The sequence below is a fragment of the Ambystoma mexicanum genome, chromosome 6p (genome assembly GCF_040938575.1).
Source record: "Ambystoma mexicanum isolate Mex_15411 chromosome 6p, UKY_AmexF1_1, whole genome shotgun sequence".
Lineage (NCBI taxonomy): Eukaryota > Metazoa > Chordata > Amphibia > Caudata > Ambystomatidae > Ambystoma > Ambystoma mexicanum.
In genome coordinates this window covers 1,117,710,270-1,117,998,627 of record NC_090935.1, presented here as the reverse complement: position 1 = coordinate 1,117,998,627, position 288,358 = coordinate 1,117,710,270, and the positions used below count along the sequence as shown (strand labels likewise).

The 288,358-nt window shown below is 46.9% G+C and overlaps 1 protein-coding gene across 1 annotated transcript; it reads right to left on the bottom strand.

Annotated features, from left to right (window-relative positions):
• Positions 1–78,469: 78,469 nt before the first annotated feature.
• Positions 78,470–265,159, bottom strand: AK3 (adenylate kinase 3). Its single transcript, XM_069625722.1, has 5 exons — positions 264,835–265,159; positions 156,259–156,378; positions 91,081–91,253; positions 84,923–85,041; positions 78,470–82,159 (listed from the first exon to the last, which is right to left on the bottom strand). The coding sequence occupies exons 1-5, from the start codon at positions 264,980–264,982 to the stop codon at positions 82,036–82,038; spliced, it is 684 nt and encodes a 227-aa protein (XP_069481823.1). The 5' UTR covers positions 264,983–265,159; the 3' UTR covers positions 78,470–82,035.
• Between the last annotated feature and the right edge of the window lie 23,199 nt (positions 265,160–288,358).

Sequence of the window (288,358 nt, the reverse complement as noted above, 5' to 3'; positions counted from 1 at the left end):
TCGCCACACAATGTTGCTGCTTGCAACCTTGGCTTCAACACAGACCAGTTTTGTATCGGTCTCCCCAACTCACCGGCTGTGTTGATTTCACAGACGCTCCTTTGTTTTTGGAGCCAAGGACAGTACCACAGCAGCTGGCGATTCTCCCCACCTTGATTATTGACATGGGAGTGCCCTGGGTATCTCGGACACACAATTCGTTATTCCTCAGCCTGGTTTCCTGGTCTTACGCTTTCTATTCTCGAGGCTTCGTGAAAGTAACGGTTCCTTGTCAAAAAAGGTCAAGGAAACTTCCCTCCTTGCGATCCCCTTTGTTTAGCCGTCTTTCTCCTCGTTTTAAACTGCCATCTTGGAACTGCTGTTTCCTCGTGTGCTTTGCCTCGCCCAGAGTGTGCTCCTGTGCTCTGCCTTTTATCCGTGTGGGGGAAGTGTAATGGTCAGTAATTGCCTGACCGTTGTATAGGGACACGTCAGGAATGCGGCTCAGGTGTCCATTTTCTCTCATCGCGGGTTGTCTGTAAAAAAGTGTCTGTGTTATAAAACAAGGGTCAGTGGGTTGATTTCTTAACTATCATACCAGTATTATGGGATAAAGGTGTTACAGGGAAGGCGATACTGCGTCTCACCATCCGTTGTCCCACTCCCCGAAGACCCCTCACCCAGGTGATCCTCCCACAATGGTTCACCCCCAGGAACTGGATCCAAAAGCGATGGCCATGTCCTGGCCACCTGGATGACAGATCCCCGGCAACTAGTGGGTGAGACACCTTCTGGTTTCTCACACAACACACTGCTCTTTACCATCTTGCAGCCATCACACCTGCGCGTTCCCTCTTTTTGGACAAGGTATTTTCTGCTCTGCGTTTCATTGTTGAGAATACCCTGCAAGGTTGCAGCATCACTCAGATACTGAAGACCTGATGCCACATCAAAACCCAATGAGTTTGTGTCTGTTGGTGGTGGTGAATGAGGGCATTTAATTTTGGGCCGTGTGAAATGAGTTTGGGGCTCAAGGGAGACAGCCTGATGGACCCCTGGGTGAATTTATCAGGCATTCTGGCCCATGCATCGACCAACACCTGACAAACGCCCTCTTGCTATGCCCAAGAGGGACCCTACCCTGAATGGCAGAATTCCCAGCAGGCCACTGTGTATGGTAGTGATCTTAGGAACCTCTCAGCCTGCCAGGCAGCATGTAAAGCAAGGCAAAATGGTTGACTGCTGCCCCAAATTTCAATAGCTGTCTGCAGAGGTGACTGCAGTCCTTGACAGTTATTGGATGTCGATGGAATCTGCCACTCCTGACACAGACATGGACTTCGCAAGGAATCTCCCGCCCGACGACGAAGCGCACAAGCGCCGACTGAGAAGTCACTGTACCCAACCGGAAAGAAAATCCCCAGCTTGCAGAGGTAAGACTTGTGCTGTCTCCGACTCCACAACGGGCGGGGATCATCCACCACCTACACCCGCTGAACAATGGCAGCCGTTTCCCCAGACTATAGCGGGTGGTATTGCCTCTCAGGTGCTGGAGCCCAACCTGGACGAGAGGGGGCCCCTGATACACATCACTATACTGAACCACTGCAGGCCTAACACGGTGCTGGGCCCGGTGACCGCCGCTGAAGAAAGCAAATTGGACGCACTTGCCTCCTGAGCCGCTCACGGTGCTTCACTTGCTCTGCCTGCTTCTTCCAAGTTATATGGTAGAATATGTTAGAATAAAGCAACTAAAGGCTTGAATTATGCTCTTCTTACGGCCCCCCTTTTCTGAGCCCTGTAGAGCGTGTCGGCTCCCAGGACACGAATAGCGCCTCATAGATAGCAAGGTCTGGAATGTGATTCTTCCCCCGTATGTAGCTCGCTTACAAGAACAGAAGCACTGTGTTCTGTTCAACAAAGAAAAGATGTCTCCACACTTGCAAGGTTGCATATTGTTGCTAGAATAGATATTTGAAGGTGTCATATTCGTCTAAATTGTCCATCATCAAACCGAGTTCAAAGAAACCCAATAAAGGGGGGTGTTAAACATGTCACAGCTGATTGTATGATATGCATTTTGTATATATGTAACTGATGTATGTAATTCACGCTCTTGCGTCCCTCGAGGTCTAGAGATACACGTCACGGGGCGTGAGACTGAGTTGGCCAACTAAGACTATTTGCTTTGCAATAAACCCTAGCTTTGGGAATACAACCTCGTGTCTGGCGTATCTATCGTGTGTGGTGACTTGCTTTGTTTCCATAATGCGAGGGACCCCTAGGGGCCCCCTTCAACACCACAGGACAAGCAAATCAGAGCCATGACATTCCAGTATTTTCACCAGAATCAACAGCCGTCAAAAGCCTGAAGACGGGCGCGAACTTACGCAAAACAATTTTACCCAAAAAAAGAGGAAAAGAGAAAGTTCTCCACGGCTTTTCTATCGAGATATCTCCGGCCTCTAAAGGTCTACTGGGTCGTCCATCCTCAGGCCTCCTTCAGGCTGTGCGAGCTGGTTCTGGGATCAGCATCACAAAAAATCTTGCGCAGTCTTACGGACTACTAGCGGTACTAGTATCTTGGCAACATCTTAAACCAGACTCTAAGACTTGGGACACCAACCAGATGGCAATCATTAACCTCTACTGGAATCCCCAAAGAACTTCGAACAAAAACTTCTGTGCATCATTGGCAGAGGTTATTGATAAAATCTACGTCGACTACGAGACAACTCATAATCATCTATGATGACCTAAATGCCAAATGCCCTGAACTCAGTCAGAACGTGACAAAACAACCGGCCGGGTCACTAGCCAAGCAGCGGGGGGGCTAAATGGCTAGACTTAATGAAATCACGTAACTTCCACAACGTGGCATGGCTACAAGATAAAAAGCTACAATTACCTGGGAGCGAGATAACAGCGGCCACGTTGGATTAAATTTTCGTCGCACATGCTCTGCTACCTCTAATCTCTACTTTTAAGGTGATCAGAACCAAAGAAAGTGACCATAATCTGCTGACTATGTCTTGGACTACTAGGTGCCCCCTAAAGAAAATGTACAAGATGAACATCGAAGTAAACAACCAGCAAACGCATCTTCACCTGAGGGCCCCAGACATAATAGATCTAACAGAAAAGTATAAAATCCTAGCGCTTGGAGCGACAAACTCCAAAACATCATCAAGACTAAACTACCTGTCCCTGCTATCGATTTACAAAGTGGGACGGACCTCAGCAAAAAAAACAAGTGCAAAAAACAAACATGCTTACAACAAGATCTTGGTGAAGAGAAGGAGGCAATTAAGGCAAATGAAAAGACTTGTTCTAAACCACAATACGGACGCAACCAGGAATGCTCTCAGCAAAGAGATGAAGAACTATAAATCGTGGCTTAAAAGCCACAGGATAGCACTCTACCAAAACAATGCAGAAGAAATGTTAAAGATCATAAGTAACAAGAAATCATGGGAGTTTTGGGCCTTAATAAAGAAAACAGACCTCCAAACCGACGAGCAGCTTACAAATTCAGTAGTTGAAGACACTTGGGTGAATTACTTCACAAACCTTTTTGAATCCCCAAGAGATCATTCCCCAGTAACAGAAAAAAAGTCTAAGGCACCATGGGTAGATTTAAAAGACGAAGATGACACTAAAAGAACAATACTCAAATTAAAATACTCAAGAGCTCCAGGTCCTAACGGTCTGACAAACATTGACCTAAAACGCCACCCCGAGAAATGGACAGTTATCAGCAAGATTTTCCACCGGTGTATGGAATCAAAATCAATACCGACTTCATGGACCTCGGCGCTGGTAGTACCGATTTTTAAAAAGGGCAACAGAGAAGACCCGGTCAATTACCGGCCAATCGCTCTCCTGGACATTATTGGAAAGATCTTTGCAACCCTGCTGCTCACAAGATTCCAGAAGTGGGCTAGATACTCTCCCAGTGCTGATCCGTTCCAAACTGGCTTCCTGAAGAACACTGGTACATCAGTGAACATTCTGCTTATAAACATAATCAAAAGTAACATCAAAGCCGGCGCCCCAAGAGTTTCCTTAGCGTTTGTTGATCTGACCCAAGCGTTCGATCAAGTAGACCAACAGAAACTCTGGACCAAGATCGAAGCCTGGAACTGCCCTCCATCAATCTTGGAACCTGTGATCGCCCTAGACACGAACACTAACTCCGGGTAAGTCTGAGTCAGCAGGGTATCCTGTCAGAGGAAATACCATTGAAAAGGGGAGTAAAACATGGCTGCCCTTTAGCTCTGACCCTTTTTATCGCCTTTTTGGGGGACTACAAAGAAACTGAAAATAAGATCATTTCCTCCAAAAATAGGCAAGTGCAGCGTTTCTCGTATGCTCTATGCCGATGACTTGATTCTGCTGCATCAAACCCCAATTGGACTTCAGCATCAGCTGAACAACCTGTCGCAATACATAGGGGAAAACAACCTGTAAATAAACAAGATGAAGACGAATATTTTGAACCTGAAAAAACACTCGAAGAAAAATGAGAAACCTTACTGGTCTTTAGACAACACAAAAATTGAAACTGTAACACACTTTAAATACTTGGGAGTTACGATCGATAGTTCCAGAACAGAAGCAAAAATGCAGCATGCCCTTTGGGACAAAAAGCGAAATCTAACAGCCCAAACCAGAGCAATCGACAAAAAATACAGAAGATTTTCGTTGCTGCCAGCAATTCAATTTTACAAAAGTGGTGCCACCTATAGCCTACGGGATGGACGCAACACCTAACATGCCAGCGACACTATGGGCAAAATTGGAAGGCTACCTGTGGAGATCAGTCCTTGGTGTACCCAAATCCACCTCTATTGCAGCAATCAGACGTGAACTTGGTCTACTCTCTCTGGCAGCAACAGTAGAGCAGAGCAGCATGCAACTCTTCAGGAAAACCCTGATGACCGACAGTCCGCCAGTCTACCAGTTGATCGCAGAGGAAACTAAAAGTGGACGCTGTAAATTGCTAAACATGTGGGTGTTGGCGAAAAAGAGCCAACTCAACGGCATAGCCTGCAGCAAGGAAGATTTGATCTCTAATCCTCAGAGGGTTAAAACAAAAAAGGAAGATCTGGACTGGATCAATACTAATGACGCAGCAGCATCCAACAAACTGTTAAGCCACCTCTCGACGACTTCAAAAAAACGGAAAGTACCACATGCATATTCCATTAAATTTCCAGATAAATCACTGAGAAGCACTTTCATGAGAGCACGATTAAACCTTTTGCCTATGCACAAAATCTTGGCAATCAGATCTGCCTCTAGCTCTAACAAGTGCAGACTGTGTGAGGACCAACACCAACCAAACATCAAGACATTTGCTGATGTCTTGCCCCGAGACTAGTCACACAAGAATAGTATATTTGACTCCGCTCCTCGCTGACTTTAATCTCTGCGAAGAGGAGTTTTGGTGGGCCCGCCTGATCTCGGGTGAAAAGACGAGATGGCTGCTGCCGAAATCGCGTCGGGGTCCGGGTCATAGGAATGAGGACTTACCGGGCCATTCCGAGTTCGGAAGGCCCGGTAATTCCTCCCTCCAAGGACCCAGACACAGTCCTTCCCCATTCCCATTTCAGCCCCCATAGGGCTGAATGGTAATGAGAGAGGAAGCAAACAACGGGCCATTACGAGATGGCCCGTTGTTTGCTCCCTCTTCCCCTCGCGGGACCCGGTAAGCATGCCTGGTTTTCCCAGGCGTGCTTACCGGGTCCCGCGAGGGGAACTCGTAATGCAGCGGTACGGGGTGAACGCCGCTGGCACCTTTTACGGCGCCGTTCACTCCGTACGGCCAGGGTCGTAATGAGGCCCCATGTGTTGAATACAATATGCTGAGTGAGGAACTTCTTGAGTGGGGATCTCATAAGGTGTACTCTCGCGACCCGTATGTTAGTGCTATTAAATTTGGCAATGGTTTTCTTATTTTATTATTTTATTCTTGTGTCGCAAGGATGTAGGTCAACACGGAGACATAGAGTCCCTCAGCTCCGTTTGTAAAGTAAGCAGTAGTTTGTTTGTGCCTACACCTCTTTGCGCCAAATTTCTGATGTAAATGAATAAAAGTACGTAGTCAAGTTTCTTCAAGTATATTTTCTTAATTTATTTGATATATGTTCTGCCCATATGGATGACACGTGTTTCGGCGTTCCATTGGCGCCTTTTTCAAATCCGGGCTGAATGCAAGCGTAACATGTAATAAAACAAAACACAAAATATAACATATGAAATAGCATTTTAGCATATTTTATAACACATTTAGTAGTTAGAATAGTGACTTAGGCTGTGTAGTATATCCTTTTAGCATTCTCAAATTGCATGAACACCTAAAAGTGCAGCACCTCTTAGTTACCTCAAATGGTTAAAAATAAATCCATTACAGTGACTATGTTAGTTTTTTAAAATTAAATTTGTGCAATCCGAAAAAGAAGTAAGTATGGGATGGCATGGACCTAACAATTTTTGGCTGTCAGAAAAGCATGGAATTTGTTTTCTTACCCTTATTGAATGTAATGCGAATCTCTCTTTCCTTATTTCCGGGAATTAGTTTTTAGTTGAAGTGTATCACGGTAGTTCCAGGGTTAAATCCCACCTAGAACAAATTTGGTTGTTCTGTTATGCTAACATTAGCCTTTTAACCTTCTATCGGATTGATTCTTTATGCATGATTCCCTAGCATATATTTAGACACATTTTAAACTCTAGTAAGCATGACTAGTAACATCTTTCTCATTGCATTTGTGTAAAAAGTGCTATTCATATTTACAATCCTCCAATCGCATTACATATCCTTGGTCTCATGCATTCTGTTACTCTAGCGGTCACTAGGAATTACTTTTTCAGTTACAATGACTGGTAACCGATTTGCTCCCCATTTGTGTTTACCAAAACACCCTTTCGCGTGAGTTTGAAATCTCAACCAAAATATATTTTGTTTATGCCACTCTGCATCAAGCGTGCTGAATTCTACATTGAGCATGCTTGTAGCGGTGGTCTTTCCACCCCTTAAAAGCGCTTACCTACAAAATTCTCTTGCTCATGCCTCAAGCATCGGGGGTCCTGTTTTGGTTCTGGCAAATCCTTGTTCATAAAGAGTTACAGATTGCTAGTCCCTCTTTCCTTTTGTTCATTTACAAAATTCGGCGGCCATACTTTGGGCTGAGTTTTAGTACGTAAGTCCTTTTTTCCTTTTTGATGTTTAAAATGATCTGTTGCATTTGTGTTTAGTGTAACATTGATTTGAATTTAAACTTCCGTATTTATCTTGCGCGGCTGATCTGTTACTTATTATTATGTCCAAATTTACAAAAATTAAAGTTAAAGGAGTAACTAATTTTTCCTTTATATTATGTATACCTAAAACAGTTTCCTGTTGGGAATGGTGCATTATGGTAACTTTAGTTTTCTTCATTGACCATTATTTTCTCACTATATTTTATTAGCATTCTTTTCACAATTTCAGAATGGTGCATTGTGGTACCTGTGGTTTGATGTAAATTTCGCCTCTCTCATCTGTTTAACTTTCATCTGATTAGCGGTTTCGCCCATATAGGATCTCCCCATGTGTATATCTAAAACATATGATTTAACAGTGCACATTCTTTTCACAATTTCAGAATAGTGCATTGTGGTACCTGTGGTTTGATGTTAATTTCGCCTCTCTCATCTGTTTAACTTTCATCTGATTAGCTTTTTTTTTTTTTTTTTTTTTTTTTTTTTGTGTTTAGTGTAACATTGATTCGAATTTAAACTTCTGTATTTATCTTGCGCGGCTGATCTGTTACTTATTGTTATGTCCAAATTTACAAAAATTAAAGTTAAAGGAGTAACTAATTTTTCACTATGTTTATTAGTATTTTATTCCCCCCCCCCCAATCTCTTTATATTATATATAACTAAGACAGTTTCCTGTTGGGAATGGTGCATTATGGTAACTTTAGTTTTCTTCATTGACCATTATTTTCTCACTATATTTTATTAGCATTCTTTTCACAATTTCAGAATGGTGCATTGTGGTACCTGTGGTTTGATGTAAATTTCGCCTCTCTCATCTGTTTAACTTTCATCTGATTAGCGGTTTCGCCCATTTAGGATCTCCCCATGTGTATATCTAAAACATATGATTTAACAGTGCACATTCTTTTCACAATTTCAGAATAGTGCATTGTGGTACTAGTGAGAAAATAATGGTCAATGAAGAAAACTAAAGTTACCATAATGCACCATTCCCAACAGGAAACTGTTTTAGGTATACATAATATAAAGGAAAAATTAGTTACTCCTTTAACTTTAATTTTTGTAAATTTGGACATAATAATAAGTAACAGATCAGCCGCGCAAGATAAATACGGAAGTTTAAATTCAAATCAATGTTACACTAAACACAAATGCAACAGATCATTTTAAACATCAAAAAGGAAAAAAGGACTTACGTACTAAAACTCAGCCCAAAGTATGGCCGCCGAATTTTGTAAATGAACAAAAGGAAAGAGGGACTAGCAATCTGTAACTCTTTATGAACAAGGATTTGCCAGAACCAAAACAGGACCCCCGATGCTTGAGGCATGAGCAAGAGAATTTTGTAGGTAAGCGCTTTTAAGGGGTGGAAAGACCACCGCTACAAGCATGCTCAATGTAGAATTCAGCACGCTTGATGCAGAGTGGCATAAACAAAATATATTTTGGTTGAGATTTCAAACTCACGCGAAAGGGTGTTTTGGTAAACACAAATGGGGAGCAAATCGGTTACCAGTCATTGTAACTGAAAAAGTAATTCCTAGTGACCGCTAGAGTAACAGAATGCATGAGACCAAGGATATGTAATGCGATTGGAGGATTGTAAATATGAATAGCACTTTTTACACAAATGCAATGAGAAAGATGTTACTAGTCATGCTTACTAGAGTTTAAAATGTGTCTAAATATATGCTAGGGAATCATGCATAAAGAATCAATCCGATAGAAGGTTAAAAGGCTAATGTTAGCATAACAGAACAACCAAATTTGTTCTAGGTGGGATTTAACCCTGGAACTACCGTGATACACTTCAACTAAAAACTAATTCCCGGAAATAAGGAAAGAGAGATTCGCATTACATTCAATAAGGGTAAGAAAACAAATTCCATGCTTTTCTGACAGCCAAAAATTGTTAGGTCCATGCCATCCCATACTTACTTCTTTTTCGGATTGCACAAATTTAATTTTAAAAAACTAACATAGTCACTGTAATGGATTTATTTTTAACCATTTGAGGTAACTAAGAGGTGCTGCACTTTTAGGTGTTCATGCAATTTGAGAATGCTAAAAGGATATACTACACAGCCTAAGTCACTATTCTAACTACTAAATGTGTTATAAAATATGCTAAAATGCTATTTCATATGTTATATTTTGTGTTTTGTTTTATTACATGTTACGCTTGCATTCAGCCCGGATTTGAAAAAGGCGCCAATGGAACGCCGAAACACGTGTCATCCATATGGGCAGAACATATATCAAATAAATTAAGAAAATATACTTGAAGAAACTTGACTACGTACTTTTATTCATTTACATCAGAAATTTGGCGCAAAGAGGTGTAGGCACAAACAAACTACTGCTTGAATACAATATGGCATCTGTAGGACTGGCTATGAGACTATCTTCTATGCGCTATTCTTATATCATGTTTTCCCTTTCCATTCGCTGTCCTGCTTTAAAGAAAAAAACCAAAGACGTGTGATGAGTTCCAACAGTCCGAAGTGGAATTCTCTCTAAAAAAACATGCATCCTTTCACATAAAGCCATGGCGTCTGCTGCACGTCATTGGTTGCTTTGTCGCGACCTTTCTGGCTCGATGCTATTTTGCAACATGTTGCAATGTAGGAATACGAGTACATTTAACCAGTATGTGTTGCTTGCCTTGATGGCCACTGTTATTTGCAAATACAGCCTGTTTTTCACAAAGCATCGCAGGATCTTGCAAGAGTGAACTCTCATATTTGTGGTGGTTAGCTTTCAAGGCCTAGGTTTCATCACTAAGGTTTTTGTGTTGTTTTGTAAAACATTCCATGCTTTTTGTTCAGCGTGATTTACTGCTAAGCGTTCCTGACACTATTTGCAGTACTTTCAGGTGAACTTTGTTTGGCGTATTAGAAATGTTAGCGAAACACGGACAAAGTAAAGTGAGCACGTTTCTACTTCTCACTGGTTAAGTAAACAGTTGAAACTGGTATTTCAAAAAGACCCTTCGAGTCCCCCCCACCGGTTTCCCAAGACACAGCATGGTCTTGTGTTTCTGAAGTCTTTTGTTTCAAAAAGGCCAAAAGGTCAAAGGACAAGAATTTGCAAAAGAGACCTCGCACAAAGGCCTTGTAGGCCCAGCCTTGAATGCCGACTGAGCAAAATTGACTCTTGCATGTCATGCTGATCGTGTATTTCCTGCCTTGAAGTTGATACCAACACAGCTGTTTTCAGTTGAATATTTTTTCACAACATTCTATCGTCTGCAAAATGCTTCCCTCTGGATGCCTTGGTTATCGCCAATAAAAGTTTGAACTCTGCCTAATTCATGCGCTCACGTATTTCACTGTGCCACAACCAATAGATCAAGCTGGACCAGGGATTGTTTGGTGGGATGCAGTGTGATAAACGACCACTTTGGTGCAATTTATTTTTTCTCTTTGAAATGTATCCATCAATCTATTTTCTGTGCAGACCAAGTTGACCGGAAGACCTGCGCTGCAAGAGCGGACTAGAGGTTTGGGAGTGAGCAAATTAATGGGAAGAGGTGTAGACCCAAGCCAGAGCCAAACACAAGCCGAGTTAGCAAAATATCCATACCTGGTCTCTTGCCTGCACACTGTGCAAAACAGAAAACCCATACATGGCGTCCTTACCCTCACACCCATATGTGCCAACATTGCCATTTCCAAACCAGAGAAGTATTTTCGCGAATTATTTTTCGGTGCATCCTGGCACTTGTATTCCAACATGGTCATCTATACGGTTCCAAAAACTATGAGTACTAGTCTGCAAAGATGAAAGGACTGGATGACCATCTACTAAATGGAATGGGGCATGTTGGCATAAACGGACGGATGCCTGGCGTCCTACCACACCAGCCCCCACAACGAACAATGACAGACATCCTGCTTCTCGCCCCTCAAAACCTGTACCTAGCACCTCAATCTTGGCACAGTGAGATTAATATTAGGGCATTTCTTGAGCACAGACCTAGCTTTGGGAAGCAACTGAGTGCTTTATAATCGTAGGGGGTAGAATTAGAATAGGGAGCATAGAAACAAGGGAGCGGGTATCTAACAGGGGGGGAGGGCAATAGTTAGCAATGGATCTACAAGTAACCAGGGGAGGAAACAGAGGTGAACCGATCACCCAGGCTCAGGTAAGGCAGGGAGTGGACCGAAGCAGGGGGGTGAGTTGGATATTGTTGGGGAGGAGGTTCCAGAGTAGTGGGGCTTAGACAGAAATAGCCTGTCTTCTGATTTTTTCCTTCCTAGCACCAGCGGAGTGCAAGTCTGCACATGTCTTTACTTCTGGTGGATCGTAGGCCTTTGGAGCTGCTAAGATTCTCAGTGGGGTAGCTTAGGGACTACAGGGTGACAACCTTGTAGATGATGCAGCAGGGTTTAAAAATGTTACAGGCTTTCAGTGGGAGGGTCGAGGTGATGTATTCGAATTTGCAGAGTCCTTTTCAAAATGGCATTGCCACTATCCAGTTGGGAGAGGGCCAAGGCTTAGACAGCAGATCCAAAGTTGTTTTCTGAGATGAAGGGCTTGATTTTCCGAAGCAGGGAAGCTGGTACCAAGCCATTTGTCTTCCTGGCTAGTGCTGTTTGAAGGAGAGGTGTCTGTCGATGTTGAACCCAATGGACTTGGTGCAGGTGGCCAGCTGGGGTGTAAAGACCTCGAGGTTCATATCAGAGAGCCAGGTCTGGATGTCTGGGTGTTCAGTGTTGTTGGTCAACAGTAGGAATTCAGTATTGGAGGGGTTGAGCTTCAGTTAAGCACTGGACATCCACGACTGGATCAATGAGAGGCAGGCCTTGAACCTGTGGATGTCTTTGATGGAGGATATCTTGAGGCAGAGCTGCATACTGGCAGATGTGATTGTTGTATGGAGTAAGGAGGGTTCCATGAATAGATTGAAGATCACATTTCTCTGACCTGAAAATAAACAATAGTAAATCAATAATTTTCCCATTGACACCAGAGACCCGAGAATTCCAAGATCATTTCGGATTCAAATGGGAACACACCAAGGTCAGATACTTAGGCATACAACTGGCCAGATCCCACCAAAAGCTCTTCGAAGATAACTTTGGCAAAGCTTTAGAAAATCTCGAAGCGAAGGTAACCAGATGGAAAGCCTTGCCACTCACTCTTTGGGGCTGGGTATCGTTAGTTAAAACGGTAATTCTCCCCACATTTTTGTACCTCTTTACAAACCTCCCTTTATTGGTGCCACAAAAATACCTGCCACATTTGCGCAGTGTGGTTCTAGAACTACTGTGGGCGGGCAAACCAGCCAGAATAGCATACAAAACTCTGATTAAGCCAGTGAAAAAAGGGGGCATGGCGCTCCCAGACTGGAATGATATTATTGGGCAGCACAAGCCCAATTTCTTGGCCACTGGTACACCATCCATTTTATACAGCTCCATGTTCAAATAGAAAGAGCACTAGTGTCTCCCAACATGCTAAGAGCCGTCATCAGAGGACAGACACACATACCACACACGACACTAAACACAGTACTATCCACAATCGCAATTTGGAAAAAGATAGCGTAAAAATGCGGCATGCGGGAAAGGTTTTCCCCCCTACTCCCAACAAGATTGATCCCTGGAATCTCCCTAACTTCCGAAAAGGTATACTTGAACTGGACCAACAAGCTTCAACTACACACCATGGGGGACCTTTTTGATGACCAAAAATTCCTAACACCTGAACAAGTCAGAACATGCGGAGCCACCACGGTCCTCGACACATTTATTTACTTCCGTCTCAGGGCCACCCTCTAGGCCATATTTCCTTTGTTTCCACAACAGCCGCCTACATGACAACTACTACAAGGAGTGGTCCAGTCCCAGGGAGAGGGCACTCTCACTAATTAGTGTCATTAATTTACAAAACCCTACTAACCGACACGTCCCCACCACCATCTACCCCGAATGTCAGATGGGAGAAAGCACTGCAGTCAGATATCCCAGACGAGGATTGGAACTACATATTGGCTCGAACCCAAAAAGTATCACTGAACACCCGGTATAAACTGATACATCTAAAATAGGTGCACCAGGCATATCACACCCCTGCTAGACTACATGCACACCATCCCACATCACCACCATCGTGCGGTGGGTGCAATGCCCTAGTGGCTGACTTTCATCACCTTGCATGGTCATGCCCAGCTATTCACCAATTCTGGAAGTCAATCCTGGAAAAAACGGCAGCAATCATTGATACCCCTTTGGAGCCAGACCCCAAGATCACTCTGCTTGAACTCACAAAATATCTACCCTCTTCAGTGCGTAAACTAGCAGGTCTGTTGTTGCTACTTGCCCAGAGAAGGATTGCAATGTCGTGGGGAAAAGGACCGGCACCAACAACACGCCAATGGCAGATGGAGATAACTTACTGCCAAGATATTGAAGCGAACTTTATCAGACTCCTACCTCTTCATGCTCACCCCCCACCCCCGACATCTGGGGTCCCTATATTACCTATCTAATGCCCATCCCAGACCAAAACTCTTTGCGTACTCCTCCCCAGGCCCTAAGGTCGATGAGTCAACTAACTGCCCTTTGCATGACTGAGCTGGGTGCGACCAATAACACTCACATGCAGCAAACCCGATGGATAGCTGGAGGAGCGTGTGGACTGCAGGGGGTGGGCGGACACTTGGGCGGCTGGTGAGGCATTGTCTCTTTTTTTAAAAATTTCGTTTGGTAATGTATTCACCTGTTCAAATACCAAAAATAAATTTAAAAGAAAAGAATAGATTGAAGATCACAGGGGAGAGGATGGATCCTTGCGGGACTCCACAGGAGATGGGTAGAGTTGGTGATCTGGAGGAATCCATTTGTGCAAACTGGTGGCGATTAAAAAGGTACAAAATCCTTATGTTTAGCAAAAAGGGTGCAACTAGTTTTATTTTCACCGGACTAAATTTGTGAAGCATTTTTCCAAAACGCTGTGCAAACAATTTTACAAACTGTTACAAATAAAAGTAACCAAGAACGGCAAACAAAAGCATCAACAAAATACAATGGAAAGAATAGAATAAAGAAGAGAGCAGAAAGTAGTAAAAGGGGAAGCAGAGAGGAGAAAGGCCATTCCAGAGCTTATGAGCCAGACGTGAAAAAAATTATAAGCTTGATTTAGCAAATGGGGGACAAGGCACTGTTAAGAAATTAGAAGAATGAAGAGAATGACGGTTGTAAGGGGAAACAAGAAAAAACAGATCAAGACCATGAACACATTTTAAAACGATGCAAAGCTCAAATGAAACCAAGAAGGAAAGCAGAGCCAATGTAGAGAAGCAGAAGGACAAATGTGGGAGACAAAAGAGTAGACGAATAGCAAAGCAAAATATGAAAGACCAAATGGAATGGGGCAGGTTGGCATGCAAAGCAGTCTAAAGAAGAGAGCGAGATGTCAAATGCGCTGACAACGAAGCAGGCACTGCAGCATGTTGTCCAGGTGCATGTTGTCCAATCGATCTTGTTTGAAGGGGGAGGGATGAGGATGAATCTGATCTTGGTGTTGTTCAGTTTGAGGTAGGCATTTGACATCCATGTTTGGATGGCAGCCAGGCTACCGCAACATAGGCACAGCCAAGTGGCATCAAGATCTCATCGTGTTCATAGGGGTGATAGGCTTTTCTCTATTCTAGGATCCTGTTTCTGGAATGCACCTTTTTCTACCCTGTAACCCTGCCACATAGCAGCCTTACCTATACTAGAATAATTGTGGTATCTGTGGTACATTAAACCGATAGTGAAAGTATTTCTAACTGCATTGTGAAAACTAGGCATTTCTCCCACTTGACAGGATTCTCAGACCTACGTGTGTTTTCTGGAGTATTTAAAATTGCATTGTGAAAGTGAACTGGGTTTCCCAGCCCTTTACGATGAGTAGCAATACCCTGGAGATGGATGGGGATGCAGATTTTATTCATACATCAATAATCAAGACGGCTCAGGTAGTTTGGCAAAAGGGAGTCTGTTTTAATATCAAAGATTTGAAACAGGGCGTACAATGAACATCAGCATTCGCTCAATCCTCTTACTCAACTTACTTTAGTAGAAACTGAGGTTATATAATATAAAATCATCACCAGTGACGTGTTGACCTGCGTCACTACCTACGTGGCAAACTACAAAACCTATCGAGGAAAGTGATAGGCTCTAAGTGAATATCTAAGTATAAGTTCCATATCAATATAGAACCGTGAAGAGGTACTTAACATCAGGTGGGGCAACTAAGCCCTCCCCTCAAAATGGCCACTATGAACGTCACTATACACAGTATTCCATTGGCTACACAAACTATAGGACTCTTAATTACGTGGTCCTCTACAATTGGTTGGCTTCTAACCCCCGTCAGTACTTTTCCACCTACGTCTAGCAGCATGCAGACTGAACATCCAGGTGCTGGTGGGCTGGTTTTAACACTAGCTTCCCACCAATTAATATATCAATCCATCATCACCTCAATGGTCCAGTGTCAATTAGTGCTTTGAAGTTTGGCCTTGCGTTTGTACTGTGCTCTGAGAATTTTAAGGCGTGTAGGCACAGCCTGTCCTCGTGCGTAGGTGTGACCTCCTCGATCGGCCAACTTCCTTCTTCCATGTGACCGGACACCCTAAAATCAAGCCCTTTTGTGTATTTAATATTATTTTCTAATAAAAACGTCTTTTGTTTTGCTCAAGCCTTCTGAACAGGAGTCTCTGTTCTTTCACACAATTTGTATTCCATGTCAGCCAATTCCAATTCTGATAAGACCTTGGCTTCTTGGCTCATCCAACTCCTTCTGCTGAGATACACTTGTCATTCAATTAACTTCTTTTAACTGCGACACCCTGCAATGAGGCCTTCTTGTTAACGTTCAGCACTGCTTATAATGCGTAGTGGAAACATCCATCTTTTACTCGTCCATATGCATATATAGGTGTCTGTCATTCAAGCAAAACAAGATGTTTAAAATGCATGAAAAGCATTCAAATATGTGGTCGGCACCAAGGGGCTTCAGACGCGCTTTACTCATGGCAGGTCATGGCGGACAAACAGTGCAATAAACACACATGATAACTCTGGATCAGATCCCTATTAAGGGCAACTGACAGGGACCTTACAGTCCCATCAATTGGCAGTGTTATGCATTTGCATCCCTGCCACCAATGCGGCATGAACAGACAAAGATGTCCGCAATGGGTCTGTGCCGAGTGGGCTGCATTTGCCAATTAAGTTTCTCTTCTATTTCGGTGAAAATGGTCGCCGTTTGCTCTGCACTATGTTTTAAACTCTGAGGTTTGATGGGGATGCATTGTTGTGACCAAGCCGCCAGGCATGCCGCGAAACGCGTTAACGTTCCCAACGCGCACAGACACTTTGGGAGAGCCAAATATTGATGGCTTTTTAATTAATTTTGTGCCACTTTGCAAGGCATTAATAAAGATTGTTATTTTTACTTCAACCTTGATGTCCGGACTTTGCTAATTCCAGAGATGTGAAGAGTGCTACTCACCCTGCCTGATGTCATCAGGGCTTTGAAGAGATTTACACGCTGCAATGTGTGAGCGCGGAGTATAGCACCAGTGGGATTCTTCCGAGGATTGAGCGCACGGCTACAGCACGTCTGGAAGACTTCATCGTCCCGTTGCTGCTCAGATCGTATATACGGAGACAAATTCAAGACGCAGAAGCAGCGCGGCATCAACGAAAACCCGTAGTGGAGTGAAGCTGCACGTCGGAGGACGGACAGCAGAACGAAGCAGGGTGAGTACTGGTGTCCGGCAGAAACTGCATCTCTGTGTCAGAGAGGTAACAGATGTAACCGTTACCATACCCAACCACGACTTTTCTCACCAGCCCACGACTTACACAGATAATTTTATAGTATGTCTGATAGTTTCACATCCCATATAGTGTGCTGCCCAATTGGATTCATTTTTCTAAGCAGCCACACTTAAAGTACCGGAACATAGACAGGACATTTCTGTTTACCTTGCAATATGGCCAACTCCCAAAGCAACAGAGAGGCAATCAGAAAGGCACAAGCCGCAACATTGTTTAATGAGACTCTGCAAGTCAGCAACATCAGCATACCCACTGCAACAGCACCCAAAAGTGATAGCGAACTGGGTTTACTGAACGAATTGGAAAAATTACAACGCAGGGAATTGAGTAAGTGGTGGGAGGAACACTCACTCCAAAACTACATTGAAGTAGGTAGAATTCCACGAGGCTTGAGAATTCTAACCATCCCTTCCTTTGAAGAATTAGATCTAACGATGCTACAGGAATGGAGCGTTGCCACGAACGGATGTTCGGAAACTTTCCTGCAGCTATTGGTGAAGTATGCTGGTGCGGACCGCACAAAGACATTGGAAAAAATCAACGAAATAGAAAAACAACTTAAAAAGATACCTGAAACCGAGGAGGGCAAGAAACTGAGGAGTAACATTGAGAGGAACTTGGCTGAATGTGAGGAGGAAACAAGGCAGAGGAAACGGAGAAAGTTTCTAAGAGATATAGAGAATTATGAGAGAGGAAGAGTCTACATGTTCGCCAAGAGATTCAACCAGATGAGACAAGCATCCCTATCCAGGCCAGCTAGATCAATTGAAGAAAATGAAGAGCAATTGAGTGGAGGTGCATCAACCTCAGAATAAGATCTAACAAGCAGCGAGACTGATGAACCTAACGTTCGCATGATTTTTTTAGACGAAATGCGTTTACTACGCCTATACAGCAGAAAAAACAAGCCACAAAGAGGTGGAAAACAAAGTCGGGGAAAGGCAAAGGCGGCCGAAAACCACGAGGAGGGGGAAGAGGAGCAGGCGATGCAACAAGCAGTACCCCGGCCAGATGGCTGCGTTCTGGGAAGTAGCAGAACAAAATATTGAGGATGACACAAAGCTGCGAATAATCAGACCATGTCCTCACCCCTAACCAGACAAAAATACTCAATCTGGGTTTAAATTTCTGCCCTAAAGCGAAGAACGATTATGTGCAGACAAGAATTGACTTTGATCAATATATATGGAAAATACGTCTAAAGAATTTCTTTGCAACAAATTAATATAAAAGGCGCCCAAGAGACAAAGAGACAGGCCAGACTAAGGTTCAAATCAAGGAGTTAACCACACTAACAGATTTGGTTGACCTGGAAAAAGGCAGAGCTGCAGGAGTTCAAGGTGAACCCATAGACCTTAAAGAGTTGGACATCAGAACAGACTGGACGACTAAAAGCCAACTGAAACCAAAGTCAAAGTTCAATCCTGTGGCAAACCTTGGTAATAATAGAGGCATTTCAAAGTTTAGTGATCAGAGATTTGAAAAAACTAAGAAGAAAGGATCAGAAAAGAATTTGGAATGACAATTACTTACAGATAGACAGGCGTTACAAGAGCTGCATGAACTCAAAAATTGCATTATCAAACCCTCTGATAAGGGGCGGAATATAGTCCTACAGAACAGAAATGACTACATAAGAGAAGCCTACAAACAGCTTAATGACAACAAATGCTATATGAGAATTGCTCAAAATCCCATTAAAGACCTTGAAAGCAAAATCAATACGCTACTTACAGATTGGGAAGCAAAAGGCCTTCTGTCTGAAGAGAGTCACAAATTCTTAACGATCACTAACTCAATTATACCTACTATTTATTTTTTACCCAAGGTACATAAAAACATGAAGAAGCCCTCGGGAAGACCCATTGTCTGCTTGATAGGTTCCACATTGGGAAATATGTCTAAATACATAGATGAATTTCTGTTTCCATTTGTTTCGGTATTACCATCTTACTTAAGAGACACAAAGGACTTCCTATCAAGAATTGAAGATATTCCCTGGGGGAAAGAATATTTATTAGCCAGCATGGATGGGGTTTCGCTGTACATGTCTATCGGTCACGAATAGGGGAAACAGGCGTGTCAACACTTCTTGCAGACTCGATCCCTCAATTACCTGGAACATACTCAAATGGTATTATCAATGATAGACTTATGCTTGACCAATAACACCTTCCTCTTCAACAATGAGTATTTTAAACAGTTGCAAGGAACTGCTATGGGCACTACATTTGCGCCATCCTATGCAAATCTTACAATGGGCGCATGGGAAGAACGGGAGGTCTGGACAGACACTAACCATGAATACACAGACAATATCATTCTCTGGCTGAGGTACATTGATGATCTCTTCATAGTATGGAAGGGAACTGAACAAGGATGGATGGAGTTTGTTAACCGTCTCAATCTTAACGATAATAATCTCCGGTTCACAGAAACGCATAGTCGCACTTTGATCACTTTTCTCGACGTGAATGTGAGAATAGTAAACAACAAGTTAACCAGCGAATTGCATAGAAAAATTACAGGGACAAAATACACCACTCCATGCATATAGTGGACATCCGAAAAATCTGATATGGAGCGTCCCCTACGGAGAATTCATCCGGTTGCAAAGAAACAGCACCTTGAAATCCTCTGATATGGAGAGCAGAATCACTGCTCATGGGTTCGCCAGACAAGAATATCCAAGGAGAGTGGTCGAAAGAGCATATCTCAAAGCCAGAGCTAAGCAACGCTCTAGTCTCATAGCTGGAACCGAACACAATGGGAAGAGGAACATGGAGAAAGACAGCACTCGACTAATTCTAACTTTTGACACTCAGGCACCAAAGATCAGGCGTATTTTAACCAATCATTGGAGAATCCTCATGGCGGACCAGGATCTCAGTAGAAACCTCCGAAACAACCCACATATAACTTTCAGAAGAAATCGATCCATAAGGGATGTCTTGGTGCACAGTTATATGACTCAAGAAGAAGACAGCAACAAGACGAGTTGGTTATCTAACAACAAAAAAGAGGGCTTTTTCAAATGTACCCGCTGTAACATCTGTAAATACGCCAAAACTCGGAACTCTTTCAAGCATCCCATCACTGGCCAAACAGTTTCTATATCTGGCAAAATCACCTGCCAAACAGAATATGTTGTCTATGTGCTGACCTGTGCATGTGACAAGTGGTACATAGGAAACACCAAATGTAAATTAAAGACACGTATCCAACAACATGTACGGGCAATTGTTAACAATGATGCTAATTATCCGATGGCCAAACATTTCGCAGAATTCCATAATAAGAATATGAGTAGTTTTGGTTTTTTTTGGTGTGCACAAAATTGAGACAGGACCAAGAGGAGGCGACAAAGAAAAATTCCTGAGACAGAAAGAGACTCACTATATATTGGACTTTGAAAGTAAATTCCCTAATGGACACAATATAGATGAGGAACTCTATACTTTTTTTGGGCCGGTGATCGAGGGTTGAGGGATGCTTTCTGTTTCTGTTTTCTTTTACTGATGCTTTTTCCTTCTTTCTTCTTCTTCTTCTTTTGTTCCTCCACTTTGTTCCTCTGATTCTCCTCTTTTGGTAAGCTTCAGAAAGTAGAAATAAGAAGATAAGGGAATCCGAGTGGTTCCGTCAATGTCGAGTTCGATAAGAGTATAAGATGCTCATTTTTTAACCACAGAAGAGGATCAAGAGGAGGATCATCTCTGCCCCTCCATTCTTGTAAACATCCCCCGTTTTTAACATTGGTTTTAAACTGTTTGTTAGTACACTTTTTAATTCACTAGGTGGTTGTCTTTTTAGGAATATTTTTACATTTGTGTGATATCAGATTTTGTTCTTGAACCAGAGTTTAATTTAATATGTGGTGTAGAGCTCGTGGTAACAACTGCCGAGCCAGAATGTGCAGGAGATTATATGGCATGCACTTTGATCAAATAAGAAAAGTCCCAGACTGTTGAACCATTCACTTTGCACTTTGTAATAATCAATGCACTTTATTACAACTTTTCATGCACAATGCACTTTACAGGGTTGTGTGCATCTTAGAGAGATTGTTGCACTTTATAGTGTTTTTGGCATCATGCACTTTAAAGCAACCATTGCACACTATTGATCGATTTTATACCAAGCAGCATATTCAGTGCTGGGCTTAAGGTAAGACAATGTATGGTATGCAGAGACGGCAAGTAAAGTGTGTGTTTTCAGCGGCGCAATCATTATATTGGCACTTTGCCAACAGTCAGCGCATTCTCCTCATTAATCAGCAACACGTAGGCCCTGTGTCAACACTCAGGCCATAAGCATCATATGAAGTTCACTGTCGATGTGAATTCACAAAATCATCTCAGGTTGATTGACGTACTTCACGATGTGACCTATGACGTATTCGTTATGCCTGTGCAAGACCTCACGTTTATTGGATTTTTGTTGAACTCTGAGACATTGAGATCAGTAAATATAAGGGCTGATCAAGTATTTATGACATTGCACCTGTAACTGGGAAAAACAAATTGATTAATTGCACTTTCACGATCTATGTATTTTGCCAATGTCTATTGCATTTTCAAGGTGTCTGTCATTCAAGCAAAACAAGATGTTTAAAATGCATGAAAAGCATTCAAATATGTGGTCGGCACCGAGGGGCTTCATGGAGACGCGCTTTACTCATGGCAGGTCATGGCGGACAAACAGTGCAATAAACACACATGATAACTCTGGATCAGATGGACAACTGACAGGGACCTTACAGTCCCATCAATTGGCAGTGTTATGCATTTGCATCCCTGCCACAAATGCGGCATGAACAGACAAAGATGTCCGCCATGGGTCTGTGCCAAGTGGGCTGTATTTGCCAATGAAGTCTCTCAAAAATGGTCACCGTTTATTCTGCACTATGTTTTAAACTCTGCGGTTTGATGGGTGTGTATTGTTGTGACCAAGCGGCGAGGTAAGCTGCGAAACACGTTAACATTCCCAACGTGCACGGACACTTTGGGAGAGCCAAATTTTGATGGCTTTTTAATTAATTTTGTGCCACTTTGCAAGGCATTAATAAAGATTGTTATTTTTACTTCAACCTTGATGTCCGGACTTTGCTAATTCCAGAGATGTGAAGAGTGCTACTCACCCTGCCTGATGTCATTAGAGCTTTGAAGATATATATATATATATTGTCACTTGCCGCAATTCATTTACTATAAAGCTTGAAGCTAGCTTTTAAGATTACTTTGCTGCTTGCACTTCTGTTGCATCTGTACATGTTTAAACTAGCTTAATATCTTCATCTGTTTGTGTGGCATAGGTTCTCCACCTTGATGTCACTTATCCTTGCTACTTTCCTGAAGCCTTATAGAATATCTGCATTCTCTGGTTTCTGCATCTCCTCTGTGTGCGTCAGTTCAGCTCATTAGAGACGTCACCATTCACCTTTGCCCTTCATCTGCTCTGCTCTTCAGGAATCTCATTTAAATGGCCATTATATTGTCTTGTATGCAGGTACGGTTTTCTCAATGGGTACCTTGCCTCTGATATATTCTTACGTATAGGTACTCTTATTGGTACTGCACAGAGTCCACGTTCTGGTCTTCGCTGGTTCAATTGTTCTGCATTTGTCACATACTTTGGGTCCCACTCTATAGGTAATAAGGGTGGGCAGTTGGAGGGGGGCACTTGGCTCCTCCTCCACAAAAGTATTTAAAATTGCCCTGTGAAACCTAGGCCTTTCTCTCACTTGACAGGATTTTCAGACCTAGGTGTTTTCTGTGGTATTTATAATTGTATTGTAAAAGTATTTAGGATTGCATTGTGAAACCTAGGCCTTTCTCTCACTTGACAGGATTATCAGACCTAGGTGTGTTCTCTGCGGTAATTAAAATTGCATTGTGAGACCTAGGCCTTTCTCTCATTTGGCAGGACTCTCAGACCAAGTTGTCTTTGTCTCCAGTGTTTAAAGTATGTTTTATAGTAGTGCTGTCTTTGGTTTTACCTACTCACAAAGCTCTCATCCAGCAACTGTTCTGCTATTGTGTGAGCCATTGTCTTCTTGTTCAATTGTCTACTATTGTTCCATCTCTCTTTGTCTCGTCTGCTTGCACCCCTCCCTGTGTTCCCCCCACCCCGCCTCGTCTCTACCTAGCTACTCTATGGTGCTCTCTGTCTCTCCTATCTTTTCTAATTGCTTCTCTATAGACTATCCTGCTCTTCTCACTAAATCTGGTAGGAAGACATTTAAAAATGACATCCTGGTTTCCAACCCAGGCCTCCCTAACACTAACACCTATACCAGTGCCTCCTCCAGGCAAACCTTCACCGACATCCTCTTTGTCGTTCCCTCGTCAGACCTATGGACTCTTCATGTGGTCTCTGTGCTTTCTCCTTTCTCTACCTCTCCCATTAATAGTGGCAACCGGTGGGAAGCCCTCCTGGCCTCCTTCCACTCTTCCAAGGTATGATATGATATTTTATTTGTATCGACACAAGTGTTTCAGAGCGCGGCTAGGCAAGGGAGGGGACAGGGGAGAACACAAAACAACAACGATCATACTAGGCCCAGTGACATTGAGAACGCGCAAGTGCATGGGAAAGGGAAAAGGGAAAAAGTGCATGGAAGGGGGAGAGTGGAAAGTGCACAGAAGATAAATAATAAATAAAAATAAATAGAAAATGGAGGCAATAAACAGTGGTAGTGCAACCAGCAAGTGGCAAGTGCTGAGTTTATGGCAGCAGACTGGGTAAGTCTGACAAGTGCAGAAAAAGAAGAAAAAGGGGGAGGGGCTGTATGGGTACAGATACAGTCCACCAGTGCAAGGGGTGGCCAGGAGGCAGTGCAGGAGGGCAACAGGGTGAGCAGGTACCTGGGCCCAGGTGAAAGAGGCTGGCCAGCTGCACAGTGCCCAGAGAGAGCCGGTGAGCAGGGGAGAGGGGGAGAAAAGGCAGAAGCAAAGAGGAAGGTCTTGAGGTGCTTACGGGAATCTGAGATGGTTCTCCTCAAGTTTTAGAGTGTCAGGGAGGTTGTTCCAGAGGGAGGTCCCAGCCGAAGATAGAGATCTATCCCCAGCTCATTTCTTTAAAAAATGATTTACCTAGAGGGACTTAAAGGTAGAGGAGCGAAGAGCCTGAGAGGGGAGGTATTTGCGAAGGGATAACTGAAGGTGAGAGGGGAGGTATTTGCAGAGGGATAGATGAAGGTATTTTGTACCCAGGCCCCAGAAAGCCTTGTGGACAATGCAGAGGGTTTTGAATTTAACCCTTGCATCCGCTGGGAGCCAATGGAGAGATTTCAGAGCTGGAAAGATACGATCCCAGGGCTTGAGGCCAAGGACAAGTCTCGCAGTCCTGTTCTGGATAAGTTGCAGCGTGCAGAGAGTAGAGGCAGGTAGATTTAGAAAGAGGCTGTTACAATAGTCCACCCTTGAGAGAACCAGAGCTTGGGAGACAGTGAGCTTCTGAGGGAAGGAGAGGAAAGGCAGAGTACCTCTGAGGAGGTGCAGTAGGAAGTTTGATTTTTTAGAGACCTCAGAGATATGGGTCGAGAAGGAAAGTGTGGAGTCAAAGATGACCCCAAGGTTCTTAGTCTCGCAGGTAGGGGTGAGAGGGGGGCCAAGGGAGGCCGGCCAGAGAGTGAGGGAAAAGGATGGAGCTGGTGTGCCGATGAGGAGGATCTCAGTCTTGCTGGCATTCAGACAAAGATCATTGGCGGCACACCAATCTTGAATGGCAGTTAGACAGTCAGAGATGAGAGAGGGAAAGAAGGTGGCCGAGGGCAGCCGGGAAATGAGTTGTGTCATCAACATAGCACTGGAAATTTGAGCAGAAAATGGCAATGCAGTGGGCAAGAGTTACCAGGTATTGGTTAAAAAGCCAGGGTGAGAGGTTAGACCCCTGGGAAACCCCACAAGTAGAGAGGAAGATAGATGATAGGAAGGACCCCAGTTCGACCTGGGAGGGTCGATCAGAGAGGAAAGAGGTCAGCCAGGCCAGAGCCTGATCAGTGATACCCAGGTTATCATGGAGACGGTTGAGCAGGATGTTGTGGTTGACCGTGTCGAAGGCAGAAGAGAGATCGAGAAGGATGAGGACAGAGGGAATGTTAAGTCCAGGTTGGAGAGCAGATCTTCACGGATGTTCAGGAGAGCAGTTTCCGTGATTCTGGCCGCTCTGAAGCCAGCCTGGTGGTCATGGAGACAGCCAACAGAATCTGAATGAAGGTTAAGCCGAGAGATGGCCAGCATTTCCAGGAGTTTGCCCAGAAAAGGGGTAATAGAAATTTGGCAATAGTTAGCCGGGCAAGAAGGATCAGCTGTGGGTTTCTTGAGAAGAGGATGCACAAGGGAGTGCTTCAGAGAGGAGGGGAAGGATCCTGAGGCAAAGGAGTAGTTGCAATAATCTGCAAGGGCCAGAGCTAGGGTGTCAATGTGGTCCTTGATGGTTTTAGAGGAACAGGGATAAACCTGTTTTGATGAGGCTTTCATAGATTGGACTTGTCTAGCAACGTTGTCAGGGGAGAAAATCAGAAAGGAAGAGAAGGAAGGTGGGGGTTGGTTAAAGGGGGGTCTGCAAACACAGACTCAGAGGGAATAAGAGGGCCAGGTGAGTAGAGGGTGGACAGGATGTCCTTGGTTTTTGAGATAAAGTGCGAGGCAAGGGCATTGCAGAGAGCCTTGGTGGCAAGAGGAGGGGTGGAGACTGCCGCAGGGTTGGCCAGCTCCTTGCAGATTTTGAAGAGTTCAGCCGAGTTGTTAGATGCCGCAGAGACAAAGCTTGAATGTGGGCTCTCTTCTTAGTGCGGACAGAGAGTCCGTATTGCCTTTCGAGCAGGCCACAGGCCAGTTTGTCAGAGGATGAGCAAGAAGCCCTCCATTTCCTCTCAGCCGCCCTACACTTACGTTTAAGTGTAGCTAGGTTGGAGTCATATCAGGAATTGCACTTGGCTTTGGACTTCAAGCGGATCCGCATGGCAGGGGCAAGAGCATTAAGGTCATCATTAATGTTCACCTGAATGGTACCATCTTGGTCCAATGCCCTCAGGCCAATCTTCTCCTCTTTGATAGACGCTTCCCATGCCTCATTAATTTCCTTTCTTCTCCTGCTGTCCCCTCTCTTCCCTCCATGGCTCCCTTGCCTCCCCCTGCTGTCTGCTCTCTGGCTACCTTGCCCTCTCCTCCTTCCTTTTCTCCCCCCTCAGGCTTCTTCTACACCTCCGCAGGGCGTACCTCTGATTTGTACCCCTCCTCAGAAGTCTTTCAAGGACAGCAACCTTCTCCATATTGCCACTCTGAACTCCCGCTCAGCTGTCATACACTCCTCTGACATCTGCCACCTCCTTGAAGAACTTGACCTCCATATCCTCAGTCTCACGGCCAGCTCTGTCACAAGCTTTGATACTCTCCTTCCTGATGGCGACAAGATCCTCTCAGCGCCCAGGTCCAATCGTTCCGGAGGGGGTGTAGCCCTGATCTTCCCTGTGTGGATTCCTCCCTCTGTCATTCCCACGCAGGCCTACTGCTCTTTCGAATGCCTTGTCTGCAGGTTCTCGTTCTCTCTCTCTCTCTCTCTCTCTCTCTCTCTCTCTCTCTCTCTCTCTCCCTCTCTCTCCCTCTCTCCCCCCCCTCCCTTGCTGTGGCTACCATCTATCAGCCACCTGGCCAGGTCTCCTCCTTCCTCTCTGAGTGGGCAGACCTCTCCTCCTCCTTCCTGGTCGCAACCACTCAAATCCTCCTTCTTGGAGGATTTAACATCCACCTGGAAACTTCCTGTCCTTCCTCTGGACTCTTTCATGACCTCTGTGACTCTCTCTTTCTCTTTCTATTCTCCCCTCTGGCCTGACTTACTCTGCAGGGCACACTCTGTATGTTCTGATCTCTCCAGACCTTTCCCTTTCTATCCCTCTCACCACACCTCTCTCATGGATTGATCTTTTTCTCCTTTCCTCCCATCTCACTCTCTCCACCCCTCAGGCCAAGCCAACTCCAGCACTGCCACCTACCTTCATGGTTATCCGACCCATGAAGTGTGTGTTAGTTGAGGCTTTCTTTGCCACTTTCTCACCCCCGTCCCTCTTCGGCTGACTCACAATCTGACACAGCCCTCTCTGCTATATCTGACACTCTTGATGTTTTTGCCCTTGTCATGAGGATCCGCTTGAAGCCCAAAGCCAAGTGCAACTCCTGGTACGACTCAGACCTTGTCACCCTCGAACGAAAGTGCAGGGTAGCTGAGAGGAAATGGCGTGCTTCCTGTACATCCTCTGACAAACCGGCCTGCCACCTGCAATACCGGCTCTCTGTCCGCACCAAGAAGAGAGTCCACATCCAAACCCGCATCTCTGCGGCATCCAACAATTCGGCCGGACTCTTTAAAACCTGCAAGGAGCTGACCAATCCTGCTGTAGTCTCCACCTCTCCTGTCCCCTCCCAGGCCCTCTGCACAGCCCTGGCTTCTCATTTCATCTCTAAAATTCAGGACATCGTGTCCTCTCTCTCCTCCTCCCCCCTCCGCTCCCCTCTCTTCCTCTGGCCCTTCTCTGGCCACCGTCCTCCCTTTCCCCTGTTCTCCCCAGACAAGGTTTCTAGACAAGTCTGATCTATGAAAGTCTCATCAAAACAGGTTCTCCCCTGTTCCTCTTAAACCATAAAGGACCACATTGACACCCTGGCTCCCGCTTTGGCTGAATTCTGCAACCACTCCTTTGCCACCAAAGTTTTCCCTTCCCCCCGATGCACTCCCTCATGCACCCTCTTCTTAAGAAACCCTCTGCTGACCCATCCTGCCCAGCTAACTATCACCCAATCTCCATCACTCCTTTCCTGGGCAAACTCCTGGAAAAGCTGCCCATCTCACAGCTTAATCTCCACACTGAATCTGTTAGTTGTCTCCACGATCAGTCTGGCTTTAGAGCAGCTAGAAGCATGGAAACTGTTCTCCTGAACATCTGTGAAGGCCTGCCCTCCAACATTGATTCCAACACCCCCTGTGTTTTCATCTTACTTGATCTCTCTTCTGCCTTTGACACAATTAACCATGCCATCCTGCTCAACTGTCCCCGTGATAACCTGGGTATCACCGATCAGGCCCTGGCTCGGCTGACCTCTTTCCTCTCTGATCGACCCTCCCAGGTCCAACTTGGGTCCTTCCTCTTCTCTATCTCTACCTGTGGTGTCCCCCAGGGGTCTACCCTCTCTCACTGGCTGTTCAACCAATACCTGGTACTTCTTGCCCACCGCATTACTGCTCTCTGCCCCACCTTTCAGTGCTATGTGGATGACACTCATTTTCAGGCTCCCTTCAGCCACCTCTTCTCCTGCTCTCATTCTGACTGTGTCTGTTATCCAGGAGTGGGTTGCCGCCAATGTTCTCTACCTTAATACCAGTAAGACTGATATTCTGCTCATCGGCACTCCCGCTCCCTCCTTTCCGGTCACTCTCTGGCTGGCCTCTCTTGGCTCTCTCCCTGCTCCCACTTGTGAGACTAAAAACCTCTGGGTAATCTTCGATTCCACACTCTCCTCCTCTCCTCACATCTCTGACATCTCTAAGAATTCACACTACCAGCTGCACCTCCTCAGAGGTATTCTTCCTTTCCTCTCCTTCCCCCAGAAGCTCACTGTCTCCAGAGCTCTGGTTCTCTCTAGGCTGGACTATTGCAACAGCCTCTTTCTAAACCTGCCTGCATCTGCACTTGGCACTCTGCAACTCATCCAAAACTGGACTGCGAGGCTGGTCCTTGGCCTCAAGCCCGGGGATCGTATCTCTCCAGGACTGAAATTTCTGCACGGACTCCCAGTGGCTGTGAGGATTAAGTTCAAAACCCTCTGCATTGTCCACAAGGCCTTCTGGGGCCTGGGGCCTCAACACCTTCAACTCTCTCTTCCTAAATATCTTCCTTCTCAAGCCCTTCACTCATCCACCTCCAACTCCCTCGGGGTCAGTCACTTCTCCAAGCAGCGAGTTGGTGGTAGACCTCTATCTTCGGCTGGGGCCTCCCTCTGGAACAGCCTCCCTGCCTCACTGAAACTTGAGGAGAACCATCTCCGGTTCTGGAAGCACCTCAAGACCTTCCTCTTTGCTTCTGCTTTCTTTCCTCCTCTCCCCTGCTGAACTCCTGGCTGGAACTGAATGTGCGCTGGTCGCCTGGCTACCCTATGTTCTCGGGCCCAGGTCCCCTCCCAGCTAGTTGCACACCTGCACTGCCCCCCTTACAAGCTCCTTGCACTCGGGGGCTGTTCTCTGTATCCCTACAGCCCCCTACCAGCACCTGACACCTGATGTCTGCACTTGCCACCACTTCCTATTTATTGTATTTATTGTTTTTTATTTATTTTACTGTTATCCTATGTTCTGCACTGCCCCCTCCCCTTGCCCCTTGCACTTTTCCCTTTCCCCCCTCCCCTGCACTTGCGCAATCTCAATGTCACCTGGACTAGTAGAATCATTGTCTTTGTCCTCCCTTTGTTCCCCCTCTCTTGTTGCGCCTTGAAACACATGCGTATAGGCGCGAGATAAATGCCATGCCATATCATATCACTCTTCACCATGTTGCGTGAAATTGATACTCATCTGCCTTTAAAAAAAAATGATATTCTCTAATCATCAGTGCCCCAGAAGCAAATTGTTCTGCCAGGTTTTGTTTGTGCAATATGCATCTCAAATGAAAGGATGGAGCCTTGAGGGACCCCACATGTGAGCAAGTGTCTATTGGATCAGATTGAACCCATCTGCACGGCCTGGTGTTTGCCGGATAGGTAGGACTATTTTGGGATGATTCCGGAGATGCCCATCCTGTCACGAGGAGGGAGAGGAGTGTTAGGTGGTCAGCTGTGTTGAAGGCAGCCAATAGGTCTATGAGTAAAAGGAGGCAGGTGGCACCGATTGGTGATTCGCAGCACATCATCTTCCACTTGGATGATTACAGTCTCTGTTATGCATTTTGGGCATATGCTGGACTGGTAATCGTGAAGGAGGCTAAGCTGGTGGATTTTGGCAAGTTGGGCCGCAACTACTTTCTTTATAATAACAAAACTGAAGGAGCATCTGAGGTATTGATTGCACCAACCTCTTAGTTATGATGTTCTTACATGTGAATATTCGATAAATTGATCAAGAATTAGCAAAATGATCTGTACAATACTAATTTCAAAACTAAGAGGTTGGCGCAATCAATACCCATATGCACCTTCATTTTTGTTGCAATAAAGTCTGAGACAGATTGTGAAGTGTCCTAATGTAAGGTGGTTAGTGACACTTCAAACACATGTGGCACCTACCACCAAACGGATTAGTTCTTCTGAAAAAAATGTCTTTGTACTTTCTTGATAAGCTTCCCAGTGAACGGGAGGCGTGTGATGGTAGGTCCTCTGCATCAAGTGAGAGATTTTGAGAAAGGGCCATGTGAGACCTCTCTTTAATGTGTCTGGGAATGCATCTTTACAGAGGGAGGCATTCACAAAACAAAGGAGTGCGTTTGGTCAGTATGTTGTTTGATAAGGGACACTGAAATGAAGTTGTCCATGTAAGCGGTAGGTTTAATGGAAGAAAGTGTATCCGAGAGCACCTAAGGAGAGAGGATGGTGAAGTTGGCAGTGCTGTGGGGCTCTGGGAGGGCTGGATAATAGGTCTCTCTGGTTTGAGGCATTGACGAAACCTCTGATATTATCGGTTTCTGTTGCATTTCTCTTGTAAAGCCAGCAACTCAAGGACGGGTGTGGGCTTGGTGCAGTTCTTGCCTTCTTCAAATGAGGCGTTGCTCCTTTTAGAGGCTGCCTCAATGGTGGATGTATAGTAAGTTGACTTAGAGATAGTGCTTGCACTGGGTGCACAGGCATAAGAGATCCTCCTGATTGTGGTCCTTGCGCGACAGCTTTTCAAGGAATCTGATCATGCGTTTGTTGGCGTTGCGCTCAGGTGTGTACCTGGGTCCGCATGGTTGGACTTTGACAGCACTTGATTTTGTGTGTGGGCATCCATTTAGTGAAGTAGTTAAATGTATCCAGAAGGGCTGCATCATTTCCTATTGTGGGAAATGTAAATGCTGCCACCAGTGTGCCTAGATGAGAATTCTTGAAGGAGTGGCACTCAGTCATAGGGCGTTTAGCCTGGCTTTTGTGGGGCAGCTTAGTGTGTGATATGAGAAGGATTACAGTGTGGGCGTTCCAGTCGAGGGAAGGTAGTTCGAGAATGAGAGGAGTGAGTGAGGAGGAAGTGTAGACAAGGTAGAACGTGTGGTATTTGACCTGCTTGGGGAAAGTATGATCTATCCTAGGTCCATGCAGTCAGTTAGAGAGTCACGTAGATGTTTTGCTGGTTAGAACTCAGGGGCAGTGAAGAGTGGGAGACCATTGGCGAGGAAAGAAAGTTAGACAACACATCAAAGAAGTTACCACTCCCTTGGAGGGCCCTGTAAATAAGGTGGAACGTAATTGAGTCGTTGCTCGAGATGGGTTACTGGCCTGAGACGGATTCAAAGGAGCCTTTTGTGGGGGTCTGTATTACCGTGCAGGGACAGTCGATCTCATGGATGACTGACACCACACCTTCAATTTTCCCGTGCAGTCATTACGTTGGATACTAAAGCCAAGAGGTAGAAGGACATTGAAGATTTGCGGGAGGATGGTGTGAATCACATTTTGGTAGTGAAAGAAGTGTTGGGATTGTTGATGGTTATGAGGCCGACGATATCAGTAGTGTGTTCATCTACTGAATCAGCATTAACCATCGTAACCAGACAGCTGTGAATAGCAGGCTCATGTTGCAGAGGTGTACAGGGGATATTGACAAAAATCACGTTATTTGGATGTTCAGCTGTGCAATCCCTGAAGACGGTGGGAATGGGTTGTGGTGAGAAGCGACACAAAGTGAGGTCTGCCTGCTGGCCCTTAGTCCTTTCTAGGCCCAAACATGACCTTCCCCTTTTCTTCATCTGTCCTTCACTTTGGACACCAAAGTGAGAGACACCCTGTAATCTTAAAGTTAAAAAGGCAAAGGAAGGCGCATGGCTAAGGAGGTGAGTGTGGCAGAGATTTCCTGACCCAAATCCACTTGCGCCAGCTGACCAACTACAAAAGAGAAGAGGCTGAAAGACTGCTTAAGACGAGAACAAAAGAGCACCAAAGGTTTAGCAGTGATTGACAGGTGTGCTTGTAGAACATGACAGATTCCCTTGCGGCATCGAATAAGCCGTTTCAAGCTGCACTGGACACTGCTGAGCGTAGCTGCAGCTATTTATTTTAAATTAGATTTCTCTTAGTTTTTCTTTCCTGATACTGTGCTCTGGCACCCGGTTTGCCTGCCTCCATTAAAATGTATTTAAATGTTTCTGTGCTTGTAGACGCGGATGGGTCAAGAGCATGCCTGTGCTCCCTTACTGACTGGGCTCTAAGGCTTTACTCGTTTCTTCCACCACTCTAATATGATGGCTTAGTTACTTGGTTTGGCTGCTCACTAATTGGCTGATGAATGGCATGCTACTTCCCTCCCCTGTACGAATATGCCACCCCCCCTCCTCACAGCGGATGAAAGAGGCAGACATTTCACGTCTCCACAATGGACTCCCCTTGTCTGGAAAGAGAACAAAAAGGAAACTGGCACTTTGCCTTCACCATAACCATTAACACATTCTCCCTGTGATCTTTGCAAACCTTCAAACATTCCTAGCCATTCCTACATCAGCTACACTCAGATAAAATGTTGCATTCCATAAACTATATACTTCTCAAGGTTTATTCATTAACGAAACTTAGATTTGAAATCAATGATACACATTTAGACAATTAACTTTATTTTCCCTCCATTTGAGAAATCCAACTAACCAAGCACAATTGCAGCATACTCAATGACACACTGGATGACACACTGGATGCAAAGCAATTCTCAAACATTGCAATCGCTATTGACAACCCCTTGCTACAAACGAGTTGAACTTTTCCACGTCACCTGCAACTTCATAAAAGATGATCAGGTAGAATGTTTTATCTACCACACTTAAGCTAATTACAAGGATTTCTCTAACTTTCTTGTCTATTTCATTTTCTCCTGCTTAACCTTGAGCTCCCACCTGTAAGCATTCACACTTAAACCAAGGACAGTGATTGACTCCCTACAGACACAGCCTTAATGTGTGTGTGTACACCCACGTCCCTGCAGAGGTATAGTGATTAGTAGTGGCTAAACCACATTCTCAGCCCCACAGTACTACTAAACCAGTTGCAATCACAATCAAAGATGCAATGGGCACAGCCTGACAGAGATAGCTTCTTTACGACGTGGGACAAGGGCAGGCTAGATCTTCAGGCGGGGTGTGAGCTTATAACAGTAGCAGCCCAAACATCGTCAGTACAACAAAGCATACAAAATAAAGGAATGTTCTATGAAATAGATTCTTCAAACTCACTAAAATACTGCACACCCACAGATGTAAAAAAACGACCGGGAATGCAGAAATGTCTGTGAAAAGGCACCCCGAGATGATAGAAGGCGTTTTCAGGCAAGAGACTTTGCAACAAAGTCAAGGATATGTGTTGAAGGAAGTGTAGTGAAGGGTGCTTAGTGCACTACTATGATCCAAAACAGTGTTCCATTCCAACAGTACCTTTTTTAAGTCTTGTCTTTGGTGCTCAACACTGGTGAACGGTACAGTGGTGAACCGGTTTTCTAGGTGCTTTTGCTGTTGTCGAGATGATGCCAAAACATTTAAGTCGATGTGATCCCATTGGCAGGTTTCATCGAGTAAGTTGTATGGTGTGGGCTCCTGCTTGGTCAAGTCAGTGTTAGAGATGGCAAGATGACAGCTGTGAATGGTTCTGGACGGCAGTTGAATTGGTGAAGTAGGTGTGCCAGGCAGGCGGATTTGATGGCTATTGAGTCCGTTGCCCCTACGATGTTGAGCATGCAGTTGGGTTGAGACAAGTCCGTCTGATGCAATGGTTCCAGCCGGCGTTTGGATATTTTGAAGTTTGGGTAGAGAAATACGAATTACCCGCATCATTTTAATTAACAAAAATCAAAAAAGCTGTGCCTGTTTTAACTTCACAGATGGCAATCCGTCACACATACATACATACATACATATAGTTTTTATATATATTACAGGGTCTGCTGTAGTAACCCTGCAGTTATGGTTAGGTTGCACTTCCCATAGGAAGAGCAGTTTTTGGGTGGCTTATAACTTTGGTACCATTTCACGAACCCATGTAAACCTTTACAAAACAAAGTATAGACCCACCTCTGAATGTTTTTGCAAGGTTTGGTGTGGTTTTGTAAAGAGGGGGAAAAGTTGTAGGGGAGTCTGTGGCGAGTCAGAAGATAGGCACGGACTCCCAGATGACATTGTCAGGATGATTTATTAAAGTTAGTTTTAATGCTAACTTTCCTTGTAGCTATGGGTATTCTCCAACAAACTAACTAAGGTGCTCATCATTCAGTCTTGGAAGTCCAAATAAAGAAGCCCTCTGTCCAAAAATATCCTGACTCTACCAAACTAACTTGGACTTGGAGAAGGACTCCCTTCTCCTTGGATACTTTTATTAACACTGCCATTTAATATATGACTAAATATCTGCACGTTACTTCTTTGATCAGTCTCTGTAACTCTTCCAATGGACTTGAGAAATGTTTTTTTCCCTTTTGGGAACTCCTTTGTTGATGTATTACGGTTTTCACTTTCTTCCCTGTACACTTGTTTATATTCCTGGCTGGAGGGTCTTTTTCTCCTCACTCGAGTGTCTTTCAATTCTGCTTGATCTGTCCAACATTGAGAAACAAGTACACATTGCGCCAAGATACAGCTATGATTGGAGCTTTCAATTCATCACTCGCTGCTTCCACTTTAGAATCTTTCCCCTTCTCCCAGGATATGTCTTGAAGTTTCAAGCCACCACACTTTGTATTCATTTCAGAGTCTTTTCCCTTTTCCCAGGGTATGGAAATCATTCTATCTTCTCTTTCAATATTGGCTGTCTCAATAATTTCCCCTATTGGGTTCTGACTCTTCCTCTTGAATTGTTGCAAGATGAATTGTGTATCCAAGTTGATACGGAGGCGAGTTGGATCTAAAACATAACAATCCCCTCCTTTAGGTCACCTGCGACTCCCGTACTCCCGTTACCTTCCTCTTCAATGCAGAGCGTCTTCTGGAATTGGGTACTTTAGGCCCTCGCTTGCCGGTTATCAGCCGCTGGCGTTTTCCCTTCTCTGGTACAGGATTTCTAGTGGTCTCCCCTTCTTTGTTGGTTTCTCGTCTCGCTTCTGGGTCCCACTCTGCAATGGTCTGAGCAACATTATTTGGACCACTGGTCCACCACAGATATTTCCCTGTGCTCCCACAACCATTTGCATTAGGCCTGCTGCCCGATTGGGTTCTCTTGTTGCGTCTACGCCCCAACATTGGCGTTCCGCTCGTTCTGCTTGAGCAAATTTGAAACTTGCAGGCTCTCCGGTTCCTGCTGGCGTTGCTTCTGTCGGGGTCTTCCTCTGCCGATGTCTGCTTTCCTCTCTCTCTCTCTCTCTCTCTATTACTCAAACTTGCGTTATAAGACGTACTGGTCTCAGTGGATTGGTTAATTATATTTAAAGGGAAATAATCCTGTTCTTCAAAATAATGGCATCCCTGTAGAGTTTCTTCGTCCCAGTTTCAATGTAAAGAGGTTCATGAGTTTGGGCACATCTTGTGTATGCCATAGTATGTGCCACTGTATGGCATTCCTCACGGGAACGTGAGTCCTTGTGCCATAAGGGGGAGTCTCGGCCGGTGAGGTCCCACTTGCCTCTACACCTAGGAGGGCCATTGCGGAGCCGGCACACCTCTCTAGCCTCATAGGAAGGGGCAAATTCCCTCAATTTGCCACGGGTTCCAAAACCTTTGAAATCAAGATAGACATGAGTGGGAAATGTTTTTGCTTGCGGCTACAACCCAAACTGCTGGACGGATTTGCAACATATTTGTGCGAGGAGCAGTGGCGTGGTCCTGAAAGCATGCTTTTGTAAATTTGGTGTTAATCCGGCCAATAGATTTTTTTGAAATGCCCAAAATGAATGTAAAACAAAGAATAGTGCTATCTCCTTTAGTCCTGCAGACTTACTTCTTGGTTCGGTGCCGACGTTCGCAGATATCGTACGCGCCCGCTGTTTCGTCAATTAAACACATGGTGCATCAAAACCTTTGAAACTGACGCCAACATTGTGGTAAAAACATTTAACCTTTTAAATGCCAAGGACAAACTATCTCGTCCTTGACATTACTGACATTACGTTCGTAGTGCCAAGGACGAGATAGCTCGTCCTTTTTGGCATTCTGTTTTGTGCGATCTCTGCAAAGCAGGAATTGCACAAAACTGAAATCCAACCCCCGGCTATGTGAGGGGGAGGTTCCTCCTCATGGCCCAGGGGTTGGATTTTTTCCAGTTTCACTTTGGTGTGCATAATGCACGCCGACGTAAAACTGAAAGTAATTTTCACTGGGGCAGCCATTTGGGCTGCCGCAGTGAAAATGAAAGGATTCTACACTTTTCTCACCCTTGATCGTTCAGATCGCGGGAGGTGTTGTTGGAATGGGGAGACTCTCCCCTTTGCAGAGCGCTCGATCCACCCCCAGCAATGCCACTGGACTACCAGGGATCAGTTTGTGACGTGGGGGGAGCTACAGCAGGTTCCCCAACCTTTCCCAAGGGGAGAAGCTGTAACGCAGGCCAGCCAGAGCTCCAGGAAAGTTGGGGGTAATGTCCCTGCCCTTGGGTGGCTGTCTCCCATGTGGGTTGACCATCCCCAAGTGCAGTGGCAGTCCCAGGGAGCCTCGGCAAGGTCCCTATCCTTTCCCAGAGGAGAGAAGCTGTAACACAACCCAGCCAGAGATACAGGGTTGTAGGAGGTCATATCCCTGGCCTTGGGTGTCAGAATCGGAAGCTACCACCCTCGAATGCTCCTCACCTGACTCCTTAGAGGAATCCTCCTGGGTTGATGTCTTAGGTCTTCTTCTCCCCTCCTTCTTGATCTCCTGCGGTTCTTCGTCCGCCTTAGTGCTCTTCCTTTCCTTCTTTTCCTTCTTACGCTCGTAGAGGTAGGGACGAGCACCGCTTGAGGCCACCCTGACAGTGGTAGGAACAAGCTGTCGGGTGGACCCAGGGGAGCCAGTCCCGTAACACCAGGGAAAAAGCCAGTTACGGCAGAAAAAACCCTGTAGATGGCGAGCCCTTGCTGGCAGGGAGTGTGTCAGAAGTGGAAGAGGCTGGTGACTTGCAAACGGTAACCGTACTTGAATCCAAGTATTTCCAGACGAGGTAGACTGGTGTCGAGAAGGATTGGGCGAGAGTCCACTGCGATCCAAGGAGGGCAAAGCGGAGGCTGCACAAGAGCTGTCAGCAAGGAAGGTGAGTCTATACTGCAGGTAAGAGTGAGAGAGTGGAGAATGAGAGAGCGAACAGAAGCGGGATCGGGCAAGGAAGGGAGAGAGCGTGTGGGAGCAAAGGCGGGCGAACAAGTGCCAGAGAGAGAGAGAGAGAGAATGAGAGAGCGAACACCGGAGAGCGAGAGAGAGATAGAGAGAGCCAACACCGGAGAGCGAGAGAGAGAGGGAGAGGAGAATGAGAGAGCGAACAGAAGCGGGATCGGGCAAGGAAGGGAGAGAGCGTGCGGGAGCAAAGGCGGGCGAACAAGCGCCAGAGAGAGAGAGAGAGAGAGAGAGAGCCAACACCAGAGAGCGAGAGAGAGAGAGCGAGAGAGAGAGAGAGGAGAATGAGAGAGCGAACAGAAGCGGGATCGGGCAAGGAAGGGAGAGGGCGAGCGGGAGCAAAGGACAGCCTTATGTACGGGCACCCGTACAGAAGGAAAGAGCCTAGAAACAGGGGAAGCCTAAGCGGGCTGAGTACTAGAAAGGAAGTATCCAAGGACCAAGCTCAAGGAGCGGCACTGCAGGCGAAGTTAGCGAAAGGCTGACAATGCGAGTTGCAATGCACAGCGTTGTGGGCGTGGCTGCCTTTTAAAGGAAAAGGACCAAAAAAAGACTAGAACGGTAAGGACTGCAAGGAGCCTAAACTAGCCTCCATCTTTTCCACAGTGTCCAGGGTCGCGTTGTGACAGTATGCCCCCTTCCCAGCCGGGATCCCCCAGGCTTACCCGGATGACGGCGGTGAAAAAGACGTAACAAGCAAGGGGCATGGATGTGGCTTCTAGGTTCCCAGGTACGCTCTGCAGAGGAATACCCCTTCCAATGTACCAGGTACTGAATAGTACCATGTCTGTAGCGAGAATCCACCAGCCTCTCCACCTCGTATTCCTCAGGTTCTGGGTTATCTGGAATTGATGAGCGTGGCACTGTCCGACCATGCAGGTCCGATAGATAGGCCTTGAGAAGGGACGAGTGGAACACTGGATGGATGCGCTTCATACTGTGAGGAAGTTTCAGGCGAAAGGCCACTGGATTGATCTGTGAGGAAATGGGGAAAGGCCCAATGAATCTGGCAGAAAACTTCCCTGGGTGTAACCAGCGTGGCAAGAATTTAGTGGACAACCACACCTTAGTGCCGACCGTCCATTTGGGGTTCGGAGATCTCTTCCTGTCGGCGTACTTCTTTTGGAGCTCCCTGCTAGTCTCCAAGTTCTTCTTAGCCTCCCCTTGTATACGTCTTAGTTCACTAAGCCTTTGGTCAACCGCAGGGACAGCAGTCGATGGTATTCCGACCAAGGGGATATGCATGGGATGAAAGCCATAGGAGAAAAAGAATGGACTGGTTCCTAAGGAAGAGTGTACTGTGTTATTGTAGGCGAATTCCGCTGTGGAGAGAAAAGACCTCCAACTCCCCTGTTCTTGACCACAGAAACAACGAAGGTACTGCTCTAAAGTGGAGTTCAGACGCTCAGTTTGTCCGTTATTCTGGGGGTGATATCCAGAAGAGAGAGCTCTACTGATCCCCAGAGTCTTGCACAGTGTAGACCAGAAACGAGAAGTGAATTGAGAGCCTCTGTCGGAAACAATAGTTTGGGGTAGACCGTGAAGCCTAACTACATCTCTCAGAAAAACCTCTGCCAATTCCGGAGCCGATGGTAGGCCAGGTAGAGGAGAAAAGTGTGCCATCTTACTTAGGGAATCTACGGTAACCATGATGGCGGTAGAGCCCCTAGAGAGAGGAAGATCCACGATAAAATCAGTAGAAATGTGTTCCCAAGGACGTGTTGGCAAATGTCCTTGTTGAAGGAGACCCAAAGGGCGATGCGTAGAGGGCTTACTGGAGGCGCAAATAGGACAGGTGGCTACATAAGCCTTTACATCCTTGGCCAAGGTGGGCCACCAAAAATACCTTGATACTAAATTGGTTGTGGCTCCTTGCCCCTTGTGGCCAGCAGAAGGTAGGTCGTGACACCAAGACAATGCTTGAATTTGAAGCTCTTTAGACGGAAGGAACAGGGTGTCCTTGTAAAAGTACACTGTTCCTCTCTTCTCCAATGAAGACAGACGGTCGTTGGGTATCTGGGTAGAACCAGTTGTACGTTCAACCTCTTGTAAAAATGAATTGACCGCTCCTAATATCTTCTTTCCCGACAGAATCTCCTCAGACTTGATTCCGTCTACTGGGCATTCTTCTCCTAGGCTCCGGGATAAGGCATCAGCCAACACGTTCTCCTTCCCTGGAAGATACGTGATGTCAAAGTCAAACTGGGAGAAGAAATAGGCCCACCGGGCATGTCTGGAATTGCGAAACTCCATATGTTGGAGTACCTTAAGGTTCCGATGATCCGTTCTCACCAGAAACGGATGGGCAGCCCCCTGTAACAGGTGCCTCCACTCAACACAAGCCTGGCGGATGGCCAACAATTCCCGTTCCAACACCGAGTAGTTTCTTTCACTCGGGGTGAGAGTCCGGGAGTAGTACGCCACAGGGTGTTCGATACCATCCTTACCGGACTGTAATAAGGCTACCCCTATGGCACCTCGAGAGGCGTCCGTTTCGACCACAAAGGGAAGGGACTGATTGGGTTGAACGAGGATGGGCGCAGTGGTGAAGGCTTCTTTAAGTACTTGAAAGGCTCGTTCTGCCTTCGAATCCCATACAAATTCTTGACCCTTCTTTCCGGGAGAGACATGGGATACATTTGGCCGAAAGGAACGGAAGCACCTGGTTTTAATTCAATGGAGCAGTCTTCCGGCCGATGAGGAGGTAAAGAACGCGGTAATTCGTCTTCAAAAAGTTCAGCGTATCGTTGGTAGCAGAGCGGCACCATCTGCACCACTGAGGCGGACTTGGGAGTGGGGATTCCCTTACCAGGAACCGGATTGGTCTGGAGAAGGCAGGAAGAAGTGCAGAATAATGATGAAAAGCTGATAGTGTTGACTGACCAATCTATAGTAGGATTATGCTTACGTAGCCATGATATACCCAGTATTATTGGGAAGTGTGTAGCTCTTATTTCATCAAAAACAATCTGTTCTTGGTGTTGAAAAAGAAGCATAGTAGCGGGTATGGTTTCTTGTACAATAGGCCCGGAGGAGAGTGGAGTTCCATCCACTCCTTCTACGGGTAAGGAACTGCTCTTCTGCAAAAATGGCACCCCCTGATCTTGAGCCCATTGGACCTCGATGAAATTACCCGCAGCACCGCAGTCCAACATAGCCAATACCTCTACGGTGGGATTGGGCTCGAAAGTGAGGTGAATGGTGAATACCAGCAATCTATTGTCATCTTCGATAGCCTTCTGACAAGTAATGTTGCAGGGATTGGTCGTCTCTGCTCGGTTCTTATCCATGCTCAAGACCGAGGAGAAGCGTTTCCCGAACGTCTTGGAGGTACTTCGGGGCAATTCCGGAGCAAATGCTTAGAAGATCCACAGTACATGCAGAGACCCAGATCTCTACGTCTCTTTCTCTCCTCTGGAGTCAGGGGGCCTCTAGTAGTCCCGATCTGCATCGGTTCTTCAGTCTGGTTCCGATTTGGAAGAGGAACCGGAGTAGTGCTGGCAGAAGGAAGGTTTCGGAACCTCCTCCTTTCTTGTCTTCGCTCTTGAAGTCGGTATTCCAGCTGAAGAGTCAGGGTCACTAGTTCTTGGAAGGAGGATGGACGAGCCACTCTGGCTAGTTCGTCTTTGAGATCGTCATGGAGTCCCCGGCGAAAGAGGGTTTGTTGAGCAGAATCAGGCCATCCTGCATCCTTTGCCAGTCTGATGAAAGCAGAAGCAAAAGTTTGAACATCTTGATTCCCTTGACGAATGTCCAAGAGGGCTTCATAAGAGGAAAACAGAACCTCAGGTCTGTCGAATCTGACTCTCATCTGCTGGGTAAACTGGGAATAATCGTTGACTGCTGGATCGGATTGGGATATCAACGGGGTGGCCCAAGCCAAGGCGTTTCCAACGAGATTAGCAACGAGGAAACCAACCTTGGACCCGTCTCGTTCGTAGGCCTTTGGTCTAAAAGTGAAATAGACCATGCAAGCATCCAGAAATTCCTTCAAATGCTTCGGATTGCCATCATATTTTCCAAAAGAGAATGACTGTGGAGGCAAGTCGCCCCGAGTATCATCTCGTACTGCGATCTGTTGCCGTAGACTGACATTTTCGGTTCGGAGATTCTGTACTTCAGTCTGAAGGCCTTGGATTGCAGCTACCATCTCCTGGATCTGTTCTAGGGAGGCCATGTTGACTTGTTGGCGTTGCAAACTGTCAGAATCGGAAGCTACCACCCTCGAATGCTCCTCACCTGACTCCTTAGAGGAATCCTCCTGGGTTGATGTCTTTGGTCTTCTTCTCCCCTCCTTCTTGATCTCCTGCGGTTCTTCGTCCGCCTTAGTGCTCTTCCTTTCCTTCTTTTCCTTCTTGCGCTCGTAGAGATAGGGACGAGCTCCGCTTGAGGCCACCCTGACAGTGGTAGGAACAAGCTGTCGGGTGGACCCAGGGGAGCCAGTCCCGTAAAACCAGGGAAAAAGCCAGTTACGGCAGAAAAAACCCTGTAGATGGCGAGCCTTTGCTGGCAGGGAGTGTGTCAGAAGTGGAAGAGGCTGGTGACTTGTATACGGTAACCGTACTTGAATCGAAGTATTTCCAGACGAGGTAGACTGGTGTCGAGAAGGATTGGGCGAGAGTCCACTGCGATCCAAGGAGGGCAAAGCGGAGGCTGCACAAGAGCTGTCAGCAAAGTAGGTGAGTCTATACTGCAGGTAAGAGTGAGAGAGTGGAGAATGAGAGAGCGAACAGAAGCGGGATCGGGCAAGGAAGGGAGAGAGCGTGCGGGAGCAAAGGCGGGCGAACAAGCGCCAGAGAGAGAGAGAGAGAGAGAGAATGAGAGAGCGAACACCGGAGAGCGAGAGAGAGATAGAGAGAGCCAACACCGGAGAGCGAGAGAGAGAGAGGAGAATGAGAGAGCGAACAGAAGCGGGATCGGGCAAGGAAGGGAGAGAGCGTGCGGGAGCAAAGGCGGGCGAACAAGCGCCAGAGAGAGAGAGAGAGAGAGAGAGAGAGCCAACACCGGAGAACGAGAGAGAGAGAGAGGAGAATGAGCGAGCGAACAGAAGCGGGATCGGGCAAGGAAGGGAGAGGGCGAGCGGGAGCAAAGGACAGCCTTATGTACGGGCACCCGTACAGAAGGAAAGAGCCTAGAAACAGGGGAAGCCTAAGCGGGCTGAGTACTAGAAAGGAAGTATCCAAGGACCAAGCTCAAGGAGCGGCACTGTGACTTGCAACGCACAGCGTTGTGGCCGTGGCTGCCTTTTAAAGGAAAAGGACCAAAAAAGACTAGAACGGTAAGGACCGCAAGGAGCCTAAACTAGCCTCCATCTTTTCCACAGTGTCCAGGGTCGCGTTGTGACATTGGGTGGCTGACTCCCAGGTGGGTTGAATGTCCCCAAGCCCAGCATTGGGTCCAGGGAGGCCCGGGATATTCTCTGTCCTTTCCCGGAGGGAGAAGGTGTAACGCAGGCCAGCCAGAGCTCCAGGAAAGTCAGCGGTAATGTCCCTGGGCTTGGGCACCCATCTCCCATGTGGATCTTTGCCGGGGCTTGTGGGTAATACATTCTGGAGTGATTCGTGCAAGTCAGACATCTGAATTCCCACGGGTGTCTTCTTTTCTGAAATGCATGGGGTTCCCCATTTTCCTTTATGGCTGCGACACCCCAGGCCCAAATCCGGAGGGGGGGATAGGAGTGGTTTAGCCTTTTCCCTTTGCGCCCAGTTAGGTGCACCCACACATGTGAGGTACCGTTTTTGTCGGGACACCTGTGGGAATGCGGGATAGTAGGCCATGTGTTATTGGCAGCGTGTTTCGGCGGGTGATCAGAGTGAAATGTGCGAACATTTTGTTTTTTTCGCCAAATTTTCGGACTTTGCCAGGGGTTGTGAGTAATCCATTTTGGGCCAATTTGCTCAAATCAGACCTCTGCGTATTCCCACGGGTGTCCTCTTTTCAGAAATGCATGGGGTTCCCGGTTTTCCTTGGTTGCTTTGACACCCTAGGCCCAAATCTGTAGGTTGTCCACATGAGCAAAATTCCTGAAAATCTGCTCTGCCGAAAGACTTGGGGGGTTACCAGTGCTTTAGCCATTTCCCTTTGCACCCAGGTAGGTGCACCCACACATGTGAGGTACCGTTTCCGTCAGGATACCTGTAGGAATGCGGGAAGGTATGACATTTGTTGAGTTTGTTTGTTTTTCATAACGTTTTGACCCATTTGCTGCTGCCCTTTGTCACACAACCCTTTCATTTCCCAAACGTGATCTACATTTAGTCGCTGCTTTGGGCACTATACACTTTTGTAACCTGCACTAGTCACCTACCCTTCAAAAGGTCTGCCTGTGCTCTTTCTAAAAATATATGCTTGCCCTTCCTCACCACTTTTGTTTTCCTTATTTATACATGCTAAGTATGTCTGTTTAGGCCGTAAGCATATAACTCCTGTGTACCATGACTCTGTTTTTGGCTTGTGGTATTGCTTGTTTTGTGAAACATTACAAAAAAATGTGTGATTTCCTAACTGGAAGACTCAGGGTAATGTAGCAGAGCATTATTTTTCTCATAATTCACAGAATTCATTGCCTTACTGGGCCAACCATGTCCACCACATACCTTTTTTTTTCCCTGTCATTTTCCCAATTTTTCCTCAAACTATGGAATGTTTCCCTACATAGTTGTTTCCTGACCTGCGCAAATCATCCCTTCCTGAACTTGGAATTTTGTCTACTTTTCAGAAATGTATGCCTTTCTGTCTTCCCAATCAGCTTTCCTACCCTTTTCTTCGATTCTGTCCATGCATGTCCTATTGGAAAAAAGGCCAAAATCACCTACCTCTCACAAAACGGTTGGTAACCATATCAAAATATGTTTTTATGGTTTCCACTTAACCAGTTCTTGAAAGCCTGGACAATGGGGAATTTAGCACAGCAAACCATTTGTTCCTAGCACTTACAAGGAAAAAGCTAGAGGCTTATTTGTACATCATTTTATTGGCATTTTCTGAAAATACACAAAACCTTCTCCCTTTTTGGTTATTTTCTCTCACCCCCCTACAGCAAACTAGAATTCCTTGGTGGCATTACGACCGCTTACATGTGGGGGAAAAAAGGGGCCATATTTCGCCGAGATATCTCATGTAACAAAAAATATACAAGGCATTGAATGGCGACATACCGAAATCACCAAAAAAGGCCTTGGCACGGGGAACCCATGGTTGTTAAGGGGTTAAAACTACATTAACAAATGAAGCAATTTCTAAGGAGGTGATGAGGATGAGATATGTCGAGAAAAATCAAAGAAATTGGTGGATAGTCTTCTCCGATGTCCGCAAACATGTCAGATGTTCGGTACATTGACGTTAGTGAAGTTGACTGATGTCCAAGGACATCAATGCATATTTGTGCATGAAGAGAAGTTTTGGGATGCTTATAACTTTGAGGTCATTCAGCAAAACTGCATGACATTTTGCACTAAAAATAAAACCCTTTGCTTGAATGTTTTAGCAAAATTTGGTGGCATTTCGCTTAGAGTGGGCAAAATGTAGGGGGGCTCCCACAATTTTGTCAGTGGTTTTTAACTTTGGCGACATTTGACGAATACTCACAAAAGTGTGTAAAACGGTTGTAGGGGGTCAAAATTGTGGGTGGGGGGGGTTCCCAATTTTCAAAATCTGTACAGGCTTGAATGGGGAAAATACTATTATGCTTGCAGCTACAGCCTGAAGTACTGGGCGGATTTGCAGCAAACTTGTGCGAGAAGTACGTGGCAACCAGAACATCCATTTAACAAAGTTTTTTCAATGAATTTCATAGCTTTTCATTAGTGCAACTTAACGAGAACGTACTTTTAGAAATGTTTTTCAGTGAATATAAAATATACAACACACCCACCCCAATACACATATTTCCATGAAAATGCACGGTTTCCTGTGTACAAATATTTGCAGGTTTCTCTCTGCATAACCCCTTCCGAAAAGAATCTAAAAGCGCTTCTTCGTATTAGGACTCATACCAGCATGACGCCCAGAGGCAGCAGGGAAGATTTCAGGCAGTGCAGGCTGCTCTGTGATGGGGCCAGAAGTCAGGCTGAAGTTTCTTTTTTGTGGGCACGAGCAGGTGGGGCTCAGACTATGTGTTTTGCAGATAATGGCTCAAACCCTGAGTTGAGCTCGGGCCAGCAGCTTGGCCCAGGCTGACCTGAACCCCATCTGGCTCCTCTAGCTGTTGAAAAACTCAGTACTTCATCCTTTAGAGGTCGATACATTTTGAATACCATTAAATTGGCTAATAAAGAACTTTTATTATTATATTACTTAAAAGCAGGGAAAGCCCTGCTTCTATATAATTATTTAATGTAATGCAGACAAATATGTTTGGATATTTTGTATTTGAGTGAGATGAGACAACTGAACTTTAAGCAGGTTAACACAACATTGAGCCAATTGTATTTATCGAAGGAAACACCAGTCTTAATATAAAGCCTTTCTCAGAAGAGCCACGTGCCTAATTAGGTAAGGTCAGTAGGGGTTAGTCTTTCTTATAATATCATGTAAGGTAAAGTTGTCTTTCATAGCGCATCCCTGCCATTTTGACTTTTCTTTTGCATGTGGCCGCAAAAGTAAAAGTTCAGGGGAGTTTTTGGCCGGGTCAAGGGGAGGCAGATGTGAATCCTGGTGTTTTGTTGCTGGAGGCCTGAAGTACCAGAGTCCTGAGTGCTGCTAGGATTGTTAGTCGCTCATGGTGGCGACACTTGGGCGTGTTTCATCTGGGGGCTAGACCCTTCGATCAGTACCGAGAAACACAGTTAGCTGCTGGCGTAGAGGTGTTTAGTAGAAGCAGAGAAACTAGCAGTGGCATTCATCCGTTAGTATGATATTTTGAAAGCAGTTTACTACTGTGGGTGTGAGGATTGATTAGGCGAGTAGTGTAAGGTGGTGGTAGACGTGAGGTGGGGGCGGATAGGTTAGTGAAGACCCCCCTCCTAGGTGTGTTTTTCAAGGTCAGAATGAACCTTTTTTTTTGTTATTCCAGTCCGTTGTTCAACTGTTGTGGCAGTTTTGTTGAGCTGTTCATCAGATTAAGGGTTCAGACTGTTCTGGTTCTGTTGAATGGGCAATACAGGGAGACCGAACGGGTAACACCCGATGCACTGGATGGGGAACATATACAACTTAGGTGCTCTGCAAGGCCAGTTATATCAGTGTCATGTGGCAAGGCAGAGGGGCCAAGGGCACAATAGATACTTACAATTAATATTCATGAGGACAATGTACATGTAAGTGTTTTCAACGCAGACTGCAGTGGGTCCAGAGGTCACTGAAGAAATGCATGTCCTTGAAAAGGCACGATGATCCAGTGAGCCAGAGGAGGCATAACGAAAGATATATTTTCTGGGGTATCACCTTTGTATCCTGATCTCCATTCCACTACCTCCTCCAACTTGTGGTGTTCCTCCTCCATGCCACTCTATTCCCCAGATTTTATGTCTTCAATGTCACTTCCGGCCTCTGATGCGGTCCCCTCCCTCCTCACGAACCCTGTATTTCACCACCATCCTACACCCTGTCTTCCAATACATCCTCTCCAGGATGGGGTCCTGATCTGATTAACTCCTCTGGGTATTTTCTGCTTACGATGGTAACCCCACCTCTGTGAACCCCGTACCTCTCAACATCTCCTCCTGTCCGTCCTCCTTCCCTGTTCCTTCAATTTACCACAGCCTCTTTCTCTCCGGTCTCGCCCTCTGTGTTCCTGCCGCCTCCTTCAGCTCCTTAATTCCCACTACCACATTATGTCCACTTTACCCTCTGATCTCACTGCCACCATCCCTGTCACACTCAGCTCCCACAATCTCTCCCAGCTTCCCACTGCTGCGTCCTTTCCAGCCTCGTCTCCTTCCAACATTCTCCAGCCTTTTCCCAATTCAAGCCTCCTGCAACACACACTGGGCAATTGGGGTTGGGTGCTATGTTCTCTCTTGCTGCTGGGTAGCTCTTCCAGTGAGGGTCTGCATCTCTGGTAATTGAGCGAGGGCTGGAATTCGTTGCCTTCTCCATGTTGAAACGGGGCTGCTTAGGGTGTTGGACAAAGTGGCCCGTCTACCCTCGAGAAAGCCAGTAATTCAATACTGGAAACACACTGTTTTACCTTTGTGTGCAATCTGGATTGCAGAATAGTCAGTGTGTTTTTCTAACTTAGTTTTCCTGTGATACAATCCTGGGGTGGAAAGTTTTAGCCTTGCAACATTGTATCAGTGATTCATCAAAAGTCCCTTTAAAGTATTGAAATGGCTTCCCTGATTTTCTAGATGGACGTTCACCGATGTTGCAATACATGCTACGAGCAAGTGAATGGAAATGTTGCTCCTTAAAAGGGAAAGGCACCTGTTCCACCACTGGAGCTGGTGATTTGTTTAGAGAGAGCTGCAAGCTCTTTCAATCTGGCAGGGGGGCCTTATTGTTGCCCTGCAGGGTCTCACCAGGGGTTTTGGTAAAAGCATGGCTTCCAGGACTAACCTGCACCCTTTCAGTCTGGTGTTTTAGGCAGTGTATAGCTCCCCCCCCCCACACACACACACACTCCCTCCATATAGACCTGCTGTGAGGCACTGAGATGGTCCCCTGCCATGTGACCGGCCCAAGGTAAGGTGAGCAGGAGATCCTCCCAATACTATCCCTATGCCCACCCTGCACTGGCTCTTGATGGCAACCGGCCCCCTGAGTCCCCACCTTGCTGGTCCTCAGAACTAGTAAGCAGGGGACTTTGAGACACCAGGCAACTTCGTACACAGGACGACCACTTCACTTTCCAGAAACTCTTTATTAAAAGAAATGGCAGCTCACTACGTTGAAAGAAAGCACTGCAAATACAAGCAGCTTGTATAAAGAGGGGGCTAACTTACAAATATCTGCACACTGCAATGGCATCTGAACCAGTGCCATTAAGGATATCAAATGTTGCCCAATAAGGCCGAAACATGTCTGGGGTTGCTAGTGTTTCTGTGCAGAGGGGACCTGGCCTAGCAGTTCAGGCTGGGCTGCTACCATTGGTGGCAGTACCTGACTGATTTGCATATGGCTGGACCCCTTTTGCAATGGCGCAGACGGGCTACAAAACGGTGGTGTGGAAGGTTGCCCAGAGCAATGCCAGTGGTTCAGATTCATTCAAAACCTACCACCCATCACTTTTGTGGTCCCAGGATAACCTGCCTTGGACCTGATAACTCTGTATTAGGACATGCTCCGGTTTGTAACACCCATCCAATGGCAACTAGTGGCGGTCAGCCTGAAAGTAGCCATGGACACCCGCCCACTACCCCCCCCCCCAAACTAAGTAACACCTCACTAACCCACACGTTCTACTGCTTTCCACCCTACTGCACATACCAGCAACATACCTCAGAGGCCCACCGGCTTCAACACTGCCCCCAATCACCAAACTAACACCTAGAAAACTCTACATCTGGTCTGTCCACCAGAGTACAGCCATCTCCACCCACACACCCTAGCACTTTTGTGCTCACAGGGCATAACTCGTTAGCAAGTAACCAGGACACCATCTGGGGCTCCCTTTTGACAGCACAGCCAGTGTTCCCTAACCCAACTGTTAGGAAGGAGGATGCATAACAGTTAGCAAGAGAAGCCGCTGTATTGGCAGCAGCCAGCCTCCCTCTCAGCTGTCAATGGTAAACTGAAACAGAACATTGTGAGTCTTTGTGTCAGCAAATGGATCGTGCTTTTTTCTCCTCTGGTATACACCTTTCTGAAGTTAAGTGGATGGGGCGTTCTGGAATGAGGTGGTACACTAATAAGGATGGGGTCTACTCTCTGGCAATGTGTGTGGGCGTGCTACTGGCAGATAGGTAGTTTCGACTTGGATGTTGGGTCAGGGGGAATACCTGAATGCATAAGGGTGCATTCTCCTCCAGTCTCCTTGTGCAGGGTTTGGCAAGATTCCAACTGTGAGGGTGCCCACACTTGCAATGATGCTTGGTTGTTGCCTCTAGTTTAGAGGTATCTGGTGTTGAGTTGGTGCCAGAGCTCTTTTTGGAGTGGTTACAAGGTTGCCTGGCATGGTAGTAGGATGATGGGTAAGAGCTCTGCCCAGTAGGATTGTTTTATTTGTTCCTTCGTTTTTAACCTCCACTTGGCAGGTAAGCAAGGCCGGTAGTTCAGGAAGATTTTAGGTATGGTGTTTCATGCCCTAACAGGCAGGGTAGCATAGGCGTTTCTTCCACTCTGTGGGGCAGTATTATGTTTGAATGGCTCCCGCAGAGGCACCATCCTTAAGAGGCCAGTTCGTTAAACCAACCCTGTTTATCTGGAATCCCCACAGCCGATTATAAGGAATGTAGTTTTGTATTGGTCTTTCTTTCTCGAGTTTGACCCCATGAGTTTGAGTCTGGCTGGCTGCTAGGACAGGAATTGGTTTGTTTTCTTCCTCTCAGGAGGATTCGTTGGTAATCTGCCATGTTTGGTTGCGCCAACTGGCTTGTGAGAATGCATTGGTGATGTTCTATCCTGGATGGGCCTTTGGGGGGTGTTCTGGAAGAGAGGGAGGTGTGTTATATTGACCCTGAATTGTGTATCTGTTGTGGAAGAGAAGGAGGTGTGCTATATCTAGGTTGAATGCTGTCACTAGTCCTCCCTGCTGCCTGTTTCTGGAATGTTGGTGCAAGTGGGTGAATGACATCTCAGTGAATGGGATGCGTGTATGATTACATGAATGTCAATTAGACCTGAGCTGTTACTGCCCGAGGATGAACCAGGGAGTGTCTCCCCAATGTACCTGTAAGGGTAAAAGGGTAACTGGAACTACAAGCAATAAAGGATCTTAAATGTAAAATTTAAAAAACTGAAACAGAACATTGACATGGCACATTCCAGCACATACTTTGAAGGTGGCTTCACAATAAGATCTGCTACAACAGAGGTCATGGCCAGGACAACAGAAGGCTGTGGCAGGACACCTCTTCACCCTTAGTGTATCACTGGAAAGAATGGCGACGGTCCATCTTCCTTCATTTAATGATATGCAACTCCCGAACTACAAGGCATCCGTAAAGGAAAAATTACTAACATTAAGTTCTCCGTAGAAGGTAGAACCAACACAAAACAGAAAGCCAAACTTGAGAACACAAATTATTTGAGATGAGCTGGATAAGCAGGAGGCCATTTCTAGTCCTAAAACCAGAGAGAATTCCCTGCTCCCCTTCTATTGACTGATTCTTCCAGCTACCGATTCCTTCTTGCCTGGTGATACTGCAGAACGCGCAAGGTCTACAGGTTCGTCCAATCTACTCTGTAACCTCAGCCCTCCTTCTCGGAGCATTGTCTCCTATAAATCCGTGGAACTCATCTAAACAATCAAACCAGCTGGATGTTATCCTGGGCTATCCTCCAGATTCTGTTATGTCATAATTTGACACCCATTGCATACTATTCTGTCTTGTCCTTAGGGCATACTTAAGTACATATAGCACTCCCACTGCAGCAGTGCAAACAACCCTTTCTGGGAACCCCAGCAGCAGCAATTTTATTAAATCACCAACTGTGAATTTGGGCTCTTAATTTAGTTATTGTTTGCTTGTTAGGTGCTTAAACAATAAGGATATACTGTTTCAAAGCACCCACAGGGCAGGGAGGTAGGGTGGGAAATACATTACAAACAGAATATTAAGAGCAGAGGGGGAAGAGGAGGGACGAACCTACTATGCCTTGTGAGTATTCAGAACGTGCAATTGCAGAAAGGAAGAGGGAAGAGGGGCAAGTGCTGGGGAGTCTGAGCTCGTCGGAGAGCTGTGGACGAAGTGCAAGGAATGATGAGTGCTACACAGGCTGGGCCGCGGGAGGTGTAAGTGCGAGTTTCCAGAGCCAGGGTGTGCAGATGCAAGTGCTGTGGAGAGACAGGAGCTAGAAAGAATTGGTGGGGGAGGTCAAGGCCCTGAGGATGCATAAGGGCCAAAGACACCGATTCAGCAACTGTGGGATTAGCAGAGGAGGGAATGAGGAGGAAAAGAGGAAGGTTTTAAGGAGCTTCTGGAATATGAGAAGAGCCTTCTCAAGGCGCAGGGGGAGGCTATTCCAGGGGAAAGAGCCTGCAGAGGAATGGGAGAGACCCCATGCCCTCTTTGTAGCAAAGCGCTTTACACACAGAGTTGGTGCTAGAGGAGCTAAGTGGTCTAGAGGGAGATTATTTAGTGAGATAAAGTTGAAGATAGTGTGGTCCCCGGGCCCAGACAGCCTTGTGGATGATGCAGAGGGGTTTGAATTTAATCCGTGCAGCAACTGGCAGCCAGTGAAAGCTTTGTCGTGCAGGAGAGATGCGGCCCTAGGGTTTAAGGCCAAGGATAAGTCTTGTTGCCCTATTCTGGATAAACTGAAGGGATCGAAGAGTGGAGGAAGGAAGAATCAGGAGGAGGCTATTACAGTAGTTAAGTCTAGAGAACTAGGGCTTGAGTCACATTGTGCCTCTGAGGGGAAAGTGAGAAAAGGTAGAATTCCTTTGAGAAGGAAGAGCCGATAGTTGGACTTCTTTGCAATGTCCTGAGTGTGAGGGAGAAAGGAGTGAGAGGAGTCGAAGATGACTCCAAGATTTCTGGCTTCAGTTGAGGGAGCAGGGGGAGAGCCCAAGGATGAAGGCCAAACTGAGAAGATAGAGGGAGCAAGGGTCCAAATGGGTAGGATCTCAGTTTTACAGGCGTTGAGGCAGAGATTGTTGGAGGCGCACCAGGACTGGATGACAGCTAGGCAGTGAGGTATGATGGAGGCAGTCAGGTCTGATGGAGGGTGCAAGAGGGTCAGCAGGGAGTCTGAAGAAGAGCTGAGTGTCATCTGATAACTCTGGAAGTTGGATGAGAAGGAGGAGATGAGGCGTGTAAGGAGAGCAAGGTAGATGTTAAAGAGCCAAGGGGGAGGGAATAGAGCCCTGGGGGACACCAAAGGTGGAGATGGAAGTAGGAGTCGAGAAAGGGCCTAGGATGACTTGGGAAGAACTGTTAGTGAGGACAGAGGACAGCCAATCAATTCATTTTTCCGAGATACCAAGTGTATCATGGAGCCTTTATTTGTGGATGGAATGGTTAACTGTGTCAAATGCAGAGGAGAGGTCAGGAAGGATAAGGACAGCTGGGAAGTTGGAGTCCAGAAATGCAGGTAATTCTTCACGGGTGTTCAGAAGAGCAGTTTCCATGCCTCTGGGTGCTCGGAATCCAGATTAATGGTCATGGAGGCCACCAACAAGTTGAGTGTTAGAGCTAAATTGGGGCAAGGCCAGCTTCTCAAGAAGCTTCCCCAGGAAGGGGCTGATGGAGATATGACGATAGCTGGCAGGGCAGGAAGGGTCAGAGGAAGGTTTGTTCAAGAGTCGGCACACAAGGGAGTGCTTAAGGGGGAGAGGAAAGATCCAGTGATAAAAGAGTGATTGCAGAAATCAGCGAGAGCAGGTGCAAGAGAGCCAATGTTATCCTTGATGGTCCTGGATGAGCAAGGGGAGACCTGTTTAGAAGGGAACTTCATGGAGCGGACAACTCTGGTAACTTCCTCATGAGAGAAGGAGGAAAGGAAGGCTGTGGAGGCGGGTGGGATGGGATGTGAGGGAGTGTAGAAAGGGAGGTCAGAATGTCCTGAGTTTTGGTAGCAAAGTGTGAGGCCAGTGCATTGCAGAGAGCCGGGGAAGGAGAGGTAGAGACTGCAGAAGGGTTGGCTAGTTCCCTGCAGATTTTGAAAAGTTCAGCCGAGTTGTTGGATGCGCCGGAGACCTGTGCCTGAATGTGGGCTCTTTTCTTTGCACGGATGACGCGTCTGTATTGCCTTTGGAGCAGGCGGCAGGCCAGTTTGTCAGAGGATGTGCCAGAGTTTAGCCACTTCCGTTCTGCTGCCCTTCACTTTCGTTTCAGGGCTGCAGGTTCAGTGTCATACCAAGTGTTACGCTTTGAGGCATGTTTAAGGCAGATCCTCATGACTGGGGCCAGGATGTCAAGAGTGTTGGTGATGGAAAGATGGAGGTTTTTGAGGGCAGACTCACGGGGGAAGCAGGGGGGGGGGGGGGAGTAAAGGCAGCCGCAGTCACTTGTTTCATTCGGCGGGTGTTAGTGAACGAGGATGATGCAACTTTGGGAGGGTGGGGGGCGGTCAGTGGGCCAATGGGACCTAGGTTTGAGGAGAGAGTGGTTAGACCAGGAGAGAGGGGTGACTGATGGGGAGGAGAGAGAGAGAGAGAGAGAGAGAGAGAGAGAGAGAGAGAGAGAGAGAGAGAGAGAGAGAGGTCTGAGTGTATGATGGCATCCAAAGTGTGTCCAGCTGCGTGGGTTCACCCAGAGGGGAGACTGGAGAGGGAAAGCGAGGAGCAGAGGTCAGTAAATAGAGTGGTTGTAGAGCCGGGGAGTCCAGTTGAATGTTGAAATCGCCCAGGACGAGAAGGTTCGAAGTGGAAGAAGGTAAAGATGAGCAGAAGTCAGCCCATTGGAGGAATAGGGAGGCGGCACCTGGAGGCCGGTAGATGGTAGCAATGGTCAGTGTAGTGGAGGGAGAGGTGACCAATTTGCAAACCACACTTTCAAAAGAGGAATAGGTCTGGGTGGGTAAGATGGAAGGATTAACCCACTCAGGGAAGATTAAGACAAGCCCCTCGCCAGTGCGGTGAGGTTGAGGCTTAGAGATGATCTTGAAGCAGTCAGGTGAGGTGGGGGGTCAAAGGCAGTGACTGAGCTGGTATTGAACCAGGTCTCAGTAAGAGCAGGAAGGTCTAGGTCAATGTCTTCAAGAATGAGACAGATGTCAGGAGTGTGTGTTGGCTGAACGGGAATTAAGGGTCGCCAGGTGGAGGTGGTCAGTGCTTTTGAAAGTATTCTGCGGAGGAGTAGAGGGGCGTGGTACACCATTCAGAGGAGGGGGGAAGAGAGTAGAAGGGGAAGATGCAGGCAAAGGAAGGAGGTTAATGAGATGGCAAGAAGCAGTCAAAAAGAAGGAGGTTGGGTTGAGGGCCCTGAACCAGAATGGTGCCTATGCGATAGATATTAATGAAGCAACAAGAGGTTGCAAAGCCAGCCAAGAGGACTTCCCAACTTGGTGCCACTGTTAACAGGAGTGTGAGGAGGAAGAGAGAGCAGAGATAAGATGAGAGGTCCAGAGATCAGGAAAGGGGACAGAGAAAAGGAGATCAGTGAAAACCTCTATAGAGGAAGCACAGACATAGGTGTCTAAAATGGGGCGTCCAGGGTTTGTGCTTTTTCCTTCCAGACTTGGAGATGGTGGATAGGTGATAGTGAAGCAGTTAGAGGATATAGGAGAGATGAGAGAGCCAGAGGAGGGCAGAGGTATTAGACAAGAAATGAGGGAGGAGAGTAATGCATGGTTCTGGGTAAACTCACTAGGAGGCCTAGTAGATTGAGTCAGAGAGAATAAGTCAAATCAAGGAATAGAAATGACATTGGAAGAGTGGTACATGGATGTAAACAATATACACACATAGCAAAAGAAGGCAGCAAACAGTGCAATGCAGATGGTGAACATAAAGGCAAAACACAAATGAGGGAATAAATCCAGTGAAAGGAAAGCAGTTCGATAAGGTGATAGTGGAGGAGAACAGCACTGAAAAATGTCTCAGGGGAGTTAATTAGGGAGGTCAGCCAAACTCACAGTCACGATAGCAGAGATCGTGAGTGACAGAAAGTAGCATTCCAGGAGTTAGACCGGGGGACGGATCATAGCAGGCGTTGTACATCAGTGTCACTCCAGGCCCACCTGGGCTCAAACAGGAGCCTTTGGTAGAGCCTTCGGTGTGAGCCAGCTTTCCAGACTGCCGGCTAGCAATTGGCTGCTTAACAGGGAGCAACAGCCAATCAGGACCTGGCCTGGGCCCAGGTGTCAAGGAGGCACTCGGTGCCTGAAAGCTGTAAAAACGGTCAGTCATGATGCAGGGGAGCTGGGCTGCAGCACTAAGGATGCCGCCACTGGGCCAATTGGCCCCCAGGCTGGATTGTGAGCAGCGGGCGCAACAGGCACCAGAGCCGTGTGCAGGGACTGATTAAACAAAGGAAATGCTCTGAAATAACCTCTGTGCAAAGCCCATCATAAATAGAACAGATGGACAGTGAAGCCCTCCAGGGATTACCTTGTTGGGTAGTTTTGCAGTATTTCTTCCTGTGCATGCAGGCCGGGAAAGAGTAGGCTCCGGTGGTTGTTTAATCAGCTGATGTGCCAGTAGCAGAGTAGTTTTTCCCTCTCACATCTTGCCTTGCTTCCAACCTGCACCTTTCTTTCGTTCACAGGCATCAATTCCACTTAGTCACTACTTTGTACTGCTCTAGTCTACTAACTAGCGATATCATCTTATTTCCCCCTCCACTCGCCTTATGCCCCCGTAATGAGGTGAGGAGCTAGAGCCTTCGTCACCTATACATGGTTACCATCTTCTTGACCTTCCTGTAAATGTCAAGTTGGTTTGCCAGTGCCAATTGGTATATTCTGCTACTTGTTCAAACCTGCATTGTACTGTGGCCTTCTTGCAAGGCCATAATGCAATGCACACCCCAGCCCTTAGGGAATTCAGACATCTAACAGCAAAAGAGCTGAGCTCAGTTGTCAGTGATCAGCACTTTGGGTGTCCCCTCCCTACTGAAGATTATGTTGAGGAATTCCATAACTGCTGTGGGAAGTTGGGACGGCTTAAAAAAATAAATAATAAAAAAAAAATAGTCCAACACCACCATGGCAGGCATATTCCTGCTGGGTCGCATCTTGATGGGACCCGCTATGCCTAATGACAACCTGATTCAAGATCCTCTCTGTGCCTGTGGGGGTTTGAGGGGCAGGGAGGGGCCTGTATGTTTTATCACAATTTTTAATACTTGGACTCCTGCACCCACTTGACAACTTGTTTTTTGACCTGGACTGCTAACAGTTCTCCCAAACTGCCCTTTTTGTTCAGGGAGTCTGCGCCCTTTTGCTATCCAGATATTTTGGACTACATCCCCCATTGCCAGCTAGCTGTCAATGATGTCGGATCTTGGGAGTTGTAGCCTACAACATCTGGAGAGCTGCAGGTGGCAGAGCCCTGTTTTAATGGTGAGAATACTAATATCTACATTACTAATGTTTATTCATCAGACCTTTCTTAGGAGAAACTACTTGTCCCCTCTCCATCAACAGTAAACCCACCAGCTTAAGTTCATCTGCCACACCATGGCAAGGCCAGCACTTCTCGGGTGCACAAAATTCAGGTTGGCAGCTGCCTCTTACAAGGGCCTTAGCCTTGTGCAGCAGAGGGTCTTCCTCCTAATGTCTCAGTCATAATTTATTGAAAGTATCATTCCTGCCTGTTTGACAGACTTGTAGGGTGGCTCTGATCGCTTCCTCCCCCTCACAATCCTCTCTTCACAGTGACATGCTGCAGAGGCAATATATTACATTGAACTTTCCTGGCCCATTACAAGATGCCGAGGCAACCTCGCCCAGCCTGAGCGAGAGGCAGGCTTGCCTGGAATACAACTCCTGTGGCTCTCTGGATCCAAAGACCTGAACTTGGGCTTGGCATGTTCTCATTGGCATGGGGTGCGCCAGAGTTACTGCCTGAAGTGCTGCACCGACAGACACAAGCAAGGGCACGTTACTTTAAAAGGCATCTTGTAGGGCTTGGTGCCTATCATTTTGCAAAGGGGCTGCTCCCAAGCCCGTATTGCTTGCATCCACAGATCCAGTGGATGTGCTCTCCATGTGGAAGGGGGCATGTTCACAATAGCCCCTGGAAGATAGCTTAACGGCAACGTGTGCGCCTTGGAAACAAGACGGCAAGAAACAACACAGGTTCGATCCCCGAGTCCACGCTTAGAAATCTCTGGGTGTTTAAGCACGTTATAAATACATAACTAAGACAAAAAAACAATTGCGCAACTAAAAAAACGAACAATTCCTGTAACAGCGCCTCGATGCCTGCGGGTTGTGTGAGCGCTTTAAAAATGCAAAATAAATAGCCAGGGTGGCTGCTTAAAATGCACTTTTCTGTTCATCCTGATCGAACAAATGTAAAGCTTTTCGAACAACTTCCTCAGAGGCTGAAGCAGGGGAGTTGCTAGGTCTGGAAAAGACCTGGGCTACGCTGATGTTGGGACTGGGGGCTAGCTAGACTTTTGGCTGTAGCTCCTGAGATTCTATCCGGGGCTACAGCCAAAAGATCAGGGGCCCGTAAATTCCAGTTTAGTTGTAAGGCTGTCTCGCAACATAGTGTAAATCTCCAACCAGCTCGAAAATCGAGTCGCTGCTCAATCTAATCTACCAATCGACCACAGGGAACGAGTTTGTGTATTCCTCCGAAGAAGTGTTTGAGGGTCCATTCAATGGAGATGCTGGGCATGATGGCAACAAACACTGCGAATACTGTGCCACCTGTCCCCTTAGAAGGCCAGCAGGGCCCTTTGGGGCGTGTAGTTCACAAAGATGTAAATGGGATAATTACCTTATCAGACTCTGGAAAATCTTCTAAGGCCTCAAACATTCGAAGTAAATCAGCGAAAATAAGATCTCGTATGCTGCAAAGAAACAGTAGCGTTAGCACCTGCAAGAAGCCCACAGACTTACAAATCCAAGCAAGTCTGATGTTTGCTCTAACAATAACTCAATGAGTCCATAAATGAAAGCTACAAGGATCAGGCTACGTTGACAGCCATGATGCATTCAAAACTGATTTACATAGAATCATTTATAACATCTATGCAAAGTAGACTGGAATGTGGGAATGAGTTGGACACCCAGTTTCATAAGCACCTGTTAGACACCTGCTAGACTTTCTAAAGGAGTTAAGAAACTACTAACCGGCATAACAAGAGAAGCTCAGAGGTCACTTAGGACCAGTATGGAAGAAACTATTCAAGTGCCAGCTACTCAGGACCCAGATTTACTCAAGTCCACCCAGACGGCTATAACAAATATTGAGGATGTGGAAACGTATCATGGATGTCAATGTGCAAAGAGATTGGCTCTGAAGTTAGGAATGCGATGCCAGAGGATGGAACCAGTGGGAATACATCTTTGAATGACGTGTTGTTTAACCAAGTAAATGTACTCGTTGGTTCTCCAGGTCGTGTGAAAACTGAAACAATCGAAGAAGCAAGGCCTAGTACATCTAAACTCCCCACCACACCCCCAGGAGAATGCCAACTTCTGAATTTTCTATATGCGACGCAAAACAAAACAGCTCTGCAAAGCCAACAAAAATGCGCAGATAAAGTAAAAAAAAATATGCCAGTGGCAAAAAATGTCAAATCTAATGACTCGAGACTATTTCTTGTGCAATTTAAGAGCATGTTCACCAGAACCTGTTATAGTATACGAGAAGCCAAAGAAGAAAAGGGGAACAAATACTCCCCTACAAGAAGAATCAGGAGTAGTACCGATTACCTCTATTGGGAAACGATCAGATTAATATTTCTCTGTGCGACGATGAGGACCTAGATGATAAAGGTCAGAATCTATTCCCCAGTAAGAAAGTAAGCTCTACCAGGAGGACTTCACAAACGTATAGTCAAACTGCGAAGGAAGTTGCGGAAAGTTCTACTAGGCCAGACCAAAATGCAGTGTTTCCGACGCTTGGAGAAAAACGCCTTTGGATCGACAATGCATCTAGACTAGTTCATCGACAGACAGCAAGGGAGGATAAGCTTCTTGGACCGATTTCTAATAAAGATACACAGACATCTTACAATCTAAATAGTGTAGAAAAGTTGGGAATGAGCAGGCGAAGAGCAAACTTATTAGAAACAAAAACAAAATCCCCAATGGTGTTAGCTGACAGAGAAAATTCAAAGGAAGGCCCCTTAATACTGGAGAGAATATTATCGATAGAGGATGGTCTGGTATTGAACCAAAACAATGTGTTCCATCTTCTTCATCACATACTAAAGAGCCATCGAATTAGTTGATATTTCGGTAGTTGAATTTAAAAATGAAAAACAGCATGATCAGGTGTGTTTGCATATAGGTTCAACATTCGCAACCTACTTTTAGCTTCTGCTGGTTCCTTATACTCTCTGGGATTCAAAAAAGGATATGGCTTATTGTCACCCTGTCCTGCACTGGAACTCAACCCCAGTTGAACTGTTGATGAAGGAGGGAAATAAGGAATCCCCTAAAGAGAACATTCGGCTCCACAAATAACTCGAAATGAACGATTGTAAAAGGAATGACCAATCCAACTTGGGGAAGGTTGACTCTTGAGATTGGTTGGCAGGAGCCCTGATCACACTAAAAAGATCTAATGCCAAGATCCAGCCCCAGTGGAATGCATTATTATGGGCTCCTGGAATACCCAGGGGTTTGTTCATTTGTTTAACAATGTCAATGGTGTCATTGGTAATTTTGATATTTTATGCCTCCAGGAAACTTGGACGAGTAACATTCCTACTTTAGATGGTTTTAGCATGTACCTGAATAGTGCTAAAAAAAGGCTTGAGGGGTAGGCCCGTGGCAGGTTTATTAACGATTGTAAAGAATGGGATTGGTCTGAAGGTGGTTGAAGAATGTTAGCCCCAATCATTACATTCAAACAGTGGTAACTGAATTGGCGTCAAATAGAGCTAGAGAACATTTGCTGGTGATTATTAATTTATACTGGAGCCCTGTGGCATGGGAGAAAACTAGCTTTGTAAATTGCGTGATGTCCTTTATTGATGATTTCAACATCTCCCTGCCAGAACCATGGAATATCCTGTGCGGTCATTTGTACATTGACTGCCCGGTAAACAAGCAGAGAAAATGCATGAATGTTTGGAGTGAGTGGCAGGGGAAGAAAGGTAGAGTAGCCAACTGGGTTAGGAAAGTACGAGAACGAAATGTCCAAATATTAAACAGCCACATAACAGGGGACATAACACAGGCACCCAAATGGCACAGAGGACTACAGAAGTCCACGCTCGATTACATTTTGGTCTCGCAAAATGCTGCCCACCTGGTAAGATAATTAGAGGCCATTCCAACTCGTAATAGCGATCATGATCTACTGAAAATGATGTGGTGCCCTCGAATTGAGAGGAACCAAGAGAGGTGAGCGACGAGGGTTGAGGTAGAATCCGGCCTGAACAGGTTGATGTTAGGCGTCACAGAGGTGCCTTTTATTAACAGAAAAATACCTCTCTGCACTGCAATACCAATCTATTGGGATTCCGTGCCCCTATTAGATTTTACTGAATATAAAATAGAAGAGGTAAAAAAAATTTTTAAAAAAATAAAAAATAATCGCTTTTAAAATGAAAACAAGCATATGATAAAAGCATCCAACGCACAAGAAAAAGCTACATAAGGACATTAGGAATATACAAAATCTCCCCGTCCTGGTTAGAGCTGCTTGCTGTAACAAACTGAGGCAGCAATATAAGAATAGGCTGATTGCGCATAGGAGCATTGTACTTTAACAAGATGCGGAAGCAATGCTTGGATTGCTATCCTCGAACAATACCAGTAGTTTGTGACGGGTGTTAAATGATTATGGGGGGGGGGGGAGCCCCAACCAGCACTCCAAAGCAATCTGGTGTCGGAGGACAAATACACTATGAAAGGCTATTTGCAGCCTTAGAATCTAAGGAAGTGGACCTGCTTCATAAGATCAAAGCGAATGGGCAATGCCCTTCGATAAAGATGAAATAGTGGGTCTGATCAAGATGGCTAGCAGCTCACGTGCACCAGGACCAGACTATTGACACATTATATGGCGAGGGTGCCTGCGGAGGAATGGGTAGATTTTTGTTTTATTTTGTTTAGTAAGGTTATGAAGACCAGGGAAGTGCCACCTGCATGGAAAATGGCCATATTGGTCCCGATCTTCAAGAGGGGCAATTCGCTCTATTGCTCTTCTTGATGCTTTGGGGAAAGTATTTGCTTAAATGGTACTGCTGAGATTGCGAGAATGGGTGATGAGGTTGGAATATGACGACTGTCGGCAAACTGGGTTTGTTGAGTAGGTTGGGTGTAGCCTAAATCTGATCTTGATAAATCTATTGAAAATTCGAGTAATAAAGGAAAGACTCGGCTATACTTACCCTTTATAGATTTAAAGCAAGCTTTCGACAGAATAAACCAGGACTTGTTATGGAGGAAGCTACTGTCCAAGAGATTTGGTTTTGGCGATTAAGGCATTGTATGGGGAGGGGGAAGAACCTCAGTCCAGGTGAGATTGAATAATCTGGGCCTCCCGTCTAGAAAGATCAATACGCATAGGGGTCTAAAGCAGGGTTGCTCCTTGGCCCCTGCTTTGTTCAACTTATTCATCTCAGATCTAAAAGTTGTCATAAATCCACCGAATACCTTTCTGCTGAGGAGAAATGTTATGCCGGTGGGATGGATGATGTACGCGGATGATTTGGTCATCCTTGACCAAACCTCTATTGAACTACAGAGGAAGTTGAAAATGTTGCAGGACTACATAGACCACAATGGCTTCAATATAAATGCAGCAAAATCAGAAATGTTGGTGAAGCAGAAGCTAACATGAAGCATAAAGAGTTCCATTCAATGGTTAGTGGGATCAGAGTTGGTAAGACCAGTGGAAGTGGTAAAATACCTGGCAATGTGTGTGAATTCAAGTGTAAATGACTCCTAGTGGATGACCGAGCTATAAGCCAAAGCAAAGAGCTTGGCGGCCCAGAGAGCCATGATACACAAATAATGTGTGTTAAAATATAGCAGCAGGTGGTCCCAGCTCTTTCATATGGGGCAGTCATCCTTGTGCCATCATGGGAAATCTGGGGAGTATTGGAAGGTATTTTTCGGAGGACAGTCTTATGTTTGCCAAAGTGTACCCCAATCTCAATGATTAGCTATGAACTGGACCTCCTTTCAATCCATGCTATGGTGACCTGGAAATCTCTCACGCGGTTCCGAAAATTGTGGACGACAGCCCTCTAAGGCTGCAGCTATGATTGAGTATTCAAATCGTGGGTGCAACAGTGCAGAGAGCTACTAAGAAGTATGGTTACAACTTTAGTTAAAAACTAATCCTGACTCTGTAAAAAAGAAGTTGTGGTGTAAAGATTGGATGGAAACATCAGAAAAAAGCAGTTTAAATTATTTGTACATCTAAATAACGAAGTCAAATTTAGGAATGTGTATAAGGAACAAGTAACCTGTAACTGTTGCTCTCAGCATGGGTCTGGCATGGATTCACATGCTCATGAATATTCCCCATCGTCAGGCTGAGAATCCTCGGTAAAGAAAAATTCAGTATCAGTTTCGTTTCTGATCTGTCTTTATTAGTAGTAACCAATCACTGGTCTCTGGGTCATACTTCCCCCAGCCAATGACTGCCCTCTCCCTAAGCCCCACCCTGGCAGCCATCCTCAGATTTGGTAGCACGTTAAGTGGCAGTATGACCAAGTGAAGAGCCGCGGAGGGGTAGGAGGGAGGGTCCGCATGTGAATCCATGCCAGACCCATGCTGGAGAACAACAGTTACAAGTAAGTAACTTGTTCCTTCTCCAGCATGGGGTCTGGCATGGATTCACATGCTCATGAATATAAGAATACATAGCAGTACACACATGCACAACCACAGGAGGTTGCAAAGGTTCAACATTAAGCATTACATAAACTCAACATTAAGCAACTCTTACCTCCTCACCAGGCCCACCTTCAGGCAAACAGGTTGCGCAGCACTGCTTGGCCGACCGTGGACTCCTCCCTGCAATCCCGGTCGACGCAGTAGAATATAGTGAAGGTGTGCGTCGACCTCCACGTAGCAGCCCTGCAGATATCCAGCAGAGGAACACCAGACAAGAACGCTATGGTAGCAGCAATCGCTCTGGTCGAATGGGCTCTTGGACAGCCGGACAACGGTCGGTTTGCCAACCGGTGACAGTGCATGATGCAGCCGGAGAACCATCTGGAAATGGAAGCCTTCGAGAGGGCCTTCCCCTGGTTCACAGGTCCAAAGTTCACAAAAAGCTGTGATGTCTTCCGAAAACTCTTTGTGCGGTCCACGTAGAACTTCAGCACTCTAGCTACATCCAGCGAGTGCAAAGTCCTCTCGGCCGGCGACAAAGGCGACGGGAAGAAAACTGGCAACACCAAGGGTTGTTGAGGTGGAAGTCCAACGGCACCTTGGGCATGAAGGAGGGGTGCATCCTCAGCACCACCCTCGTCTCGTGGAAAGTCAAGTATGGAGGCTTGCAGGATAGCGCCTGGATCCCTCCCACCCGTCGTGGGGAGGTGATGGCCACCAGGAACGCTGTTTTCCACGATAGGAACTTCAACGGTGCCGAATGCAGAGGCTCGAATAGCGGCCCCATGAGCCTGGTCAGCCTAATGTTGAGCTCCCACGCCGGGGCTGGAGCCTTCACCGGCGAGAAAGATCGGAACAGTCCTTTCATAAATTCCTTCACAAGGCAATGAGACCACAGGGATGACCGCCCTGCAGTCCTGGTGCATCAGGAAATCGCTGCCAGATGTATCATGATGGAAGCGCGAGCCAGTCCAGCCATGGCCAGCGACAGTAGGTACGGTAGCACTTGAGGGGCCATAATCTGTAGAGGGTTAATCTTCAGTGCACGGCACCAGACAGAGAACCTCTTCCACTTGTGTCCATAGCACTTGAGAATTGAGGACACCCTGGCCTTTGCAAGAACCTCTCTGCAGTCTGCCGGGATATTGTACCCTCCAAACTCTAGTGCTGCAGGAGCCAGGCCTGCAGGTTCAGCGACTCTGGGTCGTGATGAAGGATGGCACCCCCTTCTCTGGAGAGAAGATCTGCATCCGTCGACAGTTTGACTGGTGGGGACGCTGACAAGTCCAGAAGGTCCGGGAACCAGATCTGTCTCGGCCACACCGGTGCGACGAGGATCATCCTGCACCGGGACCTCTTGAGTTGGTTAACGAGTCGCAGTAGCAACGGCAACGGAAGGAACACATACAGGAACAGGCGGTCCCAGGGGAACGAGAAAGCATCGCCCATGCTCCTCAGCTGAGGACACCTGCTGGCGAACCTCTGGCACTTGAGTTCGTCGCTGTCACAAAGAGGTCGATCTGGGGTTTGCCCCATCGTTGGAAGAGTCGATCCACTTGGTCCTGACGCAGTTCCCACTCGTAGCACGAGCGCAGCTCCCTGCTGAATGAGTCGGTGATGGTGTTCTTTATCCCTGCTAGATGAAAGGGTACCAGAACTATCCCCTGGGCAACGGCCCAATTCCACAGAACCTGGGCTTCCTTGGATAGGGCTGGGGATCTGGTTCCTCCCTGCTTCCGGATGTAGAACATCGTGGTGGTGTTGTTGTCGGTGAAGATCCTCACCACCTTGCCCCTGAGGGACGGGAGAAACGACCTGAGGGCCCAGAACACTGCTCGGAGTTCCAGGATGTTGATGTGGAGTAGCCTCTCCTCTGGGAGCCAAAGGCCTCTCACGCGAAGATCTCCGGTGTGCGCTCCCCACCCTTCCTGGGACTGGCGTCTGAAAGTCTGTGCTCGCCGCGAGATGCGCACGAGTGCCCCACCACCAAATTGCTTGGCGGAAACCTTCGTTGAGCGGGATCTTGTCCTCGAAACTGCCAGCCGCTTGCATCCAACGGGCGTCGAGGAACTCCTGTAGGGGATGCATCCAAAGCCTGCATAGGCGCACCAGGTAGATGCATGAAGACATCATCCCGAGAAGGGACTTGATGGACCTCACCCTGGCCACGTCTGTGGCCAGCAGACGCTGCACCTTGCCCAGGATGGCCTTCGTCCATGGCGAGACCAATCGCGCTACCGTAACGAGCCTGGCTCCCAGAAACAGTGCGACCTGCGACGGAACCAGGTGGGATTTGGGGAAGTTGATGGAGAATCCCAGGTCCGTGAGCAGCTGGACGGTCTTCGCTGTGTGCGCGACAGCGAGTTCCCTGGTTCTTGCTCGGATGAGCCAATCGTCCAGATAGGGGTAGACGTGGATCCCTTGCAGGCGCAGCCACGCCTCCACTGGTGCCAGCCACTTGGTGAATACCCTGGGCGCCGACTTCAATACGAATGGGAGGGCCTTGAATTGGTAGTGCCGTCTTTGGACCATGAACCTGAGAAACTTTCGGTGTCCTTTTAGAATGGGGATGTGAAAGTACGCATCCTCCAAATCCGATAGGAAGTCGCCCTCCTCCAGCTGGCCCAGCACGTGCTGGAGGGTGACCATCCGGAACTTCTGTGCCTTGATGTATTTGTTTAATCGACGCAGGTCCAGGGTGGGACGCCATCCTCCTATCTTCTTTCTGATGAGGAAGTATCTTGAGTACACTCCGGAGCCGCGGAGCCTCTTTGGGACCAGCTCGATGGCTCCTTTCTTGAGCATCGCCCTTACTTCTAACAGCAGTTGAGGGACGTGGGTTTCCTTCCTGGCCACGGGAGGAATGCGGGGGCACTTTTTTTAGAAATTCTAGACTGTGCCCGCGGGCCAGGGCATCCAGCACCCAATGGTCGGTGGAGATGGACTCCGACGCGCTGACGAACTTCGCCAGCCAGCCTCCCACTGGGGTGCTCAGGTGGGGGCCCGACGCCAAGTCTTGCTTGGCAGCGGCCTTGCCGCCTTTAACCTCCCTAGCGACGATGGCGAGATCCACCTGACTTGCCTCGTCCTCTGTAGGCCTCTTGCAACGAGGAACGGGCCGTCTGTCGGTACGTCGAGGAGCCACCGCCGAATCCTTTGGAGGCACCGCAGACGAGATGACTCGTCGTCCCATGGCGTCCAGTTTCTTTCCCTCGCCGTCCGGTGGGGAAGTTGAAGCCAACGCCCCCGCCGCTTTCTTCTTGGCCGCCGCCGAGACGACCGAATCCGGGGTCGGCTGTGCCTTAAGGCACAAAGGAGCGGCATCGGGGACCTGGTACTACTTCTTATACCGGTCCCTCTTGACAGGCGTCATGGACGGGTTCTCCAGAAGAGCAAGTCCCTCCTACCAGATGTCATCCAGCAACGGCACCGCGAGGACCGTCTTCCTCTTGGCCTCACGCTGTTGGTATAGGAAGCCTTCCTTCTTCTGCTCTTTGGGGCAGAGCTGGAAAAGCTTGGATGCCCTGGCAATCATGGTGTGGAAGGAGCCAATTTCGTCGGGCGGGGAGGCCCGAGGAGGTGGTGATGGGAGGCCGAACCCGTCCTCACCACCGTCGTCGTCATCCGTCCCCGTGTCATCCCCAGGGACAGGGGAAGGAGATAAAGGCTGAGAGGGCCGTGAGGGCTGGAGGGGCGGATGAACTCTCCTCCTCTTGTTTGGAGGACTTCCCGACGGGCCCGGTTCTGCTGGGTTGTCCGTTGGGGATAGGGGAAATCTCGTCCTTATCTCCGTGCATAAGGATTGGATTGCCATCAAAATGGCCACCGAGTTGTCCTGTGGCTCGGGTTGCGACGGGCGCAATGGTTGCTCCTCCACGGGAACCTCGTTGGCGCCACTGTCGCTCTCTTCGTCCTCCTCATCGGTATTCCTCCCGTGGGACTGGACCTCCTCAAACTTCTTGTTGAGGTCCTCCACGACTTCAACCAGCTCCTCCTCGGAGGCTGTATCCGTGTCCGTAAAGGCCACCGCCCCCCCCTCTTTTTCCACCTTGGTCTTCACGATGGGCTGAAAAGAAGATTCCCTCTGCAGTGGCAAGGCAACTCTGGGCCCCGAGGTCGCCTCCACTGGGGTAGCCTCTTCGCCAGGGCCGTCGCGACTACCTCGATAGAGGCCTTCACCACCTTGTGCGTGCTTGAGGCCTTCACCTTGAGGGGGGGGGGGTCACCCCCTCGCTCCCCCTCGGCTGGTTCCTTTGAGATTGACCGGGGCCTCTCCAGAACCTTAGCTGGGTTCTCGGATTTTCTCTTCCCCGAGCCAGAGCGTTGGCTCGTGGTTGATGGTGCTGGTGAAGGTGTGCCCTGCCTGGCAGCTGAGGAGCCCGACCGTTCGGCACTCCCAGTGCCCGCAGACTCACAGTACTTTGCCTTTTGTTGGGCCCCCGTCGCCGGAGCGCCCTCACAGGACTTAGAAGACCGCTCGGACTTCTTCTTCTCACCTTCTGGGCTCTTTCCTTCCAGCCAGTTGGCGAGTCGGGTCCGACGATCCCTCATAGTCCGATCCGTCATGTTCATGCAAAAATCGCACAGTCCTTCTCCACGTGTGTTTTGTCTTCGTGAAGGCAGTAGAGGCCTCTAGAATGCTCGTCCTCCATGAACACATTCTGTAACCCGCATCCAGGGCAGTTCCTAAACAGCTTGGATCCGGTTGTCGAGCCTTTTTCCTGGGCCATGTCCACGAGGTAGGCCCAAAAACTTCTGGAATCCTCCAAGAAGTGTAACTCAATGAAAACGTCACCCTTGAGGCGTAGGAAATTCTGAAACGGGTCCCCGTTGATCGGAAGTAGAAACAGTGGAGCTTGAGGCTCGATTGACCGAAAAAAATGATAAAACTCTTTCAAAAAACGCAAAACGCAGTAAAAGCTCGAGAGCTATAGCACGAGGACACCCAACACTTGAACATGCGGTAAAAATCTGAGGATGGCTGCCAGGGGCGGGACTTAGGGAGAGACCAGTGATTGGTTACTACTAAGAAAGACAGATCAGAAACAAAACTGATAATGAATTTTTCTTTACCGAGGATTCCCAGCCTGACAACGGGGAATATTCATGAGCATGTGAATTCAAGCCAGCCCCCATGCTGGAGAACACTTATGGACAGGCACTTTCTAATGTCTTATATCAATGTACTCTCAAACTATCTAGCCACATTTCCCAGTCCACACCACCAAGAATTATTCTTGATTTTGAATGAATATAATGTACACAAAAGAGGTCTTAATTTCTGGTACCCCCACGGGCACCGGTCGTTGTAGCACTTTCTGACTCTGCTTTGGTTGAGCTTTTCCTCTCGTGCTGGGCTCCCGCTCCATTTTCCATCTGGGCGAATGGTTTAAACTTGCTGCCTCAGCCACATTGCGGCTTCAGAGCCTTTCTTCCCTTTCCCATGTCTGCCCCCCCCTCCACGCCTTCAACACCCGATTGGCTGCTAGGCTGTGTTCCTTGTCCAGGTTTACCACCTTGGAACCAGTCAGTGCAGCGCTTTCCCACTCTGCGCTCTGGGTGAGCATTTCCACTCGTTGTGGGCTCACGCTTCATTTTCCATCTGGGTGACGTTTTTGAACTTATGGTGGACTTGCACTCAGTTTTTCCATCTGGGCAAACGGTTTAAACGTGCTGCCTCAGCCACATCACGGCTTCAGAGCCTTTCTTCCCTTTCCCGTGCCTGTCCCCTGCCTCGTCCCTCAACCCCTGATTGGCTTGCTGCCTTAGGCAAATCCATTAGGGCAGCCCCACTGCAGCCCCCTCAGATAAGGGCCCCAAGGCAAAGGGCAGCTCCAGTAAAAGCAGCTCCAGATGGTGTCTGCAGGTGCTAGCAGGGGAAGCAGGCAGCAGTCAATCAGCAGCGACAGTCCACAGACAGGGAGCTCAGCAATCACTGCGCCCCACTAAACTGGACCACCTCTCCCGTATCTTCCCCGCTACCCATTTGCTTGTAGCCTGCATGTACTGATCTCCATTTCCCAACTGTTAACCCCATATAGATCCATTGAGTTGTCAACTGGGCTGCCTGGCCATCTCTCACATCTAGGAGAGCAGGTGGTTGGCAATATCCCACTTTTAGATTAACTGTACTCTAGCTGTGCTAGCCACTCCAGAAAGAATTGTGCGCATTGACATGAGTCGCATTTAGATAGAACTGTGAATATTAGCCCAAACTACAGCTTGACAGAATTGTGAATATTAGCGTTTGTCACATTTAGACAGAATTGGGATCATTATCTTTCATCATATTTAGACAGAATTGTGAATATTAGCATGTGTCACATCTAGACAGACCTGTGGATATATTTAGGGTTCTATGTTCCTTCATCGCCCGATATTATAACATCCGCCTTTCTAATGAGGACATAATAACGAAAAGGGTCAGCTACTTTTTTTGGGGCAGGTCCCCCCCGCAACCCTCCCTCACCTATTTAACTATTCCCGACCCCCCCAACCCATTATCTGCCCTTTCCCACCACCCCCAAAAAAAGTCGATGACCCTTTTCGTTATTATGTACTTGTTAGAAAGGCAGACGTGTAAATACCTGGCGATGAAAGGACGGTATACGATATTCAGGTGCCGCATCCAGATAGAATTTTGGAGATTAGCAGGCACCAGATCTGGAAAGAATAGTGAAGATTAGCATGCAGCATATCTAGACAGTGATTCCACTAGCCAACACACGAAAATAATCCCACCCCTCGGCACAAACCTCTCAAACTCTAACCCAACACAACCACATCTCTAAAGCACACCAAACCGCACGCACTTCACCACAACGCAATGCAACACCAAAGCAAGTCACACATAGCCCTGCACAACAGAACACAATGGCTACCATCCGGAAAGCACACCAAAGCTCAGCGAAAGGTGTTAACCGAACTGAAGTTGCCAACAGCACATCACAGCTCTCTTGCACTTCCCCCCCCCCCCCCAACCCTTCCTTTTCAGATCCACCAGAGTGTCAGGGGACCACTACGTTGGTGATAGTGCACGGTACAAATGCCCTTTAAAATTAACAGAAGAAGGGTGCAGATTGTGTAAAACAAGGAGACCACCTTGCAGCATGTAACACTTTTCTGCCTAGAGCTGATAGATCTAAGAACAACTTACCTAGGTGATTTTATATTGGAAACCCCGTTTCTAAGTGCCGGTGAATCTAGTATATGTGTGGGGGCGATGATTTTTAAATAATATTTGCACTAACAGAATACTTGGACGATGTGTTTACAAAACACGTTAAAAAAACAAGTGGAGATGGATTAATGTGGGAAGGTCATGATAATGTATTATTTTAGCGATTAATAGAATGATGAATTGTTATTGAATTTTAAATTTCAATATTATGAATTGTGGTAATCATTTTGTATCATTATTGTATTGATAATGCGATGGATGGTAAAAGTTTGAAATAAACTAAATACCCAAAAAAAATGTTTTTAAATATATAAAGTTGCACCAAGATATGGATTTATTTCACCTCCATGGCCAACGTTATCGTTTTATAGATTGTCTCATGCAAACCATATTTTTTCTTGGATCTGGTTGATAACCATGTGCAACATTAGTGGTCGAGAATGCCTCGAAATTGCATGTTGTTGCCATGGAACATAGTGATGTGATGCATTCCTCTATGGATTCTACTTGCTGATGTACTCCGGTACAATGCCATAGTCTTTCCATTGTCTCATCATTTTTGTGATGGTAAGGTTGGTCTAGACGGATGGTTTTTGAACACATCCACATTACTCCCAGTAGGAGATAGGTTCCTGCACATCTCCTGCCGCTCAAATCCAAGACTGTGCAGGAGTATAGCTTTCTTCTTGGACGGCTATGCATCTTTGCAGCCCATAGCTTTCTGGTAGACAAAGAATTCAGCCGTCTAGCATTTCCAAGGGATTTGCAGTATTCTTGGATATTGCAGAAATGTCTGTGCTAGATCTGTGCCATGCATGTCTGCTCTCGAGAGATGCCAGTTGGCATTGGACAGTAAACTATGTGGTGCATGGAAATGCAGTGTGTAGATCTTGACCCTTCCTTACATTGAAACAGGAAGCCAATACAGTTTTCTAAGAAAAACAGGCGCTATATGTGCCACCTACAATTCTGCAGTCATATTTTGTATTACATACACAGGGTCGAATATATTGGGGTGCGCCCAACTGAAGTGCCTTCACATAGTAGACCCTAGAGTGAATCAGTGCTCGAGCTATGGAAGCCGCATGATGTCCCGAGATAAAAGACCTAATTTGTTCAAGTATCAAAAAGTGGTAACTGGACAAACTATTTTATTGACATGTTTAGTATTAAGAGTGGTGTCATAATAGGTTCCTAGATTACGCACGGATATCGGCATGTTGAATAGCCTAGAAGAAATCTCCCTTGATAAAGTCAATATCGAAATTAATGGGCATAAAGATGTAATTAGGCACTGTTTTTGAAGCATTCAGACTCAGCATGATAGTGTCCATCCAGTATTCTATATTGCAAACAAGATTTGCTATGCATTCTGAGGACTGAAACCTATGCCTTAAACTGAAGAGAATATCACCAATATATGCTAAAATACAGGGCTACTTGGCATGTTTAGAGATCCAAAAATCAAAATGTGGAAGCCGGGGGAATTTGATTGCTTAGGTATCTTCATGAAGGGCCCAGTATTCATATTTCAAATTCAGGAATAATAATATGGTCTGCTACAAGCCACGGTCTTTAAATACATTTTGTTCTGCTCACAGTATCGTTACCATCACAGAATGTTAATGTGGTAGAGTTGAAGCAAAGCAAAGACATCAAGAATTCAATAGAATGCCACTTCCTTGATTTCTCCCATATGAAACTCTTCCCAGCATAAACGTATTTGTGAGGTTTGTGGATTGCTAGAGGCTCCGCTTTAGACTAGGATTTTCCTCATGATTCTCAATCTCTCGGCAGCAACTTCCAGGTTCACTCCTAGATCCTAGATTCACAACCCCTCAAGTTCAAGGGACATCTCATGGCTTCTTGCACCTTTTAAGTGCTTCTTCTCAGCATTCCCCCACCTCTCGGGTCTATGTGATTTTTCCGGGTTCTCCACGCCACCCAGTTTCCAGGCTCGTTTGATGAATCTCATTGCATTTCAGGTTCTAGGCACTACCGTTTGGTAACCAGATATAGTAGTCCAAGGCTATACACGTCAGTCTCAGCACAACCACCTCATGGTTCCTCCTTGAGCACCAAATGCCTGGTTTTCTTACAGCAAACCTGCTCTTCTTACAGCCTGCCTCTTGAGCCCAGATGGTTAGGGGGTCTTCCCGTCCCTGGCTTTTTAATTATATTGGCTTTTGGACTTCCTCCGTCCAACCCTCCCCCCAATCATTCTAGGCTTTCTGGCCCTTCGATTTCCCAAGGAAGGTTAACCCAGGTCAACTAGTTTGGCTTTTGCAAGTTTTAGACAGTACATGGAGCAAATACATCATGGAGCAAAAATGTTGCTGCAATGTCAGATTTAAGTTAATGTACTACTTTTCCTCTTGGGGTAAAGGACAATTCATCACACAGCACAGTTCTTATATTCCTTCCATGGAAGGAACATAAATGGCTGTGAGAGTATCACAAGGCACTATGCTACATTTCAAAATGTAACCAATGTACAAGAATCTACTTTCAATATGCTGGCCCATGATTTTTATGGTCTAACAAAAACATTTATTATATCTCAGACGATCTATAAAACAAAACCATTTATAAACCTTAATGCATGTACTCGACTTCAATATAAAACTCTGTAGAGCGTATTTGACACTTCCAATTATGAAATAGTACCCTGAACGCAAGATGGCTTGTCGAGGATGTCAAGAAACGAGGGCTGACCTCCATATGCTGGCTACTTGTCCACTGCTACAAGCATATTAGGCCAGGGTTGGTTGTAAATTCTTGCAGAATTGGAGCAAGACATTTAAAAACTTACAAGCCACATTTTTTTCTGCATAGATAAGAAATCAAGGAGGGTACATTTCCAATCCACTCGGAAATATCCCATCACAACAAATCCACCATCCTGCCATTCTTCTGCTCAACTGAACAAGAACTTTGTTAGACTAACTAATTTGTCAATGTAGAAGCAAAGATACATTTTGATGTCATTTAGTAACTATACGTTCGGCATCCCCTCTATTACTCTAGTAGATTGATCAGCTATGAAAAAGTGTGTCTATTAACTGCAATCATGTCTTTATGTTTGATTATATGATTTGCGTTTATGGTTTTTGAAAAAAAAGGAAAACATTTCGAAAGATGGCCAGAGTATTCCCAGGTCACTCGCTTAGATACCTATTGCAGCATCAGTCCATTATTCTTTACTCAAGCCTGCATTATCAAGAAATCTTAAGAAATAATCCCCGATCTGGAGGCCCGCACTAGGTCAAAAGCGTGGCAATCAACTGTCTGGGTGAAGGTACGGCCTTCAATGAGGTGCCAGGCGCCGTTATCTCCTGGGAAAGCCCAACAGCATGGGAAATATGGTTATTAGACCATTGGCTCAGCATCCGAGGGACCAGTAGGATTTTTGTTTGGTTGTACTTTAGAAACTGCACACACAGAGTGCACCAGCAGATGTATCATGTCAAAAGAAAAAAAAAAACCTACGAGAATATAAAACGGTGCCATGGGCATGGAATGGTGTTCAGAACTACTCAAGAGTTGCTTCTACAGTTCCATCAGGGGCCATCAGTAGGAGGGCTACAAGGGAGAATGGCCATACCACCACAGGGAATGAGGAGCACGAGGCATGGAGTCGGCAGGGTACTGCAGCCATCTGCAGGCTCAGCCTGTGGGTCATTGCCAATTGGTTATGCCTTCCTTCCAAGCCTTTGGATTGGCTGACTACCCAGGTACTAATGAACACTCCAAAGCAGGAATGTCTCTTTGAGGTCGGTCGGTTCGGGTTTGCCCTCTTATTGTGACATTTTTATTTTGTATTTATTTTATTTCTATAGCGCAGGAGACAGAGCCGAGAGGCATGAGAGCAATAAGACAGGACAAACAGACATTTAAGCAGGGTCTTTAGACAGGAGGAACGTATCCATGAGGGGACTCATTCGAATAGGAGAGTCTTCAATTTGATTTTAAAGTTAGAGAGGCTGGAGTATAGCCTCAAATCGGGTGGGAGGGAGTTCCAGCGATGCGGAGTAAAGGATGAAAAACACCCCTCCTTGACTTGCGTGTCAAGGTGCACCAATTATACGTAATCCAGAATGTACCAATTTAAAGTACGTGTGATTGGGCTTTGGAACATACTGAAACATCATTTCCTAGAAAGGCTTTCTACTGAAAAGGAAAATTCTACTTCCTCATCCCTGTATTATTAATGAATATCCATCAACAAGGATTCAAGAATGTTCCTATGTTTAAGCTGTGCTTATTTTTTGGTATAGCCCTTGTGATGACGTTTACTGTTCGTCCCTTTAAAGTGGCCTACTAATGAAAATAAGCAATTCCAGTCTTCTTTACATCTGCATCATACACAATCTCCCGACAATGGGAGACCCAAAATGTTCCTTTTCGGGCGAGGAGGTCTGGTACCCCATGTTGAGGCACCCTTGCGAGGTGTTATTGGCTGGAAAAGTGTACCCCTCTCATGGGGGGGCCTCTAGGTGGTGCCCTCTAGTATCTGAGATGGTAGACCCTCATTGGGGGTGTAGGAAAAGAACCGCTCACTGGGTGCAAGACGGTCTTACCTGCGTTCGATTCCTTCTCGGCAGAGCTGTGTCCATTGTAGTGTTCCTGGCCGGCGCATGCACAGAGATTATTAGTAAGCGCGTTGTGCGTGGTTTGGCAACCGTCATGCGGGCTACGCATGCGTGACTGGATAGTACTCAAGGCAACAGATTGTTGTCTTGGCAATAGTGTATACAAATCATTACTAACCGTGCGGCCTGAGGTGAGCACGGGATTGTGTGTGTTGAAGACATTGGGGCTATCTATTAGGCACATATTGATACACTTACGTCAGTTCCTGGTAAAACACAGTACATCATTTAACGAATAGTGTTTCGGTGACATGTATCAATGAACACAAGGCTTAAAAACATTGTTTTTCTGATCCCCTCTTGTCCAGACATATATTACATATTGGATAACATTACCAACGGGTTGATTGTCTTTTTGGAACATAGCATATATGCGGGCCGTTCATCTTTGTACAGCATGAGCGACTTCTTGGTGAGACACAGTGCATTATTTAATGTTAAGGTGGCATGTATCAAACAAACACCGGGGGTTGAACCATCGTTATACTGATTCACTCTTGTCCAAGTACATATTTCATACTTGATATCACCAACGGGTTGATTGTCTTATTGGAGAAATGCCTATTTGTAGGCCATTAGACTTTCTGCAGTATAGATCCATACTTGGGTCAACACCTAACATTATATTGTGATAAATTATGTTGAACCTGGTGCCAGCACTGATTATTCAAACAGAGTAAAAATGCGTCAGACATGTCATATAGTTCAAAGAATCTTGCCCATCCGTTATTACTGGTTGGGTGATGACTTCTTATATTGAAAAAAAACAATGCATATTAGGGGGGGTGTGGGGGGGGGGGAGCTAAGGCATTTGGGGAACCAATGTGTTTAGAAAAATAGGTTCCATTCAATTGAGACATTAAGTCAGTTTTTCACTGCGTCTAAGCGGTGTATCCATTTCTGCTCCAACTTTCTGAGTTCCAGATCTCGGTCTCCTCCTTTCGCCTTTGCGTTTATGGTTTGGATGATGCACCATCGTAATTATGTAGGTTTGTGCTTCTCTGACAAAATGTGCCACCATTGGTTTGTCTTCGACGCTGTTTTTGAGGCACGATCTGTGCTCAGATTCTTTGCCTCACTTCTCGCTTGCTTTTTCCAATATACATCAAATTACATGGACATTTTATCATATAGATATCCCATTTTGTAAGGCAGTTGGAAAAGATTTTGTATTTCCAGGTGATGCCTTTAAGTGTGTATGGGAGGACAGGTCAAAAGAGACCCCCCTCCCCTGCAGTCCCCTCCTTGTGATGTCTATGACTCGTAAGGGGACCCCCCCTGCCACCAGGGCCCAGGTGGTGGGTGGACCACTGGCCGACACATGGATCAAACATACTGTATTAGGCTAGATCCTGGAAACCATTTTGAAAACCAGAACGCCATTTTAAGACCCGATTCCCCGTGCACTGCAGCACGGCCCCCACCTTCAGAGAGTCCTTGCCTGCCCCTGTTGCCTCCGCTCCCTGGCAGATCCGCTGAAAGCCCGTTCCCATGAACAGTCGGACATGAGCTAGTGTTAGGGCAAACACTATCTTTCACCTTCCGCAGTGCATCATTATCCTCAGCGTGACCCGGGTAGCGGGGCTGGCTTGGAAAATAACTGTAAAACCGTCCTCGATGAAACAAAAGCCTCAATCCCACATCAAGAAACTGATATATATACGCAGCATTACAATGAAATCCCTTCTGCACGACCCCCGTGCCACAAATCTACAAACACTGTACGAATAGAAGACTGCGTTATTGTGTGACATGGTCACGATACTCAAACCCCTCAGTTATGTGTACCCACTCAGTGCCCCTGGCCTCCTACTATGTTCTTCTCTAGGGGTAATGTAAAGAGACTGATAAAGTCCTTATGCCACGACTACCCTGATGCTGCTAGAGTGCAACGGAACACAAGTGCGACATTATTGTGAGCTCATGTAAATGGTTTAATGCGATACACAGAATGCCATCAAATGTAAATGTACAATTTTAACGTGTATTACTGCTGTCAACTGTATTGGTCTGTTGCTCCTGCGTGCTCCACAATCCTAATGCTACCTCACGTATCGTGTTTACGATATGATGCTAGAGCTGCTAATCTTGCAAATACTTACCCTGTAGTGACTAATAGAACTGTTGATATAGTGAACGTGTTTTGAAAATGATTATGTACTGATGCAAAGATTATAGACGTGTAACCCTTTAGCTATTTTACATTATACGAATCCCTTCGTTTTCAATACAATTTACAGTTTTGTGAGACTACCATCATCGTGGGCATATCCAAGGCCACCTCCCCTCCCTTCCCATTGAAGCCTGCCAGAGAAAGCAAAGGCCCAAGCTACACCGCCTCACCTCCCCCAATTCGGCGGGAGCCGCTTCAAGCATTCATGTTCCCCCGCAGCTCACATGGCCGCGAACAGCCACCTGAATTATTTACAGCCCAGCAGCAAAGTCCAGCCATAACCAGAGGCGCCCCCCCTCACAGGTCCCACGACCCACCAGCTCACCCCATATTAATGACGCTTGTAAAAGAAGACACCTAATATTGCACCAACATTGTGTAAAAGCATCTATCATTACTTCATCTCTCAGGGACACTCTTTAGGCAGTAGCTATTTGTACTCATTGTCCGTCTCGTACTTGTCGTCCGTCTTGCAGTATCAGTGTTTTATGTACAAGCGCCCTGATGCCCGCGGGCTACCGGCGCTATACAAAAATTAAATACATACATAGATACTTCTAACGAGACCCAAAGCTCGGACAGCTTACCCCGTGCCCTGAGACCCAACCCCGTGGCCCATGATACCTAGTCAACAGGATAACAGCAACCCTGTATTGATGTATCGCCAAAATACTCCACCTAATGCGCATTCCTCCTGTGTTTCATTAACCTGTAGAATAACCTATTGTAGGATTTACAGGACAACTGACATTGCAGCGTGAATGAATGGGGTGTGCATGGCCCTTAGGGCAGAAAGCCAAGAAAGACGTCCATCAATGACACTGACCACGCCTGACCGGACAGCACCTCCCGGATGAGCTCAGCTGACCTGCCCACCCCACGTTGGCACCCGGCGGTGTCCACCAACCACGAAGCGATGCATCACAGCTACACATATAGTACGTCGACACCACCCAAACCCCATGTACATGTGCCCCCTATAGTGTGTAGGTACCTATGACACTTTTTGTAAATATAAACGCCTGTCTTTGCGATTGTCAGACAGAGTGCTCTCGGAGTTTGCAGAGTTCTTTGCATGCCCTATTTTGACTTAGATAAAACTTCCCTTGAACTCACCCGCACTTGGTCCTAGCCTTATTCCCATTCGTGGGAGAGTCCATTATTGCCTCTCATTGCGGGGAGGGTCGTGCTATCTGTGGACGCTTGCCTTCAAGTGAGATTTCTTTTTGGTCTTCTGTGAGACCATCTACGCTTTGCTACGCACCAGAATAGAACAACGCTCGGGAAAAGCACGGAGTAATGTTAAGACTAATGAAAGGAACGTCACTGAAAGTCTAATAATGCCACGTCCCACAGAGTTTCATTTCAATAGTCACATTTTACAACTGCATTCTAGTGGACATCCTAAAGTTAGCACATATATTCTGAGATGCATTACACTACAGTCAGAGTGTTCAGAACGAGTAGGAAAACAGTCAGACCTTTATTTAAGACAGATTTTTACAATCAGATCAAACCTTTTTTATATTACATGGAAGCGTACATTCCATAATACAAGTCACTCATGGAAAAAAAGCTATGTTTTACGAAAGAAGAGAACATTTCTTGTAAAATGTACACAACTCCCTACACATAGGGAAGCAGGCTTTATAAAAAGAGATCCAATGGTTTGCGTCCATCATCGTAGACTCAACATTCTGATGCTGTGTGCACCACATTTAAAAAATCCCCAAATAGAAAATAGTGCTATGTGATATACACAAAAAACATTCGAAAAGGAAATGGCAAGGACTTCATGGTTGCGATAATCACCAAAGCGTACACAATTGAAGACACTTCGGACTTAATTGAACAAATGTTTTTGCATTCACATTTGCACAGATACGACAAGCACACCTTTACCTCTATTACAAGACAACATGTAGGGCAGAATTAGTGTACAATTTTGAGCATTTTCAGAGTTTCTCTAGGTCACAAAATCGATGGGAAAGATTTACCTGGTTCTGCATGTTTGTGTAAATGGCTCAACACTATAGAGCACCTGCAACATCACCACTTCGTTAAGAGATTCTGGTAAAAATATGAACGAATCATCATCACCTTTTTAATATAGTCCCTTGAATAAAAATGCAAAACAGTATTCGAAGAAAATACAGGTGCAATGAATAACGACAACGTAAAATTTGTCATGAACTCCTACTGTTTGCTTTGTACATGCCAAAGTAATCAACTTTACCTTAGCAAAAAAGCGTGATGACCACTTGTAAGGACACTGGAAAAAGCCAAGTGAAGACGTCGCAGGAATACAATTATTTGATTTTGGAGAAGGCTTAAATCGTGCATTTGGTGAACAGTAATTTACCATTTCAGACATTCCTCTTTTACAGTTTTACGGTTTGTACAGTTCTGTTACAAAAAGAAAGTTGCACTATTTAGTGTAAAGTGGTCTACTAAATGGCGATATATCTTTAAATAATGCATAATTCTGGCATTTTGATGGGCTAACTAATTGTAATTGGTTATTTATAATGCACTTAATACCCAGAGGTTTCTAAGCGTGGACCCGGGGATCAAATTTGTGTTGCTTGGCGTCGTCTTGCTTCCAAGCGATCCTCCCGGTGGAATTAAAATAGTCAATTCTAACGCAAGTACATTTTCTGAGCCTCTTTGGTTTTGTTACTAAACAAAGGAAGAGCTAGAAACTTTATTGTAAATCTTCTGTAGCTCCACATTGTAGGTATTTGCGACGAAAAGCAAGCCTGCACGTAGTTCTTGGAGATGCAACCGGTCAAAGGCACACAGTAGTATGAATAAACGCTCACTTCTACCAAGTAAATGTATACTACTAAGTAACACTTATTTTTCACAATCCCATTGGTCTTTTATCTGTAATTCGCGAAGGCTAACGCCTCAAAAGGGAACTTCCTAGACCCTGTGCTAAAACATAGTGGAAGAGTTCTACAGTCGCACACATGCCCTTCAATGACCTGCTACACCAGATTTATTAAAACAGTATATACATTTTATGTAGGAAGAGTATCATGCCAGGGAGAGCCCACTCCTCACTGATTTGACCAGAAATATACTTTTGTGGAATCAAGATTTTGGGGTAACACCACAAGTGAAGTAGCGTAAAATGAACTGCTATCAGCTGGTCTCTTCCACCCACTTCTCTACCACAAAATAACACAGAAGAGGAGAAGCCGGTGGCTCATCTGCATCAGTACCCGGTCCTGTACATTCTCACACCTAGCTCTGGATACTTGATAATCAAGAATCTTGGTGTCTACATCGACAATGGCAACTTCTCCCAAGCTGTGTGATCAGGGCTCACAAGGATTCCCATTCCAGGCACAGGTAATTGCTCCAGTCCTGGATTTCCCGTCACAATCTGGAACTTAATCCTGATTTTAAAATGGAAAGAGAGGAACTTCAAATCCTAGAATGCAAATAATTAAACCAGGACTCCAGGATCTATTCACAGATGACATGGGGAACCCTGAGAACTGGGCTGTAATTGATATGAACAATTATTTCATCAGAATGGAATAAAACCATCAAAGTGATATGGAAGGCTAAACTGCAGCGCTTATTGGTGAATACAATGGGCATATTGTACCGGAGCAAACAGCAGGCTCTCGCCTCTGCCTAACCTCTTAGCATTAGCTAATCATAGAACTCTGCTCAGCTGTATAATGCAGTGCAGACTAACAAAATTACTTATAAGATTAAAACAAATATTATCTACATATGCAACACTTGCACATTACCCCTTACATAAGGATGCCCTGTTAATTGAAATTCTCCAAGAATTTGTGGATCCTGGGCATTCATATTAATCCAAGTGGCGCCTGATATTAACAGAGCCCAGAGGAGAATCAAAATGCCATTTAACGTTACGCCACAAGTAAACCAAATATAAACTAACTTCGAATCTTCGGACAGATCTTACTGGCCATTCTGAATTGTGGCTATGGGAGTATTGTAGCAATATTGCAAATGATAATCATTAGCGCTAATATGAAGAATTCAAATTCATGTGATAAAATGCAGCTTTTTCCCCAGTCGATTAACGTATTAGAGGCTTTTATGGGAGAAGCCAGCAGACAACATTAAACTAATTCATTAGTAGTATCCACAGTTCAATTTGGAGCAAATATTGGCTGATAATCATCCATACTACTTTAGTCAAAGTGATTACTGCTGCCCAACATCTCCATGGATACGTTCAGTTTAGCGGCACCAGCAGTGCTGTGGAAGGAGCACTGACTAAAGACTTTTTTTATGTGTATGAACTACCAAGTGTAAGAAGTATAGATCCCGAAATCTGTAAGAGTTACCCCAACGAGGGAATGATATTAACTTTTTTACTCCCTAAAAATCATTGTACCTCCAACTTTAAAATAGGAAGTTAGAACACTTATACTTCAAAATTCTTTCTGGGCCCCAGTTTGTACCTCGCCATTGGCTAAAAAATTCAACACAGCCACGTGTATTAAAGTGCTCATTGAGGGACCTTTGGTTGATCACAAGCTGCCAGAATGTGCCCCCGATACCAAATCTTGGAGACAGTCCCTTTTCATACAAGTCCAAAGTCCTCCACAATTGAAGGTTTCTTTAAAACGTCTAGTATGGCCCACACGATCAGTCTGTTTCTCTAAAATCACAATAAAAAGCTCAATAGATCAACGTGTTCAGTGCCCACACCTTTCTAAAAATCAGAAAGTCAAGGACATGTAAAAGTTGCACTACAATGTAAATCAAGCTATTTACAGAACCTTCACCTACCCCCTCCTCCTCCCCCCCCCATTGCTATTTGAGCGTTTAAGGATTCAGTTCTAGAAAACTAGATCGTTACAATATTTAAAGCAGTCTAGGCAACACATGGCACAGCTAAAAGTGGAACCTAGCTATCAATCCACGGTGCGCGTGATTAACAGCACGTTGCATCCACAGCAGAGGGCAATCGTTTCCATCTCTTGCGGGTGGTGCGCCACTATCGGCACATTTCAGCACTGTTCGTGTCCTGCCTATCTCGGACCGGCCGCTTCTTTCTGGCTCACATCTGGCAGTTTTCTTTGAAGAAACGAGTACACATGTGGCCAGATCTTGTTAGTCTCTGTTCCAGAGAAAGTTTCCAACACCCCTTTCGCACTAAAAAAACAAAAAGGAAAAGGATTATACTGAGTGGTTAGGTGTATTACCACGATTTGTTTATCACAACATCACAAATGAAGAGCAATGGTGAAGGACGGCAAGACTTCAAATTGTCATTTTATGACCGAGTACAGAGCACGCTTTAGACTCACTCGTTAGTTAATTTTATCACCATTTCTCAAACCACCCGTAAAAAAAAAGTTACACTGTTGATATACACGCTCTATGCATACATCCTACTTTTGAAGACTCCCATTACTTTGCATCACATATGTATGGCTCCATGTCATTGCTCCATTTGCTGCCCCCAGGAAGAGTGGGGTGTCTCCCTAACCACCCATAGCCCTCGCCTCGTTACTGAAGGGGGGGGGGTTCGCCCCTGCAACTCAGCATATTCTTGATTTTGGTGTCCTCTGTCTCTCTCACACACGCACACATTACGCCGCAGCAATTGCAGTGCAGTAAAGACACCTCACCAAACGTATTAACCTAGTTAAATGCACTCTGTTGGGATTTCTGCACCTAAGTGTTAGCCTGCAGAGGCAATGCCCGCCCAACCACTCAAGAGTGCACGAATCCTCGTGGCCCTACTTCGATACTTTAATACAAACAAGATATATTGTGAAGGAGCACAATTTAACAAGTCCTTTTTAACTGGCTACAGTTCCAAATCTACCATCCTTTATTTCTACACAAGGCCAGACTCATAGTTCACAGATACTTGGAAGTTCACGATTGTGGTGAAAACATTTGTGTAGGACTTTAGTCACTGTTGCATAATGAAATGGAACAAGATGATTACAGGCGCGAGTGCGGCCAAGAGAGGGAGACACTGAGCCTGCGCTTGAGCATTCCCTCGTATCCACCAATGCGTCAGACCATGACTGACTGACTCTCACACACACCCTCCCCCTCCCCCTCCTTCCCATCACTAATTCCGACGTCCATCATCTATCCTGGAAGCATTCCCTACAGGATGTGCCGTCATTGCTTCCACAGCGATGCCGACCCATGCTGAATCCTCGATGTACAACAATAAGACGGCATTCCACCTGCAGAATGGCTGCCAACAGGAATGTGGCAGCGGCTCAAACAGAACTAATCCTGCAATTCTATGGAAGCGTGGAGTAATAGTCATGATTAGGTCCTAAGAGTTGGGGATGTCACCGATCCAGCGCAGTTATGTCCTATACATCACCCATTGTGGTATGGGGCCACAGCCCACCTTGCCAAGACTCCATAAGCAACCCTATGCAAGAAGCACTCCTGCGACAAAGAAAGCTATGCAGCGAAATGCTGGAATTCACTACTGGCAAGCATTCCATGTCATTCAATTGGGTCACTAAACCCCCCCCCCCATGTGCCGTTACAGAGGTGGTCCCAATATGAAAATATGTCTTGACCCATCCCCAAAAGGAGCCCGATTTGCTAAGTCACATCTCTTCCGCGCCACGACTCAAGCAACCTCAGGCATGCTTTGGATTTGTTGGGCGACCAATGAGGTTCAGGTTTAGCTCTCGGGCACAGAAAGCTCTCTCTGGTACAAGGGACCATTGCCAAATGAATTTAATCACCAGGTTGCCAGACCCACACCACTAACTTACACCTCTCTTCTGTAAGGTGTATTGGGCACTGCTTAATAGAAAAACATTCTTCCTTCTCGAGGTAATTTAATGACTTCCTGGCCATTAAACCCGGGTTAGCATGAGGCGTCAGCAATGGCAAGCATTGCAGTTTACATGGCTTCATCATAAGAAGTGCCCACTGCACAGCAAATTCGTTACATTCTCACATTAGCAATTACAGGTTATAGTCCACAGTCAGGCAATTGCAGGTTATATAGTCCACAGTCCGGTCACTTCATAAACCTTAAACCGAACATTTCAAAATAATAAAACAGGCCTCCTTCGAGACCCTGGAACCCGAAGGCTCAAATGGAACTCTAGAAGGTCGTCAAAATCAAGCTCTCCTTTGCAAGAAGACGAGAAGAGTTTGCTCATTACAAAAAATCCAAACACTGCAATAGCTACAATCTCACCACCGCAATATGCATTTAAGAATAGACAATGCTTCTCAGTAACACCCATTCATGATCAATTTGTTTTTGGGCTTTACACTCTGCTGCCATGCATGTTTTTCCAGCGTTCTGAAACAGAAGGGGGAATGGGATTGGTTAGTGGGTGGAGAGGGAAAACGCAAGAGAACTTTGTATTGTGCAGTTTGACAAACCCAGGTACAGTGTGGGTTTCTAGGTGGTTTGGGTCGATAGCAATTGAAGTATGCCTGTGCACACTGGTCACGATTGAAACACGTTGGTTGGAGAGGTGTAGTATTCTGCTGTTTGCAGTCTGTTAGGAGGGGTGTTGTGACATGTGGAGGTCGCTTACTTGCTATTCGTATTGGAAGCATAGAGTTTGAGCCTGTTCCTGCAGGGAGCAGTCAGTGAAGACCTTTGTGGGCTTTTGGCTACCCATCTGTGCCCATGCCTGTGGAACCAACCGGCTAGAAAATGTCATTCCCCAACAGGCAGATGAGAACATTACTACCATTAGGCATCAAGCTCCCGGCCCCTCTTAAGCACCACCATTGAGGGGCCTGAAACAAACCAGTGAAACGTGCAAAAGAGTGTACACAACAAACTTATCAAACAAAACCATTGCCAACAAAGCAGTGGCAACAACGCAACCAAATCTTTAAACGTAAATGAGTGACATTATGGAAAGGCAGGCAGGCACCAAAATACAACAGACAATTACTCACCGATAATATTCCAGAACAGGTCTTGTGAGTACCTCATAAGCCTTCAGCCTTTTGGACACGGTTTCTGGCTTGTCATCGTCACGTTGACTGAGCGGCTCACCAGTGACGTCGTCAATGCCCTGTTCAAAGAGTGCAAACAAAATATATCTTGGTCACCCATTGTCCGTGCCTTGGTAGTGTGAACATTGGATGTTGACGTTTCCTGTTCATTCCAATGGGGTCGCCCCAATGGGAACTACACCGTGTCTGAGGGCTCTACACTGAAATATGGGTTGGACCACTTTGGGTGGAATATGCCCAGTCAGCTCCAGGACTGCTTGTCCAACAAAGACATGAAAGGTTCAAAATACACATTCAATACCCAGGCCTGAAACCAGGCTCACGTCTGTTAGGCACGCGCGGAGCAGGAGCTTACTCATGAAAGGAATGGCAGCTCATGAGTAACATGCATATTTCAAAACCGTCAAGGCTTTGTTAGAGAATGAAGCAAGGGGCCTGTAATAAAATTGTAAAAAATTGACTTAAGCACATTCCTACTGTAGAATGACAATACTTCTAACTGCACCAATTAGTGCCACTAAACTGCATGGAAAGAAACATATTAGGTTCCGTCTCTGTAAGAGGTTGTGTAGTTAGTGTTTGTGTGGCCATGGCAGTGTATAGCGTACATTTGTGCGAGCAATCTCACAGATTTAAGGGCCATTGTAACGCCTATCGATCAGTGATGCTGGAATTGCCAAAGTTCTGTATAGTGTATGTTTGTGAAAGCAACCTTGCACATTCCAAAACCATTGGATGCCAACCGGTCAGAAATGCCTCCCGCCATCTTCTAGCCACCCTAACTTTCCAGTGTAAAATTTTTGTAATTTAAAAAAAGAAATAATCCTAAACACCCTCCCCGATTGTGTCGGTGGTGCGCCCGGAGCAGTCGGCTCACAATCTCGTTTTTTAAGGCCATCATGGTGATGGAAGACGTGCTCCGTACGGAGTACCACCTTCTACAAACATGGCGGCCATCTTGGCAAAGTACTTTCATTCATTCATTGAACGGGACATGCGGGGCGTCCTGTTCAATAAATACAATTTTTGTTTTTAGCACTTACCTCGGGTTACCGCTTTGGTAACCCGAGGTGCTAGCTACACCGGGTGGTAAATTCTCGGAGCTCTCGTTAACTACTCTCACTTCGCTCGAGCCATTAGGCAGCTGGGCGAACGGGTTACTAATGCCGCATTATTGCCCGTTGCTATGGGCAATACAGGCAGGCATGTGCCCAGAAGTCTGATACATGAGCTCAAATCATAAAGACGACTTGGGGCACATAACTGCTTGTACTCAAAGTAGTGCGTAGTAAACCTACTAACGCTTGGCCACTGAATAAGATAGTCCAAGTTGACAAAAGCCACTCTGACAGGGCCGCTGAACAAGGAATGTTCTCTGGGCTTCAGCCAGTAGTCTTTTTTAATTTTCAAAAAGGACACAGGAAGAGCAGGGGAATGGGGGGTGGTGGCAGCGGTGTAGAAAGCAGAATCAGTGATGTGGCCGCTGTAGGACATTTGAGGGGGCCTTTAAGGTGTCATTGTTACACTGCGGTTGTGGAGGTCTGTGCCACACTCTGAACTTGTGGTGTTGGAAAACAAAAAAAAAAAAAAAAGAAATAGGGTATTACAACTGTTCTTTAAGAGACAATGTATGTTTCACTTTTAAAATAATTTTAAAAAAGGGCCAATGCATGTGAATATCCCCAAAAACATCTAAGGTATGATGTAGAACAAACCAGGCAAACTGCCCCAGTGCAGTTGTACTACCAATAGAAATTCCAGCAACTCGCTTTCCATTCACTTTCCTGAACCCACCGCAGCCTGAATTCCAGGCCATGGCCCAAAGGAAGGCAGCACAGAAATGCCGACACCGAGGGGACTGTAGATTCTCCTCTCCAAGAGCGACGCGGCCACCCTGCCCGACCACGCGGTTTTGCATACACACTGGCGATTATGCATTTACAATGTACACGCTGGATTAGCAGGGCTGAGAAGGTGCATTTGCCTGGGCCACGCACCTATGCTTATAGCTCTCAACCATTTGTGTCCACAAGGCGGGTGAATTCACCCGATTTTGTTTTTGGCGGGTGAGACGCCCATTGGAATGGATGGGCGTGCAGGAGGCTTGGCGGGTGACTCAGCCATTTACAATGCGGGTGACACCCGCCAAAAGCGTGTGAGTTGAGAGCTGATTTACGACGTTCCACCCAGTCACCTGCTGCCAACACGGTCGGGCTTACATAGGGGCGGCTGCTTGGCCCACCTGTGGCTGGGTGCCAAGTACGGCCAGTTTACGCAATATGTGCCTCGGGCCTTTCACATATCAGTGCAACTGGTACGAAATCACTGTCTGAACGAGAACCGTCCTTGAGCGACTCAGTAATATTTAAGCAAGTCTGCTTGTTGTGTCGCTTTGCTAGAGGAGCAGAAATGGCTCCACTGTAAAACTTCATACTAAAACTGGAGCGCGCGATAGATGCACACACAAAAATAGAAACCCAGAACCAGAAGGGCTTCTATTCACGTGTTCAACGGATCAACTTCATGCAACCTACCCAGGATCTGTTAGCCAGCATGCTGCCATTAAATAAAAAAGTACTGGGTTACTAAATATAGGCATGAAGCTGCGACATTCATTAACTTGCTTTGTTTGGAGGGTGAAAAACAAACATTAAATGCTGTGTGAAGTCCCAAAACCAAAAGGCCATTATTCCCACCACAACTGTGGCGTCCACATCATGGGTTGAAGTGTCCAAAAAAAGCAGTGCAACTAGGTTCCCTGCTGGTCCATTCCTACTGACCCCCATACCCATGTGCCCCTCCCCCCGCCCCTGCACAACAAACTCCATACCTGTGTTCTACCTTGGGTAAAACTGCGCAAACCCCCTCCAGACTCACATGTTCTGGAACAGGTCGTTTTAATGCGACAGGCCACAGTTTGCAACAAACCGCTAAACTGGCTCTCTGGTTAGTTGTGAACTACCAATAGTCCGTGAGGCCAAACAATTCATTCATTACCCTTGTTCCCTCCCCTCACTACTCACCCTTCTTCCTCCATCATTTCTCCCCGACACCCCTCCAATACCTCTTCACCCTATACCTCTTCACCCTTCTTTTGGCCAGTAGTGGCCCCGGCACGCCGCCGCCATGCCCCGAAGCGTCCCTTTCTTGTGGCTCCCCTTCCCTCCCTCCTCCCGTCTCCCTGCCCGCCCCGTCCAGTCCAGTCCAGTGATTGGCCAGGCTGAGGCCTGTGTTGTATGTGGAGTTGCCAGTGCTCCCTGCACACTTGAATCCATCTCGGCATTGCAGGTGAGCGCGGCATTCCAGGTGAGACTGGGCATGGGTTGCCTCCATTTTGGCCAGTAGTGGCCCCGGCACGCCGCCACCATGCCCCGAAGTGTCCCTTTCTTGCGGCTCCCCTTCCCTCCCTCCTCCCTGCCCACCCCCCCTCACCCCTATTGGTCTAGCAAGGCTCTTAAGCCACCTTCCCAGGGCAGCCCCCTCCCTGGCAGCCCATACGGCTAAGGACCCCGAGGTGAAGGATGGCTACACGAAGTGTCTGCAGGTGTCCGCAGGGGTGGGGGGGATCAAAAGAAGCCACAGACACCAACTAAACTGTAAGTGCGGCATGGGTGGGGAGTCCAGCAATTACTCAACTCCAGAAAGCCCTCGTCACTCTACCTTAACTCTCCTAAACACATACTGCCATAGAATCACACCATGCATACCTAGAGAGGTTTGTCATTTCCAGCCTAACTCCATTCTTGGCCTGACTGTAAATGTTTACTGCATTACGCACTAACACACTAGCCAAGGTTAATTAGCGCCACATCGATAGAGAAATGTCAAGATTAGCCTGCATCACCTTTAGACAGGTGTAACAAGGTTAGCATGTACCACACTTAGCTGGATTTCTCAATCTTAGCCTGAACCGCCTCTAGATAGAAATGTGAATATTAGCATGTACCACACTTGGATTGAATTCTCAATTTTAGCTTGCGTCACATCTAGACAGGATTATGAATGTTAGCACACGCCACACTTAGATGAATCCATAATGATGACAAGGGCAACTCCCGGATGGAATCATGATCAGTAGCCTTCCTCACATAGACAGAATTCACCACACACTCAGATGGAATAATGAATGATAGCAAGCGCCACACCTAGACATAATTGCAAAGACAGAAAGGCCAACTAACCAATCCACTAACAATTTCACCCCTCTGCATACACAGCTCAAACTGTAACCAAACCACCACAAGCCTAAAACGCAGCAATCCGCACAAACTTCACTAAACTGCAACAACAAAACAAACCGCACATAGACTTGCACAACAGCACACAACGACTACCGATCGTAAAACACCCCAATCCCAGCCAACGGGCCCACCGGGCTGAGGCTGCCAACAGCAAATCACTGCCATCTCGCACTTTTCCAGCCCATTCCCATTAACTCAACCCCCCCTCCCTCTTTCAGAGACGCCAGAGCGCCAGGGGGATCACTCCGGTGGTGATAGTGCGCAGTACAAAAATATCCTTTAACATTGTACCCAGTGGGCTAGCTGGTCCATGCAAACAGCGCTAACCAGCTCCTTTACTGTGCTAATAACCGTTTCTGCTCCCCCCGGCCCCCCATTCATATTTTCCCTTTGATACCAATCTCCCTCGGCGTACAGCCCGACTGATCTGCCACATCAGCCACAACAATTAATCAACCTCACCCCCTCCATTGTCCCCTTACCCCACCCCCCCCCCCCACACCCTGCCCTGTAAATCAGAAACGCATTATTCCCGGGCCCTAAGCTGAAACGCCCCCACTAACAGCAAACAGGGGTGGGAGGGCAGGCAACACAACACCAAGCCCCGCCCCTTGTTCCCAAACCTTCCCTGACCCAATTTATACTAGAGGGTGGCCCCCTAGACCTCAACCCGCTCGCTGCGACCCCCCCCTTTCACAGAAACACCACAACTGCCTTTTACATCTGTACAAAGAAACAGAAATAAATTGTACATTAAACCACCACCATTACGTTCAGTTATCCCCCCTCCCCCAGAGCATTCAGCTTCATACACCATCCCTTTTTGAATCACTCACCATTGACCCTTCTTAAGGGACATGCCAAAGACTAAAGCCACCGCTCCCAACCACCAGAAGCAATTTTCCGTTCCCCAGTTGCTTAAATGCAGAAGACAAACACTGATCACTGCACAGGCAGTGCTAGGAGGGGCCCACGAACAGGCCTCATGTCCCAAGCAGGATACTGAAATAAAAGACCACAACCCACCTGCTGCAAGATAGCTTGATGGGATAGGATTCCCAGTAAAGAGGCAGCAAAAATCAAACATGTTGTCCAGGAACAGTTCTTAGCCCCCAAAAAAGTAAGGGAATGATAGCTGGTTTTACAAATCGTAGAGGACCGTCGTACCCTTTAGTGCCCGCCCACTTCAACCTCCGTGTCCACCAGGAACGAGTGCATGTACTGCCCAATGCACTTCTGAAGTTACGATTGGCAGTATTTGTAAAGGGCACTTGGCTTTAACAGTCTTCTAGTCGCAGTGCCAGTGTACACATTCTTGCTGGATGTCCAAAGCACATGGCCAAAGGCTTTTTCTTTTAATACACAAGGCCATACAGCAGTAATTTTCGACACAGTCAAATTTCACATTCTCCTTTCAATAGAGTAATATTGTGAAAGGACTACTTCCAATTTAATTTAATCTTCCTCGCTTCCTGCGGCCACAGATCCTGGAAAACCATAGAGCCCTCCTTGCCATGTCTCTGCTTCTGTATGCGGCACGCTCCAGTTTTCTCAATTCCATGTGTGAGAAAGGCATCAAGCCCTGGTTTTTTCCTTGGAATTCTGGGACTTGTAGTTCTGTCCCTTCCATTTTAAATTGACGTTTAATCCCTGAATTACAAAAGAAATTCCATTCCTGGAAATGGGAAACTTGAGCGCTTGGGTGAACGAGACACAGGCCCAAAACTTCACTTACGCAGTTCTCATCATCTCCATAGTGCCCATTTCACACCAACATTACTGAATGTTTACCAACTAAAAGGGAACAAATGTATAGATTTACTTACATGACAAACCGGTTTCAAGCTCACTACTTACAGGAACTTTAGGAGGACTGAATTCAGTGTTGTACACTCGCCCGCTCGGGGGGTGGATCCAGCGTGCAGTGAGGCGCTGTTTGATGGTCTCAAACGGTACATTCAAGTCAATCACAGAATCTATCTGATAAGCCTTATCCAGAGCCTCCGCCTGTGGCACAGTCCTTGGAAACCCTGCAGTGGAAGACAGATTAAAAATAAATAATTAAACAAGCTATTACTTTATTCTTTGCCTCATTTTCTTTTCTTAATGACACGATTATGCTATCCAAGATCAACCAAATTATAACTAACGGGTTTTTATACGTATATAGACCAATTTTTGTTCCTATGTTCATCTTTGTTTTTAGTAAGCCCCTCTATAACAGCTTTCCTTTATACAAGGCAGACTAAAAAGGCATACCTCAGAAAGCGTCCGGGCATTGGCAGAGACTGGTCTGGCGTAGGTCGGTGTACTTGGGACTAACCAGCGAGGTTGCATCTTGAACGCTTTAACTCAGGCAATGTTTGAACCTCAGGATACTGCGCACAACTCATGGACAACCTCGAATATTGCCAGTACTGTGATGGTGTAAGCAGGGAGGCCCGGGGCGGGAGGATGGGCGGGGGCGAGTAAGGCAAAGGGCAACCCAGGAGACTTGTAAGTTTGGACATTTCGGTTTGTTGGTTGCATCGGTCTTGCGTAGGAGGTTTGAGGGTTTTCGCATTTGGTGGGTTCATCCGACGCATGGTTCCCGTGCACCCGTGACGCTTAATTATTAAAACCAATAAAATGGTTTTTAAAAAAAAAAATTAGCGTCTGGGACTTCTGGATTGCCTCAAAAGTGCAATGGGACAAATGAAAGTGTAGTACAGCTACTGTCGCATGTAAACAGGCATGGAATCAAGACATTCTCTTTGTGCTCGCACTATCCAGACGTGTACTAATGTTCGCTCACTTTTTGAAAGCCCAGCCCAACACCTGCAGTGCTCTGTAAAACTGCGGTAGGCTTAGTATGCTCAGGTCACTGGTCAGTTTATGTATATTTTCATACGGCTTCTGTGCAAAGATTCCTGCTATTGTGTCCTCAGCAGCCTGATAACCCAACTGCAATTATTGTCTCAGCTTCGTCCCATCTGTGCATCTACCACGGGTTATAAACAGAGTAGATGTTCCCAGAAACCCTGTCTTTATCTCCTCTTTGGGGCATCACACACATTGCTCAACCCTTGAATTGTCCTTGGAAAGCTGGGGCATGCCAAGGCCTGAAGAGAGTGGTCAACCTGGAAACCACCATTGATGGGGATTTTGCATAGTACTTGGTACAAAAAACAATTGCCTTGCAGCCACCAATCTAAAGATAGCGGATCCCCACATGCCCACTTGCTCACTCCCCCGCATGGGGATCAAATGATCACTTGTGTCTGAAGGATCCTGGCAGGCAGTTCTGAATTAGGCAATCTGCTACACCTCATTTCATCAATAAAGTAGAGAAGCTGCAACCCCTTGCTCACTTTGTCCATTCCTCATGAGGTTTAGAGATTGGTTGTTCCCTTTTACTTAACAAGCATTCAAGGAAAGGTTTTCGGTCATCATACAGCAAACCCAAATGATGTTCATTATGATCTGAAGCAATGGGGAACCCAACTGCACTCTGCTTACCAGACAGGACATGACACTGAATTGGGGCTAGTCAACATGGTCCCGTCCAGTAGCAAGCCTGTTTGTTGTGCAAGCGTTCAGGAAGACAGGATTATGTAAGGGTGCAGAAGGAAGACTGAGACAAAAAGGTGGCATGTTTGGGGCTAAAGACTTTAGATAATAAAGCAAGAGAAAACCTGTCTTTCCCTATTCCTAAGAGGGGGTCCCCTGCCTCAACTAAGATCTATGGTGTCAGTTAGGATGTCTGTGAAACTAAAAAAAAAAAAAAAGTGTCCACCGTCATGGGTCAAGAAAACCGTACTCTTGTCCCTTACACTATGAACTAAAGAATAAAGCAGCACTGTTCAGGTGCCAGCAGAATGTCTCCCTTCTCCTGGGTTATGGTCCTTGGTGGGCAAGGAGAATGCCTTCCTTCTCTAGACGTCTAGTCTAAGATAGCCTGGGGGAATAACTCCACTCTCCAGGTCACCAAAACAATCTCTTACAACCAGGGGGAGTGACTCCCTTCCCCCGTTTTTCTCTTCATTGGGTTAGGAGGGTCAACAACCATGGCTTCTCTTCTTTGGTTGGGCCCACTTGGTCCACTTCCCTGCCAAGTAATGCCATGAGGAAGACTTATCACTCTTGGTATGGATCCCCGACTCTCATCTCCCCTTCTCTTTGTGTCCCCTTGGCTGCCTCGCTTGCCAAGTATGAACACAAGGGTAATAGTCCTACTGGTTATATCCATACAGGATTTTTGCCTCCTGTACCTTCCGGCCCCTACTGGTCCCCACGCCTCTACCACTGCCTGGTCTGTTCGTGGGATAAGCTGCCGATTCTTCTTGGGATCCATCTTCTACTCTGTATGCTACATGGGCATTTAAGTGCTGTCACCTCATGGATCTACTGCCCGACCCTTGGACAGACAATATGGACGCTGACTCTTGTGTTCACATCACCATCTGCCAGCCTCCTGTTATTGTCTGGATGCCGTGGGGCAAAGTGGGGGTCTGGTGTAGTCATAAGGGCTATACCCCAGAGGGTTGTCCTTCTCCTTCAGGGTGGGAAGAACAGGGTGTCCCTCCCCATGAGAGCATCCAGCATTATACCACTATCGGGTAGTAGCCTCACCTCTCTGGCCTCATGGAAGCAGTGACGATATCTGGCGATTCGTCACAAATAGCTTCAGGAGAATTGTGAACGAGTAGTTAACTTCCAGCAATCTGATCATTAGTCAGTCATGGAGAAGCTCCTTCCACACATGAAATGCTTAAGTGGGTCCCACAAAGCCTGGATTGACTTAGGCCACTATGCCGTGGAAGAGTAAGGCTTTTATCGCCTGTGAACAATGGGCTCTATACTGGAACACTCACCTTCATTTCTTTAACCATGATCCACCTTCCTCTTTTCACACACTTGTTTGCAATATATTATTTTCATTCTGGCTTCATGTTTGATCGCCCTTCATAATAGAACTCTTGCCTACAATGAAGTTTACGTCATCACATTCTGATCTGGCATATGATCCTTTCAGTGGGGCTACGCAGGAAGCAGGGCCAATGAGTGAAACTAGATAAAGCTATTCTTTGGAAGGTCTTTTGCTGCATAAATTAACATCACAACATGTGACTAGAAGCAGAACGTGCAGGATGTCATAGCAAACCTGTTACCATCCTTCGTTACATACTTGATTGTGGGTGGAAGTGGCCATCAAACCCTACCCTACCCCCCCCCCCCACCCCATCCTGCCCAGGGAACAAACTCGAGGGGATTGGGTGAACCATGTAAACTGACCATCCATCCTACGCCTGCCCGTGGCATCAGCAAATTGGGACATGTCTCTGTTCTCCGCAGGGTTTGCCTTGTTCAATGTTAGCCCAATCAGACCCATGTCCCTCGCTGTCCTAATCTGCAGACAGGAAATATTGCCATGCTAGTCGCTCTCATCCAAGGAAGGAAGACGCACATGAGAACTGCACTTGAAAGCGCCCCACCATCAGACCTGCCACCTGCGTGAATCCTGCATGCCGGTAGATGGGCACGTAGCCAAAACCGCCTGTGTAGTACGAAGATTCACACACAACACATACCTTATGCCCTTTTTTGCACTTATCCAACCAACCCCTGTGGCAAGGACCCATACCAACACAAGTCCCATCCGCACACCGACTACATCAGTCTGCTGTGCATCTGAGGTCCCCACTAGGCCCCTATGCCAGATGCAGTACCATCAAGTAACATTGCACTGGGGCACTTCACAATAAGGTACTCCAATCCCTGTGCAGTTGGGAGAACCAGTTCACCACTATGTATGGTATTACCCCGACCATCAACTCAGCACCAAACGCATACCGCACTGAATCTGTTGGTCGTCTCCACGACCACCAGTCTGGCTTCAGAGCTGCCAGAGGCATGGAAACTGTACCCATGAAGACTTGCTCCCTAATCTCGGTTCCAACTCTCCTTCCATTCTCATCCTTCTTGACCCTTCCTCTGCCTTTGATACGGTCAATCAAGCCATCCTTATCAAATCGGCTCTGATACTCTTAGCATCACAGACCTGGCTCTGTACTGGTTGACCTCCTTCCTTTCTGACCGACCTTCCCAGTTTCTGTCAGATAGAAAATGCTTTATTTCAGCAGATTTGCCATCAGCATATACAGGTTACAAAACATAATTGCCTCAGTCTAAAAATTAAATACACAACACAAAGCACCCGCTTCTAAAATATTTTTAAAACACATGTTTTCCAAAAGATCGGGAGCAGATCATTTTCCTCAATTCGTCATAACATTTACAGAATAACAAAAACTGCACAACAGACTCAGGAACCAAGCCACAAGCCGGACAAATAACAGAGTTGCCACCCCTCCAGGTGCAAGTAAAAGTCGCAACCTGTAGGTTGCCAATTCTAAATTCAATGAACAGAGTATGCGCATAGGCTGGGCTTATTAAATCTAGGTAACTCCCCCTACCCTGGTTGGATTTCAAGCAGAGGTAATCCAACCTGGATTTCAATCTCAGGCATTAGCTTAAAAAGCATTCACGGCTGACATTTAGAAGTGAGCTTAACAGCACTTTTTGAGCTATGTGACATGTTTAGCAGGTTCTTCCAGAGTTCATCTAGACCCACCAATTCTAATTGAAGTTTTACATGGCTCAGCCATGGCAAAGAGCGACCTGCTGGATGGTTCAATAAATCTAGATGAGTCTCAGTACTTTCCAAGCTCTGGAGAGTCTGACCCAGTAAAAGACAGGTTTCCAAGCCAATCAGCGAGTTATAGGTTCTAGGTCGCATTCCAATAGTAGTAGAGCACTTGGGAAGCTGCATGGTAACCTAAATAGTTTTTTTTGAGGAATGTATTCTCCGCTACCCCCAGATTTAAACAATTGAAGTGGCCCCAAATTTCGGCTCTATACAATACTGCTGATGTAACCTGGATTGTATAAATGCTAGTAGCCGGTCAGGCTGCATGCTCACCATGTGAGAAAAAAACATTTCTTTAAGCCACCACTATTCTTTTCTAAAATGTTCTGCGACCTATTGGCCTGGCTTGCCCAGGTTTCAGTCTCTGAAAACCTTTCCCCCCAGATAATCAGTGGGAAACTTGTTCCAGCACAGTTCCCTCAACATCCAGCCTGAGCACCACAGGACTTGACCTTCTTGGACTAAATATCATCACCTTGGTCTTACTCCTATTGAAGTAACTACAAATGGAGTCAAAAAGGCGTACGCCTCCCGTCAATACCTTAATATTTTAACACATAAATGACAGAAGGTTAATTTCTTTAAAAAGTTATTCCTGACGCTGGGTCCCTAGCAAACAACTTTGTTTAGCCCTATATGTAAAAACTCTCGTGTCCAAGCATTACCAACCCTAGTTAGTGCGCCGACTACAAAGGGATGTCGAGATCCTGACCCTATCCTCGAGGATAGGGACATATAGGGCTAAACAAAGTTGTTTGCTAGGGACCCAGTGTCGGGAATAACTTTTTAAAGAAATTAACTTACTCCTATTGAGTCTCAGGCTTAGCTGGGAGCACTTAAAAATAAAGTGATCCAAGCCCTGCCTGATTCCCATGGGTGGCTACGCCAGCAAAACTGAATCATCTGCAAAAACACCAAGTTTGGAGGGTCAAAGTCCCCTCCCCCCCCCCCCCCATGGCATTTCGCCACCAAGTCTAGGATGCTTTCATTTATATAGAACAGAAGCAGGGCAAGTACACAGCCTTGCCGTACACCTCAGTCAACATGGAACTTGTTCATGGTCTCTCCTGCGTGGCTAGTTGCAGAGACGCAACCGTGCGAGTCAGAGCAACTGCGCGTCAGCATCAGAGTGTGGATTCCATATAGTCATGACAGGAACCTGAAAAAAAGAACACAAGCACACTGTACGGCAAGAGATCAGCCGATCCAACTCCAGAAACAGAGGAGATCCTGTCTGAAAACCAATGTTAGGAGGTTCAGAACCCACCACCTCGAGGGAGTGGACGACCTTCATGAAGGCGCAGACACATGAAAGGTCCTAAAGAAGATCACTAAAACAAGCTGCTCATCGAAACCGGTCAACCATCACGACAGATATCCCACAAAACCAGATGGGATACAGAGTAAAAAGGAATAGTTAACAGTGGAGAAGCCCCCTCCTTAATGCTCCACAGTGCTGACAGTACACCACTCCTTTTCATTTTATATCTGAGACATTAGGTCTCCCAACCATAAAATTAAAGTAGTTTAGTGATTTTCTTACACCCTTAACCTACATCAGTAGGGCAGGATTGGCCTGGTTTGAACCGCAATTAAAAAATCTGGCTACATCCCATGCACACACCTCTGTCAGGGGTGAACAAAGCTTGTAGACGGGGAAAACGATCCCTTTTCTGACATAGGAAATACCTCCAGAGAATGTTCATGAGAGAATTAGTAGAAGGTGTTCAACAGTTTGTCTTTTTAAATTACACCCAACTTTTGGGAACAAATACATTGTAGAAGCAGGGATAGATTCTCCCGCTTTCCCTATTAGACAGGTGTTGCTACACCCCTCTCCTAGGGTCAGGTACACCCACCAGGGACAGGGTGTGCTTCTACCTAGGGAAACCTATATGGTACACACGGATTATCCAAAATTGAACGAGATGAATGCATTTTGATATGCCCCTGATATGCCCCTAGGAAGTGTTGATGTGTGATACAGCACTCTCCTGCGGGGTCCCATCTCACAGTCACTGTTTGAATAAAGCTGTGCAATCATGAACACCAGCTGACATAGCACCACCCTCCTCAGCAGGACTGGCCATAACAATGCCCGGGGTATGCTATCAAATGCCATCTGCAGGTCTATAAATACTGCGTAAACGCACAACCTTTTAAGGACAGTATATTTCTGCAGGACTATAGACAACAGCAACACTGATCTACTGTGCTCAGCCCCTGCTGGAACCCGGCCTGTGGGTGGGAAATGAGGCCATTAGTTGACACCCAGTCCTGCAATTGGTATAAAACCACTTTGGCAAACAATTTACCTGATGCGTCAAGTAATGAATTTGGCCTGTAATTACTTGGTTTTTCTCTTGCCGCTTTTTTGTATACAAGTACGATCTCTGCGCGACGCCACGATTCTGAAACCTCATTGAGGTTGACGACTTCTTGGAACAGTCTGGGTGTCCATATTGAGATCTCGCTTGTCTTTCCAGAGGTCGACTGAGATTTTATCAGGACCAGGGGCCTTGTGCCCATTGAACTTCTCAAAGCACTTTTCACAGCTGCAAAGATAATGTTAATATATGGACTGCCATGGATTGGTGAAATTCGTTCCATTTTGACTGGTCGCTCTCCCTATGGGAGCCCTCGGAATCTTCTTCCTCCTCGTGTAGCCCACAAAAATGGGAAAATCATTCTCTTCTGTGATCATACAATGAAGGATGTTATCTTTTAAGTCCTTCGGTCAGAGACTAAGGACAAAAAAGCCTTACTGTCCTTATTTATGGCTGCTTCTTGGAGTTGCTCCCATTTATATTTGAGGAATTCAAACTTCCTCAGCTTCACTAAACTCTTAGAATGTCTCCTCTTCAGGTGCAGAGCTTCCCTATTCACTTTTCCTTCCCTTCGGAAAAATGACTTCGGTCCTGCTTAAGCAACCTACATTCAGAGCCAAACCAAGCGGGGTTCCGTGGATTTCTCAGCTTTTGTCATTCACTAGTTCTTGTACAACGGTCAAAGATGCCAGCGGATGTGTCCCTGTAGGGCCTATTATAGACATTAAAAATAAGTACAGTAAACCCCTCTAAATTTGTGGCAATCATCAACTGCAAGTCTAAGATACTCGGGTTCCAGAGCCCAACTTACCTGGATACAAATCTCCTTAGCAGATGGAATGTCTACCCAATCAGGATATCTGATCCTGCCAAACCCAGCTACATTCCAGAACAGCAACTTAGTTCCTCTGGGCTTCTTGGAATTTGATGGGGTGGGGCGGGGAAAATGTCACTCCACCTCTTCTAGGTCCACTTCCCTTGCTGTGAGATATCTGGCTCCCTTGACCATCTAGGTTCTAAAAGATGGTTTATTAGGTGCAGCAGGTAATAAGTCTCAAGGAGATTGATGAGCCCTATGGGGGGTAGGTTCTCACCTCTATTGCCAAAAGCCTCTCCAGCAATTGTGGGTCCTTAAGAACCAATTAAATGCAATCCCTTTGGCCGGAGGCCATATTTATTTCTCCTATAGGCCCTTACCATGTCTTCTCTGATAATGGAAGCGCAACCTCTCATATGACAAATCCAATGGGTGCTCTTGTTGATTAGGGAATCCTCATTTTCAATAGCACCTAGGTTTAGTTTGGGGACATTGAACATTAAGACTGATTTACAATGCTTAATTGCTTATAGACCGTAGGGGTACCATCCCTTTCGAGTGCATTTGGATTGGGAGCATTGTTAAATATCAGGGTGGGTATGGGACTGCATGATTCTTGGTAAGATCAGTAATGGGCTTAGCCCACTCAGGATTCTTCACCACCCTTGTGGTTGGAATGACCAACGAGACCGCCCCCCCTATTGGTTTGACCACTAAGCTTATCCTGAACCCGTGGTACAGAACCCCTTTGTCCCCCATCCAGCACTTGGTTTGTACAATTATTTGGCTGTGATTTAAGCATGGGAGAAGTGGATTCTTCCCTGGTCCACAATTTTAGATAAACTACCAACCATTTATTTTAGTTTACCTACTTCTTCCTTTAATTCATTGAAATTGCCTCAAATCACATTTACAGTCACAACACGAATAACCAGGTTGTGAATTTAAAGGCATCCTCCCCCATCACGACTAGTGGGGGCTTTTTTTGGGTCCATACAATGGTTCAGTTGCGGTTCCATTGGACAGACTTCCCTTCCCCTCCCCTCCCCTCCACCACTACTGGCGCTAAGCCCAAGTTCCCACTCTCCTGTGGAAAGGGTGCATCTAGGGCAGACAACCAGTTATATAGGATGACTACGGGGACGATCATAGGGATTACACCTATATTAGTATCCAAGGAACCCTCCGTGTGATCCACCTTAAAGGCAATTTCTCCTACTTCAAGAGGGATCGGGGGAGTGGGTGGAATTACAGCCACCACAAGATTAGAAAAGGGATCAACCAAATCGTGCAAATAAACTGCACAAAGGAGGACTTTGATTATGCTGCTCTCCCCCAGACCCATAAGCCCCAATTTGGGCAGTGAACTAGGAGGAGACAATTCATCCCTCCCTCCCTCCTCACCTGTTATATTTTCTACAATGAACTTGGTTAACAGTTCCACGTTAGTTTGCCTGCGGGCACCGGGGGATGTTAAGACCCCAACCTTGCCCCTGGTTCGGGCAGCTTCCTTTTCATCCCACTTATGCCAGCCATCATCCAAAATAGGAATTGACAATGGTCTGAACAGATTTATCCTATTTCTTCCCCATCTAGGTGATGTTACAACCCTTCAATGTAGCCTTACGTTTAACCATCCTTCAGCCTATTGGTTCTAGATGGTACTACATGGGTGGGCTCCCAAGCAGGATACACAAAAACTGAACACTACCTTTGTGTACTCCCGAACCAAAATACTCAGTACTTGGTGAGGGGAACAAAGGTAAAAATGTACAAGTGTGCAAATATGCAAAACAAAAGTAAATAATTTATTCAAGTTAATAGCAATAATTAAATCAAATGGTTAAGCAGATTAAAAAACAGATCAAATAGAGAGCAAAAGCAACTTAATACACCTGATGCAACTGTATACAATTTGAAGCAATGATGCGAGAAAACCCTAGTGGTTCTAGCACACAAAAGTTAATACATAGTAGCCTTTGTAACAGACCATAGTTAAAAAAAAATCACAGTACCACCAAGTAAACCAATACACCATATATATATATATATATATATATATTATATATGACAATGCATTACTTACCGTAAAAGCATTTCTGATGGTTGTATCTGCTTAGATCCACATGCTGTGCATAGGTCCGACATCCAGTGGTCACTGCGGAGTATTGCATTTTGTTTTTCGTAGTCGAAAAGGGACGTCGACAATGCGTGTCTGAAATACTATCCCTATAGTGACGTGTGTTGTACCCACAATCCCTCACGCGTCGAGGGACGTCTGTTTGTATTTTTCTGCCCTGAGGGAGCCTTCTAGACGTGAGTGAGTACAGAAAAGAGAGATATAAAAGGAAGTCTATGTTCCTTCCATCCGAGCGGGGAGGAAGGGTGAGCGCATGTGAATCTAAGCAGATACAACCATCAGAAATGCTTTAACGGTAAGTAATGCATTGTCTTCTGATGTTTGTTAATCTGCTTAGAATCACATGCTGTGCATAGACTAGCGAGCAGTACCCAGAGTTGGCGGTGGGTTATGAGCAGGAACAGTAGAGAAAAGATGTCTTAATACTGCCTGTCCCACCTGGGAGTCAGATCTCGAGTGTGCATCTAGACAGTAGTGTTTTGTAAAGGTGTGCACAGAACTCCAGGTAGCCGCTTTGCAGATGGACTCAAGGGGAACATTTCCAATGAATGCTATGGACGCCCCCGTGCCTCGAGTAGAGTGTGCTCTTGGCTTAAAGGGCAGTTCTCTCTTAGCAAGAGTATAGCAGAGAGTGATGCATTGAAGAATCCATCTAGAAATAGTGGACTTTGAAACTGCATCCCCTTCTCTTCCTGCTGCCACCGAGACGAAGAACTGATTAGTCTTCCTCAGTGGTCTGGTTCTTTCCATGTAGAACATGACCGCTCTACGCACATCTAGTGTGTGCAGAGTTTTTTCTCCCAAGTTGGAAGGATTTTGAAAGAACGTAGGCAGTTCTATAGACTGGTTTACGTGGAATTTCGAGATGAATTTCGGAGCAAACCTTGGGTGCGTGCGTAGAACCACCCTCTGTGAACTGTAACAAAGGGGTCTAGAACAGAAAGAGCCTGTAGTTCACTTACTCTCCTGATGGAGGTGATAGCTATTAAAAAAGCAGTCTTAAGAGTGAGGTCTTTAAGAGATGCTTTGTGCATGGGTTCGAAAGGTGAGCCCATGAGTCTGGTAAGTACCACGCTAAGGTCCCATCCGGGAGCTGGGTCAGCTATCGGGGGGTGTATTCTCTTTATTCCCTCCATGAAGGCCTTTATAACAGGGATCGTCCACCACGACACCTTGAGTTGGGAAGTGGTGTATGCAGAAAGTGCCGCTAGGTGGACTTTAATGGAATTGAACACTAGACCTGAATCCAATAAGTGGGTCAGGTATAGAACAATATGTGTGGGAGAGCAGTCAATCGGGTTGATGCTTTTCCCTCTGCACCAGATGACAAATCTCTTCCACTTGCTAGAATAGCAGTGGAGAGTGTTAGGTTTTCTGGCTTCCCTGAGGATGTCCATGCATCTCTGCGGGAGCTGTAGATGTCCGAATTCTATGATCTCAGGAGCCAAGCTGCTAAGTTCATGTTCTGGGGGCATGGATGCAGAGTCCTGCCCTTGTCTTGTGACAGCATGTTGTACGGGCAGGGGAGTTTCACTGGGGGAGATAGAGACATCTCCATCAAGTGAGCGAACCATGGCTGTCGGGCCCACATTGGGGCCACCAGTATCATGTTCACTTGTTCTTGGTGCATCTTGTGCCCCACCTTGTTGAGAAGGGGAGTCGGGGGGGAAAAGCATAAACAAATTTCCCTGACCATTGCATCGACAGACCGTTCCCCTTGGATTGGTTCTGGGGGTACCTGGAGGCGTAACTTAGGCATTGCGAGTTCTCCAGGGTTGCGAATAGGTCTATTTCTGGGAATCCCCATTGTGTGAAGACGTCGAAGAAGATGTCTTCGTGCAGTCGCCATTTGTACTCTTCGGGCAGGGGGAAATCTCTGCGGAGTTTGTCTGCCAGCATATTGAGTTCCCCTGGTGCATGTTGTGACAGTAGGAACATGTTTTGTTTGAGAGCCCACTTCCATATATTTTGGGCCAGTTTGGACAGTCCTGGAGAGTGGGTGCCCCCCTGCTTGTTGCTGTAGTACATGGCTGTGGTGCTGTCTGTAAGGACCAACGCAGTCTTGCCTTGTAGGTGTTACTGGAAGGAATTTAGCGCCTTGAACACAGCTAGTAGCTCCAGTAGATTTATGTGTTTGGATGCTACGTTCGGAGTCCACACTCCGTGAGCAGTCTGATGGGATAGGTGAGCCCCCCATCCTGTGAGGGATGCGTCTGTGGTCAGAGTGGCTTCCGCCGCGGGTGTGGCAAAGGGTTTCCCTCTTTCCAGGTTTTCCTTTGTCCACCACCGTAGCGAGAGAACCAAGGCCTGCGAGACCACCACTAGATCGTCCCATAGTCTGCTGGCCTGACACCACTGGCTGTTGAGCCACTATTGCATAGGGCGCATGCGCAGGCGCGCGTGAGGTACCAAATAAATACACAACGCCATCATGCCTAGCAAGCGCATTGCTTTGCGTACCGTCACCTCTCGACCGGTCACATATTGAGGGATCTGAAACAGCATGTTTTGGACCCTCTTGTTGGAGGGGAAGACGAGGCCGTCCTTTGTTTGAATTAGAGCCCCTAGGAATTGTTTGACTTGGCTGGGGTCTAGGCTGGACTTCATTTCGTTGATGGAGAAGCCCAACTGGAACAAAAGGTCTACAGTCTTTTGGATATTGGAGAAGCAGGTTTCGTAAGAATCCCCTGTTATTGGCCAGACGTCGAGGTAAGGGTAAACTGGGATGGACAACCTGCGCAGGTGGGCCGCTGCCACTGCCAGTACCTTCGTGAATACCCTTGGTGCTGATGCTATGCCGAAGGGTAGCACTCTGAACTGGTAGTGTTTGCCCTCTATCATGAACCTGAGGTATCTTCTGTGCGCTGGCAACATTAAAATATGAAAGTATGCATCTTTCATGTCCAATGTTGTCATGTAATCTCCCTGTGATAGCAGTGGGATCACTTCCTGTAAGGTCACCATACGAAACTTCTGGGGTTTGATAAACTTGTTCGTTGGGCGCAGATCTAATACAGGGCGCATGGTTGGATCCTTTTTGGGTACAAGGAAGTACACTGAATACATACCTTCTGTTACCTGAGATAGAGGCACGACCTCTATGGCTCCTTTTTCCAGCAGTTGTACTTCTTGGAGAAGGATGGCAAGGTGTTCCGGTGTCATGCGTCGTCCCCTCGGGGGTCTGTATGTTGGGGAACTGTTGAATTCGATGCAGTATCCGTGGGCTACGGTGGAAAGTACCCAGCGGTCTGACGTTATTCCCTCCCATGCTGGAAGAAAGGATGTTATCCGGCCCCCGACCGGTGTTGCATGGGAGGGGACATGGATCTTCGCGTCACTTGGTGTTGTTGGGGGCTTGGGAGCCTCTGGGGGTGGACCCCCGACCTCTCCCTTTGCCCCGGCGCTGGCCTCTTTGGCTGTACTGCCCACTATTGGTCTGGTAATTGGTGGCAGGGTACTGTTGCTGCTGATTCTGCTGTTGGCGTTGGCCACGAAAAAAGCGTTTGTTGCCATAGCCGCGTCTGCTAGTGGGCTTAGAGATCTGGTCAAGAGTTTTGATAGTATCGAACTCTTTTTTAGCCATCTCCAGAGCCTCATCCACCGCTTTCCCGAAGAGGTTTGAGTCTTCAACAGGTTTATTTATTAAAGACGCCTGTGTCTCCGGTTTGAACCCCGAGTTGCGCAGCCATACATGGCGTTTTAGGAGTATTCCCTGAACCAGGGAACGTCCCGCTGTCTCTGCAGCATCCAGAGAGTTCTTTACAATACTCTGGTTGACCTGGGTTCCTTCGCCAATAGTTGATAGCAGGCGTGTACGTAGTGGTTCCGGTGCTTCTTCGGCATCTTTGCGCAGTTTGGCCCACTGCGCGTCCGCGTAGCTAGCTAGCAAAGAATTGTTGTTCGCAATTCTTGCGAAAAGGCAGCCGAGGATGTGACTCTCTTTGCAAGGGCATATAACCTCTTGCCCTCCTTGTCAGGTGGTGCCTCGCTGGTGGACAGCGGCACCCCTGCCCTCTTCCTTGTATTAGTTACTACAAGGGAATCCGGAATGGAATGTCCCCTGATGTACAGTGGGTCTGAGGGTGAAGGAGTGAACAGTTTTTCAATTCATGGATTAACTCCTCTGATTAGTGCGGGTGTGGATAGCGAAGGGATGATTCTTCTCTTCACTGAAGCGAGGAGGGGAATGGTCTGGCTGACTGGGGGTTTCTCCTTAATTACTCTTTCCACAAAGTCTATTTCCGGAGAGATCTCCCCAGTGTCCAGTTCGAAATGTGCTGCTGCTCTGCGCAACAGGGCATTGAATGTGGGCTGATCGTCAATGGGAGACGTGTTTCTAACAGGTGAATTGTCAGGAGGATTTAGGTTCAGGACATCAGTGTCCGAATATACTGATGGGGATTGCCAGGGATGAGAAGGTCCTTCTTCTGGATTTTCTCCGAAGCCTTCTCCTACCATGTCTGGGCTGTCTTCCAGACCTTCCTCCTGGTTCTGTCCCTCTTCATCGTCCACAAATTCATCCTCCTCCAAGTATTGTTCCTCACCAGTGAGGTCATACACATTATGGAAGTCTGAGGCTGTGTCCTGCTGGGGATTGACTAGTCTCGGATATTTGGCCCTGGGGTCCCCCTGAGGCCCTTCTCTTGTTCTCTTGGGAGTGGGAGGGTTCTGGGTCTTCATAAACCTCTCCATTCAGAGATGGAGCCTTTCCATGGTTTCATGGGGTACCCCTGAGCGGTCTAGCGGGGGAAAATTAGTGTCATCTAGCTGAAAACGGCTCGACCTCTCCCGTCGCCTTCCGAAAAGCCTTCTGGTGTGCTGGGGGTCCCCCCCCGACTGAAGGGGGTAGTCCCTGTCTTTCTCCGGGCTTTTTCGGCGTGTCTTTCGACCTCTGCGTAGCGCTCGACGTGTCTTTCGGCGTACGCTTCTGGGCGTCGGCTACAACGATCCTCGCCAAGCTCTCTGCGACTGTCAGCGGAGGGCTGTGGTTTCGACGTTACGGGTGTCGATCGTTCTACGGCGGCGTGCGCTCTCTGCTGGTGCGCGCCGGCCGATGGTTTGGGGGCGGCGCCCTTATTTGCCGAAAGCCCAGTCGCTGGTCGCAGCTGCGGTTGCGAGAGGGGCTTCGAACCTGAACGGTCCGAGGAGGCCGCCGGTGGAACCTGCGTCTCCTTGGGTGCTGATGCTTTCTTCGTCTTCGACGAAGAAGAGCTATGGGTTGTGTGCTTATGTGTGGTATCGTGTGCGTCAGTGTCGCCGGGGTGTTCATCCCCATAAGCAAGGCGTGAGCCGAGCCCGCCGGGGCCGGGGACAGACGACGAAGAGCGCGAGCGCTCTTTAGAGGGGTGTACGACTTCCGTAGCGGAGGTCGCGTTATCACGTTCCTCGTCACGGTCGGTGGTAGCAGCGGCGGGTGAAGAATTGGCCTTCGACATAGCGTAGGCCGCCCACCTCTTGACCCTACGGTCTTTTAGAGTCTTTGGCTTCAGAAGCCGACAAGCCGTGCAACCCTCCTCTTTGTGATCGAGGGGCAAGCAGCGGTTACACCGTGAATACTTGTCCTTCCAAGTAAACTTGCCCTTGCAAAGTGGGCAAAACCTAAAGGGTGTCCTCTCCATAGCCGAGGCAATAAATCGTGATAACGACCCCAAGGGAAAGGAAGGGGAAAAGGAAAGGCATTCTCAGAAAAGAACCAGAGATGTCCCACGACCCCACTCTCCCTACTGTATTTGGCCTGCGAGGCCAGGCCACGTGTTCGGCAACGCCGAAGGATCTCCTCCGCTCGTCCCCTCCATCGAAGATCTTGCTCGGCGGAGACAGCTTCACAACTGCGTCGAGGGAGGGATCGATATGTTATATATTAAATAGGAAAACGACTAAAGGTCGAGGAGATGGAATCTGCAATGTCTCTCGAGGAGCTCCGCGTAAAGGCGACCAGTAGCTGGGCAGAAAAAAACAATCTGAGGGACCTCGACGCGTGAGGGATTGTGGGTACAACGCACGTCACTATAGGGATAGTATTTCAGACACGCCTTGTCGACGTCCCTTTTCGACTACGAAAAACAAAATGCAATACTCCGCAGTGACCACTGGATGTCGGACCTATGCACAGCATGTGATTCTAAGCAGATTAACAACCATCAGATATATATATATATATATATATATATATACATACACACACACACACACACATTGGGGTCTAAAGGTTTAAATGCACGAAATATGTCAACAACTTAGATGGGAAGGAAACAGGCAGTGCAGGTAATCTTTAGGCCCAGTTCCACATCAATAATACACCTAACTAAGAGGCAGTCCATGCCCCAGGAAGAGAGGAGCCTCAAGATCAATAGTACATGCACACGCTTGTGCCAATGGGTGGAATAGGATCTCTTCAAGGGTCTCTAGCAGCTCAGGAAGGTGGATGATGTGATGCAGAAGAAGTTCCCACTATTCAAGAAGGACCTCCAATTGAAGGCAGAGGCAGTTTGCGAGTGCGGGATGGAGTCGCTATTTCGCAATAGCTGTGGAAACGAGAGGGGCCCCCCAGGGGCCACTCATGCATAAAAATGGGCTCTTGCACTAGGGGCCACCGGTTGGGGTAAGGGGTACTCACCTGTCCCCGATGCAAGCAGACCCAAACTTAGCCAGTTCAGTCCACTTCTCTGGCAGATTCAAATGCGGCAAAAAGGACATCTCGGCACCCTTCAGTTCCTAAAATACAGTGACGATTCCCAAAGGGGACAGTGGCAATTTCTCCGCTCCGGGTGGCGGAATTGGCCCAGTTACACTGCAGCAGGCTTCATAGGCAAGAGGATCACAAAAGCAGTGAACTTGCACAGGTCGTTGCCGCGGCATGGCAACACGGTTACCGCGTTTACTCCGGTCCTGACACACTCGTCTCACTTCAGACCTGGGAACGCCAAGTGTACGAAATTCGGTGTGAGGGTGCAGTGGACACTGAGCTAGCAGTATACCAAGTTCCGATGCCAGAGCAAAGCAACTGGGCAAGCTGGTCGGTCCACTGGTTGGCCCAGGGACACTTCCGAGAGCTTACTTGCAGGGTTTGATGCAGGTGCCAAGAATAGTTGGTCCCACTATTCCAATGGGTCGAAGCGTCTTCGCAGACCTTCTAGGATGACCAGATGCAGAGGGGTCCCACGGGACGACAGCGGGCACAGGGTGCCAAACCTTCCAGCGGGTCACCAGCCGTTCCTCGACTCAGCTTCGTAGTTGCAGGATACTTGTATCCTATCCTTTGTTCGGTGAGAACTCAGATCGATATGGTAGTGGTGTTTTCAGCCTCCTCTTATCCAAATTTCCCTTCGCGCCAAAACGGAGAGGACCCAATGGGAGATCTGCTCACAAACACAAACTCCATACATGGACCAATCACAGACCACGGTGGTCCCAGGCATTCATGGCACTCCAGACTCTGGCACCCATGATGTGTATTGGAATCAGACATTCCAGCCCACATCCTGGAGGCACACACACACAAGGCATGCAGAAGCCTGCGAAAGCATTGGGATTTGCGGGAAAGTGCATGACCAAATAAGGACCGACCCAGGTCGACTCGACCTGGGGAAGGTGAAAGGACAGGATGGCCAAAGAACTTCGTGGCATGGCCATTTTGGAGCCAGGCCACCTATTTGTGCCAAACGCGGTTAATGTGGTTACCATGGCAGGAAAGGGTTAAAAATAATGTGAAAAGATAGCTGCCACCAGTCCTGTCCATGACACATCTGCACAGTTCATAAAAAGTCTAGCGAGAGTATCTAAGGCCTTTGGAAATGACTAGAGGCCCAAGTGTGCTGTATGGTAAGATGCATTGCACACTTGTTACATGTTGCACAACAGTTACAACATGAGGAAAGGACTAAGGGAAACAAAGTCTCTCAGTACTGACTGTCTTAAGGGCATGTCAGTTTCCCCATAAAAAGTGAGTGAAAGCCCAGAGGAGTGCGCTGAAGGCTGTGCTTGTCTGGCAAAGTCAGTCAATGGTATCTAAACGGCAGCAAAACCTTTGGGGTTGACACATGGAGGGAAACTTGCATACAATTATGAAATCTTTCCTAACACCAAGGGCTCATTGAGATGGAAGTCCGACGGCACCTTGGGCATGGAGGAGGGGTGCGTCCTCCGCACTACCCTTGTCTCGTGGAATGTCAGATACAGAGGCTTACAGGAGAGAGCCTGGATCTCTCTCACTCGCTGTGCGGAGGTAATGGCCACAAGAAACGCGGTCTTCCACGATAGGAACTTCAGCGGTGCTGAATGTAATGGCTCGAATGGCGGACCCATGAGCCTGGTTAGTACCACATTGAGCTTCCAGGCCGGGGCTGGAGCTTTCACCGCTGGGAACAAGTGGAACAGTCCTTTCATGAACTCCTTCACCAGGTGATGAGACCACAACGACGACTGCCCCGGAGTCCTGTGTAGCGGGAGATAGTCACCAGATGGATTTTGATGGAGGCATGTGCCAGCCCCGCCTTGGCCAGCGACAGCAAGTACAGCAGCACTTGCAGGGCTGTAAAATGTAAAGGGTTGATCTTCTGCGCGCGGCACCAGACAGAGAACCTCTTCCACTTATGCCAATAGCACTTAAGAGTTGAGGACGCCCTGGCCTTTGCAAGCACCTCCTTGCAGTCCGCCGGAATATCAGCCTCCACACTAGTGCTGCAGGAGCCAAGCCTGCAGTTTCAGCGATCCCGAGTCATGATGTAGGATGACGCCTCCTTCCCTGGCGAGAAGATCGGCGTCCATCGGCAGCTTGATATGGGGTGGGGGGGGGGGGTGGTGTGGACATGTCCAGAAGGTCCAGGAACCATATCTCCCTCGGCCACGGCGGTGCGAAGAGGATCATCCTGCACCGGGACCATCTGAGTTGACTGATGAGTCGCAGAAGCAACAGTGGGAACTCTTACAGGCATCGCCCATGCTCGCCGGTTGGGGAAACCTGCTGGCGAACCTCCGGCACTTGGTGTTCATCGCTGTCGTGAACAGATCAATCTGAGGATTGCCCCACCATCGGAATAAGATCCACTGGGTCCTGCCGAATCTCCCACTCGTGGCAAGAGCGCAGTTCCCTGCTGAATGAGTCGGCGAATGTCTTCTTTACTCCTGCCAGATGAAAAAGGTACTAGGAACATCCCCTGGGCGCCGGCCCAGTGCCACAGATCCTGCGCTTCCGTGGATAGGGCTGGGGATCTGGTGCCTCCCCCACCCCCACTTCCGGTTGTAGAACATTGTGGTGGTGGTGTCAGTGAAGACCCATACCACTTTGCCCTTGAGGAACGGAAGGAAAGACCCGAGGGCCCAGAACACGGCCCTCAGCTCCAGGACATGTGCAGCGACCTCTCCTCCGGGAGTCAAAGGCCTCTTGCATGGAGATCTCTGGTGTGCACTCCCCATCCCTCCAGGGAGGCATCCGTCGTCACCGTTTCCTGATGCGCTGGGATCTGGAAGACAATGCCCGCCGCGAGATGCGCGCAGGTGCCCCACCACCAGATTGCTTGACGGAAAGTCTCGTTGAGGGAGATCTTGTCTTCAAAGCTTCCCGCCACTTGCATCCAACGGGCGTCGAGGAACTCCTGCAGTGGCCGCATCCGCAACCTGCACAGACGCATGAGGTAGATGCACGATGACATCATGCCGAGTAGGGACTTGATGGACCTCACCCTGGCCACTTCCATGGTCACAGCCGTTGTACCTTGCCCAGGATGCCTTTCGTCCTCTCCTCCGACAGGGAATCCAACCACGCCACAGTGTGAAGTCTGGCTCCCAGGAACAGGGCGTCCTGCGACAGTACCAAGTGGGACTTCGCAAAGTTGATCAAGATTCCCAATTCCATGAGCAGGCCTACAGTGACTCGTCCACTGCCTTGCCGAACAGGTTGTTTCTGTCGAATGGGCCTGTCCAGTACCCTGGTCTGCACGTCCTGACAGAAATCGGTGGCCCTGAGCCAACCGCGCCGGCGAAGGCAAACGCTGTTGCCCATCTGACGAAATCCGGTATCAGCGATATCCGTGGCTACCGTGATGGCGTGATCCGAAGCCACCTCGCCCTCTTGCATTTCAAGGGCTTCCACCCTCTTGTCCGGGAGGAAGTCCAGGATAGGAGCGATCTTGAACCACAGCTCCATATGAGGGCCACAATTGCGAGGACATTGGCTGCCTTAATGGTCGTCGCTGCAGATGAGATGACCCCAACGTCCCATGGAATCTAGCTTCTTCCCCTCAGCGTCCGGCGGGGAAGTGGAAGAGGACGCCGTCGCCCTGCTGCTTTCTTCTTGGCTGCCGCAGAGACCACTGAATCTGGGGTCGGTTGCACCCTAAGGCACATAGAAGCAGAGTCCGGGACCCGGTACTTCTCGTACCGGTCTCTCTTCGCAGGGGCCGTGGACGGGTTCTTCAGAAGGGACAGCCCTTTGTCCCAGATGTCGTCCAACAACGGGACAGAGTACGGTTTTACTCTTGGCTTCCTGTCGTTGGTAAAGAAATCCCTCTTCTGCTCCTCGGGGCACAGCTGGAAGAGCTCTGAGGCCCTGGCAATCATGGTGTGAAAGGAGCCAATTTCGTCGGGAGGGGACGCCCAGGCGGGAGGTGACAGAAGATCCATTCCATCGTCGACACCATAGTCAGTCCCCGTCGTCACCGTCCCTGACTCATCCCTTGGCAGAGGGGATGGAGGTGAAGGTTGGAAGGGTGGGGGAGGATGGACCCACCTCTGTTTGGCAGACTCCCCGACGGTCTAGGCACCGCTGGATCGTCTGCTGGAGGCAAGGACAACCTTGTCCTTATCTCTGTGCACAAGGTCTGTAAGGCCAGCAAGATCGATCCTGAATTGTCCTGTGGCAGAGGCATTGGTTGCGACGGGAGTTTCGGCAGGGGCATGGGGTCCTCCGGTTCCTCCTCGGCCCGCCGCTCCTCATCAGCTCCACCGTTGCCCTCTACGTCTGCCTCGTCGGGATCCTTCCCGTAGGTCCTGACCTCCCAGCACCCGCGGTCTCGCAGTGCTTTGCCTTCTGTTGGGCCCCCGTCGCCAGAGCGCCCTCAAAGGTCTTAGAAGACCGCTCGGACTTCTTCTCACCTGCTGATGGACTCTTCGCCTCCAGCCAGTTAGCGAGTCGAGTACGACGGTCCTTAATGGTCCGGACGGACATGTTCTTGCAGAACGCACAGTCCTCCTCCACGTGAGACTTGTCGGCGTGAAGACAGTAGAGGCACCGTGAGTGCTCATCTTCCTTGACGTTCTGTAGCCCACATCCTGGGCAGATCCTAAACATCTTGGATCCAGTTGCCATCAAGTCTCCTTTGTCCCGGGCCATGTCCAAGCGGGGCAGCCTCAAAGATCTTCCGGAATCCTCCAAGAAGTGAAATTCGATGAAAATTTGTTTTTCAAAAATAAATAATCACCCTTGAGGGGCGTAGAAATGTCCGAAACGGGACCCCGTTGATCGGAAGATGAAATGGAGCTTGAGGCTTGATTTGACCAAAAAATAGAGTAAACTCTTTGGAAAAATGCAATACACAGTAAAAGCTCGAGAGCTAAAGCACGAGGCCGCCCAACACTTGAACGTGCGGTAAAAATCTGAAGATGGCTGCCAGAGGAGGGGCTTAGGTAGAGGGCAGTCATTGGCTGGGGCAGTATGACCCAGAGACTAGTGACTGGCTATTAGTAGAAAGACAGTTCAGAAACGAAACAAATAGATTTTTTTCTTTACCAAGGATTCCCAGCCTAACGACGGGGAATATTCATGAGCATGTGAATCCATACCAGACCGCATGCTGGAGAAAGAAAACTAACACCCTCTCCTCCTCTAACCCCCCCACCCCCCCCAGACTCAGAGCCAGGCAGGATGAGGGGCTAGGTGAGAGCAACACCTCTGCACATTACAAAAAGGAAGTGCTAAGCAACCAAGGGCAGGGGAAGTAGGAAACCACCAGGTAGGGACGAAGGGGCACCCCGAAGGTGCCAAATGCCCCACACAGGCAGACAAAGCCCAGCGCTAGTCCCTGGCCAATATAAGGAGCTTCAGGAGCAGTCAGAAAGCACAGTTTGGGACTCTGCACGGAGCACCAAATGAGTATCCTGCGTACAGGTACAGTTTACTTTTTCTTTGAAACATCGCCCCGTTTCCCTTCCTCGCTTTTACTGCGGGTAGAAACGTGAGCTTTACCTTGCTCGGTTTTGAACATCCCTTTATTGGTAACTTACATGGTGGATAAAAACTCAGAGGGTTGCCAGTGCACAACGAACAACATTGGAAGCCGTGCAGGAGTTTCTTGGTACATGGTCACAAAAGCACAACTAATGGAAAGGCTTAAAACATTAGAAAGTGGGATTTTGGCCAGATACAAGAGATCACTGGCCTGGAACACTGACCAAGCAATCAAAGAATCAATCTTGAAAAAAGGTTATTTGGAAATATTTCTACTGTTAGAAGCACAACGAAGGGGGATAGATAAATTTAAAGACCACAGAAAGATTGAGGAAAAAGTAATAGTAAGAAATGCACAGGTAGAACACAATTGGGACAGTTGGTTGAAGGCTTTCACCGATTTTGTCTATGTAGGCCATTTATTACGGTTGCTAAAATAATAAAAGAGGCTTATGGTGGGGACACCTAGCTCGCAAATAATGAAAGATTCAGGAGGGCAAAGTCCGAACGGCCAGAGATAAAATGGGATGAGGTCCAAAATGATTCATACTTTATGAATGGGAAGCCACCACGGAATGGAGAAAAGACACAGTCAAATAATAAGACAACACATGCAAGCTGCAATAATGCCACAGAGCCAGATAAACATAGAAAGGGTGAGCAGCCCTTTCGGAAGAAACAGCCATGGGGGCTAGGTCCAATACCCGCAGCCAATACAAAACCCAAAATGCCAGCAAAACCTGCCTGCTGGAATTTTGAGAAAGGACATTGTATCTGCATTCTTTGCCCCAAGTACAAACACATTTTAACAAAATGCGGGCGGGGACGAACACCCCAGCAGCGGGTTCACCCGCCTGCCAAACAGAGGCCCCAAAAAAGAGGAACAATGAGAGAATTATAATTAAACCAGGGAAATCCCCAATCAACGTAGGGGATTCAAGGCAGCGCTAGCTGCATACCCAGACAAATGTATCAGCCAAATTATTGGGAGGGGTTTCAAAGTGGTATTCTACATCCTTTTCAAGGACAAAGGGTCTCCCAAAACCCTGAAGAAGCTAAAATCAGCGAGAGACAAACCGGGGATAAAGAGGGAAAAGAGGGCTGGAAAAAAATGCCTTTCAAATAATACATATGCTTCACCCTAGGGCTAGTGCCCAAGAAAGAACTGGAAAAATGAGAAGGATACATCATCTATCATACCCACAAGGGCAATCCCTGAATGATGGAATCCCCGAAAACAGAAACCGCAGAGACTTACACCCATTTCCAAGAGGCACTCAGAATAGTCAGGAAATGCAGAAAAGGGGCCCAGATGGCCAAGCTGGACACTAAGTCAGCATTTAGACTTACCATTGCACCTCCAAATCGCAACCCTGGTTAGGTTTAACTTTTGATGAAAAATGTTCAGTGGACAAGTGTCTACCAATGGGTTGCGCAGTATCCTGCGCCCTATCTGAGCAATTTAGCTCATTTTATCAGTGGGCTTTTCCAAATCAGTTACCGGAAGCATAGGTAGTCCACTACCTGGATGATTTCATGTTCATAGGGAGAATGCCAGAGGGCACTAACAATGATGGAAATGGCAGCACAATGGGGGATTCCAGTGGCTGAGGAAAAGACGACCAAGCCAGCAACAAGCATACTTTTCTTAAAAATAGAAATAGAGTCCAAGGCTCGTGTCTGCAGGTTAGCAAGCACAAAGGTTACTAGAAAAGTGTTTAAATTCTTTTTTTTTTAAAAGAAAATCAGGAAGATGGGTAAAAAGGGAAAGGGCACAGTGAGAGCAATACAATCAATGGCAGGGAGCCTAAACTTTGCAAATGTTTCGCCCTGTGGTATGGCCCTGGCTGCATGGAGCTTGCAGCCAAGGACAAAAGGCTGCCAAAAACCACATTTACACATTAGGTTGAGAGAAAGAACACGTTACTTACCTGTAACTGTTGTTCTCCAGCATGGGTCTGGCATGGATTCACATGCTCATGAATATTCCCCGTCGTCAGGCTGGGAATCCTCGGTAAAGAAAAAAATCAACATCAGTTTCGTTTCTGATCTGTGTTTCTTAGTAACAAATCACTGGTCTCTGGGTCATACTGCCCCCAGCCAATGACTGCCCTCTCCCTAAGCCCCTCCCCTGGCAGCCATCCTCAGATTTGGTAGCACGTAAAGTGGCAGTATGACCAAGTGAAGAGCCGCAGAAGGGAAGGAGGGAGGGTTCGCATGTGAATCCATGCCAGACCCATGCTGGAGGACAACAGTTACAGGTAAGTAACTTTATCTTCTCCAGTATGGGGTCTGGCATGGATTCACATGCTCATGAATATAAGAATACATAGCAGTACACACATGCACAACCACGGGAGGTGGCAAAAGGCTCAACATTAAGCATTACATTAACTCAACATTAAGCAACTCTTACCTCCTCACCAGGCCCACCTTCAGGCAAACAGGTTGCGCAGCACTGCTTGGCCGACTCTGGACTCCTCCCTGGAATCCCGGTCGACGCAGTAGTATCTCGTGAAGGTTTGCGTCGACCTCAATGTAGTATCCCAGCAGATGTCCAGCAGGGGCACACCAGACAGGAATGCTGTAGTAGCAGCGATTGCTCTGGTCGAATGGGCTCTCGGACGGCCGGGCAACGATCAGTTGGCCAACCGATGACAGTGCGTGATGCAGCCAGAGAGCCATCTGGAAATGGACGCCTTTCAAGAGAGCCTTCCCTTGGTTCACAGATCGAAAGTTCACAAACAGCTGTGATGTCTTCCGAAAAGTCTTCGTTCGGTCCACGTAGAGCTTAAGCGCTCTAGCTACATCCAGCGAGTGCAAAGTCCTCTCGGCGACAGAAAGAAAACTGGCAACACCAAGGGCTCGTTAAGATGGAAGTCCGACGGCACCTTGGGCATGAAAGAGGGGTGCGTCTCGTATCGTGAAAAGTCAAGTATGGAGGCTTACAGGATAGGGCCTGAATCTCTCCCACGCGTCGTGCAGAGGTGATGGCCACAAGGAACGCTGTCTTCCACGACAGGAAATTCAACAGAGCCGAATGCAAAGGCTTGAATGGTGGCCCCATGAGCCTGGTCAGCAAGAGCTTCCACGCTGGGGCTGGAGCATTCACCGGCCCTTCATAAATTCCTTCACCAGTCGATGAGACCACAAGGACGGCCGTCCTGCAGTTCTGGTGTATCGGTAGATCGCTGCCAGATGTATCTTGATGGAAGCGTGAGCTAGTCCAGGTTTTGGCCAGTGACAGTAGGTATGGTAGCACTTGAGGTGCCATAATCCGTAAAGGGTTGATCTTCTGTGCACGGCACCAGACAGAACCTCTTCCACTTATGTCCGTAGCACTTGAGAGTTGAGGACGCCCTGGCCTTTGCAAGAACCTCTCAGCAGTCAGCCGGGATATCGCACTCTCCAAACTCTAGTGCTGCAGGAGCAAGGCCTGCAAGTTCAGCGGTCATGATGAAGAATGGCGCCTCCCTCTCTGGAGAGAAGATCTGCGTCCGTCGACAGCTTTACTGGTGGGGATGCTGAGAGGTCCAGAAGGTCCGGGAACCAGATATGTCTCAGCCACGCCGGTGCGACAAGGATCATCCTGCACTGGGACCTCTTGAGCTGGCTGATGAGTCGAAGCAGCAGCGGCAACGGAGGAAACGCATACAGCAACAGGCCGTCCCAGGGGAACGAGAAAGCATCGTCCATGCTCCTCGGCTGGGGGAACCTGCTGGCGAATATCTGGCATGGAGTTCATCGCCGTCGTGAACAGGTCGATCTGGGGTTAGCCCCATCGTTGGAAGAGCCGATCCACTTGATCCTGGCGTAGTTACCACTCGTGGCACGAGCGCAGCTCCCTGCTGAGTGAGTCGGTGATGGTGTTTTTTATTCTTGCCAGATGGAAGGGAACCAGAAACATCCCCTGGGTGACGGCCCAGTGCCACAGATCCTGGGCCTCCTTGGATAGGGCTGGGGATCTGGTACCTCCCTGCTTCCGGATGTAGAACATCGTGGTGGTGTTGTCGGTGAAGATCCTCACGACCTTGCCCTTGAGGGACGGGAGGAACGACTTGAGCGCCCAGAACACGACGCGGAGCTCCAAGATGTTGATGGGGAGGGACTTCTCCTCCGGGAGCCAAAGGCCTCTTGCGTGGAGATCTCCAGTGTTTGCACCCCATCCCTCCAGGGAGGCGTCTGTCATCGCCGTCTCCTGATGTGCCGGGGTCCGCCGTGAGGTGTGCACGGGTGCCCCACTACTGAATCGCCCGACGGAAAACCTCATTGAGCGGTATCTTGTCTTCGAAGCTGCCCGCCGCTTGCATCCAGAAGGTGTCGAGGAACTCCTGTAGAGGACGCATCCGTAGCCTGCACAGGTGCACTAGATGCATGAGGACATCATACCGAGGAGGGACTTGATGGATCTCACCCTGGCCACATCCGTGGCTATCAGGCTCTGCACCTTGCCTAAGATGGCCTTCGTCCTTTCCTCCAACAGAGACGCCAATCGTTCACTGTATCGAGCTTCGCTCCCAGGAACAGTGCCACCTGCGACGGAACCAAATGGCATTTCGGTTAGATGGAGAAACCCTGCTCCGTGAGTAAGCGGACGGTCTCCACCGTGTGCTCGACGGCGAGTTCTCTTGTCCTTGCACAGATGAGCCAGTCGTCCAGGTAGGGGTAGACGTGGATCCCCTGCAGGCACAGCCACGATGCCACTGGTGTTGGGCACTTGGTGAACACCCTGGGTGCCGACTTCAATCCGAATGGCAGAGCTCTGATTTGGTAGTGGCGTCCTTGGACTATGAATCTGAGGAACTTTCGGTGTCCTTTTAGGATGGGGATGTGGAAGTAAGCATCCTCCAAGTCCAACGACAATAGGAAGTCTCCCTCCTCCAGCTGTCCCAGCACGTGCTGGAGAGTGACCATCCTGAACTTCTGTGCCTTGATGTATTTGTTCAATCGACGTAGTTCCAGGATGGGGCGCCAACCAATTCTCTTCTTTCTGACGAGGAAGTATCTTGAGTATACTCCGGAGCCCCGGAGCCTCTTGGGGCGAGCTCGAATACACCTTTCTTTAGCATCGCCTTTACCTCCAACAGCAGTTGAGGGACGTGATTTTTCGTTCTTGGCCACGGGAGGAATGCGGGGACACTTCTTTTGGAATTCGAGAGGGTGCCCGTGGGCCAGGGCATCAAGCACCCAACAGTCGGTGGAGATGGACTCCCACACGCTGACGAACTTTGCCACCCGGCCTCCCACCTGGATGCTTCGGTAGGGGGCCAACGCTACGGCCGGTTCAATCTTGCTTGGAGGCGGCCTTGCCTCCTTGGCAATGACGCCGAGATCCTCCTTGCTTGCTGCAACCTCTGTAAGCCTCCTGGGACGAGGAACGGGCCACCTGGTGGTACGTAGAGGTGCCACCGCCTGATCCCTTGGAGGCCCCCTGTCTGCCTCCGGCGTTCCGAAAGGGCCGTCGTTGCTGAAGGACTCCCAGGGCTCGGGCCATCTCTGTGTCGGCCTTGATGGCCTGCAGCGACTCATCCACCGTTTTCCCCAAACAGGTTGTTGCCGTTGAACGGCATGTCCAAAACCCTGGTCTGCACATCCTGACGGAGGTCTGTCGCCTTGAGCCAGCCACGTCGTCGAAGGCAAACACTGTTGCCCAACTGGCAAAACCCGGTGTCGGCAATGTCCGTTGCCACCGTTATGGCGTGGTCCGACTCCACCTCACCTTCCTGCAGAATCTCCAAGGCCTCCGCCCTCTTGTCCTCTGGTAGGAAGTCCAGTAGGGGAGCTATCTTGTACCATAGCTCCCGGATGTAATGGGCCACAAACGCTAAGGCATTGGCCGCCTTAATTGTCGCCGCCGCCGAGATGACCCGTCGCCTCATGGTGTCCAATTTCTTACCCTCGCCGTCAGGTGGGGAAGTAGAGGTTGAGGCCGTCGCCACCGCCGCCTTCTTGGCCTCCGCTGAGACGACCGAATCCGGCATAGGTTAAGCCCTGAGGCACAAAGGAGCAGCGCCGGGGACCCGGTACTTCTTCTCGTACCTGTCCCTCTTGGCAGGCGTCATGGACGGGTTCTTCAGGATCACAAGTCCCTCGTCCCAGATATCGTTGAGTAACGGTACCGCGAGGACCGTCTTTCTCTTGGCCTCTCGCCATTGGTAGAGAGGCCCCTCCTTCTGTTCCTCGGGGCAGAGCTGGAAGAGCTCGGATGCCCTGGCGATCATGGCGTGAAAGGAGCCAATTTCGTCGGCTGGGGAAGCCCAAGGGAGTGGGGATGGAAGGTCCGTCCCGTCACCACCGTCGTCATCCGTCCCCGTTGTATCCGTCGCCGTGTCATCCCTGGGGTCCGGTGAGGGGGGGGGCCATTGGGGGATGAGGGCTCCTCGAGTCGTGGGGGCATGAAGGGCGGGGAGGGATGAATTCTCCTCCGCTTGTTCAGAGAGCTTCCCGACGGGCCTGGTTCTGTATCGTCCACCAGGGTTCGTGGTAATCTCGTCCTTATCTCCGTGAAGGTTTGGATTGCCATCAAAATGGCCACCGAGTTGTCCTGAGGCTTGGGCAATGGCTGCGACGGGAGGGAAGGCTGCTCCTCCACTGGGGCCTCGCTGGCGCCACCGTTGTTTTCTTCGACCACCTCTTCGGGATCCCTCCCGTGGGATCGTACCTTCTCGAAACTCTCATTGAGGTTCTTCACGGTTTCCACCAGCTCCTCCTCAGAGGCTGAATCCGTGTCTGTAATGGCCACTGCCCCCCCCCCTCTTTTTCCACCTGGGGTCTTGTCGATGGGCTAGAAAGAGGATTCCCTCCGCGGTGGCAGGGAAATTCTGGGCCCCGAGGTCGCCTCCACTGGTGTATCCTCCACAGGCTTCGCCAGGGTCGCCGCGACTCCCTCGATAGAGGCCTTAGCCGGGTGAATCAAGGCCTTCACCACCTTGGGCACGCTTGAGGCCTTCACCTTGTGGGGGGGCGGGGTGGGGGTAGGGATGGGAGGGTCACCGCCTCGCTCCCCCTCGGCTGCATCCTTCAAGATTGACTGGGGCCTCTCCAGAAGCTTACCCGGGTTCTCGGATTTTCTCTTCCCCGAACCAGAGCGTTGGCTCGTGGTTGATGGTGCCGGGTAAGGCACTCCCCTGCCTGGCAGCTGAAGAGCCCGATCGTCCGGCGCTCCCGGTGCCCGAGGACTCGCGGTGCTTAGCCTTCTGTTGGGCCCCCGTCGGCAGGGCGCCCTCACAGGACACAGAAGACCGCTCTGACCTTTTCTTCTTCTCACCTGCTGGGCCCTTCTCCAGCCAGCTGGCGAGGCGGGTACGATGATCCCTCATGGTCCGTTTCGATAGTTCTTGCAGAACGCAGCCTCCTTCTCCACGTGCGTCTTGTTCTCATGAAGGCAGTTGAGACATCTCGAATGCTCGTCCTCCTTGAAAACCTTCTGTAACCCACATCCAGGGCAGTTCCTGAACAGCTTGGATCCGGGCGTCGAGCTTCCCTTGTCCTGGCCCATGTCCATGGTAGGCCTCAGATCTTCTGGAATCCTCCAAGAAGCGTAACTCGACAAAAACCTCACCTTGAGGGACGTAGTAAATTCCGAAACGGGTCCCCGTTGATCGGAAGTAGAACGGTGGAGCTCGAGGCTCGATTTAACCGAAAAATAATAAAATATCTTTGAAAAAAGTACGAAAAAGCAGTAAAAGCTCGAGAGCTATACCACGAGGACTCCCAACACTTGAAAGTGTGGTAAAAATCTGAGGATGGCTGCCAGGGGAGTGGCTTAGGGACAGGGCAGTCATTGGCTGGGGGCAGTATGACCCAGAGACCAGTGATTGGTTACTACAAGAAAGACAGTTCAGAAACTAAACTGATACTGATTTTTTCTTTACCGAGGATTCCCAGCCTGACAACGGGGAATATTCATGAGCATGTGAATCCATGCTAGACCCCATGCTGGAGAAGCCAACTGCAATACATGAACAAGCCACAGAACATTTGAACAACGCCTAGGAGACTACCAAATTGTATGCTGACAAAAAACGAATGGACTGCCCGCTTTACTCGGTTGATGATTCAGTCTGGCTCTAGTCCAAGTGTCTCGCCAGACATTTGCATCCCAACAAGCTCTCTCCCGGTTATTATAGACCATTTTCTGTTCACACGGTGATAAATCCTGTTGCCCATCATCTTTGCTCTCCTCTGACTTAGAAAAAGATCCATCCAGAGTTCCACAGGTCATTGTTAAAGCCTTATCAATAGACTTCCAAGAAAGCCAGTGTCCCTCCTCCTGTAATCACTGAGGATCAACAAGTTGAATACGAAGTTTCAAGGTTATGTGATTTGCGGTACCAAAGAGGATGTCTTCAATACTTGGTGGAAAGGCTACCCTGCCAGTGAACAGTTGTGGGAGCCTGCCTCCAACATTCATGCTCCATTATCTCTTCAATGATTTAATCGTTTACAAACGGGCAAGCCTAGTGGGGTCAGCTATTGGAGGAGGCATACTGTCATACATTTCAGGCCAAGGTTGCTATGGTCATCTTGGAAACTGACACGAGTAACGGGTGTAATTATTTCTCCCAACATTATGCGCTAGTGTTCCATACAGAACTGGAACGAGCACTCTACTTCTTGGGGGAAACGCCGGCTGTTGTCCGCAGGTCACGCTGACAAAACACTTGTTGCTCCCTTACCTTGTTCAGCACTTGTGTCCTGTGGGATAGATTTACCCACTCAGCATTACTTCCCCCACATCACCCAGCTGCACTTCAGCAGAACCAGCAAAATGGCTGCGCTGGCTCCTGTGAGCACCGTTGCACCCAAACTGCGTTTTCAGCGACAAAAGGATGTCTGCACTGTTTTGCCAAAGCGCCATTGGGCAAGATGGAACAGGGAGCACCCCGAGAAAGGTTACTAGGGTGTGTTCTTTTTAACTTAAAGAAATGGAGGGAAAAGCAGCGCTGTTTTGCTGCAAGGCCAAAATTCCCATTGAAAAAAGGGAATATTTCACCTTTAAAATGATGCCGCTCTGATGCAATTTTTCCCTGTTTTCATCAAACTGCTTTTATCAAAAAGACCCTGTCACACCCAGCCAGATTCACACTGTGCTCCATCAGAAAAGAGCCTTATTCCTGAATGACACCCTGTGCCAGCCAAACCTGAGAAAAATCAACAAAAGCTTTCCTTCAGCTACACGGGAAACGCTTACATTTTGCTACAAAATGTCAAAAATCACTGCTTGAAAATAAAATCATAGCTTTCTGTGCGCATGTCAATTTCATGAAGACTTTTGCCTTGTACAGACTTGTGTAAAACAAGCGGACTACAGCTACAAAACCATGTGGGAATCCAGATGGAAGAGCGGAACCGAATTTGAAAGGAAAATGCCAGTTTACACCACGTGTCAGAATGGGCTTTTACAAACCAGAGCAAACAAAATGCCCGTTTTAAAAAGTACAATGTTGAATGAAAGCTTGTCCGTGCCTAGCAATGTAAAGGGGTTTGTTGCTGGGGAAACATATAGGCTGTTTAATTCAAAAGGCTTGTTTTGATTCAGGACAAAATAAAAAATTAAAAAACTGTTAAACTGCATTGGCTGGATTTTGCAAGCTCCCAAAACAGGTTATTCCAGTTGGTCAGAGCTAAGGCTGTCCCTAAAAGAAAACACCATAAACCTCCAGAACACAAGCCTGATAATTACTAGGTTGGAAACGTTGACTGACCAGGACAGAGAACCTTCACATACTAATCAGACTTGGGTCTGGACTGAGCCATCTTACAAAACTTTTAGGAAACGGATGTGTGAAAGAGAAAAATGACACCTCCCTGTGACTTCTACAAGAAGCTTCAAAGAAAAACTCCATGACAACCCTGGATTTAGGGGGATGGCTTGGAAGCTATGCCCGTATGTGGGGAACAATACTGAACATTTGTTTCCTAAGACTATTTTATAAATACAACTTGTAAGACTTATCTTTGCCACAGGACTTTGCAAAAATGTGAAAAGTTACAGTTTAAATGCGATTTTATGGGCTTTCATTTAAGACGTCCTAGATTTCACTAACACATGGGGAATAGAAATGGCAGAGAATTGGGTATTATAAGGAAAGTATCCATGATGCCATTGCAAATTTGAATACTTACATGCCTAATGACAATCCACACCCATGTATAAAGTTATAGAATTTTAAGTAATATAATGCTCACCGAAAAGCGTGAAAAACTAGTAGAAGGGCGATACAAGATCCCACAACCCTGTGTCACAAATTTAACCCCTGGCCTGGGAATTCAGGGCCTCTGGCCCTCGCCACAGTATCCCTACAAGGCCCCAAGGGCCCAGTCATGCCCCTCTCGCCTGTCCTGGCGCCGTTGGTGCCAGGCTTATTTGATTGATGGATCTTCCATTGGGCAATAGACCAACAGGTCTGCCCCCACAAGGATCAACGTGAACTGCATCATGCAGTCTAGCATCCAGGGCGTGGTCCGCCTTGAAGGCACCTGGGATGCCTGCTGGCTATTTAAGCCACGCCTGAGCTGAGGCACGCGCTTTGCGTTGTTCTGCACTTGCAGCGTGACGTTCACGGAGACCTGCTCGCAGCACCCTTGGCCTGCATCTTCATGGAGAAGAACACTTAATTCATCCTTGCCTGTTCTGCATCCAGCTCCTCGATCATTCCGGAACCTTCCCTGGAACTAGTCTTCCACTAGCAACATCCCAGAGTGTAGAGACAAGAGGACAATTAGTAAGCGTTCATCTTCCCATTCCATCGCCTCCAGTCTCCGCTTACTTACCAAAGCTCTCCTGGAAATTCTACCGCCGCCCGGACCATCAGCCACATTCTTCCAGGAACTTCTCGGCGACCTGCAAGGACAGACAGCACAGGTTAGCCTTATTCAAAGACGCTCATAGCGCCGCAGGCATTCTCTTACCTACTCGAGCACTGCCCTCTCCATCAGCTCGACGTCTCCATCATCCCTTCTGCATCAATGAGAGTAGAAGTTCAACAGGGCAACAACAATTGCGGACACTCATTCCTTTCAAAAGCTAAAGACTTTCCTCAAGAGCGGAGTCGCAGCCGGCCTGGACTCCCGGGCCCACGCCAGTGAAGTAACTCGGCGGAAAAGTGCCCAGCCACGAACGGCAGGACGGAGAGTGCACTTTATCAAAATACAAGGTGAGAGATACTCCAAGGGGAACACTTGGGAGGCGGGCCCCGAGAGAAAGTGTTTGTGGCTAAAACTGAACTTCTGTCTTCCAGACTAAGCCCGCGGCAGCGCAAGTCCCCAGGGGAGGTGAATCCATCCCAGAAGCGCTCCAGACCAGTCGGGTGGCGCCCCTGTGGATACAAGGTGAGCGTTACACCGTGAGGATTGGACTGCTATGCTCCACATACAATGTGTAATCTGCCCATATGATTTGTTAAAGTGCCACAAATGTATAAATGTGTAAGTTAGGTTTGGACTGATTTTTGGCAAAAAGGACTGTGGGATGGCTTTTTACCTCATAAAATGCAACCTCATAAACTGGGACTCCTTAAGGAGGCAACCAACATTGATTGTCCTATCCACTTCTTGGAGGTAGGCCTAGCTCAGTTCTACCCATCAATACTTCTATGATGTCACTAAGCATTATAAATAAGAGTCCCTGACAGGACTCTAGACACTTTCTCCTGAATTTCCTGCCGCTACTTTCCTGATCTGCTCCATTCATCTTGCTGATTCCAGATTTCACTACAAGGCCAAACCATTGCTGACCCTACTCCAGCAAGGTCAAAGCATTGCTGATTCTGTCCCAGAAAGGCCACTGATCCAGAAAACCCCCACTAAAATCCCATTTTAAAACAAAAGGAGAAAGCTGTAGTACTTTTTGCATCCTGAAATCAGACCAGCTTCATGCCCACTACCTGCATGCCCGCTGTAACCCTGCCATCAAGCTGTCCTTGCCATCCGTTGACCAGCATTGCCCAGCTGTTTGCTCTAAGGCACGCCCGCCGTGTGGGGACCAGACCCAGTTGGCTGTTCCAATCTTGACCCTTTTGTTTGTATTACACTCTCTAAGCAATCATATTCATACCCTGGTAACTTGTTAAAAACTGTTAGAAATCAAGGACAGGGTACACAGAGAATTCCAAGTGCTAGTGCCATCTAGCTTTTCATTTCTGTCTGGCGTAAATCATAAACCTTTAGTTATATTTTGAGTAATCAAACTAATTTCCAGTTAAAGTGGAGCACTGGGGTGATGAAGTTGACCTCGCGAATCCACCTTGGAGCTTACTTTGTTCCTCTAACAATATAGTCTAGATAAGATAGTTTAAGTAACATTTGCCTTTCTTTGAAAACCGAAGTTTTCATTTTAACTGCTCTATTTTTCCTAAAACTGAATCCCATTAAACCCCGTAAACCTCATCCAAATCTTCAGCTACCACCTTTCTTTCACTTCGATAGTGTCCCTGTGATATACATCTGTCCCCAGACCAAAAACCGCTTTGCGATTTTCAGTATTTCACCCGTTTTTATTAAAAAAAAAAAAGTTGTGTCATTTTAAACAGGAATTGAGAAAATTGCAACTTTCCAATGTGTTATTCGGCAGCATGTTCTAACTTTCCACTCATTTTCGAATTGTATGCTTCTTGTTGATCTATTGCATTTGGATTGCTAGTGTTTCGGCATTCCTGTTGGGAGAAGTCATATTTGCCCCACACATTTAACCACACATTCATTTATTTGTTCATTTCCGAGTGTCATTTCATGCCTTTGCAAAGTATCTACATGATCCGACCACGGCTGATTTTGCCACAGCCGGAAAATTTGCACATTTCTCATGCGAACACACGTTCAACCCCTACATACTCACACCTCCACCATCAACACACCCCCCACCCACAACACACCTGCCATCATAAACATACCCTACTTACCTTCTCTTCATGCCGAGTCTCTGCGGCACCAGTTCCCTTTAACACTTCTGTGATTGGGAAATGGGTCTTTTTTTTTGGGAGCTGCAGGGGTATCCCCCGCAACCCCTCGCTCACTATATTTTAGAGTATAGTGAGCGGGGGACACCCCTGCAATATTTTTTTTATACACTTACCTACAATGGTACCACCAAAGGTTTGAACGTTTGGTGTTCAAACCTTTGGTGGTAGCATTTTTTGGACTTTTTGTACGGTCTGACCTTTTTTTTGGTCTGATCGGACAATTCCTTTGCAAATGGTTTGCCTCTCATTCTATGAGGGAAGGTCCGATTTTGATTCTGTTTTCTGCCCCTTATTCCTGATTACCTGCTGCTGTTATCTATCCATTCCGAACATAATTGGGGCCCGAGGGAACATTGCAGGGGGAAACCTTACCTTGGGTGCTATCTATCCTAATTCAAAAAGTGCTCCTAATCACTTGTTTTGTATATGTTCTAGGAGAAGGTTAACCAAGTGCATTGCTTCCACTTTCATTGTAATTATCACCCCATTGGCGATTGCTGCCCCATATTAAAATTGTACGATTTTCTTTGAAATCTTAAACTAAATAAAACGGTGCATTTTCACCAACCAGCCTCGTTCATGGTCCATTGTGACCCGTGCTATTTTAAAGAGGGGGTGTGGGACGAGTTGTGTACCATCTCAAATTGAATCTGCATAAAAGAGAAAGGCATCTCAGTAGTGCGCTACATACTAGGCTGAGACCAGTCTGTCACCCGATTGAAATCCTTAACAGTCCTTGCCTTCTTCCCTTCCTGGCTTCATCCAGTTTCTTTTTTTGGATTGCCTGTTTTGGCTGTTCTATAATCCTCGTGCCCGCTACTTTCTGCCATTCTGCCTTTGTCCTCTTCCTTCGTTACCTTGGATGATCCCCCTATTCACTTCAGAACCCTACCTGGAATTGGGTTGGACTCGCATCCCTGAAAGCTGTCTGCAGTTCTGTCGGAGTCATGACCTTTACTCAGCTCACAGCTTCTTTCTGGAAGGTTTTTCTCCTGTGTATTTTGGGCACTCTCTCTGGAGGTTACCTGGCCTGAGCAAAATCTTCCAGGCAGGGTGGTGTCTGGGGAGTCTCGCCCCCATATTCTTGACAGCCGGTCCAAACAAAAGACCTGTCAAGGAAGTATTCTGCAAGTCATCTCAGAAAAAAACACAGGCGAGACATACTGGTGATTGTGAGAATCCCGACAGGATCGTTTAAGAACAGTAAAACTGGATATTTTCTTTGCTGGACACATCTTGATACACCGGACACATTTCATCATTAGCCTGGTGTGACTTGCAGTCTCATCTGTAGAATGCTCTCGATTTCAGGTGTTTTTCATGGGTTTCCCGAAATTCTCATTGCAGTTCTACTGTTTTACAGATGTGATTGGACAGTGTTGCGGTTTACTCCGCGGTCACACTCAACGCAGGGAATTCCTTTACCCCCCAATCAAGGTGGTGCACAACCAAGCACTATTAGTTTGTTAAGGTTTACTTTGGTAAGGCCTCCAACCCAGATCTACTACTGCGATATGCAGTCACAATGTCCTGCAGCTTTCTTTTGAAACCCCTCACCAATACAGAAAAAGAACTCAAAACACACCTTGATTGCCGACTTGGTTATAATAGCAGCCCCCAGCCTCCAAACATCAATTAGACGTGGCCCCTTTGAATTGAAGGCCAGTGGCAGAGAGTGGGTACACAATGGGGAAATAGTTTTGGGATTCTGATAAAATGTACTCTGGAAAAAGGTATTCAAGGAGGGGGGAATCATTTTTTCCACTTATTACCATAGATGCAATGAGAAAGAAAAACAATGGGACAATTCATGTTGCCACACCTAAAAATAACGACTGTTAGGGCTTTGTGGTTTGGGTCAGTGCACAATAAGGGGCAATTTGGTTTTTCCCACCACACATGCAAAGGAAATACAAGGCTTCACACTTCTGATTTAAAACAAGAGGGATCAATGGGGAGTTTAGTTTTGCACCCTGCACCCTCACTTGGAAACAGGGTTTTGGGATTCATTCTTTTGGCAAATCTTTAGGTCTATACCGGCTCAAAACAGACTAGGAAGAGCTTGTTATTTTCAAATGCCAACAAAACACATCCTGTGATTTCTATAAGGGAATTAATTGATTTACTTTAATTAAATATGCTAAGGATCTACACAGACAAACAGGATATTTTGCTATGGGGAAATAATCTAACAATACTTGAGAAAAATGCTGTGCCTACACAATCTATGGCTCTGGGATAGTTTTACTTTCAGGAGAGGCCTTGTAATGGGCATCAGGTAACAGCAGGGCACCTCTGGGACAGCAAGGGTGTCAGTCAAAGATAGTCCCCTCTTCCTCCTCAAAGGGGTCCCAGTCAGCTTCTATGTCTCCTGGTCCCTGTCTCCAATGCAAGATTTGCAGCCTCTCTGCTTGGGTGTTTCTGGCAAGAGTTCAGCAGTAGGTTACCTCCCGGAATAAGTAGAAAATCCCAGTTCCAATGCAAACTGGTTTACCTACAGGGCAAATGACATCACAAACTTGTCATGATTCCCGCAAAAGGGATTGGCTGGTTTTCTCTACCCACCTCCCACCTGTGTGCTAATAGGACAAACACATGAGGCGTGCGAGTTAGGAAAGCTGTGGGAGGAGAAAGCTGTGTTATCCCAAACTGACATGTGGGATTGGCATGTTTAAACTCTGAAAATCTATCAACTTGGCAAGTACCCTAATTTTTCAAATCTTTACATGTATGCATATATTTTTAATAACTACATTTTAAGGCAAATCAGATGATTCTAATCTGAAGAGACACGCCCTTCCTATGAAGATATATGTTTTTTCTGCATTTACTCAAGAGCTGTATCAGTGAAAAATATGCCACTTCCTAGTTCCCATGTTAATTTTGTTCTTCACCCTTGCACCAACTTTCAAATCTCTCGGATTCAAGGGAAGGCCCAAATCAAATTTTCATTAATAACTTTGTTATGTTTATCACAGAAAACTTGTTTTGGCATGGTTCAAAGAGTGTTACTGTCACCTTTAATAAAAGTCTGAAACAACCGTTGTGGCATATACGCTGCCCTTTATGTGAAATATGTATTTTTCCATTAACTAAACTGCAGCCTTTCCTTTGTTCTCTTAAGTTGCATTTCCCCTTAAGCATGTGATCAGCCAGAGGCTGGCTCAGGTTTATCTTTGCCTACTCTAATGTACATTTTATGGGAGCTGTGACCTCAAGGTCACTTCTGCTGATGAACAGGCATGGCTTTATCCATTTCCACCGTGGTATTAATCTAGGCAGTGTATTTCTTTATATTTTTTAAGCAATGGACCCGATTGATGGTTTACAACCAGACCTCTCTCTCCAGGACCAGCAGAGGAAAGGTCTTGGAGGTCAAGTTTCATTTTCAGGAGAAATGACCAGTTGCATGTACAATTCTGCATGAAATGGCCTTTAAACTCACACAATACATTTTATATGAATCATTTTAGAAAGGCATCCAGGCCTTATATCCATGTGTAATGTTTTTCCTTTAATCTCACAGTTGCAAAAGACATGAGTATCACTTCTGGATTGTCAATACGTATAGGACAGTTATACGAGAAAACCATGTTCAAACTCTGAAAGTGAAGTAGGCACTTCTCTCTGCATTCTGTCATTTGGATAAGGAAAAGGGAAGCTCTTTCATTTGTTATACTTGCAATATAAGCTTGGTTTCAATTAAGATTTCGGGATCACAGTGTCATGTTGCATAAAGATATTGTACATGCTGTCTATCTCAAAGTAAAAAGAGTAGCTTTCCACGGATTTTGTAAAACAGCATGGTCAGCCACATATCTTGCTTTTCCTTGCTGAAATGCATTGTGCATATCTTTGTTCTTTTGAGATTTAAGCCCACTTTCTCTCCTTTGAGATTTATGCCTGTTTTTGTTTCAAAAGGCCTCATGTCTGACGTCACCATTTCTGTGCTGGCCTTACAAATGGGACTCCACAGATTACTCTGGCCTCTTTCTTTCTGGCATTCAGGGGCTATATATTACCCCACAGCAGCTTAATTATGCATTTGACTTTATTGTGATGAACGAGTTTGTCAAAGTCTTGTCTCATTGCAGGCTCTACCATTGATCTTTCAGTTGTAAGCATGTATAGTATTTGGCTTTTCTAGTGTCTTTAAATTTGCAGGTTATCGAGAGGACTTGCAGAGCAAATACAAAGTAGTTGATGGGTTTATGTGTCTCTTGCCACGTCGTGTGGAATTCTACCCTGTGAAGGACTGAATTGGCTTTGCTGCCAAGTACCTTCTCCATCCTCCACTCATTCATTTGAAAACGGGAAGGAAGATAAACCATTTCTTTGGCCTTCATTGCTTTGACTATTCACCAACATTTCCATTTCTCTGTATTTGAAAGCTTCTAGATGCAATGGACAGAGGAGAGAGCTGGAAAAGTGCTCAAGCTGGCACCATAGTATTGATGGCAGCTTACTACGAAAGGTGGCACAGATGCTTGCAAGTGCTCACCCTATTGGAGTTAATTGATGCAGGCTGTGCATGGGTACCCAGGATCCCAACTCGTTACCATGTTGGGACGTTCACTCATAGTAACGACATTCACGATCTAGTAGGCTTCAGCGTGTTCATCTTAAGAGCTACGGGAAAGGGAGTAGTTTCTTACCTGGAACTCAATTTCTCCAGCATTGGCATCTCATGGATTCACATGCTGTGAATATTCCCAGTCATCAGGGTGGGAACCTCAGTCATTTTAACCCAGCGTTTTCCTCTGGAACACTTCAGTGTCCTATCAACGTCCTTTTTGGGCGCTTTAGACCCCACCAGTAGGACGTAGGGTATAAATAGCCCGGCCCCCGTGGCTTCCCTTCAGATTTTAGCCTCCAAAGTGGAGGCAACCCGCATCAGGTTTGCTTGCAGGGGCGGCCGGAATGGGCACGTGAATCCATGAAAGATACCAACGCTGGAGAAATGGAGTTACAGGTAAGAAACTACTCCCTTCTCCAGCATTGGATCTTTCATGGATTCACATGCTGTGAATAGATTACATAGCAGTACCAATCATGCATGGTGTTATGTAAAGGCAAACCAATACAGAAACAATCACATACATGAGACAAAGAAACCCATCCAGTGATCAAGTTCAAACAAATACCCCGAAGCCGCAGGGCTTACCTTATTGAAACAGGCATTGCAAGACCGCCCATCCCACCTGTACATCCTCACCATGCTGCTGCTCCAGACAGTAATGCCGGGTAAAGGTATGCGGCACCGCCCAGGAGGCCGCCTGGCAAATGTCCACCAGTGGAATCCCTGACCATAATGCCACCGACGAAGCCGTCGACCTCATCGAATGTGCCCTCAGAGTCTTTCCAACTTTAGTGTGGCAGAACAAACTAGCAGAGGACACCCAACTAGAAAGTACTTGTTTGGAGATTGCCCGTCCTTTGACGGACGGCCCATAAGCCACAAACAGCTGTCTAGATGGTCTGAAATTTGAGTAGGATTCAAATAAAATTTCAACGCTCTCCTCACATCAATCGAATGCAAAGCCCGTTCTGCAGGGGTGGAGGCTAAAGCAAAACACGAGGGGGCAACACAATAGAAAGTTTATGAAAAGCCATCAGCACTTTTGGGATAAAGTGTGGATTAGTAGCCAACACCACCTTGTCCTTCAAGAACCGCAAGTGTGGAGGGTCCACAACCAACACCTGCAACTCAGACATCCTTCCGGCCGCAGTAATGGCCACCAGAAAATCCACCTTAGAGGACAAAAACTGCAAAAGAGTTGTCGACATCGGTTCAAAAGGTGGTCTAACCAGACCGGACAGAACCACATTAAGGTTCCACACCGGAAGACATTTGAATGGAGGAAAAGTATGGAACAATCCCTTCAAGAAATTGTTGATCAGATGATCACTAAACAGAGGAGCCGCATGTCTCCTCCGAGTAAATCTCGAAATCGCTGCCAAGTGAACCTTTATGAATGAAGCGCCAGGCACCTTTTCACCAACAGCAACAGGTAGGGAAGAACTTGCTCAGGTAAAATGTTCGAAGGGTCCACCCGCAGCTGGCCCTTACACCACACACAAAACCTTTTCCATTTGCATGCATAGGAGACATTCGTGGACGGTGCTCTTGCCACATCCAAAACTCGTCGACAATCATTGGACAGCCTTAGCACGCCAAACTCGGAGAAGTCAGGAGCCAAGCCGTTAGGCTGAGAGACCCCAGATTGTGGTGCCAGGCAGCGCCCTTGTCCTGAGACAGAAGGTCCTGCGTTGCTTTCAACCGAAGCGGCTCCGCTACAGACAGATGGAGCGCCGAGAACCACGGCTGCCTGGCCCAGAACGGAGCCACCAGAATCACACGGCACGAGTATCTCCAAATCCACTGAAGGGTCCGTCGAATGAGCGGAAAAGGAGTAAAGGCATAAGCAAACCGGCCTGTCCACGGGAACGCATTTCCTAGAGACTCGGGGTGAGCCTACCAGCTGGCGAACTCCCTGCACTGTTTGTTTTCCCTCGTTGCTAAGAGATCCAATGGAGGATGGCCCCATTTCTGGAAGATCATAGACACCTGTTGCTCCTTCAGCTGCCATTTGTTGAGCTGACCGACATGCCTGCTGAGCGCGTCCACCTGCACATTCAACACTCCCGGCAGATGAAACGCCACAATGCCAATGTCTTGCGACAGAGCCCAATGGCAAAGATCCTGTGCTTCTTTTGACAGCACCCTGGAATGCGTTCCCCCCTGTGTCCGGAGATAAAACATTGTGGTGGTATTGTCTGTCAACACCCTCACCACAGAAGCCACGTATGCACGGCAGAAACGATTTCAGGGCCCAATGTACCGCTCTCAACTCAAGCACATTTATGTGGAATCGAGACGCCAGCTGAGACCACAGGCCTTGAACCTGTGAGCCGCAGAGATGCGCCCCCTCATCCTGTCAAAGGCATCCGCCACAACTGAATTGGCACTCAGTTCCAGCAACGGCATGCCCCAAACCAGATTTTCTGAGCACTGCCACCAGCGAAGAGCATCCACCAGACTGTCGTTGATCACCACTTTGTCGGACCACGAGCCTAGACAGAGCCCACCGGTCCGCGAGGAACTCCTGCACTGGCCGCATGTAGAGATGACAGTTGAGCAACCAGCGGAATGCATGACACCATGCACCCCCCCCCCAACAGTGACATGTAGGTCCGGACTGACATCCTTGCATCAATCTGCCACTCCGCTGCCCTTTGCCGGAGCTTTAAAACCCTCTTGCCCGAAGTCCCAGACGAGTCTGAAACTCTGCCCCCAGAAACACCAAGTCCAGAAAGGCGACAGAAAGGACTTCTCGAAGTTTACGGCGAAGCCCAGCCGTTGCAACAGCTGCATGTAGCATCAAGACTTTCCTGCACTCCCCCTGGCGACGAACCCCACACCAGCCAGTCGTCCAGGTACAGGTATATGTGATGCCCCTCCCGTCAGAGCCACGCCGCCAAACATTTTGTAAACGTCCTGGGAGATGACTTTAAACCAAATGGGAGTACCAGAAACTGGTAATGATCTTCTCCTGCCGTCGAGGAATGGGGATCTGGAAGTATGCGTCCTGTAAGTCGAACGATGCCAGAAACTCGTCCGGCTGTACTGACCGAATGACTTCCTGAAGAGTGAGTATCTTGAACTTCAGGTATTGGAGTCTTGTTCAACACCGAAGCTCGAGAATGGCCGCCACTTGCCATTGGGTTTCTTCACGACAAAATAACGGGAATAAACCCCTTGACCTTTCTCGGCCACCGGAACCAATTCTATAGCTCATTTCTGCAGCATAAGTACAACCTCCTGCCGAAGGATGTGAAGATGAGGTTGCACGGTATACACTGGAGAAATGGACATTTTGGAACACTTGAACTCCAGTGAGTGGCCTAGACGCACCGGGTCCAACACCCAATAGTCCGACGTAATCTTGCACCACTCGTCCATGTGCAGTGCCACCCTGCCCCCCAGCAGGTTTCCCTGAAGACAGTCATTGTTGTGGCTTAGCCGGTCTCACTTTAGAAGAGGAGGACTGTGCCCCTCTTTTCCTCAAGGCCTGAAAGTCCCTACTCTTCTGCACCGACTCTGCCGACCGCCTATACCCCTGGGAGGAATACCCAGATCGACCGTAAGGAACAAGTTACTTAGCTGTAACTGTTCTCCAGCATGGGTCTGGCATGGATTCACATGCTCATGAATATAAGAATATTCCCCACCGTCAGGCCGGGAATCCTCGGTAAAGAAAAAAAATAAAAATAAATAAAAATAAAAAAAAAAAAAATCAGTATCAGTTTCGTTTCTGATCTGTCTTTCTCAGTAGTAACCAATCACTGGTCTCTGGGTTATACTGCCCCCAGCCTTTCTCAGTAGTAACCAATCACTGGTCTCTGGGTTATACTGCCCCCAGCCAATGACTGCCCTCTCCCTAAGCCCCGCCTCTGGCAGCCATCCTCAGATTTGGTAGCACGCAAAGTGGCAGTATGACCAAGTGAAGAGCCGCAGAGGGGTAGGAGGGAGGGTTTGCATGTGAATCCATGCCAGACCCATGCTGGAGAACAACAGTTACAGGTAAGTAACTTGTTCCTTCTCCAGCATGGGGTCTGGCATGGATTCACATGCTCATGAATATAAGAATACATAGCAGTACACACATGCACAACCAAAGGGAGGTGGCAAAGGCTCAACATTAAGCATTACATCAACAACTCAACATGAAGCAATTCTTACCTCCTCACCAGGCCCACCTTAGGCGAACAGGTTGCGCAGCACTGCTTGGCCGACCCTGGACTCCTCCCTGGAATCCCGGTCGACGCAGTAGAATCTCGTGAAGGTGTGCATCAATCTCCACGTAGCAGCCCTGCAGACGTCCAGCAGGGGCACACCAGACAAGAACGCCGTGTTAGCAGCGATAGCTCTGGTCGAATGGGCTCTCGGACGGCCATGCAACGGCTGGTTTGCCAACCGATGTCAGTGCATGATGCAGCCGGAGAGCCATCTGGAAATGGAAGCCTTCGAGAGAGCCTTCCCTTGGTTCACAGGTCCAAAGTTCACAAATAGCTGTGATGTCTTCCGAAAACTCTTTGTGCGGTCCACGTAGAACTTCAGCGCTCTAGCCACATCCAGCAAGTGCAAGTCCTCACGGCCGGAGACTAAGGCGACGGGAAGAAAACAGGAAACACCAAGGGCTCGTTGAGGTGGAACTCCAACGGCACCTTGGGCATAAAAGAGGGGTGCGTCCTCAGCACCACCCTCGTGTCGTGAAAAGTCAAGTATGGAGGCTTGCAGGATAGGGCCTGTATCTCTCCCACTCATCATGCGGAGGTGATGGCCACAAGAAACGCAGTCTTCGACGACAGGAACTTCAATGGTGCCGAATGCAGGGGTTCGAATGGCGCCCCCATGAGCCTGGTCAGCACCACGTTGTGCTCCCACGCCGGGGCAGGGGCCTTCACCGGCGGGAACAATCAGAACAGTCCCTTCATAAATTCCTTCACCAGGCGATGGGACCACAAGAACGCCCGTCCTGTGGTTCTGGTGTATCGGAAGATCGCAGCCAGATGCATCTTGATGGAGGCGTGAGCCAGTCCAGCCTTCGCCAGCGACAGTAGGTACGGCAGCACTTGAGGGGCTGTAATCCGTAGAGGGTTAATCTTCTGTGCACAGCACCAGACAGAGAACCTCTTCCACTTAGGTCCGTAGCACTTGAGAGTTGAGTGCGCCCTGGCCTTTGCAAGGACCTCTCTGCAGTCAGCCGGGATATCATACCCTCCAAACTCTAGTGCTGCAGGAGCCAGGCCTGCAAGTTCAGCAACTCCGGGTCGTGATGAAGTATGGCGCCTCCTTCTCTGGAGAGAAGATCCGCATTCGTCGGCAGCTTGACTGGTGGGGACGCTGACAAGTCCGAAGGTCCGGGAACCAGATCTGCCTCGGCCACGCCGGTGCAATGAGGATCATCCTGCACCGGGACCTCTTGAGCTGTTTGACGAGTCGGAGCAGCAACGGCAACGGAGGGAACGCGTATAGGAACAGGCCGTCCCAAGGGAACGAGAAAGCATCGCCCATGCTCTTCGGCTGGGGAAACCTGCTGGCGAACCTCTGGCACTTGGAGTTTGTCGCCATCGCGAACAGGTCGATCTGCGTTTCCCCCCCCCCCATCATCGGAAGAGTCGATCCACTTGATCCTGACGTAGTTCCCACTCGTGGCACAAGCGCAGCTCCCTGCCGAGTGAGTCGCGATGGTTTTCTCTATCCCGCAAGATGAAAAGGCACCAGAAACATCCCTTGGGCGACGGCCCAATGCCACAGATCCTGTGCTTTCTTGGAGAGGGCTGGGGATCTGGTTCCTCCCTGCTTCCGGATGTAGAACATCGTGGTGGTGTTGTCAGTGAAGATTCTCACCACCTTGCCCTTGAGAGACAGGAGAAAGGACCCAAGGGCCCAGAACACTGCACTGAGCTCCAGGATGTTGATGTGGAGCGTCTTCTCCTCTGGGAGCCAAAAGGCCTCTCGCGTGAAGTTCTCCGGTGTGCGCTCCCCACCCTTCCAGGGAGCAATCTGTCGTCACCGTTATCTGGTGGGATGGGGTCTGAAAGTCTGTGCTCGCCATCAGATGAGCGCGGGTGCCCCACCACCGGATCGCTCGTTGGAAGGTCTCGTTGAGCGGGATCCTGTCCTCAAAGCTGCCAGTCGCTTGGATCCAGCGGGCGTCAAGGAACTCTTGCAGAGGGCGCATCCGAAGCCTGCACAGGCGCACGTGATATATGCGGGAGGACATCATCCCGAGGAAGGACTTGATGGACCTCATCCTGGCCACGCCCGTGGCCAGCAGACGCTGCACCTTGCCCAGGATGGCCTTCGTCCTTTCCTCCGACGGCGAGGCCAGACGCGCCACTGTGTGTCGAGCTTGGCTCCCAGAAACAGTGCGATCTGCTACAGGACCAGGTGGGATTTGGGAAAGTTGGAGAATCCCAGGTCCGTGAGCAGCTGGACGGTCTTCGCTGTGTGATCTACGGCGAGCTCCCTTGTCCTTGCTCGGATGAGCCAGTCGTCCAGGTAGGGGTAGACGTGGATCCCCTGCAGGCGCAGCCGCGCCGCCACCGGTGCGAGGCACTTGGTGAACACCCTGGGTGCCGGCTTCAATCCGAACGGGAGGGCCTTGAACTGGTAGTGCCGTCCTTGGACCACGAACCTGAGGAACTTTCGGTGTCCTTTTAGAATGGGGATGTGGAAGTACACATCCTCCAAATTCAACGACAGGAAATCGGCCTCCTCCAGCTGTCCCAGCACGTGCTGGAGGGTGACCATCCGGAACTTCTGTGCCTTGATGTACTTGTTCAGTCGTCGCAGGTCCAGGATGGGGCCCCATCCTCCTGTCTTCTTTTTCACAAGGAAGTACCTTGAGTAAACTCCGGAGCCCCAGAGCCTCTTCGGGACGAGCTCGATGGCACCTTTTTTGAGCATCGCCCTTACCTCCAATAGCAGTTGAGGGATGTGATTTTTCCGTCCTGGCCACGGGTGGAATGCGGGGGCACTTTAGAAATTCGAGGTCGTGCCCCTGGGCCAGGGCGTCCAGCACCCAACGGTCGGTGGAGATGGACTCCCACACGCTGACGAACTTCGCCAGCCCGCCTCCCACCGGGGTGCGGTGGGAGCCCGACACCGCTGTCGGTTCAATCTTGCTTGGACGCCTTGCCCTCCCTGGCGACGACGGTGGGATCCATCCGACTTGCCTCGTCTTCTATAGGCTTCCTGCGACGAGGAGCGCGCCGCTTGGTGGTACGTAGAGGAGCCAACCCCGAATCCCTTGGAGGCACCCTGCTTGCCTCCGGCATCCGAAAGGACAGCCTTAGTTGCCGGAAGAAAACGCCTAGGGCCTTAGCCATCTCTGTGTCCACCTTGATGGCTTGGAGGGACTCATCCACTGTTTTCCCCAAACAGATTGTTCCCATCGAACGGCATGTCCAAAACCTTGGCTTGTACATCCTGGCGGAAATCTGTCGCCTTGAGCCACCCTCATCGTCTAAGGCAAACGCTGTTGCCTAGCTGGCGGAAACCGGTGTTGGCAATGTCCGTTGCCACGGTGGCGTGGTCCTACGGCACTTCACCTTCTTGCAAGATCTCCAGGGCCTCGGCCCTCTTGTCATCTGGTAGGAAGTCCAACAGGGGGGTGATCTTGTACCATAACTCCCTGTCGTAGCAGGCCACGATCGCAAGGCCATTGGCTGCCTTAATCGTTGGTGCCACCGACGAGATAACTCGTCGTCCCATTGCGTCCAGCTTCTTTCCTTCGCCGTCCGGCAGGGAAGTTGACGTTGAGGCCGATGCCCCCCCCCCCCCGCTTTCTTCTTGGCCACCGCTGAGACGACCGAGTCAGGGGTCGGTTGTGCCCTAAGGCACAAAGGGGCCGCGTCGGGAACCCGGTACTACTTCTCGTACCGATCCCTCTTGGCAGGTGTCGTAGACTGGTTCTTGAGAAGGGCGAAAACCTCGTCCCAGGTGTCATCCAGTAGAGGCACGGCGAGGACTGTCTTCCTCTTGGCCTCGCGCCGTTGGTAAAGGAAACCTTCCTTCTCTTCGGGGCAGAGCTGAAAAAGCTTGGATGCCCTGGCGATCATTGCATGGCAAGATCCGATCTCGTCGGGTGGGGAGGCCCGGGCTGGGGGCGATGGGAGCTCTGTCCCATCGTCGTCGTTGGTACCCGTCGTGGCAGTGTCCGTTCCTGTGTAATCCCCAGGGACGGGGAACGTAGGTAAAGGCCGAGCAGGCCGCGAGGGCTGAAAAGGCGGGGCTGGATGGATCCGTCTTCTCTTGTTAGGAGGGCTTCCCGCCGGGTCTGGCTCCGGCTCCTCCGTCAAGCCTGGCTCCGGATCCTCTGTCGGTGGTAAGGGCAATCTCGTCCTCATCTCTGAACATAAGGATTGTATCGCCAACAAAATAGCCGCCGAGTTATCCTGCGGCTCCGGAAGCGACGGGTGACTAGGACCCTCGCCGGTGCCGCCGTCACTCTCGTCGTCACCTTCGTCAGGATCCCTCCCGTGGGGGCGGGCCTCTTCGACGCCCTCGTCTAGGCCCTCTAAGACTTCTACCAGCTCCTCCTCGGATGCTGTGTCCGTGTCCACAATGGCCACCTCCCCCCCCTCTTTTTCCACCAGGGTGTCACAGGGGTCTTTTTGATGGGTCTGAAAGAGGCCTCCCTCCGCGGAGACAGGGAGACTCTGGGCCCCCTCCACTGGTGTAGCCTCCATAGGCTGCGCCAGGGCCGCCGCAACTTCCTCGATAGAGGCCTTGGCCAGGTGAATCAAGGCCTTCACCTTCAGGGGTGTGGGGGGGGGGGGGAGGGGGAGGTGACCGCCTCGCTCCCCCCGGCTGAATCCTTCGAGATCGACCGGGCCCTCTCCAGAAGCTTACCCGGGTTGTCGGATTTCCTCTTCCCCGAACCAGAGCGTTGGCTCGTGGTTGATGGTGTTGGGAAAGGCGCACCCCTGCCTGGCAGCCGAAGAGCCCGACCGTTCGGCGCTCCCGGTGCTTTGCCTTCTGTTGGGCCCCTGTCGGCGGGGCGCCCTCACAGAACTTATAAGACCGCTCAGACTTCTCCTCACCTGACAGGCTCTTTCCTTCCAGACAGTTGGAGAGACGAAGGTGTCGGTCCCTGATGGTCCGTTCCGACATGTTCCTGCAAAACGCAGTGTCCTTCTCCATGTGCGTTTTGTCCTCATGAAGGCAGTAGAGACATTTCGAGTGCTCGTCCTCCTTGAACACATTCTGCAGCCGGCATCCAGGGCAAACCCTGAACAGCTTTCCGGGCGTCGAGCTTCCTTTCTCCTGGGCCATGTTCGGGTAGGCTGCAGAGACTTCTGGAATCCTCCAAGAAGCATAACTAACGAAATCTTCACCCTTGAGGGGCGTAGAAAAATCCAACACAGATCCCCGTTAATCGGATGTAGAGACGGTGGAGCTTGAGGCTCTATTTGACCGAAAAATTAGAAATTCTCTTTGAAAAAGCGTGAAAACGAGGCAAAAGCTCGAGAGCTAAACACGAGGACTCCCAACACTTGAGCGTGCGGTAAAAATCTGACATGGCTGCCAGAGGCAGGGCTTAAGGAGAGGGCAGTCATTGGCTGGGGGCAGTATGACCCAGAGACCAGTGATTGGTTACTACTGAGAAAGACAGATCCGAAACAAAACTGATGATGTTTTCTTTACTGAGGATTCCCGGCCTGACAACGGGGAATCTTCTTCTATTCATTAGCATGTGAATCCATGCCAGACCCCATGCTGGAGAACCTCGGTCCCTGGTGGAAGTGAACCGGGCATTTCCCAAAGCCCCTCGGAACGGATGAAAGGAGCGCCCACTCTGCAAAGCTCCCAACGATTTAGCAGTCTCAGTGTCTTCCTTCATACCTTTGAGGGCCTCCTCAATTTTCTCTCCAAACAACTGCTCCCCTTCACAAGGCATGCCCAGAACCTTATAATGCACCTCAGGGCGAAAGTCGGTGCACTTAAGCCAGGCTTGGTGACGCAGTACAAACACCGTTGTTAATCTGCTTAAAGACGGACTCCGCCAGGTCCAGGTCTATATTAATACTGTGATTGGAAGCTTCCTCCCCCTCACGCACCAAAAGCATGGTGAACTTGCGGTGCTCCTCTAGCAGATGTTCCAAAATAGGTGCCAGCCAATGCCACATCTCACGATCATAGCGTGCCATAATCGCCAGGGAGTTAGCCACTTTCACTGTCGTCGCCCCAACAGTCAAACCTTTCTTCCCGAAGGCATCAGGTCTCCTGGTGTCACTGTCCGGAGGGGTAACACACTTGTGCTGACCCCAGGCTTTACGACTGGTTGCTGCCAAAACTGACTCAGGAGTGGGTTGAGACACTAAGCACTTCTGAGTAGAGTCCGGGGCCTTAAACTTTTTCTCCGGCCTCCCTTTGACAGCCAGTTCTGAGAAGGGATGTTGCATCGTGTGCAGGCCCTCCTGCCACACGTGGTCCAGGATAGGCATGGAGAATACATATTTCCGTCTCTTGTCCATGTGGTCAAACAGGAAGCACTCCTTACACTCCTCCTCAGGGGTCAAACCAAATTCGACATATGCCTTAACCATCATGGCGTGGAATGCCCCAACATCGGTGGGGAAGGTGGTGCTCGACTACGAGGCTGTTCCACCTCCCCGTCTGAATCCCACGTGGCATCCGCGTCAAAGACCCAGTAGACATGGACTTGCGAGGCATAATGTCCGACTGACTCCAGCAGCTCACCCTCCTCAGGGTAGGAACGAGGACGATCACTCACCGGCAGAGGCCCCGGAAACCCCGCCATGGCCAAACGTGGTGGAACACCAGCTGCGTCCATGACATGACCCACCGGAACCACAGGCAGAGGGGGTAACCACGAATCAAGCTGGCCCAACAAGGATTGCAATGTGGACAGAACCTGGAGCGACAACGTAGCCTGCGGGTTCACCAGTGGGTAACTAGCCAGACCAGCCTCCACAGCCCCCGTCGAAGGTCCAACACCCTGCAGCCCCAAGGCCGATGGTTGCGACACCTGCTCCCGGACGTTGTCCACCTCCGAGGGCACCGTAAAAGTAGCCGCCTCTTTATGTAAAATTGCATCCGGCATCAGCGAGACAAAGGCGGAAGCCTGCCACGCGCCACTAGTCACCACCAAATCTTCAGTATCCATCCTCGATGACGAGACCAGCATCAGGCCTTTATCAAACCCGGTCGTCGCCGGAGCCGATGACAACCTTCAACAACAGTACTGTAGATGGCAAAAGGTACCGTTGACGACGGACCTCCCGTCAACAAGGATGTCGTCGGAACCGCCACCTGCGGTACAGATTTCCCAGGCGAACCAGTGTGCTTAGCCACGCTGGAGCAATGCTTCGAGGACTCTCGGCTAGAGGATGACCTATGATGGTCCCCTGAAGAGGAGCGCTTTGACGAGTCTTTCTTGGCCTTTTCCTGAGCTGCCCCTTTACCGGAGCTAGACTTCTTGGGCCTACCTCCAGACCCCCGGGAATGGTCCGACCGACCAGGTTTGGACGAAGCAGACCCCTTTGACAGGTGCTTACTTGAAGAGGTCCCACTACTCTTTCCGGCCTCCGACCCAGGAGCCAGCCGAGATTTCTTTGCCAGAAGCTCAGCCGACGCCGCCCAGCGATGATCCACCACCTGTACATGCCGCTCGGAGGACAAGCTCCTCACCGATCCCACTTCAGAAACGGCATAAGTGCCATCATTAAGCCAACAAATCAACTGCTGATTGCGGTCCTTAAGGGTCTTCTGCGGAAAACTTCTACAAATCTCGCAAGAGTCAGCAGAGTGATGAGGGTAAAGGCAATAGATTCAGTCCATATGCCCATCCCCCTCATACACTTTCTTCAGCCCACAAGTCGCACAGGGCCGGAACAGAGACTTCTTTGGACCAGAAGACATCTCGAACCACCATAGTACAAGCACGTGCAAAAAACACAACAAACTTGAGGTTATCCCAACACTTTGGAGACGGTTGAAACCTGAAGGGAAGCAGTGGGGCCGGGGCTATTTATACCCTACGTCCTATTGGTGGGTTCTAAAGCACCCAAAAAAGGACGCTGATAGGACACTGAAGTGTCGAAATTTTCCATAGGAAAACGCTAGGTTAAAATGACCGCGGTTCCCAGCCTGATGGGGAATATTCACAGCATGTGAATCCATTGAAGATCCAATTCTGGAGAAGTATTCTTGTCCCTTTTGCATAGGATTGCATAATAGCACAGCACTTGAGGGTATAAAAAGTGTCCTAACATAGTTGTGCAATTTAAAGATGTACACTCTGAAGCAGTAAACGTCATTGCTGTGCCAGTGTCCTTCGCACTCGCTTGCTGCCATCTGAATGGCCCACTAGCACTTTTTAAATGGGCATGCATTCCTACCTTTGTGCACACCGTACCTTTAACGTAGCACGCTGACGAAGAATAGCCTGCTACAAACACCTTTACAGGAACTGGTAGGGGGGGGAACTGTACACAGGAATGCAGGCAGATTATTGCCCAGCACGACAGCAGCGGAGGGAGAGTTTTTCATGGACACAGTTTTTGGGATGGGGAGGTCTACAGGGTTTGAAGCGCTACCACTAGGTAGCAACAACACTCGGTCACTTGGCTTGCGCTACCTGTCAGCCAGAACTAAAACAGGGAGAACACTGTGGAGCTTGAAATGCAATACAACACAAGCACTAGGATCAAAGGTTCAAGAAGACAGTCTTTTTGCTTTAAAAAGTCACCTAGCTCAGGCATGTTGCAAAGTGTGTAAAAGGATAGTTCCGGGACTTTTTTTTTTATTGTTCCTACGGTTCGGCCATGTGTTTTTAAGCATAAATCGTCCATTAACGCACTCGAAATCAGCCGCCATTTTGTGATAATCCTATCATTTTCCCCCCATCGACCTGGCTCACCTGCGTTTGCGGCACTAAATCATATCCCCCGCCCCTGAAACAGACTTTATCAAAACATTCATATTCCCCGCCTCTATCCGTGAAGTGACTGTGCTGCGTAGGCAAACGCGCCCAGGCGTCTTCTACGTGACTCCACACAGAACCCGGAAACCAACACAGATCAGCTCACAACACAGACCGCCACAATTCGGAATATGAAACTGTACTTTTAAATCAAACCGCAAGATTGTAAATTTGGTAAAGTACATTTATTTGACATCAAATGTTTAGAGAATATTCAGCGATTTGCATTTTTCTTTGCTCTCGATCCAAAATAGTTAGTCTTGAGGCAAGCGATGTTCGTGTGCAGTACACAGGGTGTTGGTTTACGATAAAATAAGCTCTTCGGTCGCACTGATAATCGCATGGCTGTTCCAACAACGAGGCACTAGGCCACCACAACGGTATGTATGTTGCATCTAGCCATTAGTACCGCGCAAGGGCATACTTGTACTTGGCGATCGTCCCATAAAATGGTCAGGGTGGTAACGTTGTTCACGCGGAGAAGCAACTGGCGGTTGTAAAAGCCATCCGCCGGTGTCTGGTACTCGTGACACATACAATAATGAAGGATGTACCGGTTTTAAAAACATAAAAAATGAAATTAGTCTCACCATCAGATCTTTATTAAAATTATTCATTTTATATATTAGGTCGGGAAATTATTTCATAGCTAGGACAGTGCAACTGGGTGTTATACGTCATTTCCAGTAACCCACCCCCTCTCCTCCGCCTTTTTCAGAGCCACCTGAGCGCCAGTGGACCACTTCGTCACTGATATGATATAATATGGCATTTGCAACGCGCCTACACACAAGTCTTTCAAGGCGTGGCGAGGCAGGGAGGGAGGGGGGGGGGGACAAGGAGAAGACAGACAACGATCCTACTAGGCCAGGTGTCATTCAGATCGCGCAAGTGCAGGGGTAGGGGGAAGGTAAAAGTGCAAGGGGAAGGGGAGGGGGGAAGTGGAGTACAAGGTAAGTAGCATAAAATAATAAATACATAGGGCCAGCTGGTGGCGAGTGCAAGGTAAGTGCAGAACAAGTGCTGGGAAGGGGGGGCTGTAGGATACTGAGACAGTCCCCCAGTGCAGGGGTTGACAGGGAGGCAGTGCAGGTGGAGAGTGGAAGGGCCCAGGACCGAGGTCGCAGACAGTGGACCAGTTGTAGCAGGGGAGAGGGAGAGAGAAAGCAGAAGCAAAGAGGAAGGTTTTGAGGTGCTTCCGTAAAAGGAGATGTTCTCCTCAAGATAGTGCGCGGTACAAAACAATATGCCACATAGAACGAACAAGTACAACTTAACCCGTCTTTAAAGCTACTGTATAGTAATTAAATTGCGGTATAAACTCATCTAAAGAGTTACTTACATTATATTTGCATTTTCCATTGTGTCTGTGCGTAGGGCAGCCCCGAAATACCACTCCTTCTATGCCGACGTTATTTCTTCTAATGAACGAACATTAAATGGCTTTCGTTTCTGAAATTCTATTCATTATCGTTTACGTTATTGCACCACACCCCCAAAAAGAAGTCTTTCGGGATGGTCCCGGCCTGTCAAGGTCAAATAACAATAGAACCTTATACCGAGTCGTGGGCCATTCCGGCACCCGAGCAAAAAATCAAAGCAGCTGACCTTCACTTTGAACGAGCACACATTCCTAGTTAGCTACATTCAGTGTAAGGCCATCTCACAGGACTTGAAATTTACACTCCATCTTTGCATTTTGTCTGCGTGCATTTGCAGCCCCAGAGAACCATAAATACGGAGACATTCTATATTTTTTGAAAAATTATTTATATTACTGTTTGGTTTAATTTAATGCGCAAATGAACAAGGTTGGATAGACACATTGCATGTACACTGAGCAATCACTTTTATTTACACAATACATAGCTACACATATTCAATGGGCCTGCGACATGAGGAGACTCCAGAGCAAAGTCACAGGTGACACCCGGGTGGTTCGCACAACTGCACGGTGAAGGGAGGGGCAACGGTGGAGAGACACATTGCATGTACACTGAGCAATCACTTTTATTTACACAATACATAGCTACACATATTCAATGGGCCTGCGACATGAGGAGACTCCAGAGCAAAGTCACAGGTGACACCCGGGTGGTTCGCACAACTGCACGGTGAAGGGAGGGGCAACGGTGGAGAGACACATTGCATGTACACTGAGCAATCACTTTTATTTACACATTACATAGATACACATATTCAATGGGCCTGCAACATGAGGAGACTCGAGAGAACAGACAATCAAATTACAATCATTTAAACCGTGATGTGTATTTCTCAATGAGCTCTGCTTTAGGTGGACATGGAACAGAGGCAATGTTGGGTGGCAATGTAGTTGTCCCCTGCACAGGTTCGTTCACAACTCCATGTATGTGCCTATCTAGGACATCAACTATAAGTCTCTCAAACTCATATTGCATATCCTGAAACACTGGTTTGATCACCCATTGTTTACTTCTTTTAGTGAAGGCCTTATTGTAGCGAAGCGTCCCTAAAGTTCCGGTCGTCCTACTTTGTTGACGGCCAACATTATGGTTATGTGCCAAGACCGCTAGAAGAGTCCGATTTATCATGCCCTCCATGCCAAAATGCAATCGTTTTGGCCTGTACTTTAGGCACATATTGTGGAACACCTCCAAATCTCCTGTGTGGCAGAATTCCGTGAGTCCCCTCAAATCTCTTGTTATAGTTTTATCAAATACAATCTTTTCAATGGCTTTGTGAGTGGGTGATGAAGGAATCAACCACTTCTTCTTCTTCCGTGCCTCCTCTGTGGACAAATGGCCATGTTCACAATTGTGGAAATGTTGGTTTGTGGTCCAGCGGTGAACGTTGCTACAGTGTAGCATTACTGACCGCCATTTTTCCAGTAGAATTTCCAACGACCCTCCACATGTTTTTGAGCTCCACCAAAGATGGTTGCTGATTGACTTGGACCACTGTGAAATACTTTGCATATCTTTTTTTTTACCTGCAGCCGACATTTTTTTATTGATTGTTTTTGCAAGATGCCATACGTCAAATTGGTGATTTATATTTTTGTACTCTTCTCTTATTGTCTTGGCAATTGAAACGTGAAACATGGGAACAACAACCCATGCTCTATAGACCACTTTGAAGTGTACATGGTCTTTGGCACCTCTTGGCCTTTATCGCTCCCCGACAGCTCCACTTGCCAGCGCAAGTACCCCGGTGCGAACTGCCTTTGATAGGGCGGGGGGTGGTCCGTGGCTATCAGGTCGATCACCATTCCCCGCGATTGTAGTTCTTGCAATGATGCTACAAAGCCAACTTTCTCCATGGCCACTGAGGATGTACTTTGTGACACCTGCACGACCACCGAACTCACAATTTTCTTACTTTCCATGTCCTGAAAGTGGTAGGTGCAGTACTTGGCTGAAAATCCTGGGCTGTCGCACTGTCCATCACCGGCTAGCCTGAACCATTTGCCCGCGAATGTACTATCAATAGACATTTTTTCCATTCTCCAAGCTTCGCTAATGGCTGGAAATAGATAATCGATTTGGTATTTGTAGAACTGAGTTTTCGCAATGAAATGGATTCCCACAAACTGAAAGAAAGACTAACTTTTTAAAACTTGAACCACTAAAAAGTGCGGCCGCTGCACAGAGTAGATTGCCTGCTGGCAGTTGCCCCAGCATGGGTTGTGCAGACCATGAGAAAGGATGATATTTTGTACAGGTGGCATGTATTTTAAGCTTAGTGCCTCGAATTGCACGAGTCACATTAATCAATGGCTCCCCACATACTTCCCCACCAACCGAATGCCCACATTTCATCCTAATAATAATATCAAACAACTATCGAATACAATGAATTTGGCCTCTTTCCTTATACTGTCACTCTGCATCCCAGCTGGTTCGGCCTGTAACGTTGAGGACATGTCACTCACATGAAAGGTAGAATCTCTGATATCGTCTTCCGCTATGTTCAGTGATATTGATGGTGTTTCATTGTCGTCCACTTCATTCTCTTCCATTGCAACATCTGTTCCTTCTCCGGCGATGGGTGAATAAAACAATTTCTTCAACTTTCTCGCGGTCTTAGCAATCACTTCATATTCTTCCCATTGGCACGATGCATCTCCAGTCTCAAGTCCCTGCCAAAAGGTTTGACAAGCAACATCTCTCGTTCGCTTCACTGTCTGTGTAGATCTAGTTAGTACACCCACTCGCAACTAGAGGACAGATTGGAAAAGGGATGTTCAGTTTAAACACAACTTACAGTATTGAACTATTAACAGTGAAAAACAACATAATATAGTGACCAGGACACTAACCTTCTTTTGCTTTCTTTTCTTTGAAACTTTCTTGCCTCGAACTTCAACATCAGGACGCTGTTGCTCCGACTCGTGTGTGCATGTCTCCACTTCCTCTTGCGCTGCAACGACTATATTTTCATGATAAGCACACCCATCACGCACTGACGCTCCATCGACTCCCTGAAACATAGAACTTTCATTAGTATGTATAATAATATTGAAAACACAAAATGTACTTGGGGACCAATACCCACGTACATCTCAATAGCAAAACACGAATGAACGCATTGTGTAGAACATTCAAACGACAATTATTCACGCATTGTTGATCTAGTTAGATGGAACTGTCAAGATCCATACCTCGGGCTCCGCATAGACTTCCATTGATATTATTGAAGATGACGCTTCAGCAACTCCCTGAAACACAGTAATTGCATTAGTATGTTTTTCTATTTTGTTAAAAAGAACATAAACTTTGTGCAGGCGTCAACGGCTCATCTAAATAGACCTGCACAAATGATCAGTTGTCTAAAATAAGTAATGGATATCTAAATATGATTCGATTTGCTCGATCGTTGGAAGTGTCACCACCCAGAGATCTGCATCAACTACTAGGGGTGATGTTCTTGTAGAACATTGCGCCGAACCGTAACTGCATGCTCCCCCTTCTTCTTGGACTAATGCTCCATCGACTCCCTGAAACATAGGACTTTCATTAGTAATGAACACAATATTGAAAAAAGAAGACATAGGAAGGCGACGACAGAAGGACATATCAATGGCTAAAAACGAAAGAAACATTGTGTGTAACAATCACGCTACAAGAATGCAAGATCTGATGATCTCCATCGATGGAACAGACCGGAAACGTACCTCGAGCATCTGAGTGACATCAACGGTTGTCGTCAATGCGTTGGACTCCTAAGCATCTCCCTGAAAGACAGTACTTGCATTATTTTGGATAACAATAATTATAACTGAAAACAAAGACTAGAAGATGAGTACTAGGGTGTACCATTAGGTAAAATAATTACACGATAAATTAAAACTATTGATTTACATGCCTAAAACAAGTCAGTGGCAGAATAGCTAAGTAAGATTACCCGATAGGCGCTTGAAGTGGCTGATGACTGCAATAACGACACAGATGGAGAATCTTCCGCCTTCATATTGAGTGGATACATAAATGGGGAAATTATTGTTAGCTAATGCTACACACTACCGCAAGGCCGAGAGCTAAATCCGTAAACTTGACTCACCAGTGGAGGGATGTGGACGAATAGAGTGGGAATAGCGGTTGAGAGCAATTTTCGCTTCGCTCGCGGTGTGTTCTTTATTAGCAATGATGTGGAGTACATGTCTGAGCTAAAGTGCCTGCTGCAGATGCGGTATCGATCACCCCTCTTGTCCGCAAAGACTTCTAGGACTCTACTTTCAAGCTCAGACGGTGGATATCCGCAATATCGGACCCATTCTCTTATCTGATCTATTGTCTTAGGGAAAACATGCATTATAGTACCTTCAGATTTTTTATGGGTCTTTGAAGGGCAACCGCCAGGGAACAGGCAGGCATTGTGGAAAGTTCTGAAAAGTAAAGATCAACAATTCTCTATGAATACCAATGTGTTAAAAAATTAAATGACACATAAAAGGTTCAATGCAAGGTTCGTTTTGGTTCTTGGAACTATACACGTTATTCACATGCGGATAAGTATTTGAATAACTTTAAAAAAATAGAAAAATAATTTGACTAAACTCAGAACATGCGACTAGTTCCTTGCATGTACTGTCTTGAACGAAAAGAAAACATGGATGCAATTTGATGACTACTAGCAAATAGATATAAATTAAAAAATTGGACGCAAAATGATTATGGTACATGGCCTTACCTTGACGAACAAACAGTTAGATGCAGGGATCAGAGTAGTTTCTTGTCGTAGAACAGGGAGCAGTTCACAGGTTGCAAACTGACGAGTTTGCTCGAAGTGGTCACGGTAGTTCACAGAGACGAAGAGCAGATAACCAGCACCTTCACGGGTTGACTAGCAAAGCGCAAAGAAGTTCTCATTAGAAATATGAAGTGGGTTATAAAGAATTCGAAACAGGGGTGTGTTTGTGAATGAATGACGTGAATATGTCGTGGCATTATGCGGTTTGCAGGGGGGCGTCCAGCGTGAGGGGGGATGCCTGGCAGGAGACACGGGGTCTTGAGGTAGACATGGGAACAACAACCTATGCTCTATAGACCCCTTTGAAGTGTACATGGTCTTTGGCACCTCTTGGCCTTTATCGCTCCCTGACAGCTCCACTTGCCAGCGCAAGTACCCCGGTGCGAACTGCCTTTGATAGGGCAGGGGGTGGATTGGGGCGGTGGTCGTGCAGACAAGACACAGGAAGACTCGTGAATGGAGACACACTTATGTGGATTGCAGGGGGGGCGTCCAGCGTGAGGGGGGATGCTTGGCAGGAGACACGGGGTCTGGAGGTAGACATGGGAACAACAACCCATGCTCTATAGACCACTTTGAAGTGTACATGGTCTTTGGCACCTCTTGGCCTTTATCGCTCCCTGACAGCTCCACTTGCCAGCGCAAGTACCCCGGTGCGAACTGCCTTTGATAGGGCGGGGGGGTGGATTGGGGCGGTGGTCGTGCAGACAAGACTCGTTTGCCGCAGGGCCTCACCAAGGAGAGGCCATCTAACTGCATGTAAGAGGCAGGCTGCAGGATCTAGTACATGGAAGGCAGGGGGGTGAGTTTATAAATACCTCACCCTCCCAGGAGAATATATGGGTGCAGTTCACCCTGGAGACCCTGGATGCCTAGGCAGTTAGTCAGCAGCAGGCTGGCCTGTGGTGGCAAGGCGGCACGGGCCAGAGGGGGTCATCTCTGTACCCGGTGCCCAAAAGGATGATTTATTATGATCAACCATATTGATTATTTACCTATAACCATGTTTTGTATCAATAAAATCCAACGGCCTTTTATTGCCAACGCTTGAACAAAGTGGTGTGGTAAGTATTTTTGGGGGAGGAGGCAAGGCCGGGAGGCTTGATGCCAACCCGCAAAATAACATATGTATGCCTGCTGCATATGGGTTCAACGGTTATGTGGATTGAAGGTGGGCGGCCAGCGTGAGGGAGGATGCTGGCCGGAGACATGTGGTGTGACAAGACAAGGCACAGGAAGACTATTCAATGGAGACACTAGATTCATTTAAAAAATCAAAACAACCATTGTTAAAATATATGTTGGGTTTTATTTTAGATCTTAATTTCAATTGAACATAAATAATAAACATTGCACATTGTAAAGTTCCGGTTGCAGCACATCCAGGGAAAATCCGCGGTATTGTCCACTGTCGCTGGGGAAATGTTGTCTAATGGCAAGTACCGCACAGGCAGGTATTACTCTCCGAACGCGGTGTCCGAGCCTCCCGTGAAGCCACCAAGTGAAGCAACGATAGGCCACCAGCTTGTACCACCGGTGAAAAAGAAAGATGCAAACGGTATTAAAATGACAAAACTTTCTTATCAATGTCGATGAAGGTAAAAAATGTCATTCTGCTTTGAAAAAAATTCTATCTAGAAAATGCACAATATGGAACCAATTTACATGCGTTCGAATGATATGTAGATGTAATTTTATATGTGGGAGACGACCATGAAATAGTAGTGGCATCACTGACATCACATCCAGAGTATACTTACTCGTTACTCGGATTACGCGGACGAACAGTGCCGCGAAGTTCGTGCATAAGCACCATCATCATCCTCAACATGGTCCGTGAGAGGCAGGCTTCCCTGAACTCTGGCAGCTCGGTGATGCATTGCGGACTTGGCTCGCCTTCCGAAATGTAGGCCAAGCACCCGGAATTTTCACGGCAGCAGCAGTTCTCCTCCTCAGTTGGCATTAGCTTGCACCGATTGCACGTGCACCAGGTGGAGACGCCGTCCATGCGACATGGTCCAGGCTCTTCATCCGTTGACTGGTCCTCCCAACTGCCGTCCGAATCCCCATCGTTTTCGCGTGCTTGCCTTTCCAGTAGTTCCTCCTCGGTGTACTCGGGCTCGTACATATACGGCATTATTGTAGCCATTGTGTGGTAAAGAAAGTAAAATAATTTACAGAGATGGTACAGGTGTTCACAAGGCCTAGAAGCGGCGAAGGTAGCTGACCAGAGCACAGAAACGAGTCACAGAATACTCAAACACAGAGAGTAATGGAATCGAAAATCTGCTGCTGTGTGTTGTGAAACGGTGTGTTTATACTTATTGAGGGAAGAGGCGATTGTTGACACGAAACGTGCTTTGGCGTTGGGAAATGGGCGGTACGCGTCTGCTGATGTCAGGCTCAGGGGCGGGGGGATTTGATTTAGTGCCGCAAACGCAGGTGAGCCAGGTCGATGGGGGGAAAATGATAGGATTATCACAAAATGGCGGCTGATTTTGAGTGCGTTAATGGACGAAAAGTCGGGTAAGGTCCATAGGAAAGTTTTCTACGATCTACCGATTTATGCTTAAAAACACATGGCCGAACCGTAGGAACAATAAAAAAAAGTCCCGGAACTATCCTTTAATCTCCGCCGCTAGAAATCTTTGAGCTGGCGTCTGGCCACCGCACACTATACGCCTCGCTGTGTCTGCAACAAAGTAGCTTAGCTAGCACCCCCCTCCAGCTGGTGACCTACATTTAGCTACCGACTGCAATGAAACACCAGCGTTTATTAAATAGAACAAACACGTGTCTACTGATCCTGATCATACTTCATTCCCAATAACCAACCTTTCCAAATATCACATTTGCTTTTGCTAAAAGCACCTGCTCAGGGAGTCACACATGCAGCCCTCGCCCGCTAACATTGTGCAAATGCACTTACCGCCATCCAACAGATCTCCAAACAAAGTGCAGCCATTTAATGAGAAAAGCAAGGACGGGCCACAAACCTGCCCTTGTGGGACAGGATACAGGGCCCTCACTGAATGGCACTCTAATTCCGCATAGGACAGGCCCAACCGTAAGAAAATAGTCTCTCGTGCTATTCCACGGAGCTAGCAGGGCCATAAAACTTAACTACAGACAGTCACAAAAGTTACAACAGGCACTGGCCTAGCAGGTTACTCCCCACCCCCACCCAATCCATTGCAAAGAAATAATGTTAAACAAGCTTGGGCGAAGCCAATGCTTATGAGCTTTGCAAAGTGAAGGTTTCATAGGTACGAGTCCACCAATGTGCTCCGTAGCGCATGAATAATCTTGTCAGGCATAATGGATGGAGGTCCTCCTCCACCCACAAACCCCACTCCAGGTCAGCCAGTTTAGGAGATCAACAGGCAGTATTGGGGTGTGTTCCAGAAAGGAACTAAATGGGGACTCACTGTGAGGGAGAGGTGAAGTGAAATGTGGTTGGGGGATGTGAGAACAGGGTGGGCAAGGGGGGGCATGCTGCAAGGCTCAGGGAGGGTGAACGGTTGAAATAACGAGCCCACCGACCGCATCAACAGTCCATAGAGGATCATCTCCCTCAAGGGCAGGACAGCTGCGCTCCATAAACATTCATTGGAGGATCGGGGTGATGGGGGCATCAGCCAACCAAGATACAGCAGCCCGGACAGAAGAGACTGTGTGAGACACGGGTAATGTGAAGGACAAGGTGCATGCTCGAGGGGCAAGTAGTGTGGGATGGGAATAAAGTAAGAGACCACGCATCAGGGATGGGTGCAGTTCCAGCGTCAAGAGGCAGCGTGGCGCACATGGAGATCTGCAAAGGCATCTCATTGTGGAAAGCAAGGTTGTCCTTCGTGTGATGCTCGCTGAAGCCCAGAAGAGACTCCTGCTGCCCAAATCAAAACATAGGCTAGCAAGGGCAGAATTTCCGATCAAATCTGACTGCCAAAGTGCTTGGCCTAGAATAGGTATTCTGAATTTGCAATTTCATTGTTGTCCGACCCTTGCTCTGTATGCGACAGATTCAAACTTAAAGAATTGTAAATGTGTACTATGCATGTAAACACGTTTTGTTTTCCAAGTCAGAGCTGTACGTATTGACGTACATTCCCCTTGTAAACCATGCTTTAAGGCTGCAGGCCACAACGTAAGTGAACACTGAACCCTTTGTTATGTCGCCCCTCCAGTCCACTTTCCTTCTCAGTTTCCCAGGTCTCCAGTCTTCTGGGAGTTCTCCGCTCTCTGCCGCAGTCCTCTCCCATTGTGGGTTTCTATGGGCTGCCATTTCCTGGGCGGTCCAGGTAACCAGCCTCTGGACCAGCCGCTACAGCCTGCTTTCCCAGTTCCAAAGTAGGCCTTGCTCCTGCTTTGGGTACACTACTTTGCTGAGCGACGGTCTACTGCTCAAATCAATCAATGGGTATCCATCAATTTCACCCATAGGAAGAGGTTTGTTCATAGGGGGCCTATAACGGATTGTGTAGGTATTAGTCCTGTCTGATATGGTACCTATGAAGATAAGTTAAACCCCGAGACTGCACTAAAATGAGAAACTACACACTGAAAAAAAATGCCTTTGCTACTGCACTTTTCTAGTGGGCAATAGCCTGACAGCCTGGAGGCACAGCAGATTCCCGACCCCCACCCCCCTCTATTATCACAGTACAACATAGCTTCCCACAACTAGTTATTTAGAAATGCCACAAAAGAAAGGCATCAAACAGACGGGAGCAAACCCCTGCCGCCCGACACACAAACGCACACATTGGCGAACAGAAACATGTGCGACACATACTTTCTCCGTACTCAATGCATCTGTGCAACCAGAGTGGCAGAGAGATGAAAACAATCTCAACTGGTCATGAAAATTGACTAACAAGAAGGCATGGTTTAGCGGTATTTGCTAAATGGCTCCAAGGAGTGTTTGCTTTCCAGGTTATTCCCAGAATGCTAAATGCAACATTAATTGCAAATCCGCTTCCAACACGCATGATCAGAACCTTCTCCCAATTAACACATCATGTATTTGCCTGCTAAAGTTCTTTGGTGGGGTGGGGTTTGGGGCTAAAGTAATGTTATCTTTGGTCATATTTATGAGCCTGGAAAATAATAATCCATGCTAGAAGCAGGCCCCAAACATTACACTAGAAACTGTCGAGTGACCATCTACTTAGAGTAGAGTAAGAAATGTGCAGAAAGGATGGGGCCAGTACTTCATATGCACGGTTAGCAGCCTGGTAAAAGGGGAAGAAGTAATGATGACCATTACACAGTGGGGACAAGTGGTAACACATGGCATAAATAAACAAACAGTAGAAATAACCTAGTCAATGGAATAGTATATGACCCATCACAAGGGCCACAGATACCAGCCAAGTCCAGTTAGAATGGTTTCATTGCTAAGACCTCCCTTGTTTCTTCCCATCTGCTACTGCTTCCATGCCCAGAAGCTGTGCATAGAGGACGGTGCATGTCACCAATCTATCAAACAGCAAGAACCCTTACATCTAATCATGCAGGTGGGTAGATGGCTTCACACATTGTATTCATCAATTGTCTTTTTTAAAGCAGGTAAATCCAAAACATTTTTTTTTTTAAAAAAAAAGTTAAAATAACGTTAGGTTGAATACATTGAGTTTTTGGATGGAATAAACTAGCTAGGAAATCTCAGAGTTTGCATTGCACAAGACACTTGCATTTCTCTGATATTGTATCACATTTCTAAAGTCACTAATGTATGTATTTTAACCTTTAATGTATTGGATGTATCTGCTTAAAAAATGATAATATATAATTTATGAATAAAAACTGATATCGAATACAATTGCTTATGCGTGAAGCCACCTATCCACCAGCATGATTAGATGCGAGGCTTCTCGTTTGCTAAATTGATTATTTTCCAAAGATAACCCTCACACGTTGTTCCCTAGGGTGTCCATCTAGTTTTAGCATGTCACCAATCACAATAAAACACAGTAATATGGCATAATTCAAGAATATTTAATTCTTTCTGAAGTCACTTTCAGAAAGTTATTTTTACTTAACGTAGCCTATTTTTTGCTGTTTTCGAATTAGCGGTTTGTATAGTCACAGGTCTGATGGTGGCCGTTTGTTTGGGGGTTAGATCTCGAATAATTAGGTCCTCTAAAAATCGGGCAAGCCCAGGCCTCCAAATAAAGCAATGCACTTACCATCCAGCAACCAGTGGTGTTGGTCCAGCTCTTTCAGCTCGTGCATGATCAGCCGTGTAATAACGTCGTCTGGGACAAGCTGCCCTTGAGCGATGAAGGACTTGACAATAAGACCAAATTCTGTGGAGGCAAACAAAGCATAGAGGGTAGATTAGGTAACTGAAGAGGCCCCATCACAGGCAATGTCAATGTACATTCCATCCTGGGCACTATACACAACCACAACAATAAATAAGCCGGCGAGCAAATGGCGTGCAGGTCATGCCCAAGCAATGTTAGCCTCTGGCATAGAGTAACTGGCACATGGAAACTCCAACCTGCTCAAAGGTGAACAGTGATCCCCAGGTAGAACTGGAGGTCCAGGACAGCCCATTTAATGTGGCACTACGGCAAGGGATGCAGCAACACCAAGTTCTGATACAGTCGCTCAAGCAAGTGCTCCTGCATTTTTAGTTCTGGTCAGAAGAATCCGGTTAGTAGGCTTGCAGATTTTGACTGGATTGGTTAACAATGGCCAACTCTTTTTTGACTGCAGAACTTTCAGTTGCATCGCTGCCCAGTGGCCTGGGCAACACATTGAGCCAGTAGAGGCATTGCACATTGCAAGCTGGGACTTGTAGTTTATTGATCTACAAGTCCAACCAGGCAGTGTGCAAACCCTAGACTGGCTGAATGTGCTATGCACGTCAAGGGCCACCTGGCAAGAATGTGATTCATTACTATGGAGTCGATACAAAAGAAGGTCACCACTCAAACAGGCAACTCCCCTCTCCCTTAAGATTAGGTGAAAAAAGTCCAATACATCCATCAGCCAATCTGTGTACATCTTGTCATTAGGAAAACCGAGTTGATAATCTTAGAACTGAAGGATAAGGGCCTTAATGGCCCCCATCCAATACTGACAAAGACTTTTTCAGAGACATAGCAGCCCCTTTGGTAATCCCATTAATGAAAGGTTTTGTTGATTAAGATGGATTTCTGAACTCTGACCTGGTGGGCAAAGGTTCTGAAGGCCAGCCTAGTTTCCTGAACAGGGAAACATTCTGGACAAGCTAGACCAATCAAGGTAGCATTGGCAGCGGTCAAGACTAGGTCTCAGGAGGGGTGAGGGTGATCGAAAGCCCTGAGCACACATAGTAAACAAAACCACAAATTACTCAGTCAAGATTAGATCTCAAAAATACATATCCATTTATTAAAGATCTTTTAAGTCAAAACACAAGAAACTACAGCAATTTTAACTAAACGAACACAACACAAACTATGAAAAATATACAGTAACCATTGGCCTAAAGTAATATTCGACAAGTAGAGATCCACAACCTGCAACAAAAAGGGGTCATACAGAGCAAATATACTTTAGGCAGTCCTTGAACAACTCAAACCCTAGCTAATAGGCAGTCCAGTCCCTAAGAAGTTGTTTGCGCTCAAATGTACATCAGTGCAGGAGCACTTGATCGTGCGGTTAAGTTCAAAGCGGGTCTTCAAGCGGACCAAACTTTGCCAGTCAAGTCCAGTTCGCTTGCGATTCAAGTCCAGCAGTTGTACGTCTCTACGGCTTGCAGGGGCTGCATTCCGGCACTTCAGTCTGTGGCATGACAGTGGCGGTTTCTCCACTTTTGGTGAATGGATCGGGCCTGTTCCACTGCAGCTCACCTTAGGGCACAGGGTACCCACGAAGCTAATCACCACAGCAGGGAGACATGGGTACCGCATTTGCTCGGGTTCGGGCGGCCTCTCTTAATTCCAGACCTAGGAATGCTAGGTGTACGAAACTCGGTGGGAGAGTGCCTTCTACCAAGAGCCACCCTGAGACGTGGGCTCCCATGTCTCAGGTCGAAAATCAAGAAGGCGGCGGTTCCAAGGCAAAGGTCCCGTACAAGCTGGTCAGTTCGCTGGGCGGTCCAGGATCCCTTCTGAGCTGGCTCGTTTGCAGGTTAACCAGGCGGTGCCTAGGAGTAGTTAGTCCCTATACTCCAACGGGTCGAAGCGCCCTTGCAGGCCTACTATGATCCATGAGAAATAGGGGCTCTGACGGGACAACAGTGGGTTCAGGGTGTCAAACCTTCCAGCAGGTCACTAGCGATTCTACGGATCTGTTTCTTCAGTTCAGGATACTTGGCTCCTTTGCCAAGTTCGGTGTGACCTCAGAAGATCGACCTGAAATAGGTTTAGAGTGGTCTCTTATTCAGAATCTCCTTCGTGCCAAAATTAAGAGAATCCAATAGGAGATCTGTTCACATTCAACCATCCCAGATGTGGACCAGTCACGGACCACGGTGGTCCCAGTCATTCTCGGCACACCAGACATCTTGGCACCCAGGATGTGTATTGGAACTAGACAGCTCCAGCTCCAGCTCACATCCTGGGAGTGAGCACACACACACACACACCTGCAAAAGCTTCGGTTTGCGTTGGGGTCTGCATGACCGAATAAGGAATTTCCCGATCAGCTCGACCTGGGGAAAGCAAAGGGACAAAATGGCCAAAGGACAGAACAAAGGACCTTGTGGCATGGCCATTTTAGGCACTGGCCACTGTCCTGGGCCAAATGCGGTTTGGACCATAGAAAATAGTCACATTCTTTAAAAGCAACTGCTGCCACCGGCACTGCCCTGGACACACTTGTACATTCACCAAAAATCCTTCGAGGGTGTCTAGGGCCTTAAAAAGGAAAACAAAGGAGACCCCAGCCCACTGTACTGGAAGGTACATTGTGCACTGATAAAATGTTGCTAAGAAATAGCAACAAAGTGAAAGACTAAGGGAGACAAAGTCTCCCAGTACTGACAGTCTGAAGGGCATGTCAGTTTCCCCATAACAAAATGAGCAAAACCCCAGTGGGGTGCATCAGAAGGCTGTGCTCCACTGGTAAAAGTCAAGCTAGGATGGTCAGACGACAGCAAAATGTGGGGGGGGGGTTTCACAACTGGAGGGAAAATTACCCATGAATGGAAATCTTTCCTAACATTGATATACATGTATATGTGCCAAATCAAAGCAAGCAATATATGGTGCTTACATTTATGCCAATGAAAACACAACCAAGTCCATTTTTGAAAATATATAACATTAAAATCAAAGGCTGGACTACAGAATGAAATGCAATGCATTTCAGACAAATTGTCGAGAAACCTCGATATGACAATGCATTACTTACTGTAAAAGCATTTCTGATGGTTTTATCTGCTTAGATTCACATGCTGTGCATAGGTCCGACATACAGTGGTCACTGCTGAGTATTGCATTTTGTTTTTCGTAGTCGAAAAGGGGAGGTCGACAAGGCATGTCAGTAACACTATCCCTATAGTGACGTGCGTTGTACCCATAATCCCTCACGTGTCGAGGTCCCTCTGTTTGTATTTTTTCTGCCCTGAGGGAGCCTTGTATACGTGAGTGAGTACAGAAAGAGAGAGAGATGTAGAAAGGTGTCTATGTTCCTTCCATCCGAGCGGGGAGGAAGGGTGGGCGCATGTGAATCTAAGCAGACACAACCATCAGAAATGCTTTTACGGTAAGTAATGCATTGTCTTCTGATGTTTGTTAATCTGCTTAGAATCAGATGCTGTGCATAGACTAGCGAGCAGTATCCGGAGTTGGCGGTGGGTTATGAGAAGGAACAGTAGAGAAAAGATGTCTTAATACTGCCTGTCCCACCTGGGAGTCAGATCTAGAGTGTGCATCTAGACAGTAGTGTTTTGTAAAGGTGTGCACAGAACTCCAGGTAGCCGCTTTGCAGATGGACTCAAGGGGAACATTTGCAATGAACGCTACGGAAACCCCAGTACCTCGAGTGGAATGTGCTCTTGGCTTGAAGGGTAGTTCTCGCTTAGCAAGAGTGTAACAGAGTGATGCATTGACCAATCCATCTAGATATAGTGGACTTTGAAACTGCATCTCCTTCTCTTCCTGCTGCCACCGAGACAAAGAACTGATTAGTCTTTCTCAGTGGTCTGGTTCTTTCCATGTAGAACATGACAGCTCTGCGTACATCTGGTGTATGCAGACTCTTTCCTCCCAAGCTGGAAGGGTTTTGAAAGAACGTTGGTAGTTCTATTGACTGGTTTACATGGAATTTCGAGATGAATTTTGGTGCAAACCTTGGGTGTGTGCGTAGAACCACCTTATCCTTGTGAACTGTTACGAAGGGGTCTAGAACAGAAAGCCTGTAGTTCACTTACTCTCCTAATGGAGGTGATAGCTATTAGGAAAGCAGTCTTAAGAGTGAGGTCCTTAAGAGTTGCCTTGTGCATGGGTTCAAAAGGACGGCCCATGAGTCTGGAAAGTACCACATTTAAGTCCCATCCGGGAGCTGGGTTCGCTATCGGAGGGTGCATTCTCTTTACCCCCTCCATGAAGGCCTTGATAACTGGTATCTTCCACCACGACACTTTAAGTTGGTAAGTGGTGTATGCAGAAAGTGCCGCCAGGTGGACTTTAATGGAATTGAACACTAGACCTGAATCCAGTAAATGGGTCAAGTACAGAACAATGTTTGTGGGAGAGCAGTCAACCGGGTTGATGCTCTTACCTCTGCACCAGATGACAAATCTTTTCCACTTGCTAGAATAGCAGTGGCGAGTATTAGGTTTTCTGGCTTCCCTGAGGATGTCCATACATCACTGCGAGAGTTGTAGATGTCCAAATTCTATGATCTCAGGAGCCAGGCTGCTAAGTTCATGGTCTGAGGGCATGGATGCAGTGTCCTGCCCTTGTCCTGTGACGGCATGTTGTACGGGCAGGGATGTTTCACTGGGGGAGATAGGGACATCTCCATCAAGTGAGCGAACCATGGCTGCCGGGCCCATATTGGGGCCACTAGTACCATGGTAACCTGCTCCTGGTGCATCTTGTGCACCACTTGTTGAGGAGGGGAGTCGGGGGAAAGGCGTAAACAAATTTCCCTGACCATTGAATCGACAGACCGTTCCCCTTGGACTGGTTCTGGGGGTACCTGGAGGAGTAACTTTGGCATTGTGAGTTCTCCAGAGTTGCGAACAGGTCTATTTCCGGAAATCCCCATTGCGTGAAGACGTCTAAGACGATGTCTTCGTGCAATTGCCATTCGTACTCTTCGGGCAGGGGGAAGTCTCTGCTGAGTTCGTCTGCTAGCAGATTGAGTTCCCCTGGTACGTGTTGTGACAGTAGGAACATGTTGTGTCTGAGTGCCCACTTCCATATATCCTGGGACAGTTTGGACAGTCCTGGAGAGTTGGTGCCCCCCTGCTTGTTGATGTACATGGCTGTGGTGCTGTCTGTAAGGACCATCACGATCTTCCCTTGTAGGTGTACCTGGAAGGCTTTTAGTGCTTTGATGCTACGTTCGGAGTCCACACTCCGTGAGCAGTCTGATGGGATAGGTGAGCCCCCCCATCCTGTGAGGGATGCGTCCGTGGTTAGAGTGGCCTCCACCGCGGGTGTGGCAAAGGGTTTCCCTATTATCAGGTTTTCCTTTTTTCCACCACCTTAGCGAGAGAACCAAGGCTTGCGAGACCACCACTAGATCGTCCCATTGTCCGCTGGCCTGACACCACTGGCCGTTGAGCCACTCTTGCATTGGGCGCAGGGGCGTGTGAGGTACCAAATAAATACACAAGGCCATCATTCCTAGCAATCGCATCGCTTTGCGCACAGTCACCTCTCGACTTGCCACATATTGGGGGGATCTGAAACAGCATGTTTTGGACCCTCTCGTTGGAGGGGAAGACGAGGCCGTCCTTTGTTCGAATTAGAGCCCCTAGGAATTGTTTGACTTGGCTGGGGTCTAAGCTGGACTTCTTCTCGTTGATGGAGAAGCCCAGTTGGAACAAAAGGTCTACAGTCTTTTGGGTGTTTGAGAAGCATGTCTCGTAAGAATCCCCTGTTATGAGCCAGTCGTCGAGTTAAGAGTATACTGGGATGGATAACCTGCGCAGGTGGGCCGCTGCCACTGCCAGTACTTTCGTGAATACCCTTGGTGCAGATGCTATGCCGAAGGGTAGCACTCTGAACTGGTAGTGTTTGCCCTCTATCATGAACCTGAGGTATTTTCTGTGCGCTGGCAACATTAAAATATGAAAGTATGCATCTTTCATGTCCAGTGTTGTCATGTAATCTCCCTGTGATAGCAGTGGGATCACTTCCTGTAAGGTCACCATACGAAACTTCTGGGGCTTGACAAACTTGTTCGCTGGGCGCAGATCTAATACAGCGCGCATGGTTAGATCCTTTTTGGGTACAAGGAAGTACACTGAATAAATACCTTCCATTACCTGAGATAGAGGCACGACCTCTATGGCTCCTTTTTCCAGCAGTTGGTCCACTTCTTGGAGAAGGATGGCAAGGTGTTCTGGTGTCATGCGGCGTCCCCTCGGGGGTCTGTATGTTGGGGAACTGTTGAACTCTATACAGTAGCCGCGGGCTACGGTGGAAAGTACCAGCGGTCTGATGTTATTCCCTCCCATGCTGGAAGAAAGGATGTTAACCGGCCCCCGACCGGCGTTGCATGGGAGGGGACGCGAATCTTCGCGTCAGTTGGTGGTGTTGTTGGCTTGGGAGCCTCTGGGGGTGGAACCCCGGCCTCTTCCCTTGCCACGACGTTGACCCCTCTGATTGTACTGGCCGCTATTACTCTGGTAGTTGCTGGCAAAGTATTGTTGTTTTTGTTGCTGGCGTTGTCCACGAAAAAAGCGCTCATTACCAAATCCCCGCCTGTTAGGGGGTTTTGAAATTTGGTTTAAGGTCTTTATTGTATCAAATTCTTTCTTCGCGTTCTCCAGCGCGTCATCCACTGCTCTCCCAAAGAGGTTGGACTCCTCTATGGGTTTATTAATAAGGGACGCTTGTGTTTCCGCCTTAAATCCGGAATTGCAAAGCCAGACGTGACGCTTCAGTAAAATTCCTTGTACCAAAGTGCGGCCAGCCGTCTCTGCTGCATCGAGGGTATTCTTGACGATGCTTTGATTGACCAGAGAGCCCTCGTTAACTGTAGCCAGTAAACGAGTCCTTAGGGGTTCGGGAGCTTCTTCAATGTCCTGCCTGAGCTTAGCCCATTGAGCATCGGCGTAGCTTGCCAATAGGGTATTATTGGCGATTCTGGTAGAGAATGCTGCAGAGGTGGTGATTCTCTTGGCTAGGGCATACAGCTTCTTCCTCTCTTTGTCTGGGGGTGCCTCGCTAGTAGATAGTGGGACTCCTGCCCTTTTCCTGGTGTTGGTCACAACCAGGGAGTCCGGGATTGAGTGACCCTTAATATATAATGGGTCTGATTGAGAGGGAGAGAACAGTTTCTCAATCCTTGGATTGACCCCTCTCACCAATGCCGGAGTGGAAAGAGAAGGTGTAATACGTCTCTTAACTGAGGCGAGGATGGGTATCACCTGGCTAGTGGGGGGGTTTTTCTTTGATAATCCTCTCCACAAAATCGGTGTCTGGGGTGACCTCCCCAGTTTCGATCTCGAAATGTGCTGCTGCCTTCTTCAGCAGTGCATTGAAGGTGGGTTGATCATCGACAGGCGAAGGGTTCCTGACTGGTGTAGTTTCAGTAGACCTGATGATTATACTGCTACTGCCTGTGTCAGTCGACCTAGCCGGTGACTGCCAGGGATTTGGGTCGCCCTCGCCTGTGTCTTCCTGGAATCCTTCCTCACATAGGTTAGTTTCCTCGTGAAAACCTTCCTCTTCTTGTTGGTCCTCAACATAGGTGAACTCATCTTCTTCTTGGAAGAAGGTGTCTTCCTCAGTGGGATTGTAAGAGTTTATGTCCTCCTGTAAGGGGTTATAAAACTTCTGGTATTTAGCCCTTGGACTCTCAAGGGGTGCCTCCCTTGGTCTCTTGGGTGCCCCGTCTTCTGGGATGGACATGAACCTATCTAGTTTGTCCATACAGGTCTGGAACCTTTCAAAGGTCCACTGAGGTTGGCCGGGACGGTCTTGGAAAGAAAAGGGGGGTTTCTTCCTCCTGTAGTTGTCTGGTTCTGTCCCATAACGTCGAAGAAAGAGCCTTTGCCTTCTGAGTATCCTTCTTGCTGGCTAGGGCCTTCTGTCGGCGTCGTGAACAGGCCTGATCTGTTTTCCGGCGCCTTTGGCGTATCTTTGGCCTTGTGCGCGGTTTTCGGCGTTGCACTCGCTGTACGTCTTTGGCCGTCCTTAGATGCTATGCGCGTGAGGCTTTCGGCGATCATACTCTTCCAAGGGATCGGTCGCCATAGAGTCCTTGGTCATAGAGTCCTTGGTCATAGAGTCCTTGGTGGCAACGTGAGCGCTCTTGCGATGCGCGTTGCCGGAAACTTTGGTGTTAGCGCCCTTATTTTTAGAGTGCCCAGTCGCCTGTCGCGGAAGCGGTGGCGGGGAGGGCTGACGACCCTTACGGTCGGCGGAAGAAGTCGGTGGGCCCGGCGTCCCCGTTGGCGCTATGGCTGTCTTCGTCTTCGACAAATGTGTGCCTGGGGGTATGTGCTTTGGTATTTTTCTGTGTGCGTCCTTGTCGCCGGGGTGTTCATCCCCATAAGCTGGGCATGAGCCGGGCTTGTCGGGGCCGGAGACGGACGACGAGGAGCGTGGACGCTCCTTTGAGAGGTCTACAGCCTCCGTTACGTGGGCGGTGTAGTCACTGTCCTCGTCACACTCGGCGGCGGCGGGCGAGGAGTCAGGCCTAGACATGGCGTAGGCCGCCCACCTTTTGACCCTGCGGTGCTTTAGAGTTTTTGGCTTTAGTAATTTACAGGCCGCACAGCCGTCCTCCTGGTGATCGAGGGGTAAGCAACGGTTGCATAGTTTGTGCTGATCCTTCCAGGTATATTTACCCTTGCAAAGCGGGCAAAACCTAAATGGTGTCCTCTCCATAGCTGAGGGTAATAAGTGTGACTACGACCTCGAAAGAGAGGGAGGGGAAACAGAAAGGCATTCTTAAAGAAAAGAAAGACCACAAAACCCCACTCTCCCTACTGTGTATGGCCGGCAAGGCCAGGCCACGTGTTCGGCAGCGCTGAAGGATCTCCTCCGCTCATCCTTCCGTCGAAGATCTTGCTCGGCGGGGAACCGGCTCTGCGTCGAGGGAGGGATCTGCGTTATTGATATTAATAACAAACGACCAAAGGTCGAAGAAACTATTTGGCAATGTCTCTTTAGGAGCTCCGCATAAAGGCGACCAGTAGCAGGGCGGAAAAAAACAATCTGAGGGACCTCGACGCGTGAGGGATTGTGGGTACAACGCACGTCACTATAGGGATAGTGTTACAGACACGCCTTGTCGACATCCCCTTTTCGACTACGAAAAACAAAATGCAATACTCCGCAGTGACCACTGGATGTCGGACCTATGCACAGCATGTGATTCTAAGCAGATTAACAAACATCAGAAATCTGCATTCTTCCTGTGTCTCAGAAGTGGCCATGGGATGAACTGTCGGTGCTATATAGCTCACCTGCATTTCAACTAGAGCTGGGTGATATATCAAGTTTTGGAAATAGATATATTTTCAATATCGATATAGAATGAGACACTATCATTAACATCAAGATACACACATTATCACAATTTTGAATTTACATTGAGAATACACAAAGCTGTGTAAATATCAAAAACAGGAAGATGAACCCTGTATTTGCACTTTGTTGATCAATGTCTTATAAATAAAGGGCGTTTGTGACATCTCACATATAGTTTGCGTCTTACAACTGAGCATTTAACCCACAACAATATCAAGCTATGGGATATATTATCTTATTTCTGGTGCTTTTATCTGCATAGAAGCAAATGCTCGTAGTAGCCTTCTTTGACACCCTTGAACTGTATCATCAGTGTTTGGGACTACTTGATAATGTGTGCCTCCTCAATATTTGTTATTGTTCCATAGATTTGAAGACTCTCCTCTCTGCGGTCATAGCTAAATTCCCCCTGCCCCCCCGACACACCACATGACTGCACGGACAACCTTTTAAGGTTGCCTAGGAAAATCCCCTCCTTCTGCAGCCTCCACAACAGTATCCTGGAATGTAGAGCTGAAGAGTTGATGTCGAGTACTATGGGTAGTTATCCAGAAAACTAGAACCTGGATTGGGAATCAATACCTCAAATCTTCCCTATCGTCGTATCCTGAAGGCGAAATACAGGAACTTAACACTATGGATTAACTCCTAAAAAGAAGCGATAGTTGTGAGTACTATGGGTGCACATCCTTGCAATGGTAATTTGTGCACCTCCCCAGTGTCTCTTGAGGGTGTAGTTACCTTCTTTGTCAGTTGTGGATTCAGGCAAGTCAAAGGGTTTGCGCTGATGAAAGGTTATCAATTTACAATTTGTTTTAGCCGAATCATCATCTAAATACCCAATTGTTGTGTCATCATACTCTGCAAAAGGTAAGAACCACCAGCTATAAAAAGGTGACTCGTATAGCGCGACATGCCAGTTTACCACTGTTTGGGAGATATCTGAGACAGCAGAAGCATTTATATATATTTTTTTTTATTTCTATCGCGCTCATACACAAGTGATTCAGAGCACAACAAGGCAAGGGAGGGGAAACAGGAGAACAAAACAACGATCTTACTAGGCCCAGTGACATTGAGAACGTGCAAGTGCATGGGGGAGGGGTAAAGTGCAAGGAAGGGTGGAGAAGTGGAAAGTGCAGAGCAAAAGTAGAACAGAATAAGTAATAATAAAAGCAACAAAGGTGGTAGTGCAGCCAGCAAGTGGCAAGTGCCCAGTTTAAGGCAGCAGCCAGGGTAGTGCAGGAAGAAAAAAAAAAAAAGAAAGGTGGGGGGGGGGGGGGGTCGTGACTGTATGGGTACAGATACAGACCCCAGTGCAGGCGGTGGCTTGGAGGCAGTGCGGGATGGTGAGCAGGAACGTGGGCCCAGAGGACAGACGGTGGCCATGTGCACGGTGCCAGGCGAGAACAGCTCAGCAAGGGAGAAGGGGGGGGGGGGTCGAAGGCAGAAGCAAAGAGGAAGGTCTCGAGGTGCTTTCGGAACCAGAGATGGTTCTCAAGTTTTTTTGAGTGGCAGGGAGGCTATTCCAGAGGGAGGCCCCAGCATGCAGAAATGACAGCTGGGCGATATGGACCAAAATTCATCAATATTTTTGGGATACATTTCGATGTACGATATTTCTGGAGCTTGTGGATCTGCTTAGATCACATGCTCTGCATAGTCGACATCTAGTGGAAGTTGCAGAGTATTACAAGATTTGTTTTCAAAACTCAAACGGACGTCAACAGGGCACCTTTAATAATACCATCTCTAGTGCGACGTGTACTGTACCCATGGTTCTTTGCGTGTCGAGGCCCTCCGATGTTTTTTTTTCACCAACAAAGTCAGTCTCAAATTCAGAGTTCTCTTCCAGGCTGATGCCTTTGATTAGCTAAAGTTGTACCACTAGACTTTCCCTTTCCTTTGGTTTTTCGCCTCGACTCACGACTGCTCGACGGCCCCTGACGAACACCCTCATCGTCGACGACTGACCATTCGACGACCAGACGCGGCCTTCGCAGGCCTCTTCGGGCTTCGGCCCATTACACTAGGGAGAGGAGGGACGGGGTGGTTTTTTATACTGTCCTCTTTTAGAGAATGCTTCTTCCATCCTCCCCAGTCGTCTTTTCACACCAGTCTGCCCTTTTAAAATACAATGGATAAAACCACAATACAATTTTGCCCCTCCTGCCACCGAAGATTCCCGTGGAAGGACATTCACCAAGTGTGCAATCACTGTGTTCAGAGGGATCACGCCAAAAAGAATTGTAAATCCTGTAAACCTTTTCGCTCTAAGGTCTTAAAGGATTGGTGGACCAAACACTGGGCCCCTCATGCCATGCAGGCTGAGGCCTTCATCAACTTGACGGAAGACTCCAGCGAGGGCAGTCTCGAGTCATGAGTGACAGCGAGGGAGGGGTCCGTTAGAACCACAGGGGCAGCCCCCGCCCCCAACTTCAAGAAGCAGGCCGGCAGTTCTGTGATGAAGGCACCCGGCGGTCAAGGCACACACAAACAAACTAAAGACATACCCCACGATGGTACAGTCGAGCGTCGAGGCCCATGCAGTGTCCAGGAGTAAAGCCTCAGGTTCTTAACCGTCCTCTGGGCCATCATGCACGCCTTCGCCTCACGACAGTTCCCCAAAACCAAAAGAGACACTCAGTTCAGGCACTGCACATAAAATAAAAATAAAAAAAAAAGAGACCCTCCTTTCGCGTGCTGAAAAAACCTTTGGTCCATATCGCCCAGTCGTAATTTCTGCATGCTTCTGCTGTCTCAGATCTCTCAAAACAGTAGTAAACTGGCACGCCGCGCTATACGAGTCACCTTTATATCTGTGCTTCTCACCTTTTGCAGAGTTAGATGACGATTCAGCTAAAACAAATTGTACATTGATACTTTCATCAGTGAAAACCCTTTGACTTACCTGAATCCACAACTGACAAAGAAGTTAACTACAACACCCTCAAGAGAGACTGGGGAGGCACACTACAACACCCTCAAGAGAGGCTGGGGAGGCACACTACAACACCCTCAAGAGACACTTGGGAGGCACACAAATTACCATTGCAAGGATGTACACCCATAGTACTTGACATCAACTCTTCAGCTCTACATTCCAGGATACTCTTGTGGAGGCTGCAGAAGGAGGGCATTTTCCTAGACAACCTTAAAAGGCTCTCAGTGCAGTCGATGGGGGGTGGGAGGGAGAGTTAGCTAGGACCACAGGGAGGAGGGTCTTCAAATGTCAGGAACAATGCCAAATTGAAAAATAATGAAGCAGCACAAATCGAGTAGTCCCAAACACTGACGATACAGTTCACGTTTGTCAAAAGTCAACTATTACGATTGGACACCAGAAAGGCTGAAACCTTCTGGTCGATAACCTACCAGATTTTAAAACTCCAATAAAGCCGGCAGACAATGTGACGCAAGACGGAGGCCTGCCCAATATATTAACGTAATTAAAGATGCCCAGGATATCATCCACTTAAATGAAAAGTAGAACAGCAACAGAACATCTAAACGGAAAACACCAAACAGAGGGCGCTAGAGAGCCACCCAAGATGGCCGCTTTCTGAGTGAGCTCTGTGCGGCTCTAATGAATCCTGCGACATCGCCGCTCCTGTGGTAGCCAGATAATCCCAATCCTCTGCTGTGTACATCTACGGTGTCCTGCTGATTAATTTGAGACAAATCTCATCTGACTCGATCACAGCCCGAGATACAAACTTTTGAATCCGGGGCCTGCAGTCCGACAGACGCCATGTGAGAGGCCTCCTGGGGATGCGGGCCGTCAGACGAGGCGGGCACCTGGCAAAAACAGTCATCCAGAGTGTGCACTGTGCCGCTCAAGAAGGCGGGTGGACGTGTGCGTTTCGGCACTCAAGAGACGCGGTGGCCTCCGTCCCCGTGGCGGCCTGGTGCGGGACCAGCAGTGCAGCAGCCCGGGGCGCCGGGGCACCGGGGCTCCATAGCGATCCAGGTAGGAGAGCGCTGTGGCGTGTACGTCAGCGGCACGGCGGCTGGGTGGGCCAGCTCTGCTCCCCCCGCCACAGGCAAACCTCCTGCAGACTCGGGTCCTGATGCGGAGACGGCAAGGCGAGGGAGCGGTCCCTCGTGTGGTCTCCGGACGAGACGTGCCCATCTCCCTCGAGCCCTCCCTGGCGGCATTTAGTTGGCGAGGTCCCCCCGGGCCAACGGGCTCTGAACTCTAGCAACAAAAGCACCTAAGTCATTGCCGCTGTACATTGGACTTCTCACGACAACGATCTCCGTGGAGGCGGGGGGTTGAGGCAGTGGGCGCCGCAGCGTGGGCCGGGCAGGCAGTACGGCGGGAAGGCCCACGCTCCAGGCCGCCTACCAACGGCTTGAGTCAGGACACGCAATTCTGCAAAATCACCCCCAGCGTCAATTGGGCTCACTGCAACTCTAGCGAGACCCGACCGGGTCATCAAGCAACTGAAGTGTCAACATACCCCAGCTACACAAAACCTGGGGACAATTGGGCAACAGACAACCTGAAATCTTCTTGCCTCGACCAGCGGCCGCACCACATAGACGCACGGTTGAGAACTGAAAACATACTCAGGCACTCCATCCTTCGTCACACAAACTCAGCACCCACGCTGCTCTGATAACAGAAACGCGCACTGTTGCCCACTGGCGCTGCTGGAGAGGAGAAAAACAACAGGTTCAGCCAGAGGCCCCCCCAGAGGCGCAGAAGCACAGAAGGTATTGCCTAATTCAAGTAAAGACACGAGGCTCCCCCTTATCTGCCAAGACCATAGGAAACCCAGGCTCGCCGCGGGACCTAAAAAGCTGCGCCCTACCTGCCGTACACATCCTGCAACATCCACTGAACGAACTGTATATGCCCCTCGACAAAAGGAACTAAACGCCACCATCGTCTGGGTCCAACCAGGTGCCGTCATTGATCAGAACAAACAAAACCTATCTTTCTCCCACGAGCCTCTCCCAAAGCCATCATGGGGAAAACAGATAAGACTCAGAAGAAAATGAATTTTGAAACTAGCTCCTTGAACAAACCCACGACCAGCAGCAGATCTGAATCCCCTACGCCGGACGCGGCGCTAATGGAGGTGCAGACCCCCACAATTACATATCAGCGAGATCCTGATGGACCTAAAAGCCGGCATTAGCGGCCTGGGAAGCAAGTTGGACACCTTATCGACGAAGGTAGATCAACTTCAACACAGACTCGACAAGCAGGCAGATAGACTCGACACCGTCGAACAGCACATGTCCGACTTGGACGACAGGACAGCGGCACGGACCTCCCGAGTTTCCGCGCTCGAAACCCAGATGAAGGTAGTATGCGCTAAACATGAAGATTTAGAGGACCGCTCCCAAAGGAACAACATCAGGATCATCGGAGTAAGGGAGCAACAACTTCCGGGTAAAATGGAAGATCATGAACAGATGTGCATAGCACTCTTCGGAAGAGAAATGCTGTCTCAGCTTTTCATGGTAGAAAGAGCGCACAGAATCCCGAATACTAGACCAGTGCCAGGCGCAAACCCTCGACCGATAATAGCCAAGCTATTAAACTACAAAGGCCGGGATGCGATACTCAAGGCAGCCAGAGACAAAGGGAAGCTCCAGTACGACGGCGACCCCATTCAGCTCTTCCCAGACTTTTCCCCAGGCAGTACAGTCACAGAGGAGGTTGTACATAACAGTCAAGCGGCGCCTGCAGGATAATCATATCCTTTATTCTATGTTGTACCCAGCGAAACTCCGTATTCAACATGAAGGGAGGGCACATTTCTTCAATACCCCCAAGGAGGCCAGCGACTATTTGGACCGGGCCGGCTGCAGGCCCAGCGGGAACAATCCGAGACCTCGACGTGAGGAGCGAGTGAGAAGAGACCCTCCGTAACCCAGGACTCTAACAATAGGTGGATGATGTCAGCACACCTCCGTTCTCATTCATGCCAATTACCACAGGAACAAAATCCTGTTGTCAAGGGGAGCTCGGTACCCTCTTGGCGGGCTACTAGCGCAGCAATGTTTACAGTTCTGGTTCTAAAGGAGGGATTTTCGTGGGCCAGTTGGGGGTTGCCCACACTAGGGAGGGAATCGGGTTCTACGCATCCGCTTTACTCACCCCACTCATTTCACAGCAAGTATGATGCACTCCATTGATGCCCCAGAAGCCAAGCCCTTCAGTCACTTATTCAGTTCAAGATATCAGTCTCACCTTCACAACCTGACTAGTAAGAACCTACCTGGCCACCTGAATGGCAGCAACAACGTTTAAAATCGCCACCTGGAACATTCGGGGCGGTAATCAACCGGCGAAGAATAGGAGAATCTTCCAGTATTTCTGTAGACATAAGATCAACATCGCCATACTTCAAGAAACCCATCTCCTGCCAGCGTCGGAACTGCAGTGGGACAAATCCTGGGGATGCCACAGGTACTTCTCGTCGTATTCATCCTTTGCCAGAGGGGTTGCAATCCTCATTGACAGGAAGTCAAACTTCAGTCTCATCGAGTTGCGGAAAGACACTGAGGGAAGGGCCTTGCTTGTAAGAGGGATAATCACAGGGAAGGAAGTGGTGATTGTGAATTCCTACGCTCCAAACACTGATGGACCTGACAATTTCAACTGGGTGATGTCCCAACTTGGCAGGATAAACGCTGAAACCATCATATGGGGAGCCGACCTCAACACGCCAATCGACCCCAAACTCGACAAATCCCATAATGCAATCGGGAACCTGTCTAGAGCCAGCATTCAAGTTCGAGAAATATGCCGAGCGTTTGATCTATCCGACACCTGGCGACATAACCGTGATGCGAGAGACTTCACATTTTATTCGCCTGTTCACAACACTAGCTCCAGGATAGATGATAGCATCTATAGATTATGGCATCCACACACTGTCCGTTCTCCTGGGGAACGAGTCAAATTCTACCTTGCACGTTCTCCGACCACTCAATGGTCACACTTGATGTCTCCCTGGCAGGCGCAACAGTTCCCGGACTAAACTGGAGATTCAAGCCTGGCTCGCTTTCAGACGCCGTCTTCGCAGATGAATTGCGTCAAGAAATAATAACCTTCATTGAGATAAATCAAGACTTTGTCGATTCAACTAGCACCGTCTGGGAAGCACTGAAGTGCTTTGTACGTGGTATATGTCTTGCTAAAGAAAACGGTATTTTAAAGCTGATCCGTAAAGAACTCTCCGACAGTGAACGTCGGTTGAAGGAACTAGAGACGAAAACCACCACAGCATCAAACCCTCAAATTCGGGCAGAGCTGAAAGAAGAGCTTCGGAAATTCAGTGTAACAGCCGAAAGGGAAATAAAATTCATCGGCCGCAAGCATCAGATCTGACAATATGGAGAGGGCCAGAAGCCAGGCGCACTGCTTGCCCGATTATTATCGATAGACCGAACCCCAACCCGCGTGGAATGCATTAAAGACGCACATGGGCAGCTGGTATACTTGGAAGGAGACATCGCCAACGCATTCCGAGATTTCTATCAGAACCTGTACAGCTCTAGAGGTAACTCAGACCCTAACTCTTTACAAGAATATCTCAATGACACTGAGCTGTACTGGGTGGAGGCAGCCCACCAAGAGCCATTGAACGCACCAATAACAGATGAGGAAATAATAAATGCAATAAAATCCCTCCCGCGCTCCAAAACGCCAGGACCAGACGGTCTCACTGGAGAGTTTTACAAGGCCCACGCGGCCATCTTGGCTCCTCTCCTGCTACGAGTAATCTATTGAGCGCGGTTGCCTTCCCTCCACACTACGTGAAGCCAATATAATAGTGTTACATAAAGCCGGCAAACCTGCTGATGAATGTGTGTTATACAAGCCGATTTCTTTGATCAACCTGGACAATAAAATCCTCGCAAAAATTCTTGCATCAGGGCTTCTCCCCCTCATGCCAGCTCTAGCAATCGGAGATCAAGCAGGATTTATCCCAGGACGCAGCACCACCTATGGCATCAGACGGCTGTTCGGCGTCATAGAGGCCCTAGACCCGACACAGCAGGCAATAGCAGTGCTCCTCGACGCCAAGAAGGCATTCGACTCTGTGGAATGCCCTTTTATGATGGCAACGCTTAGACAAATGGGCTTTGGCAACTTCATCAAGTTAGTGTCCCTGTTATATAACGACCCACGATCATATGTCACACTGGGAAACACTAGGCCCTTTAGCATATCACTAGAATGCGGAACGAGACAGGGATGCCCACTTTCCGCTCTAATCTTCGCCCTTATTATGGAACCCTTGGCTTCGCGACTACACGAATTCCAAATACACAGAGGTCTTAAACTACGTCTACATAAATAAAATTGTCTCCCTTTACGCTGAAGACGTCATATTGTTTATCGGCAACCCCCAAGAGAACCTTAACCCGGTAATGCGCAAAGTGATAAGGTTCGGTCAAATTTCGGGTCTAAAAATTAACCACTCCAAATCTGTGGTATTTCCCCTGACCCCTAACACAGTGGAATTTGTAGACGATCATGGTTTTCAATGGGAGAACTCGAAGGTGCACTACCTGGGTGTGTATATACATGTCTCGCAACCACCACGAAATATATAAAGATAACTATGTCACCGCGCTCAATTCCATTCAAGACCGAATACATAGGTGGAAAACGCTCCCGCTAACGCTTTGGGGCAGGGCCTCTCTGACGAAGATGGTCATCCTTCCTAAGCTTCTGTATTTGTTCACAAATATTCCACACCTCCCCAAATCCTTTCTCCTGAAAGTTAAAACTGAACGGCTATGGGCAGGCAAACCTGCGCGTGTAGCGTATAACACTCTAGTTCTACCAACGTATACGGTCCTATCCACATACACAATCTGAAAAAGGATGGCTGTTAAATACGGCGTGACCGTAAGATATTCCCCTCTACTACCAATCAGATTCATACCTGGCATCCCCCTCACGAATGAAAAAGTATTCTTAAAGGCATGGTCTAGTAAAAAATGTTATTTAAAAAAAAAAACACTAGCATTGTTTCTCAATGTCCGAGCCGGACGAGCCTGAGAAACTCGGAAAGAAAAACCGCAGCATTTTCCAACACAACCGCGTCCGAGCCGGAGGAGCCTGAGAAACTTGGAAAGAAAAACCGCAGCGTTTTCCAACACAATAACGTTGTATTTATGTTTGCGGTCGCTTCAAAAGTGACCGCAAACACGACGTTTTTAAAGCTGCGGTTTTATTTCTAAGTTTTCTGGGCTCCTCCAGCCCGGAAAACTTAGAAAAAAAACCGCAGCTAGTGCTTATTTTAAAAAAAAAAAAAAATAGCACTTACCGAGATTCAGCTGCAGCTTTCCTGCTCTGGTCTCCAGTCCCCATCCTCCGCGTACAGCACTAATGAAGGGAAAGCCACCCAGCGGTAGCTTTTGTTTACTACAGCTGTCTGGCTTTTCCTTCATTAGTGCCGCAAAAGCAAAAGCCAGCACAGGAGGGCATCCATTTCACAAAATGGATGCGCCCATGTGCTTGCTTTTGCGAATTTTGAGCTTGAATAGCTCAAAATTTTACATACTAGCATTTTCTTTTTTATGTTGCCTATCTATTTTTTAAATAAAATGTTTTACTAGACCATGCCTTTAATATGGGCCGATAAGATCAATATCCACTCCTTCGGCGATCTATTCCCAGAGGGCACCTTCCTAACCCCACAAATGGCCAAGGACAGGGGCGGCAACACCTCCCTAGACACCTTCCTTTACTTTCGACTACGCCACACCCTACATAGAATGTTTCCCACATTTCCTGAACAACCCCCTATATGGGATGTTACACAACACCATCCAGGCGCAGGGAGAAGGGAGGTTGGTTTCGCTGCTCTATAAATCCCTTGTAGCGGACACCGCATCACCTAATGCTAAAACACAGCAGAAATGGGAGTCAGCCATCCAGGAGTCAAACGCTGAAGACTGGTCCTATATCCTACGCCAAACTCAAAAAGTCGCGGTGAATACACGATATAAACTAATACACTTCAACTTTGTGCACCAAACATACTATACCCCTGCAAAAAAGCATCAGCATCACCCAGATGCATCAACCCAGTGTGAACGATGTGCGGCGGCACACGCAGATTTTTTTCACCTAGCCTGGGAATGTCCAGGAATTCGACGTTTCTGGGTTTCAGTTTTACAAATCACTGCTGACATTATAGGGGAACAGGTGGCTCCGCTGCCACTGGCAGCCCTTCTTGGCCTCACTAAATACCTACAACCCACGTCCCGTAAACTAGCAGCCCTTCTTCTGGTGTTGGCCCGCAGACTAATCGCCATGGCATGGCGCAGAGGGCCCCTGCCCAAAATCGAAGACTGAAAAAAAGACATAATATATTGTCAAGATGTGGAGAGTGAATTTATAAGAACCCTACCATTACATGCTCGCCCCCCAGACATCTAGGGGCCTAATATTGCATATTTGCTAAACTGTACAGAATCATCCGATGCGGAGAGCAACTGAACTTGGCATAGAGCTTTGGAACTGAGGGCTATTACATACTCATGACTTCATTCTAATGGGCATTAAGCAAAGAATGAACTGATATTTGTTGCTGTGGATGCTGGAGGGAGCGGCTATATAGACGAACCCGGGGGTGGGGAATGTTGTATGTTTTTTTGTCCAGTCTCCTTCTCCTTCCTTCTCCTTCCTCCTCCTCCTCCTCCTCCTCTCCCTTCCCTTCCCTTCCCCCTCCTCCTCCTCCTCCTCTTGTTGTCTTGACAATGCACCATGTTAGTGCAATTGTTTTCTGTTGGTATGAAAATCTCAAAAATAAAGTTTTAAAAAAATAAACAAACGGAAAACACCAAAACAGCATGAAAGAAAATGTTGCTAGCCACTAGCCAGGAATAAAAAAAAGTTACTTGCAATAGCACAAATGTCAGTTCTCCAGATGCACACAACTTCCAACTTGCCAAGAGGGAACTCACTTGCCAACGGCTAGTGTGTAGTGCACATTTTGTGGCTTGCACCATACAGGCACTTGTCCAAGTGCACAACGAATGGGCTATCGGACAGCCTTTATCCCTTTCAAACGTATACAAACTCAAAGGGAGGATTTGGAGGAAAATGAACAGGTTAGACTAGCCATAATACCTTTGAAAGCTGATAAAGCCTTGGGCACAAACTGGTTCACAGACTTTTAAAAGGTATTTTCCTCCCATTCGTTGCCCAGAGAGGTTATCCAATTGAGCCACACGGGGACGATGATCCGACAATGGCAGAAACAAAAATCCCCCATATTAGGTAAAATGGACAAAGATCCGATGGATTATGAATTATACAGACCCAATAAGTTGATCAATGTAGATGCCAAATTATGCACAAGGATTGTCGCCACATGTTTAGAGACAATGCCTCCAGTGAGAAATTAGTTATTAAATCGGCATTTGTTTAAGTTTGCCAACCTTTGATATTATTAGGCCAATGGATTATCAAATTGATGACTCAAGATTCTGCAATACTTCACCAGCCCAATGCCTTTTCAGTATCCAGCGGAGAGTTTACCCGCCCGTCCCCCTTCCATAACAAGCTACGGGTCTATGATAGGAAAGGTTTTTAAAGACAGAGTGAAGACCTGCTAGTAGAATCATATTGCTTTCGTCATTTGGTTTGACTGGGGTTTTGTGATGAGCAACAATGTCCTCTATCCCCCATAATAATTATTGTATTTATTATAGTGTCAACTTTGCTCAGGAGCAACAGAATTGTACAAGTCACAGGGCAAAATGTTGGTAAGAAGATACGCCATTGGATGGAAGTGCACAAGACAGCAGGAATCAAGGTGTGAGGTATTGCAATCTGTGATGGTGTAAAACCCCCTGGCTTCTTTTAATTTTTACTAAATAAAATGGATAACCCCCACTATGATAAATGCTCCATACCAAGATATACTGTAAACATGTGCCTTTGCTGAGATGGTCTACGGGCACCATCAGCACTAGCCCTGCAGTGGCACAGGGAAGGTTCAAATGTCACGTGCATTCCCGACAGCTTCTAATAAAAGTGAAAGTAAGTAGAAGGGGATTTTAATCTTTGCCACCTCCGTTTCGAAACCTATGCCTTAGTCAGTGGCACATGCATCTTTAAATAGAAGCCCTGTCTGGTTGTGGCATGGGAGACTACCAAGAACACAATTATACAGCCACCAAAACGTATCATACCAGCGTCAGCTCGATGAGCAGGACTGTAGCTAGGACAAGGCTGAGGAGTGTCCGTGTATGGCCTGGATGTTTCCCCTACAGCTATGTGGGACAATGGTGAGAAAGTCACCTTCTTTGATCCTCCAGAGGTAGGATACCACCTTCCTCCAGGGCACAAGCGCCCCACCACAGGAGGTCTCCTGGGTACCAGAGCTTCAAAGGCATCACTGACAAAGCCACACTTGCCTTTGAAGTCAGTTGGCATGGGAAATGGGCAGGATTAGAGTAGCCAGAAGGGAGAGGTGGGCTGAGAGAAAGGCTTCACCATCCAGATTTCTGGTTTGGCTCTCTACCTCTTCCTGTTCCCCAACCCCCTTAAGTTCCTCCAGAACAGGGCACTTTGGCTATGTCCTCAGAAAGCAAAGGGCACTTGTTACAACAGATTAGATTGGACCAATCCCCTTGACGTTATTCCTTTATTAGGAAAGGAAATACTTTCCTTAATTGATTCATCTTTAGACTCAAAGAATGGCTCATCTGGATGGATGTCTGTCTGGGATACAGTATATTCTGCTATAGAGGTGAAGACAGAAGCTTGTAAGGCAGAGGATAGTGCTGCCCGGCCCCAACCATCCTCAGGGCACAATAATGGTGGGGGACATTGCTGTTTGACCAAGGCCTCTCTGCTGGTTGAACTCGAACCAGTTTTCTGGTCACTGGAGGTTAGGGCACCCCCCCCCTTCCCCTTCAGGTGCTAGGGCTTCTAGAGAATGCAGAACTAAGGGCTCAGCATGTCCATGGAGACCCCAGATTGCAGTTTTCAGTAACCTGGAAGTGAAGGAACACTGGACCAAGATTCCTGTATTGAACTGCGCATCAGCTGCACAGACCCGGACATCGCCTGCCTGTGCCAAGCTTTTTCATACCAAATGCCGTTACTGGTTGGTCTGCACAGTGTTGGACCCCAGTCGGCTGGCTCACCGTCCAGACACCAAATGATCACCTCATGAAGCTTCTGATAGCCTGGCTCAACACTGTTGAGGCCCCAAAAACCTACTTTCACTGCATCTGCTGCTGGATTGGCATACACTGCTGGTGTTCCTTAATAGAAGGTGGGCATGGTCATCAGTGGGTGGCAGGAAGAGTGAGCTCACGTGTTGATGGCCTACTTGGAATGCAGGGAACATGGTTTCCCAGCCCTTTCCAGACCCAAAAATGAATTGCCATTTTCATCTGTGCCTTGTCTTTAGATGCTTGGGTAAGGGATAACGTGTGATCTAAGAGTTAAGAAAGGAAAAAAGGGTCAGGGCTAGACGAGTGGGTGGGGTAGAGGTAATGTGACCTAGATCCACTTGCAGCAGCTGACTAACGCTGCAAAATCAAGGAGGCTTGAAGGCAGCTTAAGTAAGTGACCAAAGGGGAGAGGGGAAAAAAAGCACCAAAGTTATAAGCAGGTGGGTGGACAGAGGTCACTTGAACTATATCACTTGCATCAGAGTCTGGAACAATTGGACAACAAAATTAGGAAGGACAACGAGTTCAAGGGAATCCCTTTTGGGGCAAGACAACAAATTAAACATGGTTGCTGTTGATACACTGGGTAAATATGCTCAGCCAATCAGGCTGGAAACGTGGGCGAGAACTGCCAGTGTTTTGGCCACATTCCACCAGCCACACAAGCCCCTTTGCCACCCTCATCGGACCCCGGACACTTATACTGTCCCCAACACACCCCCCCACAACATCCTGCAGCCACCCTGCCCCCTAACCCACACCTGTTGGCCCGGTGCTTCCTTCTACAGTTGCTGCTCCTTCCCCATCAATCTGCAGTTGGGGAAGTACCTTTTTTCTTTGCTATATCAGTGGCCATCTTTGTGTTTTTTAACAGGATATTGCGCTCATGCAATATGCGTGGAGCCCATATCCCAAACACATTCAAACCATACACATCTCCGGTCCAAACCCCGGTGTATCACCCACTTGCCGGAGTGTGGCATACATGAACCATGGCTGAGGCAAAGCGAAGGCTGATTGCCCGTTACTGGCCCTGTACTCTGCCTCCACCTCAATGCAGAGGCGACAGCCTCATTCTAGTCTCCATAACAGACCAGGCACAACCCCTGCCATTGCGTAGAGAAGAACCCAAGCAATAACAAAAAGTAGCAGGATTCAATATAAACGTAGTAAAATCAGAACTGTTGATCAGGTCACTGGGCCCCGAGACATTAGAAAATATCAAGAGACTATCCCCCTTTTAAATGGCACACAAATAGTGTTAAATATTTAAAAGGTACTGTGATGAACTTGACAATTCGTCCCTTCTCCGCAGAGGGGGGTCACCCCGTGTGAGGCTAGGGAGGCGAGCCAACTAAGCAAGACCCTCCCTATGGATCTGCACAAGTGGGACTCCACTGGGAGCGACTCCCCTCTTGTGTTCAAGGACTCCCTTTCCGATAAGGAATTCAGTCCATAACCTTTTCTGCTTATATGGGTGTTGGAAAGCCTTCTGTGTCTCCACTTATGATTATAACCCACAAAGACCCTTCTTTCACTTTTTTGGCTTTAGTTAAGGCTGAAGATCATCTGAATGCCACAATCAAAGAAGACGGAAAAAACAATTCGGTTGGTTCCGATAGTGTGCTTAAGAGCAGAGCAGACTGCGTATGGATGGGAGACGCCTACTGAGGGAGGAGAGTAACCACTACGTAGAGGTGCGCCTCTGTAGAGAAGACATCCTGAGGGGTGGAGCCACATCAGGCCACGGAACCAGCTCTGGCGTGGAGGAAGCAAGACCCACTAGCTGGAGGCAGAGAGGCAGGCATTCTGACGAAGCACGAGGCTCCAGCCAGGAACAGGACTTCGATGGAAATACAATTTTCAATAATGGCACAACCTCTGAAGAGCAGTGGTGGGCCTGATGCCTGGCAAACGACGCCAAGACCAAAGAAAGGAAAGGAGCTCCACACGGCAAGTGCCTTTGCCACTGCAACAAGCACCAACAGGGAAGCGAACGCTCCTGGCGTGAGAACACCAGTGACAGCTGTGAACTTTGGTTTCCAAGCTTGTTAAAACCGACGAGGTTACAGCAACCAAAGAAACACAAAGGAAGAGAGCCACGGCTGGGAAAAGTCAACAAAAAGGTATGAGAACCTGAGAGAATGGAATGGGCACATGCCCCATCTAGAAAAGAGTGAAAGAGACATGAACACTGTATATCAAGGCTGGAAAAGTCAACAAATGTACGAGAGCCTGAAAGAACAGAACATGCACACACCCTATGTAAAATGGAGTGAAAAGGATAGGTGCGCTTTTTACCAAGGCTAGGAAAGCCGACAAAAGGTAGGAGGAAATTATCAAAATCAGATGAGTATGTGTCCTTCGTGAAACAGATAGAAAGGATTAAGAATACTTTGAAACCAGGCTGGCAAAGCCAATTGGGGAACAGGAACCTGCAATACCTGAGCGGGCAGACGCCCTATGTTTATCAAGTCTATTGAGAACCAGGCCCACAAACGTGTAATACAGAAAATTGTGGTAAAAGTGATGCTAGAGGGATTTGAACAGTTGGGAAAAATCGGAGCAAATTAATTTAATAATTCTTCCTTTCCAAGAGGGAAGTGAAAACCATACAGAGGATTTGTATTTTTAACTTACCAGAATCTACAAGAAGACTGAGCTGCGTCATTGTATTCAAAGGAACTTGAAGACTGAAGATAAGTCAACCACGAGTTGGGCCAGGCAGAAGTCCACACGAAGGCCATTGCTCCAGCCTCCTCTTTTAGTTAGATTTTCTAAAGTGGTAGGGCCAGCTAGTCGACTAAATAGTCCAGACCTTAATTTTGGACTTTGACGAGCGCCCTTAGTGTTTGATTTAGAAGGTAGGGCACTTCCCTCATAGCGATACGGTCAGATAGGCATAAACGCTTGCATCATGACCCACTGTAGTACAAGTCCTTCTTCTGGATCACCACAAGTACAAACAACTATGAATCTCTGTATGGGGAAACTAATACAAACACTGTATAATCTGGCTTTGTTACATTTAAAATAAATTTAAAAGTACTGCCCAGTTTATTCGATTTTTTAAAGCTCCCGCAGTCTCAAGCTCTCGCCGTCTCAATCACTATTGTTTACTGAACAGCTGGAAAAAAAAACAAATGCCAAGGGTTGTGTGGAACGAAAAACGTCAGAGAATCTTCAACAAACTATTAAAGCCGAACAAAAAGAAGTAGTCTGACCTGCCCAGATTTTGTGGCATGTTGCAAGGTGGCACAGGTATGGATCTTCATTTCATGGTAAGGGGAATACGGATAAAATAGGAGAACATTTGGAATATACAGTAGTACGGAACTCCCTAGCTGGAGTGCAATTAAGCACGGAAGACAAAAGAAAGACAAAAAGGTAGGCTTAGAACGTGCATTAAAGTACACTGAAGGAATGGAGGGGCACTTGGCATCACTCAACGTCAAAGCATAAACCCCCTTCGGGGACAGTGCTTTGCAAGCCGCTTCTGGGAGACTACCTACAGTGCCACGAGAGGAAAGTATCAGAATGGCACCTGGCGGTGACAAAGGCTTCCACTGGCCATTTGCAAGATCGCCTTGGAGCAACATACATGGTTCCATCTACACTAGTCACTCCCTAACACTTTATAGGCCCTGCTCTTCCTACCTACTGAACATTATAAGTGACATCTCCGACATCTTCTCTACCTGTGGTGTCCCACAGGGATCTAACCTCTCTCCCTGGCTGTACAACCAATACCTGGCACTCCTTGCCCACCACATCGCCGCTCTCTGTCCCAGCTTCCAGTGCTATGCAGATGATACCCAGCTCATTTTCAGGCTACCCTCGGCCTCCTCCTCCTCCTCTCCTTCCCTCATCTCTGACTGTCTGCCATCCAGGATTGGTGTGCCACCAACGACCTCTGCCTTAATGCCAGTAAGACTGAGATTCTACTCATCGGCGCACCCACTCCCTCCTTCCCTGCAACTCTCTGGCCGGCCTCTTGGCCCTCCTCCCACTCGCAAGGCTAAAAACCTTGGGGTCATCTTCGACTCTGCACTCTCCTTCTCTGCTCACATCTCTAAGAAGTCACACTACCAGCTGCTCCTCCTTAGAGGTATTCTTCCTTTACTCTCCTTCCCCCAGAAGCTCAGTGTCTCCAGTGCCCTGGTCCTCTCTAAGCTGGACTACTGTAACAGCCTATCTAAATCTTCCTGCCTCCACTCTCCGCCCTCTGCAAATTATCCAGAACAGGACTGCAAGACTTGCCCTTGCCCTCAAGCCCAGGGATCGTATCTCTCCAGGACTGAAATCTCTGCACTGGCTCCCAGTGGCTGCAAGGATTAAGTTCAAAACCCTCTGCATTGTACACAAGGCCTTCTGGGGCCGCAATACCTTCAACTCTCTCTTCCTAAATATCTTCCTTCTCGAGCTCTTCGCTGCTCTGCCTTCAACTCCCTCAGGGTCAGTCGCTTCTCCAAGCAACGAGTTGGTGGCAGATCACTCTCTTTGGCAGGGGCCTCTCTGGAACAGCCTTTCTGCCTCCCTGAAACTTGAGGAGAACCATCTCCGCTTCCGGAAACACCTCAAAACTTTCCTCTTTGCTTCTGCTTTCTCTCCTCCCCCCCCTTGCTGAATTCCTGACTGAAATTGCACTGGTTACCTGGCCACCCTCTTCGGATCCCTGGCCCTGTCAATTGCACACCTGCACTGCCTCCCTGGCAACCCCTGCACTTGGGACCGTTTTTCTGTATCCCTTCAGTCCCCCTACCAGCACTTATGTCTGCACTTCCTTGTACTTGCCACTAACTTGCTGTTTATTTTTTAATCTTATTTATTCCCCTTTCCCATGTACTGCACTTTTCCCTCTCCCTTCCCTTTTCCCCCCCCTTCCAATGCACGCGCGATCTGAATGACACCTGGCCTACTAGGATCGTTGCCTGTTGTCCGCCCTTGGTCCCCCCCCCCCCGCCTTGCCTCATCGTGCCTTGAAAGACTTATGTATAGGTGCGTTTTTAAATGCCATATTATATCATAGGCATTTTGTTGGGCTTTAGTTCAAAGGTTGCTTGTGAGCCTCAAAAGTCCGACTGCAAAGTTGATGGGAGTGGCAGAAGCAGCTGGGTAGCTTAACCAATATCGAAGCTGGCTAAAAGAATACAGTTGATCACAGAGGCATGCAATGAAGGGTGGACACTGGGCTACCAGTGCCCGAATACTCAGCACAAAAATAGGACTAACTTGAAGGGCCAGTACAGTGCCCATCCTGGAATAGGATGTTGTTCATACAACTAATACAGCTGTGGTCAGAGTGTTTAAATTACACATCTTTAAAAGAAAAAGGCCATTACGGATAAATTAAAACCTCTTACAGGAAAAAGGGGGTTTGGGAAATCTTTGAGGGACTAAACAAACATCTCTCCCGTTAGAAAAGTGACTTGCCCAGAGTCTGAATTTGTGAGCACTAGTTTTAAAGCAACCCCTTCCCCCACATTTGCTTTCAGTCTTTATAAAGAATTTCCAATCCGTTTTACTACCAAACTACTCCATTTCTCACTTGCTGGTAAAGCGCCTAGTCTGGGGGTCCATTTGAGAAAATCCGTTTGCGTTTGGACAATCCGACTTGTTCATCTTGAAATATTTTTCCTAGTGCATTAGCTGTCCAGATTACCATTTCTTGCCTGCCAGTCGGTTTCGGAGCAAATTAGTGTTTTCTCTGACTTTGAGCTGAATTGCCCCCTTCTCACCCATTTCCAGGCCACTTGTAAATGGCCCCTCCACACAGAGCCTTAACTTCCCGCAGATTCAGTGGAATATGCGAGAACCGCTCCTAGGGAATCAGCCGATTTTCCAATGGTAGCCAAGATTTTGGCATGTGAATTTTGGGCTCCCTCTACCTCCTCATACTTTTTCTTCCCTCGTGCGCGCAATTGTTTTCCCAAGTCAGAGCTGTACAGAGAGCAGGTTGTCAAGAAAACGAGGCGTTTTCCCAAAGCTATCTGGGTTTACCCAACTGCCACCTGTTAATCTACCAAGAACACTGCTGCTCAGGGATAGGGCTGGAAAGGGGAGGTGTGTAAAAGCAGAGTATTCCCCAGTGAAGCTCAAACAAACACACAAAAGGTGTCCAGTCCCTATAATATCCCAGGAATCCTCATAGGTTTACTGACAGGGGCCAGATACTGCTCGCCAGCAGCCCCAGGATTTTACCCCCTAATGAGAGCTTCCATATGGAACGCAATCCAATCAAGGAAGGGTTTACTGGGGTTACCCATATCCCCATTACAGGAACTGGCTGTTCGTGGACATCCGGGTCGAGGGGCCCTTTAGTGCAGACCTTAGGACACATTGAAGCTGTAAGCTAACATGCTGTGAGGTGCGTGCAGTTACTATGACAAAGCTCTTTAGAAGCAAAAAGCATGCCACAAACTTGATTTTTAGACAGCATGTAATACACACACTCCCCTGTAAAGGAACCCGGCGCAGTGCAGCGACAATACTCAGACAGAATCGGAATACTACACCCACCCCTCAGAAAGTGGCAACGCAAGGAGGGCACACACCCAACTTCCCTTTGCTTGTTTGTGCAACTGCTCCACCTTGAACACCGTCCATGCTGGGCTGTCACTTCTGACAGTCGACTGGCAAACAAATTTCTCCATCTGGGGTCTATCAGGTTACAGGAGCGCCTAATGGACAAACAAGTCCCCGATCTTAAGGTTATCCCGGGGCACATCATGCCCATCACGCAGCCCCTCACTGGTTAATGTCAGTACTTCCCTGTAACTACCCAAAGGGGTATACATTCGTTTAGGGGAGCATTATGAATTCTTAATTTTCTGTCCAGCACTATGCTTTAATCATACACTACAGCAGCGGTATTCAAACTGTGGGTCGCGACCCCCTAGGGGTCCGCGGGTGCATCCCTGGGGGCCCCCCCCTCCCCCGAGAGCTCAGCATGAATTATACAAAAACATTTTTTTTTAGATTCGAAGAAATGGGCAGGGGTGGCTCACATGGTCGAGCTGAAGCATGAAACTGTCTCAGGCAACAATGAAAAAGTGGCCCACAGTTGTAAATGGATATTCATTCCTTTAGTCACAGACTGGGCCTCACTACAACTATGGCGGTATGGTAACAACGGTGCCGGTAAGCTACTGGCACCGTTACTACCGTACCGCCATAGTAAGAATTGTGCTTGCGGGTGCCCGACAGCCCACCAGGTCTGACCTGGCAGGCCGTGCAGCACCCGCGAGCACAGTTCGTCGGATGCACCGGCACCGTTATTAACGGTGCCGGTGCATCCGAGCTCCCCATTACCATTGAGCCCTATGGGGCTCAAATGGGAATGGGGGGGGGGGGATCTACCGGTACCAGCACCCGCGAAAGGGCAATTATGTCCGCCTAACTCGGCATGACCTGGTAATTGCCCATTCGCGGGTGCCAGACCCGGATGCAACTCCAGCGGCAGCCGTGCCGGTTTTACCGGCACAGCTACCGCCAGAGTTATAATGAAGCCCACTGTTTCAATAGTACCCAAGAGGGTGCTTTGTGTTAAAATGTAAGTAAATTGTGATATATTCAGCAACAATGGTCAACATTACTAACTGCATAGTTAAGTAACTCATCAAAATGGTCCACATTGGCCAAAATGGTGGCCCATTTTGACGGGCCCACACTAGCATTTTACATTTTTGGTACAGGTATTGCTCATCCATAATGGCAAGGGGCGCCCACCCAGTGCCCCCTCACCCATTATGGAGGAGCTAAGGAGCCAGCCCAGTGAAACAGTGAGCACTCCCTCAGCTGCTTTATCCAGCTAATGGAGTGCTCCTGGGCTGGCTGAACTGTAAAGGGAAACACTGTTTGCCTTGGACAGTTCAGTTTAGTTCCCCAGCCGCACATGCTCACTGAGCCATGCTGGTGCTGGGGCATTTTGCTTCACCAGCATTGCATAGCTCATTGGAAATGCTGGCTGGGGCACTGCATGTCTATGTCCGAGGGGGAGCTCCTGCGCCTCCTCGCACATACGGACAGAGCAGCTGGAGCAGGCCGTTTCAGCACCCACACGCGGGCCAATGCAGAAGGTACGTTTATGTTCATTGTTTTATTTAAACATGTGTATGGATGCGTGTATGCTTATGTTATGAGTGAGTGTATGGTGATGAATGCTCATGTGAATGATAGCGATTGCTGTATGAATGTGCAGCGCCTTGCATACACACATAATCATGTTGATTGTGTTAGGACCAGTGGGGCCCAGGGGACAGGGATGGTATCTTTTTACTGGACATCTATTATTCAAAACCCTCTGCATTGTCCACAAGGCTTTCTGGGGCCTGGGTCCAAAATACCTTCAGCTATTCCTCCGCAAATACCTCTCCTCTCGGGCTCTTCACTCCTCTGCCTCCAACTCCCTCAGGGTCAGTTGTTTATCAAAGAAATGAGCTGGGGGGGTAGATCTCCGTCTTCGGCTGGGGCCTCCCTCTGGAACAGCGCCCTGCCACTCTAAAACTTGAGGAGAACCATCTTTCTTCCTGCACCAGACCTACCCTGTCTGCTGCCTTAAACGTAGCACTTTCAAATTGCTGGCTGCACTACCACTGTTTGTTGCCTTTATTATTTATTTATTGTTATTTATCTTTCTCATCTGCTTCGCACTTTCCACTTCTCCCCTCCCCCTCACACTTGCGCGTTCTCAATGTCACTGGGCCTAGTAAGATCACTGTTTTATTCTTCTCTGTTCCCCTCCCTTGCCGCGCTCTGAAACACTTGTGTACGAGCACGATAGAAATAAAATATCAAAATTAATATCAATGCCTGCCCCCTGGACTCCCAGCACCAATTGCAAACTGTCCATTTACCCATTTTTTGTTAAAAGTATGCTCTACAATGCAACATTTTAACCTATTATTTAAAAAAAATTCACAGGGGGGGGAAACCCCCCGAACCCCCACTTATTGGTTCGAGCTCCCTCACTATGCTCGGTCGTTATTGCATTTTTGGCGGAAATAGTTATGCCCCTCCACTTAAAGAATCACCAGCCGCCACTGGCCCCCTCAGACTGTGTTGGGGACGGGATGGGGGGAACCCAGGGACTATGGTGGGAACCATGGGATAGTGGTGGGAGCAGAATGGGGAGAGCCAGGGGTGTGTGATGGGGTGGGGAAGAGACCAGCGACTGGGTAGGAGTGGGATGAGGGAGCCCAGCGACTGATGGGAGCAGGTGACGGTGCGCAATATATAATGTCCATTTGGCATTTCTGGGGGGTCCCGACCTGCCCAAATTTTGCTCAGGGGGCCCCCGGCCAAAAAAGTTTGAAGACCACTGCACTACAAGCATGCAAACCATCACAAACTCCGATAGCCCCACCCCCTTGAATTCCCTTTCTTACTGGTGCAATACAACTCTATGATGTGCTTTTAAACTTTCTCACCTTTGCCCTCCTCTCCTCAGCTACCCTTTTTCTACTGTCTAGCAGGCCCGAGTCTGGATAACCCTGCTGGGGGCACAATACACCTGTGCAGACGCAGCTCGGTTAGGCCGCTAGGGTGGTGAATGGCTCCGTACTAAAAGCACCTCCTAATATAATGAAAATCATTTCAAATGCAGGTTATTTAAGTCAGTGAGATGCACTCCCTTAATTAGGGAGGCAGACCAGCCAGTGTGAAGGTTCTGCAATGTTTTGTTTGAGGGCCTACATTGAACAATTAGCAGGGAGTATGAATGTTCTTCTAGAGGACGTTGGCTACTTGCTATTGTTAAATTTGTTTCAGACGTTTGGGATTGGTTCGATTTTTGGGGGGTTTGCAGCAGTTTTCAGTGTCTCTTCGGGGGGCGTTGGGATTTTCTACTTTCTAGTCCTGGCAACAGCGCAGAAAGGCACGTTTTCTAGAGTAAACGTTTCAGAACCAGCCCGGCCCCGTTCTGTAGAACCGGAAGCGCCTGCAACATGCTCAGCGCGGGATGTCTGCACGTGCAAGTGGTGAGAGTTTTGTTCTTGGATGTACATGGTGCATGAAAGTAAAGCGAAGAGCAGTTTCCATGTGCTCACGTAGCGCGTGCTTGACGCATGCCTTTCTAGCATGCGTCCCTTATCTAATCTCGCAGTGCCACAGACACCGCGTCACTGCAAAGGGCTGGGCAGGGCTACAGGATGGGAAAGGGGGAGTGGCGGCTGCCACGAAGGACACCTCAATCTGCACGTGCTACGGTCCTTTCACTATCTCCAAATATGATCAGCATTGCCAAAGCCAACAGTTTATTTGGAATTTTGGCGTCGACACAGTGTTATTGAAGGCATAGCTTTAGATGGTCACGTGCTGCCATCATATGTCAAACGCACCAGTAATTTGAGCCGGGGGACAATGGAGTGGCTCCTCTGCAGGGTATAAAAGCCATATCATATGGTCACTGCCATTACGTGCCAATCGCAAGCTCAAACGCCCCAGTAATGTCCTCTGGTGCCAGTTAAGGCTCCATGCATCTGAGATCACTCACAGGCGGACCCAAATGCACCAAGGCACCACAAGACCTAGCCAGTAACAAGTCTGGGTAGATGCAGGGATATTAGGTGCCCTTTTTGCTACACCACATTTGAAATCCATCACTTGTAGAGAGAAAAAAGGCCTGCAATTGTATTGTCTCTCTTTCTGTCTGTCCAAGTAAATAGGTGTCATTGGACAAATCTATGAATATTCATTTTATATTTTGGAAAGCTGTACAATTCACTGACGCCTGCTGTAAAGATAGTTCAGGAAGCGTCAGGTAGGTTCCTGGCGAGTCCTTTTATTAAAGTTACACAAGTCATTAAGTTACAAGAGGGGAATCCACTGGCTCCCACCACCCAGGCTGCAGGTCTTCAACAGGCACAGGCGGAGCACCAGCCTCCTAGCCTTCGCTCACTCATACCTCTACATTGCCACATCCATCCAGCCAGCCAGCCAGCCAGCCAGCCAGAAACACCATGTCCATGCAGACCCATGCCAGGGACAACATGCACACGAACAGAGTAGGGACACAGCAAGGACCTGGGGGCACGTTTAATATAAGAGTGCTCGTGTGAAGCAAATCCCAGAAACGGGCGTCAGTCATAATCCCAAGAGTTCAGAGGAGACGCAGGTGCTGCGTGCAGACGCGAGAAGATTAAGGACGTGCCCTGCCCAGTACCCCACATGCAGTTCTCAAGCAGGCATCGACACGTCTGCAGCGAAACAGATAAGTTACGTGCTCACCGTTTATTTTCCCCAACAAAAAACGCGCAGAATGAATTATAGAGTGATGGGAGACCATCTGAAAGCAATATGCAGGCACTTAAGCAGCACCCGACCTGATCACACGGGTTACTGGCATAAAAGCAGGGGGCACAACTCCGAGGTCAGTGTGCACCGCGAGCCGGAGACCCTGCCGGTCCTGGGCAGAGGGGGTCCGAGCAGGGCCAGGTGCTGCGGAGAGGCTAGCAGGGCCAGCCCGCTCCTTCGCATTGCCTTTCTTGGTGGTGGCTACGTTGCCCATAACTCCTCAAGTGCTTCCTCGGGTGAAGCAGGGAGCACGTGGGTGCAGGCTGTGGCTGCTTCCCCCGGTGGTAACCCTTGTTCCTTGGCTACAGGCGGCATCTGAACAGACCAGACGTGGCTAACGATCCCCGGTGCTAGGGGCAGTTTTCATGGGCGTTTCTATGGCTTGACCCTCAGCGTAGGGTCCCTTCTGTTGTGGACAGATGGGAAGGGTCCTTGTGGTGGGGGTGGAAGAGGAGTGTACCAATCAAGCCTCCAATCAGCCACTAGGAAGGTACTAATGGGCTAGGGAAGGAAAAGGGCATGAGAACAGTGTTGTACTCCAGCTTGCTGACTGGCCATTGCCTTCAGGCCCCCAGACAGCCCCCCCCTTATAGTCCTGATGCAAGAGAACTCATTTAGGCAACCTACAAAAGATAAGTTTGATAACTACACAAGAACAGGAGCGGGCCACATCCCGAGTTTCTTTCATAATTCCCCTCCCATTTCGGTGATTTAGACATTCCATCCTCTCACTGATGGGCACATCTCCTCTGCCCTAGCTAGTGCCCATTCCACCTCCTCCCTTGGCGATACTCTTCCCTCCCTATCCTGCCGGTTTATTCAACTCTTTCCTATCTTATGGCCCTATTCAACACCTCATCTCCTCTTCTCTTCCACTGCACCATCCCACTTCAAGCATGCAGCAATCCTGATTTTGAAAGCGCCTTCACTTGACCCCTGCTTGCCTTCTAGTTACCACCCAGTTTCTCTTCTACCTTTTCTCTCAAAGCTTCTAGAGCATATAGTTTGTTCCCAAGCTTCCTCTTTAATTAACCTGCATCACTTCTCTTCCATTCGGGCTTTAGGTCACAACACGCCACGGAAAATACTCCGTCACCAATTCTCTTGCCACTACTCTAAAGTTTCCTCTCTTCTTGGTCACTAGGTACACTTTGACACGGTCGCCCATGCTATTCTTCTGTCTTCTCTTGCTGAACTAGACTGTTCTGAACTGGTGTTCTGCTTACCTCTTAGGACGCACTTTCTCCGTTTCACCGGGTGGTCACTCGTCCTCCATTTCACCCCTCACATGGTGACCCCTCCGCCTCCCCAAGGCTCAGAGCATGGCCTGCATTTTTCCTTATACGCCGCTCATCATTCCTTGTGGCTTTTCTGATCACCTCTATGCAGATCCTTCACCTTTTACTGACTCTTCCGTGACTGCCCATCTTCTTGCTTTTCAGTCAAGGATGTCCTCTCACCATCTCTGCCTTAATCCCTTGAAAACCGAAGTTCTTTGCTTCCCTGCCATTCCTCTTACATTCCCTCAGTCTTCTTTCCCCACTCTACCATTTCCATCCCTCTGTCGGCCAGTAATCTTGGTGTCATTCTTGATTCTTCACTTTTCTTCTCCGCTCATATCATTTCTTTTTACCGTTGCTGCCACTTTAAGCTATTCAACATCTGTAAAGCTCGCCATTTCCTTACATTCTCCCCTACCAAGCCTCTAGTTGTCTCCAGACTATTCTACTGTTCCTCTTTGGTCTTCCAGCTTCTCACCTTTTTCCTCTTCATTCTATCATTCATCTATCCGGGTCCTTCGCCCCCCCCCCCCCCCCGACTATTACTCCATTCTGCACTGGCTATCCTTTGAAACTAGTTTACTCTAACTTCCTTTGTATTGTTTAAGTGTCTATGACCTCGCGCCTTCCCACCTCTCTGCTTTTATCTCCTATGCCCCAGGCCGTTCATTCCATTCCCAATTCCCTTTTCTCTTGACTATCCCCCATACCTTGTGTGCGCAATCACATTTCTGCGGCTTTGGTCTGCTTGCGCCCAAAGATTGGAACACTCTCCCTCTCCTCAATCCAGATCTAAGATCCGCCTTAAAGCTCTTCTCTCATTGATCTGCTGTTTTTTTGAGGAGGCTAAATAATGGGTGGTGATGCTTGTGATTTCGTGCAAAAGGGACGTGACCAAGCAGTTCGGGCTGGCCTGCCCCTTTTGGGGTGGGACCAAGCCTGGTCTTTCCCCTTTTGTAATGGTTCGCAGGCGAAGAACGGTGGTCTAGAGGGTTACCCAGAGCAGTGCCAGAGGTTAAGATTGTAAACCTTTCGCCCATCGCTTCTTTTGTTTTGTTGTTTAATGCTTCTTTGATATGCTAATTTTTATTGTACCGGTATCTACTCTGTTCAGTGTTGGTGTCGAGCACTTTAAAAAATTCAAATATAATAAAACAGGACTTCGTCATTTTCGCCCTAGCAGAGGAAATCTCCATTTCTGCATTCAACTGTAAGCCTCTTTGGAACAATTATGGTAATAGTTAAAGCTTAAGTCCCATAGGGAGACCTGCTCAGGTTGGATGTATGAAATTGCAATAAGGCTAGCACACCTGATTTTGAGTTGCTAAAGTAATTCTGGTGAATTCCTAATTGGAAGGGGTTAACTAAATTAAGGTTGCCTGGGAGAATGACAAATCACTCTCTAAAATAAAAACAACCAAGTGTCCACAACTTATGGACACTCCCGTCCCATGCACACCTCTATTTACTGAAGACAACTTCAGTCAAATATTTAATTTGACTTTTATAAAACTTTACAATCAAATGTTATTCAAACACATTCTTATAAATTGATTTTCTGTGCAGACAGTGATTGCTTTACTAGTGATTACATGAGTAGATTGAATGATATGTCATATTATTATATCATATTATTTACAGTTCAATATACAATAATCCAAACAAAGCAGTTTAAAAATTGAGCTCTACGAGTTTCCAGACTTCCATCACTTCTTCAGGAGCTAAAGATCAATTCATCTTCAATTTGCAACATATTATTCTAGAAACCAATTCAAAATAATATATCATAAAATCTAGCCTCATGACCATTTGGACATTTCAGTAATTCCATTACTTCTATTTCTCAATACTTGACCTCATTTTTCTTTATGGTGTTGTGAACTAGTGCACTTCCTTTCGGATATATAGTAGAGGAGAAATGAAGGGCAGATCACCTGTGGATGATACGTTTATGGGGAATTATAGACTGTGCATCAGGTTGGATATATGGGCGTACATAAGGAAGTTTGCATCATACACCATCAGCGGAATCACACCTGGGAACTGCAAGCCCCTCCAGCCTATAGCCCCAAGCAAGACCTCAGAAGTATTAGGGAACCGAGAACCTGTAGACCACAAATTGGCATTCACTTTTCATCCAGCTAGCCATCTTTCCATGCATCTTAAGATGTGCGCAGCAGAGATCAGGGAGCACCCTCTTTGCATGCTAATGCAAAACAGTACACAACATGTAACTGAAGAGCAACATTGCAAAGTATACCCCATTGGTTGTTTGTCACGTTAAACCCCTCCCCCCAACCCATCTACATTCCAGGCACGGTCCATCTTAGAGGGCACACTGGAGTGAACAAGCAAATCAGTCTATTACGTACCTACTGAAGAGCCCAAGTCTCAACATAACATTTAACCCCAAAAATCTTTGTCCCAGGTAGAGCTTATTTTGCAGGCCACCTGATTGATGGAACTCCAAATCCTGGTTCGTGCCAGTCCCCCAACCCAGTCTTAGCATTGGTGGCAAAGGAGGGAACTTGTGGCCTTTTTGACTGCTCCCCCTCTTCTGCCTCACCCGCCTGGTTGCCACGCTGTTTTCAATCATGGCTGCCACCCATCCGCGGTCACACGCCTGCAGTGAGGCCTGCCGGCATCTTCTGTCAGCACATCCAGGCAGTGGTCAAGACTTCCTCCCTTGGCAACCCCACTCACGCAGTCCGGGGACAATCGCCACAGACCTTGGTCCCTCTGACATTGGATCTTCCATAAGGGCTGCACGCCTGGCTTCAGACCTCGAGAGAGACACCGGAGGTAGCATCCCATAGGAATCAACACTGCACTCCTTGCTGCCTCTTCCTCTCTTCCAAACCTCTTCCCCGTTACAACAGGGTCCCCCCCTCCCCTCTCTTTCAGATCAGCATTCCCTCTTCCCTCTCTACCCCCAGCTTGGAACAATCCATGTAAGACCCTCCGAGGACTCCTGTAGAGATTATGCACAGTGAAACACAATCATAACAGCTCCTAAAACCAAAGCGCTAGTCTGACCAGAACGAATGCATGAGCTGGTTCAACAACCTCTAGAAAGAAGGAAACACCCAACCCAAGTGGGACCAATATGGGCCAGTGGTTACACCTGCAGGCAGATCAATGGAAGTAAATTAGGGAAAAACACAAATGGTACATCATTTACAAACACAGCCATGTAGCCAAGTAACGAACATATGTGTATAGTGCATATAGAAATCGGGAATCAATGGTAGAAGGCATTATTACTGCACCATTCACCACCGTAGTGGTTTTACGGCACCTAAACCTTGGCCGGAAATGTGACCCTGCACGCTGGAAGAGGAGACAGAAGTGTGATGTGGGGGTGGGGGGGAAAGAAATATTAGTAGGAAATAGTAGTAAAGAGCGAAAGCTAAGACGCACACATTCGGGGGGAAGCCACAAGGAATCGGCTGCTAGGATATGGTTGTGTGGGTGCCTGTTTGATAACTGAAGGCATTTGTCTGTAGTTAAGGAGCGAAGATACGGGTATGTGTAGTTTGATTTACGGTGATGGCATCCACTAGGCCAGTTGCATCTGAAGACTAGATCAATGTGCTGATTGGTTGTGTGATGGACTAGAGAGGTGCTCAAGAGGGCCCTAGTATTTTGGGGGCTTTTGCCAGGTCCGTTTTTAATACAGTTCCCATTTCAGTCAATAAGTTAAGGTAAAGCTATGATGGCACGGTTGATTACACTAAAATATTGTTCCTGGAGGATTGCACTAAAATATTGTTCCTGGAGGATGAATTGCAAGCTTCTTTGAAGTGCCCCTTTCCTTTGAACCCCGCCAGGTTTAGTACCCAAAAACGCATAACATAAGGAGCACCTAAATAGCCCAATACCATGACGAGATGGGGATTCTCAGAATGACTAGCGTGCACAGTGTGGGAACAGTACAGAGATGGCATACCTCAGTCTTGGGTGTAGACAGAACAAGAGCCTCACTTTCAACATGCAGAATACAATAGGCGGCAGGCCACCCTACCTCCTTTCCCATTACTACATTAGCATTTCATGTGAGCAGACACTGTTTGAAGGCAGCCCAGACGAAAAGGTCTGGCAGCCCATAGGACAAGCTGTGGTGTGAGCGAGTTCCCTGCAAACCCTGCCAACCTTTCAGCAGAATAAACATTGATTACACATGAAATGGCTTTTTGCTGCAAGCGAGGCTGCCTCCCAGATGACGTGATGAGCCCAGAAACTGGTCAGAGGACAACACTGGTAGCTGGGGAGGTGAACTGTGCAGGGCACCATAGTGCGCCCCTTCCATCCAGTGCTATATATGGGATACAGTACTCACTGTAATCATATTTCTGATGCTTGCATCTGCTTAGATTCACATGCTATGCATAGGCCGACATCTAGTGGTAGCCGCAGAGTATTACATTTTCTGTTTTCGAAACTCTAAAAAGGGACATCGACAGGGTGTGCCAGTAATACTATCCCTAGTGCGACGTCCACTGTACGTATGGTCCTTCACGCATTGAAGTCCCTCAGATGGTTTTGTTTCTTACATGAGGTAGCATAAAGTGTAGCACGAGTACAGATGTGATAAAGCAGATAAGAGTAGATTAAGCCAGAAAACATCTATGCACCTTCTACTCCACAGGAGAAGGGTGGGCGCATGTGAATCCAAGCAGACAAGCATCAGGAATACGATTACGTTGAGTAATGTATCTCTTTTGAGGCTTGTGGATCTGCTTAGAGCACATGCTATGCATAGATTAGCAGTGTCTAGAGAAGGTTGTGGTTTGTGAGAAAGTACAGCAGCAAATAGATGTTTTAGCACCAGTTGTCCCACCTGTGAATCTGCTTTAGAATGTGTGTCAATGCAGCAATGCCGGGTAAAATGTATGTATAGAGCTCCATGTAGTTGCTTTGCAAATGGTGTCCAGCGGGACGTTTACAATAAAGGCCAAAGTAACTCTTGTACCCCTGGTAGAGTGAGCACTTGGTGTGAAAAGCAGAGTTTTGTTTGATAGAGAGTAGCAGAGCTGTATGCATTTCACTATCCATCTGGAGATGGCGTTTTTTTGAAACGTTGCACCTGGCAGGCACCGTGCCAGCCAGGTGCTATGGAGACAAGCAGTTGATCTGTTTTTCATAGCAGTTTTATTTTGTTTACATAGTGTGGCAACCAACTCAGTCTTTCCACTCAGTCTACCCAAGCATCCAGGCCTGGATGGCCATGCATGCCCTCTGCCTTAACGACAAGACCGAGTTCCTTCTCGTGAGCTCTCACAACCCTCTAGCCTACGCCTCTGTCACGATAGACGGAAACTCCATTCCCATCTCTAAAGCTGTAGAAACTCTGGGTGTATACCTTGATGCCTCCCCAACTCTTCCTAAGCAGGTCAACACAATAGCCTTCTCCTCATCCTGCACCACTAAATTAATCAATGCCAGCAGACGCTTCCTGCCACGGATAGCTACCCGACCTAAACCAGAGCCTTTATCCTATCAAGGCTCAACTATTGTAATGCCCCCTTTGCTGGAACCTCCACAAGGAATCTAAAGAAACTTCAAGTTATCCAAAATAACGCTCTTAGAGCAGCAGTAAATATCTCCAAAAAAATGACCATGTCTCAAGTGCTAGAAGGAATGCCCACTGACTTCCCATCAGAGAGAGAATCCACTCAAAAGCCTCATTATTACACACAAATGCTTAGCCTAATGCGCTGAAATACCTCACCAAGAAATGTAAGAAAACAAGTGAATAAACCAACAAGAACATCCCTCGCTAACATGCTTCTAACACCCAAATATAAACTTCTGAAAATCGGAGGACACAGCTTTTTGCTAGTAGCAGCCAAACACTGCGGTTTCCCCTAGACAACTATCATACTTATTCCAGAGGATGGCACCAGCTAACAGCAACCTTGTCTTACCCCAAGCCACTTTTGACCCCCCCCCCATTGTATCCTAACTCTGTACTGCGCCTTGTTCCTGTGTTTACATTGTTCGTACTACAACTTATGTCTGTCTGCAACAGCACATTGATGCCTTTGGGTTTGCTGACCTATACAAATAAATACAGACCTGCCCTCCTTGCATCTAGTCTACGGAGGATTTTTCAGCCGAGTTTGAGGGTTTTTGAAAGACAGCAGGTATTTCAATGGACTGCCCGACATGGAACTTGGATAGGAACGTAGGTGAAAACCTAGGGCGTGTTCTTAGTACCAACTTGTCTTTATGGATAATAAAGAAAGGCTCTTGCACTGCCAAAGCTTGCAGTTCACCGACTCTTCCTATAGGGGTGATAGCCACCAGAAAAGCTGTTTTATATGTTTGGTGTTTAAGGCTGGATTTGTGAATAGGCTCAAAGGGAGGACCTATGAGCTTTGCGAGTACCACATTTAGATCCCACCCTGGAGGCGGGTTTGAAATGGGGTTGTAAAGCCTTTTTACTCGTTCCATGAATGCCTTAATGACTGGGACTCGACCAGAACACCTTGCTTTGAGAAGTGATGTACAGTGATAGAGCCGCTAGGTGAACTTTGATGGAATTGAATACTAGGCCGGAGTCTACTAAGTGGAGCATGTAATGAAGAATGTGTGATGGAGTACATTCGATAGGCTTTACATTTTTTGACTGGCACCACATAACAAATCTTTTCCATTTGTAAAGTAACAGTGCCTGGTGTTTAGTTTACATGCCTCTGAGGATTTCCATACACCTTTGAGGTCATTTTAAATGACCACTTCAGGAGCCAAGCTGCCAAGTTCATGGATTGAGGATCTTGGTGTAATGGTGTCCCGCCGTGTTGGGCGAGTATGTTGAAGGGGCACAAGAGTTTGATTGGATCACACATCACTAAAGTCCTCCAGATAAGGGTACACTGGGATTGATTCTCTGCATAGCTGTGCCGCCACTACCACTAGTACCTTGGTGAATACCCTTGGAGCAGAGGCTATGCCAAAGGGTAGCACCTTGACTTTGTAGCGTTGATTCGCTATTTTGAAGCGCAGGCATCTCCGCGCTGGGAACATTGAAATATGAAATTATGCATCTTTCATGTCCAAGGTTGTCATGTAGTCCCCCTGTTTTAGTAGTGGGATTACTTCTTGTAGCTTTGTCATGCAGAATTTGTGTGGCTTGTGTTCGCAGGGTGCATGGTTAGGTCTTTCTTTGGCACAAGGAAGTAAATTCAATAGATACCCTTTTTGACCTGGTTTGCCGTAACGATTTCTATGGCGTCCTATAGCAGCAGTGCCTTGACCTCTTCTAGTAGGATACACTGTTCTTCCTGCATAGTTTGTCTTTGTCTTGGCAGGTCGTTGGCTGGTGTTTGTATTAGCTCTATGCAATAGCCTCCTGCCACGGAGGAAAATAACCACTTGTCGGACATGATCCCCCTCCGATGCGTGGGTAAAATGAGAAATACGACCTCCTACTGGCGAGGCAAGGGAGGGGACCTGTAGTGGGTGCTCAGTGCTTGTGGAGTCTCCTCTTGAGGGGGGAGGAGGATTTGCGTGTATTAGAACCTCTCCTCTGCGTTTTTGAGTTTTCCCAGGGATTTGAGGGTGTCATTTTCCTCCTTAGCACTTTAGTGCGCCCTCGACCACTATACCGAATAATGTGTTGGGCTTGATAGGCATGTTGAAAAGGTTGGCTTGGGTCTCCCAAATGAAGTAGCCATGCATGGCGTTTGATGAGGGTACCTTCTGCCACAATCCACCCTGCATTGTCTGCTGCGTCTACATTATTTTTAAAGGATGCAGCTTGCTACTGGTCTCCCTTCAGCAACTTTTTGTAAGAGCTGCATCTCTAGGGGTTCTGGAACCAAGTCTACTTGCTGTGAAATCTTGTCCCACTTGTGGCAATTAAACTGGACAGTAGCGTAGTGTTGTTGTCTATCCTCACTTGGTAGGCAGCAGAGGAAGCCACTTTCCTGCCTAGGGTGCAAATCTTTTTGCTCTCCTTGTCAGGAGAGGCTTCGACAGAGGCTAAAAAGGTGTGCCCGCTCTCTTCCTTGGTGTGGTCACTACTAGAAATAACGGGCTTTAGCTGCCCCCTAATGTACAATGGGTCTGATGGGATGGCCTAAACATTTTCTCAATGCGTGGGTTGACTACCTTTTGTCAGAACGGGGGTAAGTAGAGAAGGCTGAATGCGGACAGATTGGAGTAGTTGGATGAACTGTGCTGCAGATCTCTTATCTCCAAGGATGTCCTCTACAAAGTCTTTAAAATTGATACCCAGGAAGCTCAAGTCAATAATGTGGTCCGCAGCTTTTTAAATTAGATCATTATACTGCAACTGGTTGTCCTCCGGGGAATCAGCCACTGGTTGGTCGGTATGGTCTGCGATTGGATGATGTATGCATCATCATGGTCATAGCATTCATCTGTAACCTCCATGTCACCTTGGTCTAATGAGCCAGGGCCTTGGGAACCTTGAGTGTCGTAATAGTATAGGTTTGTTACGTAGGTGTACTAGGTTATGTTAGGTCCAGGTTGGATTTCTTTGGTTCTGCTGCAGCGGCCTTGTAAACTACTGTGATGAAGAACGCAGTACGTCCTTTTTCAAAAAAACAAAATTGGTGATCGGTTTTGTACCTATATCCCAACAGCACCGTCTGAAGTAAAAAGAGATATCTTTTTCTGAAGAATTTCAGTTGCCAGATGAAAGAGCATCAGGAGATTTACCGAGACGGGCACGTAATTGTTTCGAGTACCGGAGTAATAGTCGCTGTGGTTGACTATTATCAGTACAACCATTGAGGCCCATCCGAGGAGACATACTGTGAGTTACTGGTGCAGTCTGCCTTTTTCCACTTTCATTGATGTCCCAGCTGACACACGTCGGACTACAGTACCCTTGAAGAATTTCTGTTAGAATTAATTTTTTACAGAAAGAAACATGTCGGGTTTGGGAGTATACTGTCAATTGTACACAGTTTTGAGTAATAACAGCCTGAGCTTATTTTTGCTAAGAGGACGAACAATTAACGTTGGCTCAGCAGAGCTAAATGGTTGGCTCGTTGTTGCAGTAAATATAAACTTGCATTGTAGGATTTTAGTGTGACGATTTTTATAGTGATTAACTAAATGTTTGGCTAGAATGAATTGTTGTATGGTATGAGTATGAATGAAGTATGGTTGACGTGTGGATTGTTGTGGTTTTAGATGGTCTGGATTAATTCATTAATTGTATTATTCATTTGTTCAACCAATGTACACATCGCTTATGATATGTATGGTTGTTTTTTCATGACAGACGGTTTTTACAAAATATTTGTATAGGTCTTTTCTTATTTGTTAATACAATGTATTTAATACTGTATTAGTTTCTAAGGGGTTGAATTGAATGCTTTCTATCCTATTATATGATTAATGCAGGACACCTTTGTTTAATTTCTTTGCTTGTTCATGAAATACACGGAGTCATGATACATGCAGATAGGCAGACTTCACTGGCACACACCGCATGGAAACACCTAGTATAATGATCTCTTAGGTTTTTATAGATTCATTGGTGGTTTATCCAGGATAGATTGTAGTACCCAGATATTCCCGTTATCCCCTGTTACTTCTGTTTTTGAGTGGATTTCTTTGGTGTCGGGCTGCTCGATAGCTGCTTCATCTTGAGGGGGCTCCTGGAGGTTGGTAAGTTGTTCTGGGTGTTAATGCAGAAAGTCAACTAACTAGATATTCTTCTCATAACCCTGTGTTCTGTGGTCCATTGGGCGGATGGTAACACTATAGGAGCAGGTGCAGGCAAAGGCTCTGGAGAAGGGGGCTGTTTGTGGTGCATTGCTCCTGAAAGGATGTCCTTAGGGGCAGAGTATTCTGTATCGTTTAAACCTTGTGATGGAGGGTAGGGGCGTCAAGGACTTGCAGTTTTTCTAATGTCTTTGTCTAGAGGAGGGTGTCAGATGTGTTTTTTTTTTTAATGAGTTCTAATTTTTAAATTGTTAGCGGGTGACATCGACGCGTCTCGATGCACGTTCGCCAGAACCTGACGAGTTTCCCAATTTGCTTGTGGTGTCAGAAACTGACCTTGGAGTCTGTTTCGGGGTGTTGTGTGGTGACCGCGAATGTGATGTCCCAGAGGACAGGGATTTTTTGGACCTTACCTTTGACACTGCATGTGGCTCATCGGTCGATGATGTGGTCGACTGTCCGTCATGGGGGGGGGGGGGGGGTAGTCTCGGGGCAGGCGTTGTTTAGTGTAGTGTGCAGTGGAATTGCCTGAGCCGCCGGGTGTCTTCGTAGCAGAGCTCCCGGCCTGCTTGTTGGAGTCGGGGGCTTGCATGCGGGAATCCATTGTGTCCTGATCGGCCTCGGCATTCTTTAGGACGCCGACCTCGCTGGAGACTCCCTCGACGTCCATGGCGGCCTTGGCCTGCATGGCGTGGTGGGCCCAGTGTTTTGTTTACCGCTCCTATAAAGTTTTTGGCTGAAACAGTTTGGAGGACTGGATTGGCTTTCGGAGTGGTCCCTACTGAGGCAAAGTTTACACACTCTGTGAATCCTTCCAGGGATACTTTCCGTTATAGGAAGGACAGAATTTAAAAGGTGTATTTTCCATAGTATAGAAAGATGGCAGCCGGGCAGAATAAAAGGAAATATAGGGGAATATGCATTCTCCAAGTGAGATGGATTCTGACCTCCACACGCGCTCCCTATTGTACAGGGTTGAAGCCCAGGTAGGCGGCAGACAAAGTTCGTTGAGACGAGAGTTGTCGTCGGCGAATGGTCTTGTCCTCTAAAGCCGTCGCCGGAAATCTTACGGTGTACGGTCTTCGAAAGGACAGAAAGAAAGTCTAACTTTAAACTTTTTATAAGTAATGGCGTCAGCCAGAAGAAGGAACTCTGCGACATGCGTCAGACTATGATGGTGGAACAAAACAATCTGTGGGACCGCGACGCATGAAGGGCCATGGGTACAGTGGAAGTCACACTAGGGATAGTATTACTGGCACGTCCCATCAACGTCCCTTTTCGAAAACAAAAAATGTAATACTCCACCGCTACCACTAAATGTCAGCCTATGCATAGCATGTGATCTTAGCAGATTCACAAGCCATATAGATATAGTTATAGATATGTATATCTATAACATGGCCCGCGGTAGCGGGCGTGTAGTTAGGTTAAGTTGCTAAACTCATAGGAAAAGCACTTTTCAGCGGCTAATAACTTTGCTCAACCTGAAGGAATCCTCACCAAATATGGCCGGTTCTGAATCTTTTCGCTAAGTTGGGTGAGGTTTCGTTCGGGGGGGGGGGACAAAGTTGTAGGAGGGGGGGCAAAAAACATTGTGCACGGCTACAGCCCGAACGGCTGGACGGATTTGCACCAAATTTGGAGCAGGAGCGGGGGCTTGGGTCAGAAAGCATGTTTTTGTGTGTTGGTGGAAATCGTACCAGTACTTTCGTTGTACGTCCCAAAAAATGTGTGATATCTGGGTCCGCTCTGCAATTTCCCTGTTCGCTCTGTGGACTGAAGTCTCATTGGCCTCCGGTACGCCGTTTTGTCTGCAAACATTGGACGCAGCCGGTCATTGGCTGGAAGGAAGTGTGCTCTGCGTCAAAGTTTTTGGGAAACGCAGCCATGCTGTATCGGAGGACAGTGTTGTGGTGTGTGTCCCAAGTGCCTAATGCATTGCATTCATGGCTGGGCCTCGTGTATGCAACTGTGTGACCACTGAAACTAGTCATATCTGCCTCCGCTACAGCATTCATTTTCCCTGTTTGCCGCGTGGTGAAAAACGTGATTGCACTGCAGTGTACGGTGACGTGTTGTGCAGGAATAGTTTGATAACGCCAGCATGTTGTTTCCGAGGGCAGTGCGGCAGCGACGAAAGGGCCTGGAAAACATAATTTACGGCATCTGGTGGTGAGAAGGGATGGAAAGGTTGGGGGGAGTGAGAAGTGCTGCAAGTGATACATCTCATTAGAAGAAAACGGTGGTGTGCCAGAGGTATCTGTGCATACTACGCCAATTTCACAGTTATCTCAACAGGTAACAATCTTGTGTGGTCATTGCAGGCAGCCTTCGTTATGTACTGTGTCCACTGGGTGCACTAATGCAATAGTGTAAATATGGAAGAGGTTACAGTGAAAATGGTTTTTACATGTGCTTGTGTAGTGTGCATTGCGTGGAATAGTAAGTGTTGAAGTGCACTTTGCAGTGCTGCTTGTATGCACAAAGTGCAGTGTGGAGAGCAGGACCAATGTTGCGAGGATCGTTTTGTTGGCATTATTACAATGGTTTGATTGGAAGTGGGTAGCGGTGCAAAATCTTGTGGTATGTTTGTGCATTATGGTAAGTGGAACATGTGTGACTGCATTCCTGCTTTATGGTGCAGAGTTTGGGTAGAAGTGCAGGTGCCCATGTTGCCCTTCTGAATTGCGGTATGTGCCTACATGTTCACCTGCATAACTTTGTTATGTTGTGGTGGATGTGGGCAAGGCCTAGACAGCTGGGTGCATGGCCGAAGGCCATAGGCCATGGGCCATGCACCCAACAGGCTAGGCCTTCATCACATATGCGGAAGAAAGGAGATTCCACAACAAGCTACCCTATGATGTAGCACTGTACGTTGTAGACATAACATGACCCCTGGCAAGGTTTATACAACATCTTAATCACCATATATTCAAGATGAAGTGGTCAGGCGTAGCAAAAATATATCAAAATGTATTCAACCCAAACACATAAAAATGACCACTTGGTCACAAACTATTTCAAACACAGGCAACACAAAAAGACAATTATTTACCACAGGACATGATCTGATAATTCAGTAGTGGGATCTTTTGGCTCTAATAAAGTATCCAAATAAAGATAAGAAACAGTGATGTTAGTAACCAGTAGGGGACTTATTTCAGAATGCTTTTTTTATCATGATTTCAACAAGTCCCCAATTTGTTATGTCGACAGGATATGTCTGTTCCCAGCCTTCTTATTTAACACACGTTGGCCTTTTCACACTTTTTCAACAATGTGGTCACACGTGTAAGACTTTCTTCAGGACAAAAGAACCCTCTCCCCACCAATAGGGGTATGAGATGTTATGTCTAAGGTCTTTTTTTCAAGGTATACCCACGTATCTACAATAAAACCAGAGAAAACACAACTTCAATCAAAAAAATTCATTCAGATTCAAGAAACTATATAAAAATCAAAAACTGTTACAGCTGACCAGCCCTGACTGGGACTTTTTCTTATCTGCACAAAGGGTTCAGCGGTTCTATCAACTTATTAACCAATGGGTGCACATCATTTTCTTCGGATTTTTTCTTGCAATATTTCTATACACATTTTATTTTTTATTTTCTAGCTACTTAAATTTGTTAGTTTCATTGTAAGGAAGGAGGGGGGAGGGAGAAGGGGTTTGATAGGGGGGGTGAGGAGGTGAAAGGACGGGGGAGGTGGAGGAGGAGGTGGGGGGAGGTGGGGTGGAGAAAGAATGAGAAGAGCTGACTTATCAGTTCTCCAGTGGGTGATAGTGCCCAGTATGGATGATGCACAAGAATACCTACGGGCTTCTGACAAAGTTGCAGGAGCTCGTCGCGTTGATGACAGAACGCCGAGCTTTGTTGCTCGCAAAAGCTGCAAGGCTAGAACGTGCAGAAAAAAGGAGGAAAAAACGGAATGTCCATTTCCAGATCCATTTGTTGTTCGATTTGCATTTTTAATTTTGGTTTCTAAGCGCCTACCTGCTGTGAGAGGCCTGTGTTACAATCCCGTTGTATGTTCCTTTTTTCCCCCCAGGGACTCATCTGTGCGTTAGTGCTCGTCTACCCTTGTTCTGACTGGAGCTGCGCATGGGAAGTAAAACCAACAATGAAGCTGCTTGTTGGAAACTATGTTAGCATCTAGGAGACTCGCAATCACTTGACTCCCCCTAAGGGGCCATAGCACTTAGTTGGGCAGATGAATTCAATTAACGGGCCAGCGAGCGAAAGTCTGGGTTCATCAACAGCAGTGTATTCGCGTGTTCGTGTCAGAGTCACGTGATATAGCTGAGTCGACGGCTGGATCACGTGCGGTCAGTCAATAGGGCTCTTAGTCGCGAAGGGAGAAGTCTGACAGTACCACCTCCGTAAATGAGGCACCATCTTTGAGATGTGGCCGTTTGCCAACTTGTAGATGGAAGAGGCGGATTGTGAGAGCCATGTTGTGCATGATTCAAGCAGATCAGCATAGCCCATGTGTACAAATATGACCCTTTCACCGTAACTAAATCTACATTATGTGCTCGGCTGGCGCGGTCAACGTGTTTGTCGTTAGTGCTGCAGTTTATTTCAGTAAGAGGCCCCAGGTGTGGTCCGTCTTGTGGAAACAGGAAAGGGGAGTGAGATTATCATCAACACGAGATGTGGTGAGGTCATGCCAGCAAAGGAGGAGGATGCTCCATCTGGAGTCTGGCATGGTGAAGTCATCATTCAAAATAGGCCTTCATCACATCCACCACAATGCAATGCAGTCATGCACTTGTCAGTCTGCATGCATGTCAGGTTGGTGACTTGTACCAAATGGTTGTGGAGGACATTGTAGACTTGTTAGAGCAGCAGAAGTGAGCTGCTATGTGTACATTAGCTTACGATGCACATCTTTGCCCCTGTTGCACAATAGGGAGCCACATGTCACCATTTGCGTTGGCTATGGTTAGGCCCTTAGAAGAACCTTGCTGTAGGAAGTGCTGTAAGATATGGCAGCATGAACGGATGTACTCCGCAGCACACATGTACAACATGGCCAATGCACACAGCCTCCTACATACCGTTCTCCACACCTGCATCCAACAGCGTAGGCCTTCATTACAGCCACCACAACATAACGCAGCCATGCAGTTGTCACTCTGCATGCATTTGAAGTTGGTGAGTTTTACATAATGGTCATGGAGGACCTTGTACACTTGGTAGACCAAGTCCAATTCACACTATCAAATGCTTTTTCAGCGTCTAGTAATATAAATAATAAGTCCTCCGATCCAGAGGAGGAGAGATTTAGAATATCTAAGAGAGTCCTGATATTATCATAACCGTATCGCGAACATATATACGTAAATTAGCATATGGTGTACATCATTGCCCTTGTTGCACAACAGGGCGCCACATGCCACCATGTGCATTTCATATGGTTTGCCCCTTGCTTTATGGAGTGCTTTAAGATACTGCAGAATGAAAGGACGTGTTCAGCAGCACACAAGTAACCTATGGCTAATATACACGGCCTCCTACATACCGTTCAGCACACCCAACAGACCATTATACACCATGGATATAAATATGTGCCCGGGGTGAAAGCTGGCAGGCTCAATTAAAGATGGGGACTGCAGTACACATGGCATGAGCATTTAAACATAGCAAGCACATGGTGTCCAGTCATAATTTCGAAAACATAATTTCGAAAGTCAAAAAAGTCGAATCAAAAATGTCGAAAAAAAAAATGTCGAATTGTTTTTTTTTTCGATATTTTTTTTTTGGGCTCTAGTTTCTGTGAAAAAAATAGGTAAAAATAAAAAAAGGGGGGGGTGGGGGGGAACCCACCCCATTTCGAAAAAAAAACGTCATTAAAAAAAAATTCGACATTTTTTTTTCCGACTTTTTTTTTCGACTTTTTGACTTTCGAATATTTTGTATTCGAAATTATGTCTATGAACCTGTTTGCATGCATATGAAGTTGATGTCTTTTACACAATGGTAGTGGGGGACATTGTAGACTTGTTACAGCAGCAGTAGTGAGCTGGTATGCATACATTAGCATACAGTGTACATCATTGCCCCTGTTGAACACTAGGGAGCCACATGCCACCATGTGCATTTCCTATGGTTTGGCCCTTATACTACCCTTGCTTTTGGGAGTGCTGTAAGATATTTCAGCATGAAAGGCCGTGCTCAGCAGCACACATGTAAACTATGGTTAACCTACACAGGCTCCTACATACCGTTCAGCACTCCTACGTTATGAAGCCATGCGTGCAAATATGTGCCCAGGGTGAAAGCCGGCCGGCTGAATTGCAGATGGGGAGTGCACTGCACAGGACATGAGCATTTAACCATAGCTGTACAATGTTGTGTTTTCTGTGGGGAGGGCATAGCGCCTGGCATGCATGGCTGGAGTAGAAAGCGAAAAAAAAGGAGTCCTCCTGCTTTACTGGGGTGCGTCCCTCCCGGTACTTGGGGGAAGCGTACGTGCCACATTCTGCGCTTCTCACCATGTTGGCCAATGTAAATGGGACTGTGGGGAATGTTCAATCAGGTGCTTTGTGGTGCAGTGTCGAAGCGTGCTGTTTCGGCAGAGTGCTTGTAGAATGTTGACGCATGCCCTCTTCGGCAACTGTCCATGTTGCGGTTGTGCACTTTGGAGACTTCTTTTTGGGTTCCATGCCTTGTTCCCATGTGTACCATCAACTGAAGATGATGAAAGCAGTGCAGCGCATTTTTCCCACTGCCAAGGTGCTTTTCTCATGTATACCCCCGAGAATAGTGTGGAACTATTCCAATGATTCCCGTCGCCAGCCAGAGGTCGGAAGGGGTCTCATCAACAGAAGCATGTGTGACTTCGAGTGCTGCTGGGATGTTCTCCTGTGAGAATTGGTACTCTAAACATTTTCTAAAGAAATGGCGTGTCTTTGTAGACCAGTGGCAATGACATTTTGTTTCACAATCTACTGGCTGCTCTGAAAACCCTATTGTAAGAATGTGAGCTGACGTTGAAAACACAAAATTACTTATAAAAAAAACAAAAAATGGTGTTTGTATGGAAGCACCTTTAAAAGTAAAAAAGAAAATCAAGGCTCTTTTAAGAGCCGCCACAACTAACTACATCCCCTACCCTGGTTGAAAGCAATTCCCCCACTCCCACGCGCGCACAGCACAAAAAGTCTGAATATTGCGATAGTTGCAGGATGGCACGTGTTAGATACGCCCCTTTTCCAGAGGACGGCCGTAGAAATGGGCCTGAAGAGGCTACGGGGTAAAGGTTTCTGGGTGTGGTGTGTACACACAGACTGTGGTATCCGGTGTATTTGTCGACAGAAATGCAAAGGGTGCGGTTATGGCTGTGTGTTTCATGAGCCACAGAGTGTAGGTTTTAGGGGAGTTCGAAATACATTGACTGAAAGTGAATGGAAAATACTGCAATGGCTGCTTATTTTGGAATCGATCATGTGGATGTGTAGTGCTATGGAGTACCTTCAATGAAGTGACTGATTTTGGTTTGTCTGGGTGACACTTTGGCGACAAGCAATCATGCCGATATTATTGTTGTTCATTGTGGAGGGAAAATTGCACAGCATGTGACATGAGTTTCAGTGCCGTTCGCGGTGAAGGAGGCACTTGCCTAGGTCATGCGTTTGTTTCTGATCTCTTGCATAACTTTCTATCGCATTATGCAGTCACCGATGTGGCGGCGTCATTTTTTTTATTTGGTCCACAAATGGAGAATGCGTGGTATATTGCGAAGAAGTGCATTTATGCCTTTGAACGACATGGGCCAATGGTGTACTTCACAAATGGGAATATGACACAGCACGAACAGTTTTCCCCAGCTATAACGGTCATCTTACTATGCCCGACATCCCGATTTCTGCACACCCCATCCAAATTGCCTTGGTGCCCTTCTTGAAAGTAGTGGAAAAATGTTTGTAGTAAGTGTTGCGGACTGACTCTTCAAAACGTTGTGCAACACGCAAAGAAACCTTTCTACAGCTACCCACTTTCTAACCGATTCAACTACAGTGTTTTGGACAGTGCCACGCTTCCCGCCCTGCATTCGTTCATTGGCAATTCCATTGTTCATCTCTAAAATGTGCTTTCTTTATTTCCCTTTTTTCCTTTTCCATTTATTATGGTCTTCTGACATACGCCACAGAAGGAACGGCAGGAAAGGCCCGGTACAGAAGTGGCAACACCTGTATGGATACCATAGGGGACATGCCGAGAGAAGGAATTATTGGGTGGTCGTCAACTACATAGGCGCCAGTCATTGTCATGCTCCCGGAAGGACCCTTCCCGTGCACTTCCAAGTACCTTCCCTCTATAGAGTAGCATGTTGCAGTACATGCACAATACAATACCATGCCGGGTAAGGGTCTGTAGCGCGGCATATGGTCTGCAAGGATGTTTTAGAGCTCTGCTGCCCTACAGGAGTGTCCCTCTTGTTGCCCGCAGCAGATGTGGCAAATGCTGTACATGAAATTACCCTATGTAATTGTTGGAAGGGCGGTAGACTGCCCACTTGTCCCTTGTGCCTTCATTTCAGTTGTTGCCACATGCAGTACAAACACTTCATGCTACGCCATTAGTCTTGGGAGTAGCATTCACAGAGATGCATACATTCTGGAATACAAGAAGGTTTACAACAATGCGAAACACAGCTTCATTACGTGGAGCAGGAAGCCATTTATTCTATGCGACCCATGCAGCTACAGTACTTTTCTAACCACCACTAACATTGTTTGCGCTCTGCACATTCTGCTGTTTGCTTACTTGCCTTTACATGCACTAGTATGTGCGTGACCAAGCCGCACCAGCTTTGCCATTTTGCAGACTCACTACAAACTGTCCCACCTGCAGTTACTATTAACTGTACGACCCGCAGGCGACCTCTTGACACTTTCCATCACACTGCTCAGTGCAGAAAGAATGTGTATGTTTCACGGGTCATGGAAAGGCAAGCAGCACATCAATAAAATTAATGCAATATTTAAAACGCCCATGTTACACTGCAGGTTGCTGTTCCTTGTTTACCAGTGGGCGTCATACAGTCAGGCGTGCTTTAGCCACACAAGAGCCACCCACTTGGTTGGCAGGAGTACTTGAAATGCAGTAGCTTACCGTATGAATCTGTAGGTCTGGCAACAGGGCCGGTGTTACCGGCACACAGTGGATGACCTATGCATGGGTATAGGTGTGGAACGGATACACGTGCGCTTCCACAACTATTTAAAAGTGCATTAGAAGATGTGGCCACGAGTTCGTCCTACAGATAAACATGATCCTCAAGCTAGCAGCGATCCTAGAGAATGGCATCCCTCGTGTTCAGTGCCAAAGAATTATGGCTCAAGCAGGATTACTCAATGTGCTGCAGGGTTGGACTGCCTGATGGTCCAAAATACTGTCTTGCCAAGAAGGAAACAAAGCCATACACCTCAACGGACCCAGAATAAAAAAAACACATTTTAAAAACTTATACCGCAACCCCCTCAAGACTAAGAATCAGTAATTTTGATCCTACGACTGACAAATTCGGTTACCGCAGCTCATGAACAGTTTCCCATTCGCTAATACATTTAATTTGCCTGGATAGCAGGTGTACAAAAGGTACAATGACTCTAATATACCATGTTCCAGATCGCAGCACTGTGGTTTTATAGTCAAGATTAGGGAACAGAGGGATACCATTTCCTTTATACTTAATGGCATTTTTCACTAAAGGAGGTTTTCAAGATGCCTGTGTCAAAACTATCCTCTTTGCCAGCTCAGAGCTGAGCAATTGTAGATGCAGTCCAGGTATGTGTGACTGGGGTCGGGTGGGGTGGGGGCAACCTGCAGAATCCCCCCCCCCTCAAAATAAAATGAGTGTGTTGTTGGGAGGAGTTAGGAGGGGGGGGACCATGTAGCAACAAGAATGAAAATGAGGGTTTGTGGCGAGTTGACCGAGCTCCCCATACTAATATGGGGCAAAGCAAGCCACAAGGGACTGTGTTTCTCCAGTCGCTACTCTATGTGCCTCCCAGACGGTGGATAAGGGATACCATCAGCTTACAGTCCCCTCCCTGGAGATGTGCAAACAGTCACAGAAGCAATAATGTGGGAAGATGGCTGGAGGGACTGCAAATTCCAAGAAGCCAAATACAAGCTCCTTGGTGTTGGGCATCACCCAGTAGACATGAGCTACCACTGGGGAACCAGTAGCGAGTAAAAGGCAAGTTGTAAATCTAAATTTCACATGATATGCACTTTTTACCAGTTATTTGTGATCCAATTTATTTAAATGGGTCCCATTTCTTCTTTATTTACATTCTGAAACACTCAAAGATAATGTTACATATGTTTGTAAGGCACCAGTTTGCCCGGGGAGCCAAAAGCAGGTCCTGCAACTGTTGGCTTTAAGCCAACTAGACTCTCCTGTGGTGGAAGCAGGAGCCAAATAGCTCCCAGCAATTTTGAACCTTGAGCAGCATCATTCTCAGGATGCCTGAGGTACTGTAGAGCAGCATGAAGTTACTTACCCTGCTGTAAGGAATTCCAAGGGTATCCCTACTTATTATCCCCACCGAAAATATCACTGTACATATGGTTGTTTGTCTCGGCATAGGTGATATATTTTTGGGGGGGGACATTTGTGGGAGCTGGGGTTGCGGGGTGTCCCCCGCAGGGTCCATGGCTCAATATCGCCACAAAAATATGGCGATATTTTTGTATCGCAATATTTTTAACGGGACTATTAACACATGGAACCATTCCAAGATTGCACTACATGCCACAGATACTTTTGTAATCTCGTTGGCCCTCATGAACGTTGACAGCCTATTTAAGAATAACCCAATACGAAACCTTACATGAGGGAATAATGGGTGGAATGAAGGATTCCCCCGGGTTTAAGCAGTCTGAACTGAGAGCTCAAACAGAATTCAACACTCCAAAAATAAAATTAGGCTACGACATTCCCGTAAGGCAGCAGGAACTTGCCAACAAGGCCGCCTAGCACCCTGCTTAGCTAGGACAGCTGACACCCCCAACACTTATAAATGCAGATTCGCAACACCAATGGAATGCATCGTAAATGCACCAGTCATATTAGCTACTTCTGGGTGACGATAGCATTTTTTTTCTATAATCCTTCGGATCACTGTGTGATCTCACCTTTAGCCGCCCCATTGCCAACTCACTCTGAAAACAGCACACATCTCACACCAAAAGGAAGCACAGGACACTGCACAGTGCAGCAAGGCATAAATTCGTTTTCAAAAATTGATTAGCAGAATTTGCTAATTAAAATATTTTTGATTAGCAAATAAACCTCTTTGATTAGCAATTTTGTACTCATATTTTAAATGTCACCAGAAGTTAGTTTTACCCCAAGAAATACAATAAGCAAGAATACAGCATTTCTATGCACCTCTGAAGTAATACATTCGTGCAATGAGTGTAAAATGTAAAGGTTCACTGCAGCAGCAAATTGTGCAATGTAATGCCCATCAGGCCACCAACACTGCCCAAGGATAAATAACGGTTAAGCAGTGAAGCCAGAATTTGCCAGCAACTTACCACATACCTTCCAAGCTCTAATTAGTACAAATTTGTTTTGTGTTTCAAGAACCACAAAATGTGTGTGTATTTGCAAAGAACACAAATCACTCGAAGCAGCGACCTTTGGGGGAGTATTTGCACCACCCTGAATATAAGACTACAAGTGATAGCCCCATAACACACCCTGCTTGCAAAAGGCCTTTTAAATATGGTTCCATTCTTGTAAGGCGCTGCCTATGTCAAAGTCAGTGTGAAGGTTCACCGTTTCCTGTTATCGTCCTCTACAGACACATTGCAATGTCTACAAAACAGACAAAGAGCAACCGATTACCCACAGCAATGTGCTTCAGTGGCTGGAAATATTTGTCCCATCGGAACGGGTAGGAGAAATATTACTGCCAGCCACTTGCCAACAACAAGCCCTGCAATCAGGGACAGCATTCGGGCCGTTCAGCCTTTTCATTTGGTAAGGGCCATGAGCCTCAGGGATGTCCACAGACAACTTCCCCATGTTGCCAGTCTGCAGTGTTCTACAATAACACAGCAATTTATATATACTTTTGTTCTGGGTCTTAATGCCTTAGCTGCATTTGCGGGAGCCCTTCCGGCCATCATTTCCCTTGGGGTATACAGAAGTGTTATCACCTTGTTGCCTTTTCACACGGGTTCCTCCACAGCAGGCACTTGCTGACATAGACTTTATATAGGATTTATAACTTTTCAGTGGGTATTGTTTCAACTTCCTGCTGCCTGGCCAGTTAGTGATGGCGGCTGTTAACCCCCCAGATTATTTTTGTCATTTCATTGGGTAAAATTGATGTGACATCTACTGTGATGTCATCATATGCTACTTACTATCTTTGAAACTGGTCCCAGAATGTTGGCATGTCACAGCCTTAGATTATCTAGATGGATAGCAGTGTGCTTTTAAACTGCAGTTATGACATACGAAGATGTTCCAAAATGGATCAGGTGTCACTGGAACCCTGGCTTTCAGTCTCGTGATTAAATGCTCGTGGCACCTTAATCACGAGACTGAAGGAATATCTAAAGGCCCTCTGCAGCACCACGCTGTTATTAGTGCAGGGCCTGGGTGCTTAGAAAGTGGCAATTATTTCCACCCACTTTTTAAGCACCAATGCCCGCACTAATAGCAGCATGGTGCTGCAGAGGGCCTTTAAATATTCCTTCAGTCTCATGATTAAGGTGCCACGAGCATTTTAATCACGAGACTGAAAGCCAGGGTTCCAGTGCACCCTGATCCGTAATAGAACGTCTTTGTAATGCCAATCAGGCCACCATAGGGTGACCAAATTTAAAAAGTAAAAAACTGGGACATGGCAACTAACATAAAAGTAGGACTAACTCTTGAAAGTGGCTGTCAAGGCACTAAGCTTCAGTAGCGTTTGGAGGAGAAGGGGGTTCAAGTGTTGCTATTCAAAGAAACACATTATAATAAATTTATCACAAACTAGCACTGTCTTAATTTGTAAAATAAAGCATTTCTTCTGTGCAAGAGTGTGCATTCCTGCCTGCAAGCTATAAAAAAAAAAATAATAAATAAACCACTGCAGTTTCCAATGGGATCATAATCTTGAGAAAGGGGGACAGTCCCGGCAAAACAGGGACGTCTGGTCACACCATAGGCCCACAACATAGCCTGCTTGCAAGGGCATTTTAAATATTCTTTCAGTCTTGCGATTAAAGCGCTCGTGGCACATTTAAGCACTGGACTGAAAGAAAATGCAAAGTGCCTTCTCTAGCAGGCTACTTTATTAGTGCGGCCCTGGGTGCCTAGAAAGTAGCAGTAAATAATACATTTTCCGCCCATATGGGCCGAAGAAATATTTACCGCCACTTTCTAAGCACCCAGGCCTGCAGTAATAACATAGCCTGCTTGCAGAGAGCATTTCAAATATTCCTTCTGTCTCGCGAATCACGAGAAGGAAAGAATATTTGAAAGGCGATCTGCCAGCATGCCATTTTACTGTGGGGCTGGGTACTAGCAAGTGGCTGGAATTCATATTTCTCCCACCGGAATGGGCAGGTGAAATATTTCTTCCTAGCCGTGGCCACTTGCTAACACCCAGCCCCGCAGACAAGGGGCTCACCCTCCTCCACCCTCGCCTAAGCACCCCAGCATGACTCCTTACCTCGGATGGAAGCCGGGTCTGTGAGTGGAGCTGGGGTGCTCCTGCTGAATTCTTCTCCGTGTGACTTCGACGCTGCACCCGGGCTCGGCTCATACATTGATACAATGTATTTAGCCCAGCCCGGGAGCTTCTGTCTGCTGCCTGCACACTGTCAGTGCACCGAGAACAGAGCTTAAATAAAAAGGCACAGTAATCTGTGCCTTTTAAGCTCTGCGCTCGGTGCCATAAATCATCTAGCAGAAACTGCGACATGATTCCATAATTAAAATGCAAACCAGCAGTATCGTATCGCAAATTGCGATGCAATACGCTTACTTTATGCCTTGGTGCAGAGAAGAGTAGATCTCGCCAGACCACTTTGCTGCACCTCTCAGCTCTTCAATATATTGCCCATCTGTGCCATCCCCGACTTTTAAAACTTTTGGTGGAATATTTGGAGAATGAATAATAGGGTTCAACTCTAACAGGTGGCATCCCTTATTCAAGTTCAATTTGGAAAATACCTTTGACCCATGAAGTAAATGCATCAGGTCTGTCATTCTTGGGGACAGGCGTCTCTCCCTCTCTCAATGGCCAGATTGGGTGCTCTCATGTCCACACATTCGAATTTTGCCTTAGTTTTCTTTTTTGGGTATGGGTACAAAGGGAGAGACCTATGGCGTGGGCCCTGTTGCATGTTCAATGATGTCCTGCTTTAATAATGCTTGTATTTCATCTTCCACTTGTTTTTGAAGATTTGGTGGAATTCCTCGATAATGTTGTGCAACTGGTTTAAGGTCGGTATTGATATGTAATTTGAATTGCTTAGCTTTTAGTTTTCCTAGCCCTGTAAATAGGGAAGGGAACATTTTTACGAACATGGCCTACACCACAGACCCCAAGGATGACAAGATTTGATACATTATGTGGACCAACCCAGTTTTCATGGCATAATTGAAGCTGAGAATGCTTCCTCCTGGTACTCATGCCGTATATAAACAGCTTTGCTGAATTTTCATTATATGAGCAGGTGGTTTCAAACATGCCTTTACATCCTAGTGGCATATTGGATCCGTATGGATGTCGATCTCAGGCCGTCTCAGTTTCCCAGTGTGTTTGAGCCCTCCATATGGGTCTTTACTTATCACGTTGACCATCGCACATGTGGCAATTAGAAATTCTCTTGCACTTCCATTCAATTGAAGCAATATCGGGCTGTATTCCACAGCCGTCTTGTTCTCTATGGCATGGACATACCCTTGTTTGCGATCACCGCTGGACGATGAGTCAGTCATCTTGGCTTCTCAGAGAAAAACTGCTATGCAGCTTAATTTCTGGCATTTCGACTTGCAGTGGAAGCTGCAAAATTCTTCCCTCTTTTCAGTGCGTCTCCTGGCCCTCTGTGGCAAATCTTGACATCTGCTTGGAGACTTCTGCTTGGAGGTGGGAGATCTAAATTTTCTCGAACAAGGACCATCAGTGTCCCTGCCAGTCCATCTGCGGTCTGCTAACTTCTGGAAATAGTTGATGTTCTTGCACATGGAGTGAAAATGATTCTCACCTTCACAGACGTCGTACAAGTGGCCAATCGCCAGACATTGGCCAGCACCACAGAAGTTGTATATGCACCGTAATATTTGCATTGTTCTTTGCTCGTTGATCTGTCCGACGATAGCACCTGGCATATGGGTGCTGCAGATGCTGTTTGTGTAATTTTTATATTGCCCAGAGATGCATGGAAAGTGCTATGTCACCCCTTGCAAGCATTAGAATCTCTTCCAGGGACCTGGTCTTTTGCAGCATTCGTTTGCAAAATTCAGCAGACTCACAACGAGCAATGACTTTACTTTAATGCTTCTTCCATCAAATAACGGTTGAAGTCGCAATATTTGACTCTCTTTCGTAGTCTGATGACAAATGTGCCCAGAGTTTCACCCTTTTTTTGAGTGGGGTGTGAAAAGTGTGTCTTTCGTAATCGACATTCCTCAGCTGGGCAAAGTACGTGTTTAATGAGTCAACAATCACAGTGAATGCGTTCGTGGCACTCTCAAGGCATCTCAAATGTCTCATACTACTGGACCTAGTGAATGCATGAGTAGTCAAGTGTTTTTCTTCCCTTCTGTGGCATCGATGTAGATGTACAGCTCTTTTAACCATCTATTCCAGTGTGGCACCAAACTGCTGGTGTCTGAGATGTCCAATGGTGGGACAGCCTGTAGCTGCAATGACTTATGCCCACCTTCCGTCCCGCTTGGTAAGCCAGGGGAAGATAGATGGGGTGGCATTCACACTCATTCTCAGACATGGTTAGTGTGCTTTGTGATGTATTCACAGTGACGGAAATTGAACTCCTGCAGATGCCCTCAGGGATAGTGGATCACTGTCTGGCTGCTAAGACCGTTAGGCACTTGTTTTGATGTGAAGGTTGACTGTATTGTTCATCCGTTTTACGGACAATGTGGTGAGAATATAGGCGCTGCCTGGTGAATGAAGGCACGTGCACTGAACCAGCACAGATGGCGTGGGCCGACGGCCTGCAGAACGTGCAGAACCATGAGGCACCTGCAATTCGGATTATGCCGCTCACACAGTGTTTGACTAGACAAAGGAGGGAGGACTGTGTGTTCGCTTCTCTGTTGAGGGACAACTGCTGCTCAACTGAGCGGGGCAGGACCAAGGTGGGGAAGGAGGCCTGCTCTTGAAGCCTGCTGTGCCGGCTGGTGCAGCGTGATCTTACGCTCCTTGCCGCACACATGGAGCAGCTCATCGCCAGGGTTACATTCCTGTGAGCGGGTGCCCGCTCACTGTATACAGCCACTGCGTAATTAAATGAATCAAACACTGAGCGTGTGTATAACCAACTTTTTATTGGAATGATGTCACTGCTCTGATAAACCCCTGCCCCCACACGTGATATGCCCTTTTCCCGGTCCTGGAAAACAGACATGGGACAGGAAAAGGGAGGGGCTGAGGGACATCGAAGCAGGACACTTCGGCAGCATATGTCTTCATTGCTGTTGAATAAAGCGTGGGTGAGAACCACATCTCTCACCAATGGAAGCTTCGAGAGTTATGGGCTGGCAATTGCCACTGCCTTTGAGCCAAAAGCATTTCAAAGCTTTACCTAGGTTTGCAATCTGCTTCCAGCAAAGTAAAAATGAATGTTTACTTTGTGATTTTAGTTAGTTCCTCACTAGATAAGGATACTGGCTTGTTAAATACAGAAAACCTGGTCACCAATTTCGTGTCTCCAAGTGTTGTGCAGTCACACAGGCTCTTCTGAAAGGCCTTTTCCGTTATTTAAGTAAAATGACGTACACTTTCTAGAGCGGTTTCCCCTAATGCCGTTGAGAAAGGTTGGCAGTGGCTTCTTGGCATTATTAGCTTTTTAACTTTAATGCACAGTGTTTGTGGGCGCTTCACATGCAGATTAATTTTGTACAGCTGCACATGGGCATGGGTTGATGGCATGCATGGTGGTACGTGGGAAATTAGTAAATAAAACAATTTGATGGAAAGCTGGTGCTTGTTGGCACACCCAAAGGAAGGCACTGAGATTTTTGTGAGCGCCCTTTAAAGTTGTTCCAACCCCTCTGGGGATTGGCAGCAGTATACACGCCTGGCCTTCAGCCTCACAGCTTAAAATCAGGCTTCTGAAACCTTTATCTCCCCCAGAGGTTTTGAACTAGTACTCCTGCAGGGTTCAAAATGAAGACTATGAGCAGGAGCTAAAACCAGCTATTGGGTGTGAGGCATCACCCAGTAGGCAGGGCTCCACCCAGTAGGCAGGGCTCCACCCAGTAGGCAGGGCTCCACCCAGTAGGCAGGGCTCCACCCAGTAGGCAAGAGCTTCTGCTGGGGAACACGAAGAGTACCGCAAATCTAACATCCACATTAAATGAACACTAATATTTTGCCAATATGTATGAGCCATTAAAAGAAAAGAAAATACTAGATATATGTCCTGAATCTTCTTTATTAACATTCTCAAATACTCAAAAGTTAATGTCCAATATGCATGTTTGTAAGGTACCTGTAAGGTAGCAGTTGGCCTGGGGACCCCAAAAAGGTAGCTCCTGGTTGCCCGTTGGTTTCAAGCTAACCAGGCTCGATGCAGGAGTTAAAAAAAAAAAAACTACTAGCAATTTCGAACCCAGCACCATATCCAGCATAAACGATAGTGAAAGATCACGGGAAATGTAGTTCAAAACATATGCAGAGAGCCACAGGTTCCAGGCCTCCCTCTCCCACACAAGACTTAATGGACTTTACTTCTGGGATTTGAACAGCCATTCTTTGCCAGCTAAGCCCGCATTCGGCTCTGGCTCAGCCCTACCCATGAATTCTCGGACTACACCACCTCGACCCTCATGGGCGCTGCAGAGCCCTCACCCTATTGAAACAAACAAAAAAAAATTAGATGACGCACAGAGCGATAAGCAAAGTGGAGAGCTTAAGCATGCCAGCAGGGCTCCGTTCGTCGACCCATCGACTAGTAATACAATTCTCATAACAAAAAACAAAAAAAGTCAAATGTAATGGTGGGAGATGTTTGCTTATTTGTTTTCCTTACACCGGACTTTTCTAGTAAGGCGCACGAAAGAAAGACATTGGCAACAGCCGAGTGTTTGACGGAAAGTCACCCAATTGTACTCCAGGTTCGTAGTAATGCATGCATAACCTTGAGCGCCTGTTGGCAGCAACAGCAAAATTCCAGCGTGATGAACTTGGCGTAAGTTCAAGTGCCGTTGTCAGCGACACACACGCGCCCACAGCCTAAAGCACGCCAGCCACACACTTTTGCACCAATCCAGTCAGTGTCAAAGCGTTACGTCAAGGAAACAAACCAACGTGAGTGAAAGGCAGCCATCCATTCCAAGGTGACACTGCCCAGGCGGAAGTAACGACTCAGGAGAGTTTATAGTTTCGACCAAATCCCCTATGCAAGACAGCTGAATGGATCGCAGACAACTTAGCTAATGGTTGAGCAGTAGTTTTTGTATGCAGAACCCTAAAGAGCTGTACGCTGCAGTACTCCTGTGGGCTAGGCAATCTAAGAGTAATCAGGAGGGAAGGGAGCAAGGATTTCCCTTGGTACTTTGGTCGAGGGACTGGCGTGTCGCGTTTAGGCCAATGGCTGACTTTTTGGCAGCCCGGGGGAACGAGGTGGGCTATGGCGGATTCACAGACTGGTCCAGCCGGTCACGTTTTAAACGGGCCCTGGAGGTAGCAGGGTTCAGTGATTTGGGTTTTGCTTCTCATTCATTCGGGATAGAGGCGGCCAACACTGCAGCGAGTGACAGGTAAATCATGAAGTTGGGGAGATGGAAATAAAACTCCTTCAAAAAGCTATATTCGGCCTCACTTGTTATGTTAACTATCGATTAGCAAGAGGGGGGGGGGGGGGTTGGAGGAGGGGGGCTAGACATGGCGCCGGGTGTTCTGGACAAGAACCCAATACTGGTGTAATCATTTAATCTAACTGTTCTTTTTGGCTTGTTTACATTAGATCATATCACTGTCATGTGGTGTAGATCATTGGACATTTAGTCTTCAGGAGGGTTGTGCAGCAGAGAGAGTAGTGGGACTTCCGTTTCAACTCGGATCTACGGATTTTGTGGGTCGACAGAGGGCTCCCTCTGCATCAGCTGAGGACGGCTGCGACGAAGGAAAGGAACAAGAGACGTCAAACCTGGACCTGGTCATTCTGGGCATTTGAGCGCAACAATCTGGTCTCCCCGGGCAGGAGGGAGCCTTGTATCAGCAATCTCATGGATGGGCAGGTTCTGCTGAGGGGCATTCATCACAGGGTCTCCGATCATTCCTCAGAAAGTGGGGGTGAAGGCCTCCTGGTATTGCTCCCAAAGGGCATGGCCTCCCGGAAGCGCACTGCTGTAGTGTTGAGTGGGACACTCGTCAGGTTATTGGTGCATCGACACTGATTGTTAGTCATCGCTATAGATGTATGCTGCCGTTTTGAATTTGGCAAGATTATCTAAAAATTTCAATGTTTTACGTTGCAGATGGTGTAGGCGATGGACTGGTAGTTTCTTGCCCGCGCTTACAGAACCCTGCGCCGCCCATGTGTTATGTTGGCTGGAGTAATAAAGAAAAACTCTCTTCAAGGAATCCCCCATAAGAACAATTCAGGGACTACACCAATTCAGTAAGTCAACATGACGCGTACTGCAATGTTTCATTAATCCAAATCCCAAAACCAAAACGTTATCGACTGAAGATTCCATGTGTTTAAGTCCTGCACCAACAAAATGCAATTTGGCCAACAGGTTCCCAGTAAGAATTAAGCATTCATTATCACCCGAACGTTACAAATGTACATTTTCGTTAAATACACCGTTACATTCCAGACAGCTTAAATCGGCACCAACAGCGCGGTCGCCAAATTTAAGTGTCAAAAGGTTAATTGATCATTCAAAAACAAACATTTGCAAATTCCAAAAATCAACACCGGGAATATAAATAAATGCATCAACTCCGCCACCACAAAATGTGTGCAAACGTACAATATACCAAAGTAAACGAGCCGACACAATAGGCCTTTCAAAAGAAGTGGCTTCTGGGCATGGAAATCATTGGTGTGCATAAACAGTATTAATGTACATTCCAAACCGGTCATAATGAAGCCAACTTATTTTAAAAAATGCAACAATAAAAAACATGTAAAGTATACCATGGCCAAAACTGTTTACGTTTGACTTATGCTCAGAACCGTACCCAAATCATTCCAAAACTTCGTGCTCGCTCTGCTTCAAAAGAAAATCATCTTTATATATGGCAGCAGAACACAATACACATCCCAGTCACATAACTGCAAGACCATCACTGCTGAATTTCTGGCCAATGCTCGAAAAGGAGTTTCTAAAGAGCAGTACTATCCCAGGACCAACAATTCATGGAGACATGGCATTCTGTATCAAGCCAAATGCAACATAGACATTGCCCTAGTCACTGTCTGGAATGCCATCTTCACCGTGCTGACAATAGGCCAATCACAATGCTCATCCACATAGACATTTCAGTCCTGTTTTACATGGCATAACACCAACCCTAAGCCACCTCAGGAACAGACAGCCCTCCTCGAAATTGGTTCTACTCTTCGTAATTGAATATTGGTTGATATTCAAATGATTGATTCTTCCGTCCACCTTGGTACTGGTGGAAAAAAACCAGAACACTTCATATGAAATGTAGATTAACAAATTTGCATTTTGAGTGTACTAGCGGTACCACCTGGCGTTACACGGGTCTGTAGCTAACATGCACGTGGGGTGTGCTTATGTTTTATTGTGTCATATAACTTTGCATTTTTGAAGGAAAAAAACATGACTTCTCCTATACCATTAGCACAGGGCCGGCAGACCCCCGCTCCACCACCACTGTGGGGAGCGAATGGGTGGGGTTGGTCAAATTTCACTATCCCCAGTACACCTCATGGTATGCCAACCACTGGCAAACATTCCAGCACACCAACTGTTGTGGGGCTAGAGCCAACCGCAAACATACAAATGCACTTTCAAAAATTATATAGATGTTGAAAAATAAAATCACAGAAGAGAAATTCCAAATGAAACTTGATGATTAGTTAACATTCCTTTTATGTTGTGAAGTCAGCCAACACGTTTCGGCTATCAATCCCATCATCAGGAGCCAACAACAAAATCTGTCAGTACAAATATATCATCTGATCAATTTACAAGAAAATGGGCGAGTACAAAATTCTACATCAAAGAATATAATGAACAATTTTAGTGCAAATCAAACTCCTCTATACACAATATTATTCTTTATATGATGTTACTCGAACAAATCAGCCGATTGTTAAGAAAGTAATAATTAATACCAAGTGTAGGAGTTAAACCAAAGTAAACTAAGTTCATAAGAGAACCTGAATGAAAAGGTACCCAAAGCCACTCATTTTATTAATGTGAAAACAGATTAAAAAACCCATCAGTCCCATAGTATAGCCACCAATAACATTGTGAGAAATGGCCAAAATGACCTCAATTAAAACCCTAGAATGTGATATTGTCTGAATTCCTCTGTGGTCCCTTGGCAGCACTGGCGTTTCCCGCTACGTGTTCTGCCGTTGCATTTCGCAGCTGTGGCCTAGTCATTCACCCAAGATGGCGGCCCGCTGCTAGATGCACTGCAAATATATTCAGGAAATAAGCAGTGATCGGACGCATCTCAACTTCTTGTAAGTACCCAACGCTATAGTAGTCCTTGGTTTCCTGTCCTCCTGCAGTCTTCTGGTCCTTCAATTCTACCCACATTCTGGTTCGGCCTGGCCTCCTCTCCAGCTCTTTTTTTATTATTATGATTATTAAGTTCTATAAGGCATAACACACCATGCAGGCCTCAGTGCGCAGGGACGGAAAGTAGGGAGAACAAAAGGAGTCAAGTCAGGAGAACAATGACCAGCTGCTAAGTAGGAAAAGACTGAAACAAAGTACAATAATATGTAGGAAATGGTTTCCATAGACCGTTCAGGCCAGAAAGCGCAGACAGGACCCAGATTAGTCATTGGTGTTAAACAGTAAAGTCTTCAGGGATTTCTTGAAAAGGGTGTGATCCAAACAATTTCAGAGTTCACTAGGAATGGTATTCTACAGCCTTGGAGCAACAACATCAAAACTTGTACTGGCAAAACGTTGTTGTGTAGTGTTGAAAGGATTTCCTGGAGCAAGAACACCACAGGGAGCAGTTAGAAAGAGCGTGTATAATCATTTTTATCAAGTAGCCAAGGGCCTTAACCACCCAACATTTGTGTGTCAAAGTAAGCAAGCAACATAATACGTTGTTTATCGGGCGCCAGTACAGAGATCTATGGGCGTTCGTAACATGGTTTCTTTTGGTAAGGCCACAAACTGCTCTACCTTCATTATTTCGGGCTACTTGGAGAACGGCATGATTAGATTTAGAGGTGTTAGCTAGGCGACTGGGTGGTAACAAGGGAAGCAGTGGTAAGTTCAGACAAGTATGCTTGATCTGCCGAAATAAGCCTAGTGGTATAGGCACAGGAAGCCTTAACCTGTACCACTTGTTTCTTCATGTTAAGATAGTGTTCAGATAGACACCCAGGGTTTTGACCTAACGGCTGCCTTTAATAAGACAGTCTGCAAATTGAAAAGGAGAATATCTCTGGTCAAGCTTGGCTAGGCGTTGGTTAGATCCTATGAGCAGGACTTCAGTCTTACTCCAGTTAAGGGCCAAGGAGTTAGCATTCATCCAGCTTTCGATCAAATCATACATATGGGTAATAGTTTGTTGGTCCTCATCATAGTCTCCATGCAGTTTAAAGAAGACCCGAGTATAGTCGGCATAATTGGTGTAACTTACGCCACCACAATCTAAGAGCAAAAAGAGGTTGAGTGTACAGGTTGAATAATGTAGGGGAAGCGAGCTCCCTGCGGGACACCACATGTAAGGGTTTCAGGCAAAGATTGAAAGCTACCGGAGGAGACATGAGCAATTCGGGGTTCTGAAAAGGAAGACAACTAGGAAAGCGTGGACTTGGAACAGTTAGCAATAGTGGGTAGCCTCTCGACCAGCAGCGAGTGATCAATCAAATCATATGCTGCTGAGGTCTAGCAGCATGAGCATCGCAATTTGACCGGAATCCACAGCATGCACATACCATACCATGCAAGGCTCGAAAACCAGATTGATATGTGCCCAACAACTGACAACCCTCAATATGACTCTGCAACTGGAGGTATGCAACCTTGTCCAGGATTTTCATAAGAAAAAGGAACGTTCATAATGGGACTATAGTTACTAGTAGAAGAAGGATCAAGAGTTTCTTTTTTGAGAATAGGAGAGATCCAGACATTTTTCAGTGACCTATGAACCGACGAATTAGGAAAGGAGTTATTAACTATTCTGGTAATGAAAGGTGCCAAGCAAACAATGTTCTCCTTAACAAGACTTGGGGGGCAAATGTCACCAGGGCAAGAAGAAGGTTTAAGGAGCTGAACAATACCTATTCAAGTCAGTCTCTGTAATTTCTCTAGAGTCAAACTGTGGCGGTGTGATATCAGTGTTCTCAATATTAATACTGGTATGGATGGAGGATACCATGTCAAGTTGGAAGGCTTCCATCTTGGCCCAGTGAGACTTAACTTTAGTGCTAAAACTAGATTGGATGTTGGAATTATCAGTTTTGACAATGGCAGGATGAGTTACTTTGCCCCTTCAAATTCCTTCAATATGCACAAAAAAAAAAGAAAAGTTTTTTTTGAGAGGAGTCAGATTGTCATAGCACTCATGTTTGGTACTCAACAGCATTTTTATAATTCGCAACTGCAGTGCGATAAAGAACAAGATCATCCGTGGATGGAACTTTCCGCCACACTCCATTTGCCATTTCCGCTTTCTTAATTCACATAGATCACCAGAGAACTCGGTATTACCCAGAGTTTCAGTTTTAACTATCCTGGTAATAGGTGGAGAAGGGTATTAACAATACCAGAAATAATGTCTTCATAGTATTCAACAAGTGCTTGTTACGCTCACCTGGCTCCCACAGAGGCGTCAGTCTGAACTGGAAAGCTGCGGTCTCCACCAATGTGACGCGTAGGGCCAAGATGACGGACTGGACTGGCCCACCTAGCTTTATTTGCTTGGCCCGTAGGAATATTCTGTAAATGGAGAAAGGGAATTAACCACCCGTGGGGTTGAGCGTAAATCCCCCCCCCACCCCTGCTGTTCTGCCCACAGATCACCTTTGATGTCCCCTCTTATAGTCTCACCTGATGGTTTGAAAATATGAGCTCTCCATCCTGCATGGAGCGCAGGGGCGCGTTGATAACCAGTTGCTTCACTGGCTCGAAGGAATTGGTGAGTTCCAGAACAATATTGAGTCCAAAAAGTATATAGTTCGTAAGAGTTCACATATCTGACTTTCACTCTTGTCCGATTCTTTGCAGTTTGCAGCTTGACCCCAGCAAAGAGTTCCTCGTGGTAGCTGACGAAGTTCACGGAAGGATTTGGCTTATCCTACACAGTTCAATAAAATAAGGCCAGAATGTAACCTGTGGCTTGCTCCCTTATTCATGAAGTTCGGGGAATAATTCCTCTGGCTGTAAAATTAGGTAAGTCTATTGTGGTGAGAAGAGTTCCCCTTGTTTGTCCCTTCGTCTCACCTTGTTGTTCTTTTGTTCCCCTTAGGGTCCGGGGTACCGCGAGGATGCAATGGAGACTGCGCCGACCCGTGAAGAGGAATAGTACTCCCGGCGGTAATCAGGTAAGTCTATGGGGGTAGTTACTATTGCCTCTGTTTATTCCCTTGGCTCACCTTTGCTGTTCTTGTGTTCCCCCTTAGGTGCCAGAGTGCGGCGGGAACATGCAGAAGGATGCGGTGGATCACGAGGATGCTGCGGAGGCCGGTGAGTTCAGCGCGGCGCTGCAGCAGGCGAGGCGGCGCGTGTAAAATGCTTCTTTCTTCCAGCTCGAAGGCGCGGTGGATCCGGAATTCAGGTAAGGATCGAAGGTTTTGCTCTTATTCTAACCTCTTCTCCTTCTGTTCCTCCCTTTTTATAGGAGCTGCAGACTCGAGGCAGAAGACTGGAGGCAGGCTTGCAGACACAGTGAGCGTTACGCTGCTGGATGCAGAATAATGCGAAGCGTGTGCTGCTCTTCGGGCGTGGTTTAAATAGCCTCCAAAGTAGTCCCAGGTAAGTATTCTTCCCGAGCCCCACCCGAGTAAAAAAAAAATAGTCCCTATGGAAAATAGTCCCTTCCAAGCCTCATTTGGCTTGTAGCTCTGCAGCATGGCCTGCATTAGGTAAGTTCTACTCTATGAGCCTGGCGCCTATGGGGTTTTTGGGCTTGCTCAAAATAACTTGATGCCTGCTTCCGGGGTTGCTGGACCTGGTCTGGTTCCCTGGGGGTAGGCATCATGACAGTGCTTCAGTAGAGTTGGTAGGAGTACAATTATTTGACAGAGGGCAGGCAAGTTCAAAGAAAGCCTCTGGTGTATTATGAATGTTCTTTGTGATGGTCTTTAAAACGTGGACTAGAGTCCACTTTGGCCAATTTCATAGGTAAGAGCAGAGCAACGGTGATCAGATAATGATCTGACCGTGGACAAAGATGTGGAAGGATTCTGTAGAAATTTTATGAGAGAGAATCCAATTCAGAGTATGTCCATCTCTGTGGGTGGGATTTTTTTTAAACCAATGGAGTAAAGCCATAAGCCTGAAGAGTAACATGAAGAGTTAGCCTCACTGTCAGCTCAGTGATAAGCTCACAGATTGAAGTCACCCATGATGCCCACATATGAAGAACCCTTCATAAAGTCACCAACAATCATGAGCTGTTCCTCAAACTAAGGGGTTGCGATGGGAGGACACAAGAATACTAATAGTGATGTTACAATCCGTGGCAAGTTTAATAAGGGTCTATCACAATCGCTAATGGGCGATGGAGAACTCATGTTAATGGCCAGAGTATCTCTTACAATAACAGCTGTGCCACCACCCCTACCTTGAGGACAATCAGTTCTAAAGATACGATAGCCGCAAGGCAGTGCGAGATGCTGCATTACTGGTTGAATATGAAAGTCAGGTTTCATTAATGCAGCCTCTATCCAAGTGCTGGGTCTGTATAAGATCTGTTACTTCAAGAGCATGTTTAGCCAGTGACCGAGTATTTAGCAACGACATATTAAGTGATCGTGGCACTGAAGGAGTTCAGGCATGGTCATAAGAACCATTACTTTCAATGGCAACTCCACAGCTCCTATAGCGGGGCTGATGGTTCTCTGACCTACAGCAAGATAATCTTGCTGGCTGCTAAAGTCTGTATGCATCATACCATCAGTACAAGGATCTGCAGCGGCAATGCAATGTAAGGTCTGCACAGGGAGAAAGTAGTGGCAGAGCAAAAATGCTGGAGTACAGCATTAAAGCGAGAATGTTTCAGGAGCGCACGAACCGGAGGCATCGTCTGACCGAGGTTCATTCTAGCAGTGGTTATTGCCTGCAAGGCTTGCATGTCAAAGACGGCTAAACCCTCACGCGCTGGCGCTCACACACCTGGGAAAAAAAAATTAATGGTCGACAAAACTACTGAACAGCCAAGTTAATGTAGTCCTAACATGGATGAGGTTGCAAAATGAAACTGAGACAGCTTCAGAAGTTTAAAAAAGGTAGAATTCTAGCAGCAAGGTTCAAGTTTTAGCAACACAATAAGGGACCAATAATGGATCAAAATACCCACAATTAAAGGACAGATAATAAACATTTAAAAAGTGTAACCCAAGTGTACAAATTAACAAATTTAGCAGCACAATCAATTGAGCAGCCTAAGAGTAAATGTGACGTAGATTGCTGTCCTTACTTCTTCTCCGTTCTCCTCCAAATTCTGCCTCCCGAGCAACGTGCTCCATGCTTCGCTCCCGGCGCTAATCAACCTCTATCCATGGGACTGCCAGCGATCCTGAACAGGAAGTTCAGTTCTTCGTGTCGGAGGGTTTTCCTGGCTGTGCCTTTAGTCCTGCTTTGGGTTCTCCTTTCACACCGGACCCCTGGCAGGGACCAAAACGTTGGATGCACACAACCTCAAGGGCTACGAACCCACAAATAAGGTGATAAGTGGGCTTATTACTTCTATTCATTGTGACAGATGTACTTGAAATGGTATATTGCACATCAAGACTAGTGAACGAAAATGGAAAAGCCAATCTTCCGGCCCAATAAGGTAAAGAACCAGACAAGACATACTGAAGTCTTAAACCATATTAAAATGATACTACAAAGGATGGAGATTGAAAGTCAAAGACATTATGTGCCTGAATTTGCATAACACGCGTCACAATGAAGCAAGACCAATCTCCAAATACTAAAAAATAGAAACATAAAAATAAAAAGCACCATACAGTTAGAGAAGTGCCCGACACTGCCTGTCCGGTATAAAGTGCACAGTGCATGCACTGGTAAATTTCTTGGTTTATCTACTCCTTGTAATTAATCAAACCTTCTCGTAGAATCAATCGCGGTTCCCCTATGGTGACCCCACTCTCGCCCACACATTTATATCTAGAGCTCTGAAGTTTAACCAATTTCAAGCACGAGAAAGTCATCCAGTTCTGCTTTCCTTGGCAGTTATGTCTCTCTTTCAATGTAGGACTACAAATCCCAGAATTCAATGGGGGAAATAAATGGGACTGGATGGCTCTCACGCATGGCATGGGGAAAGTTTAGAGCAGATATATGCTACCTGTGATGAACACCAGAGCCACATTCCTGCCTTGATCAACACACCACGGATGCCCAAATTCATCCGAGGTTAGCTTCAAAAGGGCCTCAACAAGCAAAGAATGGAAGTGCAGAAACAGTGAACCTTGCCAAGACCAACTTGATCACATCTAGCCATCGTTATAGGACCATCTCTCACTTGAACAACCCATATACTGTTACCACTTAAGCAAATCTCTTGCACTCTGCTTTGACGGCATCTTTAACATGTCCTAAACATGTGTATGTTGGCTTAAAGAGTGTCTGTGCCGAGGCCGTATCTCCAGAGAGGACTCGCACCCATCAGCTCTGATACTCTAGTCACAGCAATTATTGGCACTCATGTAAATACAGAAACAGACGTAACCAAAAGCCCTCAACACAATTTCCTGACCAACAACTAAGCCACCAGTAGGACAACAACATTTACACTACCCCACCAAAAACAAACTCATTTTACCATCAGAATATTATCATTCCCTGCCTGGTTTACAAATAAGCATTGCTTAGAAGACTGGACCTAATTTCTAGTCCATCTTATGCAAACGACCTCCAAATATGTTGGCAGAGACGTCAGGCAAATGGTCAAGCCTCCAACCTCTGGAACGATCGCCACAACGAGCCTCCCCACCACCACTTTTCAAAGGCTTTCGGTTCCTCCTTATGCCCTCCCACACAGACAAAGCTCCCCGCAAGACTAGCCACTTTGCATCTACGTGTCATTTTAGGGTGGAGATGCAGGTTATTCTTCGCCTCAACAATCCAACACTTCACCCAATATTTACATGGAGGATTTACACTTGGTAAATTATCAGAATTAAAGTGTTTCTTGCACCCCAGCGTATGGTAATATTGTCACTGAGAGACACAGACAGGCCTTTCAAAAACAACGTAGTACTTTAAAAAAAAACGTCAACTCTGGTTGGACTTGCCATCGCACTGCATTAGAGTGTAATGTAAGCCAGGGTTCACAAAATGAATGCTCAATGCTCAGGAGCTAAAACTGGCTTCAGAGTGCCAGGCCGCATCACGCAGTGGGCAGGAGCTACCACTGGCGAATCAGCAGTGCACAGCACAATCTAACTTCCACAGGAAAGGCAAACTTTAGCTTATTGCCCATTCTGGAGGAACCATTTTCAATGTGTGCTAGACATGTCTCAATTCTTCTTCATTAACATTCTCAAGTGCTCAAAGTGATACATGAAGGCACCAGTTGGCCTGGGGAGCCAAAAGTAGCTCCTGGTAGAGGTTAGTTTCAAGCGAACCACTATCTTTTTGGCTAGAAGCAGAAGAGCTCGCAGCAATTTCAAACCTTGTAAACACCAATAAAAGAAAATGGGGCTCATGCCGATTTCCCCAGTAATCCGGTGGGAAACAGGTAAACTACCATACTGTCTCTGCCACCAGATTTCCCGGTATTACGATTGGCGTAGATGCCGGTAAATACCCATTCCATGGAGTCTCAAAGGACTCCATTGGATGGGATTACCCGAATTACCAGCACCATTAGTAACGGTGCCAGTGATTCAGGCATTTATCTGCCGGTATAGGCCTGATCTACCAGTATGGGACCTGAAGCCTTAGGAGTGGCGAGGGCTGTTATGGTAAGCAGTATTTGTTAAGTGCAGCATTTTCCATTTGCATGGCTTCTTGGCACATGTGGGTGTAATGAGGTGACAGCTAGTTTTTGGAAGGCATCGACTGCTATGGGGAAGACTTACTCTGGCACAGGAGTAAACCCTACTGGATCGGAAACCTTAAAAGTAGGATGAGAGGATGAGAGTGAATCTACGGCTCAGGGGGTCCAGCCTTGAGGTGTTCCATCATTTCAGAGCGTTCGTGTGGATGTGTTGAAAAAAATGCACTGTGACAGTGTGGTTTCAACTCTTAACGACCGGGCATGGTTTTTTGTGGGCTAGAGCGTGGCTGGGTTCTAACAGTTCTGGGCTGGAGGTTGCTTCAACTGTGCAGCGGGTCGGTTCGTTCAGTATTTTTTGGGGCTTGGTTGTATGTGTTCATCAGTGATCATGGTGTTGCACGTTTTTTTTTTTTAAATGCAAAGTTTAATCTGGTTTAATAAATATGCACACAAATATAAATAAATTCACATCATAGCCTGTATTTATTCCCTGCGTCTGAACAGTCGCACATTCAAAAGTATTGCCAAATAGGTTTAACAGGCTGAACCATAATGTATTCATAAGTGTAGGCATTCATTCAACTGGTTTCGATGTGAAGGCCACACAATTAGTGGCCGAGTCTTCTAGGGCAAATTGGTCAATAACATTCTTACAAGCCAATTGGTTAGTCACTTTCAGGAGATCATGGCAACTTCTAACCATCGAAGACTACAACCCCAGCTGTAAAGTTTTCGTGTAGGCGAATAGAACTAAGCCGACCCCTCAGACCTCCTTTATATGGATGAAACGGTGAAAGAAAATAATGGTCTTCCAACTGGAAGAAAACAATGTATCCATTTAACAATATGCTCCTTTTAGGAAGTGAGGCAAAAAGCTTGCAGAACTAGCAGGGCTAATAAGATAACGACCCCTTCACTCTGCTCTAACAGCACTGATGCTACATATGCCATCACTTTGGCCCGATATACATCCATCGAAGGGGTGAACTATAAGTAACCCCTCAAATTCGGGAGGTTATCCAAGGTTCACTTTTCATGTATGCCATATGAAATAATATATGGAGTTAAAAACTGTTTTTTATTTTTTTAAAGTGTCGGTTTCCAATTGCATTCTACGTCATTAAAATATGCTTGGATTTGTGAACGTGGGAGTGTGACCGTCAGGTGGTTTACTTAATGTTGGTTCATCTCACCATTGTTTAAGCAATAAACAGTGCCCTCTCCTGTTGTGCTTTATTCGTGTGCAATTCCCGATAGGATTCGGCAAATGGAGGTCCATGGTTGCCGTTTAGATTCTGCTGGAGGAGAATTCCCCCCCCCCCCTTATTTCCTGACAGGTCTCCCTTCTCGGGAGAAGGACCTGGGGAGTCCCCGGTATGGAAAATCATGTGATTTTTGCAAAGGGAGAGGGGGTGGATAGAGAGAAAGAAGCGGAGGGACCCCGTCATCCCTAGTTGGCACCCTTCCTGCCCGTACTTATGCCAGCACGGCCAGGAGAGTTGCAGAAGGAAAGTGCGGGAGGAACAAGCCCGTCGGCCGGCCGACCGACCGACCGACCCAGTGCAGGTCCCGTTTGACCCTTGGCTCAGACAGATTTAATGTTGTGCATCCTGAGGCAGTTTCCTTTCCGTGCTGTGTGAAGTCAACCAAAGATGTCGTCGTCATAGTTGCTGCTGCAGCTGAAGCGGTTAAAGTAGCTCTAGAACGACTACCTACACCATCCTTCACGCCTGAACATGGAACATAAACACAACTACGACCGTTTTCAGGAGAAAGCCCTGTTCCTAAAGGTGAAGAGGTCTACGAGCTATGGGCCGATCGCACCAATCTTAAGTTGCAAGACTGGAAGGTGTCGGATCATGATAAGAGACAGCGAGTAGTGGATGCATTGAGGGGGCCCGCTCTAAAAACAGCACACTCACCCTGTGCTTTGTGTCCAGATCCCACTTAACAGCAAGTGATGGAAGCTTTGGAAGGTGCTTTTGGTACCACCGAACCTGGAGAGGACCGGATGATGAAGTTCCATACCACTACTCTGTGTGCGGTAGAGAAGCTATCTGACTATGTGATGACGATTGAACAAACTCTGTGGCTGGTGCATCAAAGAGAGGGGGAGTGGAAACATACAAAATTAAATTCCTGTTAATTGAAGCAAGTACTGAGAGGGGCAAAGGGAGCAGCAGTAGCATTACTTCAGCGGAGACTGCGTGAGAAGCTGGATGATTCACCCTGCCTATGAAGAACTGCAGAGGTCCATTAGGGTCCTGGAAGAGGAAATAAGGCGACGTCACAGTGCAGAGACATCCCGTACAGGGCCAGACCTTTGCTCCCCCCCCCACCCCCAACGCCCCGACAACGCCACCGCTCAAGCTCAGGCTACAACTGGCATCTGGAGAAAGTGCATTGCCAACGAGAGAAAGAATCAGGTTTACTGACGGGCACAAGAGCCCAGAGAATTCCCTGCCAGATCTACACCACTACCGCCATGGAGGTAGTGCCACCGATGTGAAGCTGATGATCCTTCAACTTGTTTATGCAAGGGAGATACAAATTATGCAGGGGTAGCTGCACGCTTTGATGCTCCCAAATCTACTCATGTAAGGGCCATGTCGGGAAACTCGCAGGAGGTTCTAGAGGAGCACCTAGAACCCCAACAGCAAGAATAAACTCCGCCAAGACCAGCACCAACAACTCAACAATAACATAGAAACCTGGGGTCGATCGGTTTGGACATCAGGCAAAGGCTCAGGCAGGTCCAAAATTTTGATCATCTCTCATTAGCTCTGTAACAACAAGTCTGAGCGGCCAGCAAACTAGGCTGAAAATGCAACAGTTCCTCAAACATGGCATCCCAGGTGGCCTCGTTGGGCCCACCATGACTGTTGCAGTCGACCTTGAAGGGCGGAGAACTACAGCCCTATTGGACAGCGGACAGTAAGACTGAGATACATCTCTACTTTCCCTCATCCTCTCTACCTGCCCACCCTGGGGCCTCCACTCTCACCTTCCTGTAAGGCAAAGAACCTTGGTGTTACCTTCGACTCCACCCTCTCCTTCTCGCCTCACATCTCTGGCATCTCTAAAAAGAGACACTACCAGCTGCACCTCCTCAGATGTATTCCTTCTTTTCTCACTTCCCACCAGAAGCTCACGGTCTCAAGAGCCCTGGTTCTCTCTTGGCTGGACTATTTCAACAGCCCCTTTCTAAATCTGCCTGCCTCTACTCTTCACAACTAATCCAGAACAGGGCTGCAAGTCTTGTCCTTGGCCTCAAGCACAGGGATCTTATATCTCCACTGGCTGCAAGGATCAGGTTGAAGACCCTTTGCATCATCCACAAGACTTTCTGGAGCCGGGCACCACCCCACACTACATCCAACCCTCTCTTCCCAAGTGTCTTCCTTCTTGAGCCCCCCCACCCCTCCCAGCTCATCCACCTCCAACTCTGATGGTTACACGCTTCTTCAGGTCTCCCCCCCCCTATCCCCCACACCCTGCACCCCCACTGAACCTCACAGGCACCAAGCTCCTGCATGACCAGTAGCTCCTTGCAGTGCCTGTATCTGCAACCCTACAGTCCCCTGCCTCTGCGCACTACTTAAACCATCACCCTGGCAGCACTTACCACGTCTTGCCATTGCACTCTTTCCCCAGTCCCCCATTGGGCTCCTCTTCCCTAGCACTTGCACGATCTGAATGACACAAGGCCTAGTAAGATAGTTTGTTTTGTCCTCCCTCGGTCTACCTTGTCTTGTCGCAACTAGAAACACTTGTGTACAGGTGTGTTACAAATGGCATATATCATATCCCAGGTCACACTAGTGTATGAACCTTACTACCACAAGCATTTGATGCAGCTACTTTTGCAACCCCTAGAAAGGGTAAATCTGATGGGAGGCTGCCGGTATATACCTTGGATAGCGCTGCACGAAAATCCATCTGACACAAGAAGTGGCTGGAGTGAACACCACATTGAACACCTTGGCGTTGAACCAACAAGAACACCAGCAAGAACCAAAAAGCCTGATGGATCGCTGGTCCTGGGCGCCAACTCTACAATGTTTGGTCACCTGGCAAAGTTGTGCGAGAAGATGGCAGGCCCTTAGTTTGCCTGACCTCTCAAAGGCACACATCAAGAGAGGCATGTAAAAGTATAGTCTACCTAAAGGGCCTGTGGAAGACGTGACCACCACCAATCATGGTCAAACTGACCTCACCTAGCAAGACAGATGCCACCTGGCTACATACGCCTCAAGAGAACATGACCAATACAGAAGGTTGGTGATGGAGGCTCCTGTGTGTGAAGAGATACCGGGAGGTCGGTTGGTACAACTCATGCTAGTCACTGATGATGGCCAAGGGTAAAAGAACATTAAGATCCCCATCATTAATTTAACAGACAAAAAACCATACGTATCCTTGGAGGTTTGAAGATGCACAATTACATCTCACTGGCTCAGACTAACACTGCACAGAGAGTCCATTATACGATCGGAAGGTCAACTTTGGGGACTCACCACCGTGAATGCAAAAGAGATCACCTACGTCAACAGCTAATGTAGAGACCTGAAGTTTTCTCCACCAGTGATTGGGAGCTGGGTGAAGTGCATGGGGTGGAACACCGCATAAGGCTGAATAACACGCCATTCTGAGAGGTCTAGGAGATTGGCTCTTGCTGACATGAAAGATGTCCGATGCCATCTAGAAAAGCTATTAGAATACAGATGTCCATATGCTTCACTGATAGTGGTAGCCCGAAATAAGAACAATAATGGCCGGTTCTGCATAGACTTTTGGCGGCTGAATAGTCGAACTGTCCCAGATGAATACACTATGCCATGAATGGATGAGGCGCTTCACTGCCCCGCAGGGAACCGATGGTGCTCAGTTCTTGACTTAATGGTTACTATCAGATTCCCATGATGCTTGAAGACCAAGAGAAGACGGCTTTCATGTATCCTCTTGGCTTCTATCAGTTTACCCAGATGCCACAAGGAATCTTCAGAGCTCCCGTCACCTTCCATCGAGTGATGGAATGCACTGTGGGTGATATGAATTTGCTGGAAGTGCTAGTTTAGCTCAACAATGTAATTGTCTTTGGTAGAACACCTTAAAGAGCACCATCAGAGGTTTGGATCATCTTTGCCAACAAGGGTTGAAGGTGTCACTATAGAAATGCCAATTGTGCAGAACCAGTGTGAAATATGTTGACCATGTGAAATCAGCAGAAGGAGTTTGTGTGGATCCTGCCAAGATGTAAACACGCCGTACATGGCCAAAGTCTCAGAATCTAAGGGAGGTCCAAAGCTTCCAAGGTTTCTGCAACCACCACCGACGGTTTGTACCAGGATTTGCCAACATAGCCTGGGCCCCAAGGGGTATCCTGCACCAGAGAAGAGGACAGAGGGAAAGCCTTTTATAACCCAAGGAGACATTTGGACAGCGTTGGACCATTGAAGGCAACAAGGCATTTGCCAGATTGAAGAAGACCCTCACAGAAGCGCCTGTGTTGACGTATCCTGAATCACACCGACCCTATATTCTGCACATACATGCCAGTCTTGATGGATTGGGTGCCGTACTGTGTCAAGAAAATCAGGAAGTTACTAGACCTGCAGAATTTGATAGTCGCTGACTCGGTCTACCTGAAGTGAATTATCCTACATACAAGCTTGAGTTTCTGGCCTTAAAGTGGGCTGTGACTGAAAAACTCCACGACTATCACTACCGGGCCAACTTCATGGTGCAGATAGATAATTTGCGTACCTACATTCCCAAATCCGCCAAACTAGATGCCACAGATCATCGCAGGCTGCATTATCAGCTTACAATTTTCAGTTGGAATATCACCCAGGGATAAACAACATTGATGATGATGATGCACGGTCAATAACACAACCCTCCATTGATGAGGAGGAAGCAGCATACAGAGAAACAATTTGTAAGGCTGTACTGGAGGACCCGAATTAAAGATATATTGAATCAACAGCTGAATGAAGTGGAGGGCATCCAACTCCCACCCCCACCCCATTTAAACCTAAGCAGAGAAATTCGTATGGACTAATTGATGTTGTAATTATGTGTAAATGGTATTCATAATCTTATTATATACTAGTATTCGAAAAGGTATCGTATTTATAAGGTTGAAAATGTCATTACCATGATGTAGTAAGGTGGCAAGGCACAGAATGGACAATAAGATTTTCTGTACACAGACAGAAAATCGTTCTGGCTAAATGCCTTTAATGAAAATGCATGCAACCAAAAATGTGTCTAAAATGAGAAGAAACTGAGTAGTGCTCAAAGTGTGTAAGATGAGGTAATTTTAAAGTTGAGAGATTCGAGGACACCAGGCTTTCAGAAACTTGACGAATGGGCAGAACCTAGACTTTTAATTAGGCCTCGTCTGAAACCTTATCTGAAGAGTCCAGCTGCATCAACTATAAATTGAACGGAACACCGGAGGAAAAAAAAAAAAATCAGACATGCATGCTAGAGCGTATTTCATTCTGAAGGGTTAGTTCAATAAAAAATAATAGCCAATGAGCTAATGTTTAACGATGAAGTTGCTTAAGACTGTGCAGGAAAGGTGGGGGCAGATTTCTCCCTCACATCTTGCTATACAAATGAGCTCTGTGTGATGCTGTGGGTTGGTTGAGGCTGGGAGCTCGACCACGGCACTAAGGCAGCTCTGTTTCAGGAGTGGCATGAAATAAACCAATGAACCTAGCCAAATCCTTGAGTTGTCCTTATTGAGTCGTGTTGGGAGTATGTGAATCCTGCACCCTAACCTCCTCAAGGTGCAGTCATCTTGTCTTAAGGTATTTGAGGGCGAGCTCTGATTCTATGGGCCCGTCGGCGGTCACACGGTCCTCGTTTACATTTGGTAGCGAGGAGGATGGTTACTGACCATCAACTATTGATTAAAAGAAGACACCTAATGGCCATTGACACAAAGTAACTCTAGGTCTTCGGCAAAATCACAAGTCCTCTGCCATTTCGGGCTGAGTAGACTGAAGCTCCCCGTAGACAATGGTAGTGTAATTGAGACTGCAGTCGGGACGTGAAGGGGCTTGTGCTTATAAACATCTCCATTCCCATTCCTACGGGCAGCCAACCAGACGAAAACCCGAAGAAGGCAGTGATCGCGAGGGTCAGGAGAACAAAAAGGTGAGTGAAAACTGCCCTAGCCGATAGAGACAGGGACACGGGGAAAAAGAATAATGGTAGTCAAGATTTGGGAACAAACCAAAACTGTAGCAGCATTTAAAAATCAATAACAAGAGTAAAATATTAATGAGAGGCAGACATGTATGCAGGCGGACAGAGTTGTGTTTGACTTTGTTACATGTCACAGTATGTATATGTCTAATTTTGCATGCTATGGCTGTTCATGGCATAACTGTCTGTGTGCACTGTAAAAACATTGGAACTAGTATAAAAAATGATATTTTAAGCTAAATTTAAAAATAATTGGCGTCAAGCCAAGGTTTTGAAATTGTGAAACAATTCCATTAAAATAGGTGATCAGATATTATGGTTTAAGGCACACAAATTCATGGTGATTTCACCCCAAAAAGAGTTAAACAGCCGGTGAAAAGTGCAAAAAGCTGGTGCACTTTAAGCAAACACTTTTTTTTTCAAACCAGCAGCTATGGAGTTAAATTTGTGATGTCCTCGTAGCAGGCAAGATAACTGATCGTGCTAGGAACGATGGATTTTCGTATTAAAATGGCGAAGTTATATTGATTTATAGAAGTACTGTTGTCGTGCGTTACGTACGCGCCGAGAAGAAAGGAATGCACCATGTGGTAATGGTTTAACTTTGAAGTATAGGGGCGGTCCGGTTAGAACAAGGAACTGTGAGCCTGCGAAGTGTGTCTTAAAGTAGACTGTCTGTATGAGGTTACAAGTTGTGATCAAAGGTAGTGTTTTTTTATGGTTTAACATCAGAGCAACTGGCTGGAATAACGCACAGTTGAAAGCTAACGTGTCAGGGGATCATGAGAGAAATGAATCATGCGAAAGGAATGTGCAGATAGCAGCCCTTGAGATAAGCACTGCGAACGCTCTATGCGCGCCTTGCAAGGTTATCTGAATCACACAGAGTATTATAAAAAGACAGGCTGTACTTCATGTGAAATGCAGATTGCAGAATGCAACAAATCATCCTGAAGCATTGTTGCAGATTATGGAATAAAAGGCCCACATTTAAAGAAAGGAGAAATGCATTAGTTTACTGATAACCTGTGCGCTTCTCATGTCTTATGAGAGGCATCTGTATGGCAATATTCAGTAGCTCTAGAGGCCTTATTCTCTGTGATACATACTTATGCTGCCTTGTAACATTCAAGAGAAGCATGCTTACGCCCTTTTAAATCCCCTATCCTCTCCATTCCTGCGCTATTCAGAATGAGAAACAAGTAGAATTTGAAGGCCAACATTAGCAATTTACGAATAGGTTACTTCTCTTCTAGTATAGAAACAAGATACCTTTTAGCATCCGGGAAAGTGTGCAGCCTGCAGCATTAATGTAGGACTGTATGGAAAAGATACATGCAGCCCAGAATAGGCAGATTAGAAGCTGCCAGGAAGGTGTCTCTATCCAGGCAGACAGAGTAGGAGTGGGACATGGTTTTCGAATTGCGTTGCCATTAGAGATCGAGGGGACAAGTGCCTGTAGTATGCAATATGTCACTGCTCACTATCATAATGGAAACAACCCCATAGCCAGTGAAACTATGAGTGGTGCCTCGATGAAAAACATACCCTGAGAAGGAAATCACCCTGAAGGGCTGACGATCTTGAAAGGTTTAGAGACTGGCACTTAAGAAATGTTAGGCAATAAAAGATTACATGAGATGCCCAGGATCACACAGTGTTTAAGGGGTGAAGCTGGGATGTGTGCCAATATTGCAATTCCTGCAGTTGAGCACTTTCTCTTCCAGCTCTTAACATGAACTAAAACAATCTAATGTTATAAAATGACTTGCAAAAGTACACAACCCGCATTTCCAAACCTGACAATTTTTAAAACCAAAATATTACAGAAGGGGGTTACAAAACGTGGGAATGATTTTAGCATCAGTTTCTCCATTATCAAGGGGAGTTCCAGCATGCAAGTAGGTAAAACCTCACAGAAGACAGCACAGTAATGCAAGAGATCCTATATGATCTGACCAGGATCACTGTGCCGTCTGCTGGCATAGCCGGGATACAAGCATGAACACTTTGGTTGCACAGTCTCGAATTTGCATGCTTGTTTGCCGCTCGGACAGATCTTCTATGCACATCTTTTAAGGGATTGCTTAGGTTTTAAGAATGCCCAGCTGAGCAAACTAATTTCAACCCCTATCTGGTGCAGGAACAGTGCTGTTAATCGCGCTGCTTGTGCTGCAAACCCAAGTAAATGTGCAGGTATGTTTGTGAACATCAGAATTTAAAGACAGTTCAGCCAGTCCTACTGGGATGTGCCCTTCACGAACACATATCCCTGCAATAAGTGCTTAACACACTAAGACAACTTCTGAACCTCCGTGGATAAATATGGATTTCAACTTTGGCTATTGCACACGATCAGCAACATTCCCACAGGGGAAAGTAACGCTACAGAAGGTTGTGTTACCCAAACTATGTATACCACAATGAAAACAAAAAGGGACTGCATGTTTTAATTGATCAAGGCAGAATGTACTTGTCAAAACCGACAGGCAATGGGTTTGGAGCCTCAGCAGCATGCAATCAAATTATCCTGGCATGTGCTATTTAAGCTTGATGTAAACTGGAATCTTACTTCAGACCAGGCAGCATTGTGGGGGGGACCCTGGGCAGCCACCCCACGTGCCCTCCAATATAAATGTCTCTGGGACCTTAGAAAATGGAAACCACTTGCTATCTCCTGGATGGGACGCCTAAACGCAATCAAAATGGTGAGTCTCCCATATTTTCTGTATCCTTTTCAGGTTCTGCCCATCACAATCCCCGAACACTTCCAGACAAGTTAAGAAGGTCATGTTGGAATTCCTATGGAATAGAAAGAAACCCAGGATTCCCTACGTCATTGTAATACTACCAAAGGAGCTAGGAGGAGTAGGCCTGCCAGACATAGAATGCTCTTACCAGGCCACACAACTCAAGAGTCCTGATCCTGCACCTGCGAGATAGAAAGGACCTTCAATGGGTCCAGCTAGACAATCTAACCCCTGCAACACTAGCAGAATGGTTATGGGTCCCCAGACCGAAGCTCATAAGAAGGCTACGTGAACACCCAATTTTGGGAACGATAGGGAACATATGGAAGAAAGGGAAAGCAATGTCTGGGGTCACTACGTGGCCTTCACCTCTGAGCCATCTCTGGTCCGGGATCAGAGAGGAAATCCCAGAACACGCCAGATATCAGACCTGGTTTGATGCCGGCTTGGAGAGTCAGCCAACTGTGGAGAAAAGGGAAATTAATTTCAATTACGGAACTAGAGGAGTCTCTCCAACTACACCCGACCCGGTCTTTTTGTATTTACGGCTGAAAGGAGTACTATCCAGGAGAGAATGGAAATCCACCACACAAAGAGAACTCATGCCCTTTGAGACGATCCTGGACACGACCAGCACTTCTAAAGGCTTAATAGCACGAATGTACAGGGCCCTAATCATTAAAGATGAAACTCCAAGTCTCCGCCTCAAGGGTAGATGGGAAAGCGATTGGCAGAGAATTCGATCAGCAGGCCTGGGACAAAATTTGGGAAACACCCTCCAGAATATCAATCGCAGCCCAGTGTAAACTACACGCAATATAATAATTACTCCAAAGGTGGCAGTATGACCCACACAGGCTGTCCAAAATGTTTCAAACCTCCAGCCAGAGTTGCTGGCGTAAATGCGGTAACGATGCCGATTACTGGCACATGTGGTGGACATGCCCCAAGGTCCGCATCTATTGGCAAGAAGTTCTGGGATGGATTAAGCAAATGGACGGCATAGAGAGAATTATCCCCTCCTGAACCTTTTTGGCCTCGAAGAAGAGGATGACGAACTGAGTAGGGTAAAAGGACTAGTCTCCCCCCTGCTACTGACGGCAAGGGCGGGCCTGGTTATAAAATGGAAATCCCCACGCCTTCCAGATAAAAAGGACTGGATACAGATTGCCACACACATCTATACAATGGGGAAAATTAAGGCAGCACAACATGAAGCTTGGTGCGACTTTACCGAGCACTACATCACAGGCTCAGTCACAGATGACTCGACACAACAAAGAAAGTAGCACCCAGTCTGCGCCATCAGGAGTTGAGCAGCATAGGATTCATCGCCAATTTCCCATGCCTGTCACAGACCTAACTAGAGCTTCACAAATCTAAGGATGACCACCGATTAATGTCACACAACCTACCACGGTTCACCACAACAATGCCACGGACAAGGAAGACTCACAAACTGGGGAAAGGGGATCGGGGGGGCGGGGAGGGGCGGGACATTAAATTTCCTTTCATTGGGACGTAACACGTTGATGTTGTTAAGGCATTGTTAGAGTGGGTCGGAGTAGTGTTCTGATGTAACTATGAATGCATAATATACACCCACTTGTATGTTCATTTCTAATGTTAAAATCAATAAAATTCAAGTTGGAAAAAAAAAAAATAACGTCTCTGGCGTCTACTGTCTGGCAAGGAATGAGCGATTCCTAGTAGCATGGAGCACACAGAAGCCCGTAGGCATTGTGGTGCTATTACAAGTAAGGGGCTTGCAGATTACAATAAAAAGGCATACACTAAGGGCTGCGGGACGAAGCATTGCCTGTAGTTATAAGACAGATATATATTGTAATTACTATGAATGAGCTGCATGTTAAGCTCACACTGGATAGAGTATATTAAGTAAAACACAGCATAGGGGTTAATTTAGCAAAAAGCGGGATGAGTACAGACACCGCTGGGGGAACTGATAGAGGTAGGTAACCAAAGTAGGGTTGAGAGTTTTGCGGAAACGAGGAGGGATGGCTCTGCTCTAAGTTCGCTAGAGAAAGCATTCCGTGGTTCGGGGACAAGATGGGGGAACTTAGCCCTGTGGCAATAACTACTTTGGTTAATGGGGATAGCAGCTGGTGACAAGGAGCCCATGAGCAGGGGGGGGAGGGGATGGGTAGCTCAGGATTTAAGAAGTGCTTGCCTCTCGTATTGCATGTCAAAAAAGCTTCATTTAGGTAGGCACTGCATCGACGAGTGTGTGTGTTTATATATTTTTAAGTGCTGTATGGAAACAGAATGCTAGCAGTAGAGTGAAATTTAACACTGAGTTTGCAGGGTGAGCCCGCCTAATTGACTTGTTAAATTGGGATTGTATTCCTTGCATGGGGAGGGGGGAATTAGGCTGTGTAGGACTATCCTGCGCACCCAATAGGGGAACCAGTGATGACAATGAAACAGGTCTTAGCTCCACTTTTATTTCTTTATGTTGTGGGGTGGCAAGCAGCTTGTTGCAGGTAGGCAACCTGACCCTGGCTGAGCATCACAGAAGATATTGGCTGGGTCAGTGCGCCAGCAGTCCCAGTGATGCATACATGCAGGACTACCAGCAACTTAGGCAAATGGAATATGGCAGTCAGAGTATGAATGCTGCTCCCTATAGGATGTGTGGCTCTGCAAGAGCTAGAGAATGGGGGTTACAGTCTCATCTAGCTGCCTCCTCGCTCTCAACCCCTTTCTGGGCTGGCAGAGATCCTTCAAAGGGCAGAATCTGTGCCTGTGCATAGCTGTGAATGCCACCAGTCTCATACATGTCTCTCAATCGTGTGCTGTTTGGACACTTGGCTTTCATACTCTTTGTTTGCAGACACCATGGCACAGATATTGCTTTGTATTTCTGATATGTGGACTTTTAGTTAAGATTGTGTATGTGCGTTGTATGGCAGAGGCACAGTGTTCCCATTTGTGTGAACTGCCTTTGATGGTGTTGACAGGTGTTTCATTTTAGAAAATTGTATTTGTATGCATTATGTGTTAATGCTTTCACATTAGTCCAGTCCAGATGTCCTTGAGCTAGAAAAAACCATTGCCGACATGTCAGTGGATTCCAGGCTGTTTCCGACTCGTAATTAGGCCAGGATTTGTGATGTCATATTTCTGTGGGCTTGGACAGTAAATTGCGCATATTGAAAGCCATTTTTTCCAAAATGCCTTGCAGAGAGAAGCCTCTGGCATACTGGTTGGTGTGAGGTGGCCTAGCTCGCTCCCAAATTCCCACCAAGATATATATGCCCCACCAACTTCCAAAGTCACCAGCCGTCACTGGGCTGACCTGACCCTAGTAGCACCATCAGTTAAATAAACTAACGCTGTGTAAGACTTATATTCGTGATTTAAAAAAATTAGCCTTTCCTCCATGGGTAGCCAGTGTGCAGCTCGTCTGACGCAAAATCATGTGTATTCTTTCAATGAATACTGAGAGTTGCGCACAGCAGCACTCCGCACTTTTAGAGCTTGTGAAGATTCTGTAAGATGCCTGCAAGAATGGCAGTGTAGTAATACAATTTAACACTGATAATGACACGAGAAATGAATGAGCAGGTGTTGCAAGTATGGCGGGGAAAGGAAAGGGCCAGCGGCATTAGCATATGTGGTAGTGAAAACATTCCACCAAAATGATAGAGGTAGCGTAACTCATGACCCTTGACCTCCGATATCACTATAAGAAAAGTTTTAAACATTTTCCTTATTTTAGGGTAGCAAAGGAGACCGCGGGGAAACAAGGGATACCTCAGGGGGTGCAGCCACAACCCCTGGCGACCCCCAAATGACGTCCCTGCAATTGAACTCAAACGATAAGTGCAACAATGCAGAATGTAGTATGTAACCTGGCATGACATGAGCAAGGGTTATTTTACAAGCTACAGAAGTAGTGTTAGAATTAAAAGAGGTAGTGATAAACTTCATGAGATGAGAAGCAAGCGATTTTACATGGGGTTTTAAATCACTGCCCTGTAGCTGGATGGTCCATTGCCATTCATTTGTTCTATCATTTTTGACTTAGAATGCCCCCTGAAACTGAAGGAGAATACTGGGTCATTTGCGACCTGCTTTTGGGGAATTTCGGGGATAGCACACATGTAGTGAAGGGGGTTTTTGAGGTGCTCCTAAAGGCTTTTTCCTAGGAGCTCCACCGTGAGGGGTAGGACGGTTTGCATGGAGTTATACCAGGGGTGGAATTTTATCATTTTGAGGCCTCGACGGCCAGAGTGGAGAACATTTTTATTAAATAAGGAAAACCCTTGTGTGATTTGAGACGAGCAGTTGTGATTCAGGTGTTAGAGGATTTAGATTAATGAAGAAAGGTTTGAATGACAATATGACAATATGTGAAAGCATGATGATAGCGTTTAGATTGCCAAGGAAATGTTTTATGTAGAACATGCCCCATTTCGGGATAAGCACGATTTTGAGGCATGAAGGCGGCAGAAGGTCAATGAGAATGTTTGGGTGAAAACCAAAAGATTTCATTATCTGTATGACCTGGTGAAGAAATAACGAAAAAGGAGAGGAAGGATTTTAGAAATTCAGGCGCAGACCGCGAATTATGAACGTTTGCAGACACGAGGTAGAAACAGATGACCTCCAGGAAAATAAAGGCAGCCATAAAATATGGTAATATGGCAAATAAATAAAGAGCAAGCAGAATGAAATAAGAATCATGAAGGACAGTAGTGGTTCAAGTAAGGTTTCCGGGGGGGGGGTAGAGGGCACCTGAGAGAAAAATGTAAGGTTACTGGGGGGGGGCACCCGAAAGAAAAACGTAAGAGGATTCACCTTGTTCCTGCGCTTTAATACAGCGGTCAGAAGAAACGTGAACCCAGGGCCCACATAATAGGGGACGATAGGCTACGGTGACGATTAAAGACAGCATCAAAGGGGTTTGTTTACACCCCATGTCGGGGTATTGATTAGAAGACAGGTATACGTGTGTCCAGTTGTTTGTCTAGACTGTCAACTTGTTATACATGTCATGTTGTATGTCACATGTAAGGAATTTTGTCTCCTTATTGGTTGAAATCAAGTAAGGGTTTTATGTGATTCTATAGTTGAGAGGGAATCGCACACAGATTGATGTTCTTGGAGTAAATTGGCGGTATAAATAATTTGGCGGGAAGAGACTGGATTGGAGCTTGCGGTATTTGGTGCTCGCTCATAGAAATGGGAGTGTTGGACCCACATAAGGATATCGTTAGAAACAGAGCTAAGCCCGGAAAACATTGGTCCAATTGGAGGAGTGGGTTAAAGGTACCGCCCACAAGATGTTTATGCCGCGGCCACAAATTGAGTCTTCATCTAAAGCCCTCTTACAACGCATGGCAACTTACTTGCATGCCGCATATACAAGAAAAAAGTTAGAAAACGCTATGCTGTTCTCAAATTGTGAAAAATATAAGAACAAGGAAAGGAGGAAGAGCCTCCAGAAGCTTGGTTGCAAAAAATATGCACTGAGGGGGGTGAGACACCTGCAGCAACGCCTGCCCCGCCTGAAACAGGAACCGAGGGAAGTAAGCATGAGCGACTTTACCCATTAAAGAAAGCTAAAAGCAGTCACAGGGTATAGCAACCCCGCATGAGTTGCCTACCTAAAGTAGTAACAAAAATCAAGGGAAGGATAAGGACAAGAATCTCACATCCCTGGCCCAAGGGGAGACGCGATGATGCGCTGATAAAGGAGGGGAATCAGGCGCAGACAAGTGCATCTCTCGATAAGGGAGAGAGGGAAAGAGAAAAGGATGTGAACACAGAACTGATGAGATAGCATTTACAAAGGATGAATGGATGGGAGGACAAATCCCATTGAAACTCGATGGGAAAGAAAGTGATGATGGGAGACCTAAAAAGAAGTTAGATGAGGCACAGAGGAAAGAAGGAGAAGGAGTTAAGGGACGAAGGATAGTTAGGCTAAGGCGAGTACATCTTTATCGCGAAGAGCAAGAAAAGTAGCTTGATCGCAAACCAGAGAGCAGCCTATGAACGAAAGACAGAAACAGTAGAGGTTACAAGAAAAGCAAAGGGTACGTGAAAGAAGGGATGAGGAAGTTCAAAGGAAAGATGAACATAGAAATAAGGAGAAAAGGAAGATTGGGGCGAGGAAGCGCAAAAGGATTGGTCACAGGAATAAATAAGCAAATAAATAAATTAACAAATACTGAAAATGAGTGGTTCCCTTCTATAAAAAAATGAATAAAGGGAAAAATTGAGAAATAGGAACAATTGGGCAAATGAATAAAAGGATAAGGGATATACCCAAAAGCATTAAGCAGAAAAAAATAAAATAAAAAAGTGGAAAACAAATGGCACTTATGAGGTTTCCTGGCCAACAGAAAAAAAGAGCGTTGGACAATAACAAAAAACAACAAGAGACCATGAAGACCAATAAAAGGAGTATGGCTGATAAAAAATTGGGTCAAACGAAGGAAACTCGCACAAGCCATTTTAAGTAAATATGGTGAAGTAAACAAAACAACTTGTGAATGCCAGTAACAATTTTTAATTATTTTACAGACAAGCTATGAACCTCTTGCATGGAAGCACAAGAAATTGTCTGCATGACCTTAAATTAGGGAGAAAAAGAAAAAAGTTAAGTACTAGTTCACACCAAAAGGGTGTGGACACACAATCGATCAACAAGGTAAGAGGATCCAGGTGAGTAACAGGAAAAAGGGAGAAAGACACAATGTCTTCAAAGGTTAGCTGTTCTCCCCCCCCCCCCGAGACAAGTACAACAGTTGTGGAAATGTGGAAAGAGTAGAAAATAGATAAAATGGCCATTTCAGACGAACCACAGAAGTAAAATTGAAGGTGAATAATAATGTTCATGATGTCAAAAGGATTGTTATGATAGAGTTATGCAAGTATTAGAATAGGCAAACATTAATGGGAACAATGAAGTTGGAGGCACGTAGTAAGAATTGGTGCCATAGTCCTGGAAGACAGGGGTAGGCTAGATCAAGACAGGGACAATGTGCAGCCAAACGCCTCCGTTTTATCTCCCTAGGATGAGCACAAAGCACAAGCATATACCATGGTCCAACGAACGACAAGAAAAGAATAGGAAGAATGGCTGCTAAGCTGAAGGGTTATAGGTCAAAGGCTCGAATGACAAAAAGGGTCGAGTCAATTCGACCGAAAAAAAAAGGATCTAATTTTTTAAAACCCCTTTTTTTGGGGTAATAAAAAAAACCCTTTTAAAGCTACACTAGAGCAAAAAAAAATATATTTTTTTTTAAATGTCGATCCTTTGTTTTTCCGTCGAATGCACTCGACCCTTTTGCATTCAAGCCTTTAACTGGACACCCTGAAGAAGTATGTGCAGCTAACCAGCAAGAATGTACTGCTAAGCTGGAAGAATGCAGCCAAGCTGACCAAAGAACCAAGCCGAAACCAAGTATCCTGCGGGGGGGTTGGAATTAGTTGTTTATGTGCACTAACGACTAGGGGATAATGACCCAGAGAGTACTTTTGTTAGCAGAAAAGGAGGAAAAGGGGTTAAAGTCAGGAAGAAAACCTGACCCCTTGCCAATGCCCGAATGACTTGTCTTTATTTTGACTTTCTAGAGACAACGGGGATCCCCAAGGACGTTTGTCATCTACTACGGACGTACCTAGAAGTCCAGGAAAGAAGACTTCTTTCTTTAATTTGTTTTGTCTCCTTAGGGTTGCATGTGGCACCCGGAAGGGGAAAATGTGACCCATGAAGGACGAGGTGTATTTTGTGTTATTGAAAACAAAAATAATTTTCTAAGCCAACTGACACAGCTAGGAATGGGGGGTATTTTAGTTATGGTTTGAAAGTGACACACAAAAGAGAAATGTTCAAAAGAAAATGTTTTGTAGCTTGTCTAGGAGGCAGGGGTGTCAAATAAGAGGGAATGTCTCGCAATTTCTAGGGCATAAGGTATAAGAGCAAATGCGAAAAGAGGTTTTAAGGAAATGGGTTGGTATGGAATGTGTTTAGTAGAGACCTGTTATTTTACAAAAGAAACTCATTCCGTTTTATATTACAGGTATACGTCGAGGGACCTGTATGACTTGGGAAATTAACATTGAACCGCGTGAGGCGAGAGGGAGGTCGTAGAGAAACCCAGTGAAAGCCAGACACTGAATTGTGTCTGCAAAAAGACTCCCCCAACCCTGCATCCCCATGCTGAACCGTCTCCTCTTGTGGAGTCATTAAAACCTTTTGAAAGAGAGACACTCTGGAAAAAAACTGAAATTCATGTGGAAAGGAAAAAACAATGGACTTCTGGTCTAAGCATCAAAAGAACCTGGGATCCCAACTGTGAAAACAGCACAATGGAAAGGAAAAGGCGACAGGACACAGACAGTCCACTAACGTCAAACAAAAGACGAATAAAACGGAAGATACAGAAAAGGAAAGAGTGTGGAAAAGAGGGAAGGACAAAGTGAAAACGATATGCATGGGCAGGAGAAGGTGATCAAGGAGAGACTACTTTGTTGGGGTGGGAGTTGCAGACAAGGTGTGACATATGAAGAGACAATGGGATAATGGGTTATCTCACAGCTTGACCAACCCTCTCGAGTCTCACATGGCTGTGAATTGGCTATGGCATACAGTTAGTTTAAAAGCAAATGATTACAGGAAGTGGGGCTTACATGGAAGGAGATGACACACAGATGTTCGTTTTAAATAACAATACGTTAGTATGTGCCAAATTATAAGATTGTGTTAAGATGTTTTAGATAAATATTAAGGAGAATAGACATTGGATATGGTTCAAAGTTGTTGTTTTATAAACAAAAAACTTTCAAGACGGGAGAGTGTACTGGAGGACCTGAATTAAAGATTTATTGAATCAACAGCTGAATGAAGTGGAAGGCCACCCCTCCCACCCCCCACTTAAACCTAAACAGAGAAATTCGTATGGACTAATTGTTGTAATTATGTGTAAATGGTATTCATAATGTTAGTATATACTAGTATTCAAAAAGGCATCGTATTTATAAGGTTGAAAATGTCTTTACCATGATGTAGTAAGGTGGCAAGGCACAGAATGGACAAGAAGATTTTCTGTACACAGACAGAAAATCGTTCTGGCTAAATTCCTTTAATGAAAATGCATGTAACCAAAAATATGGCTAAAATGAGGAGAAACCGAGTAGTGCTCCAATTGTGTAAGATGAGGTAATTTTGAAGTTGAGAGATTAGAGGACACAATGCTTTCAGAAACTTGACGAATGGGCAGAACCTAGACTTTTAATTAGGCCTCGTCTGAAACCTTATCTGAAGAGTCCAGCTGCATCAACTATAAATTGAACGGAACACCGGAGGAAAAAAAAGAAATTAAAAAAAATAATCAGACATGCATGCTAGAGCGTATTTCATTCTGAAGGGTTAGTTCAATTAAAAATAATTGCCAATGAGCTAATGTTTAACAATGAAGTTGCTTAAGACTGCAGGAAAGGTGGGGGCAGATTGCTTCCTCACATTTTGCTATATAAATGAGGTCTGTGTGATGCTGGGGGTTGGTTGAGGCTGGGAGCTCGACCACGGCACTAAGGCTGCTCTGTTTCAGCAGTGGCATGAAATAAACCTCTATGAACTTAACAGTCTCTTTGCCAAATCCTCGAGTTGTCCTTATTGAGTCGTGTTGGAGTATGTGAATCCTGCACCCTAACCTCCTCAAGGTGCAGCTATCTTGTCTTAAGGTATTCGAGGGCGAGCTCTGATTCTATGGGCCCGTCAGCGGTTCCTCGGTCCTCGTTTACATGGCTACCGTGAGAATGCCCTGCGTGGCTGAAGCATCCAGACATGCAGACCAATCTTGGCTGATAAGAGTACCTGCAAGTTACTGTGATTTTGCCAGTCTGTCCGCGCCCGAGCTTCCACATTTATCCAGACAAGCCCAATTACACGACATACGTTTGAAGCCCTCAAAGCCAAAGAGAGTGGAGCTACAGGACCCCGGAACCTGAGAGATATTGCTGACCAGCGAGCTTATGCCAAAGAATGGAAGACTAGTGATATAGAGGGGTTTTTTGTTCAACGAGAGTCAGTTTTAAGACACTCATTCCTCATCTGGTATTCCCTCACCGACTCTGACAAGTGGCACCTCAAATTCTTCATGACCAGCAAGGGCATCTGGGCAGTGAACGCATGCTCAATTTAACAAGAAAACTGTTCTACTGGCCACTGAGATGGAGAACTACTGCTGAACATGTGCATGTTGCAGCACCAGGAAATCGCCCATCTGTCCAGCTGCAGCACTTCAATGCCTGCAGAGCTCTGGCCCGATAATATTCGTCTGCGTGGACTTCCTGAGCCGGGAACTAGATAGAGGCATCCAGAACATTTTATTATTAACTGATCAGTTTACTAGGTATGCCTAAGCATATCCCACAAAAGATCAGAAAGCAACACCACAGCCAAAGTACTATGGGAAAGATTCTTTCTGAATTATGGCTGGCCAGTGCAGCTGCATTCTGATCAAGGGCCGGATGTGAAGGCCTAATTGATTAATGGGTTAATGCAATTGGTTGGAGTTCGGAAGGCAAGGACATACCCATATCACCCTCAGGGTGATGTACAAGCACAGTGTTTTAACCACACACTTCTGAGCATGCTGGGGACACTATCAGCCATAGAAAGATCCTGATGGAGCGTACACGTGTCTACCTTGGTGCATGCATATAATTGCACAAAGAACGACAGCACTGCTTTCACGCCATATCAACTCATGTTTGGGAGAGACGTCGGGTTACTCAGACCTGTGTTTTGGGATCCCTGCTTATCGGACTGCAGGGAAGAATTACAGTGAATGTGTAAAGGATTTACAAGAGCGGTTAAACCAAGACCACCAGTAGCCCAAGCCACTGCAGAACCCATAATGATGCAAACAAAAGATATGATGCCAAAGTCAGGTTCCAGAACTTGCAACCCGAGGATAGGGTTATCATCAGATGTTTGGAAGGAAGAGGGCGAAACAAGTTGGGGGGGGGGGGTGGGAGAGAGAATCTCAGCCCCAACCCATTGATTGCCAGCTACCTGGTATGCCTGTATTCAGGTTAAGAGAAGAGGGTAACTCCGATTAGGTGAAATCTCTCCACTGGAATCACCTCCTGCTCATAGACGTGGAAATGGATAAGAATGCTACTCAAGTCTCTTTCTCCCAGAAAAGATGGTTACCAGAAGTAGAGAAGGTCTCAAAATCCACAAAGCCAAGTATTGTACTGCACTGTAAAACCAACCAATAGAACTAGGAGGAGAGTGAAACTCAGGCATGAACAATAGTCCACCAGGACTACATTCAAGTCAAACAGAAAACGAGGAAGAGAGCTGGGGTGACTCTGAAAACTCTAATGTAGCATACTGGCAAGATTTTGGGTCCAAACTTCCTAGGATTTCAGATCATATTGTACACCCTGAAGACAGAAAGGAGGAGCCTGCTACACGTGGCACAGAACATTCCCCTCCAATTCTGGGGCGGGGGGGGGAGAAAAAAAAAGCCTGCAAAGACCCGGCTCCGCTACTGTGGACAGATCGGCAGCTCAACAGAAAGTGTGTTCCAGGATCAGAACCCCATTCTGAGGCACTTTGTGAACCCTAGAGCTCTCATTGAGAGCTCATGCCAGTTAGAATGCAGAGTTATGATGCTCCTATAGAGCAATGTGAAATCATCTCAAGTGGACTGTTGTAGCTAGTGCATGCCTGGAATGTTAGTTGCGTTTGTATAGTAACATTCCAGACGGCACACAGTTGGATTTTGATGCTGGGCTCGGCGGCGGCTGCTGCGGGGTCTGAATAAACCAGTTAATTACTTTACCCTGTGTCTCCACTTTCATCAGAATCCCAAGACAGGTTTCTCTAATGTTGCACATTTTAATGGGAAGGAAAGGTGTAACACACAAAAGCTATTTCATTAAGAAAAATATTTTTATTATAGAAAAAAGACAATTCTCATTTTTCACTGATATTTGTATGGTAAATGTTTTTTTGTTAATGTGGTATGGTTGTTTTTTTATTTTTACATTGATGTGTATGTAATCGTCCTGTTTTTTGATAACCTGGTTTTAGGGTTGTTCCTTAATCTGTGTATTATTTAACACAGTTTTAATGAGAATTATGTCTTTTTTCTATAATAAAAAATATTTTTCTTAATGATATAGCTTGTGTGTTACACCTTTCCTTCCCATTAAAATGTGAATTTGAACTGTTTTCTTCGATACTTTAAAATATTGTCTTGGGGTCCCCAGACAGTGAAAACAGTAGGTTTATGTAACGGACCTTGCTGTGGGGATTGTTTTTGTTTTGATCTCAATTTGTACTGCTGTTCTCTAATGTTGCAGCCAGGCACTTTCCTAAAAGAATCCCACTGTGCAACGATGGTGGGGAATCCCTTGGGTATGGAGTGAGAATATATATCTCTGTTGTCACCCGAGTCGCCTAAAGCCTTGGGGACAAGGTTTGTGTATAAAGGGGGGTGAGTGTGACCCCCTCATAATGTCAGGGTTTATCTAAGGGTCACTTTTCATGTATGCCATATACATGAAGAAAAATTCAAAATTCAAAATTGTCGCTTTCCAATTTCATGCTAGGTCATAATATGCTTGGATTTGTGAACGTGTTACTGTCAGGTGGTTTACTTTCATGTAGGTTTGTTAGTCTCATCATAGTTTATGTAATCAACAGTGTGTCTCCTGTTGTGCGTTTGCTCAAATGAAGGTCCATGGTGCGCTCCGCCTAGGGGCCGTTTTGATTCTGGCTCGGGAGATTTTACCCGATTGCCGGACAGGTCTCCCCTATGGGGATGAGGACTTGGGGTCTTCCCACGGTATGGAAAAATGTGTGTTTTTCGCAAGGCAAAGAGCTGGGATAGAGCGGAAGATGCGGAGGCAGCCCTTCAGCCCTAGCTTGCGACCTCCCCCGCCTGTTCCTTTTGCCAGGCCAGCACATCCTGGTTTTCGTGTTTTTCCCCCCCTCGTTCCTTACACGAGAGAGTCACAGAAGGAGAGTGCAGGAGGAATGAGCCTGCGGGCCACAGATTCGGTGCAGATCCCGTTTGACCCTCAGCTCAGGCAGAAAGTTGCTGTAGTTCTTCCTGAGGCAGTTTAATTTCCGTGTGGTGAGAAGACGAGAGGTAGGATAAGGGGAAGCCTACGGTGAGGGATTGTTGCCTATTTCACATTTGTAAACTGGCTGCAGTTCGGTTGAGTGATATTTAGCCATGGGGGGCTGGAGGTGGTACACACACAAAACTTGCACATGGACAGAGTTTCTGGATAAGCTGGCGCCATACTGTATTCGGTTTAACTATGTACACAGAGCAGTATTGAGGTAGAGAAAGCAAACTTTACAGGTTCTCTATATAATAAACCCCGAGACCGTGAGGCCACGATTTGAGTTAATCATCTTTGCATAACTTTATATACTCCAGGTAACATTTTAGTTGAAAAAGTTCAGGAGGTGTGCAGCATATTCGAAACTTGAGAAACCTATCCAAGCTCCGTGTGTTCTGTCGCGCTTGGCGATCTTGTCAAGTTCATTCTATGGACCTTAGCACTCATGTTAGGCCTAGGGTGTGTCTCATTACACATGTATAGTCCGGTTTGGGTCCTGCAGACTCGTCTGTGGTAGGGAAAGTTATTGGTCGAACGCTGCCATTTCCCGGCAATTAAGTGATTTGTTTTGTAACCTTTTCACCCCCCTTCAAGGTCGAGCCTCATGTGGATCACAGAGTTAACGCCCGGGGGATAAGGGGTGGGTGGGTTAGAGCGCGGTTCTCTTACCCTGCACTTGGGTATTCCTCCCGTTAGAATCCACTCTCCCGTTTGCAAGGTAGGGTTTTGTTTCAGTTTATTTCTTACTGAAAACCATGGGCAATATAAAAACATTGCATTTTAAGATGTACTTGCCCAGGCTCACCCCTGTCGGCTCCTAATACATTTTTAGTGGCATAAGTGTCAGCCTAGCTATGTTGGAGTTGTGTGGATCGGGCAACAGTTCCCTGTTCTTATTTATTATGTTTCTTGTCTTTCTAATTTAGGAGATTTCAAGTTCGGCCCTATATCCCTAAGGGGCAGGACCTTTTAGTTTCAACTGGGAGCCATTTCACGAGATGTCTTGTTTGTGGAGTGTTGCTTTCTGGCAATATAATCAGGCGGCAACTACCAGTAGGTAAGGGAACTTGAAAATTGCCCCCACCCCTCTTACTCGTTGCCAAGTTCAAGGCTGTAATCTAAATATGTAATTATCACCCAGTTATGCTGTGCGATCAGGTCTATGTGTAACCAAGGTACTGTGAGGAAGTCAGAACTTCGAGGTGGACCACTTGGTAAAGGATTTTCACAAGTAGCCATTTTATTAACTCAGAAGGATGTAACAAATGCCTTGCTATCCCAAACCTAAAGCGGATGTCCATACCTACCAAAATAAAACTAAAGGAAAACACTCTAAAAGGAATCTGTCCCTCAAACTTACGCATACATTTAAATCACACATATATTTAAATCATGGAAACCCCAATTCCAGAGGTGACACTCCTCCTCCTGCTCCTTCCGGCACTTCAGTGCCAAGGCCCAGGTTTGCAGGCAGCAGCACCCATGCAGGGCACCAGAGGCAAGACCCCACGCAGCAAGGGTCCCCATCTGCCACTATGCTTGCCCCTCTGAGGTATTCTCTATGAGAATGATCTGAATGAGTATCAGACCAGCAACGTAGACCGAGAGAGAAGTGCTAAAAACACTGATGTTTACCTGACCGGGCATACTTTGGTCTCCTCCGAAGGGACTTCTCCTTATATCCATGTTGACAGACAAATAGTATATGTAATTAATGCTTTTGCTCGGCTATACTGTTATAAATGTAAACAAAAAAACATGTAAAAAATAAATAACTCCCCTTCTGGTGATATATTTCTTACATTACAGCAGGTTAATGGAGACCACGTCGATCTTGCAATATTTCTCTTGTGCGAGTCTCTGCGCCAGGCAATGGCTATGGAATTAAAGTGCAACCTCGCGATAATTTTCTTCTATTAGCCGCTACAGCTGGGTGTTGAGAAAAATGTATCGCGACCCGCATGGCTCTCTAGGAGAAGGAGAAGGCAGTGGTGGAGACGCAGCCATGCTTGCCCGAGCACCGCGGCTTTAATCATTTTAAAATTATTTGTTGTTTGTGTTCTCACATGTTGCTTGGCGCTTGTTTTTGAACACTTTAACAGCTATCAAAATAAGGATATATGGGGCAGGCGTTTAAAGCAGCTCCTGGGTATCCGGCATCACAGAGCCAGTATACCTAGCAAGCCACTCTACATGACATGCCAACCAGAACTTGGTTCATTCGGTTTGATCCATTATGCTATAAGTGGCTCTTAAATGTACCCCAAGTGCCTGTAAAAATGACAAAACCCTCCCCCACACCCCCAAAAACACAATAGTTGGATTCAGAATCACAGTGAATGGGCTGTTGGACGTGTAAGGTGTGCGAGTGGGGTGGTGATCTGAGAGCACGAGTTCAGGGGCAGGCTCAGTAGCACAAATGCAGAGAAAATAATGTCATAAAACCCAATTACGTCATAAAACACTACAAAGGACCATAGTCGGCGACTCACCACTGCACAGTCTAGAGACCCTCCTCAATAGACACCTTAGTACATTTAAATCAGTCGATATTAAGCGAAGCCAATTCAGATAAACTACTTAATGGCAACAACAAAAAGGCTCTCCATTGTGCCCTTATCCCGCTGACGTCCAAGTACCATAGGACCCAAGAGCAAGCAATTCATCTCAGGTGCCGTTCTTGTTCCACTACACAGTTTGTTCTACTTTTATGAACAAACTGCAGCGTTTCCAGTTCACAAATGTACAGCAAGAGGATAGTCCAATGTGCTGGGAAGTTCCACTCTGCTGTTGTGTTATCGCGGGTTAGGGGGTGTAGGTCAGGTCCTTGGAGAACGCGATGCACATAAGAAAAAAACAAGGGAAAAAAAAAAAAAAAAAAAAAGGGAGAGATTGAGGATCGAGGCGGACGCTAAACTGAAGAAAAAAAAATATATAATAAAAGTTGCGAAAGTGACTGAAGCACTGGTGGCGTACTGTAAATAATACAGACCGTTAGATACATCCAACTTCTAGATTAGAAGACTAGACAAGTGTGGGTGCCCTTCACTGCAGACTTCTGGACTACAGTTATGAAAGCAAGTATCCGTGGACCGTGCACTGACCGCACAAGTGCCTGAACTCTGGATCAGTCCTCTATTCTGAGCAAGACTATAGAGCTGTAAGATTTGTTTCCCTTGCTGACACAAGGATCCAACATTTTACTTTGGAGATTGATGCTAGATGACATCTCGGGTTGGTTGCAATTCTAACCACCCATTTCCTGAAGAAGATCGCATAAAATCGTGTGGGTGAATTGGGAGCCTATGTCGTGACGACCGAAACATATTGAGCTGTATCGAATACGCATTTTTTGCCGTTTGATTTTTGAATCAACACCCATTGTGAATTAAGACTTGTGTTATTGATTGATGTAACATTGTGAATATTTTAGTTTATGTATAAACCTGGTCATGTAAGATATGCACACAGAGTTTGAATGAATGGTGGTGTATGTATGTATGTAGATGTTGTAATTTAACAATTTGTTTGCGTTAAAAAGACATGGTATATGAACAAATATCGCAAAGGTGTATATAAATAAATATATTTTGGCGATACCGACAAGATTGATGTCTGTATGAAGAAAGGTTCTGATCTCATTTGCCTAGGTCCATTATAGTGTTGTTTGATATATGTATCCTGAAGGACCTGCAGGTGACTGGCCGTCGCCGCCGCCACCACCACCATAAAAGTGGGGTGGGGCTAGATTAACAAACCCATTCCGAAAATGTAGCTCCAGTGCTACAGAAGTCAGGTAGAAACTGCTGCCCCTTAAGCTAGGGTGGCAAATATCCTTGCATTGGCTGCATGAGTAGTTGTATTACTCTCAGAGTAATGGGAGTACCAGAGGATTCAGGCTCCAGTGGCAGATCTCTCAAAAAGGCGGTGTGGAGGGGACATTGAGGGTGTGAAACCTCAATATAACAAGAATGATCCAGGATGACAGCAACAAGGTCAGAGACCAGAGAATAAAGCAGTTCTTGCATCGTCAGTGGGTGGCCATTGAAGAGGAAACAAGTATGGGTGGGTACATGAATATGCGATACCCCAAGAGAAACCCATTCATGGGTTTGCAGACAAACCAATTACACAAAGTAAAATGCAAATGGGAAGATCAAAAGATTTGCCTTCCCCACTCTTATTTATCAAGACTATGTAAGCGTGCGAACCGTTCTGCCATATGGAGCGCTTCATGATTGTGTCACCTTGCAGCGCCAACTTCGCTGAACGCCGGTCGTGGGTACACGTTTTCCCCAGAGAAAAAGGACTCTGCAGTTCCCATCTCGATCGGGCCTTCTGGTCTACCCTGTTCAACGTCTCACAGTGGTGGTGTCTTTCGATAAATGGGGGTTTTTGGTTCTCGTTTGAGGGGGTAACCCTGCATGCATGGTCAAGAAGCATAGGGCAAGGACACTCTGTTAAGGTGCCACTCAGGGTAGGGCTTTCATGGAAGGGTCCAGCTATTTGGGAGGAGGGTGAGCCTTGCACCTTGATCGGTCCGCCTGAAGGATTGTGCTTTTTGCATGATCTCAGAAGCTGGCACAATGTGTATTGAGAGCTGGCATCAGTAAGCTTTCAGTCCCTTTGCCCCCTTCTGCTTTGGAATGGTGCACACTGTGCAGGGATCAGCACTGGCCAATGGACCGGCTCTTGCGGGGTCCGAGATCCGGCATCAGATGTCTGGCCGGATCTCAGGACCCGGCCAGCCTCAGCCCTGACCAGAATTGTCATATGGTTATTTTTTAAACCATAAACATACATATAAAACAAAATAAAAATCACACAAAATGCAATAAACATAGCATACAATATTGTCATTTGTAGTATACAACAGCAAAATAATACATTTAAAAATGTACAATGCAAGACAAGAAACGCTCTAAATTCATTCAAGTTTCAATGAAGATAGAAGCCCACAATTGATGCATTAACCCGACCTGCTAAACACAGATGCCAAAAGGGACGCCCGCCCTCAGCGTCTCGGGGCGACGTACAGGTCTTAAAGTACACCTCCCGCCTTCCATTCGACTCGGGACAGTGTACAATCCGAGGTTCTAGGATTTCGACCCTTAGAGGGTGTGTGCAGAAGCGTCAAAGATTTGACAATTGAGAGCAGACATTAAAGCGCGTCAGTAATTCCAGTGTCGGAATCGAATTCCATCTAAAACGGATGAGCACGAGTCTAACAGCTGCATGGGGATAGATTGATAGAAAGGGAGCAGCGATTTAGCTCAAGTTTCAGATGGCTCATGGGCTGATAGGCGTGCACGGCGTCCACTCTAGAAGTCCAAGCCTGCCTATAAAAAAAAAAAAAAAATGTTACTGTTTCAGGGTTTTAAGGAAGTCGACAGCCATCATCCAGGCCGAAAAAGAATTTCAAACTTCCATATAAAAACAAAAGTCATTTCCAAACTGAAAAATGCTGCTTGCATTCACTAGTTTTCTTTGAAAATAAATGTGTTGGACTTCTACACATGTTCTGTAATTTGTGTGCCCCCTTGTGTTTTATCACAGGTTATATTTATAAAGACGTTAAATGCTCGTCAAACGGGTTAATCACAAATACAGGCTTTTGCTGTGCGGACAGCAGTTTTTAGAAATTAAACTGGGGCTTCACGGGTGGCAACTTTGATGTTCACTACAGGGGCAGACATACCCCGACCACTGCCCCGAATGTAAGAAAGCCACCGGCCTAACCCATCCCCTGGCCAAACATATTTTATAAACTTCTCCTATAAGGAATTGAAAACAACCCGTTTTGAATATATGACATCTCAGCAACGGTCTCTCAACCTGCTGAGCTACCCTGGTAGCCTTCTACTGTAGAGTGGTCTACGTATCCCTTACTGTACTAAAAAGTATTGCATTACAAAGTGTTTGGGGTGCACCACTGCCATGGAAGTGATTGATGTACAGTGTGGAGTCAGCAGCATGAATTTTTTTTTAAATATTATTTTGAACATTTCCTTTGAGCGAAGTCCCAACTGCCAGCCCCGCCTCCTCGGAACTCCGCCCCCACCGCGGCCCTTGTGGGATACGCTTTACATTTTTTCCATTTCCACCATGGTTTGGGACACTAGGAGCCAGTACCAGTGCTGCAGCGAATCACACCAGAGTTCCTGAACCCAGGATCAATTGAAAAGGCATGGATAATGGGCGATTGGATAATCCCGTCATAATAAGGACAGCAGGAGATAAGAACCGGGGAATTGGGCATCCCTATATTGCAGAAGCCTCCAGTACAAAAAAAAGCAGGTTTAAAAAAATAACCCACAAGGTGCATGCCTTCACACTGACGGGAGCGCTTTGCCGAGAAAGGGCAGTCCTGCAGGAGCGGCGCAGATCACGGGATAGTTTAAACCCATGAAAAGAATCATCTCTTTCTCCCGAGTGAGATTTACAGGGGAGAGATTAGGAAAGGAAGTTGCAGTTATGCCATTCTCCCCTACACGGGCCGCGTCTCCCAGTGTTTTGTTCACCTCCAGCAAAACAAATATCGCTAAAAAGGGGTCATCATCAAAAGTTAGACATCATTTCATATTTGTCCCCACGGAGCAACATGCAATGATGGTTCCTGAGAAGTAAAGCACGCAAGTAGTACAATAGGAACTTCCATTCTGTAGGGCAGTCCAGGATTGGCACGTAGAATAGGTCCCTGTTGGCACGATGCCACCCAATCACCAAGCAGATCATACCTCAAGGATAAGGCAAAGCAAAGTGGGTGGCATCGCACACCCCAGCCCACTCGGAGGGGACCACCCACGTTACACTTTACTTTCACTGCGGCCCTGCTCCACGTGCCCGAGGCTGGGAGTTTGCCACGGAGATCACTAAAGCTTAACCCTGGGAGGGGGTGGGGTCTGTGTGTGCTCCGAAACTAGCCAGTGTTTGTACAACTGGCCTGCCAAGTAAGTATGCTAATGCCCCCCCAAAAATCCCCAAAAAAGTGCACTAATAGAGCACACGTGTGGCAGGGATAGGCCCACCGCCAGCGGTGAACATCTGCTCCGCGTTGCAGGTGTTGCGTTCCCCGGGTGCCGCGGTGGAGTGCGCTGTGCCCAAGCTCAACACCGTCCTCGTGTCTTGTCGGTTCCAGCGGGCAGGAGCCGTTTTCACCAAAACGGCCAGGCTACATAGCGCCATTCATTGTAAGCACCTCGTCATTGCGCCGTTTTAATTACAAGTCTAGCGGCAAGCAGTGCGGTTCTGAACGAATGCTTGTGGTGCCCAGACTGCAATGCGATTCTTCGGGACAAACCCCTAATCCTCCCTGCCCCCCAAAAGAAATTGGAGTAGATATATGGCTACAACCGCGTCAATCAAGTGCCCTTGCCAGTGTATATTACTTCACCATGTGGGAGATCTGTGTGGAGTTACATTACTTTGCATGTCCTAATTTGAGTGGCTTGCATTCTGTTTGGGTAATACAGAGCTCCAGCCAACCCTCAATGCTTTTCGTATATTGCGAAGGGCTTATTTTGTGACTGGTGTACTTTTAAATTCATCTCTATAAAAACAGGAGGTCTTCCAGCCCAAACAAACACTTTCCTGCCACCACGAGCTTGGAAGTCATGTATCTTTGTAGTAAGACTGTAAAGATAACCTTTCTATTACTCTCAGAATCCCATTAGCCGAGTTTCAGTGGTAACCCTTGGCCCACCTGAAGATCCCGCCTATTGCACTTGGTAGACTTCAGTGTAGCCTGCCTATAGTGCCTAGAAAACTCTGAAGTTAGCAGCCTTTTTCTTCGCTACAGAAGAACGGATGACAGCAACATCAAAGATAAGCGCCATCTGAACTTAAGATACGTATAAACGCACCATTGTGGTGGACATCTGCCGCGGGCATGGCTATATATCCACACATTCATTGCATAGAATGCAGCTGCGACTACGAGAAAGATCGGTCTAGCTGGTCACATACTGCTTCGTACTATAACACCAGACTTGCCTCAACACCTCTGCCATTAGAATACAGCAACAACCTATGACAAATTCGTTCTAGCTGGGTACATACCGAGCCTCCTGCACTAGCGCTCTTTCAGCACCCGCCAACGTGCCTGACCTCTTGGGTTGCTTACTGCAACCTAGCCAGCCCTCCCAAATCCTAATCTTGGCCAAATGCACACACGCACCTTAAGCCTCCTCTCAGAACTTTCCCATACCTAGACTTCGGTCCTTGACGCCGTTCCTACCACGAAGCACTTTGAGGCCATACAAATGGGGAAAGGCGCTATATAAATGACTACACTACAGGTTCAAGGAGGCTAAATCCTGCTTTACCATTTAACCAAAGTGTGCAATCTGGCAAATCATTCAATCTAACTGTGCCCTTTACCTTATCAGCCAAAATTAGGAGTCCCTAGTGACTCGGTTTGCAGTGTACACTATTCCAGAAAAGCATCACTCATGGTGTAGTAGATTAGTGTTGCTGCTCCATGTTATTCCCCTTTACATTCCCCACACGAACAAGCATTTGTTTTGTGTGTGGGTTGCTGGGGTCTGTTACATTGCTAGCTGCTGTTGCTCTTGCACATTGCCTCTCCTGCATCCTATATACAGCGCCTTGCGTTAATGTCCAGCAAAAAAACAATTTTGCATGGCAAAAACCTCCCATTCCAGGGTGCAATTCACAAGTAGACGGCGAGAGCAATCATTCACAACAGGATGCAAGCCCCAAACACCACTCCTCTGACCTACAATGTAGGGTGGCAATGATCGAATACTGTGAAGCAGAGGTTGGGGATCTGGGCCCCAGAGGCCTCCTTCTCACTTCTCCTTAGTCAGGGCAAGATGAGAAGGCGGTGGGCATGGTAGTAACCGGGAGTAGATTATGGTGAATAGGGTTGCGGGTGCAGGGGGAGATCAGGAAATGGAGGCTCTCACACTGCCTTTCGTGCTTCTCAGTATCCCTCTTTTGCTGTAGAGTCACACTTTTTATTCAACATACATGGATTAATTGAGCTAAGAAAAAGTAAATACATTTTATTTATGGGATTAACCCCTGAGGCTCTTGGGTCAGGTGACAGCGGCGTACACTCCATTTTCAAGCTGTGGTTAGAACAGTGGTTCCCGAGGTAAGAGGAGAGCAGATGAAAACAAGAGGGGTAGGGGGAGCAGGTGTAAGGGGAGAGTGGATTTCCCATTGAAACAAATAGAGTTATTCTGGGCAAACCACTGTCAGCTGTGGCGACCAGGCTGTTTCCAGGAAGAGCATGACCCACAAAAATAGGATATGTGAAAGGGTTCCAGCATAGGCACACTCCCAAAAACAACCCCAACAGTAATAAACAACCCGACTTTGTACCCACACTTGTGAAAGCCATTTACCGCTCTCACCCTCAGCTTTATCTCCACATCACAGTTCACCCAGAGCCCCATGTCCATCTTGCCCACTGAGCCTTTTGCCCTACACTTGCAACAGCCCCAATGGAACCCCTAAAAGCCGTCAAAGGGGAAGAACATGTTTCTCCTGCATGTAGTTCACCTCCCATCCTGTGACATAACGCCGCGGGGGTTTTCAACCCTTTCTTTTTAAATTGGCCCCGAGTGGAGGGAGGGGGCTGTGGAGCCCGCACAGCTGACCCATTTTAGCCGTATCATGACACAAAACATACTCCTGTAATTGAGACATTAAGCTGCATACATTACAGGCCGCCTTAGCTGGCGCCCTCGGGCCTGTCACCTCCCTTTTGCAGTATCCAGCAACCGTTCTTATCACCCCATTGCCTTTTTACTCCAGTTTTAAGACATTAACACCCTACTGACAAGGAAAGATTAATAGCTTTTCAGCAGACACTTAATGTTTCAACTCCCTGCTGGCTACCTATCCGGTGATAATTTTACAGCCATTAACAACCTCACTGCATTCTTTTCACTTCGTTACAATGTAAGCACCTCACTGGGGCCTCCGACCGTGTTTCCTCCGATGTAGAAGGCAGAGTGCGGCCCCAAGCATGTTTGGTCTGCTCCGTCCCACTGCAAGATGCTTTAGTTTCACTCCCACCCACGGGCAATAGGCACAGAGGCTACCTGCTAGAGGGGTTACGTTTCCACGTGGCACAGCTGCATCAGTGATCACCACCCGTAGAGCCATTATAACCGAACGGTCCATTGCGAGCCTACTTTTTTTTTTTAGCAAAAAAGCAACCAAAGTGTCAGGCAGTTCCATCATCTGGTCTGATGCGGGCTACACTTTCATGTTTGACAATGGGGAGGGGGGGGGACCTGGGCAGAAAACATCGGGCACTCGATCCGCTATATAGCACTTGGCACAGTGAGCCAGGAACTGCTCGGTGCCGCCTCCGCTTCATGCTCATCTGCACCGTCTGTCACGTGCCACCATCGTCTCCCCGTCCTGTAGTCACCCCTCACCCGCCCCCACCCACTTACTCGCAGCAACCAGTCAGGAGACACAGCTTCTCCGAATGACTGGTACCACCGCCTAAAGCCCCATGCCCCCTTCGCCTTCACTACATCTGATCAGAAGACTCAAGCCTCGGTATCCAAAAAAAATCACCGCTGATGGATAAAAATCTATCAGCAAGAAGAAGAACACGCGCTCGGGCCTTCACTACATCACTTCTATCTTCGGTCGTCTGCCACCAACCCCGATTCTGCTCCTGGTCACATACACGCCCTCCCGCTTGCCACCTTCTCTGTACTCGCCACGTTCATGGCTACATGCTGCCACCGTTCCCCGTGCTGCTCAGTGCCACTCCCTCCCCACCCGCCCATGGCTTTTAATGAACTTCACCTCCAGCCTGTAACATTAAGAGTCCATGGGAGAGGGGGGTGGCACTGAGCAGCATGGTTGCTTTCTTAGAGCAATGTTGGCCCCTCGTGTTTGTTTTAATCACCCAACATTGCATTGTCGTGCAGCCAGGGCAAGTTCCCGTAGGTCGGCCTGCCCAGGTGTGCAGTGCGATGGCCCGCCCCCTCACCTGTCCGCCTCTGCATGTTGGTCCGAAGCTGGTCCCCGCTGGAAAGGTGCTTCAGGCCGAAGTGCTTGACAATCCTGTCGGACACTGTGCCTTTGCCGGAGCCGGGCGGGCCCATAATCACAGCCCGGAACAGCATGCGAGCGGCCATGGCCTCTGGCGGGAGAAAGCCGAGAGTGGGGCGGTGGGGGGAGCGGCTACCAGCAGCAGGCGACAGACACTAGCGGAGCGGCTCACGGGCAAAACTTGCAGTTCAACTGGTGCCCAGCGACCGTGCGGCACAGAGGCCCTGCAGTTCACCTCACAAGCCAGGCCCCCAGCAGCCCCGCGCTCCTTCCTCCTCCCCTCCCCGCCCCACTCGCCTTTGTCCCCGCCCCGGTCCTCCTCTTTTGGCGGTGACGCTGTGGGCGGGATGCAGCGCAGGCCTTACAGGATACGTAGTGGAGCTGGGCACAGCAATGCATCGTTTTACTTTCTTTGCTCGCCTCCCAGGCCGTACAGGGCCACTAGCTACCAAGCCCCCCTCCCCCACCCGACCCCCTTCACTGCCGCCGCCTCCTCCTCCTCCTCCTCAGCAAGGGGTCCAGATCATTCTTGCGGTCGCTCTGCCTTTCCCCGCCTGCAGCCAGCATTGAGAAGCAAAGCACGCGCCAGGGCAACATTCTAGCCTACTGCTATTTATTCACAAAGAGATGTGTCACATTGAAGTAGTATTTTACCTTTTGCGCTCTCTCCCCCCTCCCCCATCCACTGTTATTTGCTACGTGTCCTCTCTGATCTTTGGATACACTTCCTGAACTTTATGCTATTTTGTTCAATCTGTGACAAAAGACGCAGATACATGCAGACGCCTGCCATATAGGAGTATTTTCTGGCAAAGACACGTCTGCTAGGCCTCTTTAAAGATACCGTTCTAATGTAGTGGCCGTGAGTGCTTTGCTACGTCAGAGTAGAAAACACGATATTTCCCGTTAAATACTTTTAATTCTACTTTATCTTTTGTATAACTTCACTCTGGAAGGTTTGATTGCAAACCATAACAAAAAAAAATACATACCATGTGTACTTATATAGTTTTTGCTGTTGTAAGGTACCATAAAAGGCCGTCTCCTGGATTTTCATCCAAGTGAAGGGGCACACTTTTCGTTGAGTATGTATGCACGCAGACACTATTAACATTTACTCACAGTATGACCCTACGAAGCCAGTAGTATAATTCCAATGTTTATCATGAGAACGTCTGTTAGGGCAAGCTCCCATGCATACCAACAAGCATACTAGTTAGGTCAAAACCCCTGCATGCGAGCATGGTAAGAGCGTCAGGAAGAGCTGAGATCCATACAAGTCACAACATTAGCCCTGTCATTTTCAGGCCCAACTTTTTGGGACTTAATGAGGTCAAAGCTTGGGTTCCACGTCCGTGGAAACACTCAGGGAGACTTCAAACCAAGGAAGGAGGAATGGAATAATAGCATTGCTCTGGGCAGCCTTCCATTCCATCACACGCCAATCAGTATTGGTGCTGCCACCAATGTGAGTAGTCTGGCATGAACTGCTAGAACAGAGGCCAAAACATGGCGGGGATGTGGCCTCGCAGTTCTGACTGGACTGCACCTTTCAGGTCACGGCCAAGACATACTTGCATATGGCTGCTAACCTTCCACAATGGCACAGACATGCTGCAAATGACTGTATGGAAACCTGACTAGTGCAATGATAGCAGTAATTATTAACCTGACTAGTGCAATGATAGCAGTAATTATTAATTCAAAGTTGTTCGTCCATCACTTTTTTATTTTGTATGCCCCCTTCAGAATTACATTTCTCATGCTTCAACCTTATCTCTTTTGCATATTGTTCAGTGGTTAAACCCACATATTAGATACTTTGTTTGCACTTTGTATGGTACCTCAGTTGATGCACCTGCTGCAAGAGCACAGGTTGGTATTTTGGATGAGCTAGCAAAATGTTGGGATGCACGTACACCTTCCATGCCCTCCCTAATGATTCAGGCTTAGAAAAATCTATTAGCACACGAGAAAGTGAAGGTGCGTGGCCGCAGGAGGGCTGGATAGCGTAAATGGGAACAACAAATGTATTCATTTTGTAGTAGTCATAGAAGCGTAGGCTGGCCCAGGTATCAGGCACATATGGTATTGTGTAGCAGTAGTGAAATATGTTGTGTAAAACTAATGATGTAGATGCAGGGTGCGGTGCGGGAAGTACTGAAGCATCACCATATTGGAAGTAAGGCCTAGCATTTTGTATTCCACATTGGAGGTGTAGCAGAGCGGCCAATGAAGAATTCAAATCATTCTCTCCCTCGCAGGTCCAGTAGTGAAGTTGAGAATAGTGGTATTCATCCTGAACATATAAGGGCTTCATTGTATCAAGCATTAGTACCCGGCACGCGCAACTGAACAGGAATACTGTGTGATGATTGGCTCATTTGCGAGCCATACCACACGGTATTCCCGTCCGCGCTGTGCGTGCCGGCTACTCTGTTCCCGGCGAGGGGCGTGGCAGCCCCTCAGCCAATGAGGAGGCTCGAAACGGGGCAATCCCCGCTACGAGCCTCCCCATGGCTGGAGGCTTACTTCGTCCACCGCCGGGGGCTCAGGTAAGATTTTTTTTCCCCAAGCCTTTCCTCCCTCCACCCTCACCACCCCACTTACTTCTATCCCGCGGTCTCCGGCGGGGGACGATGGAAACCTCCAGCCGTGTGGAGACTCAGAGCGGGGCCATCCCCGCTCCAAGCCTCCACACGGCTGGAGGCTTCCATCGTCCCCCTCCAGAGACCGCGGTACGTTTTTTTTCTTTTCTTGCTCCCCATCTCCTCCCTTCCTCCCTCCCGACCCCACTTACCTTCTTTTTTCTTCTGGTCTTGGAAGCGAACGCGCTGGGAACACTTCTGATCCCAGCGCGTCTGCTCCCGATGGCCTCCATGGAAAGGGAAAAAGGACTACGTTTTTCGGAACAGAAAAAAATGCCATTAGCACCCGATCCAATGGGCCGGGGCACTAAAGGCAATAAGACCCTCGGCGGCAGGCCAATACCGCCGCAGGTAATGCCCGGGGGCTTCGTTAAGGCCCTCACTACTCTCGGGCCTATAACTGCAGCCCCGGGCATTACCTGGGGCGGCATTGGCCCGGCGCCTCGGGTCTTATTGCCACAGTAGGCCTGTAAATTCAGAATGGAATGTGATCGGCAGAGCAAGGGTAGGGCTGCGCCAATCCTGAAGGACAAACCCATGGGAGTCAGGTTAGAGGTCTCGAGTTGCCAAAATGCTCGATCTAGATTTAGAGCACCAGTGCCCCCTGAATAAGGGCCATCCCATTTGAACAGCGAGATGCTTGAAAAATACCTAAATCCATAAGAATTGGGCTGATTAACATGATCCTCGAGAGAGAGTAAGGATGTGTACTGCGGGGGAGGCAACTGATAAGAAGGGGACGAGGAGCACAACCTGCCATGAATTGTGATACCAAGAGCAAGAGGTGATGCCAACAAATCTAGTGCAGAGCTGAGGAGGCATGTTTTGGGTGCCCGCGTGTCTGGTATCAAGAGAAGTGTACTATTATTTCAAGGAGCCAATTTGATCTCAGAGTTGTTCACTGTGCTCATGCTAATGACCAGGGACACACAATGTGACTAGGCCGATGGGGCGGGTAACATTCCAGGTAACTTGCAAATCCAGTAGCTGATAACCAAGGCGACAATGTAGGGGACCACGTTTTAGGGGAATGGGTTTAGATAGTGTGTGACCAATTGGTCAAGGGACTATAGTGGACTGGTAGTATGTATATAGGTGGTAGCCAATGAGGGTGGGGGATTAACACTGTATAGTGCTTACATCATGAGTGACGATTTCTTCCCTTAAAAAATTGTATTTGCTTTGAACTAACATAGCCGAGTGTCAGTTTGGTTCTATGGGACCTTCTGTCACCTTTTTCCTTTTGTATACAAAATAAATCTTGTTTTCCTTGCAAAGAGGTGCACCAAGTTTTTTTCCTTAGAGGAGTGTTTTTATTGTCTGGTTGTCTGAAGGTCTTGCCTTACAACATTGAATCCTTCTGATGCTGATAAATGAGCGACATTTAGATGGCACATGCCCCTCTATCTGGTGGTGTGTATAACAAAAAGGGCTGCTGGCAGACTTAAGACCTATGACAGCTTCTCCAAATCCTCAACAGGCATACGTGGTAGCAGCAGAGGGCACACATATGCCATGGATGGTGGAAGTGAAGGGAGAAAATGTGTGGCAAGTGGCATGCATCCTCAATGACCAAGATCAGTGTACTCCATTGTCCGCCCCACTGCCCCACTTAAACTGGGGCACAGGTGAAGGTTACATGACCAAAGGCCTTAGGCCAAGTGAGTAGAGAGCAAAATAGATCATGCGGAAGGACTCCCAACAACAGGGGTATGCAAGCTGCAGTCCATCAGATGCTTTTGAATACGACTCCCATTGTAGTCCAAAATATTTGTTGAGCCAAACATTGCAGAACCCGGTCCTACAAAATCAAGGATCATTGCTCAGACATGCCCCCTCGCTAAACAAACATTGTAGCTACTCACTACTGTTTTGTTCAAGTGATTTGCTACGTTGGTCCCCTCTGTTCTTTGCTCCTGGATATCTTCTACCATTGTTTTCCTCCACAGTGATTTTTCCCTAGGTGCTGCCTGATGGCAGAGGTATTTGCCACCACTGGAAGGCACTCCACGATTCTCCCTACACTGACTCTAATCCATAGTGCACCACCACAAGGACATCCGCACAGCTTCGTTGGCTATGACAATTCAAAGGCCTATCAGGGTCTTTACCTTCTTCCTTGACGAACACGCTGAGTTCCTACTTTCCACCTCATAATACACACATAAAAAAAAACACACAGCCATTAAAAAACCCTTTCAGAACACACAATGTTAGAACTCTAAACCTCTCCAAGCTTATATACCACAGTTTCAATTATCACACCTTAACTCTTTTGACACACACAGCTACCCTCTGGGTGCATATACGTCAAGGGCCTTTAACACAAATCACCAAGTAACATATCAACACGCAGAATCCAGGCCCATCCAACAGGAATGCCTAAACAGAACAGCAACGCTATGTTGCATTTTTCCATTATCCTTACTAATCAAGCACGGCCCCACTCTTTCAGGAACTATAACACAAAGTGACCATGCTAATATTTGCATTTTTTGTGCAACAGGGATGTCCATTTCGATCAGAAATGACTTGCAATAACACATTTACAGGTGGTGGAGGCATTCCCAGGAAGGGTACTGTTAGGCAGAATCCTGTGCAGTGCCCTTAGGGACCACTACACACAATTAAGACTACAGGTGGTGAAACAAGTTTTACCTTTGGTACAAGCTTGTACTACTATGTCATAGTGGTAGCAGTGGTGGAGCAGCCAGGCCTGTCTCAAGAGTATATGAGCAGTAGCAGAGATTACACAAAGGGACCACAATTACCTTGACTCAAGCAAACACTGAATCAAGGTTTCAGGTAGAAAAATATAAGTACATTTATTTTTAAACCATTCGTTATGAACACAAAACTTCTATTGAACTTCAATAAAAACCACACGTTAAATATGCTACAACTAACCAATTCACTTTGTACAGTAGGTCTCAGGGTTAGTACCCTGTGTTTGAATGAACCGGTGTTAGGCACAAAACACGCTACCGTGAATACGATTGTGATCATTGTTTGACAATTCGTTCTACTAAACAAACGCATATCCGTGACATGAAATGCTACCGGGGTAAAAACACACTTAGCACCTGAGCTACCCAGAGGGAGTTGGAGGCAAAAATCACAGGCAATATTTTGGTTAGGCAGGCAGAATCAAGAAACGCTCAGAGACAGGAGTTCAAAAGTCAAAGAGCCGGAGCCAGGGTCGAAGGACACCGGGGCCAGTTGCCGAAGATCACACGGTCTAACAGTTTACGATTCAACTGAGCCAAAAGTACTTCAATATTGTCAATGTTCGGAAGCAAAAGTTATAAGAAGGAGGGAAGACAAGGTCAAGCCTTTGAAATGAAGAAAAAAGGATTCACCCAGTTTCCTCAACAGAACACAGTACCTTGTTCCAATGGTGCAGCTGGTGTCCTGGCAGTTGTTCCTGTTGGTTTCCCGCAGACCCACGATTCCTGGAGCTTCGTCGAGAAGGAGGGTCTGCACCACACAGGGATGAGGCCGGCAGCAGCGACACGGATTAAAAGGTGCACTCCTTAAAAACAGGAGAGGCTCTTCAGGTGGCTATCCGGACCACTAGAGCAGTGTGCAGCGATTTCAACCACGGAAGAGGATCCTCTGGCTGTAGAAGATGAGCTGGTTATTCCCCACCAAGCTCAAGGGAAGGAGAGTCCGCACTGGATCTTCTCTGAGTCGTTGAAGGGCAGATAGCTCAGGACTGCAGCAGGGCTTCACCGGGACGGGGTAGTTGCAGCAGGCGTCGTTCTCTCCGCTTCTCTCAGCTTCTCTTCAGTTCCTTGTAGTTCCAGTGGCGACTCTCTGACTTCTAGCCCAAGAGACCTGCCTTTTATGCAAAAAAACCCTATTCATGCAGCCTGGCTGTCAATCACCCAGAAGGGGGGTTGTCCAGCCCGGACAACTACCCTGGCCACTCATGACAAAGTGCGACTTGGGTTTCCTAGGATACCCTGTGAAGGGGGTGACTACATCTCTCCCTCACATTCAGCCCACCTAGACACCCAGGCGCCTTGAGGAGGGCTTCTGGGCAGAAGCACGCCAAAAGACAGTGAACAAAGAAGGCAAACCTAGTTTGCCGCGCAAAGTAAAACACAAGAAGGACTTTAACAAAAAGAAATGGCGAATAAACCCAACCGGAGCCAAAAGAAAGACGATTTGGTCAAGCGGGTTTATGTTCGAGGCTAATATAATAGCCAAGAACAGTTCCACGTTTATCTAATATAATCGCGGCAGAAAAGGTAGGGTAGATACCACTGCCACCAGCCAAGTCTAAATGTTAAAAGAGCGAAACAATGCTCTATGAGGTATGAATAAAAAGGGATACGAGTTAACCCTTTCCAGTATTCCATGGAAGATGGGGTGTCCTGTATCTGTGGTAGATTGACTAAGTAAAGTTAATGGTAACTTTACCCTTTTCGGGGGGCAGTAGTCGCCTCAGAAATGGAGTCTAGGGAAGTCTCAAAGACAACTCTGTGCCACGGCACTGAAGGTGCTATGTGACACACACACAAAGAAGGGGGCTACTGAAGTGGTGTACTTCAGAGTCCACAATCACAAAAACAGATGGAAACACATAGCAAAACACAGGTAAGAGTGGGGGAAAAGCTCTCACTCTTACCAGGTGGAAAAAAATGAACTCCCAAAGTCCAGCAAAGCTGCTGGGGGACTCACTAGGTGAGGGAAATTAGCCATAAATGAGAATTATCCCTAACAGGTACCTGCCTGCTGTACTCTAGCTCAGTGATAAGGACAAGTAAGGCAACATTAACCTAAAGAGCAAGGGCAAGTACATCAAACTAAAGAGAAGTACTGTACTTATATAAAAATTACATTATACTCAGCACGTAATGTTATGTTATGTTACTTGCCATTTATATTGCTCCTTATGTATCATTGGTATGACCTCAAAGCGCTGGTAGGTTGAACGCCCTCGGGAACCGCAGTTCAAATCAGTAGAGAGAGAGAGTGTTGAATGGTGCGTGGGCGCACCGGATATATGTGCAGCTGGTGTGGTTGTTGCATGATAGCCGCTTCTTAGCAGTAGGTGTGCTGAGGAAATCAGTTGGATGTGTTCAGTCTGGAGGGTGGACACCTAGACTGAATTCTGGCTGCGTTAGCCTTGAGGAGACGCCTAAGATAGCCGGTATGTGCTCAGCTAGCTGTGTTTTATTAGGATGATGAGGTGTTCGTGGGGTCATGTTGGTATGAGAACAGCTAGACCGAATGTGTCATAGCATAGCTGTGTTCTAGTTGAATGATGGTGTATAGAAGAAAGTAAGCCTAGTGGTGTGATATGGTGGTTATCAGTAAAAGCCCCTGAGACGGATCTACGTTATTTCGCCGCAGTATTTTTCATCGCAGTTTTTTTCATCGCCGTTTTTTTTTCGAAAAACTAATGGTTTTCTATTTTAATTTTTTTGGGGGGGTTACCCCCCAAAGCCTCCCTTTTTTTTTATTCCCCTACACCCACAACCATATATTTAATTTTTTAACCCCCCCCAAAAAAAACGATGAGTTTTTTCGAAATAAAAATAGCGATGAAAAAACACGCGATGAAAAATACCGCAGTGAAATGCGTGTATACCCCTGAGACCAGGCACATGAGCAGGACAGTGGGGACGTACATAGTGACAGGATGGATAGAGGTATATAATTCTATCTAGATGTGATGCAGGCCAAAGTTCACAATTTCATCTAAGTGTGGTACGTGCCATCTTTCACAATTCTATCCAGATGCAACGCAGGCCAAAGTTCACAATTTCATCTAAGTGTGGTACAAGATATCCTTCACAATTCTAACTAGATACGACGCAGACTAGAGTTCACCAAGTCACCTAAGTGTGATACATGCTATCATTCACAATGCTATCTAGATGCAACGCAGGCCAAAGTTCACAATTTCATCTAAGTGTGGCGCAGCCTAAAGTTTACAATTTCATCTAAGGGTGGCGCAGGCTGAAGTTCACAGCTCATTCTAAGTGTGGCGCAGGCTAAAGTTTACAATTTCATCTAAGAGTGGTACATGATATCTTTCACAATTCTAACTAGATGCGATGCAGGCTAGATTTCACCAATTCACCTAGGTGTGATACATGCTATCATTCACAATTCTATCTAGATGCGACGCAGGCTAAAGTTCACAATTTCATCTAAGTGTGGCGCAGGCTAAAGGTCACAATTTCATCTAAGTGTGGCACATGCTATCATTCACATTTCTATCTAGATGCGACACAGGCTAAAGTTCACAATTTTCTCCAGATGTTGCATTTGTTAACATTGACAAGTATGTTAGCATGCCATGCAAGGCAACATTTTCAGTCCGGCAAAGGGTTTAGATAGAAGTGCACACCTATGGTAAGTAAGTTTAGTAAAGAAATTCGAGGATTATTTTAAATACATTTTTAGGTGCGGGGGAGGAACTGGAGTCATGGCACAAGACCCCGACAATAAACATTAAAAAGAAAGAGGATTCAACTTGGGAACCCTCCTGTCCCCTGCACACTTTCAAATGTTTGGATTAATCCAATACAGTTGATCAAATTGAGTTATAGGCATTGTACATATTTTTGTTTCTAACAAATATGGTCAGACACAGAAGTGTGAGATAAACAAATATATATTTATAGCCAAGCTATATTATTTTCAGCAAGAATTATAGTTCAGAGAGAAACTATTTACAGTGCATAGAAACAAAATGGAATCAATAGATGAAGCTCAAATTGAGGAAAAATTGAGTCCAAATTAAATAGCGACGCGTTTCGAGGACGTTCTCCTCTTCTTCATAAGGCCAAACTTGGACTCTTAATGTAAAAGGAAAAACACAAATTCAGTAAAGAAAATATTGTAGGCACAATTCATAGATTGTTCATAACATATTCAATTTTACAATTTAGAAAATTTGGTGACGTTAGTTGTAACTTGTCATAATATGTGTTGTAATACATGCAACATTATAAGGTGAATTATGTGGTCCATGTTTGAGAGAGAAACTGAAGGTCAATTAATACACCCCTTCCTGTAAAATAGACAGTAAAACGTACATCATATTATAGCTCAGTGGAATGATCCCTCTAATGGGACCTATCAAGTGGATGGTGAAACATAAGCTAAAGTGAATATATAGGGAAAAAAAGCTAGTAGTTCCTAAGCTCTATCGATCTAGTGGGGAAGAAATGCGAAAGTCGTTACCTTTGTGTGTAGAAAGTGTCAGAAACAAAGAATCCGACGAAGCAGGAAAAATAAGTAAACAGACTGTCTTCATGTATCAGTTAGTTCCTAGAGGCACGGCCAATTCCCAAAAAGATACTAGAAATCTGTAAATAACAGAGCATGATCAATGTCAAGCAAATTGTTTAAAAGTAACGGACATTAGTATGAAATATATAAAAATCGAATAACATACCTAGCCAGAATGTGGATGGCAGTAACTAATCAATAGAAGAGCCCACGTAAAGTGTGGACCTCAAATATCCTGCTCTCGCTGCAGGAGTGCCTCAGAATGTAGGAGTTCTGTCACGCAAATAAACAAGCTGAACAGGAATGGAGTCCTGATTAGTATAAAAAACTCAGCAATCTAAAATGGAGTAGTGAAAACGTAACGTGATGTTTAATAAAGGCAAACTGAAATGTTAAAAATTACCATGATTAGGATGTGCACAAGGCACAATTCTTGAAGCTGATGTGAAACTGATGTCAAGATTGTGCGGCCGGTCTACAGCTGAAGAATCCGGCAGTAATGGATTAGGTAGAGTATCAACTAAAGAAAGTGTAAGGAAAAAAGAATAATGAGACTAAGGAACTTTATCCCTGGTCCCTAGATAGACAAATGCTAATGGATTAGCGCTTACCTGGAGCGTAGGGGGACAATCCTGAACATGGTCTGTTCAGCCAAGCAGCTTGTTGTTCACAAACCATGGAAACATGTTCAATCCGGTCATGAATATATTCAGGCTGATGGTCACAGATCTTTCTAAGTATGCCTGGTGTAAGTCTTTGACAGTCTATATTAAGGAAAGGTAAGGTAGAGTGACAGGGGCTTTCTGGAGTAGAGTAATTGCTCTACACCCCACCCATGCCACACTTACAGTTTTTGATGATGTCTATTAGCTGCTTGCTTCCCCTGCGGACACCTGCAGACTTGCCTTGGAGCCGCCAATGTAGGAGCCGCCCTTTGCATTGGGGCCCTTAACCAAAGGGGCTGCCGGGCAGAGGACTGCCCTGGGAGGGCCAGTTATGTCCAGATAAGTTAGCCAATGGGAGGTAGAGGGTGGGGAAACACAAGCACGGGGAAGGAGATTTTACGTTATTTTTCCCCCCCAAAATTGGACCTGCTTCTTCATCCTGAAAAAATGGGAGTCACAGACCCATGCAGGTGTAATTGCAGGGCCCACGGGCCAATGGAAGGTGCTGGGCAGGATGGGAGGCGGGTGGAGGGGGGACAGGGAGCGTGGATTGGAGGGACACAGGAAACAGGAGGAAAAAAAAAAAATAATTTAAAAAAAGGATGCAAAACACACACAGGAGCAGGTAAGGGGGAGCACTGGCCTACCACACAGCCACTGGTGCCGTGGAGTAAAGGGGTGAAGAGAGGCCCCAAATGGGGTCAGAGGCATTGCACTTACCGTGTGCTCAACGACCACGCCAGAGTGAGGGCCAGCAATGGGCATGCAGGTGTAATTGCAGGGGCCCACGGGCCAATGGAAGGTGCTGGGTGGGATGGGAGGTGGGTGGAGGGGGAACAGGGAGCGCGGATTGGAGGGACACAGGAAACAGGAGGAAAATGAAAAAAGAAATTTAAAGAAGGATGCAAAACACACACAGAGCAGGTAAGGGGGAGGACTGGCCTACCACACGCCCACTGGTGCCATGGAGTGAAGGGGTGAAGAGAGGCCCCAAATGAGGTCGGAGACACTGCACTTACTGTGTGCTCAACGATCACCCCGGAGTGAGGGCCAGCAATGGGGGTCACAGACCCATGCAGGTGTAATTGCAGGGCCTACGGCCAATGGAAGGTGCTTGGCGGGATGGGAGGCGGGTGGAGGGGAGACAGGGAGAGCGGATTGGAGGGACACAGGAAAGAGGAGGAAAATGAAACAATCATTTTTTAAAAATGACTCAAAACACATATGGCAGCAGGTAAGGGGGATGACTGGCCTACCACACGGCCACTGGTGCCGTGGAGTGAAGGGGTCAAGAGAGGCCCCAAATGGGCCAGCAAATCTGTGCTTAAACTACAAGTAATGCAGAATAATGCACTCAGAGCCGCGTTAAACATACCAAGGAGAGAGCATATCGACGCAATAAGAAGACAACACAAATGGCTTTCCATAAAGGAAAAGATAGAGTTGAAAACCTCCTTGTGTCTCACCTTCAAATCCCTTAACCACACAGCTCCACCTTACCTAACAAACAAAATTCACCATCAGATCCGCCACTCATGTCACTAGATCAGCCAACACATCTTGCCTGTTGGTCCCGAGATATAAATTTAAAAAATCAGGAGGGAGCCGCTTCCCGGTCATGGCGGCTCAATTGTGAGTATACTCTCCCACCTGCTATCTAGACGACACAGTTGTTCACTAACTTCAAGAGAAATGCCATTTCCTGGCTAATCACGAAGAACTAACTGAAATCTAGGACTTCTACTTTACATTTCATCAACATGTGCAAATATCAGTCTACCACATGCCTATGTCTACATCCACTGTATGTATGTAACTGTATACGTCCAATGGGGTTTCCACAAATGTAAATGTAATGGATTGATTATCTTTGTCTATGTGTGTAACAATTATTCATGTGCCTTAATGCGCCCAGATAACTCCGGATCAGGTGCGCTATAGAAATAAATAAAACAAATGGAAGAAGCAGATTGTTTAGCAGAGCACGATACTGGCTCAGATTCCCCATTCCTCTCATTATCATGTACTCGATGGACCAAACCGCATCTAGGAGCAGGTTTTCACATTTTCAATCAGCTGACTGATGGTAATGCTCCATACGTTTAAGCCGAGCATTGACGAGAGCCACAGTCAGTCTGGCTTCAATTGGGCTGGGCCGCAGGTTTCAATGGTGTGGGGCGAGTAGGGAGTAAGGGCAAAAGCAAGAAGAGGCACAGAGGGGGCATGGCGTGGTGAGATTGAGTGATGGGAACAAAATGGTGAGTAGATTGAGATGCAATCAGGCAGATACTTAGGAGTAAGAAGATTGATAGCTCGGAGAAGGTATCTGAAAACGCAGCGGTTGTGCATGGAGAGCCAACCAGCATACTTTCGGTATTGTGACTGATCCATGGATGTCGTCCCTTCTCCCCTTCAGGGAGCCCCTTCCTATGAGGCCAAAGAAGTGAGGCTGCTACCCGATAGACCCCCCTGGGGTGGTACTCAGTGGGTGGATTAGATGGGGAGGGATTCCCCCTATGCGACTCGGGCCATACAGAGAGCTAGGTCCCAGGGAAAAAAAAACCTTGAGTGGGGAAGAAAATCCCTGATGAGAAGAAAATCCATCCAGGGATGAGGAAGGTCTGGATAGTGTCCTGGAGATGAGTTGTGGTAGTTCCAGATCTCAGGAATAGCAGCGGTAGACTCAGTAAACTGAATGTGCGGCTGAGGACTACAATACCCAGAATGCACTGAGAGTGGGTGCAGTCCACAGGAATAATGCTGAGCGAGGTAACAAGGCAAATTTAGCCAGACCGAGGCCAGCAGGGAGACAGCAAGGAAGAAGGCGGCGAACCGCAAGCTCTGTGAGGGGAGGGAGACGGGACAGAGATAACCAGAGAAGCCGCGGGTGAGCCCGCGAAGGACAGATAGGGAAACACAGAACCGCTAACCCCATAGGGGTTAGCGGATGAGAGCCAGGGAAGTCAGGAAACCAATTAAGTTGGCCATAACCTATCTCAAATACTATCTGACAGGCCGGAAATTCAAACTTGTCACAGACCATGGCCTATTAACATGGATGGGCCTCTGCAAAGACACTAGTCATGCGCTGGTTCTTAGATTTACAGCACTAATGTTTTTCCATGGAGCACAGCAAAGGAAACGAATAAGGGAATTTGGACTTCCTTTCAAGTTTTCAATCGAGCCTGAGAGAACCAGCGACATTAGGGAAAGGGTATGTGACGAATCCAGTGGAGTCATCACTGTTTCCACTGCAGCGACCTCCTCCCATGTGGCCAGGGGACGGCAGGGATACCTGATCCTGACCCTGGGGGCGGTTATATGAGGGAGGATCACTATTCCTCTTCACTGGCCGGCGCAGCTTCCACTGCATCTTCGCCGAACCCCGGCCCCTAAGGGGAAACAAAAGGACAGCAAGGTGAAACAAAGGGACTAACAAGGGGAACCCTCCTCACCACAATAGACTTACCTGATTTTACCGCCGGAGGTATTATTCCCCGAGACTTCATACTTTCTCTCAGAGCCTGAATAAGGGAGAAAGCAACAGGTTACATATTGACATTATTTTATCGAACTGTGTTGGAAAATACAAATCCTTACCAGAATACTACCGGTTGCCACGAGGAACTCTTCATTAGGGTCAAGCTGCAAGGAATCGGACAAGAGTGAAAGTCAGGCATTTGAACTCTTACAAACTTTATACTTACGTGTCTTTGCGGGAATCTCGGAGTCAATATTGTTCTGTAACTCACCAATTCCTTCGAGCCAGTGAAGCAACTGGTTATCAACGCGCCCCTGCGCTCAATGCAGGATGGAGAGCTCATCTTTTCAAACCATCAGGTGAGACTATAAGAGGGGACATCAAAGGTGCTCTGTGGGGAGAACCGCGGGGGTGGGGGGATTTACGCTTAACTCCACGGGTGGTTAATTCCCTTTCTCCATTTGCAGAAGAATATTCCGACGGGCCAAGCAAACAAAGTTAGGAGGGCCAGTCCAGTCCGTCATCTCGGCCCTATGCGTGAGGCAGACACATGCAGATCTTGCAGTTGAACATGAGTACCTACGTGTCACATTGGTGGAGACTGCAGCTGTCCAGTTCCGATCGACGCCTCTGTGGGAGCCAGGTGAGCGTAACAGACTCAGTTTACAAAGGCAAAATTTAAATACCATTGGATATTTTACCGTATCTTCCAAAACAAATAAGCTTAAAGTACAGATGGACTTTTCTAGACACAATTCCACACACATGGTTGAAGACCATGTAGGACGAAAGGAGATTGTTAATGTGTGTATATAGGGGGATGACAGGTGGTGGTAATTCCTTGCCAAACTTAAATCTCTTGTGTTATCACTGCGTAGGAAGAAGGGGTCGCCACATGAATACTTAGTGAGTTGTTGGGCTAAAGTAACAGAAAAAGAAAAAATGTCAATTTCTATTCACTGATTATAGAAGTGTTTTCATTCCACAGAAACATTCAATCCTGTTTTCACGGTGTCTAGTTTGTGGACCAATTGCTGTTCCAGCCTCGTGAGTGCTTTGTCCCTGTCGCCTCCTCTCTTTTGTGGAGTTAATTGTTGGATGATGGTCCATGAGATGTCGTCATTGGTGTGTCCTAGTTGGCTGAAATGTTCGACCATGGGCTTGTCTGGTATTTTGTTCTTAATGTCAGACCTGTGTTCTGAAATTCCGCTGCTTCACTGTCTGGTGGTCTTGCCTATGTATAGCAGGTGGCAAGGGCATTGTATTCCATAGATCACAAACTTACTATTGCAGTTGGTGTGGGTCTGCAGAGTGTGATGGTAATCCTTGTAATCGAACATTTTGGTGGGGGTGGTACAGCGGCATGCCACACAAGTGCTGCATCGATAGTGTCCCACAACACTTGGAAGGTCCCACAATGTGTTATGTGTCTTGGTTTCTTCGATGTAAGTGTGGACCAGAGTTTCCCTTAGGTTTCTGTTCTTTTTTAATGCAAAAATGGGCTTTCTCTCCAAAGTGCCCTTGTTTTTTATCAAGTGCCAGTGTTTGTTAATAGTTTATTTGGTGAGATTGCTCACAGGGCTGTATGTTGTGACACAGACCAGTCTGTTCATTTCTTTTTTCTCCTTTGGTGTCAAGCATATTGTTCTGTACGTGTTCAGAGCCCTTTTTCTTAGCTGTGTTATGGATTTTTTCGGGTATCCCCTCTCTTTCAACTGATTTTGCAGGCCGTTGGCATGTAGCTCGTATTTTTCTTTATCTGAACAATTCCGTCTAATTCTAAGAAACTGGCCGTAGGGGAGATTGTATTTTAGACCCTGGGGGTGGTAATTAGAAAAATGCAGTAAGCTATTCCGGTCTGTGGGTTTTCTGTAAAGTTCGGTTCTGAGGCTGTTTCCTGATCTATATATGTGCAAATCTAGAAAATTCACCGCCTGATAGCTCCAATCGATAGTAAACCGAATGTGGTCATTACATTCATTGAGCCATTGGTGAAACAGGCCCAAGTTTGCTTCTGTGCTGACCCATATGAGTAAAACATCATCGATGTATCGTCGCCATAGAAGTATGTGTGACTTATGGGGGTTGTGGTCGTTTTGTATATATGAAACAGACCATATACACAACGACCACAATCCCTATAAATCACACATAAAAATGTTGACATCTCTAAAATGTTCATACGCTTTTGTCCTACCGATGTGAGTCTCTAACCATGTGTTGTTTTGAATCCCTTTTCACTTTTGTCATCAAAAGCCTTTTGTGCCTCGTGATCACTGGTTTAAAGGTTGTGGTAAAACATCCAATGTTATTTGAATATTGTTGCTGTGAACTGTACCCCCAATTTGTACGTTTACAATGTTGACCAGAAGTATATACTACCTAGTACACACAGAGTATTAATCAAGGCTCTTATTTGTTTGTACAAAAACATATGTCTCCAACACGCTCAACCAAGATGTCTGGTGCCCGTATGAAACAGTGCCTAGTAGGGGGCACGCCACCAACATAACAACATAACATTTGGGCCCACAAACTCTCCATTTTAATTTCATCTCCACCACACACGCGAGGCACATTAGCTGACCTAGACACGCCTATCTTTAACATTCTGGCTTGTCTCGGCACAGCTGGAAAATGCGACCATGTCCTTTTCCCTTTTTATAGACAGTACCCTTGTACTTAGTCTATATCCATTACAGTACTAGATATAGCACGCGCACATTGCGCTTTGCTCTTGCAGTCGTGCACACCTGATTAGTGTGCAGGTTCCGTGTTTATGCCGGGGCTCATACAGCCTGGTCTCTCACAGTATACGCGCCAATGGCACGTACACAACAACTCTCTCGTTGCAGCATTTTTTCATTTTGTATAATTTTTCGTGCTGCAGATTCTGACGGCCTGCCCCTCCTTCCCCTGTCGCAGCCTTCCATTTGTTACACGTCGGATGACGCGCCAACTGGGGAGCGCCATGGCTCACCCAATCAGGATTACCCGCGGGTATGTTTACCCGGGGTTGCCATGGCCACGGTTTCACTTGCTCAGCAGCTCTCGCTTTCAGAGACGCCGCGCCGTGCAGCCCAAGACGAACGCCTGAATCCTTGCAAGTAAGTCTCACGAAATGCGCTTTGTTCGTACCACGACCTAGAGGAAGTTTATTACGCTTCCTAGTCCGTGTACCCTTATCTGGCTCAGACTTTTTAACCAAGATTTGTTGCTTTGTGCTCATATCTCACACGCGCCTCAACAACTCAGTAGTCTCACTGATATGCGCTTTTCACACACAGGTTTTGTCACATATGGACAGTCTGGGTTAGCAGCCGCTATCCACAGTGGGTGTCTCCACCATTACCACTAGAGATGACACCACTTACCGCCTGAGGTAAGACTTTAACTATGTTTCCATTTATTTATACGTGGAACCAGGATCTGTACAGAACCCTTATAGATCCTCTCATGTCGATACAGGTATACACTTGTTCCCTCATCGGCTCACTTAATGCCGTCCAGATATCCATACCCTTGATGGATATTTCCTCTTACCCCTGTACTGGATAAGTTTTCGCTAAGAACTAGGCTCCACATTCATAGAGTTTTCCTTCCTTTTTTAATGAAGCATCATTAGGGAGCTTATTGAATCATCATTTTATATTCGAGGTCACCCCTTTACTCATCACACTCCATTTGTAATTTATAGATAGAGATCCCGGGACAACCATTCACTCCATCACACATCCTGATGAAGGCCTGCTCACAAAGCTGCATCTTACAGCTCTTTTCTAGGCCGAAACACTGTTGTGTCGATGATTATACCATCTGAACAGTGCACAGCTTAAGCATTGTTGTTGTTCTTTTTAAATGTCCATGAAATTGAGTTTATGTTCATTCGGTAACTGCACAATTGAAATAATTGACCAATATTGGCAGCTTGGTGTATTGTTGTTTCATTGAAATCCAGCTCTTTCCATTGGATTATACCTACTTGTATTATCTTCTAAATACTCCTGGGTGCTCTATCCCCAGTATCATTATTCAAATGCTATTAAATACATTCAGTTCTAAAATGTATTGCTAGTGACTGTTATATGTGTCAAAATGTTGGATTGGTGTGACCTCTCACCCTGAAACTTTGGTTTTGTTTACTCTCTCCATCACCCAGAACTCATAATTTTTCCGAAAGGTTGGCCAGCCTTTCACTGAAGAGACATCAGAAGAAGAGCACAGTGACTACAATCCATCAGACGGCAGTTCCGACTATAGGGACGCTGATGTGGACACTGCTGATGACAGTGACTATGAAGTAGCAGATCCGCTATGTAGTTGAAATCAATCTAAGTGGGTTGTGCATCGACCCATGAGGTGGATTGAAGAAATGAAATGAGTAACCGCATGTTATTGTTTATGTATGGGGGGAGTCTGGGGGGAGTAGAGGGGTGGAGATGTAATTTTCTAGTTGTTCATGGGCTCTGCGCCCTTTTCATGTTCATCATCTGCCTGGCAGGAAACACCTCATGATATGATATGATATGATATGATAGGTTATTTATAACGTGCTTAATACCCAGAGGGTTCTAAGCGCGGACCCGGGCATTGAACCTGTGTTGCTCCGTGTCGTCCTTGTTTCCAAGGTGAGCACGTTGGCGCTGAGCTATCCTCCTGAGTCATGTGTGTTTCCTGTAGGCAGTTCAGTCGTAGTATGAATAAAGAAGATGATGTTACATCTGCCACACTGTGTGCCATGTAAGGGGATGTCCAGCCCCCACAGGGGGCGCTAGAGGGACAGCCTGCATAGCGGGCCGCCCTTCTGACCACCCCTTTGGGGGCACTCCCACCTTGACGCCCCCTCAGGAGGAAGGGGCCTCCCCAGGCCCAGCCACGTCCGGCTCGGCTGCGAGGGGCATGTATAAGGCCGGGGGACAGCACAGGGCAGTCTCTGTTTGCAGCCCCCGCCCCCCACGACCCCCTGAAGTTTGGTGTGCTTTATAAATGCCAAATTAATAAATAAGTATGGGTAACATGCAGAGGCATTGCTAGGGGGCGTGAGGGGGCTACAGCTCCGGGTCTTTTGGTTGTAGCCCTGGATAGAAGCTCGGGATCTACAACCAAAAGGCTAGCTATCCCCGGGTCCCGACGTTAGTGTAGCCTCAGTTCTTTTCCAGACCTAGCAACACCCCTGGTAACATGGACTATCCATTTTGTCTGGCTTCTCATGAAATGCAATGAGGTTGAAAGTCCAATTCGATGGGTTGCCCAATTTCAATTATTTTGCACCCATCACATCGTTTATTTATATTGTTCGGTCTTTGTTGGCTTGAAACACGTTTACATGTTGCTGCACTCGTTTAAATAATGCTGCACGTCGCAGCTGAAAACAATCTGTTTTGAAATACTGACCTCCTGCTGCTGCTGCTGCTGCTATGTTCGAAACAGCGTGCAATTGGAAAACTCTTGCAAACATGGATGATAGCACAAGGTGTCTAAGCATTTTAATTTATTTGCCTCACTGTTTTAGGGCCATCAGCAGTTATGCACTATTTCAGCACGGAGTGTAGATAAGTGCTGCGTTTGACAGCATCAACCGAGACCTGTTGTGGAAAAAACTAAGCATGTGGAATTGTACTTCTAGCCTTTTGGATGCAATCAGAGAACTCCACATTGACACTACCATCAGGATCAGACTGGATTCTAAAGGCACGTTCTAGGTGCACCGTGGGAAGTACGGAAGTACTGTTTACTGTTGTGGACTCGGAACGGTGACTTTGCCTGACTGCGTTATTGGAAGTGTCTTGCTGTGGAAAGTGCATAGGACTGCAGCAGGAGGAACGAAATTGCTGCAACCCCTCAAGACTGCTGGCCCTTTAGTAGCAACCTTCAATGTAAGCTGCCTGATTGTATTGACGAATATAGTAGTATCTCGGTTGAGGCGGATCAAAATGCGGCAGTTCCAGTGGCTGTTGAAACAGAGGCTCTAATGGCTAGTATTGATAACACCAAGAATGATAAGGAAGTAGGGTACACCATTGAATGTGAAGCTGAGGTATGTAGATCTAGAAAAAAGCAGAGAAAGGGGAATACAAAGACATCTCAAAGACTATTGACTCACGAAAGAAAGGAGGGAGTGAGTAAAAATGGGTGCATAATAAGAGATGAAGTTATGTCTAATATTGTGGAAGAAGTTATACCCATATGAGTAATAGAGGCAATGGCTCAAACGGTGAGACCTAAATCGATCCACATGACCAAATAACCGAACTATTCAGGAAAACATATAGTGGCAATCCACTCCTCGTCGAAAAGGTGGGAATTAAAATCCAGCCAAAGAAGCTGACTAAGGCGGCAAAGGAGTCAAAGTCAATTAACCTACCGAGCAAATCAGTAGTCCTGACCTTTGATGAGTGATGAGACGTTTAAGAAAAAGGTGAAGAATGAAAAGAGGGTGAATAAAAGCCAAGAGATTACGACTAAGGTGCTAAAAGCCATAAAAACTCTATTTAATGAAGAGAGCACTAAGTATGAACATGAGCAAGTCCCCCATTCTGAGGCAGAAGCACCCTAGGGTGATGAGAAGCAGGAGCCACAGGCTATAAAAGCAGTGCAATTTAGAGAAAACATCAGAGCTGAGGTGTCTGGGCCCACCTATAAGAAAGATCCGCAAAATTTTGTCAGTTTCAAATAATAAATAAACCTGTTGCAATTGAGGTACTAAATAGACAGCGTATAGTCGAATTATGTGCGATGGTAGTACCGTTGCGGACGGTGAAATCTAATGACTTCAAGATTGTTGACCAACTAGTAACTCCCAAATTAGTTACTACCAATGTTTGGTGCATGGATGATACAATCCTTCAGTTTATACTAAGCTATCATGAGCATTTTACCAAATTAGGATATTCATGCACAGAAACTTCAATGCATAAGGTGAAGAATCAGAGGCTAGCAATAGGGGTCAAAAGAATTGATATTCCAAGAACATCAAGTATTGGGGGATGGCAAACAGAAATGGAATCGCCAAAACTGCAAAGTGGTGAAAAAGAGTTGTTGGAACAAGCTGGTGCTACTTATAGAAGGCAAACTATGAAATATTGTAACAAAATGGGGCAAGATGAGATAAATAGTGAACCAGAAAAGGTTGGCTATTGGCAATGGCTACCAATAGATTTTAAGCCTAGACTGGAACAATGTTCCAGAGGACGTCAATTTGATGATCTCATGGAATACTAGAGGTAATTTGCACTATGAAAAAGAAGGTGGGCTGCTAGCACATATTGATGGCTTTTGGATGGTCACCTTGCAGGAAACATGGTTATATGAAATATGTGACATAGATGGATCGTGCTGTATACAAAGCTTGGCGATCAAAGGACCAAGAGGACGCTGAAAGGTGGACTATTAACAGCCATCAAACATCCATGCACCAGTGTTAAAACTGGATGGTCCAACAAGATGATGTTAGGAGTGATGTTAAAAACCAACACTCCCGATTCCCGAGTCTATTCCTCATAACCATATATAACCCCCAAATGGGACTCAGAACAAAGTAAATGTAGAGAAATTAACAAAAATACTAGCAGAAAGTAATGCTGATCTTCCCATTATAATAGCAGGTGATTTTAATGCAAAAATAGTTTTGCCAGACGATCATAAGAGTGCAGAGAGAGGTTCTGGACAAATGGAAATGGTATTCTCTAACAAATATGGCAAACCCTGGAGCCAGTTGATTCTGAGCCAACAACTGACCATGCTTAACGGTCATACCAAAGGAGACGCTAAGCGTGGGGCAACACGAGTAGGAGGAGGTAGCTTAACAACGATTGATTACATCATTGTAAATCTAAAGGCCAATAGTATGATTATTGATATGGCGATAGGAAGCTGTGAGGAAAGTGACCATCTTCCACTATATGTGATGCTGGAATACCCACAGGTGGAGGCTGAATACGATATGGGTGGAAATATAGAAGTAAATAATGCTGCAAATCGGATCATCTGGAATCCCATGAAATTGGAAAAAGTGAATGCTTTTGCGGTCAAAGAACTAAAAATATTCAGGGCTCTGATTGAGAATAGACTAGAGACCACCAATAGCGACATCATTGGGAAATATGAAAAGGTAGTGAATAAAATCAAGGAAGCTTCCTCTCAGAAACAGAAGTATTGCAGCAACAGTGAAAAGATGGAATCTTTCTCACGGCAAGCATAATTCATATGATAAATGTGGGATGTCTCAACCCACTCATCCAAGCCCTGCAACATCACTAGGCATTGCTGGCAGCAGAAACATCATAATGGCCACTGGAAAGCATGCTGCTCACTAGAAATTACCAGAAAATGCGCAGTGAAAACCTGAAAAATAGGCTGCCATCCACTTTTGCCTATCCTAGTGAGCACAGGAGATCAATGCCAAAAACCACCATTGGGCTACCCACAAAGCAGCCTGAAACCACTTGGAAATAGCAATGCTGATTGCCAAAAGAAATACAGAGCTGTTTGGGAATCCGTTTCTTGATTGTCAAAAATTGCTAAAATCATGGCTCACAAACCACCACAAAAGATCCAATCTCCTTGTTGGGTGGTCAACATCATTCTCCCGCAGGAATCTACATAAATATAAGGTCCACAGAAGTGTATCTATATCTGAACAAAGTATACTTTTGAGGATTGCTTGCGGGAAGAAAGCTGTCAAAATGGGTGCAATACCGGTACTCACCACTACCAGAAGCCGGCGTTTAAAACCAATTCTTTGTAAAGTTGAACATGGAACCCCAAACTATGCCAAAGAAAGACTTGCTAAGGGGTAGAGACAATGTAAAACTATATTCTGAAATGACTTGAAGGAAGCAATTGTTTAATGTATGTATTCAAAATGTGGGTTATATTGTAAGAAAAGACACATTGTAGACATTGGTTGCAGAGTTAAAAAGTTTTCCACACTGGGATCAAACAGATTACACACCTTTTCCCTGGACAAAAGAAGCTTCCTTCTGCCCTTGGCCAAGAGATTGATAGACTGGTGTGAACAGGAACTAGCCAAGGCACCCTGGCATGTTGCTCTCAGTCAAGACAATGGGGGCTTTGGGATGAATAGGAATATGCTGATTTGGGTGTGACTGGTCAACAACTGCTCTGGGAGAAACAAGACATGTGACCCTCTGAGTCAGCCAGCTCTGGGGGCGGGGACAAACCATTGTGGATTCAGGTAGCCCAGCAAATATATGTTTTATAAAATTGCGTATAACAAAGTGTACCAAGCTGACAAAAATATGAAACTTTGGGATTCTTAAAATGAAAAATTCACTCACAATTTAAGACTAAGCTGGACACTGTGTGATGTTCTGAGACCAAACCCCGGAATTTATTAATATCGCAGCTGCGGTGTTGTTGCTATGAACACAAGAATTTACAGTAATATGCCCTGGG

Bases quoted from the DNA above. Each gene is read 5' to 3' on its own strand.
- AK3 (XM_069625722.1), bottom strand. From the start codon at position 264,982: ATGGCCGCTCGCATGCTGTTCCGGGCTGTGATTATGGGCCCGCCCGGC. The intron at 85,042-91,080 runs GTAAGTAGTGAG...CTCTTTGAACAG, and splicing joins TCAGTCCTCCTAAAGTTCCT to GGCATTGACGACGTCACTGG. The intron at 82,160-84,922 runs GTGAGTAATTGT...TTGTTTTTTTAG, and splicing joins CCTGTTCTGGAATATTATCG to TGCGAAAGGGGTGTTGGAAA.